General features: G+C 33.9%; 5 protein-coding genes, 1 long non-coding RNA gene and 1 other non-coding gene across 12 annotated transcripts in view; 5 read left to right on the top strand and 2 right to left on the bottom strand.

Moving 5' to 3' along the window:
• The first annotated feature begins 311 nt into the window (after nt 1-311).
• On the top strand, nt 312-6,929 carry LOC106662237 (putative aminopeptidase W07G4.4). Its single transcript, XM_014386154.2, has 12 exons — nt 312-419; nt 3,118-3,250; nt 4,413-4,558; nt 4,621-4,729; nt 4,799-4,923; nt 4,979-5,157; nt 5,229-5,416; nt 5,471-5,653; nt 5,715-5,810; nt 5,918-6,044; nt 6,530-6,642; nt 6,705-6,929. Exons 1-12 carry the CDS (start codon nt 415-417, stop codon nt 6,831-6,833), a joined length of 1,533 nt encoding a protein of 510 aa, XP_014241640.1. The 5' UTR covers nt 312-414; the 3' UTR covers nt 6,834-6,929.
• A 630-nt stretch (nt 6,930-7,559) lies between these two features.
• On the bottom strand, nt 7,560-13,286 carry LOC106662239 (ultraviolet-B receptor UVR8). The gene is made up of 6 exons (XM_014386157.2): nt 13,015-13,286; nt 12,869-12,957; nt 10,408-10,829; nt 8,060-8,247; nt 7,882-8,004; nt 7,560-7,828 (listed from the first exon to the last, which is right to left on the bottom strand). The coding sequence occupies exons 1-6, from the start codon at nt 13,187-13,189 to the stop codon at nt 7,638-7,640; spliced, it is 1,188 nt and encodes a 395-aa protein (XP_014241643.1). The 5' UTR covers nt 13,190-13,286; the 3' UTR covers nt 7,560-7,637.
• A 2,836-nt stretch (nt 13,287-16,122) lies between these two features.
• LOC106662238 (BTB/POZ domain-containing protein 2-like) lies at nt 16,123-20,493 on the top strand. Its single transcript, XM_014386156.2, has 7 exons — nt 16,123-16,226; nt 18,538-18,717; nt 18,774-18,910; nt 18,960-19,164; nt 19,228-19,390; nt 19,699-20,051; nt 20,114-20,493. The coding sequence occupies exons 2-7, from the start codon at nt 18,592-18,594 to the stop codon at nt 20,462-20,464; spliced, it is 1,335 nt and encodes a 444-aa protein (XP_014241642.1). The 5' UTR covers nt 16,123-16,226; nt 18,538-18,591; the 3' UTR covers nt 20,465-20,493.
• Nucleotides 20,494-23,154: 2,661 nt separating this feature from the next.
• On the top strand, nt 23,155-27,681 carry LOC112126543. Its single transcript, XR_002910034.1, has 2 exons — nt 23,155-23,272; nt 27,192-27,681. It is a non-coding gene; the product is annotated as an uncharacterized LOC112126543 (long non-coding RNA).
• A 1,974-nt stretch (nt 27,682-29,655) lies between these two features.
• LOC106662221 (E3 ubiquitin-protein ligase HECW2) lies at nt 29,656-150,549 on the bottom strand. Of its 6 annotated transcripts, XM_014386115.2 has the most exons (19): nt 150,488-150,549; nt 150,134-150,424; nt 145,685-145,911; nt 145,439-145,614; nt 84,672-84,782; nt 83,925-84,612; nt 83,186-83,814; nt 82,852-82,999; nt 82,506-82,665; nt 82,258-82,443; nt 81,804-81,956; nt 81,438-81,685; nt 31,276-31,482; nt 30,942-31,208; nt 30,786-30,884; nt 30,511-30,706; nt 30,232-30,430; nt 29,973-30,171; nt 29,656-29,900 (listed from the first exon to the last, which is right to left on the bottom strand). In XM_014386115.2, coding segments are annotated over exons 3-19 (3,780 nt in total). In that variant the 5' UTR covers nt 145,687-145,911; nt 150,134-150,424; nt 150,488-150,549; the 3' UTR covers nt 29,656-29,788. The 6 variants fall into 6 exon arrangements, with proteins under 6 accessions (XP_014241601.1, XP_014241602.1, XP_014241603.1 ...); XM_014386116.2 differs by lacking the exon at nt 81,804-81,956 and having other exon boundaries at nt 150,488-150,547; XM_014386117.2 differs by lacking the exons at nt 145,439-145,614; nt 145,685-145,911; nt 150,134-150,424; nt 150,488-150,549 and adding an exon at nt 117,217-117,336.
• Trnae-uuc lies at nt 76,776-76,848 on the top strand. The gene has a single exon. It is a non-coding gene; the product is annotated as a tRNA-Glu (tRNA).
• Nucleotides 150,550-178,903: 28,354 nt separating the features above from the next.
• LOC106662272 (5-hydroxytryptamine receptor-like) overlaps nt 178,904-243,793 on the top strand; it is a 338,924-nt gene continuing 274,034 nt past the window's right edge. The window contains exon 1 of the mRNA XM_014386248.2: nt 178,904-179,143. Coding sequence (XP_014241734.2) covers nt 179,035-179,143 — 109 coding nt within the window. The 5' untranslated portion in view covers nt 178,904-179,034. The remainder of the gene's footprint in view (nt 179,144-243,793) is intronic.

Below are 243,793 nucleotides of genomic sequence, written 5' to 3'. Positions count from 1 at the left end.
TTAAAGCAACGGCGTATTTAGCCCCTTAGGTCGTGGGTTCGAATCCCGCTCGTGACACTAGCTTTTTCATCTCGACCAAGACCTCAGAACTAATAAAAAATTCGTCAAACATTCAAAATCTGGCTGAATATTTACTTTTTTTTTAATTTTGAACCTTGACACGCTTGATGCTGTATCTGTATCGACGGGCACTGCCTCAATTTTGATCAGTGCCAATTTCGATTTTCGGGTACAAAAGGTACTAGGCATTCGGATGAGTTCGACGGTCGCGCCGTTCCCCTTCTTCTGTATTTGACAGTCAGTGTTTCATACCAAGGCCGCCGACTCAGATAAAAACCGAGTTAAAGCGGTATGCCACATCACTGACCGTTCAACTGTCCGACTTGTCTCTTAAGACCGAAGGGACTTTTTAACATGGAGTAAGTTTTGCGTCTTGCTTTATTTTCGTTTAAATTTTATTTTATTTATTTTTATTTTGAATATTTATACATTTATTATAATTATACCTATATTTATTAAACTAATAGAATCTCGTGGATTAGGATTACGGTCAACGTCCTAATCGACGAGGCTCTATTATAAAGTAAAGGCCAGTAGATCTCATGAAAGATATTATATTTATTAAACTATAATAATATTTTTAGATAACTGTTAGGCATTTCAAATGCAATATTAATTTATATAAAAAACTAGATTATCTTATATTGATAATATTGTTGTAGTTCTTTTATTCTTAGGTTGTTTACGAAATGGGCTGCCTATTAAAGCAGGCAATGTATGAATTATCTGTTCACACACCCATTCGAGAGTTTTGTCACTTTATTTATTCAAGAATTAGACTTTCTCTCTCCTCTTGGGTTGCTATTTATCAATTTTAAAAAAATTATTACATTATTATATTACATTACAGTTTTTAAAAATACGTGTTATTAAAATAATTGTAATAAGATCATGCTAAAAGAAAAATTACTAAAAATATAACTATATTTATTGGGTTTTGAATGTAAAATATTTGCTTATGCCTGGCTGAAATTCTGTTATCCTGTTGATGACTCACACCCTATACAATGATTTCATTGAACAAGTTTATAAATAAGCATAAATGAGATTTTTTCAATGCTAATGCAGTTTAATTCTAAATACAAATTGAATAGTAAAGTTTCTCTCTTGTATAAAAAAATCTTATAAAATATTTATATGTCAGAAAGAAGTTAAATTTATACTGGCTGAGAACAAAAACTAAACATTTTATTGGTAAAACATTTGAGTATTCTTGGCTGAAATCTTGTCGTTTTGAAACAGAATTTGGTTATTTTGTAAAATTCACACTCTTCATAATGATATCATTAAAGAAATTTAGAAATAAGCATAAATGACATTTCTTCAATTCATAATTTAATGCTAAATACAAATTGAATAGTAATAGTTTCTCTCTTGTATAAAAAAAATTCATATAAAATATTTATGTGTCAGAAAGAAGTAGAAATTTATAGTGGCTGAGAAGAAAATCTAAACATTTTATTGGCAAAACATTTGAGTATTCTTGGCTGAAATCTTGTCGTTTTGAAACAGAATTTGGTTAATTTGTAGATAATTCACACCCTTCATAATGATATCATTAAGCAAATTTAGAAATAAGCATAAATGACATTTCTTCAATGTCATAATTTAATGCTAAATACAAATTGAATAGTAATAGTTTCTCTCTTGTATAAAAAAAAATTCATATAAAATATTTATGTATCAGAAAGAAGTAGAAATTTATACTGGCTGAGAAGAAAAACTAAAGATTTTATTGGCAAAACATTTGAGTATTCTTGGCTGAAATCATGCAGTTTTGAAACAGAATTTGGTTATTTTGTAGATAATTCAAATCCTTCACAACGATTTCATTAAACAAATTTAGTAATAAGCATAAATTATAATTCTTCAATTACAGAATTTAATACTAAATATAAGTTCCATAGTAATAGTTTCTCTCTCTTACCGTTCTTACAAAACAACAAAATATTTTTGTGTCGCAAAGAAAATTCTTTATGTTAAATTTATTCTGTGAGAAGAAAAATTGTAAAAAATTTTAAAATAAGGTTTTTCTGTAGCCTAAAATAAATGAATTACTCAAATTATGACTCGATAATTATGCAATTTTTTCAACATCATCTCTTGTTTTGAGGTTTATAGATAAGTACTGCAAGAAAAGACTTTTGGTTTCTGTCACCTCAATAGGTATATCCTTTTGGGTCAAATGTATGGTCTATTATAAATTTATCACACTATTATATAGTCTCCCTAGAGATAGACAGTTATAAAAAATATCAAAATATTAATTTTTTTAAATGAAATAATACTAATCTAAATTGTTAAATGAGACAATTTGCAATGCAATATGTACAATCTTCCATGTATTGTCAAATCCCTAGGGAGATAATATTTCAAAAAAATTTATTAATTTATTTTCTCTTCCCAGTTACTTTAATGTCTCTTTTAATTCTATATAGGAAACATCTGAGATCTTCCCTATAAAATTTAAATTTCTATCACATTTTAAATTTATACTCAATTATATGAAGTAACAGTGTTAATATTAAAGAAAGTCTAATGGCATTTTTAATAAAGAAGATTTATGTAAATGCAATAAATACTGAATTATTTTAATAACTACAAAATTTATTGAAGTTGTTCAAATTCGAATTTTAAGTTTATTTAAAAGGTTAATTTTTGAGTTAATCAGAATATAAGGACATGTTTAATTATATTATTGATAATTTGCGTTTTCTTCGGAGTATTATTAGGTAATTAGTTACCAATTAGCTAAGCTGTAGGGTTGTACATATTGAAGCTCTTACCAGTTTCCTCTTCAACATCATTGTAAAATCCAGACTCCTCGGTCTCCAGTCAGAGCTTCAAAAACGCTACAAAGAAAATAAATGTATATGTTGTTCCAGTTTAATAGTTACAACCTTGAACCGCAGAAATAAACAATCGCAAAAAAAATAAATAAAATAAAGTCGTAATTATCCAAGATTTATTATCGGTTTCACAACTTTGTGAGAAATTATTTAGTTTGTAATGAAACTTTTTTTCTAAATTACATTAATATATTCTTTTTCTTTTCAGATTAAATTACTCTGTAGTTCCTGTAAAGGATCTTTCCTCTAAAGACTATGATGGAATTGTTTTTGTCTCTCACAGTCTGAAAGAGGAAAATGTTCCAGATCAGCTTAGAAAAGTTGTTACTGAAGCAGCTGAAGTAAGTTTTGGTAGTATTATTTTATTATATACGTAGAGAAAAGACAAACTAAATTATAATAAGTGTAAGACTATGGAATTTTTCAATATTATTGAACCAGAATTTCAGATTTAAATTTTTCGAGATAATTTATATACCCCTTAAAGGCCCTGGGCTCTCATGACAAGATAGGAAATCCTATTTCTTTTCTTTATCATTTTCTAACGGAAATTCCTCAGCCTGTCACATGAAAGAGAATGATTATCAAATTCAACACACTTTAAGTTGCAATCTACATAAAAAATGAGATGAAATGTGTACACAGAAGTGATTAATTACCACTTCTTTATCACTAATTTCAACAAGATCTATCATGCTATCAAACTTTTTTTTCCTCACTTTTTATCTTACATTTTGGTCCCAATCCACTTAAGAAAATAAGTGTTTTTAATTTTGAATAAAATTAAAATATTCGAGTATAAATTGGTTGTATTATAGGGAAGAATGCTAGTTACTCTTTTATATAAATTTGATATAATTTTAAATGATTTTCAGTGAAATGTAAGTTTTCAAAATAGCAACTATTGCTTGTTGCATGGTTTTACGACTGGCCTTGAATTTCATGTAAACACACCAAGTGGAAAAATACTGTTCTTAGTCATTTTTCAAATCATTTTCATCTCATTACTTATTCATTTATTTATTTTTTTAAAAAGAAGTTTATCCAAGATGAAAATGTTCATTTTTATTGTACACTAAAATGTAAATAAAACATAACGGACACTCGTATTTTGTTGTTTATTTCAACAGCAGTCCCTGAGGTTCAGCAAGGCTAGCAATAGGATAAACAAAAGTCGGTTACAAAAAATAAATAAAATTAAATATTTATCATTGGTAGAGCATTGAAGTACATATGTAAAGACCCTGGGATTGAATCCTGCCTATGACTCGATTTTTTGTCTTTTCAAAAATCATCTTATGTACTAATTGAAAGAATAATAAAGAACTATAAAAGAGTATAACAATTAAAATGAGATATTTGATTGTTAATATTGAATTTTTACATTGCATTCCATTATTTAAAGATATCACCGTTCACTAAGTGCATTTTTAAAAATTTCATTTAGTTTGAGTTAATTTAATTTTGAAATTAATCTTCAATAGAGAACTATTTGGTTTTTAGTTGGACAAACATGTCCATGAGACAGTGTCAGTCCTTAAAACTGATCTGCCAGCAAAAAGACTAGTTTACTCGCCAACAGGGCCTTTAAACTCTGACTACCATGATGTCCGATCCTATGGAGAAGCTGCCAAAAAGGGTGTTTTGAGGTGCAATTTCAATTTGAGTTTAAAATTGATAGAACCTGTTTCAAATTACTGTATTATTCTAGGGCATTGAAAAGTGGAGTTAAATGTCCTTTGGTTGTGCTCGTCAGACCCAGCCAGTTTCCGAAGGCTGATTTGGTTACATTGTTGGGTGTTATGGAGGGACTTTATGTTGTAAGAAACTTAGTACCATTAGCAGAAAGTAAGTTGAAAAAAAAAAAAAATGAACCGAGAATATTTTAGAATCTACAACACCGTGAAATGTGCCCTGAAGTTTCACCAAAAGTAAAATCCCTTGGCGTCTGGAGCAGTGACCATTCAAGACTTTTGAAAGTCGTTGATCTCGCAAAGACACTTGAATGTGGAAGGTAGTATAATTGCATATTTTGTAAATTAAAGATTAACAATTGGTTTTTGTTCTAGGGTTGTTGCCAGAGATGTAGGAGGAGCAGACCCTGAGCGTATGGCTCCAGCCAAAGTTGAAGAGTATGTTAGAAAAGTATTTCCAGCTAGTTCTGGTGTTAAACTGGAAGTTATCACGAACGAAGACACATTTCTTAAAGACTATCCATTATTCGCTGCAGTTAATCGTGCTGCCAGTGGTAATAATAAATACCATACTTTGTAATAGCCTTCGTCAAATTTGAACTATATTACAAGTATATTTTTCTAGTCATTGACAGGCATAAGGGCAGAATCTTATATTTAACTTATGAAGGATCAGATGTTCAAGAAACACTGTTTCTCGTTGGAAAAGGTGTAACTTATGACACTGGTGGTGCTGACATTAAAGCTGGAGGTTTTATGGCTGGCATGTCAAGAGACAAATGTGGGTCAGCAGCAGTAGCAGGGTTTATGAAAGTATGTTATAAATATTTTATCCCCGCCTTATACTAAGTTGAATTAATTTTTTAGGTTTTGAGCCTTTTAAAACCAGCTCATCTCAAAGTTGTCGGTGTGATGAGCATGGTACGGAATTCTGTGGGGGAGAATTCGTACGTCGCAGATGAAATGATCAAAGCAAGGGCTGGAGTGAAAGTAAGAGTCGGGAATACAGATGCTGAAGGAAGAATGATAATGGCTGATGTTCTGTGCCATGTAAGCTGTCAAGCCATGGTATTTTGTTTATACAATGTTAACTTATGTTGATGTCCTTCAGGTCAAAGAAATGGCACTTAAAAGTAAAAACCCTCATCTGTTCACTATTGCTACACTCACTGGTCATGCTAGCAGAACAGTTGGAACTGGATACACCGTATGTAGTCTTTATAATTATTCTTATATATTTTATATTCAACATGCATTTCCTTCCTTATTATTTTATTTTCAACATAGAACTAATCAGAAAATCTGTGTTTTTAGATAAGTTTAGATAATGGTCCAGCAAGAAACGTCAAAAATGCGCAGAAACTGCAAGAATCTGGTGATGAACTAGGGGATATGGTAGAAGTTAGTACAATAAGACGAGAAGATTTTGAAACGCATAAGGGTAAGTCAACAAGTTGTTTTAAAAAGTGAAACTATAAAATAATTCACTAATTTCGTGGTCCGCTTGACCAATTAATACATTACAATTAATTAAGGTTTTCAGTTGAGACGAAAAAAAGTTAATGCACGAGCAGGATTCGAACCCACGATCTTCAGCTGGATACACCGCTGCTCTGCCACTTGAGCTATCGTGACCTCGATCCGTTCGGACATCAACTTCCTATCTCAACCCCACCTTATGGCAAAAAGGAGGGAAAACTCATAAGGTGGGGTTGAGATAGGAAGTTGATGTCCGAGCGGTTCGAGGTCACGATAGCTCAAGAGGTAGAGCAGCGGCGTATCTAGCCGAAGATCGTGGGTTCGAATCCCGCTCGTGCCATTAACTTTTTTTCGTCTCAACTGAAAACCTTAATTAATTGTAATCTATAAAATAATATTGTTGGTTCTCAATTGTATAAAGGAACATTAACAATTTTTAAATGATAGGAGTTGTCGAGGGTGAAGATGTAATTCAAGCATTAAACCTTCCATCCACTCAAAGCAACAGAGGGCATCAGGGACCGGCTGCTTTCCTAATCCTCACTTCTGGCCTTGACAAGGTTCATTATTATTGCTGTTACAATAAATTTTAATATCTAATCATGATTTTTGACCATTTTAGCATGGACTTGATTCAAAAGAGCCACTTCGCTATACCCATTTGGACATAGCAGCATCTAGTGGTCACTTACCGGAATTGGCAACTGGTGCTCCACTACTCGCCCTTGCCAATAAATTCTTGTCACTTTAAGTACCCCTTGATGTACTAACATTATCAATCAACTAAAATATGTATAATAAATACTATACTATATCAAAATAAATTGATAATCGCATCTATTATGAATAAGCGTTTTTGCCTATCTATCCTTCCATCTTTTCCATTCTAAGTACTGTGTAGAGATTAGTGACCGTTAATCGATATCTGAATAACTATTCTAAGTACTTTTTTTTGATCAAATAAGATAAATTGCATAACATTAAATAGTTTAATAACACATTTATAATATTACAATATTTATTTATAAGTATACTAATAAATTAATTCATAACTAAATGTAATCCAAAATAAAAAATTTAATTATTTTTTAATTAATGCAATTTTTGAAACATATTTTTTATGTTTAATCCAGAAATCAAATTTGTCAAACCAAAAAACATTAGCTAAAATTATTTTGGTGGATTAAACAACATAAAACTTTTCACAGACTGGCTGCTATGTTAAACAATTTTATAACTTAATATATATAATTCTGAATTTAAATGGATTTCAATAAAATATGTCATTTCATGCTTTTTTTTAGTTTTTTCATTATTATTACAACATTGAGCAACATTGATTTGAATATTTTCAGTATTTGAAGGAAATTACAATTAGAATTAGAAATTTTAAGTATTTTAATGTCATTTCCTGCTATTTTTAATTTTTTATTTATTATTAAAACATTGAGCAACATTGAATTGAATATTTTCAGTATATGAAGGACTAGTACTTTATTTCTTGACACAGCCAATATTTTATAATTTGTAAAATCATTTAAATGAAACATAAATTTTATTGTGCTGAGGCGGATTTAGTTTCGGCATGTTTCGCAAAGATAATCGTATTCCAAGCTGCACAGTGAATCTTGGTGGCGATCACTGCGTCGGGCATGTCCAATTTTGTCATTTTGTCAGTGAACTGATATTTCTCTGAGCCAAGTTGACCCCACTGGTTCCTTCCACACCCCCAGGCTTCTCCGTTATCTAGAAATAACATCTTGAAATGACTTGAAAAAGCGAAAAAAAAAAAAATTTACCTAGTATGGAAACAGTGTGTGTCGTACCACAAGATACAGAGTTTACAGTTACATTTATCCCTTGGGGCCAATCGACTGCCCTAGGTTCAGCCAAAACACCAACTTTTCCCTCCCAAGAATCACCTAATATTTTTCAATTAATAAATTCTCAATTTATTTAGTAAAATCAAACATTTACTATTTATACAGGGATGTCCGAGCTGCCCCTCTTTGTTCCATCCCCAAGTATAAACATCTCCGTCTGCGGTTACAGCAGCTGAATGCCATCCTCCTGCACTTATGCAACTGACTTTAAGCCCTGTTAGGGCTTCTACTTCTGTTGGTTGTTTGCAATTTTCGAGGTTGCCTAGACCTAACTGGCCTCTCCTTAAAAAATACACAACATTGAAAAATCATAAATTTAACAACACTGTGTTTATTTGTGTATGAGATGCATTTTATGGAGTCATCTATAAGAAAGCCCAGTAAAAGAAATTATTTTCTGAGAAATTAATTGTAAGAAGAAGAAGAAGAAGAAGAAGAAAAATAACTTTATTCTGGGACTGGTGTCCCCTTAGAATAATTTACATGAGACAAAATATAATAACCTTCTATGAAGTCACATAATTTAAAAAAAAAGGAAAAAAAAGATAGATGGAAATCGTGGCACAATGTATGCCAGTAAGGCGGGCCAGAAGAGAAAATTACGAGGTATATTAAAAAATAATAAATGTTATCGTGAGGTCTCTGCTTGGAGGGAGAGGAGGTGATTATAAAGATGGGATTTAAATGAGGAGAAGGAGGCAGCGTGACGAATAGATAGGGGAAGGGAGTTCCAGAGTTTAGGGGCTCGGATCAGAAAGGATCTTTCGAAGGTATGGGTTGTATGTTGCGGAAGGATAAGGTCGATTGGGGATGAGCGGGTTTTACGGGTGTGATGTGAGGAGTTGAATTGGAGGGATTGGATGATATAAGGAGGACGACGAGTGTGGATGGACTGGAAAAGAAAGCAACCTAGGAAATACTGGGCACGGAAGGAGGGGAATAGCCAGGAAAGTTGGAAATACAACCCCGACACCCGGGATCCCCGAGGGGTGCCGTACACAAATCTTACGCAACAATTGAAAATACGCTTCAATCGCGCGTTCTCCCTCTCCGAGAGACCACCGTATGCCACACAGCTGTAATCGAAGAAGGGAATTATAAGGGAAGATACAAGGAGTTTGCGGGTGGAGAAAGGTAAGAGAAGCCAGGACCGACGGAACAGGCAGAGGGAGGCGATGGAAGAATCAGTCAATTGTAAGAACTCTGTATTAATTGTTTGGGTTGTAGGCTGGTCCATGTCAACATTTATTTAAATAAATAAGTTAAAAATAGTTGTTAATATAAGGAATTATAAAGAATTTAGTGGGGCTGTAAAACTGACAGTTCGCCATTCCAGTAGGTAACAAACTTTTCCTAAAAACCTGAGGGTTTAGAACGTGACAAGCAAATAATCCCAATAAAAACACAAAAATATCACTAGTTATTTATCGAGGGAAAGTTGTGTACGTATTAGACAGTGCTTTACAGTTGAGGGTCGCCATAAAATTGTGATCGTATTGGCCAGATGGGCTTTGTGCACCCTACACCATAAGGCAAAGAACCAGAGGGCTGCGTAACGGGTGCACCTTCAAATTACAAGGTGTTACATGGATGGCCAGGTTGCAAGAAGGGTAGTGACCAGATCCAATATTTTGCTTTTCCTTCCCTTCACCCTTGTCTGGTAACCTATATGAAAGGGGAGGATTGGAAAAGCAATAACACAGCAAGACTCAGGTGTGTACTCAGTCAGTCAACAAGAAGAGAGGTCTTAGTCTGCCAGAGTCGAAAGCACAGTCAGACAGCCAGAGTTGAGAACACATTCAGACAGCCAGAGTCGAGAACACAGTCAGACAGACATAAGAGAGGACTAGTCAGATAGCCAGAGTCAAGGACTTCGTCAGACAGGCAGAGTTGAGAACAAGTCAGACAGCCAGAGTTGAGGAATCAATCATACAGCCATAAGAGAGTACTCAGTCTAACAGCCATAACAGAGGACTAGTCAGACAGCCAGAGTAGAGAACACAGTCAGACAGCCAGAGTTGAGAATACAGTAAGGCAGCCAGAGTTGAGGACTCAATCAGCAAAACTCAGTTAGGGACTCATATAATTGCCAGAGTTGGAGGACTCAGTCAGCCAAAGCCAGAGAGAGAAATCCTGTTAAGGCTCCAGGAAGCAGTGAATAAGAGAAACTAGAAGATTCTGAAGGCTGGGGAAACTGGTGTTGGCGAGTGTCATTTGGGGTAAATTTTTTTTGCAAATAAGCTGCTTGAAGGTAACAAAACAAATAATATGATTCAAAAATTTAGTGCCATAATCTTAATGCATGTGACAGCTTTCATCATGCCTCGTTCAAAAATTAATCATTAGACATAACAAGTAAATATTATTTGTACACTTTTTTTTAAAGATTTGCTGATTAGTTTATTTATTTTTTAATTCAATTTCAAAATGAGTAATATTTACGTTCCACAACCCCAAGTGAAGACCCTTCCATCTTCACTCAAAGCAACAGCATGCTCGAGGCCACAAGCAATATCCTTAATCGGAGGGGTTCCAACTGGGAACTTCATAAGCACCGGAAGTGTGTATACAAGCCCATCTGTTGTAAGTCCAACTGTTAAAGTGCTACCGCAGACAACTTTCATCACTTTTAGACGATAGGCGCTCTTATCCAATTTCTCAACAGAGCTGGAAGCAATTTGTCCAGGCATGGTGCCATCTTGTTCAGTACCTGTAGAATCAGCAATTGAGCCAGAAATGCTTTCCTCCTCGTTGGTTCCAGGTGGTGGAAACAAGTAGTTAAGAAGACGCCATTTGCCTGAGCAATATTCCCAACATTCTCCTTTTTCACTTACAAATATCCATCTCGACCTAGTCCCTGATGCCTATCAACAGAATACATTTATTTAAAATTGTTTAACAAGATAATATAGTCATTTTTAAACTATGGTTAAATACGGCTTAAACTAACCTTATTGATCCTATTTTTTATTCTATATTTATATTAATAGTTGTCTTAAAAACTTACCATAGATTGTCAGATTTGCTTACTTATTCATCTCAATATGTATACAACTTTCTTAAGAATTTTGAATTAATTAAATTATGAATCGAGTTTTAAACAATACAAACAAAAAAACTCAGATTTATTTTGACATATATTATTTCTCTTTATTAAATATGTAAAAAGTTAGTTATAAAACTATCAAAAATTGATACCAAAACTGTGAAACTTTTTTTTAAAGAATGAGAAAGATTGGCTAGAATCCTGGAAACTGGAATAAATTGTTCTCTGAAATAACTATTAATTATGAAATTAGTTACGACAACCCCTTAGGACAAGCATCCTTCTACTACATACTACCTTATCCTCAAATTCTTCCTAACAAACCTATACTTCCAAATGACCCCCCTCTTCCTCTTTTATTTTTCCCATTTTAGCCAGTGTCCAAGGATCGATATGAACAAGCATTAATGAATCCTCTATAAACTCAAACAGGGTGCCTGAACTGGCGGGGGGAAAAAATCTGCAGAGTGAGGTTCAGCAAAGAATACTCAGGCATAGAAGCCGGTGTTCAACAAGGGAGCATTTTTGGTCCCACCCTGTTTACATACACTGACAATACTGCAATCTTGCCTTCCAGCTCACATCCTACCCAAGCCACCTCCACTGTACACCAACTACAAGGAAATATCAATACCAACTCGTCCTAGGTTCTTACTACTCTGATAGGACTAGAACAACAAAAAACTTTAACTAAATAAACCAAAAATTGTGATAATTAAAAAAAAGTAATAATATCTCAATTGATTATTCTTTTTACCTGAGGGCTTGGTTGAGATGAAAGTGTCACGAGTGGGATGACTCTAACTTTTTCATCTCAACCAAGATCTCAGATAGAAAGAATAATTAGTATGATCAATTAAGACAGCAAAACCTATACGAAGTAATAACGTAACAAAAGTTTACTTCGACCACTCTGGACATACAGGATGGAACTGTGGGGTTCCACCAACCATCCAAATTCTCAAATCACCTTACCACATTAAAAATTGCTTCCTTGGATATAAAGACCTTAGACCTTAGGTATAAAATGCTTAACAGTCTTCTTGACAAAGATCCAAACTGGCATTATTTAACAAAAAATTATTATAGAGATCGTCCTTATAATTTGGACCTACAGACTTGAACTATATGGGACAGCCAAGTGTACCAATCTTAACAAAATCCATTCCCTAAATTCAAAATCTTTCGCACAATATCGATGCTCCACTCTATGTCACCAATCGTACTATCGACTCCGATCTCAACATACCCTACGTAACAAACCTGGCTGAATAATTTTACTCCAAACTATCCCCCATAGAACTACCCTCATAGAAGACTGAAACGCAGGTGCCCAGGCGACCATCTGATTTTGTAACTTTAGCAACTCTAGGGAGAGCTGTTGATTTCAGGCCATATGGCCAATTTCACTGGATAGGGGTCATTCAAATCAATCACACCAGACATTATACGTATATAATTGTAAATAATATAATTTTTGCTTATAGCATTTTGTATGCAGTTGTAAAATAAATAAATAAAAGATGAAAAAAATTGCAATCCTGAAAAGTTGTGATTTTTTTTAATTATACTGTTTTGCACCGAGGGTGAAGATTGGTGATCTGAAAATTTTGATTGTGATATTTTCAAAACTATTTTTGCTACAGCTATGTATTTCTTACTTTCTATTTTACTTTCTACCTTTTTTTTTTTTTTTAACCTACAAGAATAACATCTTGTAAAGTAAAACATGTACCTTTATTGAACTATTTCTATCTTGCTATTTTTTGTGTATGTTCATTCATCTTCAAAATCCATAAATGTAATTTACAAGTTAAAATGTAAGCAGTACAACCATTGAGGAAATTCATGCAGTACCTGGATGACCGGTTCGACAAAGGGCGGATTGACTGATTTTGACTTGACAAGGACTCCATCCAAAAATCCATTAATGGTCACGCCATTCCCTAGTGAAAATATTTATGAAACAACATAATACACCAAAACAAGAAACTGTGCGGTACTTCTCACGACCAGAACGTTGCTCCAGGTCACATAGACATCCCTGATATCTTGACATGGGCTCCGGATAAGCTTTGTCACGACGTTGTCTTCTTTATTCGACCCAGAAGTTTCCTTCTCAATCAGACAATTGAGCTGTTCGAACTGGTTGAATCCGCAGACAAACAGCATGGCCATTCACAGTAATTGTTTACTGTAAACAAAGATTATGTCATGCTCAACTCCCGTGGATGACCCAACGGGTCCAACATGGACGACATTCACCTCTTAAAAAAACGCCATTTTCCGAGAATCGACTCTTTTTCTGAAACGTTAAAATCACCCGTAAAACCTATGCCATTATATTGATTTACATTTAAATAAAATTATATATTTCGTTCAAATGCAATACAAGTTTTAAATAAATATTTTTTTAAATAAATAAGCTAAACTGTATATGTTACATTTTCTCTTAAATAACTCCTTTATTTACAAAAATTACGCCAAAGAAAATTAAGTCTAATAAGAAAACAATAGAAAAATATTTTATTACGTACCTATGAATTTTATTGCATACAATCTTTGATTTACAGTATTTATTTACATAGTTGTATTCAGCTGGTTTCAGGGCATTAAAGGCATCTTTTTCACCTAGTGATCACCCTTGATTTTTTTAGTAAATACTGGCAATCATTATAATTTTTGTTTTTTGTTGTTTACTGGATATTTTAAAAGAAAAATATAATATGCAGCTAAATAAAAATGAAGAAAATATTCAATTCAGTACAAAATACTTCCTTCTATTGCATTGATCACTGCTTCCATTTGACGTGGCATTAATTTTATGAGATTTTGGTTGTAGTGCTGAGGAATATTTTCATCCTTCTCCAATAGCACATTCTTAATTCTTGCGAATACTCTGGCATTTTATGCGACATTTTACCCTTTTTGACAACTTATCCCAAAAATATTTGATAGGGTTTAAGCCAGCCACTCACTGAACTGAAGCCTGTTCCAACTGTTCCAAATAGTCTCCAACGATCCTAGCTGTGTGGGGCCTTGCATTGTGATTCTTTAAAATAAAACCATTGCCAATTAGTGGCAGATAAGGATCAACTTCGAATAACACATCTTCAATGTATCGCAGAACTGTTAGGGAACCCTCGATGAAGATCAAGTTTGTGTGACCTTCCATAGAAATGCTTGCCCGAATCTCTATAGTGTCTCCGGAGAGAAAATGTTGCCAGGAAGTTCTCCAAACCCTCTCTCGGCTGACAAAAGACCTCAAACAAATCTTGACTCTGAAAATAAGATTTTAATCCAATCTTTTTCAGACCGATTGATGTGATTTCTTGAGAAGCTTAAACAAGCTGTTCTATGCTTTCTCAGAAATTCTGTACTAATGGCATGCCTCTTGTAACAGACATAAAAGGGAAATTTAATGACATTCTGTCTTGTCAGATACAAAATGCCTTGGGGTGGTTAGGGATGGTTAAAAAAAAATGCCTTGAATATTGTAGGTAGATGGTGTCAGAAAACGGGTTTTATATAAACCCTAAGAAAACATATCTCATACCTTTTATAAGAAGAAAAAAGCTAGATCTAAAAGTATCCACTATGAAAGATCAAACTTTAGATTTCTCCAAAGAAATAAGGTACCTAGATATGACCCTTGATTAATGGCTCAAATGGAGAAAACACTAGGCAACATCTTACATAAAGCCAAGACTCTATGAAGCATTGACCAGAGATTATGCAGCAAAATTTGATAATAAATTCCTGGATGATGCATTGGTTATACACCACAATGGTCACATAAGGAGCTCTAGTCTCTCCAGCGAAAAACACTGAAAAAGGACACACAACAAGTTACAAAGACTTGCATGTCTTAATACAATGGAGGCAATGCATACTTGCCCTGCTATGCAATGCATACCCTTAAGTGCAAAAGGTTGTATTGAGATTGCAAAGTGGTGTTGTGGTGTCTCCCCCTTTGAAAGCTAAACTGTTCAAGATGTATTAAATTATTTTTGTATCCAGTTGACCTAAAATGGTGATTAGAAATTCAAATTTATTGTAACAACAATAATAATAAACCATGTCAAGGCCTGAAGGGCTGAAGCAAGGATTGAGAAAGCAGCCGTAGCTTGATGTCCTTTGTTGCTCTGAATGGTTAGAAGGTTTGATGCCTTTACTATTACATCTTTAGGGGACCGCGGTAGCCGAGTGGTTAAGGCGTCTGACTCTCGGCTAGTAGATCCCGCGGTCGTGGGTTCGATCCCCACCGTCGCCTCTGGACTTTTTCTGATGCCTAAGGGGACCAGAGGCAGCAATTGAGAGAAATTGACACGGCAGTCATCAATGGAAGGAGCGGGATCAGATCTCAGCGACCCTGAATTTTGTCCCAACCCCCTTCAAAAATGAGTTTCTTCGATAGAAAATTCACACTTGTGTTGCGAGCCCCCAAAAAAATGGAGCCAGGGATAAAGTACAATAAGCTGTACAACTGCAGTGCTCAGGAGAGAACTCCTCCAGTTCCTGGTATCCATTGTATAAAAAAAATAATAATAAAATTTAAAAAAAATAAAAAGCTACATCTTTACCTTCAACAGCTCCTACTATTTAAAAAAAAAATTAATCTGGATTTTCACCATTTTAGCATATTTAGACCTTGACATAAACAAGCCACTTTTCTAAGCCAATTTAGGCAGCATTTTCTGGCTGGAATTTGAATGAGCAACAACCCTTGTAAATAAATTCTTGTACCTTTAAGTATATTTTGATATACTACCTTTATCAATAATTTACAACACCTAAAATAGACTGATAATTTCGTATCTATTATTAATATAAGCATTTTTTTATCTATCTTGTTCATCTATCAATAGCAATAATAATCTTGTCTGGATAATTTAGAAATTTATTTGTTGGAATTAAAGGTTTATTTACTCTTTAACACATAGTGGCTTTATAAGAAAGAATTTTGTCTTTCTAATGTACAGGAATATATTGTAATTGTAACGAATAAAATTTTATTCCATTGAATAAACAATTTCAAATCGAAATTTATTTGATTTTCGCACATTTGTGGTGCTCAGTGCTGCTCTCCTTGAAATTTCTATTTATAAATTCACAGAAAAATTTGTTTCAGAAGAAAACAGCAAAATGTTTTTATTTTCTCGTTCAATCGCGACTAGGGTAGCTAAATTTCAAGACCGGGATTATTGTGGACGAGGTAAGTGCATTGTGATTTCCATGAAGGATTTTGGTGTATAAAAAGTGTTCTAACAACGGCAAAAAGGGTGAAGGTGAAATCGGACGACAATTTGAATTTAGTAAAACCAACGCCGAATTGGACGCTATCGACTCTGTCGAGTCAGTTTTAAGCAAGGAAGAAGAGAAATCGATTAAAAGCTTGATTTAACTTGCTCGCTTGTCATTGCACATAAAAATTCATTCCATTCCCGACATTAGCGAAATCATAATTGTAAAATTGTCTGATTTATTTGGTATAACTATTCTCGAACAGCAAAGTTTGTAAAGCAAATTACAGGAAAAGAACGAAAATCTTGTTTTTTTTGGTCTTCCTTTTCCTCTCTCGACGCCATTTTATTTGTTTTCTATTTAACACCATTTTTAAATTTACTATTTTCGATTCTACATTTTAAATTTCTTCTTTGAGAATACTATATTTGATAAGTTTATGATGTTTACGATTAAGTTCAATAACATAAATTATGTTTCAGAAGCTGTCCTTTCAAATAAATCTAGTGTTTCGGGTACCGATCTTATTCCCATTAACATCACGTTTTCCCTTCCTGTTCCCTTAAAGTAACCCACATTTTGAAATTCTCTCTCACCAAATGCTTTTTTTCTTCAGCCTGGAAGGAAGCCCTGATGGTTGCTTTATCCCTAAACCCTTGCTAGTGATTGTTGCCAAGTATTCTTCCATCACTAACATACTTATTTATTGACTTCCATGCTCTTATATTTCCATTTCTGGCTTCTGAAAATTTCTTAGTTGTGAGACAGTCTTTCTCAAAATCTCAGATGATAGCTAAGCATTGATGATGATAATTGACTATTCTACTTGATTTTTCCAAATTATTCAGCTCTGTAAATCATAATTGGCTTATTTGGAAACTGATGCATCTTTTCAGTTTTTCATACTAATATATAATTTTATTTCTTCTTATCTGAGTGTCAGAACTTGGAAAGTTAAAGCTTCAACTTCTCTCTTAATTTCAGCCGGTGTATCCCACGGCTCTATTCTTGGACGTTTACTCTTTTCCATGTTCCTAAATTCCATTAGTTATTAATTTCTTCCAATTTCATTTATATGCTGATGACACTTTTACGTTCAGTATCTTACAAGCAATATCTCTGAAACTATCTCTCTGTTCAATCATTATCTTCATTGTCTCAATGAATGGTCAAGTAGTAACAACTTCTTTTAAATCCTAACAAATCCCAGTCCTTATTAATTTACACAAAAAAAAAAAAAATACAGATATCCTATCTTTGCTTGTATCATCGACTCCCATATTAATTTTTGTACTAAAATTAAAAATCTCAGCATTATATTTAACTCCAAGCTTACATGGCATGACATGTAAGCTCTATTATTAAAAATGTCTACTCAAGACTTCAATGGCTTTTGTACTTTATTTTTTTTAACTCACAGGAAACTGAGTTCTTATTGAATCCTTAATAAATCCTTTTTTCACTTACTGTAGCTTTAGTATTTCACTTAATTTTCAATCTGATCATCACCTTTATTGCTTATCATTCTTGCATTAAATACTGTCATGATCTTAAACCAAGTGATCTTAATTTTTCCTACATTAACGTCTTCAGCAATATTAACATTCTCATTATAAACTTACAATTTTAATACATATATTTAAAATTAAATCAAATAAATGTTCTTAATATATATTAATATTTTTCCCTCATTCCTTATCCAATCATGTCCCAAGCCTTCAACACTCCTCTAAAATTTTTAGCCTTATTCTTCAGAATTGCAGCGGCAAGACTGTGCAATTTGCTTTCCTGGGAAGTACGCTCTGTTCCTTCGCTGATCTGTATCACATCCATGGCATCTGAGTTTTTAAAAACAACATGAGCCACCTTTTCTTCCATCTTCCCTTTCTTTTCCCTGTTTCTGTTTAGCTTCTTTCTCTTTCTGCTCTTCTTTCTTAATGTGGTTTCATCAATTATTATTATTGTTTTGTACATTTTATTCAATGTTTTATTATTATTATTTTATTGTGTTTATAAAAGTGAATTTATTTCTAAGATATGTACATGTAAGGAAGCTTAAAGCCAAGCCCTATTTACATCTTTAAAATAAATTTAAAAAAAATTAAGTTATAAAGTCCTTCATAAGTAAATGTTATACAGTAAATTTGGGCAAAAATTTTGTATTAGTTTTTACAGACATCCTTTGAATTATCTTTTAGAGAATTTGTAGTTTATAATACATAAAAATTATTTTATCTCAACATGTTCTTCAAAGTAAATTAAACATTTAGGCTTTATTTCAGGGATGGTACATCAAATGTGGCACACATTGAATGTTACAAAATTTATCATACTAGATGGCACAAGTAGATTTGGAATGGAGGCAGGAGAGAATCACCGTAGAAGAAAAAGCCAAGTTCATTTTTGACAAGCAACTATTTACCGACTGTTCAATTACAATAATCAATGGCGATACTTCAACGGTAAATTTAAATTATGTGAAAAAAATTTTTAATGTAATAATAACCGAGTTTTTCAGAAATTTGGGGCCCATAAAGTTTTTCTCGCAATGGCCAGCCCTGTTTTTGAAGTCATGTTTGAACAGAATTTTAAAGAAGGCAGCAACTTGGTCGAAGTCCGTGACGTCCAGCCCTTGACGTTCAGGCACTTTCTCAGGTTAGTATAATTATATGCGAGTGAAAATTTTCTACTTGAATTGATTTAGCTTTGTTTATACAGGAAGGATGGAAAACCAAGGTTTTGACGAATCTTCAGAAGTGTACAAGCTTGCGCACAAATACATGGTGAACCGATTGAAAAAATTATGCATCACTGACATGTGCAATCATCTCACAAATGAAAATGCTTGTATTGCCATACAGATTGCTATGATATACGACGAGTATGAGCTATTGACAAAAAGTAGTTTGGTGAGCTAAATTAATGCAAATGTTCGAAGAAAATAAGACAAAGTTCTGTTAAATTGTTTGTAGATAATTTCCAAAAATACCAAAGAAGTATTGTCAAGCCCAGCTTTTATAAGCATAGACCTCTCAACAATATTACTGATTCTAGATCATAATGAGCTAAGCATCTCAGAATATGAATTATTCAAGGCTGTTGAAACATGGGTTGAAAGCGAGTGTGATAAAAGATGTAAGTTTTTAATGTATGACAAAAATAAATAAATAAATAGATAAATTTATATTATAACAGAAATCATTAAACATGGACAAGACTTTTCTACCTAAAGTAAAATTTGTCTCTGAAAACATTTCCATTATTCTAACCTATATATCTATATTATGTGCATAGGTTAGAATAATGGATATAAGATATAAGATAAAAATGTTCAATTATCTTTAAAAAATTTGTCTTTGAGTAAATATTAACGAGTTACTATTTTCAGAACAAAACAACAAATTTCATTATAATGTTCAACATTTATTATGGGTGGATTTCAGGTAGAGCCGGTGGAATTCGTGAGAATGAAAGAAGTGACATTTACAAGACACTGGCAAAGAAATTTAGGTTTTTCTCAATGTCACCCGAGGAATTCGCAGATGGGCCATGCAAAATTCCGATGCTGTCCATTGAAGAATCGGTAGCAATACTGATGAACATGATATCACCTGGAGCTCCAGATATCCAAGACGTCCCGCCGTGGTTTATTAAAGAGAGACGACGAACGTTCCAAGAGTCTTCCGGACAGTTTTATTTCAAATGGATTAACGATTTTACAATGGTGCCTAAGAAAATCCGCTATGCCCACGTAATCATCAAAGCTAGCAGTGATGTTACCATTTGTGGGCTGACTGTAAGTATTTCATTTCTAAGCGAAAAGAAATTCAACTAATCTGTCGATTTTGCGGGAAAAAGGTGATGGGAAGAGAAATAATGCAAAAAGCGGTTGCAACTCCTAGTTATATCGAAAATTTTGAAATAACTTTTAGCGATAGCGGAACAGGCAGGGTCCTGGGCGAACTCAATTTTAATGATGATTTAGAGTATGAAGAGCTGAAGAATGTCTACTTCTCGAATCCTGTAAAGCTTTTAGCCGAAGTGGAATATTGGCTTGCAATAAAGTTTAACCAGAGCTTAGTGCATGCTTACAAATGTGTCGATCTTGATGAAACCACTCTGACTCACCAGGATGTCAAATTCACATTTAGAAAAGATCCACCCTTAAACCATTTAATTCCAATATACGGAATTTATTATTTTCATTAACAAAAAAACAAATAAATTGTACCAAGTAATTTTTCGTTTTCTTTGGACCATATGTTATTGTGGGATTTTGTTTCTTGGTTAATGTGAACGGGTTTACATTTTTTTTTTTTTGCCACATGATTGACCTCTTAATGATAAAAAATTAACAGTTATAATAATTACAAACCTAAAAAAATTATTTTACATAATACAGATTAATAATCATTAAAACAAAGTAAACCTGATTTGAACCAGCGCTAGATCAAAAAATTCTATAAAATAGAAACTTGTTTTTAACGATTAAGGAATTATAATTATATTATGTATTCGAAAAATGTGAAAAAACAAAAAACATAGAAATTTAAAACAACCTTCAAAGTTATTAGAAATAATTTTATTAAATGTGAACCAATATATGTATATTAAGATAAAAAATGAAATTATAAGTAAAATCCTCCAAATATTACAAAGATGTAAAATAAAGTATGGTTGATTTGTTTCTAAATATCATGAAATATGAAATAAAAGTTTCAAAACAGTGTATGAGAAAAAAAGTGAATACTTATAAATCTGGACTCCTAATCATTATGATGAAGGCTTTAAAAATGCTTTGAATGTAATCTATGAAAGCCCGGTTGTTTTCGTTCATCAAAAACCCTAACATTCAGCAAATTAAGTAAGATAATTGGCTATAGTTAAGGTAAATAATTTAAGAAACTTGTTCAGAGAAAAATATTCAAACAATAAAATATATTACATTTTGTATTTTTACATTATTTATAGAATGTCAGAAGAAATTTTAAACCTGGACCTCTTCTTACCACAGAAAATTGTCAGGCTTCAACATGTGAATTGGGCATTGGAAGATTGGGGACGAGTTTTCTTATAAATTAGGTGAAAGTTGGCCTAAAATCTTCAGATGGGCATAATTTCATTTGGATATGCTAAGGAGAAAGGTGCCCCATGCTGTGTGGTTCCTCAGGTGCCATTCCGTGGTGGATCATTATGTCTTTGGGTGGCTTTTCCTTGGCACAAAAAGTAGTATTATGCACCCTTCCATTCTTCTATGCCTAAAGATCACTTTCAGTTAATATTTTTCCTTCATTGATTTCATTTTATATTATTCTTATTCTTGAACCTTTTTCAATGACTCCAGTCAGGCATTGGAGTGAGTATGACATTGTCAGGGTCCGAATCAAACCAAATTGGTTTTTGTGCGATGAATATCTCCAACAGAGGTACTTACAAGACAATAAAAAAACACAATAGTGTTATTTGGCCCCCTGCATTGGTGAAAAATTTTTCTAATGCAGGATAATGTCAGGCACCATGAGCATGTATTGTGGATGGCTACCTGAAAGAGGTTGGAATTGAGTGCTTGGTGTGGCCAGCTCAAAGTCCAGATTTGAAACCCAATTAAACACATTTTGGACCAATAAAAGCAATGAGTACAACGGCAAATCCCAGGTCCTAACACCCTAGAAGAGTTGGAAAAAGCTACCGTGATGAATGGGAAAGAATTTCTCAGGATTTAACCAGAAATCTTTTCAAAGGAAGTTTTTTCTTTACTCGATATTATGAACAAAACAAAAAAAAATGAATAAAACTAAATAAATTTAAATTTCAGGGTGGCGCTTTAATTTTGTCCATCAGTGTATTTGTGTAAACATAATTTTTCAGTGAATTGATGTGTTCGCCCCATGTCGATTATTTTCATAATTTTGATAATTCTTTTTGATATTTTTCCATAAATGAAATTCTTTGTTTTCTTTTGTAAAAAATATACATATTAAATATAATATTAAATTCACTAATTTTGTGGTCCGCTTGACCAATTAATATATTACAATTAATTAAGGTTTTTTTTAGCTGAGATAAAAAAGTCAATTGTACGAGCGGGATTTGAACCCACGATCTTCGGCTAGATATGCCGCTGCTCTACCACTTGAGCTATCGTGACCTCGATCCACTCGGACACCAACTTCCCATCTCAACCCCACCTTTTGAATTGAAGATCGTGGGTTCGAATCCCGCTCGTGCCAATGACTTTTTATCTCAACTAAAAAAACCTTAATTAATTGTAATATATTAATTGGTCAAGCGGACCACGAAATTAGTGAATTTAATGATTTAAAATGAAGTACACTTCACTAAAGCTCTCCGTGGCCATTTCATTTCTCGTCGAGAATCCAATCCAATTACACAACATTTGAAAAATGGTAAAAAGGAGAGAAAATTCAAAAGGTGGGGCTGAGATGGGAAGTTAGTTTCTGAGTGGATCGAGGTCACGATAGCTCAAGTGGTAGAGCAGCGGCATATCAAGCCGAAGATCGTGGGTTCGAATCCCACTCATGCCATTGACTTTTTTATCTCAACTAAAAAAAACCTTAATTAATTGTAATTTTCCATACTATTCTTTTTATGTAAGGTCTTGGTTGAAATGAAAAAGGTAGTGTCACTGGCGGGATTCGAACCCAACCTTCCCGCACACTAATCTTTTCATTTCAACTAAGATCGTACATAAAAAGAATAATTAATTGAAAAAAGTAATTTGGTCAATCAGACCATTAAAAATAATGGATTTTTTCATATTATTTAACCAAAATTGATGGTTCATGACATCAGACCAATACAGGATGTAGCGCTTTTTGGGGTGATGGCGTTCTACAGTACTAAAATTACTAAACTTTCCTTACTAGTTACTACGTTTTTCAGCTTTTAGTGCGATTAGCATATTAGTTATTAAGTCATTTATATTTTAATTAATTAACGAAAGAATTTTAGGGGAGAAAGAGGCCCAATATTTCCAGGATAACTGTTCGCTTGAAGGTGATTCATTTATTTACTATTTTGTTCTATTGTAAATAAATTATCACTTGTTAATCATACATTTATAATCAATTGTTTAAATATTGTCTATATATCTCGAATGGGGATTTAAAAAAAAAAATATCTGACATAAACACAAGTTGCCTTATGTTGAATTATAATATAAAAAATGAATTTTATCTCTTCCACGTGGTCGACATGTTTCAACATGATTGATGATGTTTTGATATTTCATTGTGACCCGTGGCTAATAAAAATATACACGCATAATCAGTGAAATAGAAATAAACCTTTTAATTTAAATAATACTAAATTGATTAACAATACAATGTCTTGCAACTGTAAACTTTAATCAACAACTAAAACCATATATGTAATAGTATTCAATACGTAGAAACTGAGCAAGAACAGTACTCTTGTTTTCCACGGGGCACACGTACCAAGCATAACAGCGGAACCTAGGAAAGACTCATGCTTCGAAGCATTTTCTTTGTGTATACCAAGACACTTTCTGTATCGCATGTGCCTGTCGTCAAGTTCCCTTGGCTTACACCACATTATCTTTATGGGCCCTAAGATATTAAATTTGCTCTTATCGATGAAAATAACAGTCTCTCAAAATGCATCAGGCTTACTTAAATTCCCTTTAGCTAACTGGATGCGCTTTTCCCTGTTCTTGCCCGTATAGGGCTTCTTTCTGAGATCGGGCTGGTGGTCACTTTGTGAGAATGGCACGCTTTTGGATGGTGTTTAATTTTTCTGGCCGGGCTGCACATGGTCTGATTTAAGCCCATGTTGAACATAGTTGAAGTTGCCTTTTAAATACTTTTTGCCTTCTTTTCCTCTTTTTGATTTTTTTTGCCACTTGTTGCTGTCAATTTCTGCTCAGCTTTGTTTTAATCCCCCCCCCCATACACCTACGAACAAATTGCACAACTGAGGCTGTTGTGCTAACAATTGTATGGTGTTGTTTGAGGTGCTGTGCAACTAGTTGCAGAAATTCAAACTGTTTGAAATTAATTGCACAATGAGTGGCGTTGCACAACTGTCTTCAGTCTCAATATTGTGTTTCTTTTTGTATAAATGTGTGGTGATTAGTGACCGTTAATCGATAATTATTCAGAAATTGTGAGATGCGGTCTGGTGTGATGTAGGTTTCAGAAAAACATTTTCTTTATCGTGCCAACGTTTCGATCTTTATTGAGATCGTCTTCAGGGCTCAAAGTGTTTGTTTTCTGTGTAGATGTGTCATTCTTGTGGATCGTGTTTGACTCGTGAGACTCTCAACTTTAAGCCCTGAAGATGAGCTCACTGAAGATCGAAACGTTGGCACGATAAAGAAAATGAAAACACCAGACCACATCTCACAATTTCTGAATAATTTTTGTATAAATACCATTTCTAGTAATTCACCAAAAATTATGGGGTCCATTCGCAAATAATTTTTATAGTCAAGTGGTGAACTCAATTGAAGTTCTTTGAGGAGATTTGTGTGGCTAACTCTTTGCTTCCTTTTTCTTTTTTTAACACCAACATCTGACACAATAGAAATTATTATAGCTAAACAGGCTGCATTGCGAGATGCCTTGTTACCATAAAACCAGGACAAAAGCAACTGGAGTTTACAAAAAATGCGTATAGTGTATGGGGGGCCTACACACAACAGCCTGTTGTACAACGTATGTTTGCACAATTTGATTGTAGGTGTATGGGGAGTGGGCTTAACATGATAAACATATATTTTTTAAATGCTTGATGCTGCAATAAAGCAATTCACCTGTAGCTTGATCGTCTCTCATACTGGGTTGCTATTTTGACGTGATAATGGCTTTATTTTTATCAAGGCTAAAAAACAAATTTATATTTATTTATTATAATAAATAAAATTTATTTAAAATAATAAAAAATAAAAATGATATTGGCCTCTTTCAGAGGAGGTGGTTTTAGAGTTACCAGGCAACTTGTGGACTCGTCTTCCAAATGGTAATTTAGATAAGTTCAGAAGAGAAGAAAAAAAAAAAAAAAACGGGACAACCAGGATGGTTTGATATGGATTTGGACTGTACCTTTTTTGGTGATTCTCCACTCAAAAATATCGGACACGTATCCACACTTCTCGGTCCTGGTTTCACCCAAAAAAAATTTGAAAGTTGAAATTTTCCATTTTTTAATATGTTTATTACGCCATTCTACTTGCTCAAATCAACTATGTGAATATATCATTTTAAATCATTTTTTATGTAGATTGCAATAAAAATATAATAAAAGCTAACAAAGGCTATCAGTAACCAAATAATTTCTAAAAAACAAATATTTTTCAAGTAAAGTAGGTCGATTTTTTTCATGAAATGAATATAAATTTTCATTCTAGCCCTCTAGAGATCCATACATATATTTTTGTTTGAATTTAAATTTATCGATTTTTTGACTCATAAAATTTGTCTGATTTTTGAGAAATTATCGAAATATCTGATTGAAACGGCTAATTCTTATGAAAAAAACAGCTAAAGTAATTTTATTGTCAAAGGGACCATTTAATATAAGAGGAACGTAGCTTTTTAAAGACGTGTGTCATTAAAATATATGATAATCGTTCTTGAGATAGTAACCTGTAGTGTGGGAGAGAGGGGACGATCATCGCAAAATACATTTGAGGAGGAGGAGGAGATAAGGGTTAATCCTGAAAGTAGTGCACTGGCAGAAGGATATATTAAATTTTCATTTTTGGGTCATAGCGAGAAATTTAAGGTATATATATTTCAAATTACATTTAGTTAATTTTGATTTTTTTGGTTTTAAATTTAATCTCTGAATATTGCCTTGTTGAATGAGTATTGTTGTACAATAAAACTATAGCTTCTCGTACATTGGAAATAGTAATTTGTTTATGTTGTATATATTCTTTTTTATAATACAAGATCCGGCCCTACAAATATATAAAATGTTTCTATAAGAAAGTACACAAAATAGCAAAATTATTTGTCAGAAATTGACCTCGTATTTTTTAATACAAATAATTGATACCGTTATGCACTTGACAATTTCTTTAAAACATCTTTTCTACCATGGAAATCGGTTCACTAGCTTTTGAGAAAAATGATGTTAGAGATTTCACAAGGATGCCAGAAGGTCATCAAAATTATCAGTCAAAAAATTCATTTACCCTGATTGCTGTGAAAGTTTGTATCTAAGGGTTTAATAATGCTAGAATCATAATAGTGAGATCAAATCCAAGTTTTGACCATTTTCTGACCTACTTTGCTTATAGAATGTTTGTTAAAATATGTAAAAAAAAAACAAAAAAAAAAAAACAGTGTTTTGTTGATTTATCTTTTTTTCAAAATTTTACTTTTTGGTGAATTCCAGGGTCTATTTGTAGAAGATACATATGTGTCTGATATTTTGGAGAGAAGAATCACCAAAAAAAAGTTTGGTCCCAATCTGTGACCCACCGGACCTGTCAGTCAAAAAGTGTAGGTTGTTACAAAATGGGGAAATTGGCACTTTCTAACGATTGCTCTGCCACTTACCTCCAAAGCCTCAATCCTTTTAATTTTGTTGTTTTACTCCTCACAATTAATATCCCACACTGTGAAAATAATACAACATATTTAATGAACTGTTCCACATTTATTAGAAACTGTATGGCTAGGAAAGGTATAAAGAACTATTTTATGAATGAAGAAAGAAATGTGTTTATGCCGTGTTAAATTGCATTATTGGTATTATATTTTTTTAAATTGTTTGCTTTACAAGTGTAATGAAGTCACGATAGCTCAATTGGTTAGAGCAGGTATTTAGCTGAAGGTCATGAGTTCGAATCTCGCTTGTGACACTAGCTTTTTTTATCTGAACCAAGACCTTAGTTAAAAAGTATAATTAATGTAAACATATTATTAAAGGTAAAGAATAATTTCAGGTTTGTGATGGAATTCATCTTTGATATGTTTGAAGTCACACACCGATGAGGGGCCTTCTGTTGCACAGGGATTCTCACTGGTGTATGACTCCAATCATTTACTATTCATCATCATCATCTTTCCAGACGCACAATGAGTTTGAAACCGAATTTTGTTTGTTTGTTTTTGTATATTATTCCTGTAACTTTTTTTAGCCTTTAATTTTTTTTTTAAATAATTCTATCTGAATTTTATATTTACTGTTGGATAAAAAGTGTTTTATAAATAAGTTGGGGTAATACGGTTTGTTCGGACTTACGCTGGTGTGATACTCATTGGAATGTTGGCCGTTTCTCACCAGTGTGAGTCCTAATAGACCTAAATAATGGAGATGGTGCTGTAAAATAAATACTAAAAAGATGCAAGTCAAACCTTATCAGATGGATTGTAAATGAAAATACAATTTTATTTAACTGTATGACCTTCGTCAAATAAATGTCTTAACAAATTTTTATTTATTTTTTATATTAAGGGTATTTTAACCTTTAACTCTCCTTAAGATGGGTTTGACCCAGGTCCTTACCTTAAAATGATGAGTGCTGTGTTGTGGCTTTTTCACTTGGGGGGGGGGGTGTCCATGGGCAATTTTTGACGTTCAAAAAAGTTTGGGAACCACTGGTCTAGACCATTGTGGCTACCCATACCCCCCCACATGGTGTTTAAATTTTGTATTCCTACAGTTATTATTTAATTAATTATTAATAAGCAACAAGAATATGCCATAAAATTCTTTAATATCACAAAAACAAATATAAAGAAATAATATAAATCTACAAAAAAGAAGAATACAACTTCTGTGAATCACAAGTGGAAACAATACAAAGAACATGTAAAAACAAAATTTAAACGTTTAAAAGAAATATTTAAAAAATAAACTTTATGTAATAATAAATACACAGACAAATTTTAATTGTATTATACAATACGTAAATAATTTCTCTACATAAATATTAAAATTGTTTCAAATTTATATTTTTGTAAACATTTAATAAATTCAAAGAAGATCGTGCTAGAAGATCAGCGACTCGCGCCAGTTCGGACTGTGCCTTCTTAAGGCACATCCAAAAAATTTGATTTGCAAACACAACGATGAATTTGTTTGCTGATAGCTCGGAAGGTGGGGCACAGCAAAGCCCTTGAAACATACCTCTTTATTTTTTATTGATAATATGTTTATTATATTAATTTTTCCAATGAATAATAATAATGTACAATGAAACAAAAACATGCACATAATAAATCTCGTCAAAGCTTCATAAATTATTTACAAAATAAAAATAAATAACGACTTAAAAAATTACTGACTAGAATTTAAAAAAAACATTTATATGATGTGTTTTTATACTATACAATAACAAAGGGAAATATTTCTTTTGTCAATATTGCATTCCATTAATAATAGTTAATTCAAGTCTAAAAAATATATCTTTGACACAATTCTAAGCACTAATTGAGCAATGTTACATTTAATTTGTTCAATTTTAAATATATATTTTTTGCTTACTTGAAAGATATTTTAGAGAAGGACAATATAATTTTAAAATTATATTTTTAACATAAACTATCTAATATTATGATCGTGACATTGAATATAGTTGAAGGTTTTTTTCTTCTAATAGTTAAATTATTCAACAAAACTGAATAAATTGTGTCAAAGATGCAGATTTTCTTGTTTCTTTACTTTATCTTTAGACATATTTAACATATAAAAAAAGCTAGATAATTATATTTTTGCATATTCAATGCAGTATTATATTATGCGTTCGAAAGCTTTTTAGCAAGCTTACAGCTAACAATGACGAATTTTTGGTTAATCGTAATAAGAAGGAATAATAAACAAAATGCAATATTTTAGCAAAAACAAAAGTAAACCAAAAAAAGATTATCTTTTTTATGATAATTTCTATAATATATAAAAAATGAGCCCTAGTCCAAAAGTGGCTTTTTTTAAATATTTAATCAATATTGGTACTTTTATAACAACCTCCTTTTGGTGTATGAAAACAAAAATTAATTTCCTTCTCATGAGGAGGTGCTCTTAAAACTACTTAACTTGAAATATGTATTTATAACATTTTTTTGTTTTTATTTTTACTTACTAATAATTTTGGTATAAAACTCTCTCAGTCTCTCCACCATTTTAAATATGGCTAAATCAGAATGCGCCTTGTGTGAGAATTCAGAGAAAAAAAATCAAAATTTATTATTGCATGAGCAATTGAAGCTTTGTGGCGCATATTTTAGAATATAGTAAGGATTTTGTTTAAATAAAAGGAGTTCGGTCGAGAAGAGAGAGGCGTTATCACAAATAAATCGGGGACTTAGAATTGCCATTTGTATAATGCAAATCTAAGATCTGCCTTTTAAAATGAGTCAAAATATTTAAAAATTGGACGAATTTTTCCTTTCAAAGCATCGACAACCTTAGATTTTGGGAAAAAAAATCATTTTAATTTCAAAGGAGGGACCTGGTAATTAAGGCATAGTCGTCCGTCTCAGGCGAGAGGGTTTCTCTTCCTGAGTAGTGACTGTAGTCACAACCAAGGTACGTTGAAAATTATTCTATTCCGAATGTATTTGTTTCCTCCACAGCAAGAAGCAATTTTTCGTAGAGTATTTCCGGCGTGGGATATGGAGGAAGATCCAATCTGTTGAAGCAAGTGTGAGCTCTGAAATAAAATAAACGTGTAATTTATCGATCAAAATTCAAGAACAAAACTTCCAAATGTGACAATTCTTACCTTGGTAAGCTGTTTGGTTTACCCCATTTTTCAACACAGAACTTTCTCGGCCCTGTGGAACCTCTGAGAGCCGAAAAGCCTTCGTAGGGAACGCTTGATGTCCCGGTGACAAACTGAAGAAGCCTCAACCTTTGCTCATTGGTAAATCTCTCCATCGCAGTCCAAAACCAGGTAATAACAGGATGAGAATCGTGGTAGCCTATTAGACAAGTAAAATCAATTAAATGTTCATATACACGTTTAGTTTTGGCTGACTTACCTGATCTGTACTCTGTATTGAGCCTCCAGTCAGTGAGATCAATTTCAGCCGTACCTGCTATCACAAGTTCTAATTCTCTCGCGTCAAAAACTGATACCAATCTAGATTCGACTACTTCGTAAAAACCTCTCACAAGAGATTCTGTCTGTTCGCTAACTCCTCTTTCTAACCTCCACCTCACTACTTTTTCTATATATTCCTTTAAAATTATAGAAAAAAATAAATATTAAAAACTGCTCATATTAAATTTTTAAAAGGTGGGTTTTTTTAATAATGTACCTTTTTATTTTTTTCGGTAACTGATATGTTCCTTCCACCAGGCTTTAACTCTCTTTCAACAGCTTGACCAAAAACTTCTTCGGTAACGGCAAATGTAAGGTCTAAAACTTGGCTTGATATATCATGCTCTTTAACCCAGAGTAAGGACTGGTGGAATTCTTGATCTAACGATTCCAGATCGCTCAGGGATACAGGTCTAAAATAAACCAATACACAATTATTACAAATTTTATTGAAATAGTTAATATTTAGATAATAAAATTGTCAGTACTTACAGTCTAAGAAGTGCTTTATAAAAGGGTCTTGTAAAAAAAGCATCAAGAAGATATTGGTGGACTAAAGCTAATCCAAGGACTCGTCCACTAAACCTGAACCTGCAAAAAATAATCAAAATGAATATCATCTAAAAGAACACCAACACTTTTACTTACCATTCATGCTGGTTGTCGACAAAAGCGGACATTGGCGAAACTTGGACTGTATATGTGTCATTGGCCGAGTATTCAAATAGGCCATAGTAAGGATTGAAAAGTTCACGGGACAATAGGAAAAAGAACTCCCTCGAGGGGCCGCCGTAGTCCAATCCTTCCTCGTGGTCGAACTGAACATACAGCTTGCACTTCTGGAGGTCTTTTTTCGAAGCGGACATAATCTTGTTGAAAGCGTCTTCAAGCAGGTGTTCCCTTCGTATATGCAGCCTAAAAATTTACATTTATGTAGGGTGCGTTTGTAATGGGCGAATGAAAAAGTTGTGAGCTCCCTTACTTGAGTTTCCCAGGTCCTTGGCCGTAACCCTTCGACTCCAGTTTACGATAAAAGTTCCTCAACTTGGCTTCAAAGTCCCGCCTGTAAGGCGCAGGTGCCCTCGTGGCTCTTGAAAGTCCAGGTGATGCTTGTGGCGATAGTTGTGGCGACGCCCTGGGAGAGGAGACCCCAGCGGGGACGTACGACATAATCTCATTTTCGAAGAGGCTGTAAATTAATAAAAGAAAAAATAAGATACAAATTTTTTTTCTAAATAAATCAATTTAAAATAAACGTGATATTAAAGCACAAATTGACCACCCCTTGTAGGATATATGGACTCGTTTTTTGTCATAAAATTTTGAAAATGCTTCTAAATATAAATTACACAAGGTTTGGGACAACATAAGAAGTAAAAGAATTAAATGGTTTATTGAATACATCTTTGGTCAAGTACCATAAATGCTTTTATTAAAAACCGCCAAAACGATAGATTATTGTTTCAACAGGCAATGTCAAAACTGACCACTGGTGGCCGATTTTCTTTGTTTTTCCATGGGATTAAAAAGCGAATCACGACAATTTGACACTAGTAAATAGTTGACAAAGAGAGCCGTGGGAAAGGGCATTTCTTGTTATGTCATTGTGTTTCGTAAACAATTAGACGGTGGTCATTGCCTTTATTAAAAAAAAAGAAAAATCGTGACATGTAGGAGTTATGGAATATCAATCCCGCGTATAAGTCAAAAAGGGTATTGACCCAAAAATAAAGATATCGTTTTCTCAAAGTTTCTAATTGCCGACCACTCGAGTCTGTCAAGTCCTCATCCACTCAAGATAGGGACGACTCATTTCTGAGGTCACTCGGAGAAGGATATAGTGGTAATTTCAATGAAAACGAAGGTCGGAAGGAAAAATAAAAGCCCCCATCGTTCAAAGATGAGGGAGTTCCTGGTTTGCGTTACCTTAAAAAAATAAGGTAATGAGATTCACTGTTTAATATTCTAAAAATGTATAAAGTTTTAAATTTATCTTTAAAATATTTATAATGCATTCTAAACCTTGAAAAACAAATTTGGCCGAAGAAAATTAAAATGGTGCATATTAGGTTTCGGCCAAATGAAATTCGATGTGTTTTCCCCCAAAGATTTTCTTTTTTTATTTATTTTAGTCTTTTCTTCTGAACGAATTATTTAAACCGCCAAATCTACATGGAATTAAAACAATCACTTCAATTAACTTTTGCGATTCATGAAAGTTTGGCTTAGCAGGCGCCCGTTGTGGCTTCTTGTTGTCCCCGGTCCTAGAATCGCAGATTTGGTCAGCATCAAACGCGGGGACGTCAGCAGGTTGTTGGTCGGAGGCTGTCTGGATGGGAAAAATCTCCCGACTCAGATTCCCCGAGGCCGCGTGTGTCGAGAAACCCGGGAGGATAATTCTCTCATGGGAGAGGAAAGTGAGTCACGGCGTCGAAAAACAGTAGACGTTGCTTAGAGCGAAAAGAAACACAAACTAAAGTTATCTATCGACTTTTTTATAAATTGACCCAAAATACAACGTGATAAACAGATTTATTTATATTTAAAATATAAACACGGCAGCTATTGGTTTGAGATGGGAAGTCAGTACTGAAATTATAATTTGTTAGATTATGTTAATTGACATCTGACTGAAATGACACTTGGCATTTTTGGCAGAAAACAATTTCTTCTGTATAATTAATATGTAAATCGTAAAACGATAAAATAATGTCTGGCTGGGTTTTTTCGACTGAAAACATACCACATTGGATTCTTTTTGTGAGAAGGAAAAAACCAACACTGAATCCTGTTTGTAATAGCAACAGCATCCCGCGTATATACGTATATTTTTTGTTAGAGCAGTTTCAATTCTGCTTGACAATTGGAAAACAACATTGAATCATTGCGGACAGAAAGAAAAGGAAAACATTGAATTCATTTGGTGACACCATCTAAACAAATAAATGTTGAGTTTTTTGACGTGTTTTCTAAAAGGTCCACATTGAATTTTTCAGCGAGTGAAGAAAGAGAGAGAGAGAGAGAGAGAGAGAGAGAGAGAGAGGGGGGGGGGAGAGAAAGGTAGATAAAGAGAAAAAGAGAGGAAAATTTGCAGATAAGGAGAGAGAAAAATAGAGAGAGAGAGAGAGAGTGAGAGGGGGAACAGAGAGTGAAAGGGGAGAAAAAGAGAAAGAGATAAAAAGAGAGAGAAAGAAAGGTAGATAAAGAGAAAAAGAGAGGAAAATTTGCAGATAAGGAGAGAGAAAAATAGAGAGAGAGGGGGGAACAGAGAGTGAAAGGGGAGAAAAAGAGAAAGAGAGATAAAAAGAGAGAGAAAGAAAGGTAGATAAAGAGAAAAAGAGAGGAAAATAGAGAGAGAGAGGGGGGGAACAGAGAGTGAAAGGGGAGAAAGAGAGAGAGAGTGAGATAAAAAGAGAGAAAGAAAGGTAGATAAAGAGAAAAAGAGGAAAATTTGCAGATAAGGAGAGAGAAAAAGAGAGAGAGAGGGGGGGGGAACAGAGAGTGAAAGGGGAGAAAAGAGAAAGAGAGAGAGTGCAAGAGAAAATTAGAGTGAGAGTAAAGAGAAAAACAGAGATAGGAAGAAAGAAAGGGGGAGAAGAAAGAGAGTGAATGAGGAGGAGAAAGATATAGATAAAGAGAGAAGGGGGGAGTGAGGAAAAAAACAGCAAAAGAGAAGAGAAAGAAAGAAATAGAATAAGAAGAAAGGGAGGAATAGAGTAAAAAGAAAGGGAGGAATGGAGAGTGAAAGGGAGGTAGAGAGAGCCAGAAAAAGTTCATATTAATAGATTTTGAAAAAAGTTCGTAATAGAAAAAACCCTACTAATTAACGCACTTCCGGATTTTTTAAATGGGTTGCACTTGCAAAAAAATATTGATTTGAAAAAAAAAACTGGTAGTATTGTTTAGATATTAGTAAACAAACACCGACCAGAAAAAAATCGGTTACTCCCAATCATTTTGGTCTGTCTATCTTGCTGGGTTGGTCAGGACGGACACACTGAAGATGGCAAAACGCGTCTGACAGACCAACCCAGCAAGAACAGGCAGACCGAAATGGTCTCTAACGGCCAAATTTCATGTTCATCACCAGTGAATAACATGAAGAAATTTGAAAAAACTGAAACTGAAATGAAGAGTTAACCAATACATAAAAATAAATCAATCATTATTTAAAAAAAAATACAGATTTCATTTCGAAGGGTACTTAAAAAAAAATTAAGTACTAAAGGAAAAAACGAAAGAATTACCCATAAAACTTCCCATTTCATATTTCAAATTAGAAATCCGTCTGTCACGTCTGAACGTAGTCTCGAAACCCCCCGAGCTCCCAGGTTTTCATAAAAATAAAACCGCATAATTTGCCACAGTTCTGCCAATTAATTTACCTCCAGGGATGATCCCGTGGCTCAATGGCAGACTGTCATGCACTATCGATTTGAAAGATGTTTAAATTGGATAGATTTCTTCACGTTCTTAATCGACCGGTTTGATGATATGGAAGGGTTTAATGGAATAAGAGAGCCGTTTAAAATTGATTCACTCGGCCAAAGGATTAGCTAGTACTCGCGAGGGCGTGAATCTTGTTTGAATTATTCTCCCAAATGTAACAGATTTCCTTTCTTGACGATTTTTTCCGTCTGTTTAGCAGAACCGAAATATATAAAAATTATAGCTGAGCGGCAAAAAAGATAACAACCGACACCCAAAAAGGCTGTAAACATTTTGCAGCCTGAAGTCACTGCTATTGTATTAATCCGAACAGTTTTGTTCTTACACTCCTTTGAAAATTAGAAGTTTTCTGTTAAAACACATCGTTCAAAATAGTTTTATATATTTAATGGAATATTGCGTACAGTAAGACAATATCAAAGTCTTACGTTTTTATGCTAGTAAATTTACAATCCTCTAACAACGTTTACAAAATAGCATGTGAAATATGGTTCAAATATTTAGTAAATGCATAGATTCTCTTGGAAGATGTTTATCTTTTATATGATTTTTTTCGTTCTACAAAGGATTTTGTAAGTTATGTTTCGGGCACAGTAGAGATGCTTGAGATGGTATGGTATGGTGATAAGGATACAAGGAAGCGGGGTTTGTGCTCCTCCCCAGGCACTGCAACCTTCTGGTTTATTGTACCTTCCTAGTACCTTAGTTTAGTGCAATAGACTTAATCCTTCTTCTTACAGGTATTGGGTCACTGACTGTCGCTGCTACAATTTGATTCCCTAAGATTTTTCGTATGTAGGTTAAATCTCCATTGAGCTGTTGCTTCGCATTCGAAGATGATATGGGTGGCTGGTTCCTCCTCCTCGTTACATAATCTGCAGATGGGATCATCGTTGCATATGCCCGTGTTGTGTAGATGTTTTCTCAGTTGCCACTGACCGGTTAGTAGGCCTACCACTCCTCTGAGCCTAGCCATGTCTAATTGCAGCAGTTTGCCAGTCTTGGTGAGGGTTGTTTCATCATAAGTTTACTGCGAGTAGCACCGTTAAAATTTATCCAATTCTCCTTTGGTTTGGATCCATTCTGGGATGGAGGATTCTATATTTGTTTTTGTTATCCCAAGTTCGGGGTCTATGTACGATCTTGCAGATCCTCCTCTGGCCAGTCTGTCTGCTTTCTCGTTACCCAAAATTCCTCTGTGCCCTGGCACTCAAGATATCATAAGGCTGTTGTGTTTCCTTAGTTCCTGTTTACTGACTAATTTTGATGTGATTCTTTTACATGCTAATGCTTTAATGGCTATCAGATCTTATGAGGATTTTTTTGCCATTTTTGCCAGATTTTCCAGAGCACAAGTATTGATGGCATGTATTTCTGCTTGAAAGACCGAATTGTACTGCCCTAATGAGTTTGATTACTCATGTTTTGGGCTTGTACAGAAAGTGCCCGATCCGGTTCATTCATTTGTGCTTGATATACTTCAATAAACATCAATGGAATGGAATTTGCCTCCTGCTGGTGAAAGGTGAAACACTTTTACAATTTTTATGATTCTATGGCATACAAATTATTTCGATGATGGGATTTTTTTAATATGATTGAACGATAATATTAAATAACCATTTGTTTCTTTAAAAAAACATATACAGATATTTTTTAGGGGGTTGAATTCCAGGCAAGAAAGTCCTGAGAAAGGGCGTGGCGAAAAGCAAAAGGTTTCACTCAATCCGTCAGGGGTAAAAAATCAGGATATCAATTTCGAATATTTAGGACCACCGTCTACAGCTCTGGCGTTTTTTCCTCGGCCAATATTTTGAAGGTGAAAGTTCTATCCTGTGCCCCCATGTGACAGAATGGTAAAGGGAGACCATTCGGTAATTCTATATCGAGTCTGTCCTTGTGCTGAACGGAAGCTCCGATGTCTTTTGTTTCCAGTTCGAAACGTCTTTCATTTCATGGGGCTTGGACTGCTTGATTTAAGCGCATTAAGTTTAAATAATGGATAAGCATATTACTGAATAGGAATAAATCCAGTCATTATGACACAAACTAGCTAGACAAAAAAATCAGTAAATCTATCCTAGGCTCATTTGGGATAAAAATAAACAACATTTAAACCAATCTCAAACAAGAGTTGATGCTGCATGGTGGTCTGCGAGTCGGGGTACGCGTGCTGAACCGGCATTGGGCCCGCCTTGTCTCGCGGGTTTGTCTTTACTTACTGACCAATAAGTGACCTAATGCCGGTTCAGCATATTTCAAACAATCTATTAATTACAAATCTTGATATTTTCTTTATCGTTGGCATTCCAAATTGCAATCTTGCCTGCTGAATAGGCAAGGTGAGAATTGAATTGATGCATCTGACTGCTTATTCAAATAATAATAAATTAATTTTTTAAATTCCTGTTGTTTAAACCTAACCCCATTCTAACACGACAGACATCCGCTGAAGAAATGCCGAAACGCCTTCTGCAAAAAAACGAGTGGGAACAGATCAGATGATAATGAAATGATATTCGACGCCAGTTTTGAAATTTACGTTATTTATTCTTGGAAAGTGGATTTTTAATTGAACAATTCCATATTAAAATATATATAAAAAAAACGCTATGATAAGATGTAAATAGTGTGGACAATGGACAATCTAAGCAACTACGTATTAAGAGCACGGTTGATGTGTGGCCCTCGGAGGATCTGAATCGTAGAAGAGATCCTAACCCGATTAAGAAAAGGCCATGAGAAGTTGACACACAGACACTTTCCCATGTCTCACTTAATCGAAGTGTCATTCCTTGGTTCCATATAGGGAGCGTGCAGGAATGCCACCAGATATGAGAACTATGTTTGAGCACACCAGCCTGTATTTGGGCTCCCTGTCTAGGGATGGTTCTTTTGTGTAAATTACGATTAAATGTATTTATTGTGTGCGAGAGGTGCAATATTGAGAACCACATGCTCAAATAGATTAGTTAGTACTTTAATGAATGATGAATAAATATCGAGTTCAATTCAGCCTACCATCTTACTCGAGTGAATAAGTAGCATAGTATGTATGGATGAGTGACTAGCTTCAAAAGATGATGCGCAGGGGCTTAAATGACCTAGGTGTTCTCACAGTCCCTGGAGCTTCGGTGACGGACGGATATGATCGACGTCTAACTCCGGACTGCCAAACCCGGAAGTAGATGTCATAAGCTAAATTCTTCATATATGTACCGAGATGAGCTAATATTAATTAAGCAGCGTAAAAAAAGGTAATGAAAGTTTTCAAAAGGAAAACTGCAGCTAATCAGTTTATCGTATGAAAAATAAAGAGAAAATAAATAAATTACCAACCTACAGACACAAATATATAAATATTTAGCAAACAAAAATCGAAGGCCTAAGTTGTGGTTCAAAATCAACTTGTCGGACGAGAATACATCGAGTCTTTTTATAATCAGCCTTAACTCCCTAAAAGTCGGAGCTAATTTTTACACAGGCTAAAGGCTATTTTGGTCAAAAACGATCCTTTTTTTATTACTTCCTGAAAGACCAAATTAACCCAGTGGTAATCCAAAATCCAAAGAAACAACCTTGTAAGAAAAAAATGAGCTCAGCAAAAAATTGAACTATTTCAATTAATTACAAAACAAAGGAAACGTACTTGAAAAAGTTTCACTAAGTCAGGGTCATTTTTTAAAGATAAGCGAATAGCTTAATCGCAGGTTTATTATTTATTTTTATAGTTTAAAAAGCGACCAACGGTACAAAGTCAGGTGTTGATGAACACTTCCTAATGAAAAACCTTTGGAGAAATGTAAATTTTTTTAGTAAATATAAAATGCATACAATTGTATAATTGACTTTTAACATTTTATAAAGGAATAAAGTTTTTATTTGTTTACGTCATAAAAGTCTTTTAAGTCATATACAAGGTCTATTTATGAATGAACATTTATTAATAAAACTTAAAAATAAATAAATAAAGGTTCGTTCATGTGTCACGGTTATTTTTCAAGGGTAAGAAAAGAGCCCTACTACAGTGAAAATAGCTGGTTGTCTTCCGGTTGTTTTTGAAAAAAAAAATTGGAAAAAGACAGGCAAACAAGAATATGCCTTAAAAGCCCTAGAAGGGCTAAAGTGGTGCTCCAAAAAACACAAACAAAGACAAACCTAAACAGAAAACGGTCAAGATCATCCCTCCAATTAAGTGCTATTTGTGAGTTAAACGTTCGTTAAATCATTTTTAAAATAAGCTTAAGTTTTGTGAGGATGAGGCTATTTTGCAAAAGCAATAACAGAATAGCCTCACCCTCACAAAACTTAAGCTTACTTTCTTACCTTCTTCTTGCAAAAGCAATAACATAATAGACATAATAAGCAATAAAATTGTTTTGTTTTTCTTTCTTTGAGTTTTTAAAGACCTCAACATAAAGTACGGACGAAAATTATAAAGCGCATTATTTTTATTTTTATTATGGGCAGTAAAGAGTTAGTTCTGTCAAAAATAACCATGAGGGGCCAGTGATAAAATATCAGGTGAATGCCCTAACAGTTTTCCAAAATTAAAACAAACATTCAAAAAAAGTAATCAATAGAAACGAAAGTTTAAGCTTAATTCTATTAAAAAGATTAAATATTAAATTAAAAGGAGCAAAATAATGTAGTGGCTTGATTAGTCAAAAAATGTTCGAGCTTTTGTGCCTTTATATTGTTAAGGGAATGTCAAAAAAGTAGTTTTGTTTAATTATCACAAAATAAGATCAATATCTTACTTTTAAGTTAGCGTCAGGTCAATAAGTAGGAGGTAAAATGAACGAAGACTTACACGGGAAACGCCGTCTGCATGAGCATCATTGGGAGACGCGGAACGAGGGACCGGGCTGCTTGGAACGTACTGAACCGGTAGCGATAAGGGAAAAAGGCTCTCAAAACTAAGCGGCTAAAAAACACAAAAAGAAATACAATAATCGCGTCGATAGGTTCATTAAACTCGCGATATACCAAGGCAAAAGGGGGAAAAAGTCAGCGTGTAATTGTACAGGGTTTCGAGAATTGCAATGATGATTAAGATATGCAGGAATCTTCCTTGTGAAAATTTTCAACAGGTGTGCTCGCATTTGTATACCCACCAGCATCCCGAGTCACGAATAAGCAATTAATTAAAAAATATGCTCCTTTCCGAAAAACAAAAACAAAAAAAGAAGTTCGTTATACTGATTATTCGTTTATAGAAGAGATAAATTATAAAGTTGTTTTTTAAAGAGTTAAGATCAATTAAATAAGTGAGCTCCTGGATAATTATGTACATTCGAGATGTGGAAAATTGGCCACAAATCATGTCATTTATTGTGCATAAGCGTTTCAGATCCAAAAAAGATAAAAAATGAGCAAAAAAAGCGATGTCCTAATTCACTACTAACTTTGTCTTCAAGCACAATCAAGAATATACAAAGAATTTATTACAAAAAATGTTAATTATTGTGCATAAGCGTTTTAGATCCAAAAAAGAAAAAAAAATGGGTCGAAAAAATAGTAAATCCTAATTCTCTACTAATTTGTTTTCAGGCAAGATCAAGAATATACAAGGAATTTATTACAAAAAATGTTAATTATTGTGTTTAAGCGTTCTAGATCCAAAAAAGAAAAAAAATGGGCAGAAAAAGTAGTAAATCCTAATTCACTACTAATTTGTTTCAGACAAGATCAACAATATACAAGGAATTTATTACAAAAAATGTTAATTATTGTGTTTAAGCGTTTTAGATCCAAAAAAGAAAAAAAAATAGGCAGAAAAAGTAGTAAATCCTAATTACTACAAATTTGTTTTCAGAAACGATCTAGAATATACAAGAAATTTATTACAAAAAATGATAATTAATGTGCATAAACGTTTTAGATCCAAAAAAGAAAAAACAACTGGGCAGAAAAAGCAACAGTCCTAATTCACTACTAAATTTGTTTTCAGCGTTTTAGATTAAAAAACAAAAAACACTAGGCAAAAAAAGCATGTCCTAATTCACTACTAACTTTGTTTTCAGACACTGTTAAGAATATGTTAATTTAATGTGGTATTTTAAACATGGAACATTGTCATGTAAATTTTTTGGTTTATCTTATAAAACATTTCAATGTGGTTTTTGTAAATAGAAAAGGTAAATATTTATTTTCATTTAATTCGACGTTCTCCCGAACATTTAAAATTTACACACATCATCAGCAATTAGATTTTTTTATAAAAAGACATAAGTTTACCATTGATATTCATATTTTACATTTTATTAAAAAAGCTTACCTTATTAAATTTATAATTTATATCACATTGTATTTAAAAGCTATGACTATCTTGCATCTGTAATTTAAGTTTATTTATGTAAGATAGTCATATCTTTTTCAAATATAATATCGATAATAATAAACTTTACATTTAATAAAATAAAAGGTGTTTTTAATAAAATGAAAAATATGAATATCAATGTAATAGTTATCTTTACGTACAAAATATAGATTCTGTTGATGGATGTAAATTCCCGAAACGCAAATACATCAATGAAAATAAGTAATATACTTTACTTGTTTATTTTAAAAAACCACATGGAAATGTTTCTAACTTTAAAAAAATTATAAAAATAACACTAAATTTTTCAATTTTTTTCATTTTTTAAATTCTTTTAAATCACTTTATATTAAATATTTTACTAAATTTAAAGTTTTCGCGTTTTTTGGCGTCTCACCGTCGATCCGCAGTCGAAGGCCTTAAAAAAAGAAGATAAAAGTGTGATTCACTCGGCTATCTCATTCAATTAAAAACAAAAAAACAATCTATATTCGATGATGTCCTTTAACATCGTGAAAAACCGTAGTGTCAGCCGATTGATCATTACTGACCAATTTCGCCTATTCTGTCAAGCTCGGTTTTACGACCCCTTCGGATGTAGGGCAACTAAGCCAGGCAGAAGCTGAGCCTGAGAAGCCTCTCATTGAAGTATGCATTTTTTTGTGTATAATATTTTTAAAAAATAAAATATTAATATTCAAGAGAAAGTACATGCATTTCGAAATATTCTGACATGCCTCAATTGCCATTGTTAAAAAGGACAGTTGATAGCATGTGAGAAGATAAGGAAGAGTTGGTTTTCAAATTCCACTTATCGTTTCTTTGTTATATTAACAAGGCAATTATCCTCTTTTGCTCGTTTTAAATATTAATTTTAACAACATTCCTTCTTTTCTCGGTTAAATCCTGCGAATAGGACGGGAGTACAACACGAGTGTAAACTTACACTCAACCAGTGCAGCTGGCGCTTTTCGGCCTGCAGGTATAGGAAATAATAACTTGAAATGTCGCTGAAAGGGAAATCCGACCATAAAACCGTTTCTGCGTATTTACCTTCGGGGTTAAAATTTCACTTTTATAGGCCTAAATTTTACTCGGCGTCTGGTCGAAACGTCGCTAGAAATAAATAAAAATCTGAAATAAAACGGCGATCAGGGACGCTGTAAAATATAATTTATTCGATTTGGAAAAATTACAATCGTATATGTACGGTATTGGTTGAAATGAAAAAGCTGGTGTTACGAGCGGGATTCGAACCCACGACCATCGGCTAAATACGCCGTTGCTCTAACCACTTGAGCTATCGTGACTTCTATCCACTCGGAAACCAACTTAGCATCTCAACCTTCCTTTGTGTGGTGTTTAGTGACTGTTATTTAATGATTATTTGGAGAGCATGAGATGCGGTCTGGTGTGACGTAGGTTTTAGAAAAATATTTTCTTTACCGTGCCAACGTTTCGATCTTCAGTGAGATCATCTTCAGGGCTTAAAGTTACGAGTCTCACGAGTCAAACACGACACACAAGAATGACACATCTACACAGAAAACACTTTGAGCCCTGAAGATGATCTCAATAAAGATCGAAACGTTGGCACGATAAAGAAAATGTTTTTCTAAAACATACTTCACACCAGAAAATGTTTTTCTAAAACATACTTCACACCAGACCGCATCTAACGATCTCCAAATAATCACTACATTTCGAATCTGAGAAGGGAAGTGGGGTCCGAGTGGATCGAAGTCACGATAGCTCAAGTGGTAGAGCAGCGGCGTATTTAGCCAAAGGTCGTGGGTTCGAATACCGCTAGTGACACTAACCTTTTCATTTCAACCAATACTTTACATAAAGATTAATTAATTGAAAGAAGTTATTTGCTCAATCGGACCACGGAATATAATGGATTATAATCATAAACCATCTGTTCCAATTTTTTCAAGGAAATATAATGTTACGGTTCAGGTCTCATAAGAACCTTTTAAAAGCCGTTATGCTAAGAGCAATCGCCTATAAACTAGTAACTATTTTTCCATTATCTATAAGATGAAGAATGGGTTTTTGTTAATTTCAACTTCATGGACGGATAGTACGACGGAAAAGCACTGATAGGATGATGAAAAGACAGAAGTAACCGGCTCGGAACTATTCGGTGCCTTTGGATCCTCAAGTAGGATAGTGACAGGCTGATCTAAGCTGTATCACAATTCTTGATCTTGTTATCATTTTTAAGTAATAGTGTAGCAAAGTAATAAACACTTCAGTTTTTTCTTCAAAGGGAAAAACATGCGAAAAGGGTTGAGATTTTAATACCTGTTCCCTTTTAAAGAAAGTGTCAGGATAAATGAAGAAAAAATTTTTCTAAGGCTCTGAATTTTACTTTCAATTAAACAGGGACTTTTTTTGAGGAATTTTGAACCTGTCTTCAGGGGGTTGAGAGATTTTCAAGACTTCGCAGGTAAAACGCTTAGATTGGACACCGGCAATTTGAACCACCGCGGCCGGCTATTATGCAAATACGGTTCCTCCTCATTTTTTCCCCCGTAATTCCATATCGCAGGGCCAGTTTTCAGAAATCGATTTGACGTTGTAACAATTCGTCGTACGTGGATTTTGATGGAGGCGGCGTATTTCGAGCTGGCTAAGGGGCGGATGACTAAGAGAAAAATCAATACGGTAAGCATTCGGGGCATGTTTAATTTCACGGTTGCAAGCGTACGGCCTTCTTGCGACTTAGTACGCATCCATTCTGAAAGTTTTTTGTCGCGATTATTAAAAAAAACTCGACGGGAAAAACAAAAATTGAAGCTCCTCAGGAACGAAATGGACGATTTTGGGTTTTGACTAAATACAACCCCCTTGGAACATCTTTTATCATACACATTGATCAATCAATTTTCGACTTAATGCTGATTCCTACAAGAAAAATTGTCGGTTTACAAAATTAAAAAAAAAAATTTTGTGTTATATGAACAACTTACTCAATGATCTAATCATGGATAAATTTTATCATTCTATTTTATGTTAAGAAAAGCTACTATCTAGCCTATCCAGGGAAAGATTCTTCTTAAAATAGCAAGATAATTCGGTATTCACACCATTGAAAAAATTCCTGCAGATCATAAACTTAATCTGGAGAGATAAACTTTCTGCCGTATGTGTATACGATATTTGGAATCGGCGGCTTCCCATCAGAGTTCAATCCTGAGGTTTAGATAAATAAGATTAGGTCAATTTTGATTTTACATAATCTAATCGAATAGTTTGTAAACAATTGGATTAAAATTTAAACTTTGAATTTCCGAGTTCTAAGTACAATTAGATATACGAGTTGACCATGATCATAATAATCGGTTTAATATAATTTCAGTATATTAACATAATACTCTTGAGGGGGGGGGAGTTCCATAATGTCTCCAAAAGTCTAAGTTCACGTCGCGTCCAATGTAAATTGAACATATCAGAGAATATTTAGGGAAAGATCAGTCAAATCCCGAGCAAAGCATTTAGAAGAAAATTATTATCCTATGTCAAAAGCGATGGATGGAAATCCTAAACATAACTCAGGAGGAATAATACCTCTATGTCCAAGGATTACGATAAATTGTAAATATGTAAGAATTGATTGGGATAAGCAGTTTCATGAAGTTATGCTTACGTTTTATAAACGATGGTTACATGGAAGGGATGCACAACGGAAAAATGGGCAGTTTAGCTAGGTCCAATGCTAAGATTTACGGTAATAAAGATCTTTACGATAGGTTAAAGACGCACGCTTACCTAGGCAAAAAACATAAAAGTAATATAGTGAAAGTGAAGGACAGTAATGAAATTCAAAATTTTTTATGTCCAAATATTTAACAGCGGTCGCGACTAGAAGTAAGGGGAGTTGTGATAGTTGGCTCATGCCAGCATCATGATGAAGCTTTATTTATTTTTTTAAATTATTATTTTCAATATGAGTACCATCATTGTTTTATAGTCTGTATATTTGCTAAATTGTCATTAAAAAAAAGTTAGAAATATTTTATAAGCAAAAACAGAATAATTATAACAACTTGTTATATTGTACATAAAACGATAAAGGATTTCGCTGTACATTAAATAGTGCCAGGTTTTCGATTTTTTTATCTTTAATTATTCAGAAATCGTGAGATGCGGTCTTGTGTGTTGCAGATTACAGAAAAACATTTTCTTTATTGTGCCAACGTTTCGACCTTTATTGAGATCATCTTCAGGGCTCAAAGTATTTGTTTTCTGCGTAATTGTGTCATTCTTGTGTGTCGTGTGCACTCCCTACACGAATTACTCAGAAAACAAACAATTTGAGCCCTGAAGATGATCTCAATAAAGATCGAAACGTTGGCACGATAAAGAATTTTTTTCTCTAAAACCTACGTCACACCAGACCGCATCTCACGATCTCCGAATAATCATTGAATAACGGTCACTAAACACCACAGATTTGTATTTGTCTTTAAGTTGGACAAATTATTAATTTATAAATTGTTTACAATTTGGATTGAAGGAAGTAAGAAACTGAGCGGAGTAAGCGTTTTGACTGTTTTTGTTTGAAAATTTGAAAAGTTTAAAATTGCTTGAGCTTTGTTGTTCGATATAAAGTCCATATTAATGTCATTGGGCACTCTCAACACGACACACAAGAATGGCATAATTGCGCAGAGAACTAACACTTTGAGCCCTGAAGATGATCTCAATAAAGGTCGAAACGATGGCAAGATAAAGAAAATGTTTTTCTGAAACCTGCAACACACCAGACCGCATCTCGCGATTTCTGAATAATCATCGACAAACGGTCACTAATCAGCACAGATTTTTTTAAATACAAAATATGTTATGTTTGTGCTCAATATGAAGCCTTTATTTTGGTGAGAGGGAAGAACGGCGAATTTTCTTTTATTTAAGAAGAAGATTATTTTCTATAAGGACAGAACGGGACAAAAAGATTTTTTTAACCTTTTCCGTTATTATTTATTTTTTGGAGTAGAAACTATTTCTGAGGATTCCCTTGTTGTTTATTATATTATTTGAACCAAATACTTTACAATATTCGCGAATAATGGCAATAGACACTTTAAGTTTATACTTTGTTGTTGTTTAATTCAGCAGGCGAGCAATATATTACAATTTTTCATAGTTTAAAAGGTCATTACTTCTGTGAGATTAATATTGTAATAAATTAAAAACAAAACATGGAAAGGTGTTTTTTTATAAATAAAATTAATTTTCCATCAAGAAAAAAAAATCATTCACTAAAAGGGAATCTACATACTCACCCCACACCTTCATTTCTACTAAATCATGCGTATGTACGAATTTCCAGTAAATACAATTTAGAGGGAAACCACGATTCACGATATCTCCAAGATGTTTCCTTCGTGTCAAATTTATGGTGGGCATTAATATTGTATGAATATGTGTGGTGATTAGTGACCGTTAATCGATAATTATTCAGAAATTGTGAGATGCGGTCTGGTGTGATGTAGGTTTCAGAAAAACATTTTCTTTATCGTGTCAACGTTTCGATCTTGATTGAGATCATCTTCAGGGCTGTCTTCCGTGTAATTGTGCCATTCTTGCGTGTCGTGTTGAGAACGTTGGCACGATAAAAAAAATGTTTTCTGAAACCTACATCACACCAGACCGCATCTCACGATTTCTGAATAATTGTATGAAATATGAGTCATGAAGTGAATAAAAATTATATTCAACCGCGGTTGAACTAATCATCAAGTTTTATAAGAAATATGAATTATCATCACATCCCGGAGCTTAATAATCAGATTATTTTGTAATTAATTATACTTTTTATCTAAGGTCTTGGTTGAGTTGAAAAAGCTAGTGTCATCAGCAGGATTCGAACCCAGGACCTTCCGCAGGGTGGGTTCGAATCCCACTCGTGACACTAGCTTTTCATCTCATCCTTAGATAAAAAGTATAATTAATAAGTCAATTGTAACTACTAAATACATATATGGATATCCAATGTTCAACAAGAAATGAATCTTGCACATAAAAGAATATGATGAACAGACATGACAGATCATAAGAAATTCTCTAAGCATTTAGAAAATATGAAGTCTCTGTCCTAGGAAAATGAAAACATCAAGAATATCCAGGAAGAAATCTTAAGAAAATTTGTCAGAATAAAACAAAACATAATAAATCTTTAATGGCAATCGAGTGCTATTTTTAATCTTAGTGTGATTATTGTCGTAAGCACATTTATCAATTATACCTGATAACAATCTCTCTCTCTCTCTCTCTCTCTCTCTCTCTCTCTCTCTCTCTCTCTTAATAACTTATTAATATTGTACGTAAGGGAAAAACCTCCAGGATACAACCAAAAAAGGTGGCAACTTTTGATCAAACTGTCATAATACTTATATAATTTTCTATCTTTTTTATATAATAAACTGTCGATATGATATTCATCCAATATTGTTGTAGTAAAGTTTTAAAAAGTTTAATGAAACCGAATACTTGTTTGAGGAGAATATCGGCCTTAAAAGGTTTTTCTAATAAACAATCCATTAAGTCTAATTGGCCAGAAACACCGCTACGGTCTATCGATTTTTTCAAAATTAAGTCCTCACCATGGGGAGTTTTTCCCTTACAAAACACCACCTAGACAAAACTTCTATTTAAAATATACTATATTCCATCTCGCCTTGTACAATGCGTTTTGGCTTAAAAATAAGGATTTTATTTTTAAAGTTGAAGGGTGGAGATTTTTTCAAATCCCTCTAACTTTTGATATTTTTAATATTTTAAGAAATAACACGGGACAAAGCGTTCGTTTTGTGTATTTGACGACTTTATGGACAACGTAGACTATTTCCTTCGAAGGGTCGACTTTTTTTTTTTCCCCCCGTTAACCGTTTTATACAATATTTGCACGTGAAAGACAAATGTAATCAGCTTGCAAACTATGCACGACATTCTTGACAGTGCAGATAGCAGCGGATCAAACACAACATGTCGACTCTTTTGCACAATACAATTTATTTTATTTTTAGTAAGTGAACTACATTTGTACGTTGGTACATTATTAATTAAATGGTATTTTTTATACTATTTGACGTAGGAATAAAAGGGAAAATAATGTATTTACAAAAGATATATTGAATATTCCCAAAAACACCAATCAATGAATATTTCCTTTTAAATTTAATAATATTGTTTAAATATTTTTTTCGATAAAAAAAGTATAATTATATTCTCATAGAAGGTATTAATTTCTTTATTTCAATTATATTTCTTTGAGAAAATTTAAAGTTATCCAATTTTTATAAGACACTGGTGATTAAATGCTATTTTTAAAATTATTTATTTGCAGATAATATATTATCGAAAGCGATGAGACTTCGATAAAAAAATCCTATAAAAATTTGGTTTCTTTTTTGAAGATTGGTAGTTTTAATATATCTCGATCTAATTGATATCGGGCTTTAATATTATAAGCTTGTATTAAAAAATCAGGGATGAGGTCAATTTGAAAGAAAAAGTTAAAACACTCAGTTCCTTCCACAAGCTTTCGACGAATACATTATCCTCCTCATCAGGACATAGAACAATTAACAATATTACAAGTTTTTATATGCTTTTTTTCTTGTCGTTGCATCTTCTTTTATAGATAAAGGGTAGTTTTACTTATTTTAATAACGAATTTATGCAAATGGTTTTATTTTTTTTGCAACACATTTTATGTAAATACGTGAAAGAATTTGTTACAAATGGTTTTATTTAGTGTTTTTTTTTGTATTTTATGCAACATATTTTATGTATTATATGAAAAAATTTATGTGGCAAATAGTTTTATTTATTTTGTGCCACATATTTTATGTTGCAAATGGTTTAATTTTTGTATTTTATGCAACATATTTTATGTAAATATGTGAAAGAATTTATGTTGCAAATGGGTTTTTTGTATTTTATGCAAAATATTATATAAAAACGCGAAAGAATTTATGTTGCAAATGGTTTTATTTTATTTTGTATTTTATGCAAATGTGCGAAACAATTTATGTTACAAATGGTTTTATTTATTTTGAATTTTATTCAATATATTTTATATAAATATGTTAAAGAATTTACGTCGGATGAAATATAAAATAAATAAAACCACACTGTTATTAATAATTTATCAAATTAAATTTATTTATATATTTATTAAATATTAATTATCAATAATTTGATAGATTTCGTTGGACTACTATATCTGGAAATCATGTTTGGGATTTTTCATATTTTTAAGTACATACATTTTAATAAAAACTTATAATCAATTACTACAACGTAGAGGGATAAAATATAAAAACAATTTAAGTAGAAAAATTGGGCAATAATTTATTGACAAAAAGTGGTTAAACTGAAGCATTCTGAATGACTTTTTATTAAAAATAAACTAATAAATTGTTANAAAAAAAAAAAAAAAAAAAAAAAAAAAAAAAAAAAAAAAAAAAAAAAAAAAAAAAAAAAAACACTTATTGTTTTCAAACTGTGTTAAGGTAATAACTAAAGAGATACTATTCCAAATCAATAATGAATCATTTATAAGATTGAATAATAATACAAATAAAAAACATCAATACATAGCACAAATTGTTAAAAAAACTGACTTTTTTATGTTTTTACGGGTAAATCATATCTTTCTTATTATTTGTTTTTCACACTGTGATAAGTTGGAAATACGTAGAGATACTATTCTAAATAAAAAATGAATCATTTATAAGATCGAATAATAATACTAAAAAAAAAAATGTTAAAAAAGTGACATTTTTATGCTTTTATGGGTAAATGTTTTTCTTATTATTTGTTTTCATACTGTGATAAGGCAATAAGTAAAAAGATACTATTCCAAATCAATAATGAATCATTTATAAGGTTGAATAATAATACAAATAAAAAACATCAAAACAATAGCACAAATTGTTAAAAAAACTGACTTTTTATGTTTTTACGGGTAAATCATATCTTTCTTATTATTTGTTTTTCATACTGTGATAAGTTGGAAATAAGTAAAGAGACACTATTCCAAACCAATAATGAATAAATTATACGATGCAATAATAATACAAATAAAAAACATCAAAACAATAACACAAATTGTTTAACAAATAAGATGTTTGACGTGTGATGTCTTTTAATGGGTTACAAATATCTTTCTTATTATTTTGTTTTCATACTGTGATAAGTTGTAAATAAGTAGAAAGATAATATTTCAAACCCATAATTAATAAAATATTATTAAAATATTAATAAAATATAAGACAGGATATTATCGCAAATATATGAGAACAATTTCCAACGTCGATTGAAACGAACAACTTTAAGATTTGTTTTATGATAAATTCAATGAGAAGTTAATGGATTTGATAAATATAATCTATTAACTTATTATATAAATTTGCATTTAAGAATATCACAATGTTTTTGGCCGAACCGTGATATACTTGTTGAACTGCTGAGAATAGGTTAACAGTTATTATTTTTAAATTCAATTCTAAACAGTTACAAGATGAACCCATATATTAACAGAAAATTAAGGGTTTGCGTCTACCCAGCATCCGCTTCCAGGTAGTTTATGCATTCGTAACGGTGTGATAAGTTAACAGGCGTTGTTAAAATCCAAAAACCAATTCCTAAATGAATAGGTGTAAATCGTTCAATTAATTTTTTACGTTTTTTAAAAGGGTTAAATAATTTTTAACAGAGATAATTTTTTTTACATTGGGTCAATGTGAAATGATAATCTGCACAAGGAAAAATACCTTGTAAAACATAAATTATTAATAATTTCGTATTGTAAAAATGCAGTGTAATGGCTTCGATTGTTTGTTAATTGAGTATAATCAGTAGGGAAAAATGTATGTCAGCAGTGCTTACATTAGGTTAATAAATAAAAATACTTACAGGGCATAGAGGATGTTCAATGATTTCATAACACCCATCGCAGAAAATTAAATTTCGGTAAAGTCGGAAAATCACTTTTTATCTATTAGCCTCAGCCTCCTGGCCGGAGATGCGATATAGCGACAGTCCATGTCCGTCAATCTATATGAATTGAAAATAGAATTTTTGACGAAGGGTTATGAAAAAATGTGTGCGCGTTTTGGGAAAATCGCGTGTGCATTAGATCGGCCCGAAAACAAGCTACCGTCGCTAAGGCCACCGGCGTTCTGAGCCGTTTTTTCAAGGGTTGGCGGTTCGCCCCTGGCGTGGTGGGGAAATGAGTCCTGGGTGGGGAAAGGGGTGCTCCTCCAATTTAAGCATCTTCCAACGTTTATTTTATTCAGAAAACGATAAAAATGCGAAATAAGACTGATAATTTAAATTTAAAATTTTTTTTTTCGATTTACAAGATCTTCAACATGATCAAACTAGATATTCAAATTTTGTGTTTTTGCAAATACTATCTTGATATTATTACTACCCTCACTTTCGTACGTTATTGTCATATTTCACAATGATATTTACACACTGGATTCTTTATCTTTTTTTCTGTTCAAGAATTTGTTTTTTGTTAATGTAAAATTTATACAGGATATCAGGCTACTCGCGCCACAAACTGCCAGTGAATTTCCACATTCTTATAGATCATGGTCCGATTCTCAACCCTTTCGCAGGTATTAAACTTTTTTTAAAATCCATTTATTTAGTGGTCTGACCAAATTACTTCTTTCAATTAATTAATATTTTTAAGTAAGGTTTTTTTAAATTATCTACGTGGTTTTCGTCATAAATCTACTCGAAGCTAGTGAACTATTCATTTTTGAGGAAATCCAAAAATAGCATTAAATTTCCTTTTAAGTAAACACTCTTCTAGTTCTTCAAACTTAATTTTTGATTGAAAAAAAGAAAAAAACACTTAATCTTTCAAAAGCTGCTAAATTTAAAATTTGTAACAAAAAACTGATTTACAATCTCGTTGGAAAAATTGATGGTAGAGCTTAGCCTGATATAACAACTTCTTCGTTTAATAGACTTTCTAGTGATGTATAAATGTATAATCTAACCAATTACTTAACTTTCCTTTAAGAATGCAGCCTGGTAGTTCTTCAAACTTAATTTTTGGTATTTAAAATAATATCTTTCAAAAGCTGCTAAATTGAAAATTTGTAAAAAAACTAGATTTCTTGCAGGAAAAATTTATGGTAGAGCTTATTAGGCTAATTTCATAACAACTTCTTCGTTTAATAGACTTTCTAGTGGTGTATATATGTGTAATCTAACCAATTAATTAAATTTCCTTTAAGAAAGCACCCTTCCAGATCTTCAAACTTAATTTTTGGTAAAAAAAATCACTAAATCTTTCAAAAGCTGCTAAATTCCAAATTTGTAAAAAAAACTAAATTTACAATCTCGTTGGAAAAATTTATGGTAGAGCTTGGGCTAATTTCATAACAACTTCGTTTAATATATTTTCTAGTAGTGTATATATGTGTAATCTAACCAATTAATTAAATTTCCTTTAAGAAAGCACCCTTCCAGATCTTCAAACTTAATTTTTGGTAAAAAAAATCACTAAATCTTTCAAAAGCTGCTAAATTTAAAATTAGTAAAAAAACTAAATTTACAATCTCGTTGGAAAAATTTATGGTAGAGCTTGGGCTAATTTCATAACAACTTCGTTTAATAGATTTTCTAGTAGTGTATATATGTGTAATCTAACCAATTAAATAAATTTCCTTCCACCTAAGCAAACCTAAAAAAGCACACAAAAAATCACCGTACTTTAGTTGTTCTCTATGATTATTGTCCTATTTCATGTACTTTGTTTGATTTTTACTTTCAATTTTATTGTGCGTTTTTATATTAGTTTAGGTCTAGGTTTTACAACTTCTGTATTGTTTAGTGCAGATATTTTGACCATTTTTTCTGCTTAAGTTGTTCGCTATGTTCATTGTCTTTTTTCTATGCGTTCCGTTTCATTTTTCTTTCTTTTTGGGCTTTTTTATTAAGTTGAGAAATAAATTGTGCCCAGGACAAAAAGGTGAATTACTAGATTAATCCCAGCCACATTTTTCACACCGCCACTATTTTTTCCCCCCATTTAACATAAAATTTGTGCATTTAGGTTTGATGTAATGAAGAAAAGGGATATTACTACAAAGCTTATTAAAAGAAGTTGTTACGAAATTTGCCATGCTCTACTGTTAATTTTTCCAACGAGATGGCAAATTTAGTAGTTTTTGAAAGAATTAAGAGTTTTTTTTTTTAGAAAATTGAGGTTTCTTTTGAAAGTTGTAAAAGGACCCTCCTTTAACAGAAATTTTTACGCTCTTTTCAATGCTCCTTTTGGATTTTCCCAAAAATGATAGTTCAAGAGCTACGATCAGATTAATGCCGAAAACCGCAGACATTCGGAAAAACATAACATGTCGAATATCTGCGAAAGGGTTGAGAATTGCAACATGGTTCACGCGAACTTTTTTGCCTCTCTGGAGGTGTGCAATTCACTGGCAAAAATTTGTGACGCGAGTAGCCTGACATCCTGTACAAGTAATAATTTTATTTTTATCATATGTATTTTTGTTGAGAAAAAAAAATGTCCAGGCAAGAATGAATTAATTTTAAATCACTCGACACGTCATTTCTATGTTGTTAACCGAAACGCAAATTTCCTCATGATTATGAATAAGCTCATAAGGTTAAAATAACAATTTAATTCAATAAAAATTACAATTTCAATGACTTCTCCCGCTGAGTCAAGGCATAAAAACAGCGAGAAACTACTAGGATGATCATGATGAGAGAACATACAAAATGAAAGAGGGTGGCTGTCTCTATTTAAGTTGTTAAAGCAATTTTTGATGTATATGACATTGCATAAATATATATTATACATACTATATCTTGGGTTTGACCAAAGAGGTGCTGCTTGTTCTTGCCGTTTTGATAGATTTTAGTAAAAGTGATGAAACGAATCTGTAAAACTGCAAGAAAGGCTGACTAGGGTTATCGGGACTACCACTTTTTTTTTTTAAACGTACGTCTTTTTTAAAGCAAGGTGAGTTTGTGAATGTGAATGTGAGTGTGTGTGTTAGAAAGAGCGAGAGTGTGAGAGTGGTGGGAGAGAGAGAACGAGAAAGTGAGAATTTTCTACCTGGTGTTTCGCGAAAAGAGAGCATATGATTAATTTGAAATCAGAAAAAAAATCTAAATTTTAATTTTTACTCAGAAACAATAGGCAGCCACTTTAAAAAAATACCGGCTTCTACGGATGAATATTTCTGTTTATTATCCATGGATTTTTAGATCAAATCTTGCTCAGAGCAGAGCAAAAGGAAAAATGCAAACCGAGACGATGTCTGGCCACACAATTGGACTGGAATAGTTGGAAAAAGTATTTACTTTATCTGTGTAGCATGTACGTTTTAAAGAAAGTGAATTAACTAAATTAAGTCCTGGCATTTTACGAAATAAAAGAGTTCAGGTAGCTCAGTGATGATCATAAAAAAACAAATGGTGATAACCTTTTGGCAAAAACACACTGTAAAATCTATAAAGTTTTACTATGAAACCTAAATATGAAACTTTTTTTAAGAGGTCATAAAAGACCCTTTTGTTTTTAAAGAATTGCAGCCGACGTGCATATCCTGCCGGGCAAAATGGCCGAATGCGCAGAGAGGTGATACATTTATTTAAAAAGCCTAGGTTCAACGACTTATAAAAGAGTAATGACCGATTTTTAATTTAATTTACCCATTCTGCCATTGGTACGTAATAAATTAATTTCAACTCAACCTAGATGTTTTTAAACATGAAAAATATCCTTTTACGCCTCACTAGAGCCTAGTTTTTACGGTAGGTGGATTAAGGTTTAAGCAATTTTGCTATTACTACGCGCGATAAGAAAATTGTAAATATTTATGGGCAACGACAAAAAAAAATGTCAAGGATGAATGCTGTATTATTGAACAATTAAAGAACAAGACTTGTACAGAAAAATTTGTTTATTTAAGACAATAGAAATTATCCGACAATAACTGACAATAAAAACAAACTGATAACTTTATTTCAGCAAATTTAATGAATAAAAAAAATCCCTTAGGCTATGCTAAAAAGTATAGCCTAATCACAAACAACAAGCCAAATAAATTTCCATCATGACATCATTAATCCTGCCTGATGTTCACTGATTCAGTCAAGTCCTTGTTGCACTGATAATTCTCTAAAGATGATAAAAATATTAGCTGTTCTTTTTAAGCTGATGTCATTATTGAAAGTCAAATATGACTGTCACCTTGATCATGAATATTTAAGTTCTATTTCATGTAAACTTCTAAGATCAAAATTACCCTTGATCGCTGTTTTTTCATGTTCTGAAGTGTTTGTTATTTAACAATATGTTAATCAATAGTAAACTCATCAGGCTGTTTGTCACGTAATCATCACTGATATTATTTAATTAAAAAAATATATTATTGGTCGGTATTGACTTTATTTGGGAATTGTAGAATTTATTTAGATTTTGTTATTTCTCTGGAACTTTAAATATATTTATGTTATTTCAAAATTTTTCTCAAACAGCCAATCAATTATCAATGATAGATTTTTTTTCAATTCATAGATTAATTTTTTATCCAACAAAATTGAGTTAGAGTAAAGAGAAGTTCAAAAAAGAGTAAAGCAGTAATACATAATAAGTACACGTTATATGAGAATTTAAATGAAATTATTTTTCACAGGTGAGATAAGAATAAAATCAATATTATTCTATATATAAACTCTTATAAACGTGGCAAGTAGTGATGATTTACGAGATCGTAAAAAAACGATTTTTATACACGGTGGAAATAGAGTCAATTCCGGCAAATGAATTTTTATTTGCTTATAACACAAAAGTCAATTTGCAGAAGGGAACTTGAATCCAGCCGAGGGCTGTAATCTATACTTTTATCTACAATTTCCGGTAGATCTTGATCGTTTTTATGTGACTTTTTCGAGCCGGGTTTTTTTGTTTGTATAGCGCATAATTTCTGCCTCGGCCGACGTAAATATCGGTTGTTTTTAGGTAAAAAATATCATTCTAAAGTTATTATATTAAGACTGGCAAACCGATTATATTTTTATTAGATTCAATCCACTGTGTTAATTCAAAACAATTTAACAATTGCTCATAGTTAAAGAGCCTAGATACTTGATATTCCAGTCGACGAAGCCCTTCGATGAAAATTTCAGCTATAACACGTTTTCCTACTGCACCAACTCCACACATCAATTTTTATTCCAAAATATAGGAGCATACTGATCTTATGGTGTCGTAACCTCCTCGTCGTCGGATAGAAACCCAGGAGGTGTCCCCTGCGAGGCGCGTATGTGACAATGAAACATATTTCAGAAGACTAGCGCCACACATATATCGAAAATATTAAAGCACGACATCATCATAAGGATAAACTCCTTGAATATCTAAAATCCCTACAGACCTGTCAAACTAGTTAGTGTAGTGAATGAGTGTATTTAGATAGGAGGGAGAGACATCAGTGTAATATTAATTCTTCAGGACCTCTCCAATTTTTAATTGTAAACAAGGTTTTAAAGAATCTATCTGTAAGAACGTATTTATGTGCATGACTGGTTAAGTGCGGATGGACGGCCTGTGGCGGGATATAGCGTACCCCCTATCAAACTAGTTAGGTTGAAGCGGGGAACACACCCGTTGCAACGCTATGCGTCGCTACCTGACGCCTTGTCATGTTTGGTAGGGTGTGCATCGATGCGACGTCAAGCGCACGCAACATAAAGTCACACAGCGTGTATCACAAATCAGTATCGTAATCGCTATGCCTCTTTTATTTTTAATGCATTATTTTGAGCAAAACCATGTAATAAATTGTTAGTTAAATTTTATGAGCACAACCATGATATAAATTGTTAGTTAAATTTAATTGTTTTAAATAAAGTTATTCCGGTGTTTTGATAAATTTTCTTCCTAACCATCGTACTAAAATAATTTTTATAAAAACTCATAACGTCCAAATTACATATACTTAATTTGAAATAAACTACAAAAAAAAAAAAAAAAAAATCTGACGCTACTCGACGAAAGTGGACTAATTTTATGAGCACAACCATGTAATAAATTGTTAGTTAAATTTAATTGTTTTAAATAAAGTTATTCCAGTGTTTTGATAAATTTTCTTCCTAACCAACGAAATTAAATAATTTTTATAAAACCTCCTAACGTCAAAATTACATATACTTAGTTTGAAATAAACTACAAAAAAAAAAAATCTGAAGCTACTCGACGAAAATGGACTAATTTTATAAGCAAAACCATGAAATAACTTTTTAATTAAATTTTATGAGCAAAACCGTGTAATAAATTGTTAGTTAAATTCATTATATCAAAAAATGGTATTCCGGTGTTTTGATCAATTTCCTACCAAAAAATTAAAATTAATTAAAAAAAAACTAACGAATTTTCGATCCTTGTTAATTTGGTTTATATTAAAATAAGTTTGTTATAATTAATATAACGACAATAATACATATAGTTTGAATAAAAATATGATTGTCCGGTTCTTTTGTCTTCGATTGTACTCGATGCTACCCGATGAAAATATGGACAGTGCGGATCGCAGAGCGTAGTAGAGTAGGGTAGCGTTGCTTAGCATCGGGCATATGTGCATGGGGGTAATACAATCTTAAGGAAAATTGGACTGGATTTGCGTCGGGTAGCGCCGCATAGCGTTGCATCGGGTGTGTTCCTAGCATAACAGTATAGTGCATGTGTGTAGTGCGATAGGAGGGCGAGACATCGAAGTAAAATCAATTATCCTTGTGTGTCTCCCCATTTTTTTATTTCACATACATTTTGAAAGGCTCTACATGTAAGTATGTATTTATATGCAAGAGTGGTTAAGTGTGGATGTAGGGACCTGTGGCGGAATATAGAATACCCCCTATCAAACTAGTTAGGTCAGGTGTAGAATAGGTTTTGTTACTCTCTCTCTCTCTCTGTGTGCGTGTGTGTGTGCGCGCGCGCCTGTAATATTGATTCAATTAGGGCCCTTTTCCGTATGAGAGGAGACGTCTATTAAAGAAGACTGTGTTCGATGTGCCCCACATTTCAGTAAAATGAAGGAACTACTAAGCAACAATAGAAATGTAAGAAAAAACGCAGCAAAATGCGGAGTAGTATACGACCATGGAAAAAACATTACAGTTTGCCGGCAGAAAAAAAGGCTAAACTTCTAAAATAAAAAAGTACCAACAAGAAACTTCCATTAACAATATGAACTATTACAATGTTTAATGACCATTATAAACATAATAATTATGTACTAAAACGTCAGGGATAATACTTTCGATATTGGTACTGAAAGCATTTGGAGGCTATTTCTTGTTCCTAGACAAATATTGTGATCAATAGATGTAACGTTTTTCTTGACTGGATACTCTCCCAGTTATAAAAAATTGATATTTTATTCTTAATCGCCTCTAAAGAATTTTTACGGTTAACATTATAGCTCTTCAATTAGTTTACATGTTAAGAGGAGACAAATGAGAGGTGGCGTACTTGGAAATATTGTCATATTGCAGTTTGAATGTCCAGTCAGTGATTTAAGAAACCGTCTGATTCAGACAGAAATGTTAAACTTTAAATACGGTTAATGGTATGTTTGATGGCGTCTGGACGTTTGCTGAAATCCTTCTTTTCTAATACGTACCATCTCTATGATATATCATATGATACTTTTTTCACAATATACCGAACCTCAACCGCTTCGATCCATTCTATCCTACCTGGTGTCCTCAAGGGAGCATCTTAGGTCCGTTACTTTTCAGCGTACACACGGCAGACTTCCTCAACACTGGTCTTACCGATGCTACCCTAGCAGTTTCCTGCGATTCCTACAAGACCACCTCCTTACCTTAGAACCAAGATCCTTAATTGGGGGATAAAAATAAATGAAAACAAAACTCAATATACGATTTTTACCCTCAAACTTAAAATACACCCTGCCGTTTATTTGAATCAGACTCCACTTCATGCGGCAGACATGTAATACACATACGCGACTTTATATGGCAAAACATGAAAAAAAAATTTCTGACTGTTTAAGCAAATTTGAATTATATATACATAATTTTCTTTAGCTAATAAGTTTAAAATAATTACTTGAAAAGTTTATTTAGCAATGTACACTTTGTTGAGACTTTAAATTAAATTATAAAAAAATATATATATACGGTTTTATAATACAAACCTATGTTTTTCCTATCCTTCAAAAAATATGAATAATTACAATTAATTAAGGTTTTTAGTCGAGATAAAAAAGTCAATGGCACGAGCGGGATTCGAACCCACGATCTTCGGCTTGATACGCCGCTGCTCTACTAACTACTAATATCGAAAAGGTTGTGGTCTTTTTATTTGCTTTTTATTGTAAACTTGTGACAGCAATGAACTTTACGTGAATCATATATTTCAAGTTCACCATTAATGATTAAAAGTCATTCACTGCGATAATAGCGTAAGTTTTTATTGATTAATTTTCTTTTTCTAAACTGGTCTAATAGTTATTAATAAAATATCACAGACATATCTTTAATAACCTATCAAATTAGGGCGTCGGTGGCCGCAACGGTTTAGGCGTTGACACGGCGCTCATCACTGTAAGGTAAAGGTCCCGGGTTCGAATCCAGCGGCCCTGCATTCGAACCCGACAAACTTACAAATGGGCTTTTTTTCAAAAACACTGGCACCTCCGGGGTTGATATAACCTCTGCTGTTGCGAACCCTCGTAAAGGAAAAAAACCTATCATTAACGATTTAAAATAAACAAACCATAAGACAGCGCAATATTTGTTATTGATATTTTGGAGAAATATTAGTCATATTCCAGAAATACTTTATTGTTTTTATTTTCGGATAATTTTATTTTAAATTAGGACAATTTGATTATATTCATGGTTAATTAAAAGACAAGTTAGTTATAGACCTTTATATTTCATGATTAATGAGATTTTCCTTTACACAAATGATTCCTAATTAATGATATTATTAATTGTGCTTTATAATATAATTTGACATCTTGTCTTAAAAAGTCTAAATTGATTAAATGATCAAAAAACACTTTACCAATAAATTTTACACTACTTAGCTAATAATTAATTTCAGGTATTTTACACAATAACAACTACACATGTTATTGTTTGTTTATTTAAAAATAATATTTATTATGTACTTTTAGTCCTGATTATTTGTCAGAGCCAATTATCTATTATTATTTTTTTAATGTAATTATCAGTTAATTTACGCCGGGCAAATGTGCAATAATAGAACTATTAGTCATATCGTACATAAACAAAACGTTAGTTGCTTCATTGATAGCTAAGTAAAAAAAAATTCACATTCTAGTTGGTGCAATAACGAGATATCAATCGTAAAGAAAAGTGTAATAGCTTGTAAATAGTAATTAAAACTGATTATAATTTTAAATGAGTGAAAAATTATGACTTTCACTCTTGAAGGTCGTCATGGGTGATTTATTGGTTTACGACTGATCCTTGGAAGGATTGAGGCCCTTTCTGACCACGTCCTGGCAAAGGTAGCCGGAAATAATAAAAATTCCCTTACCAAGTCTCGAAAGTGCTTGGACCAGTGAAAATTTGATGGGTAGGCAGTTTTTAACTTCGTTATGACGCAATTTTTTACTCAAGTCCGAAACAAAATAGGATCCAAGCAAATGTTGTTTGTTTCTTTGTCGTACTTCAGAAGTGTTTTCCGTCATGTGCCGAAGGCTCGAATGTTTGTTAATGGTCGGGAAAGAAGAAGCACTTGGAAGAAATTTATTTTAGAAAAGTTGACTCAACACTTCTGATACCGGCGACATATCTGAAGGCTTTTCACGGCGTATATACTATTATTTGCATTATTGAACAACAAGATTTATAGCTCTCGTGTATTTTTGGAAAATGAGAAAAGGTGAGAGATACAACACCATTGACATTTAAATACTAAAAACAAATGAAGTAAAATAATAAAATCGTAGTTGAACATCACAAAAGTTAAGGTAAATTTTGTTTAGTAAAGCCTATATAATCATGAAATACAATTGTTAAGAATGTGTCCATTTTTCAGAACAATTTTATAGAATTCCTAATAAAAAAATGCCTATATATTACATCAATTTTGAGATTATGAGTTTATCGGCATTGGTTCACTTACTTATTGGGAACTGCTCCAACCCGCGAGTGAAGACGGACCCAATAAATGTCCCAATGATCGTACAGCATGCGTTAACCGATTCACCAACCATCACCAGCATCAACACGTTTTTATAGTGTTAAGCACGTATAATTGATGATGATGATTAGAAAAATAATTACTTCCCTTCTTATTTGAAAGCAAATAAAATAATAAAATCGTAACTGAACATCACAAAAGTCCAGGTAAATTTTGTTAATAATGCTTATCTAAACATCGAATACAATTTCTAAAAATGTGGCCATTATTTTATATACTTTAGAACAATTTTATAGGATTCCTAATAAAAAATTATCGATTTTACAGAAATTATGGGATTATGTATTTTCTAAGTGTTTATATATTGGAGCGGCATTGGTTCACTTACTTATTGGGACAGTCTTCACTTGTGGTTTTGTCGAACTGCTCCAACCCGCGAGTGAAGACGGACCCAATAAATGTCCCAATGATCGTACAGCATGCGTTAACCGATTCACCAACCATCACCAGCATCAACTCGTTTTTATATTGTTAAACATGTATAATTGATGATGACTAGAAAAAAAATTACTTAGGTTATTATTTATCAATTATATTTCGAGGTCCGATTGACCAAATAACTTTTTTCAAATAATTAATCTTTGTGTAAGGTATTGGTTGAGATATATAATAATATATAATAATTACACGTTGGTTTATTTACTTACCATCGTGTTAGCAAAAAAAAACCCGGTGAAATGCTTAGGCCAACCTCATAAATACGCACTTGCACGTTTTTGCAAAATAAATAACTAATCTTTGTGTAAGGTATTAGTTGAAATGAAAAAGTCAGTACCACGAACGGGATTCGAACCCACGGCTGCTCAACCAATTGAGCTATCGTGACTTCGATCCACTCGTACACCAACTTCCCATCTCAACTTTCGAATTTTCCCTTCTTTTTGACATTTTTCAATGCCCTACATAAAGATTAATTAATTGAAAGAAGTTATTTGATCAATCGGACCACGAAATAAAATGGATTTAATAAGTAAAACGAAGTAATCTTCTCTAAAGTTCTCCGTGGCCATTTCATTTGTCGCCGAGAATCGAATCCTGATTACACGACATTTGAAAAATAGCATAAAGGAGGGAAAATTCGAAAGGTAGGTTGAGATGGAAAGTTGGTGTCCGAGTGATCGAAGTCACGATAGCTCAAGTGGTTAGCGCAGCGTCGTATTTAGCCGAAGGTCGTGGGTTCGAATCCCGCTCTGACAAACTTTTTCATTTCAACCAATAACTTACATAAAGATTAGTAATTATCTATTTTGCAAAAATATGCGAGCGCGTATTTATGAGGTTGGCCTCTAGCGTTTCCCTGTTTTCTTGACTAACACGATGGTAAGTAAATAAACCAAAGTATAATTATTATATTGAATATAAGTTAAGAGTAAATTGATTTAATGACCAAATGCTGAAATGCTCTGATAGTTCAATAAGTAGGATATGTACTAGAATAATAGGAAATGACACGACCCCCGGTTCATCATCGTGCAGACCTCAACAAGTAATCTTCAAGTATCTTTTATGTTTAACAAACAACTAAAAAAAAATTCTCAGTGGTGATTTAAACAGATGTGGAGCTTTTCAAAATGGTTTGGCTTCGCAACGAGGACGTATTTATAAAAGTATCTCCTGCTGTTTTCAAACAGATGTCCACGCTTGTAAATAGGAGCATTATCTAATTCGAGATGTTTACCACTGCGTGGTCATTGGCGGTGTTTTTTATTTTCTCTTTAATAAAAGGAATCTTTCGTCTTAAGACGTCAGGAATAATGAAGAGGTGTCGTATAACACGGCAGATTTACTGTCTATATGTTTAGGGTTATTGCCGAGCTGCCAATAAATTTCAACAGCTCCTGATAACCAGGGTGACAGCTTAATTAAAACAGTCATAAATGCGTTTTTAATTAGTTTGTTCTGCCTTTTGTCAAGGGGAGGAGTCGCGAAATCCCCCTTGAAATAAAGGAATTTTCTCGAATTATCTTCCGGGTTGTAAAGCTTGTTTGCACAGGCGGGCCCGGAGGCTTGTCCAACTCAAACAACGTATGAAAGAGGTGAAGAAAAAAAAACAACCGTGGAAACCGCAGATGCGACCTTACCTTGCTCACAGAAGCTCTGGTTTAGTTATACATATGAAGAATGCGGGCTTTTCACGGTCCGGTCGTCAAACCGACAAGGGCAAATTTTCATTCGGCCTCGGTTTAAATTGGGCTATACTTATTGTTTTATTTGCAACCCATAATTGACGGATTAATAAAAACCCTAAACTAGGGCAATGATATAAAAAAACGTCAACCTGGTCAACCATCGTCACCATGTCCGACATGTTAATATCATGAATTAGATACGGTGAAATTGGCTCAAAATAAAAGGACTTTTATAAAAATATTGTTTGACAGTTACCTACCATCTTTGGTCCGCCTATCCTCGCTGATTTTTGTTGGTTCAGACGCGTTTCGGCATTTCGCCATCTTCAGTGTTTGGGTGATTCTGACTCCGAACACTGAAAATGGCGAAATACCGAAACGCGTCTGAATCAACAAAAATCAGCGAGGATAGGCAGACCAAGACAGATAACTATCAATAAGTTTAAGACCAAAAGAGGAAATCTTACAATTTTATCAAAATTCTAACTGTTTATAAGGATGAGTACAGAACATTTTTTACATAAAATAAATAAGTAAAATATTTCAGAAGAACGGTACAAAAAATCGCGACCGAAAAGGCAGAAAATGAATTCGCTTATTCCAATCCCATGAACCTCCTGAATAGAATATATTTACTTTACCATATAAGCACCAATTGACTGTGAATTATTTTGGGAACTTTCAGGAAGGTTGAAATAAACCTTTAATTATGCAGGTGAATATCCTTGAATGAATTTTGCATGGAAGAAGCGCGTTCGATAAGGCTTTTCAGGACACTCAGGCCATTTTCAATAGGAAGAAAAGTGTTTCTTTGCTTATTGACGATTTTCTTTTAAATTAAGGAAGACTGTAATTAATCTAAAAAGACGCAAGGCTGTGAGGTTGAAGAGAAAAGTTAATGGGTCGTTGTTTGCATTAGATAGCCTGATTACTCTCTTTCACTCTCCAAGTACGTAGGTTTATTTTTATTTTTTTCCCCTTGTCCGTATCTTTCATTGCCCGTGATCAAATATTTATCGACTTTCCTTTTATTTTCAAGTAAATCCGCTAAGAGTTAATTACTTTAAATTTTTTATACGATGGTAGTTGAAACCGGGCGTGGCGGTTTTGACGTCTGACGATTTGATTTCGCCCAATTCCGCGTTTATGCAAATTCTTCTTCAGTTCCAGCGCGGCTCCAAAAAACAGAAAATAGCTCGGATTGTAAAGTCCTCGATTGTCAATCCTCTTGTCAAAAGTCACGGACGTACTATGATTATAGCAATGTACATCTGATTAGCATTTTTGGTCGTATAAAACAAAATTATACGACTTATTAAACTTTTTTTTTTTTTTAATTTCGGAATAAACGGCTGTTAGATGATAGTTTTAATACTAATCTCCGGGCGTTTCATGTCCGGGGGGAAAGGCGAACGATACTCAAAAAGAAGAAACCAATAAATGTTAATTTTATACGATTGGATGTTCAGGAATTTCTGGCTTTGTATCCTTTGAGCAAGCAAACCTCTTCGTAATTAGGTGAGATCGTTAATGTTACATCGAATAACTAAGTCAGAATCTGAATACTCGACAGGTTTTATGATAAAAATCGCTTTTTTCTCTGACAACCCTCTTTTATGATATTATGTAACAAATACTATTTCATAAAACCAAAACTTCTAATTCAATATTAGACAAACCAAACTCCCCAACAGGACATCGCCCGGTAAATTTCCATTTGAAAAACACTAGCATGTCGAGGAAGACGAATTCCGGTTGTTTAATGAGGAAGCACAAACGGCTGGACACACCCTGTGCTCATGAGGGGTTTTGGATAACAAACGATTGTAATACACGGTTAAACAAAACCTAAAAACATTTAAAACCTCAAACGCACTATTTTTGGTTGTTAGGTAATATTTGCTGTATTAGGAAAAATGTGTACCAAAGTAATATCACAATAAATCTAATGTTGAACCAACGATTACAACAGCTTATTGACTATAATACCCCGTCTACAAATTCTACAAGAGGTAGATAAAATGTACGACGTACATTGTGGAATGTCTTTTGAAAATTCAAAAAAAAAGTCGTTCTTGTGTGTCGTGTTTGCCTCGTGAGACTCTCAACTTTAACCCCTGAAGATGAGCTCACTGAACATTGGCATGGTAAAAAAATTTTTTCTTCTAAAATCTACGTCACACCAGACCGCATCTCACGATCTCCAAATAATCATTAACTAACGGTCACTAATCATCACACACTATACATTAATTATATAGTTTAATTACAAATTAAATCTAGAAAAGTTCAAAAAGAATATTAAAACTATTTAAAACAGTCTAAATATTCCAAAACAAATTTGAACCAGTTTTCCTACAAAATATTTCCAGATTAAACTGAAGAAAACTTAATTTGGCTTGGGCGGCCCAAAACCGAGAAGGATATGGGAGCTGGAGTCTTCGGGACGAACCCATAGACCGAACTGACGGTAAATCTAGGTAAATGTTCTACAGTTTTCCAGTCTGAAATCATAGCGACTGAACTATGCGCCGGAGAAATAAAAAGGCTGGGAATATATTCCGGAATGGTAGACTTTTTCTCTGACAGTCGGGCTCTAGCCTCAAGCGAGGCGAAGGCAAAGAGTATTTGACACTACACGGAGGCCTTGACGGAAGTTAGCGACACTAATGACCTGATCCTGGCATGGGTCTCTGTTCACTCGGGGCAGAGAGGCAACAAAAAGGTTGATATGTTGGCCAAAATGGGGGCCAATATGAACTCTCTAGGTCCTGAACCCTACTGTGGCTTAGCATCCTGCCACAAAAGAGAATACATCTTAAAATGGATCCTTAATGAGTTGAAAACCTGGCGGAACAATATTCCAGGTATGAGGCACGCGAAGAGATTCATAGAAGGACCGCAAAACTTACAAAATTATTACTGGAAGGCAACCGCAACCGAGACAGGATTCTGGTTGGAATCCTAACAGGGACTGCCACAAAAGAAGGCACATGCACCGGATAGGAGCACGGACAGAAGAATCCCTGTGAAGATGCCAGGAAGAGGAGACGACTGCAGAACACATTCTATGTTTCTGTGAAGGTCTATGTAGGTGCAGGTTTTTGCAACTAGGACAAGAAAAACCGCATGCAAGATCCTACACTAGGAGCCGCTGGCAAAGCTATGGAGGCTGATTAACTATCTGAAGCTGGCCAGTGAGTTATAAAAAAAACAGGGGAGGCCTATTCACGTCGAGGTGCAGTAGTCGCCGCTTTTTTTTATCCCTATCCCTATTTTGGCTTATTTTTTAACAATCAACAGCATCAATGTTAATTTTAAACTATATATGAACTCAAAATAAAATGGTCAACGTATTGTCTGATTGCGGCTAGAGGAAGACTACGTTTGAGCGTCTGCCGACTCTCTTACCGCACAACCGTCATTCCACTAACATCACCAGCTTCCTTGATAGGTAGGCAACTCCAACCGGCTGGATGTAAGGTTGAGCTCTAGGAGTTTCTGGAGAAAATTAAACCTAAAGAAACGAAATGGTTGTTCTCTCGCTCTAGGAGGGGAATTAGGAGGCTGATAGGTATCCTAACGGGCCATTGCCCCTTGAGAAGACACTNATATATATAAGGTTGAGCTCTAAAACGGAGTCATCAAAAGGCTACGAGGGAATAGCCCAGCCTCTAGACGTCCCGCATTAGGTTCTCTACTATGAAAAGGCATAGAGATAAAGATGTTTATTTGCAAAACAGCATCTCTGTTGGTCATTTGAACAATAATTGGTTGTTCTCTTCATAGGTGAGTTCCTGGTGAGTAATGTATGGAGAAGACGTGGAAATAGCTTTGCTTCATGTGCCAAGCGCGAGTCACAGCTTTTTCAAAGTAAGTTGTGGTATAGGGTGGAAAAAACGTCCATGCCCGTACCGAACTGATTACCATAGAAAGGATCTTTGACTGCAAGGAACACTGAGGAAGGTCTTCTGAAGCTGTGCCCACATTCGTCTTAATGCATGATATTGATCGACCGCTTATGGCCCGAGTTGTCACCCATGAATGGAAGTTGCACGGACTTGACTTGACCACAATGAACTGGCCAGAACGATCAGCTGATATGAATAAAAAAGCAAGTGTTGAACTGAAAGAGCTTCAAACCACTCTTGTTGAAGAATGGGATTCTGGTCCAACGTCGAAATCTGACCGCTTATTTATTCGATGTCTAGGAATCTTAAGACCCACCGGGAGGCCAGATGAGGTAGTACGCGTTGAGGGCAAAACTTGGTAATAAATTGTCAGTTAAATTTTAATCTATCACTAAACGGGTTTCCGGTGTTGTGGTGAATTTTCTTTCAAACTCATGATTTCTGATCGTTGAATTTGGTTCCATTTGTTGATAAAAATGGCCTTTATACTGAAATATTGCATTTACTCTAGGGAATTTACAAACCAATTTGTATCTTGTATATGTACCCTTGATGTGCAGATTGTATCTTTTATTTATATGCATCGTACTGCAATAAAAAATATATCCCCTGCAGTTTTTCTAGTCAAAAAGTGACGAACTTTGTATTTCTGAAATGCAAGATAGGCTTACCGTTGGGAAAATTAATACTGAAAATAAATAACGACATTTGGGATCGAAACTTAAAACAGATTATATATAATTAAATAATTTTGATTAAAACTCATGAATTTCTAATCTCGTTTAATTTGGTTTACCTTCAAATAAGTATACTGCAATTAATATAACCATAAAAATAATATAGTTTGAAATTAAGTGTATTTTTTTTCCAAACAGATTGGATGTAACTTGAAGTAAGCGTATTTAGATTGGTAAAATATGAAGACTTCGGTGTTTACTTAATTAAATTTCAAATTTTGTGCTAAGATTAACTGTAATAGAAGAAATAGCTCAAGTAGTCATGTTAAATATTAAAGAGACTTAATTCGGTTTATATGTTCAACAGTTCAACTTTTTTTTTTAATTGGGAAAATATTAATTTCAAAATTGCCGAAAATCAGTACAATCATAATTCCTGTATGTTTGTACTAACTGTATTTACAGAATTGCAACTAATCATTGCTTATGTATGCTTAAGTCAGTTAAGTTTTTTGATGCTGGTTGGAATTAAGTTGTCTAGGACGAACTTCTTCAATTTCTAATTCTTCGAACTGAGCCCGTGGGAGCTTTATTTTCCACCGTCGTACTAGTCAGAAAGAATTTCAACCTCAGGGTTTTATCATTGATGTTGTTAAAAAAAAAAAATTGTTGTATTTGCAATGACGTTCGCTATAATTTTCATATTAACATTCCTGGCACTTTTGAAATAATTCGGCCAATTTATAACAAGTTCACTCTTTTTACATAACTGTTTATACTTCATTACCAAAATGAAGATTTTACAAGTATTCACTGAAGCGGTGTATCGATGAGAAATTTATAAACAATAGAAGTAAAAAGCGATAATTAAGCTCTACTTTATTTAATTTAATGCAAGAAAGAAGCCTGTGTAGAATTAGCCTTGCTGGTTTTTTTTATTCTCCTTGAAATCCCAATTGTTTCTTATGTAATTAATTTGATGTGGAGACTCTTCTTTGGGCCCGTTGAGGACGTCCGCTAAGGAAATTGCCCTGGGAACGGCCGATTGTCCTTATAGACGTGTCATCGAAACCTGGCAATTCCGAGAAAGCAACCGCGGAAAATAACAAACAGCATCATTTAGCAATGACTGTATAATCAATCAGTATAAACAGTGGAAATTTTCTGTCTGATCTTGTAAATCCTCCGGTGGGGCAACTTTCCGAGAAGATTGTCGGTGAAAGTCACTTAAATATCGGAAAGAACCCAGCATGAATGAAACAGCGTTCTAATTCAATACGGACGATTGTAAAACCGCGAGTAAAACGACACCGGCCCGAATTTTCTCACTCCTCCGTCCAGACTTGCACATAAATCAGTGTATGAGACGTGAAAACATAAAAGGGGAGATTTTTGTCCCCCCTTTTCGAACGGAAGGACATTATGCCGGGCTTCCTGTTAATTATGTTGATTTACACACCATCGTTAGGAAAATCACCAACGCCCTTCCGCGAAATATCAATTTGCCGCTTGATGAACGATATTCAATAGGGCGGAAAATTCAAATTTTAAAATTGAACAAGGCAGGAATGCGAAATTCGATTTATTTCCTCCTTTATGAAAGAAACTTATATAATAAGAAAAAGCTTACATAATTAGTAAAACTTAACAACAATAAACAATAGACTTTTCTCTTGCGTTTACTATTTTGACGTTCAAATACGATCATGCAATAATAACTTGATACGGATGAACGAATGTTATGTACGAACAGACATAGCGTGCTTGTATCCTTAAATAGATTTTTTTAGGATTTTCCTAAGAACTGAGCTGAGTCAAAAGATTGAAAATTTTTGTCCTCCACATAACAATACTTCGGTTTTTATCAAACAAGCCAAAGATCGTGGGTTCGAATCCCGTGCCATTGACCTTTTTATCTCAACTGAAAACCTTAATTAATTTTAAGATATTAATTGGTCAAACGGACCACGAAACTAGTGATTTGAAGTTGTTATCAAAATTCGATTTTAAGAAAGAAGGCAGAAATAGAGTGGATTATCTGTTGAAATGAAACTGTTTTCTTAAAAATAATTTTATATATTTGAATACCAAAAACAATATTAATTAGTCTAAGTTCTGTAGAGGATCATTAATGACTACGTTTTTTGTGTTTTAATGGGCTGCCCCAGTCTGGGAAAGTCTGGAACCCCAAGGATCTCTTACAATAAAAATAAGCAGGACTCCTCCTTTCCCTTCATACATATCATTAATCTAATTGAGGATCGATGGGATACTCAATTCCGTCATCGTTCATCTCATTACACATTCACGCCAATAAATACATTCACCCAACACACGCTCGGGTACACAACAATATCAGCATTTTATAGAATAAAACAGCCCTGTTTCCTCCAAGAACAGGGAACCCCAAGGATCTCTTGCAACTTTAATAATAAACTCACTAGTTTTCGTGGTCCACTTGACCAATAAATAACTTTCAATTAATTAAGGTTTTTAGTTGTGATAAAAAAGTCAGGGTCACGAGCGGGAATCGAACCCACGATCTTCGGCTAGAAACGCCGCTGCTTAACCACTTGAGCAATCGTGACCTCGATCCGGAGGCGTATCTAGCCGAAGATCGTGGGTTCGATTCCCGCTCGTGACCCTGACTTTTTTATCACAACTAAAAACCTTAATTAATTGAAAGATGTAATAATAAAAATAAATAATAAATTCTTTTAAATATAAGATTGTGTGCAGGGGCTTTTCGATGAAGGGTCGGTGTCTAGTCACTATCGACATCTTAAAGCTCACTGGCGATTTCTTGACCTCAGAATCCGGAGAGGCACCCCTAAGTCTGATCAGCACCCGAGGTCCCGGACTGGCGTTGTTACAACTGAGCCGGGTCAAACCGCCAACTTGGGGTACCAGAAAAGGAAACAAGACTTGAGGCGATAGGAAATTAAATTTTATCTATTAGTTGGATATCTGTTAAGAAGTTAAAAATTTTGGGTATTAATGATGAATTGTTGTTTACTTTGGGAGGTCTTTGGGGATTTTTAGTGGAGAGTTCTTGCAGAGGTGTATAAAGCAAAAATTAATTATGATGTGGGATATAGTGATAGAAGATGTACAGATTGGATTTGTAGGTTCACGGGACATTTCAAGAACGGAACTATGGGTGAGCCGGGAGTGGCCAATTCGAAGCCGGGCCAGGAGGGTTTCTTCTTTTCGGAAAGGTCTGGAAGAGGATTCCCATTTGTTGACATCTTTCTTTATTACGAGGAGCTGTGCAGGCATCCCATTCTCACCTCCAAGCCTCCCAGACTGCCTAAAGGGTGCAGAGGTCACTGAAGTTAACTTCATTCCGAGGAGTAGCATGAGAGGTAACCTCTCTTGTCTTTTGTCCGCCTTTTCGTTCTCATGTTTTCAATGTTAGAAGTATCGACCATTTTTTCACTCACGAACACTCAGGATCAGAGTATGGTATTGAAGAAAAAAAAGCAAATGCAGTTGATACTGCCAAGCTTTCGATCTATTTTAAGAACATCAACAGGGCAAAACAATCTAAAATAGGATAATCAGTAGACAATATTTAAGATTCTTTTGTCCTGATGATGACCTTAAAATAGGTCGAAAGCTTGGTAGTAACAACGGAATTTGCTTATTTCTTCAAGACCATACTGTCATCCAGAGTGTTCGTGATTCTCAGTTAAACCAGCGTGACTTGGCTTGCGTAATTTTCACCTTTGTTTTGACATGTTTTAATTTTGTAAGAATATCCTGGATGTCTGGGTTTAAGGGGAAGATGTTTTTCAGTACGGTGAGTACTCAAAGAGGGTCGGAACAAAAACTTAACATGCGGCAAACCAATGTTGTTAAATGATAGATATATTTAACGTTGAGAGCAGAATGATTTAAAAAATAGTCACGTGTTCCATGGTAAAATGTTTAAGTATTCCTTACCATTGATCAATGAGGATTTATGAGAACTTTTTTGGAGGATAGCCACTGGGTTGAAACCTCAAATATTTCATGTCAATTAGCGTTTACGCTACTGTATAATCTTCGTTATTTGACAAACTGTATATGATTTATATTCAATAAATTTAACCACATTAAAAAAGAAACAAAACGAGACTTGAAACTATTCAAACTAGATTAAAAATTCAAGAAACGAGGCTTTTTTGCGGACTGCTTCCTTGAAAATTCGATAGAATTTCTAGTTGTGCCTGTCTTAAAATTGATTCATACAAGGTAATAGCGAGAACGGGCGGACCCAAAGCAATAGTATTTCAGGCAGTGTACTTAGGGTGGGAAATATGAGAAAACGTAACCATTCTTCTTCAGGAATATAACATGAAAATTTACGATATAATATTAAGGTATAGGGTAGGAGGCATGTCTTTTCTTTTACAGCAAGATCACTCCACAAGACCAGCGGAAATTTTGCAGCGTAGTAAATACACGTGAATACAGACTAAATTTAGAAACAAATTTGTGGTGTTTGTAACGGACAGTAAAATTTCTGAAGTGTTTAGCAATTCCCAGATCATAGCGTCCAGTCAAATCTATTAGTTTTTAGCTTTATCTGTGTCTCTATGCTTCTCGTTCTTCTTAGTGAGTGTGTATACGTGCATTTTATGGCACTCAGTGGTACTAATGCATGGTGCTAATACTGATTTCTGAGTAAAAACCGACTAACAGCGAAGCCTTTCGGGCCATTCTTCTCCAGGCATTCTTAGTTGTTCATAGGAAGGTGCTTTAAAACAACACATTTTACTTTGAATATCTCTATCTCGGCAAAATGTATTAAGGTCAAAGTAGACTTATTCCTTATTACTAATATATCTTGACTAATAGCTAACTTTATTAGAATTGGTTTGTTCCTTTCAGCAAAATTACAAACAAAAGGATGTGTCTGATTCTTTCAGGGTTAAGTTGTTTGCAAATGTATCACATATTCTTCGCTGAGAACATACGAAGACAAAATAAAAAACTTCGAAAACGTTGAAAAAGTCTCACGGTATTTTGCTTGTGAGGGTGGAGACTGAAAAAGTATTGATATTCTGTTGTGGTCAAACTTTTCGAAGGATGTGGACCAAGTAGGACCAAGATGACAAAAGGGTTGAGGCGTCGACGTCCCCCTATGGAAATCCGACAATAGTTTGGGCAGGGCAGGTGTCCGCGGCAATACCCAGAAGTCATACGAAAGGAAGATTCCGAGCAGCCGACATCTGGCACCGGCCGTGTTTTTTTCCCACGGCTGCAGATTTTCAACTTGACAGATTTTCATTTCTAGATAACCCCCATGGGATTTCGGAACTTATAGTCTGTTAAAACAAGACATGAGTGTTAAAACGCCGCGCCTTTTCAATGAGCGTTGCGTAAGTGAACCCCTTGGCATAATTTCAACTGTTCTTTGTCGTGCAAATGATGTGGTTAAAAACAACATAATGCCGAATTGAGTTTTTTTTTACTTAAATGCATCGTAAGGTCCTTTATAATAGTTTAAAGATGGAATGACAGCCAGTTTTAATTTATTCTGTACCGGATGATGGAATCAAACAAAATATCTGTTTCTCTATGCTGTTTTGGAACAACTGCGCAGTACATAAAGAATATGTTAGCCAGCTGACACACCAGAGGCGGCACCGTGGAAGGCCGAGAACGACCAACTTTATACTATAATAATTTTATATAAAAAGATGATCAAGGATGAGGCCAATTGGAGAGAAAAACACTCAGTTCCTTCGTCAAACGTTCGTTGGATATTTTTCTCAGGACTATGAAACTATTATTGCAAGGGTTAATAATAATTTCAATTAATTAAGAATTTTAGTTGAGATAAAAAAGCCAGTGTCACGAGCGGGATTCGAACCCACGATCTTCGGCTATCTACGCCGCTGCTCTACCAGTTGAGCGATCTTGACCTCTCAACCAAAAACCTTAATTAATTGAAAGATATTAATTGGTCAAGCGGACCACGAAAACTAGTGAATTTAATAAGTTAAAATGAAGTATACCTTCACCAAACCTCTCCGTGGGGTAGCCGGTTTGGGGACCGCGGTAGCCGAGTGGTTAGCATGAGAGACTCACGCCGCGGTCGTGGGTTCGATTTCCACCGTCGCCCCTGGCCCTTTTTTCACGATAACCCCCCCAATTTGAACACACATATAAGAATTATCGCCATGGCTAATATGCACAGATCATAACGCAAAAAACCTCTCCGTGGCCATTTCATTTGTCGCCAAGAATCAAATAGATTACACGACATTTGAATGAAAAATGGCAAAAAGGAGGGAAAATTCAAAAGGTGGGGGTTGAGATGGGAAGTTAGTGTCCGAGTGGATCGAGGTCACGATAGCTCAAGTGGTAGAGCAGAGGCGTATCTAGCCGAAGATCGTAGGTTCGAATCCCGCTCGTGACACTGGCTTTTTATCTCAACTAAAAACCTTAATGGATTGAAAGATATTAATTGGTCAAGCGGAACACGAAAATTAGTGAAGTTAATAATAATAATTTACAATTCTGAGACATATAATTCTAATAAGTACAAAGAAATTACAATTCAAAACCTGATTAAAATGACTATTACATTCTAAACACTGCATCGGTGATGATGACGGGAATTTTTTGGCATCAGCTCATAGGTCCGAGCCACCGTCTTTTATTTTATCGTTTCTATTTGTTTTAGTATATTATTATTATTTAAATTCTCACTCCAACTCTATCTAAAAAGCCGACAATAGCGGAGTAAATGCACCTTGACTCCGATTTTATTATTTATTTTTAGCTTGCTACTGTATTTTTTGGAAGGCGGCTTACCATCTCATTTAACATTTCTTCTCGAGCTAGATCATTTTTACATTCAAATATATGTTCCAGTGTTTCCACTGCTCCACTCGTCCATGGACAGGTTTATCTTTTTTAAGTATTTTTTACATATGCCATGATTTGATCCAAGTCTGGAAATGATTTTACCGGTCTTTTTATTTGCTTGTTAATTTGAACTGAAAACCAGGGAAGCAACTACACCTCAGAAAATAAATTCTTGTAAAATTGTCCTTTGTTGCTGTTAGTATAATATTGCTGGCAAGAATCCAAACATTGCTTCTTCGATAACCAATATAAATCTTTAAATAGTACTGTTGTCGCAATGGGAAATTTTTGCATAGCTGCTTTCTTTGTCAAAACATCTACTATTTCGTTACTCTGAATTTCGCAGGGTGCAGAAACCCAGAGTAATTCAATAGAAATCTTATTTTCTTCGGTATTTTAAGAAGTATATTTCACCCAAAGATCATCCAAGTGAGATTGAATTTTTTTTATTGCTAGTCCAATAGACGTTTTACTCGATATTATTTCACTGGTGAACAATAATAATGACAGAATAACAGTTCAATTGCGGTAGAATTCCCAGGATCTTTTGATTGTTTTCTATTTAGAGAGTGGCCAAAAAAGAATTTCCAAACAGCCCAATATGTTACCATCGACTTATATCAGCTTGTCCAAGTATTTCCTAACAAAACATTAAAGAACAGGGAATAACCATAACATTATTTTTCTAAGGCCGGTTTATAAATAGATTTTGGACAAATAAAAAATACTATCTTATCCTTATCAGTTATATAATTATTTCGGGCATCGATAAAGTATGTAATAGTTTTATATTTGAGGTGTTTATCTAGTCGTTCCTGAGAACTATGGTCTATTTGTTCTCGCTGTTTACATTTCGTCGTTAATTTGATCGTCCCGCGTATTCTCACTGTCTCAGATTCGTTTAGCCATCTTCAATAGTTAAACTGTTCAAAAACGAAAGATAAAGAGCGAGAATGATTGGGTCCAGGATAAAATAGGTTGATCATAATGTATATTTTATGATTGTGCTGAAGAAACTGTAGTTTGGTTAACTTACATTAGTTTGGTCTGTTCAGCTATTGTTTTGGTCTATAGCACACGGTTTTGTCTTTGGATTTATGTATATTTGTTTGCAATAATTAATTCCGAATCATTAATGATGACTTATTTGATATGTACGAAATATTAGCATATAAGTTTAGTTTTCGAATAATGCAGGCTCCCAGAGGCGTTCGAAGGATGCGTACTTAATTCGTTCTGGTCTGGTGGTCTGTACTGTAAATAAAATCATCACCAATGTCTTTTACGCGTTCGTTTTAACCAACATCGCGGCATGCTAACGAAAGGAAAAAGGCCAGGATTATTTTTAAGTACGTGCTTAAACCCTCTAATTAATATTCAAAATGAGGTCAGCCCTGCGTCACAACATATGGCCGGCAAGTGACTTATATATATTTTTTCAATTTGTTTTTACAACCCTTGAACTCTCGAGAGTAAATAGATAGAAAAACGGAAGAAATTACCATGAGAACGGACGAGATAAGATGGGTGCTTCATGAGCGATGACATATTTACGGGCCAATAAATATATACACAAGAAAACTGGGCAATTATCAAAATAAAAATACATCGTTTAAAACATTTAAAAACAAGACAACTATATGATCCATCGTAAAGTTCTATAAATAAAAATGAAGTTCAATAAAGTACAAATAGAAAAGAATCAAACGAACGAATGTATTTTCTCCACGAAATTCATTCTATAAGAAAATGCTAAAAAATAATCCATTACAGTTCGCGGTCCGATTGACCAATTAACATTTTTCAATTAATTAATATTTATGAAAGGTATTGGTTAAGATAAAAAGTCAGCGTCATGATAGCTCAAGTGGTAGAGCAGCGGCGTTTCTAGCCGAAGGTCGTGGGTTCGAATCCCGCTCGTGACGCTGACTTTTTATCTTAACCAATACCTATCATGAAAATATTAATTAACTAAAAAATGATATTTCTCATGAGAAACTTACTTGGACATAATAATTTTGAGAGAGCTTTTGAATATTTGCTACACATCTTAGTCCCTCTTCATCCTGGCCCCTCTAGTCACGATTTACTTAACAAATGGCCTAGTAACATATGCGTGCTTCAGTTAATTTATAAAATATATTAATTAATACTTTGGCATATTTGGGTATTGACGTCAGAAGGTTTTGTTTTGGGCATGAAATTCCGAGGATTTTTTTCTCACAATTTTAACGCCCAATTGAAATGTATTGGCACCACTTATGTGTTTCTTATTTGGGAACAGATTAAAGATTAAAAATTTAAGGACTAATCATTAACCGGCCTGAATATGAAAGAATGTTTCCTCGGGTTTATGATTCGCAGATAAGTTTCATAACATTTTTTTATGATTTTACAGTTTGGGCCAATTTTGTGGTTAGCAAATATTTGAACAAACACCACCTTTGCGTCAATTTGTCTTAAAATAGATTATAAATAAAAGTATTATCTATATTAAATTAATATTAACCCTCAATATTACAATTATATATGATATATATAATCAGGGCTAAGGAAAAATTGGAATTTTTAATATAGTAAATGTATTTTAAAGGTCTTTCCAAACGAGTAGGCAAACTGCAAAACCGATTCAATTTCAGTTAAACCAGCAGCCAGCATGACCCATGCCCGAATTAATTCATTTATGGGACCGTACATCTGTTTGGGTGAGCCAACTGTTTTTGAATTTGCACTGCAAAGAACACCTGTTGTCGGATCTATAATGACTTCCGTTGTGCTAACGGAAACTTTATCACGGCGAAGGGTTTCCTGTTGACGTCACTGAACTTATGCAAAAAGACGGTTAACTTTCGACCTAAAATTGGGTCGAAAAATTAAAAAAAAATTAATATCGTTATTGATCGAAGGATCGTATCTGATGACTCAGGAAAGGAGAATCATGAAGAAATTAAACGCACGATAGCGTACGATGGGAATGCTTGATTTACTCTCCTAATTTCTCCCCAAATGGTATTGAAAAATGTGGTATTGCCAAAAAATATTTTCAAAAATCTCTCTAACTGATAATGATTTGATAGGTAAAACGGACGCAATTGTTAAAGAAAGTCCATAACTATAATAATTAAAATTAGAGTTAGATTTTATTTACTATTTGTATGGTTTTATTAACCCTGTCGATATTTTAAACTTGTTTTTACAGGGGATAAGTTGAAGTTTTCGATCCGCTTTAGCACGCTTTTTACAGCAGCTTCACCATCTGGTTTGGCAGACCGATTACAGCATAAACTATATACTGACAGAACTGAACTCACAAAAACATAAAATTCACCGCAGAAACAAAAACAAACAACAATATAAACTTCCTAGACTTAATAATCACAAAAACAGAAGATAAATTACAATTGGCGTACACATAAAACCGACAGCAAATGATAACCGACTCAAACCACCCACACAGACATAAAATAAGCAGCACTAAACAAAGACAAGTATGAAAAAAAATTAAAAGAAAATCATAGCGCACAGTAGAGGCTATAACACAAACACAATCAACAAAATAACAAACAAAAAACGCGCACAAAAACAAACATTAAATGGACCACATTCACATACTGGAAAAAAGCGTGCAAACTAACTTATTTAACAAATTAGGCAAAAAAACAGCACTAAAAACACATACACGATAGGGAAATTAGAAAACATTGACAAGAGAGACCAACTAGAGGAAAAAAGAAGGAGTATAAATAAATACTAACATGTGAATGAGGAGACAGCCAGGACGAAAAATCAAAGAACATAACAAATCATTTAGGGACGCGACACACCTAAGAAAACAACACAGACCGTCAACACTACAAACAAGTATGAAACTACACACAACATATAAAAAGGACGAAAAATGCACATACTCTAAAACTTAAAAATGTATAAACAATTCAACACTAAAAAAACTCGTAAATAAACAGATTAACAATAACCAACAAACATCATTTTCACCATTTAAAATATAGCGCAAACTAAAAAGAAAATGACCAAAAATCAAAAACCTTACAATCCATCAAACATCACTCGACCTCCACGACCTCGTAATTAAAACTTCATTCCATAAAAATCAACAAAACACTGAAGATGGCGAAATAAGGCAGCACGTCTGAACTGACAAAAATCAGCGAGGATAGGCAGACCAAGATGATAGGTTTATCACCCCCACAGACCAAAATAGAAAACCTCACATTTTAAACTTGATTTTACAGAGGATGATAATTCATCAAGACACTTATCAAGTTTTGAATCATGCTGAAATTTGATAATTTTGAAGCTTTCGATCCGCTCGCTTTTTACAACAGCTTCACCATCTGGTTTGCCAGACGGATTACGCGATTGCGTGCTCGTCTTTGCGAATTCCAACTAAAAACCGGAAACGCCAGATCAAACTTTTTTTTGGCTGAAGCATCCAACATCATTTTTAGTCGAAAATTGGATAACTAAGCTTAAGCAGGAATTATCACCGAATTTCGTCTTTGGTCCGTTGAAATAATAAGCCAGAAATAAATCTCATCGTCGTAATTTTATAGTCAATTGGTTACAGCAAAAAAACTCCATAATAATTTATCGACTTGAATGGAAGAAAAATGTTTCCAATTGACTCTCTTAACCCGAATTTTGTACATCAGATGTGCCGGAAGCCCGCATGAGGAAGATCAGTCGACTCCCCTGGACGAATCCGGACTTCCGGAATTTAGGAACAGGGTCAAAAAGGGCGGCTCATGACGACTGAATAATGTATCGGGGCCAACAAGGAGACACTTTCATATTTGGAATTGTATTAAATTTAACGTCCATCGTTGGCCGTTGTCAAAAAACTGAATTTGAATTATTAAAAAAGGACAATCTATGAAAAGCATGTATAAAATTTTTGTTAAAAAATAAACAAACTATTTATTTATGACAAATAGAAATAGGATTTGTAATCTAGGCCGAATATTACTAGCTACTGATTGGAGACAGCCTTGAAATAAAGTGGATAAACGAAAATATCAAAAATTCTCTCAGATCATTTACCCAACCGATTTGTGTAATAAGCATAGTCCAAATCAAGGTCATATAATTCAAAAATTGACATGTTTACAAATTATATAAAAAACAAAGAAAAAGTAGATTTGCATAAAAAATAAAATTAACAATGAGAGGTGTGTTATATCAATCCATATTTATCCTGACATCGACTTGCAAGAAATGGAACACCGGATACTCTCTGATTTCATCTATTACTTTGTACCATAAATTAATAATTTATTAAATTTACATAAAACCTTAAAGACCTCACAGTACAAAAACCCAAATGTGACTTGTGGTGGTAACTGTGATCACAAAAATTGACGCCATTCAGAAAACTTTTTAATTGATTTTAATTAAGATGTGAATTAATAATTATGACAAGAATTACGTTTTAGACGTTGTTTAAAATAGAATTAATCATAATAATTATGCTTAGCATGATTGAGAAATTGCCCAAAAAAACTTATAGCTATCCGATTTTGCTTAGGATGTGTCCTTTTATAATTCAAGGATCCTAGATGACATACTCGACAAGGAAGGAACGGGGCATGGAATAAGTAGTATATTTAAAATATACTATACCTTGAAGTTTCCTGGCATACAGGAGGGCTTAAAATGCAACTGCTCGTTGGGTGTCATGGACATGGGATCAAATCACTTTACAATTATATAATCAATTAAAAAGCTTTGGGATTTGTTGGGGTTCGAACCCAGAACTGCAAACATGACGGATACTCCCTAAACATTTTGCCACTGCAGCCCCCCCCCCCCCCAAATATGCTACATAGTGTAAATACAAATATTCTATACGAATGAGCATTAAATTTGTTTATAAGAAGTTTTCTCATTAAACGTGTGACTATGTAAGTTCATTAAAAAAAAATCCTAATAAAAATAATTTTAAAATATTTAAGAGTTTATTAATTATCATTTAATGGTTACACTTCATGAAGTGGCAAATTTTTCTATACGAATCTTTTTCTATACAAATTTTTCTTACAAATCTATGTATTAATGCTTATAGTCTCTGAGATTTTCCCTTCAAAATAAGGAGAAATAAAATGCAATTTGATATATTTGATAAATTATATCATATGTAATCAGCATTGTGTTTTAAGAACATTATGCTTGTGTATTAATTTTCAGTTGTTCTTCAAAACAAAAGATACAAAATAATTCATTTTCTATAATTAGGGAGGAAAATACAGTATGTAAAAAGATCATATTTACTGTTTTATTTATTAAATTATCTAAATTATCCTACAGCGTCAAATATTTTTCCTTCTTTATTTACTAGGGTAATAAAAAATTATATTTATATTATATATTATTTATGGGCGGACAAAAATCTAATAGCCATCATCCGAATGAACAGAAATGCGTTTTTTTTTCTCACTGATGCTATCATATGTTTTGTCTTGTTTTCTTAACTTGCTAATGTAAATGAAACACTAACCTTAATAAGATAGTGAGATCGATGTCATGGCAGTAGTTCTGTAATGCTTGAGTCCCTTCGACCCGTACACAGTTCACTTTATCTCTCAGCGACTGGCAACTTGCAACCTGTGGATGTCTTTCTTTCAGGATGTCCATAATGTTCGGCTGTCTCAAGAAGGCGACTACTTTGTCATTGTAAGCCGTAGGGACTTCAAGGACCCTAGACGACAATCCTGAAGGACCAGGACGAGGAGGAGGTAACGGAGCCTGGAATAAAAATCAAATTAATTTTACCCTTATCAACCTAAAAAGCTATCATGCAGTCCGAAGGAATAAGGTTAGTTATAGGTTACTATGTCGAGGTTAGTGATCATTCGATCCTTACATTAGCGAAAGCTAGATCCTGCTCTCCAGCAGATCTTGACCGCCTCCGAAGCTGCCAGGGGTTGATCTTGTGTGGATTCAAGAAAGGTAGATCACACGGGACCCGAGGGTCCATAAATGTCGTCCTTTTCCAAGTGTGGTCAATGAAGAATTGCTGAAGGATTTGTTAGTAGGGTTAGTTAAAAGCAAGCATTTAGCCAATAATTTCAAGCCACTATGAGAGAAGTAAAATTTCTGTTGGTTTCTTATTCACTCAAATTAAAATTTTGTGCAGAAAAGTAAAATAATCCAACTATTTTGTGTTTGTTATTTTAATACCTGAATCCTTATAACTAAACCAAAATGAAACATTACAACAAAGAAGAAATCAACAAAACTGAGCCAATATCAATTGAGGTTGAGATAAATTTAGTTTTATCTTATAAAGCAAGTGTTCTAATAGCGTAAATAATTACCTTCCCGTTTCTGTCGAATTTTGTTTCCCATCCTCTTGGAAGTTCTTTAACTGGATCGGCAAAGCAGTTGATGAAGGCGACTAGATCTCTGTTGTGCTGGTACCTCTCGAAAGCCCCGACATCACGCCTTATTTTGGATATCATGTGCTTGAGAGAACCGTTTCTGTTATATAGGGAAAGTCCTTCCTGAAATTAATAAAATGCAAATTAAGAGTAAGTTAATAACAATTTTTTTTTAATAGCAATACCTGATTTGTGTGCAAAAGGCTAAAAAAATCAGGCCTACAAAGGAACCTGAGGGCCGGGGAGTATAAATCGGGAGGAGTGTTTAATGCTGGGATCTCAGCGTTCCTTTCTGCTAGATCTTCCGCTTGCCTTGATGTTATAGTCCTCCTTATTGACTGATACCTAAAATGACCAAAATTATTAACTTTTCAATCCTGTAAACAATTTTTACCAAGCCAAAAAAGTTTCATGTCAATTTGTTTAGTATAATTCTTTTTTTGCTGATACTAAATAAATCTTACTACTACTACTATTAATTTTTTTTAATGCTCACTAAAAAATATTAATCACTACAATACATATACATACCTCCTATCTAACTGTTGTCTTTGCAGTTCATTCGTAGAAGCTCTGGCCCTCGTTAAAGTACCATGATTTGGCCTTTGCCAAGTTGTCATTCTATTCACATGATCGATATAAAATATTCTACCATGACTATCAATTCTTGCTTCCCAATCTGTAACATTAAGTTTGTTTATTAGAAACTGAATCAAAATTGCCATAATATTAAATTAAAGAGCTAAGAACTTGTCCAAATCACATCATTAATTGTGTTAATTCAGTTGCATATTAAAAATCACTTTTTTCACAATAGTTTAGTTTAGAAATAAAAGTGTTAGCATTAAAAAAAAGAAAAACTTACAAGGAGGCAGTGGGTCTTCATCGCTTGTCTCTACTCTTTGGTGTTTGACAGTTCTTTCCGGAATTGATGGGAGTCTTGTTGAAGTTACATGCCTTGCAACAGAAGCAGTAGATGCCAAAAAAGAGTCCTGAGGCTGTTCTGGTGGCTCTTGTTCTTCTGGTGGAGGAGGCTGTGGTGAAGGTGGTGTATGGTGATGGTGACGGTTTGGTCGAGCGTGATGTGTTGGAGTCGGTGGACATTGTGGTGACAATACACCATGGTTACTACGAATGGCCACTGGTGGATGGCTGACCTGTCTCGATAATGGTCGGTGCATTCTTAAAGGAGGCGGTTCATCAGAGGCCGAGACTAAAGAGTCAGAGCTTGATGAATGGGTAGTCATCGCCATCGCACCATCTGAAGATGTGACCATGGCCTCGGCAGGCGTTGTTGAAGAGTCTGTTTGTTGATGCCTTCTGTCAGTGATTGCTGGGGATTTATGACGATTTGTGGCTTCACTTGAATCATGTTCGGGGGTAGCTAATGGAGCAGTCGAGTCTCCTTCTATAGTCTTTGACACCACTACTGATACATCGTCACCTTGCAAACTGGATGCATTTGATAACTCATCAGTATCCACAATTTCAAATCTGAAAAATTAAATATTTTGTTACAACGAACCCATAAAATAATAAATGTAATAGTTATAATTTAATACTTTTAAGGGCAATTACATTAGAATAAACAATTTAAAGCATACCCAAAACTATCTTCAGGGTGTGTAATTTTTTTCACAGGTCTTGGAGGTAGAATGGGCCCTTCACAAGGTTTGTTCCTTCTTTGTACTTCAGGAGGAGGAATTCGCAAGGCTCCACAAATTGCTCTTGTCCTTTCTAATGGTCTATGTCTAGGAGGAAATGCTCTAGGTGGAAGAGGTGGTGGTTCATCATCATCTCCAGGTGGATATACAGTCTCATATACGGAAGGCTGACTTGGAGGAGACTTGTTACTCCAAATTGGAAAGTACTCTGAATTTGTTTCAGGTACGTCGACAGACCTTTGTGCCTCATGAGAGTTCCAGGTGGGTAAATCCTTGGAGCTCGTCCGAGAGGAATCCGTGTCTGAATCTTCTACCTCCTGGTGAACAAAACCGTTTGGCAGGGATGACTTTTTCTTGAGCAATCTCCAGCCCTTTTTTCTGTATTTGGAGGAACTTTCTGGCTCCGATTCACTCTCTGAGCTACAATTCGAATGCTTTGCCCTCAAACGCATTAAGTCTCCCGGCCTGGGCAGGTCCCTTTTCTTCACTCCTCCCATTCCTTCTTTGCACTTTGTATGGTTATCTTCCCTAGAGGCACAAACTGATTCAATTTCCATAGGTTCCGACTGTGCCAAACAGGAAAATGACAAGCCACTATAATATCTAAAGCACATCATTTTCTTCTTATCTGAAAAAAGAGACAATGATTAAAAACAGAAAGAAAAATAACAAACAAAATATAAATACCTTGAGGACTAATTGGACCAGCAGGAATGTCTAAAAGCCACATGGCAGTCCCAGTTCCACATCCAAGGTCCTTGCTGTACCTAACCACTGGTTGCATGGGGTCCCGCTCATCTGAAAGCAAAAACTCTAATATAATTTTTTCCATATTTTTTATTATTCCACGTTTGCAATTAATTAAGGTTTTTAGTTGAGATAAAAAAGTCAATGGCACGAGCGGGATTCGAACCCACGATCTTCGGCTAGATACGCCGCTGCTCTACCACTTGAGCTATCGTAACTTCGATCCACTCGGACACTAACTTCCCATCTCAACCCCACCTTTTCAATTTTCCCTCCTTTTTGCCATTTTTCGAATCCCGCTAGTGCCATTGACTTTTTTATCTCAACTAAAAATCTTAATTAATTGTAATATATTAATTGGTCAAGCGGACCACGAAATTAGTGAATTTACAATTAATATTTGTTTTCAGTATAAAAAATTCATAGAGTTTCTAAATTAATATCTGCTAAGTTTATATTTATGTTTTAAATTGTATGATTTCCCCATGAAGTCTGCGGAGTGGTTTTGGTCGTTTGCGATTATTTTGGTCTACTATCCTCGGTGATTTTGTTTGCGAAATGCGTTTTGTTATTTTCAAGACCCTGAAGACCGAACGAGGCTGACCAAAATGAACGGAAATGGCGAAACTACAATTTATATTTTATTCTCGTCTTACCGAATTTAACGAACTCCTGAAAAAATATGCCATTCGAACACATAGCAATGTCGAAACGTAAAAATCGGAAATAGCCAATTTCAAACATTCAAAACCAATTTCCGACTGTAACGGGAGGCTTTCGGGTGTGAAAAAAAATCAATCACCGCCTCGTCAGATTTCTCTGCTATTATTGGCCCATTAGTCTTCCACTTTCTCTGCAGAGTTAAATTTTTAGAGCGAAGACATAACGCGAACAGAGGGCTTATTTAGCGTTGCGGAATGGGTCAGGTCATGAAAAACAAATGGGGTCAAAGAGCGACAAGTCAAAAGTCTCTAATCAGCCCCCTATCAAAATCCATCAACTTCATAAACGCAATGACAAAAAAAAGTTCAACGCCTTGGATTGAATAAAACCCGTTTCATTAAAAACAAAACCCAATAATAAATCATTTAAGGTATATCAACGTGGCGGTCCTACTTACTAGCTAAGTCATTAAGATATGTTTATCCTAAAAATTTATTTCGGGCTTAAAATTAAACTATTATTCTATAGTACTTGTCTTTGTGTATCATTCTTTCCACCCTGCTTTGACACAAGCTAGAATAACGAGGATAATCAAATTTATTTAATAGATAACAATAAACAGTCGCGGGGGCGTGGGTGGCCGCAACAGTTTAGGCGTTGACACGGCGCTCATCACTGTAAGGTAAAGGACCCGGGTTCGAATCCAGCGGCCCTGCATTCGAACCCAACCCGACATACTTACAAAAGGGCTTTTTTTCAAAACCACCGGCACCCCGAGGGCTGATATGACCTCTGCTGTTGCGAACCCTCGCACCTGCGTCTGTCTAGTTCCTCTCATTCCTTCTTAGCACGCAGCTTATACAATTTGCGAATGAACTTTACACAGAGAGACTTAAACCGCCTGGAAGAGAAACCAGCGAGAGTAGGCGGACCCAGTGAGGTTATTAACAGTAAAAGTCCATCATCCGACGGCCAACAAATTAAAACTGGCGTTGAAATCGATTATCCAGTATGACTTTCCGGGTATTTCTAAGATTTGGAAGATTCACTATGGCCACGTATAATAAAACGTTTCTGGAATTTATATTCCAACAATCGATCTTTCCATAGGCTTATATTTAAATATAGTTGGGGTGGGAGACCCCATTTTCCGACTTTCTCATGCGGAAAACATTATCCAGATCGTTTAGAGATTTAAACGCTTCTTTCATAACATTGCCATGACGTTCCAAATCATTACTTTTTTATCGAAGAAGCAAACTGAACAATATACAACACCTTGCGATAATAATGGTTTGACATGTATATACAAATTAATTAAATTGTTCTTATTTTGCAATTTGAGACCTTGAAATAGAATAGAAAATGAGCCTAACTATGAACGTTTGTGAAGATGATATCCAAAATGTGTTACAAAAGGACTGGCAAGGTTGGTTTTATTTTGGCAATGGCCCTAAAGGCTTGTTTATCTCGTCGTGACATCGTCTAGCTCAGTTTTAGTCATGGCCCGGTCCGAATTCCGTCGATTTCCCCCAGGACTATTTTTATAGGGTTCAATTAGAGAACAAGGGTGCCGTATGCCGAATCTGGAGGAAGTGTAATTTTAGAAGGCACCTGAAGGCGAATCCGTACTGCCAGGGGAGTGACTTCCGGAGCGGAAGCCGCTATCAGTCGGCGACTTTCTGTCTATCTCAATTAGATAAAATACGGGGATTGGAGGAAAGCCGATCTTATCTGTCAAAATTACATCACGCCTATATTTTAATCTCGACACTGAACCTTGTTTTGAACATTATCTCCTCTTATGAAAAGCTTCTCTTCTTACTAAGTAGCACTTCAGACTCATCAAAAACCGGCTGTTGAATACGGGGTGGGGTCGACATTTACGACCACACAAATTCAAAAATATATAGCAATTATTGGCAACAACGACCTGTTCTCCTTTTCTGCAAAAATCTACAATCCTATCATTTTTCATGGGACCTGCAGGGTTATGGAGAAGTGGTTTGGTCTATCTATCTTTGTTGGTAAACGAACGTGGACATGGAAGACTAAAATGATCGGACTCGACCGAACTACAAATTATGATAAGGATAGGAAACCCTCAAAAGTGAAGTAGGCACCTTGAACAGGTAGATTTGTGAGGGGAGAGGAGAGAGGGAAAGTGAGAGAGAGAAAGATAGAAAGGAGGGAAAGTGAGAGAGAGAAAGATAGAAAGGAGGGAAAGAGAGAGAGAGAGAGACATGCAGGAACACAGACAGAGAACGAGAGAGAGGGAGAGAGAGGGGGAGGAAGGAGAGGGAGAAAAAAAGAATAAGAGGAGAGAGGAGAAAGAAAGAAATAGAATAACAAGAAAGAGAGTGAAAGGGAAGAGAGAGAGAGAGAGAGAGAGAGAGAGAGAGAGAGAGCGAGAGAGAGAGAGCGAGAGAGAGAGAGAGAGGGAGAAATAGAAAGAGAAAAGGGAGGAATAGAGAGTGANGAGGGAGAGAGAGAGAGAGAGAGAGAGAGAGAGAGAGAGAGAGAGAGGAGAGAGGAGAGAGAGAGAGTGTCATCCTGAAATCATACTGTTTAACAATTTATAAAATAAAAAACCACAAAAGAAAAACATTTTCTTTAACGTGCCAACGTTGAGATCATCTCTCTCAACAGGACACCCAATAATGACACTCTACAAAGAAAACAAACACTTTGAGCTCTGAAGATGATCTCAATAAATATCGAAACGTTGGAACGGTAACGAAAATGTATTTCTAAAAACCTACGTCACACCACACCGCATCTCACGATCTCCAAATAATCATTAATTGGGGGTCACTAAACACCACACATTTCGAAAAAAACCTTAAGTTGTTGAATCGATAATGTGGGTGTGTCAACTGCCAAAAAACTCTGGTAGAAAGTAAGTGAAACCAATTTAAAAGCTTGTGATAACGTCAATTCGAATCGAGAACAGTTTGACAATACACTCCGTATTGAAAAGAGCACAATCCTCTAAGGTATTTTTGGTTTCTCGGCCATGGAAAAGCCTTGAATTTACTAGGACACATGCTAGTCTTGTGTTAACAAGACGGGGAAAAGTTACCATGGGCGGAAGATATTTCAAAAATCCCTCGTATCCTCAATTTAAAAAAGGAAGGATATACGTTATCTAAAGCATTAACCCATTATATAAATATGTATTTAAGGTATGTCTCGTTGCATAATCGAGGCAAGCATCCTGTTTAGTATTTATATTTATGAATAGTCCCCACCCGGTCTGGCCCATGTCGTAGTTTGAATCGGGCATCGGCGGAAATCACGGACCAAGGAGAGGCCAATTGGTCCGCCAATATTAAATCTCAATTGCGAAAGAGGTATTAAAATGGATTGGACGTAGCACTTGGAAGAGGCCGTCACATCAAACGGGCCAAAAAATATATTCAAGTTGAAAAATAAAGCGTATAAATTGGCAACAATGTGTGAGAGCTAGGGTTTTACGTTCCCCACGTGTACACTACGCTTTTTCCGCGGAATTTACGCCCCCTTCTTATATATCTTATATCCTGTCTCAACTATTACGTCTTAATGTTTCAACATATTTCATATTTGGAGATGAATATAAAATAGATTACGTGTAATAATTTTAAAGAATTTATTTGGGCTTTGATCTTCGAGGTAAACAGTTCAACAAATTAGTTGAAATGTAACTTTATCCACCTACTTTATCGCCTAGTACTTTGTTCTGGATTTTAAGACAATATTTTATATACGTAGTGGAAATATTAAATTCTAAAAATCAAAAACTTGCACATTCATAGGATACATAAGTGCTTCGAGAAACCCAATAAATTATGTCACAAAAACATAAAAATTGTTTAGTCTTTGTTAGAAAAATTTCTACGTGTATTTTTAATAGAAAAATTCTTACTACATATATTGATGATGTTTTTTTAATTAAAAAAGGTATATAAAATTAAACCATTTTTAGATTCACTTAACTAACACCATAAAAATATAAAATTTACATTAGAAACAGAAAAAACTCCCAGAATTAACTAGCTATATATAACTATTAAAAAATCATTTGTTGGCATATTAAAAACACTTACTCAGACAGATCAGAAAAGAATCTAATGAACAGAGGTTAACTTAATCTTTCTCACACAGATTATTGGAAATATTTAAAAATATTGAAAAATGGCAAAAAGGAGGGAAAATTCAAAAGGCGGGGTTGAGATGGGAAGTTGGTGTCCGAGTGGATCGAAGTCACGATAGCTCAAGTGGTAGAGCAGCGGCGTATTTAGCCGAAGGTCGTGGGTTCGAATCCCGCTTGTGACACTGACTTTTTTTATCTCAACCAAAACCTTAATTAATTGAAAAGATTTAAAAATAATTTTTTTATGTACCCACACTAAATGGATATTCTAATAATAATATAAAAGAATTGTGATATATAAAATATTCATCATATAAGTATAATTAAAACTTTAGAAACTAACAATTCTAAAAAAATTAATAACCCGATCAGAGCGCAAAGAATACAATTAGTTAAAAGCAAAATGAAAATAACATTAAAAACTTCTCTTCACTTACTTATACTAACAATATATCAGAAAAATAGAACTTTTAAAACGTACGGTGTTGATTACATAAAATTCGGTTTTAAACCTCAAAATAAAATAAATAGTTTATACCCCCCAATAAAATATTCTAGAAAAGTGAAATCAAGAAAATAATGTAATTGACTCAATTAATTGTTAAGATATGTGGAAAAAATCGGTTTTAAATCTCAAAATAAAATAAATAGTTTACACCCCCAGTAAAAGTTTCTAGGAAGAGAAATCAAGAAAATAATCTAATTTATTCAATTAATTATGATGAATGTGATAAAAATAATACGTAAATCAGACAAAAAATATGGATAATCGGTTAAAGTACCATAGGTATGATATAAAATAATTACAAAAAATATATTTAAAAAAATAACAGCTCTTTTTCAATATATAAATTTCTCACATCCAATTTATAAAAACCGCACATGTTGGTTTTTGAACAATTCCCCTTTAAAAGACAAATCTTAAAACGCATATGTATTACGAAAAACAGTGGAAAAAAACTGATTACACCCAAATGTCCCTGTTTTATTCCGATATTAAAACCAAATATTCCAAATTTATACAAAAATATATAAAAATAACTTCAAATTTATTTTAAAAAATCCAACATTTAAAATTTGTTGCACTTAAAACATTTTTTAGACTAACTTGAACAAAAGGTCTTCAGTGAGGCACAACAGAAACGACAATTCTTTAAGTTTTTGCCGAGTTTTCGACGATTATATCGTCATCACCAGAGCCTATTTATTTTAGGAAAATATCGCAGTTAGAACATTTTATATCATTCAAAAAAACAAAATTACAAAAGAAAAATTTTTTATTATTTATTTTAAGAAAAAGTGACGTGTACTTATAGTTATGTGTAACCGAGGTAACCTATAGGACCACGTTGTGGTTTTAAATAATTTTTTAAAATTTTTATATTATATTTTTTATTGTTTTTAATTAACTCCATACTGTTTATTGTTTAGATACTGAGCTTCACCTAATTTTAATTAATCTTATTATTAGTTTCTTGCTCTCCAGATATACTTCAACACTCATCGAGTTAAAGTAAGATAAATAATTGTTTTTTGTAATTTAAAAAAATAAAATCATATAACATGTTCTAAATGCGATATTTTCCTAAAATAAATAGGCCCTGATGATGACGATACAATCGTCGAAAGCTCGGCAAAAACTTAAAGAAGTGTCGTTTCTGTTGTGACCTCGATCCTTTTGGTCAAGTTAGTCTCAAAAATGTTTACTTAAAATGTTACTTAAAAATGACTGAAAAATCTTCCTTAATGTGTCCTTAAACAATTTGTTTCTTCCATCTTGGCTATGCCGCCTTGTCACAAAAATGTATATAATTATACGTAAATTACAGTTGCAAGATGGTCATGTCTTTTAAAATAAAAATTGAATAAAATATAAAGTAAGCTTTTTAATGGTATGTATAAAATTTGTATATCAATGTTATACTTAGGTCTTTTTCTAAAAAATATAGATGCTGATGAAGGGTGTAGTCCAAATAAACGAGAAATTGTCAAAATGTTTTAAAATAAATGTGAATGTTCGATATGCAGTACATATATATTTTTTAACTAAACCAATAAATTTAAATAAGACAAATTAGACTTAAAAATTCCATGTTTAAAATAGAACAAAAAAAAATAATGTGCAACATACAGAAGTCAAATTTGTACTAAAAACACCCGACCGCATCTCACGATATCTGAATAACTTTGTACTAAAACTTACGTTTAGGCGCATTAATACCTAGGGTTCAACTGCCATTGCCTTAATAATAAAAATTACAGTCAATGGTGAATGCTAAGTCGTTTTAGCTAAGATAATGAGGATCTTGAGGGTCAATAGTAGTAAATTGGCATCCGGCGGAACACCGGCTTCCTTCCGGCGTTACCTGCTGCCAGAAACCGGAAAGGGCATCCCATTGTCATCCTTTCTTCGTCCGAGGCAACATCTGCCTCTGGATTAAACCGATAATAAAATAAAGAAAGCCACCCCCTCTATAGAATGAAAAGTGCAGCTTTCGCTCGTAAAGTTTACATGGGCGGCATGTCCGCTCGCAGTCCATTTAAGGCGGCACCCTGTAAAAAATTTATCAACCATCGACATGCACGCGTGGTAACTCGTTCCCGTCATTTACCCCACGTCGCTCCCGTCCTACGCCTAACCCAGTTACCAATCCCACGGGGTACCAGTTGCGGATTTTTCACTTACAGGGTGTTCAAGGAAGAGGTGTTTTTTATGGTAAAACTACCGTTGTTATTCAACAACGAATCTGCATTCAGAACCTCGAAATACAACTGTCCTTTAAAAAGTATTCACTACTCAACCCAATCATAGTCTATTTCCTGCATATGTCTTAATTTATTTAATTTTATAATTAACAATTTTAGATTATTATTTTTTTAGAAGTAGTTAATGTTTACTTGTTGTGTTATTTTTAAATAGGTTTATTTGTCATAATGAATAATCCGTCATGTTGTTATGCAGGACTCTCACGTCCTATCCACAATACATACATTTTTCCTGCACTTTCTCTTTTGAATAATCACATGCCACATTTACTCTCACGTATTCAAATCGAACTTATTTTTTTAAAACAAATTATATGATTAAAATAAACAATTCGGCTAAAAATTCCTGCACATACGAGCTGAACTCCAAAATTTGCTTAATCAGTACAATAGACTGTAGGTTTCTTGCACAGGTCATGCACGGACCCTTGACCAACTCGCCCAGTCGGCCCAAATACAATTTTTTATCATTTAGGTTGATTTTATCAGCTTGATTTAGGAAGTTGAGACCGCCGGCATCCTTCTCAAACTCCCGCCTTATCCGGCTTCCCTGAAGCCTTTGACGGGTCCAATCGAGTTTTCCTTAGGAAAAGAGAGAAATCTTAGCCGGACGGGTGTCAGCTGTCCCGGCCGTTTCCCGTTCACAATGAAGACACCGGATACGTTTCCTCCCTCGTCCTTCCTTCCTCGCTCCGGAGGCACACGCCCAACAGGATCTTATTTCATCCCTCGGTTACTATTTTCAAAATAACATACGCAAAAGGGTTCAATTTCTGACTGGATTCAAATATATCCGACAAAACTACCATAGACCAGGGATGAGTATGGACCCCTACTAAAAACTTAAAAAACGGAAAACCAAGCGAAATCAGATTATGGGACTACGCATAAATTACTAAATAATAATACATAAATTACTAGATAGATCAAACTATACACACAATCACTATGATATAAAATAAAGTACTTAAAAACGCAGAACTAAGGGAAACAGGCCAAGAGACCAGAGATGATCTGGCTATCAAAAAGTACTAGACATAGATCAAGACGTAGAACCAAGCGAAACCAAACTAAGTAAGCAAAAACCAGGATAGCGTAAAGTACTAGACATACCAAACTATAGGCACAATCACTGAGATAGAAGCTAGAATTTTAATACAATACTTATATACAATACAAGACGTAGAACCAAGCGAAACCAGACTAAATGACCAATAACCCAGCTAGCATAAAGTACTAGAAATATCAAACTATAGACACAATCGCTATGATCGAAGCAAAATTTTAGTACAATTATTAAAAGACGAAGAACCAAGCGAAACCACACTAATTGATCAATAACCCAGCTAGCGCAAAGTAGACGTATAGGAAAATCATTATGATAGAAGCAAAATTTCAATACAATACTTAGACGTAAAACCAAGCGAAACCAGTTTAAGTGAACCAGCTAGCACGAGGTACTAGAAATGTCAAAGTCGATAGACAAAAGTCAAATGTCAATAGATCCAATCACTATGATCGAAGCAAAATTTTAAACAACGTTAACCAAACGAAAACAAACCGACCAAATTTTTAACAATCACAATGTGCTTGCTTTAATAAAACAATGAAAAACTATAAACATAAGCGAAACCATATATACATAGAATACTATGGTCAAGTTACATGACTGTATGTATTGGAACAATCCCTATATGAATTCTTTAAAAAATTACTAAAAACCTAAAACAAAAACTAAAAGTCGACCAAAATATAGACTATTCGACAAAATTGTACATCTACGATCGTTTGAAACCTTTACAGCAAACGACATGCGCGTGGAAAACATTGGTCAACTACGCAAGCAAGTCAAAACGTATAGAAAAAATCAAATTAATTTTTTGGGAATAAACCTTTAATTAACTTAACAATAATGAGTCATTTCTACGGAAATCAAAACTGAAAGTTGCAATCTTAGGTTAAAAAATCATTGTTAAATATTACACCTTAGGACTATACCTAACGAGTGGACTGGCGTGGAATACGCTCACTAGACTTCAGATACAACAGCTTTATATGTATAATATTTAACGATGATATTATCCTTGAATCATATTTAATTGACCGCCGCTTCTGAGTTTGGTGCAGGAACGTCTGTCAGATATCAAACCAATGCAGGCAGACTTCTCAGAAGCGAGAATTCTTCGGCCCATCCTGAATACCATTTATACTACTGACATTCCTATACGTCTCTACACCATCATTTCTACATAAGCTGATGGTATTCTGTCTTCCAAGAATACTTAAAACTTGTCACGACTGGGGCAAAACGTGGAGGTTAAGTCTGAACGAAGGAAAAATGTCATGGGGTAAATTTACACTGGAAACATAAGTACTGCTCTCCACTTTACTCCAATACAAAGGAACTACCGATTCCCACTCGTTTGACACTTAGAATGATCTGGAAAGTTGACTAACGTGGGATCCCCATTTGGGCAACAGACTTGGTCAACTACGAAATCTGTTTTGACCGTCAAAACTCAACTAACTCTAAAACAAGACATTACAGCAATTAGTCTGGACTTACGGAGTGGTGGGGTTCCACCAAGCCATCCAGCGCATCCAATCCTTCCACTCAAGTTATCAAATTGTCCAAAGCTCCTTACTATGTCTCCAAACTCAGTGTCCACAACGACCTCAACATTTTATCGTCGAACTGATACGATCCAAACGTTCGATCCAACCTAACCCTCCTGTCCAAGCTCTACGGACATGTTATAGCCAAATCGCTTTAAACGATGATGGCTTCGAGACCTCCTCGCGTTTTTGTGCTGTTGAGTGGTCATTGTTGGCTAGTTTCTCTTAACCTGTGTCCTCCGGGTGCAGTACTGTCCATTGCGTCTGTTTTAACCGGAAGAAAAAAAAATATAGGCACAGAATTGTTATATGTATTTTATATGTTCAGGCTACAAATAAATTCATTATTTCAAACGTTGCTTTAATGTTTTCAGAATTGTATCAATAGTTTCTTTTTTAAATTGTCAAGTTAGATAAAAGCTGATTTATTCTGGTCTATCCTCGCTATTAAACTCGAGTCGAACACTTATCGGCTCAACGACATCTTAAGTGATCCAAATGCTGTCATCGACTCCCAACCAATCCAGGGCAATTTCACAATTTTCCTATTTCCTCAGGGCTTTGTCAAGGAGGCTTGAGAAAAATCAGAGTCTATTTTCTCCTTGTAAGAAGTACCGAGCTTTCCAGGAAGGCTTAACGGCAGAGCTGTATAAATGTTTACGGACATTTGCCGAGGGGAAAAACTATTTCGTTTATTAAACTGATGCGAATTGACGTAGCAGTAGTGTAAAAACAAATCGAGCAGAGCCTGTTATCGTTTCCTGTCTCCATCTCTCTTGGCCGGCGATAATCAAAACAGGTTGCAAAACAATGTTTAAGCCTAAGTTTAGTTTCGGTTTAATTCATTTTTAACAACCCCGTTAGCTTTGGCAAAGAGTCTCAAGGCTTGAGACAACAGAATCCTGCCGGTTTACGAGCAATAAACACGGAGGAAGAAAAATTAAGGGCATCCTTCAAAAATTACAATTCTTTTGAGCGCGTGTAAATACTGAAACCATTTAATTTTCTCGACTCTCTTTGGCGAAATCGTCTAATGAAACCAGTCTCCGATACACGTTTTTTTTCCGCCAAGGCCTTTTAAATAGTAAACCGACTATTTTTAGGCAGTTCAAAGGGTGGTCAATTCACAAGCTCAGACTGCGAAAACCCCGGCTGACCTTTGGAATCGACAGCTTGTTCTAACAACATAAGCTCTGGCAGACTCCAACGAAATTATGCAATGCATTTCCTGCATTTAATTAGGCAAACGTCAAAATGGCATTTGAGAGATTCCGGAGTTTAAAAATAAAAGGAAATGCATTAATAATGCTATAATAATTGGAGTTACTTGCAGAAAATGTCGTACTAAGGCTCGCCAATCTAAAAAAAGACAAGTCAACTTTTCATAATCTATTTATTTGCTTTAATTGTTCAGATGAATATTTAATTGTCATCATTTTTATTTATGATCAAATCATTAGAAATAGTTTTAAAGTCCTGATGAAGGGGATATAATCCTTGAAAGTTCGACGAAGGATATTTCCAATTGGCCTTATCACCTGATTTTGGATAAGAAATTACTATTTACTCCCATTTATTAAAAGGAAGGTTTGAAAGGAAGGTATAACAAGTAAACAGTTCTATGGCCGAATTCACAATGATTGCTTCACAAACAAAAATTATATAAGGCATCACTAAAAAACTCAAGTTAACAAGCTATCGATCCTTGCCGGCCTTATCAAAAATTTATTTAACTCAAAGATATATGAATCATGGGTTTTTCTCTTTCTTTGGCTGAAAAACCCCAAAATTCCACAAGACTATAGGATCCTTTCATCCCAAAATTTTTTCACCTGTCAATACAGAAATGGTCGATTATTATATATTCATAATGGCCAAAATTCTCTAACAACTATGACGGAAAAACGAAAGAAAATGCATATATTTAGCAATTAACTTTACAAAGGGTCTCATGACACCGTGTACATATTTATAATGTGGCAAAATACATTTTAAAAACTTTCAAATTCTAGGGCAATTAAACTAGTTTTTAGTAATTAAGAATGCTTTGAACATTACTGCTTTCACTATATTTTGAAGGAACGGTTTATTTTCATTTTATTATTATTATTAATCAATACATACATATAAGGGAAGCAAGTACTACCAGATTTAAAAGTCTATCGGCTGGTTACTTTACATTTTGATTTTTTGCAGTAGTTTTGTCTATAAGTGCTGCAGAATATAAATATACCTTGTTAGATAATACTAAATTAATTCGAAAAAAATAAAAATCATTGTTCGTCCCAGGTTCTTTTTTGAGGCAGAGCTTTTATAACGTTTATAATGAAGGTAATAAACTCCCAAGTAATGGTAATGTTGAGTCATAATAAAAGCGAGTTTTTTAAATTTTGTTTATTTTTTTTTTAAATTTAATTTAAAATTAATATAAAAAATATTTTGAACAGAATAAATTTTGTTTAAAAAATTATTAATATTTAAATTAACCAGCATTTTAGGGGAGATTTAAAATTTTTTTATTTTCATTCATCCATACAGATTGAGGGATTTTGTTACATAAATAAGGTATGCTATAATTTAAGCATCTCTCATATTTGTCACTCGGAGTATATAAGTAAAATAATTCCTACTCCTCTTAAGTTTAATTTTTTCCTTACATTTCCTATAACCTAGGTTCCCCTTGAACGTTAAAATAATATTGAAGGCATGAAATAGTTTGGGAGGATGAGTTTGACCGATTTTGAGATTATTTATATTGTTATTTTATTTTTTTTTTAGAGGGTTCGCAACAGCAGAGGTCATATAAACCCTCAGGGTGCCGGTGTTTTTGAAAAAAAGCCCATTTGTAAGTTTGTCGGGTTCGAACCCGCTGGATTCGAACCCGGGACCTTTACTTTACAGTGATGAGCGCCGTGTCAACGCCTAACCGTTGCGGCCACCGACGCCCCCATTTTGTATTATTATTGTCATGAAATATATTCCTAAGTGTACGTTTTTGTAAAGTATTTGTTTTATTTAAATGACAATTGGCCGCTACACTATAGTTTTTTCTCCGTATCGAATTAGCGATTCAAAAAATGGCTTTATATACCATAATAATGGTATCTTGGTTATGTCAGTAATTCAAATGATAAATCTTTGCACTATATGTTCTTTTTTTTTTGTAAATTCAAACTTTTTAGTTCCCAATGCATTCATCCAGTGCTATATTAATTGACCAACGAAGGTGGCAAAGTAAAATTGAAAACAATTTAAAGCGTCGTACAAGGTATGACGGTAGAAGGTCAATCCATTCCACAAATTTTACGTTTTTTCCTGCTATATTAAGCACAGTTTCCATATTTGTATTCTATAAAAGTCTGTCATTTTAGCTAGCTGATCAAATGACAATTGAAAAGTGTATCATCAATGGGGGAATCGGGTTGATAGGCTAGGCGAAAATATCTTTCCCATTTGGAGACATTCCAAGATGTCCAAGGATAGGTCAAGGTTTCGTAAAGCTAGTGGAAAAAAGATGCCGCGAATATTCAGATGCATCACGTAATGTAACTCACGGGATTAAAGGGCGGTTGTGTTGAGCAAACGTTTTCGGTCTAATTAACCTATGAGGCAAGAATTTAAGTAACGCCTGTTGGGAAAGTCGGTGGCAGACGTAATTTGACATCTGCTCTACCTGGGTCCCATCATTGCTTCGCTCGGTAGAATAAGACTAGCTTTCCCCTTAAAAGCGATAAAAAGCACGGACACGTGGCCAAGGTAAAAGTCCCTTCATCCTGCAGGTATGCTAACTTCTGACAAAAAACTATGACTATATGATTATACACTTCAGAAATGCAAAACCGGTCTGATAAAAACTAAAGGAATGCAAAAAAAAAAACTTCTGAAATTTTATCATGTTCACCTTAGCCTTGGTCATGCCAAGGAATCTTGGGAAAAAAGTTCAATAACACCTTCATTCGGTCTAATTCTTCAGGACTTCTTAATCAAAACATAACCATTAAATTTGCAAAAGTTTATAAAGCTTGTTAATCACCTAAGGAATTTGAAGTTTAATGAAAAACAAAATCGGTTACAGTGCGCCACGCCACGTTCCCTCGTATATGACAAAATGAGTATGAAGCACTGATCACAAATAACGCGGGTAAATTATGACAAAAATCATACTGTAAGTCAATCCCACGTGGTACTCATCCAGTTCCCATGGTAACTGCCTCTCACAGCTTTGGATTTCTTTGGGGCTGATAGAAGTGGTCATTGGCGATTTTGTATACGTACATTTGAAAATTCAAACTCTATAAAAGTGTTAGTGAAGTGAGAGAGAGAGAGAGTGAAAGAAGTAAACGTAGTTTGAGTGAGAGAGAGAGAGGGAGAAAGAGAGAGAGTGAGAGAAAGGAAGAGAGCGAGAGAGATAAAAGAGAGATAGATAGAGGGCTAGATAGATAGATATGGAGAGGGAGAGAGAGTGGGAGAAAGAAAGAGAGCGAGAGGGAGAAAAGAGAGAGAGAGAGAGAGAGAGAGAGATAGAGATAGAGAGAGAGTGTGTGAGAATGAGAAAGGGAGAGGGAGAGAAAGAGTGTGCCTCTGTCACTACCAGAATATATAGGTATTTTGAGTAATAGAGAAAAGGGACCATTTAATTTTATTTTCTTTCAATCTTTAAAGAGAAAAATTCCACCGAGTTGAAATGGACGGAGGAGGAGGTCCGGTACCATTTTGTGTGTTATAAGCTATGTGGGAAGTATGCTGTACACGCCTACGCCGTTATCAGTTCACCTAGGTGCCGTGTGCCACATCCGGCTCAGGATCCTGGTCGCAACGGGGCAAAAATCACATCGGTTTCACAGGAAAGATCCGTTGAATCTGTAAGCCGAAAATGCGATGAACCGTTGTATACAACAAAAAAGAAGGTTCAATGAGAACGAAATCCCTGTCCCAGTTTTCCAAGCGTTCTTAATCCATTTAATCGCTGATTTCTACGCTAATTTACGTCTTTTAAAACGTTTCTAGATTAAATTTCGACGGTTTGCCCTGATGGCCTGCAGGAATTTTTCATTATCCATGGGATCTACCCCTTTCTACTTCGTGAATTATCAGACGCATTTGAGCTTTCCCACACTTTCATTGAACCTCTTGAATCTCAATCCAGAAAATAGGATCAGAAAGGATCTACCTACGGAAAACGCTTTGAAATATAACCCAAAAACTGGCATTTGACATAGTTAACAATTGATATGATATCCTTTCCATCTAAAAACTCCGGCCATGTCATGATTGACAAAATATGTGCCTTATCAAGAGACCTATTATGTAAAAATTATTTAACTATAAAAAAATGTATTGACAATTTTCAAGGGATTCATCAACCTCTTAGTGTAATAATTTAATAATGATTTTCAAAGATAGCAGGTTAAAATTCGACAGTCAATAGTACTTAAATGGAATGAAGAGGCCGATTAGTAAAAAAACTCACGATTTCCGGCCGTAATGCCTCTTACGAAATAATGAACTAGACCGCCGACTTAGCATTAAAGTGATATGTATATATAATACATTCTACTTTGTCCTAATCACTAGCTTACTCAGCGCTGAATTTGGATTTTATTTTTGCAATCGCATACATTAATATGAATGGTCGCCAGGGCCTGGCTACAGCTTCCAAAACGCTGCATCATGCGTGGCAGTATTGCCAAAAATTTCAATGTAAAATAAAAACGGATGCCAAACTTCTGAAAGAAAAAACGTCCGAGGGGAGAGACGTTTGTTGACTGTTTGGCTTTTATGCACCCAAGACCCATTTTCAAGCCTGGCCAGACTTTCAGGAGTCTCAATGTCAACCTTGAATCTATTAAAATTCTTATTCAAATCCGGCTAACTGGAAAAAAATTACCTGCTTTGTTTTTTTAAATATCTACACTTAAATAAACCATCAATGCCTTAATCTACCGTGTAAAAATAGTTCAAATTAATTACCCCCCTATTACGCGAGGATTTTACGGGTTTTCAACACTATAAATTGATGCCTCGTAATTACTGTAATTTCATGTAAATTAAAACAAATATTGCATAATCCGACTAATAAATTAAACCGAATCGTTTATAATGAGAGAGGGAGTAGGAGTGAGGGAGGGAGTGAGAGGGGGGAGAGAGTGTGTGTGGAAGAGAGAGACAGATATGTAGATAGAGATAGATGATGATGAACGCTTTGTTTATCAATCACACAACATTTGATCTCAAGGACAATTCTTATATATATAAAAGAGAGACGGAGAGCGAGAGAGAGAAAGATAGAGATAGTGATAGATAGATAAATAGAGAGAGAGAGAGAGAGAGAGAGAGAGAGAGAGAGAGAGAGAGAGAATGTGAGAGAGAGATAGAGAAAAATAGATAGATAGATAGATAGATAGATAGATAGATATAGAGAGAGAGAGAAAGAGAGAGAGAGAGAGAGAGAGAGAGAGAGAGAGAGAGAGAGAGATAGAGAAAAATAGATAGATAGATAGATAGATAGATAGATAGATATAAGAGAGAGAGAAAGAGAGAGAGAGAGAGAGAGAGAGAGAGAGAGAGAGAGAGAGAGAGAACAAGATTTTGCTTGTATTGCCAGATGTGACAACTATTTTGCATTTTAAACACCCTCTTTCAACAATTTATATTAAAGAGAGCAGGGTGCGACCGTAGAGTGAAAATCACAGAATGATAACTCCAATATCACTCATGAAGACACCATGTCGCATTTAATTATTGCCACCAAACACCAAACTGCCAGGAGAAAATACAATTATTAATGATCAATTATCCTAATATTTTACCAATAAAGGCCAATTGGGGTTAATAATTTATACGTCTATGGTAAACTTTAAAAGGGAATCGATAAAAACATTTCCGTTGATATGTAAAAGTTAAAACCATCAATCATCAATAAAATGATTTTATTTAGGTTAATGCGATTTTGTCCTTAGCTTAGGACTGTAAAAGTTGTGTGAGGGCTTTGAACCGTTTATTTGGAAAATTACACTAAAATAGAATATCCTAAATTTAGAGAAGAGTAACTCGCGGGCTTTGGGTTTTACAGCAAACGAAGAAATCCAAGATGCTTCATATGCTCTTTTTCTACCAGATATGCAAGGGGGTATGTTTTTTTTTTTTTTTTTTTTTTTTTTCTCGAGGTCCTCATATCAGGAAGTTCTCGTTGACTTGAGGATGTGTCAAGGCCATGTGGGCACGAGGTCACGGCCGGTCTCATCAAACCGTGGAGAGGCTTTATGCGTGCGAGCACGTTCCACTGGACGCCTTGTGTCACGAGCGCGTGGGCCGGGGAGTAGCCGTGTGATTTATTTACAGTAGGCCGCCGGCCAGGAAAGAGAGAACATCGAGAAAAAAAAAATTAACAGACTAAATTTCACAACTGGGTCGTCAATAATAAACAAATAAAAACCAAAAGGCGAAGATTTTTTTAATTCTTAGTATAATGAAGAAGAGGATGGAATTTGAAATTGCACGTTGTACAATCGGTTTGTAAAGGAAATCCTAGGTTTTGGAAACACTAAAAAAATAATAATTCCAATATAATAGGAATGACTGATCATGAAACCTAAAAGCAAACGCAGAGTTAAAAAAATGCTGTAAGTCTTTCCATAGCTCTGGACCGTAATATGTATTTGTTCACTTCGCCCAAAAAAATGACCTATATTGCCTATAGGACTAATAATTAACCAATATTTTTCAGTAAGTCACCATAGTCTGTATGCAACAATCTGTGGAACCCCTCTTGCGGTTCTACACGTTTTGATCGTTCCGAAACGGGAGGTATTTCCATTTTTGGCCGATAGCCATCATATCAGTTTCAATGAATAAGTCAGACAAGAAAGAAATCGCATTCGTGAAGACCTGTCAGTTATCCGGGCATGAATCCAATTACGTGACTTGGGTCGACTTCGCCGTCATCCGGAGTGCCAGAAACTTTTGATGATTCTTGTTGAACTTCGATGAAAAGTGAACGTCCAACCAAAACCAAAGAAAATAAGCAATATATCAGGTCAATTCATTTCAATTTTGTACGATGAAAGTTAATTAGAGATTAATTAATCTTTTTACGTAAGGTTTTAGTTGAAATGAAAAAGCTATTGTCACGAGAGGGATTCGAACCTACGACCTTCGGCTCAATCAACTTCGATCCGCTCTGCAACCAACTCCCATCTCAACCTACAACCTTTCGACTTTTCCCTCCTTTTTGCCATTTTTCAAGTGTCGTGTAATCAGGATTCTATTATCGGCGACACAATGATGTCCGAGTGGATCGAAGACAAGATCGCTCAAGTGATAAAGCAGCGGCGTGTTGAGCTGAAGGTCGTGGGTTCGAATCCCGCTCGTGACACTAGCTTTTCCATTTCAACCAAAACCTTATGTAAAAAGATAAATTAATTGAAAGAGGTAATTTGGTCAATAGACCACTAAATATAATGGGGTGAATCAGAGAGTTGATTAAAATCGGACAAGTGAGTAAAATCCAAAGTTTTTAGTTCAAATCATTTGGGCGAACACGAATAGCAATTTGAATGGCCAGTATATTTATTTTAAGTGTACATAATTTGGTTGTGATCACTGAAAACTTTAAAGGTTAATTCTGATTGGCAGTCAAGTATAGATAGTAATATAGAAAATAGTAATAATATAGTAATACAGAACTTTGACATTTAACTTGACATGGAGATTAAAGTCCAGGAAAAAACTGAAGCTCAATTCAACACATCAGTTCTATGCAAATCCACACATTGGGGACACGGGCGCTCATCACTGTTAAGTAAAAATCCAGGGCTCGACACGCTTACAAATGGAATTTTTTTTTTCAAAAACATGGACACCCGATGGTTCATATAACCTAACAGTTGAAATACACTCGAATAAACTGTTTACATATTTCAATTAATTAATCTTGATATAAGGTTTGGTTGAGATAAAAAAGCCGGTGTCACGAGCGGGATTCGAACAGAGGGCAGTTGGTGTCCGAGTGGATCGAAGTCACTATAGCTCAAGTGGTAGAGCAGCGGCGTATTTAGCCGAAGGTCATGGGTTCGAAACCCGCTCGTGACACGCTTTTTTATCTCAACCAATACCTTACATAAAGATTAATTAATTGAAAGAAGATATTTGGTCAATCGGACCATGAAATCTAATGGGCTTTTACATATATGTATTTTTTTACATAATCGAACTCACGTCTTTCAGCTGGGTGGGTTCGAATCCCGCTCGTGATACTAGCTTTTTCATCTCAACCAAGACCTTAGATAAGTATAATTAGTTAAACATTATGTTGTTGGTTTTAACTTTTTTTCTTTATCGCAAACACGCACACACCCAATAAAAAAGTAAGGAATTGACTGGACATTCGTTAAAACATTTTTATCTGTCTTCCCTTTTGTGCTGATAAGAATTGTGTTATTGAATTAAAAACCACAAAACCATTGCACCACCTCGAGTGTGAAATTCTCCACAACGCCTAATCTAATCGAGCAGTGAGTCATCTATGGATTGCACCGATAACCATGCGGTTGGGGACGTCCGGCTAATAAGCCGTGAAGATATTTAGGCTTATCCGCCTGTGCCAGTTTCTCATCGGGGCCCCGGGTCCTAAATAGGGGCCCAGTGAAAGTGGCATGAACAATAAAGAGCCGCTCGACCCATTTCACCAGTCCAATACTACTCAACGGTCTCGAGGAAACACCGAAACGCACGTAAGGCGTCTCTTTACGGCGAAAGAAGTCAAAAGCGTGCCGATGGACTGAAGCCAACACGTGTCAAACTAAGAACAAGCAGTGCCACTAATCTTCTAATTATGCGGAGAATTTGTTCTTAGCTAACCCCATGATAATGCAATTCGTAAATACATAAAATGTAATAGTTTCCAGCAAATTCCAGCAAACGAATTATCTCATTTAGGAACTATTCACGACGTAGAAGGCCCACCGCGACGTTGTTTGCGAAGGAATTTTTATCCGGGATTCGGAAGTCCTTATTTGTATGCTTCTGGTGAGTCAGCGGCCGCTTCCTGCCGGCGCAGCAGCGGAAGACCCGAGTCGTTGAGTGGGACGGAAGGATGTCTTAATTCGGAGTATCATAGTTTTGGAACCGTTTTCGTCCGTCTGGGTTCAACTTTGGAACATAAACATAGAAAATGAGTGATCCCCATTGTAGAGAAAGTTTTATATCTTCTGTAACTTAATTTGTTTTTAACAGATCTTAATTTCTATAACGGTAGTAAACTGTCTGATAAGGACAACTGTAGCAAAAGTTAATCGACAAAAATTGGTCGATTTTATATAAGTGTCACACGATCAATTTTTCAAGATTTTCTCTTTACCAGGACGTACTTGTGTGATATACTCGCAGTGTAATCTCACAATTTATGTTGGCGTTCATGATCATGTAGAGAAAGTGATTGGACTTATTGAATTTTAGAATTTAGATCAGTTAAATGGAAACTGATCCACTGGTCGATTTGTTTTTGCTTAATCCTCAGTGAGGTACAAAAATAAATATATATGAAGATATGATTTAACATGCAAAATCAGAAATAACATTGATGGATTTAAAAAATAATACGTTAAACGATGTTTAAATAGTCCGATTGCATAATTAATTACGTTATTATTATATTTATAATTAACAAGTTAGTGTGGTGTGTATAATGATGGGATTTTAAGATATAGAACTACCCTGTGATTAGGCAATTAAGTTCAGTTTTGATCGATCAGCCTATAAACCTCGTTTTATCACCATGTAACAAGGATTTGTCCAACTTTTTAATAATGAAAAAAATGACTTTGCCGTGGGCATCTTTCAATGACTTTTAAAAAAATAATCATTCTTAGTATAACTCGTATTTAAATTAATTGGAACGATTGTACGAAGATAAACAATTAAATTAAACACAAGATTCGTAATATTTTCAGGCTATTACCGGCCAATTATTAAAGAAATCCGGGTATTATTAAAAAAGCGAGTTTGGGTGGACCAGACTTAATCATTTTTTGCACATTTCAATATTCAATTGGTTGAACAAATTTTGTGAAAATGAAGAATTCAACTGCAATTTAAACGTTTTCAGGCTGTTCTATTATCAGGAACGTCGACAGATTAAGCAGAGGACATTTATAAAAAAGCGAGTACGGGCGGACCAAACTATTTGTATATTTCAGAAATTATCTTGAGTTGATTGATATTAGAAAGAAGAGGAAAAAAAACCATGCAAGGGTAATGAAGGATTGTAGATCTCGTTCGTTCGACTAAGCTAAACCTGATAAATTCACTTTAGTTGAAGCCGTAATTTTTCATGTTCTCAGTAAATGTTTATATAGTAACTGTGTCAATTATTCGAAGTAATTTTAAAGTCCTGATGAGGGGATAGATAGCAAGCTTGAAGAAAGAACTGAGTGTTTTCCTTCTTTTAAATTGACCTTATACATGATTTTTTTATATACAATTATACTTCCGATGTAAGTGTTGAACAAATTTTATGAAGACAAACAATTCAATATTTACACGATTAGTAATATTTCCAATGCTAGCAATAAACAGGAAAAATATTGAAACAGTAAATAAGGGAGGAAAAGAAATGGTTTACGCGGGCTTTGGATAGAATTGTATGAACTGAGTATATGAAGACCCATGGTTCTATTGTATAATGACACTTTTAATGATTTTCCAATAATCCATTGTGAGAAATTAAAGTTAATATTAACAGAGAACATTTCCAGACAAAAAGCGAGTATGAACATATGAAATTTTACATTTCCGGATTTTATGTTTTTTGGCCTGTATAAAAAGGAATTTTTTCTTAGTTGTTACTAGAAAATTAAAACTGTGTATTTATACATATACATATTTCGCTGAAAAGCTATAACAATTAAGAAAATTTCGGTTTCATAATAATGACAAATGGCACAAACTGCGAGTAATGATCAATCATTGTCAATCCTGATAAATTAAATTAAGCTGAAAGTTTTTTTTAAGAAGATTAAGAACTATTAATCCATTTATGTTTAGTGGTCTAATTGACCGTATTAATTATTTAAATTAATTATTCTTTTTATGTAAGGCCTTGGTTGAGATGAAAAAGTTAGTGTCACGAGCGGAATTCGAACCCGGAACCTTCGGCTACACGACATTTGAAATATGGCAAAAAGAGGGAAATTTCGAAAGGTTGTAGGTTAAGATGAGGAGTCGGTGTCCGAGTGGATCGAATCACGATCGCTCATGTGGTAGAGCAGCGGCGTATTCAGCTGAAGGTCGTGGGTTCGAATCCCGCTCGTGGCACTAACTTTTTCATCTCAACCAAGACCTAACATAAAAAGTATAATTTATTAAGAACTATTTGAATAAATGATTCAAAGATTTAGGGTATTCTGTTATTAGAAGATTAATGGCCAGTAGAATTTACAGAAAACGATCAAACATTTTTATAAGATGGATCATTGATTCCGAACCACGAATATATAGCATGTAGCAAATAACATAAAATTAAATCCACAAAACTGTATTTGTTCAAGTTCATTTGACCAGCAATTCACCATTTGTCGTTAATTAACCGTGGTCGTGTGGGCGAAAGTGGAATTTTTATTATCGTCTGGAAATACGTACATGGAAATTTTTATTGAGGGGCGACTCTGGTCGAGGGATTCACGAAATCAAATAAAAGCCTCCTTTTTATTTCTTCCAGTAAAAAAAAATAAAAAATCCCACGATGAAGGACGCGAGATTTCTGCCGATTTTTTTCTACCCGGACTCGTTCCAAAGACCGTTCGTCTCTCTCGCAACCAGCAATCAACAAGGCCGTTTCACTTAGTAAATAGGGAGAATTTGTTTTATTTATAAGCAAAAATAAAGTGTAATCTGTTTCACGGCAAATCTGATCGTTAAAAGCTTGTATAGGCAGTTTAAAAAATGACAAAAAAATTCTCGCGTGTAGCTAAGAATGTGAGCACAGGTGAAAAATCAAGGGCGTTCACCGCGTTTCCACTGCCCCTGTGCAATCGCCTTGGAAATATAAATTCGGGAATGTTCGCTCACCGCATTTCTGCCGAACCGTATTTCAAAGATTGTCTTTCTAGCAGAGTGGAAATGAAATTGTTGAAGGGTTAAAAAAAATTACATAAATGGGAGATGCTGATTAATTTTGGATTGAAGGTAGTCTCATTTTAAAATATCCAAAAATTATTTAACATTTTTATTTGATTTCATCTTTTCCGTGCCTTGGCTGCATAATTGAAACAATGTTAAACTTCAAACAAAATCAATGTATGATTGATTACGTTATCAGCGATAAGGCCTAGTAAAATGCCCAACAGGAAATAACATGATTATGATTAAGATTACAATGTAGGGAGGTCAGATGTTTATATTTCACCCACTTCAAATTATTTTGTACAGGAAACTCTACAAATCCCGGGTTATTAAATTGACTTCTTCATCGTCAAAAAAAAAGAAAAAAAGTGTGGAATTTAGCGGTGTTCAATTATTTGTTGAAGTAGTTTCCAGAGGCCAGAAATGAAGTATTTTAGAAAAAAGAAAAAAAAAAGTTTCATTTTTTGCCTACGTTTCGACCATTATTCGGGTCATCTTCAGGGCCTGGGTGAATTACAAAACATATGTTGATTAAAAAAATAATTATACAATACATCTGTAAATAATATAAATTTTGAACCAATATTTCAGACACACAAAGTGTGATGCTATTCATGTGGTGTCATGCTTGAACAATGTTTATGATAATTTCACACGAAACAAACATGACATCACGAGAATAGCACCACAATTTATGCGAGTATGAAATATTGGTTCAAAATTTATATTATTTACAGATGTATTGTACAAATATTTTTCTAATCAACATATAATTCACCCAGGTCTGAAGAAGACCCGAATAAGGATCGAAACGTCGGCAAAAAAATGAAAAATGTGTTTTTCTTAAATATTCATTCCTGATCGCTCGTACTACTTCGCAAAAACTAAATAATTTTGACTTGTTCGGTTAATTGTCGTGAAATACACACCAACGCGTTGATTTCCACCATTTTAGCACCAGATTGGGATTGGACGTGGGCGTCTTTCGGAAACGGGCTAAGTGACCCCGAGGCATCAATTATTCCCGTCCGGGCTGGGGAAAAATAAAGGCCCATGCTTATCCCCTCGGGTGTCATTTTTTCAAAATATTTTATGACCAGGAACAGTATTGGTCTGGCGGGCTCAGCACCGTTATAGAATTTTATGCCAGTCGGGTCTTTTTGACGAATCTTCCAGCCGGTCTGCGACCGTTATACTCTGGATGGCTGTTTCCGCAAGGCACCGTTTCCACAGCCGCGCCCGTCCCGTGTTTTCCTGGCTTTTCCCAATCTGCGATTCTACGTGACTCGAGTCGGGTAGATCCCTGATCTTTAAATATGTTAAATATGTAATTGTATTCAGCGATGGAAAGGTGACATCCGGTATGGTAGTGGATACGTTATTCATGAATTCGTTGGAAAACCAAGCCGACCACCTCCCCTCCATCCCTTCGGAAAGGCTTAAAACGCCAAAACACCGTACTTTGAAATAATCTGAAACCGACGTTTGTTTACAACACGAGCGGAATATTTTAAAAAATTTTTGCTCCCTTTTTATTTCCTGGCAATTGGAAAAACAAATTCAACTTTTCTCTATAAACTGCTAAAAATTCATTACTACACCCGATAAAGAAGATATTTTGTGCAGCGACCCTCATTCTACTTACAAAAAGAGACAACACTTGTCTCTAAGAAACAAGACTTCTGACAAATTACCAAAATACAAATGGCCAATTTTAAAATTTCAAATAAACTTTTCCGCTGAAAAACAATAAGCTGACGTAATTTTCACGGAAAAATCACAGCGATTTTGTAGCCATGCCTATCAACAATAGGGGGCAAAGTCAGACGTTTTGTGACGTAGTGGTCTATTTCAGTGCTAATAGCACACTCGTCTCGACGCTGGGGTTCTGCTAACTGGTGTGCCTTTTCTCAAACTCTTTTGAGGTGGGCTTTGGCTTTCTTACCACGCATTAAATGCTTATAATGGAACCTCACAAAGGAATCGGGATCGCATAAAGGAAGAAACAAGTCAGAGACAGGAAGGTTCGAAAAGGTGGTCAAAGCAAGATAAAACTAAATTCCACCACTCTACATCCGTAAGAACTTTTAAACTTACAATCTAGCAACTCTATTTAGTTTTAAAATTAAAAGTTGGTTAGGATTCTCGAGTGTGAATTGTTTGAAAGCCTTTGGATTTTCTGATTCCGTATCCACCTGAAATTTAGCCTTCTTGTAGTATTTTCTTTTTTAAATACCGAATGTTTATAGAAGAATGAAATGAGGAAACCAGGAATGATTTGGATAAACTACAAACTAATAGGAATGATTTGGATAAACTACAAACTAATACTAATAAGTTCTAAAACGAATAAAATAGACATTTACTTATTATCTGACTTAGTATCTTACTTTATTATCTGACTGTCTAAGCATCCCTCCCAGACGGAAATGATCACTGATAAAGGATTTCTATGTTTATCCACCATTAATAAATCACACACGAAAAATTATCTAATCTATAGAAATACTCAATGTCGCTTTGGTTAATGATTAATTAAATTAGTGGAGTTGTCAATGTAATGTATTATTGCAATAATAATTAAAAGCAGTGAATATGTGGAAACAAAATCTGACTGTATCACCAAAGATGGCCTTTTTTATGATTTCAAACTGATCATCGATGATTTACTATTTTATCTTCTGTTTTTGTACACTTGTAGCCTTCTGAATACACAAACAAAAATGATTTTTAGTAGATTTTGTTAATATAAAAGTAAAAATATATTGTTGGTATCTAATCAGGATATTTTTCCTACCCAGTTGAGAAATTGGGTGTATTTTCGTGAGTCCAGATAGTTTGATGAAGGGCAAAGAAATCAATAAAACTTCGTCTGTTTTTCAGCTTGAAATTCTCGGTTAAATGGCGTTAGAGTGAGAAAAAGTAAACTACTACTAGTGTTGTGATTTGAGTTCTACGAATGTATTTAAATGTAAACTCGCTTGAACAGAAGAACCACAGATTAGTTATACCTCCATATTTATAATTACCTAACTAGCTTCTTAAATATATGAGAGAAAATTATTTTTTAAGATATATTTTATTAATACATTATTGGTTATGTCTGATCAGATTAACAACTCAAAGGCAAAAAATTCAAATAGTTTATTTAAAACGTAAACACTACATTAATAACGTGTTGTTTACCTTTATAGAGTGTTACTTATCCTTTTACACTTTTTGTATTAAAAATAAATAAAATCAGTTTAATTTCCTTAATCCTTAATTCCTCATTTTTAACAATGGATTTACTTAAGAGTAGTAAACGTGAAGATACTCATTTTGTAAGCAATCAGCTTTTCTCGTCTTTTCTCTGTTTTAATCCAGTTGTATTCTCTTTAACCGTGGAAAGACATCATCTTGAACTACAAGTTCGCAATATTATTTGACAATGAGTATTGGAGGTCACGGGCAAGTAGACATCGCAGAGGCAGTTGGCGTTTCTCCGAGCTTCAGCCCGATTCTGAGAGACTGGAAGTGCCAATAGGAGGCCTGGTCGTGGATCTCAGCTCATTACGACGCTAAGGGAGGACAGAAATATTGTCATTGCTGCATAATGCCTGCCAGATCTTAAACGAAGTACAAGATGTTTTGGCAAGGCCTTGATCAACATAAATGATACGTAATCGTTTGTTGGAAGTTGGCCTCACATCGTATGCCCCTTTTAGACGACCTGCAGCAACAGACCGTCACGAGTAACTGGTGCTGCGAGCGCCTGGAAGAGTACCAATTGGAATGCTGTTATGTTTACTGATGAGTTGAGCTTTTGTCAGTACAGTGATGGCAGGCACCGAAGAGTCTACCGAGAACGGAGGATGCGTACAATGCCCCAGTTCGTGCTCCCTTCAGTGCAGTTTAGAGAAGGCGGTGAAATGGACTGGGCTGGGGTTTACACTGGAGAACGAACTGGACTCCATATTGTTGAAGGCAACCTCACAGCAGTCCGTTATGCCCAAGAAATTTTCGGAGGAATACATCCCTCACGGATCTCATTGGCAGGCGATTTCTGCATGACATTGGCAAGCCTCATAGAGGCAGACTTGTACATCAATGCTTAGAAAACCTAGGAATTTCCCATCTGCCCCCTTCCCCCAATTTTCTCCAGACCTCAATCCCATCAATCACATGTGGGATGCGTTGCAGAGAAGGCTTATCGATCCACCCAGTTGATCTGCAACAACTGAGTGCAGCTTGCAACATCTACGGAGTGAAATTCTTTATGAAATTAGAGACAACCGTATTGACAGTATGCCTGACAAGTGCAGAGGTTTTAGCTAACAGAGTACACATGTATGGTATTACTTGTTAAAAAAAATCCTTCCTATACACAAAATTATTGAATTAAAACCCTTTATCTTGCTATTTTTCAAAATTTTCCTTCAGTAAAAAACATAATAATTTCTAAAAATTTTTTAATGCAAATTATAATAAAAATAAACGAAAAATGCTAGGGGAAGTAAATAGTACAAAATTGGCAATGTTCATTTTTGAGCAGTTTAGTTTGAAATAAACAACAAAATGCGAATGTCCCGTTTTTTGACATAGAGCGTTTGCATTCCGTCGGGTTGTAAATCAGTTGTTCCAGAACATTAAAAAAAAGAGGTACTGGGGATTTATAAAGTTTGAAATTGTTTAAATATTACCTACTAATATTTTATTAATATATTGTTAATTTTCCCGCGTTAGCTTATTTTCCTCCACTGCTCGGTATTCAGAGGTGAATTTTTTGACTCCTGATAATTTTGGGGAAAAAATAAAATTTGAGTTCAGTTTGAACCACTTATTTAAATAGTGGTAGAGCGAGGCACGGTGAACCTGAGATTAATATTTTTTATGGATCACGATGTTAATATTTACGAAAATAACAAGCATACAACGAGCCTGTTCCTAAGCGTGGTTTTAAGAAGAATTCCGTTTAAATTAACTAAATTATTACTTTGCTAGTCGGTAGACGTATAATTTATCCTTACGGGAATTAATTATTCTTAATTACATAATTATGTTACGTCATAAATTGCCAGGGGAAAAAGGCAGTGCTGTGGGGCGCGAGCGATGAATGTGGAACGGAAGCGGCTTGAACAAGGGAGTGATTGTGGTGCAATTCAGGCTGCGGTAAAAAGCACGCGGGGGGCGAAATTTCGCTCGGCTAGCTCTTGGTCAACCGTGAAGGACCGCAACTGAAGAAATGACAGGAAGAAGAAGAAAGATGAGGAAGACTTTTGTTTGTGCGGGCACACCGATTTTTTTACCCGTCAGGGACTTTAAAAATTATGAAAATTAAGTGCTCGATGGTGGTTTTCTAATGCAATGAGACATTGACTTAATTTATTTAACTACGAGTCATAAAACTTAATTACAACTGAGAAGGGTCTTCTTGAGGAAATGAACGCCTATTTGGTAAACTTGGTGAAAATTCTTTTTCGTCCTTAACCCCAATGGGGAGAAAAACAACTCAACAAGGACATAGCCGGAGGATATTTTATAAAGATTTAATCGTCAATGTGATCATTTATTAACTGATTTTTATACTAGTCATGTTAAGGTGCCATTCATCAAAAAGCCATAACGCTAATGTTTATTAGAAGCAAATACAAAAATTAATAAAATGTAGGTTTTTCTTGGTTGGGATTGATATAGAAGAAGGAAGGAACGGCAAGATACTTTATAATATGACCACCGTTTTATGTATGTATTTCTTTGAAAGCAAAAACAGATGCAGATTGGTCATTTCCTATCGTTTTCACTAGGTAGTATTCACTCCCCAGCCTCCCTACTTTCGTCTGTCAAACGCGTTTGGTCTTCTCGTCATCTTCAGACATACCCAGCACTGACAATGTGTGCAGAATGATAAACTGTAGTTTGATCATTCTGGCCTTTTATCTTCGCTTTTCGGTGATCAGATTCATCAAAAGACCTGCCACTGAAGATGGCGAGAAGGTGCGCTCAGATGCTTTTCTCTCTATCTTTCTTTCCCTTCTTTATCTTTTTACCACTCAATCTTTGTCCATCTATCTCTACTACTCTCTATCTATCCTTTCTCTCTATTTATCTATCTTTCTCTATGACTCACTCTCTTCCTCCCTCCCTCCCTCAAACTCTCTCTGTTTCCCTGTCTTTTTCTCTTTACCACTCCCTCTATCTCTGCTGTCTATCTCTACGACTCTATCTACCCTCTCTCACTCTCTTATCTATCACTCCTTTGTCTCACACTCACTCTCTCTATTTGTCCAATATATCTCTATCACTCTCCATTCCTCTCTTTCTTTTTGTCTTTCTTTCTTTCTCTCTCTCTCTCTCTCTCTCTCTTTTCCCTGTCTTTCTCTCTTTAACACTCACTCTATCTTTGTCTGTCTATCTCTACTACTCTATCTATCAACTCTCACTCTATTTATCTAATATGTCTATCTCTACCACTCTCCGTTCCTCTCCTTTTTTTTCTCTCTTTTTCCCTGTCTTCTCTCTTTAACACTCACTTTATCTTTGTCTGTCTATCTCTACTACTCAACCTATCAACTCTCACTCTATTTATCAAATCTGTAAATCTCTATCACTCTCTCTCCCTCCCGTCCCTTCCTTCCTTTTTTCTCTCTCACTCCCTCTCTTTAGTATTCACTCTATCTATCTACCTTTATCACTCTCTCTTTCTCTATGTATTTATCTGTCTGTCTTTCTGTCTCACCCCCTCTCTCCCTATCTATCTACCTTCGTCACTCTCTCTTTCTCTACCTATTTCTCTCTCTCTCTCTCTCTCTCTCTCTCTCCCCCTCTCTACCTACCTACTTAATATATATTTGTCTATCTCTCTCACTCTCTCTTTTTCCTATAAAAAGCTTAATACTGATTTTGAAACAATTTTCAGCATCCAAAGAAGAAAATCTCTCAAAAAAGCAGGTATGCTCAATTCTGCTCTTTACATTTACAACCAAACTAAAAATGTTATCTGTATCAGAGACTCAATAGTAGACCAAACAGGGGACGTCAAATACAGGACAGATTGAGTAAGCAGTATAGAAGGCAATTGTCGGCAATTAACTGGGACAAGGAAGGATCAATTGTCGTCGAAAGCAAATGAATCTGTTTAAATTCCTATAAAATTAATTCTTTTATTAAAAAAAGAAAAAAGAAATACCATTACAATTATGGTCTATTTTATTACTAAATGTGAATGAGGTTAAGCAACTTAAGGACATGCATGTTTACTCGAACATGTTGAAGAAGGATTAAAGATCCGTGTGAGTGATAAATGGGGGGAATTGGCCTAATTCGAATTTAATCCACAAACCCGTGAAATGGCTTAACAAATAAAAACAGATTAAGCCGTATCCGACGACTCGTGTACCGAATAAATTTCCGTTTACGCCCAAAACCCTTCGGCGAGACGCGAGATAACAACCACACCCTGACGGCTAGAGGAAAAATTTACCGAGGAAAACTGTGCGACTGAAGTGTTTTTCGTTTTTTCTCCTGCGGCTTGCTTCGTTTTTCCAAAGACTTGCTTAAAACCTGACCTGGCTCAAGGTTCTGTAACGCCGGTTCTGTACCTGCTGGCCAAGGTGGGGAAAGCATGTGGACGTTTACAGACAACGTGGACAGAGATGATATCGGTTTTTTTTGTTTTATCCGCTAATACTTGGAATTACTAACCAATAAAGAGCAATAGATTATACACGTAAAAATATTAGGATCATCGAAATGCTTATATCTAGCATTTTATGCTGCTATTAGATAGGTTTTATTATTTAAATAAATTTCATAATGAAATTCCGTAAAATCTGCTTCTATGAATGTAAAAATTAATAAATAAAGTTATTTTCAGTGGCTTGAACGTGTATATCTGACTATTTTATGTGCTACAACATAATTTCAAACGATAACTTTTTAAAAATCACAACTAAATAAGTGCAACATAATTTGCTATTGTTACAAATTTCATCTTGTATTGGAGAATGTTCTTATGGTTTAATTAACTTTAATTTAGAATTATCCATAAAATTAAACCTTACAGTTTATGAATATAATAATTTTGACTTAAGATGATTTATCTTATCATTTGCTTGTAGTGTAAAAATCAAACGGAGTGTATCTAGGAATACAGATAATATCGTTTATATTTAAGATTTTTATCACAGACATAATAATTTAATTAATAATTTCTATTGTTTAATAGATATATTATGCGAACATAATATTATTATGTTTATTATTTTGTGTGTTTATAACGCTAATGTTTATCATTACATACATTGGTTCTAACTAAACTGTTCTTTTGTGGTATATATTTCATTGTTTATTTAAATTAAACAAGGAGATAATTTAGCCAGTGCAATTTTCCATGATTTCAGAATTATAAGATATCTATTTTACGAATAAAAATTTTATTGAGCTATTTGGTGGAATTTGTGTAAAATCATTTACTGTCTTAAAAACACAGAAATTACCCAAGATTACCGGATGAATTATAAAAAACAACAAAATAAACAGTAATTTACATAAATTAGCATGTTTACAACAGTGTAGTAGTTTTTATTTTACAAGTTTTGACCCTTATTAGGAAAATAGATTTTATTGTTTGACTTCATTAAATCTATTTTGTCAATTTTTTAAAATATATAAGGGATGGTTATTAAAAACGACTGTAAAATAGTTGTTTAATGAAATCTGTTTTATATTAAATGTCATAAATTTTCCTGTTGATTTTATCCAAACAAACCAAAAATTTGTTTACTGTAATTTACATATCTAAGGAGGGACTTAAAAAATAAAAAAATATATTTATGACAGGTAAGTAATAACATTTAATCCCCGATAATATCTGAATGTATATTGTGAATTAAATGTTAGATTTTTTTTAGTATGGTAATTCTACTGAATTCCTATATTCTACATATTTGTTGAAAAAATTTTATTCTGAAGAAGGCCATTATTTTTTTTTTTTATCATTGCCCACAGGTTTATGCTCTTGGTGTGATTGTATCAAATAAAATTTTCGAGGATTCAGCCGTAGTATAAGTTAAAAATCTACGTGTATATGAAAGTGAGGCAATTTATTATCCGATTATTTTAAAATGTATATCCTTGATGAAAAATACCTAGAAACTGTTGACTAATATGTTGAAAAATACATTATCATGGATATGTGATAAATACCTGCGGTTGGAAGTATTAAGTCAGCCGTTTTGTAAAGGTCCGTCAGTGACCTGGTCCCGTCTCTGAATTATCACGGAATGCTGATGCACCTACCGTCACGTTACACGAACTCAGCATACTGAACGAAAATCGGTTCTAGTACGGTTCTCCCCTCCAATTTTCCTTCTAGTGGGGATGAAAGAACTCATTCATAAAAATTCTCCCCCTTTCATTGAACCTGGCCCCTTCCACCGCAAACGGCCGTACTACGCTATTTCCCCTCGTTTGGACAATGACTTCTGTCAATGGGAATGGGTCAAACGATGTCAAGTCATTTGAAACGGCCGGATTTAAACAATTAATCTCTAATTATCGCTGAATCTTGTTGTGTGATAAGCTGACCGTTATGAGAATAAAGATGAAACCAGGCGGACTAGTGTTTATCAGGCCAAGAACACGACAATTTTTCTTTACGTACTTGAATACACCAACATAAACTTTTTATTTGTCCTATACTCAGTTTACTACATATTCAGAATCAATGACGTTAAAATCGGTAAAAACAGGTATTACAAATCGGTGAAATCATAAGATATAAAAATAATAATTTATGTCAAAGCAATGTATATGTATAGGTATTGTGAAATATTGTGCATATGTTATTTTATATAAAACGATTTATTTTGTACTAGTGCCTCTCTCTCTCTCTCTCTCTCTCTCTCTCTCTCTCTCTCTCTCTCTCTCTCTCTCTCACACACACACACACACACACACACACACACACACACACACACACACACACACACACACAAACATACAAACTATCTCTCCCTCCCTTTCTTTCTTTCTCACTCGTTCTCTTTTTTCTTTCTCTTATTTCTCTCTCTCACTTACAAACACATAGGCTCTCTCTCTCTATTTCAAAATCTCTGTATCTCTCAAACACACACACTTTATTTCTTTACTTTATCACTCTCTCTCACTTCACTATTACTTGCAGAGTTTGAATTTTTAAATTTGCGTACACAAAATGGGCCATTCACCACTTCCATGAGACCCAAAGAAATCCAAAGTTGTGAGAGGCAGGTACCATGAAAACCGGTTGAGTAACACGTGCGATTGATTTAAAGCTTGACTTTTTGTCAAAATTTCCCTCGTTATTAGTGGTCAGTGATAATCTTTGATTTTGAAATATAAGAAAGAACAGACCCCAGTTTAACGGATTTTTGTTTTTCATAAAACCTCAAATCCCTTGGGAGGTTAAAAGGAGTGATAAATTTCTCTCTCTTTCATCTCCCTCTCTCTTTATCTCTCCATCTCTCTCTCGGTCCCTCTATCTTACCGTCACACACCCTCTCTCTTTCTCTCTCTGCCTAACTATCTATCTATCTATACATCGCTAAACTCTCTCACTCACTCCCTCCTCATCCTCTCTCTATCTATGTTTTTTCTATCTATGACGCAATCTCTCTTTTTTATCTTTATCTTTCTCTCTGTTTCATCCCTCTCTCTCTTCTCTCTCTTTTTATCTCTCCATCTCTCTCTCTCTCTCTCTCTCTCTCTCTCTCTCTCTCTCTCTCTCTCTCTCTCTACCTATCCATATCTTTATCTATATCACACACGTAGTTTTCACGTCGCTTTTTAGGGACCTTGTTTTCAAAATGAGTTTTGATTTTGGGCCAAGGATAAGTTGAAGAGGGACAAGATTAGTCCGACCAGATAAATTGTAAAGATTAAAAAAAATTATTTACATGGTCCAAGTCCAAGTTAATTTTTTATTTAAAAAAGGGTGTTTACTAGTGAATGGACAGTTAGTTTAAATTAACCGACCTATTCTCTTCCTGAGTCCTTATAGCGAAAATAGCCTGTAGCGGCTATGACCGTCGGTTAAAATATTCGTTTGTGCATTCTAAAGGAAAAAAAGAACAGTTCATTCGGCTCACTGGGTTTTGTTTAGGACGGAAAGTTCCCTAACGACACCGAATCGCGTGCTTTTGCCATGATGAACCGCTCTTGGCTGGCAGTCGAGTGAAGAGCTGTTGAAGCGTAGAAAGTGTGAGTCAAAAATGAGTCAGAGTATGATGTTTATGTTTACTCGAAAGATTATGAACTCTCCTTCAAAAGGAGTGTGCTGATTTACATCGTTATGTTATCCTTCGGCTGCGCTTTATATCGAACAACAAAGCTCAAGCAATTTTAAACTTTTAAAATTGTCAAACAAAAACAGTCAAAACGCTTATTCCGCTCAGTTTCTTACTTCCTTCAATCCAAATTGTAAACAATTTATAAATTAATAATTTGTCCAACTTAAAGATACATACAAATCTGTGGTGTTTAGTGACCAATGATTATTCGGAGATCGGGAGATGCGGTCTGGTGTGACGTAGGTTTTAGAGAAAAAAATTCTTTATCGTGCCAACGTTTCGATCTTTATTGAGATCATCTTCAGGGCTCAAATTGTTTGTTTTCTGCGTAATTCGTGTAGAGCGTGCACACGACACACAAGAATGACACAAGTACGCAGAAAACAAATACTTTGAGCCCTGAAGATGATCTCAGTAAAGATCGAAACGTTGGCACGATAAAGAAAATGTTTTTCTAAAACCTACGTCACACGAGACCGTATCTCGATTTCCGAATAGACAAATACAAATATGAGCTGGTTTTTAAAAATCGCACAATAATAGTAAAAGAAGAACATTAAAAGCATGTTACTTCATACATGATTAATACGCTTAACGTCTCGCCGACTCTTTTAGTCGGAGATCGCCTTATTGCATTTTAACAAGACTGTTTTGACCTTTGAGAAATTTATTGACGGCTTAAATGGAAAAGAGTTTGCTTTTATAGTTTATTATTGCAGGCAGATTGGCACAAAAGAAATAGTGTTACTATTCATTTTAACTGTTCGTTTCGTATTTATTTTTATACTTGCTAATGATTTATTAATTTTTCAACTTCTGCTTTGAAAGTTATTATAATTTTTTCCAAACTTGAACAACGTACTATATCAAGGTATTATTTTATCTCATTGTCAACGTATTATCTTAATTGAAAGTAATGCATAAATTGTTTTTTACTGATGGAATAGATACTTTGTGTATTAGAGGTTAAAGATAACATTTAAAATATTATTCATTAATATCAATATTTATTTACTGTCTTCTGGTATTTATGATTAATAGGAAGATAATGATGATAACGTTAGAGCCGTTTAAACGCAGATAATTACTCAAAGCAAATACAAATTATTCATTAATTTATGCAATTACTTCATTACAATTTTCATTTTCAGTTGCTCACTTTTTTTATTTACACTCACACTACATTCATTTATTCAGTCAGACTCTCTTTCACTTGCGCTCATTATATTTCGATCACTTTCCTTTATATACTGACACATTAAATCAGTCATTTCTCATTTTAGACATTCACTCACTAAGATATATGCAGAAACAGGTGTGATGGTAGGTTTCATAGAAGAGTGAATCAAATGTTGAAAACAATTTATTCAGTTTGAACACACTGTTCATATTTGACATGTTTTTCATGCAGATTCAGAACAATGTGAATGGCTATGCAATGCCTACCCCTCGTCACACCTGGGAACGTGTCGTGCATGTCAAAATCTGAATGATCTACAAAATCATCGTTACCAACAACTAAAATCGGATAAAACCGCGAAACCCAAACACTAATGGACAAAGGAAGATCCGAGACCAGAAATTTGACGGGCGTTTCGACTCTCGAGCCTTTTTTTCACGATATGTTTTAATAAAGATTCCATCCATAACCGACAGAAATCATCAGCCGAGCGGATGTTGAAAATAGAATGTTCCGGTGTCTAAAACGCGTAGGACGGCCGGGGCTAACGCCTAATTGTTGGATTTATTGATGCGATTGTTAGTAAGACCTATTGACGGAGATATGGTAATCGGAGGTAGACATACTACCGACGGGCCCTTTCAATAAAAAGAAATGAGTTCCCTTTTTTCATAGGTACGCCCAAGGTCCGGCCACCATTAGAGCGACCCACCCGAATACCTGGGTACGTTATAAATCTCAGTACTTACCCACTCATGTGTTACATTGATTGGATGTTGATTTGTAATAATAAAAAATGTCTGGGAAAGGAAGATTCCGTCTGTCACGTTTTTCTAAACTCTAAAGTCGCATTTGAGAAGACATAAACGAAAAACCCGAGCTAGGACAAATGCCACTTGATGTCCTCGCCGTCGTATTTTAGGAATGTGACCTCTGCCTGAATTTATGCAAAAATAAGCAGTCATTGACTCTTTCAAGCCACTACCAGGGAGTTTGAAAAAGCTTATAAACTTTGTTTACTTCGATAATTTAACTGGCGAGCGCAATAGGTATTTCGAAATTTCAAACAAGGACGCAGTCGGATCACGAATGTTATACACTACTGTCAATACTAATTGATTTCTTTTTGTAATCTGCCATGATTATTATAATGCATCGGACGAGGTTGATGCGGGATACGCAATTTCTTGTATATCATCGATTAAAAAACTCTTTTCACACCTTGGACTCGCTGGAAGGAAATATATTTCCTATAATATTTCAGACCACATCTTTGTAAATTCTAACTATTGAAGGTTTAGAATAAAGCGTTCCCCTTACACGATCAATATCATTGACAATATCAGTATTGTAAATACAGTCGTTTACTCCTCGAGGGTCCCACCGTCAATAACGCCATACTTGTCATTGCCATATTATCAATAATTGTATCAATAAATGTGCTTAGTATGTTTGTTTCCACCATTCTGACAAGTGAAATTGTTTCTTTCTAAGTGAATTTTCGTGGCGTCGTGGTTTTTGAAAACATGGACAATCGTAAAAAAGATTGTGTAGCAACAATTATGGCTATTGGAAGGATTCGTCGAGCGAAATCGATGGATGAAAGAATGGTCGAAGAAACGTGAAGAATATTCTCATATGAGGCTGCTGAGGGAAATCAGATTGGCAGATGCTGAAGATTTTAACAATTATTTCAGAAAGGAAGTAATAATTTCATAAAATTATTAAAGATGATGGAACCACTCTTAAGAAGGCAGAACACAAACATAAGGAAATTTTGAAGATTTAAAGTTCTCTGTCATCATGTGGCCTGCAACTATCAGCGAAGCTATAATTGTAACGTGTGAAACTCTCGTTCATATCCTACGAGACTACATGAAAGTAAGTGTTTTAAACATATTTTCCGGATACCTTCCTTTTTAGCTAAGTATATCAGTCTGCCATGAAAGTAGTTAGCAGACAGTACAAGTAGGGAAATGATATCGAATAATTTAAAGCAAAAGATGCTAGTAATTATGTATTAATTAAACAGCAAAAAATTGTAAGTAAAGAAATTAGGCAATGAAAATTCCAAATCCTCAATCTATGAAGGTGTTGAAAAATGTCGCCGCTGATAAATCCTGAAGTTGGTTGTTTATTAGTTGAGGTGGGTTATCACTGATGTGCAATTGTGATGGGTTAGAACGGTGAGTGGGAGAATGTAGAGAAGGATGAAGTGCTGCCACGACTTGTTCCCGGTTGCGTGGTACTTGGACATTGGCATACTTAATTTATTTTTACGGATTTGCGATGGAGAGTTCCTACGAAAGCGCGGGAACTGAGAATTGACAATATTATTGAATATGCCCTAGAGCTCAATAATATTGACAATATCCCATCCACTTTTAAATATTGACGCCCCGATATCAGAAAATCTTGATTTCATCAATATCGCTTCAATATCGACCGTCAATATTATTTTTTTCACCATACATGATCAATATTATTGATGGTGTAAAGGCCGCTTTCGAAATTTAGTTGGAGCAAATCTGAAATGAACAAAAAAGATCTTCAGTAGTATCTGTACTGAAGAATATTTAGTTTTAAACAACCAGAGTTTAACCTCTTAGTCGTATTTATAATAGTTTTCCTTATAACAGTCCTAATTCACTCACTCATTTGTGAGAATGAATTCACTTCCTCGCAGGCGCCCCTCTCATTCATTTACACATTCAGGTTTCAATCACACCCTCTCTCTCTCGCATTCATGTGAATTAATTACAACATACTACAGCTATATCATTTAGTTCATACTTTCTGATTGTTTTATATATTGTTTACTGTATCATACATTAAACTTTTTCGTAAAAGCCAAATTCTTTTCTAAAGTTCTTTTTCTATTCTCTTCCTCGCAGGCGTATCTCTCATTCATTTACACATTCAGGTTTCAATCACACCCTCTCTCTCCCGCATTCATGCGAATTAATTACAACATACTACAGTACATCATTCAGTTCATACTTTCTGATTGTTTTATATATTGTTTACTGTATCATACATTAAACTTTTTCGTAAAAGCCAAATTCTTTTCTAATGTTCTTTTTCTACTCAATTATTCAATGATTCTCTTCCTCGCAGGCGTATCTCTCATTCATTTACACATTCAGGTTTCAATCACACCCTCTCTCATTCATGGGAATTAATTACAACATACTACAGCTATCATTCAGTTCATAATTTCTGATTGTTTTATATATTATTTACTGAAACTACTGTATGAACATTAAACTTTTTCGTAAAATCCAAATTCTGAGAGCATTAGAAAGCTCTTTTTCCACTCAATTAATAATTTGCATATTTACTCGATTCATCATTCGTTTGTGTACATGTTCACTCACTTCTTTCATTAGTTTAGAGCTTAGATTTTCATTATTTGCAACATTCACTGCACAGATTCGCCAAATGATTTTTAAGTACATTCACTGTATGAAAAATAAACAAAGCTAATGTTAGCTGTAATATAATAGTTTTCCTATTGCCAGATCGACTGTGACCAGATAGGAAATGCACACCATAAATGATAATAGGCGTAATCATTCCGGATTTAATCGATAGCCTCACTCGTTGTTTTCAAGGGTACACGTATTGATTTGTAAATCGTGTGATAAAAACGTCAGCAGTTATAGAGAGATCCGGAGATGAAGAAATGGCAGAGTCGAGCACGTGTGCCCAGCGGGCATATGGCTAATAATCGTTCTGTACATCCGCAATACAAAAGCATAGCATGTTCTCGGTTATCTCAATATCGTTAAGCTTGTGCCTAAGTTGGAAAAGTCCAAAATATTTTAAACATCTGGGTGTTTAAGCAGAGAAAAAATCCAACAGCCAACGTAATTGATCTCTATTTATGTTTAATTTATTCTTTAAAAACTGTCCTGTTGTTGCTTACTTTAGAATACAACTTTTGCTGGTAAATTGCTTTATCACGTACTTTTTTTAAAGGCCGTCATTTATCAAAAATTCAAAGGTCAACGTAGTCAGTTTTGGTTCAAAATCTAAACGTTATTTACATTTCAGGGACTCCATATTGTTAATTTTTTACAATTTGGTTTAAACTCTGCTTTTTAGCGTTAATGTAATTATAAAGTTGTTAATTGATCTAGATTACAGCAGTAAATCATTCTAAAAATAAACTAATAATTGTATCGCAGAATCAGGTGAAAGTAAGCAGGGTTCAGACTATTGTAAAATTGCCTAAGTTACGCAAAACTCGCATGCAGGTTGTAATGAGCTTTCCTCCCATTCATCAACGTTTGCTTTAATTATGGCACAAAATCTAAATCAAAACTGGAATAATGGCGTGTGAAAATAATTCATATAGCAAGAGAAAGGGAGAGTAATTTTAATTGCGTTATATAACAATATGCAAATCTATACAATAGAAGTATTTTTAGATGAATTTTGAAAAGAACAATTACACATTTTACGTTTCTTTTTACGTCGTTAATTAAAATTTCAGTTCATGCTATAAGATAAACTTAAATGTCTTATTCGTGGAAGGTGAATTTAAAATTTCTAAAAACTGCCTAGTAAGATAACATTCGTATCAATTTCGCAAAGGAGACTAATTTCTCAAATTAATCTGTTCCAAAATTCAAAGTTTTCATTCCTACTATCGGCAACGAAAGACCAAATAAAGTCGACGTTCGCTGCTTAGTGCTTTTTAGAAAGTGGAAATTGCTAACAACAAAAACGTACTGGTTAAACGGTATAGATTAGTGAGCAGGTAGTCCTGAGGTATTTGCTAATTGTAAACAAGAAGATTTTGGTTTTGCTTTTGTGAGAAGACCTAATAAAAACGAATCTACACAACTCAAGACAAAGTTTACAACATTGCAGTCAGTTTTCTACTTTTCAGACACTTTAGGGTGGCACATCACAGGCTTCGATCCTATTAATGTAATGTAATAATCAAATATTTGATGATTACTGTAAAATTATTTTAGCTAGCTGGGTACGTGAAAGTATGACAAATTGGGTGAATGAAGAAAAACTTTATTTCCAAAAAGAAATACAAAAATAATAATAAAAAGTTCTTAATGGCCGGGGGAATTCATTTGAAAAGCAAGGATATATACAATAAATCTATGATAAAGAAAACAAAAATAAACATAAGGGAAAATGAAATCTGGGTGACCGCAATACTTAGAATGAAAAGAAACACTCGTAGGTGCCCCTCGGAGGAGCTGATTTGTAGAAGAAGGATCAGACTCACCATAGAGAATAGGTTGACTGACGCACGGTCACTTACTTTTGGGCCAAAGCCCGCGTATGTGTCGGGCATGCAGAGAGGTTGCTTGATGTGTTCCACTTAATTGAAGGGTGTCTTTGGCTCCACATATAGGGCGTATAGGAATGCCATCCGATATGAGAGTATTTGGATAGGAAAAAGGAGTGTTTTATTGTACATAACACTGATAGTTTTGTGTCCCTAGCGTGTGCTAAGAATGTATTTATTGGCGTGATTGTGTAGAGTAAGAGGACCGCAGAATATTGAGTACCCCATCGACCTTCAATTAGGTTAGTTACATAGGAATATCGAGTACTCCACCTCCTTAACTGAGTGAATGATATATACATAAGTAAGAATATATTTAAGTATGAGTGAAGTATCATCCAGGTGAATGGATTTAGGATCTGATTGTGTTGGGAGCTGAACTGCCCTAGCTGTTGATAGACCCATACCTCGGCGGCTAGAAGACCCGAGGTCTGACCCCGTATTGCCAACACCTGGGGAGGTAAATATTCGAGGCCTGCGAGTAATGGATTGTAAAGTACTGCTGGAATTACTGGAGGACTGTGAGGTGATAGGCTCAACTCCTGTACTCGCCTATATGTATGGACATGCATATTTGAGCTTATAAAAATCACTAATCATAAGACTCTTCAATATAAGAAAAATAATTAAATTGTTCCACGAGTTCTCTGCCCAAAAAAAGAAACCGAAACATAGAAAGATGGACGCTCAGCCATAAAATGAAAAAGGTCTTCCTTTGCGGAGGAGTTGCGCAATGAACAGCGCACCTTAGTTTGAGGAATCACCGTATATTTTAAGGCAGCAGGATAATTTTTAAATGATAGGCAATTTTTGGGCTTTGAGAGCCACTGAACAAATTGGGGGCCAACATGAGCGAACAAAGTGCGCAGTAGAAAGGTCCGCACACTGGGCCAACATCGGTCGGACAGTGTTGTTTACAACCAGATTTCTGTCAATAACATGTAAATAGCAATTACATACCCTAGCCAAACCGGTCCACCACAACACAAGAAAAATAAGCAACTATAGATCATTGAGGCCATGCTGGTCTAATCTTGGGCGAAGGGTTGGACCATATATTGATCCAGTATATGGAGCCAAGCCCATGGCCAGCGTGACATGGTGACCATCTTAGTGACCAATGCATTGGCCTGTCATGGCCCTTAGTGTAGAGGGGCTGTCACACTGATTGAAAGCATTGGCTGGTTTCTGATGGCATGTGTCTTCCGGGTGCAGCGCTGGCATTAGTGTTAGTGCTGTGTCCGTGTAAAAAGTTTTTTAATCACATTTCTAGTATATACGAATTGCATAGGGTGCAAATATAAATAAATAAAATTACTGTAATTTAACAGATACAGATTCAGACTTACATTTGAAAAGACTATTGCTTCATTCATGGTTAGTTAATGTGAGAGGGCAGTGAGAAAAGAAAAATTAGACACTACACACAAACACTATTTTTCACTACAAGACATTTTCAAATTAATTCCTCAAGGATTATATATTGCTATATAAGTCTTCCGAAAATAAATGGCTATAAAAACACTATTGTTGGTCTGTTTATCTTCGGTTTTATGGCTTTATATTTCGTCAAACATTTCACAACAGTACAAGTCAGCAAAACCGTCTTGCGATTGATTCTAAATCCAAAAAGATGAGAACGTTATTCCCTGGTCGATAAGGTTTAGGACGGAAAACTAGTTTCCAGCCGTAAACAGGATGGGGCTAATTTAAAAAGGCGGCGTGAAAGTGTTGACTCAAGAAAACTATAATTTGTATTCAGTGGATTACAAAAAGGACGGATGGTGACAAGGGAAGTGGTAGTTCTGGTCGGTCGCCCCTTTAAACTAATGGACCTTGCAGCTCCGGGGTCAGGGGATAACAGCGTTCCTCTGTTTTTAAAACACCGGAAACTTGGAAATGTAGCTTCCCTCGTGACGTTTATCAGTTCAAATCGATGGCGTTTGTTTATTTATAAACTTTAACTGCTGGGATGAGTAATTTATTTGTTGTTCTCTTATGTGCGACCATGTAATTCAGATGCGATAAAAATGTTCTTTCCAATTTAATTTTAAACTCCCTCATGACATAGTGTATTGTAAATATGTATGATATTTCATAAAATGTATTATTATACAGATGGTAATAAATATTTTATTTTAATTTGAATTTTTTTAGTTTTCTGAGCAACTTCGCAATACAAATAGGTATCGAAAAGTACGAAAGAAACACTTTACTTTTATTGTATTTCCTTTTGGGACTCTTTCTCACGTCAACCTACGAAGCTCCTGTATTCAAACTAAATTTATCACCTAACCTTTCCATTGTAACATAGTCAATTTTAATGTTAAATTAAAAAAATAAAACAAAAACATAATTATACCAGGGCAGAAAAACTATTGATTGATGAGAGGTGGTCACATAATGAACATTTGTGAGAAGTCTGACAATCACTAATCCTGGGCCCCATATTATTGCTGTGTTTTGATTATAAAAAAAGGGAAAAACATTGTTATACCAGTGGTTATTTCTAAACTAACTTCCCCTAGTAATTCGCTTTAGCAAAAATGTTGGTTGGTGTTGGTGGTCTCATAATGAACATTTGTGAGAAGGATTATTTGGAGATCGTGAGATGCGGTCTGGTGTGACGTAGGTTTTAGAAAAACATTTTCTTTATGGTGCCAATGTTTCGATATTTATTGAGATCATATTCAGGGCTCAAAGTGTTTGTTTTCTGTGTAATACAGAAGATGATCTCAATAAAGATCGAAACGTTGGCACGATAAAGAAAACGTTTTTCTAAAACCTACGTCACACCAAACCGCATCTCACGATCTCCAAATAATCATTGGCTAACCGTCACTAAACACCACACATTTGTGAGAATTCTGACAATCACTAATCCTGGGTCCCCATATTATTGCTGTTTTGATTTTAAAAAAAGGAAAAAGGAAAAACAGTATTATAACAGGGCTTATTCCGAAACTATCTTCTTATAGAAATCCGATTTAGTAAAAATATTGGTTGACGTTGGTGGTCTGATAACGAACATTTCTGAAAATTCTGACAATCACTAATCCTGTGCCCCCATATTATTGCTGTGTTTTGATTTTACAAAAAAGGAAAAACAGTATTATACCAGGCCTTATTCCGAAACCATCTTCCGACAGAAAACCAATTTAGTAAAAATATTGGTTGACGTTGGTCGTCTGACAATGAAAATTTGTGAGATATTAGACAATCACTAATCCTGGGCCCCCATGTGATTGCTGTGTTTTGATTATATGTAATATATTATAATTATTATGTATATAATAATTATAATATATATAATTATATATATTATTTAAAAAAAAGAAGGAAAACATGATTATAACAGGCCTTATATATTATGTTGATGGTCTGATAATGAACATTTGTGAGAATTAATTAAGGTTTTTCGTTGAGATAAAAAAGTCCAATGGCACGAGCGGGATTCGAACCCACGATCTTCGGCTAGATACGCCGCTGCTCTACCACATGAGTTATCGTGACCTTGATCCACTCGGACACTAACTTCCCATCTCAACCCCACCTTTGGAATTTTCCCTCCTTTTTGTCATTTTTCAAACTCAAACTTCAAAAATTTTGAAAAATGGCAAAAAGGAGGGAAAATTCAAAAGATGGGGTTGAGATGGGAAGTTAGTGTCCGAGTGGATCGAGGTCACGATAGCTCAAGTGGTAGAGGAGCGGCGTATCTAGCCGAAGATAGTGGGTTCGAATCCCGCTCGTGCCATTGACTTTTTTATCTCAACTAAAAACCTTAATTAAATTGTAATATATTAATTGGTCAAGCGGACCACGAAATTAGTGAATTTGTGAGAATTCTGACAATCACTGATCCTTGGTCCCCGTAGATAAAACACACGTAAAACGCGCCCATAGGATTCCATGGATAGGAAAGCGAGAACTAGGAACTCAGAGAGGACGTAACAACGACTAATATGTGTGCTGTCTTTATTGCTTTTTTGTAAGCCATTTCATTAAAAATCCTGGGGAACGTTTTTCTTGTTCTATTAAGTCAAAATCTATTGAGAACTTTGCAACCATGTTTGAGAATCCTCAGCATATGATTAAACCGTAATTAAAGATTTTCAAAAAAGAACTAAATCTTCGTCCTTTACATATGTATTACATGGCATTTCCTTCACACTCCATAAAAAGATCTACCCTCTAATCTACTAAAATAATATTCCCCTCCCAACTGCGGACAAGGAGCTGAACTTGGGCTATACATTGTTAAACGCTTGTCGTACAATCCTCACAAAGGACTGAAAAGTCAAGAAGTTATGGCACGGGTTCTTGCACGACTTTGTGACAAACCCCTCAAAAACAAAATGCCGCTTTACAACTGTACAGTTAAGCTGACAGACTTAAGAATTGACAATGTGGGGTTCAACCGAACATTGCAACACCAGCCACATCCAAACTGCCCAATCCGTGATATTCCATTTTATGTATCAAACGAAACCACACATATAGACTTAAATATTCCATTAGTCCAAAATGCAATCCGCTCCCGTTACCGAAAATTTCACAAAACCCTCCCAACCACCGTAAATACGAAAACCAGCATCCTGACAAATTCCCTTGAGCCCTCCACGCCGACTGAACATACGATGGCCGCGAGATCCCCTAAGAAGATATAGTGAAAGTGATACTAGCCCAAGCGATAATTAAACAGGGAAAATTTTAGCATCCTTGGACTAAATGACCATTGGTAGATTTTGTAACATTCCGTACCCAATTGTTACATGTTACCGAATGGAAGGTATTTGTGAACCACTGCAAATTTAAAAAAACGAATTTAACCTCCACCTACAAAATATTTTAAAATAACTGAAAATGAGACTAAAAGAACTATTGTTTATCATTTAAATAAAAATTTTGCGTTAAATATTATCTGTATTTTTTCTGTACAGTGATCATCATGAAGAAGAATAATATCGAGCGAATAGACTAAACGATGTTGTTTGGTGAAAATCATTAATAGTAACGATTCAAAACTTTCCTGTCGTTCCTTCAGTTTATACACAAATGTTACACGTGTTTTCTATTTTCGTTGTCAAACTATTTTGCCCTGTCGCCAGGAAATCCATCAGCGGTAAGTGGTGAACAGCTCATTTCACTTTGCCAGGATAACCCTAGTTGTAATTTTTTAACTAGTAATTTTAATGGTTATACCAATTTAAATAGCCCTGTTCCTTTTAAGGATCACAAAATCGATTTAACGCCCGATGGTCGGCCTCTAAACAACATTAACGATTTTTCGGTTAATAAAAAAAACCAAGATCCTTTTTTTTCCACCCCCTTCGAAAAGAGGCAACTAAAGGAAGTCGCAAGTTATCAAAACTAACGCTGAAAGTCCATTCCCTTCTAATCTCCCCGGCACCTCCTCCATCACGTACCCAATTCCACCCTTGAATAAACAACCTGCACCTGCCAGAAGGATATTTCCAAAGTTTTTATTCCTCTGTTCTAATTGAATGGACACTATTGTTTTCAGTTTGTTTTAAAACGATCGTAAATCAAGTTCACAATGATGCATGGATCCATTATTTATGCCACGACCTCCGCGGGCTTGCATAAGGTCTACAAACAAAAAGAGTAATTGGTTAATTTGTAATTGCAATGGAAAACAAAGCGAAGAAAACGGAAAAAAATTAACTTTTCAAAAGCTGTTCGGTTAAAAAGATTTATTCAATGCATAAACTACTGTTGAAACAAAGCCAGAAAATTGTATTTACAAAACTTCAGATACATGCTAAACGTTTTAGCTATTATGTTGTTTGATTGAATGATTAAAATAGGGAATACGGAGAAACTTTATCTGGCATGAAGATATCATTGTAGATAAAAATAATGAGTAATATAAATATTGAAACGTTATCTGAAATAATTAAACCTTGTACAAACCCCCTAATTAGGCGTTTATATTCAGCTGCAAACTTTAAAGAGTTGAAATAGGTCATTTTTCACGTTCGACTGGACAGTTTCCTCAGGAGACGACCCAATATATAAATTAAATTCACCGACAAAACCTTATTGTGACACGTCAGGCGTTAAGAAACGTGAGGGTCAGGGAAGGATCGGACACCTGGACAACAATGGAGGGTGGCGGATGGGGCCTGGGGGAGGTAGACCGCAAGTTCCGGTCTTCACAGGGGAATATCCGCACCGGAAGGGACTCCCCGATTCCGAAACGTGCCCAGGTATGGATCACCCTCGTTTTCTATCAGCAGAAACGAATGGAGATGTGACCCGAGTCGGATCGCATATCGCCTATGACGAAGGTAGACAATGCGACGCGTTCCGGCACGTGTCCCCCCATCTGATCTTTCGATTTACGTATTACAACGCCTTTTCCTCAGATTACAAGAACAACGGGTTTTAAAGATTTTTTGGTCCGATGTAAGCTCTTAAAAATACCTTCCTTTTTTTTCCAAATGGCCGATCAAAAAATACTATGTCCCACTTTTATTTTTTATTTATTATAATTATCATTAATTACTTAACTCACAATGCAAAAACAACAATATCCTAAAAACTCCTTTCACCCTTATTATTTCTGCTAACTCTAAGGAAAAAATTAATTACATCTCGCTATTACAAGACACGCTAATAAGGGGGAGGCTACGGACATGGGATCTCCAATATTAATGAAACTTTGGGTATGTACTTCAAGGTTAATATCACATTTTTTTAAATCTAGGTCAAGGAAAATAAAATGCTGCATCGTATTAAATTTATGAGAATGAGATTTACTATACAAAAAGTGACAAAAACCAAAAGAGGCTATCAAGCAAAACGCTGAGAACACTTAAAAATCTTTATCAAGGGTCGAATAAGGATGGTCTATCAGAAAGTTTTGATACAGACAGGCGTGCGACAAGGTTGCGTGTTGAGTCCGCTACTCTTTGCGTTGTTTTTTCAATGATATATGGCTCCTTGGATCGTGTAATAAAAAAATAATTAAACTACTGGCGTTTGCGGATGATATTAGAATACTGGCAACAGATAAGCATACATTGCAAAACAGGATAAAATAAATCAATTTGACGGATACTGCAAAAATTGGAACTTAGTTGTGAATTTAGACAAATCGGAAATAATTGTTTTTAGAAATGGGGGTAAACCGGCAAATAATGAGAAATGGTGGTATGGATACAAAAGGATAGACGTACTGGGAAGCTATAAGCAAATAGGTACACTTGACAATTTCTTCAAGGGGATTATTAAATAAACATTTTGAAGATAAAAAAAGCTAAATGGAAAGTTGTGATAGGATCTCTTCAGAATAACATGAACAGCAAGACTACTTGAAAATCTACTGAAAAGTAAGACCAAGAAAAGCTGTTTACAGGTCTAGTTTGTGTTATGGTGCGCAAGTTTGGGGCTTTGAGGAGTTGGAGATTGTGGAACAAGTCCAAAGTGTTTTTGAAACGGATATTAAATTTACCATCATATACACCCAACCACGTGTTATATTTAGAATTAAATGTGTTTCCTGTGTTTGTTTATTTCTTGAACATTTACATATAAACTACCGAGTAAGTGTACGGACTTCCCAACTGAAAGATATCCAGGCTATTTTGTGAATCGGATTAAAGATAAAAATATTTATTGATTTAAAGAATACAGTAAATTGGAATGCAAGTTTGGGATAAAGCAATTGAAATGATAAATGCAGAATGTAACGTGAACTTAATCATAAGAAAAGTTAAAATGAAATTAACCAATTTACAACTTAGTTCATAAGTTTTATATAGCGACTTAATCTAGACAAGAAATTCGTATATTATGACTTAAGAACAGACCAAATCAGCTGTATGCTAAAGATATTAAAAACCTAAAGATGCTTCCAGTAAAGTAGATAAAAAAATTCATTTTTGGCAAAAACAAAAACAATTCGGCTTCATTTTAAACACTGTAAAACCATTCAAAACGAATTTTCATAGACAAAATTTTTTTTTTGATCTGTTAGCCGGGTGAAATAATTGTCTTTCCTGTTCCAGTTCAAAATTTAAACTTCTCTGGGTTTTATCGAAATCATTGTATGACATCTTTTTAGTAAGCTGGATTGTTTGTCTTTCGTCCTAAGCTTACAATTTTCAGATTTTATGCCATTAAAAAAAGGATAATGTTAACCAAAATAATGAAATGTTATATCGTTCTAATTTATTTACTGAGGCCAACGTTATGCTACAGCGAGTAGCTTAGAGGGTTCTCCTTTCAAGGTTTACGGTAGATCGGTGTAGTCGTTATGAAATCTAAGACAAAATTTTGAACAAAAAATTTTTTTGGTGTTCCTGAAAATTTCATGGGGTTTTGGGGGTACAAAATCGATTATCATCTATCCCCCCCCCAAAAAAAAATATTTGGCCTAATTTCTCAAAAAATAAATCAAACAATCTTATCCATTATCTAGGGTCTTATTCTACGTGAACATAGCAATGTAGTGATCTATAATAACCTTTAATCCATGCACAAAAAGGCAGAAAAATATTTTTTAAAAAATTATTGAAAATATTTTGTTTTTCTCTAGCCTCATAAAGATATGGTCCAGGAAATTCAAACACGTGACTATTATTTTCGACGTTTATCAACTAGAAAAGTTTCGTCAAAGTACATATTATAATTTAATTTCTGATTTCTCCGGAGAGTAGATGGGAAAAAAGGTCGGCCAAATGTTACACAATTGTAGTGTGGTGATATAGCATGGAAATCCATTTTATAAGCTAAATCTGATGCGAAATTAAATTTTATTGCAAAACGTACGATGTTTATTAATTAGCTAATATGTACAAACTTTCGCAGGAAAGTATCCTAGGTCCTGTCTATTCCTTTCCAGAAGGTTCAATTTAATTTTTGTTAAAAAAAATAACTACAATACAGAAGTTGTAAAATCCCAACTTTAACCTAATAAAAAAAGAAAAAATTAAAGTAAAATCATAAAAAAGAGCCAATAAATGTAGTGAACAACCAAAGTAGAAAAAATTGGGTTGAATTTGTCTTTTTGGTTTTAGTTTTTTACCAAAAATTAGATTGAAAATTCTGTAATGGTGCCTTATTGAAAGAAATTTAACACTCTTTTCAATGCTTTTTTTGGATTTCCCCAAAAATGAATAGTTCAAGAGCTAGGAGTAGATTTATGACGAAAACCTTAGATAGTTGAAGAAAACATAAAATGTTAAATATCTGGGAAAGGGTTGAGAATCGGAGATTGGTTCATATCAACTATTTTGTTCCATTTGGTGTGTAGAAGCACCTGACGACCTTTGTCGTACGAGTATTTTTTTTACGAGGGTTCGCAACAGCAGAGGTCATATCAACCCTCGGGGCGCCGATGTTTTTGAAAAGAAGCCCATTTGTAAGTATGTCGGGTTCGAATGCAGGGCCGCTGGATTCGAACCTGGGACCTTTACCTTACAGTGATGAGCGCCGTGTCAACGCCTAAACCGTTGCGGCCACCGACGCCCCCTCGTACGAGTAGTTATCACCCTGTATAGTGAAATAGTCAACTTCAGGTACAAAACAGTCGGCTTACTTTGCGTACATGTGGAGTTAAGTGGCCTAGATTAAAAATTCCATGTTTTAATTTTTTTGTTAGTCAATTGTAACTTTTCAATAACTTAATTGATAATGAGCCTCTGAATTTTATCCCCCCCAGATTGCATTCGGCATTCTTTAGAATAGACCTAGGATTTTTTTTGTCTGGTATCACTGTCTACAGGAAGCGACTAATAACCCACGTCTAAGTACAAGCGACGCCAAAAGCCACGATAACACACAGGCGTCGTAAATCGGACTATTATCGCGGAAGTAAGAAATTACCCCCCCTCTCCTTGTTGGTTATTATCACGATAGTAGATTTGAACGACTTTCCTCAATGGTTTAACAGTAATTCTTCGACAATGGGAATGGGCACGACGCTGCGAACAATCCGCCTATCAATCACGATAAAACACCTTGCAGAATAGAACCGACAATCAATTCTCATCCCCAACTGTGAAAGAATTCGGATCTTTTACCAACGCCGGATTGCAAAATCATGTATTCTCCTATTTGATATCCTAACTTGAATATTCCAACAGGTAAGAATGGAACTGACACTGGCAGTCGTCAATAAAGGGCAGTTGATTCCTTCCAGTCAAAGAGATGAGATTGTCTTTCAAAATGCCCTAAAATTCTCAGCATGGTCTTGGCAAGTTTGCAGATTACTTGCAGAGATTCAATACCATCATCAAGTTCTTGTGAGATCGATCATCACAGTTTATCATTTTATTCTACTATTAATGTTTAGCCTCTGGGATAAAGTACTAATACTGTTAGTCCACGGCAATGTTAGGACTGGCGATCTCAAATTACCTTGAGACCGACTGTAAAAAAAACAACACTTAAATATGTCAATCTGCAGACATATTTATTGATTGTTTTTAAGTTCTATATAGTTGTACTGATTATTAAATAAATTGTACAAATATGATTTTCATAATGCGAAATTAATAAAGGCACTGATGATGACTTTAAAATAGGTCGAAGCATGACAGTAACAACTGAATTTGCCTTTTCTTCAAGATCATACCTTGAGTTCGTGAGTAGAAAAGTGGTCGATACTTCTAATATTGAAAATAGTCTAATAAAAGGGCATAAAGGTTATTCAATTTTTTTTTAAATAAGTAAAAATATAACATGTAAAGTTATACTAGAACATGTTGATTAATGTGTATAGAGTGAACAATACATTTCGTCCATAAAATGTGGGGGAATGTCGAAATGACAAATAATGCAAGTGTGGGTGAAGAACATAATGTGCAATGGTGCGAATAATTGAGGGATGAACTAATGAATTTTTAATCCGTGAACGAATGTGAAAATAGGTCAACGTATGAATATGTAATGAATGAGTGGAAATTATTGAGAAGGTGTAATGTGTAAAAGTGATGACTGAATGTGCAGACGAGCGATAGTAAACAAACGATTAATTTAGTTTACAAGTAAGCCAAGAGAGTGAATGTGGAAATAAATGAGAGATTGAGATAATATATGAGTGAAAAGTTCGAGAAAAGTGGAAGTCGCTTTCTTTGAGAGATCTGAGTTTTCACGAACTTATAAAAGGGTCCCGACTAAACATGCATCAGATCCACGATTGGAGATTGCGAGAAACCGAAATTCGTCTGGCAGACTAAACTACAGGTTGCCTAAAGACCTTACAGACAAGAGGAAATCTCACAATGTTTAAAAAATAATATAAAATCACGTTAAATTTCACGGATTGCTTCTCAACCGAATCATTTTTGAAAAGCCCAAAAATTCCTGACCCTTTAAATGGGCACCTAATCATCTAACACTTTTGTTTTCATTCCCACGAAAAACGAGTACATCCGAAATGAATTAAACCGCCAGCTCAAACATAGCAGGACAACAATTCAATTTATCAGGGCTTCCACCCGGGCGACGCGCATTCCCATGTCGTTTCCACTCCACTGTTCCGGACATCCTCGTTTTCCAGGATGGCATTTCCTACGATCGGGATTTTTCTGAAACGTTTTCGTCCGACTCTCACCGGCAGCCGGTAGTCGGTATAAAAACGGGCATTAGACTTTTTTTGTGTCCACGTGGGCGTGTACGGGTTTACTTGTTATTAAAATGAGCCTCGACCACCTTTTAAACTATTCGTTTGGAATCCCAAAGAATTAAAAATAAATAGTTGTTCTAATACAAAGATGAACGTTGTCTTAACTGTAACTTAAACCAATCTAAAATCATTATTTTCATTAATGGAGGAGAATGAATGAAATGAAAAGTGGTTCTTACAAAACCAACAGATAAATTGCTAACTAATATTCTTACGTTGGCATAACGTTTACTCGCAAAAACTAATCAAATCCGTATTTTGAGGAAAAACATTGCTTCCGCTAAAAATGCTATAAATGCAATCTGGATCTACCCCTATACTCGAAAATAAAAAAATCACTTTCCACTCAAAGTTGGCGATATCCAAATTAGTGAGTTAAGACAGATGTGGGCTGCACATACTTCAAGGAGTGTAAAACCTCTACGCTTCTTTGCAAAACCGATTCTGAGCCTACCACCTGGACAGAGTTTGCTCTTCCCATACTGGAGATTGACTCATTGCCAGTTCATGTGGGGTCCGCGAAAGTGCAGTTAAACTACCTATTCAAAGTTTTGGAGTTTCCAGAATCTAGGCTTTCAAAATGCATGGCTCTCGAAACGATTAAGCGTAAGGTTGGATGGTTCAAGACAGTTCAATCATTGACAACATGTGCAACACCGGTTGTAAATTACAATTGGACAACATTCCTGGAAAGGGTTATTTTTAGATACCCAAAGGAAAACAATAGCACATTATAAAGCCGAACTTGATAGGTAGGTAAGAGAATCGGAAAGTTATCCTTGTATAGAGCTGTCAATATTAACCAAGGCGTGACGAACTATCTATATAGTGGTTTCGAACTGGATTCCAACCGCTGAATGGTGAAAATGAGAGGTTGAACTCTATGCCTTTCAAACCTACTGAAATTAGTATTTGTTCGCTATGCACCTTGAGATGAGCCTGAAGATCTCTTTCATTTTTTGGCAACCTACCCTAAACCGGCCGAAAATTAGGCAAAAATGGTTTAAAGTGCGTACTCTCTCTGGTGTCAAATCTTTAGGCATAATTAATGGTGAAAACTGGGGTAACCTGTTGGTCATTCCTGACACACATATAAGTTTAGACGGGCATGTTTAATCCGTAGGGTTATTAAATTAATGGAAGCAAATCTAATTCATAGAACTAAATTAATTTGATAATCTTATTTTACAGTTATCTGTTATTTGATATCATCTTGATTTAAAAAAAATAAACTCGTAGTTTATTACAATTAACTCTGTGTGTATATGTTTAGGATTTTGGCACATCATTTAATATCCTCGGACCAAGTGCTGTTTTTTATCCATCTTAATTCTATACATGAAAATTAATAATAATTATAAATAAATAAAAGTGTAAATATAATCAATATAGTATTATTTTATGTTTTATATTTTTTAACTTGAATTGTAATCTAATTCTTAGAAAAATGAAAATACAAATAAAAATAAAAGATGGCAAAAATAAGTCAACTTTCAGATTACGGCTCGCATTGTCAAATATAAAATATACGAGTTAATTTCTAGCATTATGTTATAAAAAAGAAACAACGATCTACAATGAACAACACATAATTGTTTATCAAACAAAAAGGCAAATATTTATTAATATTGGGATGCCCAATCACAATATGCTATGCCAAGTGTGAGACTGATGATTTATGAAGACTGATTGCTTTCAAAGTGCCAACATCACCATCCATAACTTTGGAATACAACGATGTTTACAAACTCAAGCCCCGTATTTTACTTCCTACCTCAAACGTAAGTAACCAACGAAGTGAAATTAAAAAGTAATACATAGAAAAAAACAGACCAGTTTTCTTTGATCAGTGTATAAATTTGTGATATAATAATTTGATTTTGTTAATTGTATAATAATAATAAATATCTAAATGTTTTATTTTTGATAATACTTTATTTATTCCAAAAATGAATACGAATGAACCTAACTTTATTGTATATACATTTAATGGTCATCTCATCGAGGACAATTTAATTAGAAGGCTTTCATGACCTCCTCGAAGTTGTTCAAAAAACGGGAAGGGCTGCGAAAAGAGACCGTATATTTCAAAAAATCCATTTGCCTTAAAAATCTTCTTCGCAGCCACCTGGAGTACTTCAGTATTGTTTGGTCACCCGAATCAACGATTGAATACGTTCGAATGAGGGCCGCTAAATGTTTTGTTTAAATCTAATACACAAAACAAGATCTTAAAAATCTGGTCGGATTCGACTCACTGGACCAATCTTGGCTTGGGTTTTGTTCCTATGAAACGTCTGAAACCCCGCCGTCAAATCCGCGCTCATGACTTGTTTATGGTCCTAACATAAGACGAATCATGATTTGGAATGGTATAAACACTATCTGACTACTTTTACTACTTCATTGAGTGAATTGCATATTACTAAACAATGCAAGCACAAGCAACTGTGACAGCATAAGCAAGTAGAGAAATCCACCTTTAATTCCCAACGAGCACATTTTATATCGGCCTTTTGAACTTTATTTGTGGTTAAGTTAAACCGTACTAGATTAGTCATTTTTCTACCTTGTTTTTTTTTTGTTCTCAAAACGATCCTGGATCTTCAAGATGACGTTGGTAGATATATAGTTAATAAATAGTTATATTATGTTTCAAAATCTGACATCTGTTGGATTTACGTCAAAATTTGTGCAAATATCGATGCAGATGATGTTGAAGGTTATCCAATATACGGGGTATTCGGCTACTCGCGATACAAACTTTGCCAGTAGATTCTGCATTTAAAATAGAACCAAAAAGTCCTAATTAACTGCGGTCCGAGTCTCAACAGTTTCGGAGTTATTCCCCTTTTTCTGATTTTTTAAGATTTCACGACCTAGCTTCAAATGAACAATGATAACTCCAAAAAAGAAAGGTTTTGTACAAATCCGTTGGTATCATTGAAAACTACGTTAAATTTCAAATAAGATGTGATTGGACTTGTAAACGTTGATGAAATAAGCATTTAAGTACCCAGAATTTCGAAAATAATTCTTTTTTCAGCAAATTGCAGAAAACGTACTCCATTTAATATTATTTTATTTGTGTAATTGCTTTTTTAATTACGTTTTTCAAAGATGAAGAAATTGATGAAGGAAAGGTAAACACCGTGGTTGACGGATTGGTAAGGAAGAAAGATAAAAAAAATGAAAAACTTAAGGAAATTTTGAATGAATTTAATAAACGTGTTTTAATTTGGGTTCGAAACCGAAATACATAGTACAATTTTTTCCTTATTTACCAACACGACTGCAACTTGATTAAAGGATTATTGTATTATTATTCCTCGGAATGAAAGTTTTAAGATTCAAAACGTTTTTAGTTCATTCATTCAAAATTTCCTTTTTTTTAAATTATTATTATTATTATTAATATTTCCACATTATCAATCCGTCACCACGGTCTTTTCCTTTCCTTCATCAATTTCTTTATTTTTGAAAAAAGTAATTAAAAAGCAATTACACCACTAAAATGGAGTACGTTTTCTGAAATCTGCTGGTCTCTATGTTTGCAAATAGTAGAATCACCATATAAGTTTTTTAACATTGAATGTCCCGATAGGTCAAGTGGATAGAGCACCGAAGTCGTGGGTTCGAATCCCGCTCGTGACACTAACTTATTCATTTCAACAATTACCTTACAAAAAAAGATTTATTAATTGAAAGAAGTTATTTGGTCAATCGGACCACGAAATATAATGGATTGAAAAAATAATTATTTTTCAAAGGTATGGATACTAAAACGCTTATTTCAACAACTTTTAGTACTGATTACATCTTATTGTAAATTTAACATAGGTTTCAATAGTATCGACTGATTTGTTCAAACACCTTTTAGTTTTGAGTTATCATCGTTTATTTGAAGCAAGGTCGTGAAATATTTAAAAAATCATAAAAAGGGGAATAACTCCGAAACTGTTGAGATTCGGACCATAGTTAATTAGGACTTTTTGGTTCCATTTCGAATGTAGATTCTACTGGCAAAGTTTGTAACCAGAATAGCCGAACACCCTGTACAATATCGATATGAATTTTTACTTTCCTTATGTAGTCTTATGCAGGAATAAAGTATTTTAAAGTAATCTCTTTGTTACATTACTTAATAATCTATTTAAAATAGGAAAAATTATGAAAACCGTTTCAGGTCGACCAAGGTATATTGGGTTGTCCGGAAAATAATGCAGGATTTTGGTATTAAACAAAAAAAAAGAAACTAGTTACTTTAAAGCAATGTTCTTTAATCAAAATAATNACAAACAATATCATTTGGAAGAGGATTAATAAGTGTTGACATTCATACAAATGAGTAATCCTGTAAACGTAAACAGAATATTTTATATAGATTTTTTTTCATGAAAACTTAAAATCCTGCATTATTTTCCGGACAACCCAATAGATCTCAAGACATCCTGGATTTCAATGGATGGGCTTGACTGGGAAGTCCCGACGACTTCCTCTGCGATTTTTACCAAGTGAATCACTCTAAATGTAAAGCGACTTCCTCCTGAAGAGGAAGGAGAAAATGTTTTAAAAATATAACCTGAATTAACGTAACATTTCGCTCCATTTTTGTTAGTTTCTGGCTAATTTCCTTAATAAAATAAGCAAAATTTTATAATTGTTAACTCGCTCATCATTATTAATATATGGGAGAATTTGTTATACGACAGAACCTCCGATGCAAATGTAAAATATTGCTCATCGTGAATTGTGAATAAATAACCATTCTATGATATTGGTTTGGTTTCGACATTATTTTAAAATTTACACAGATTTTTCCTTATGATAAATTGTATCCTTTTTTTAGTTTTTATAGTAAAACAATTTTAGTACACAACGTGTATTATTTTTTTAAAAAACTAACTGACCACAAACGATCTGGAGAAGATTAGGGCAAAATGTATTTTTTGGCCGGATGATCTGCGGATTTACAAAATCAGGGATGGTAAATGGGATGGTAACCATCCCTAGCCTTTTTCAAGAAAAAACTACAATGAGAAGTATCGATAAACCACATATTGATGATAATCAAATGGAACTTTGACGTTAGAAACAGTTAAGAGATTAAAGATCGGCGGAAGTGGGCTTTGACAGATGGAGAAGGAGACAATATAACGATTTATAGCTGTCAAATCCCCTGACGGGATTACTCGGGACATTAGGGAGGGCGCAGGTATTTAGCTCTCGAGAGGAAGAGACTGTCAACCACTGCGATCCTATGAGAAAAGTAAATACTTTGGACGGATGACCATGACTGGCACGATCTCGGAAGAACCCAGTCTCCCTGGGCGGAAACGAGGATCGTAATAATTATTACTATGGGGGGCATTATAAAATAAAAGGCCTTAGCAGGAAGAAACGTGGGTCGATTGTACACCCGTCTGAGAAGGAAAGGACGAATCAGTAGGGGCTTCTTAGGATAATTCCTTCCGACTTTGCGTAGACAAAAAGCGGCTCGTCTCGGGGTTATTGTTGTTAATCTCTTTAGCCGGGATACAATACAACTCTGGTGTAGGTGACAAAAGGCCTTCCGGCTATTGTCGCTCTCTTTCAACTTTTTTCTCACCCGAAATAAAAAAAGAACGCGTTAAAAGGACGTCAATAACGTTCAAAACCTTGTAGCAAAATACAATACTCATATTTTCAGTTTGGGTTCAATAATTTCTTATATGAAAAATTTGAGCGATAAAGTCTAATACTAAATTTTATCAGCTTCTATTAAATATATAAATACTCAATTAATTATACACAATTTTTTTAAATGAAAAATTGTGTCTAATTAATTGAGTATTCTGTCCTACGTGTTTAACGAATTTAAATTTTGTTGTTACCAGATTTCCACCTTGAATTAAAAAATTTCGGACAAAAGATCTCACCTATTTGTAAATACAACAGATTACCATCAGCTTTGTACGAGCAAAATAACGGTAAAATCTTGTACTATTAAAAGTACAGTATACTCTCGCTATCCGCAGGGGATATGTACCAAGCATCACCGTGGATAACAAGAACCACAGATAATAGGAAACACCTCAAATTTCAGGCTTTGAAGCATTTTTTCTATCTTCATACCAAACAGACACTTTCTGTGCCATGTGTGCCTATCTGTGAATATAATTTATGGATTAAATGATTTATAGTTTTCATGTAAAGCGTGGTTGAGATGAAAAATTACTGTCAAGAATGGGATTTGAACCTATGACTTTCAGCTCAATACCCCGCTGCTCTAACCACTTGAGCTATCATGATTTCAGTCACCCAGGATACAAACATCATCACCTGCAAAAGTGGTTAATTTGAAAAAGTTGTAGGTTGAGTGATGAGTTGATGTCCAGCGGGACTGAAATCTCGGTAGCTTAAGTGATTGGAGCAGCAGCGTATTTTGGCGAAGATCATGGGTTCGAATCCCACTCGTGACACTAATTTTTTATCTCAACCACTCTTTACATAACCATTATAATAAATTTAAAACACCACTTTGGTTAAATAGTACTAACTAAAAACATATGAGTTATGAATGAACTTATGTTTATGTTCACATATTTCAGATTTTTTTCCTTAAGCAAAACACAATGTACGGAAACGTACATAGGACATTATTCCATGCAAGAAAACAACAACATACATAAATCAACAGGTACGCACCCATGCACAACATCGAAACAAAAGATAAAATATTATTAGGGGCCTAAAAAAGATAATACTTATAAAAAAGATAAATTAAATTCACAGTTGATGATGAATCAGCAGTTTACTCTTTCAGCTTTCTCAGAGAACATTGCTACAGGAAGCTGCTTTGTATGGTTTTTTAATGAGTGCTGGAAGTTTTGTTGAAGAGGGTCTATGATTTTAACATTCAACTTTTGAGCTAATCAAAAGATTTCTAATTTTTCTATTGCCCATATCTGGTTTTCTCCTATTTTACACTCTTATTCATCCTCGGAGAGCAAACCCGGACGAGTGAAAGTGGGGATAATGAAAGCGCGGCTAATGAGAATCTATCAATAGTGGGTATACTAATCCATTCCATACTTCCCTAATTGGCCATTCATGAGATGAATATATTATATGTTCAAAGACCAGATGTTAAAACCAAAAATTTTGTAAAATTTTAAATTGGCAGACTGAAATGAAAACAGCCCTGCCATTATTTGCAAAATTTGTTCTAATTTATTATGAAATCATAATCTTAATTTAATCTGAAATTGATCTTAAAATAATTGATTTTTAAAACATTTTTTATGGAAGGTCCATAAAATATAATGACATTATAGGAAACTTGCAAATGTTTATATTTTACTTATATCATCACACCTAAATTTTTGTGATATTTGGTCAAATGCATAAATCATGTATGTATCATGCTATATGATTGAGATAATGTAAATGTAGATCTTTATTGTTCCTTACAGAAAAAATTGTTTTTTTTTGGTCCTTAAAATTGGTGAGATACATTTTCACTTTTTAACTTTGTAACATTTTCTATAATTGAAATCCTCTTGTGGTTATTGATTTTTTTTTTTTTAGTAATTAAAGAATTACGGTTAGTTGCACTTTAAAACTACGAACGAAGTAAAACAACACTGCTTTATAAAAATACAATAACAGCTAGCCTGTAAATTAAAAAAAATCTAGTTTATCTAAGTTGTTAGACTAATTGGCTGGCCTAAATTTTTCTATATACACAATCCAGTGGCATTTTGAAGAAACGGGGTGTCAGACTCATATTTGCCACACTAGCAGTTTTGGGTTTAAATCTGAGCAGAGCCTATGGCTTTTTAATTGATTATGGTATGAAAACTGTATTGTAATATGGTTTAACCACCGAATGGGTAATATGTATATACTATACAGTGGCATTTTGTGAAACTCAGGTAATCAAATAAATAAATATTAAAACTTACGCAGAAAGTAAAGACCAATCCAGTCCTGTTGTGATGGAGCTTCAACAGACCAGGACAGTTGGGCCCAAACCGATGGCGGTTCCCTCTGTACAGAATGGACCTCTGCATGGAGCCAGGACCAGCCAGCTCCAACAGGCCTTGGCTGGTTAGGAAGAATATTTTGGTTTACATATAACCTAAAATAAAAATTAAAAATAATGTCTAATACTAATAACTTAATGATATAATACAGTGATCTTGTTTTACATTTCTATCCTGGCATCATGATGTACTGGTGTGACGCCAGATGCAAGCTCGCTGAGGTCTTCCTCATTTTCAGCAGTTGCGGCGGTCTCCTGGGATGTATCACTTGTCGCTTGAACAGGGATTTCTTCATTTCGAGGGGGGCTTCTGCCATTTCTCTCGACTCCACCCCTCTCTTCTTCGCCTTCAAGCTGGCAACACTCGTCCACCGTGACAACCTAATTCATTACCTAAAAATGAACCGGTATTTAATACCTTGTAATTAATCAAAATATGTGTGACAGTATGTAATATTTCAAGACAAGAATGTCGCAGAAATTATATTCTTAAGTTGTAGAATAATTTATAACATGTTATAGGAGGACTGCAGTAGCCGAATGATAACCACCATAATCTTGGCTTGTTGAAGCTGCAGTTGAGGGACTGATTCCCAAGATCACCCCTGCTATTTTTTTCATGCACCCCTGTCTAATAAGATCATAAGGCCATAAAATAATTCTGTTATATCATCCTTGATTCATGATTTTTCATGCTTTACATATACTTTCTATAAACCCCGAAATTCTCTTGGATTCATATTTAGTGATGTGAATTCCTAGTACTTATTAAATAGACTGTATTTTTCAAAAACAAATGATCAAAAACCCTTATACCTAATATAACAGGTTAAAGTATTTTTTCTGTAATACTCATTTAACCAACTGCTTACTTTATTTCTTTTTGATGATATTCTTATGTTAACTCTGAAATTTTCTTCAAATTTGACCAAAATTTTGACAAAATTGACCTCTTTTTGCATATTCTTAATACTTACAAATATACAGCTGTTAGCTTAAGATAATTAATCAACACTTTGTTGGATATTATTGAAGAATAGAAATAATAAAAGATACAAACATATCCACTTAGGATTATAAAATTAATTAATCCCCCTTCTCCAAATAGTTGGTAAAATGGATAAAACAAATTGCTTTTAATTACGAACAATTGACCAAATTATTATATTAATTTCTTTATTGTTGTCATAACCACTGATCAATGATGTCTCATGTTTTACACATACTTTTTATATCAACTGACTAAATTACTTTATAATTATAATTATTTTTCCCTCTTGAATCTTAGTAAAGCAAATAAAACATATAGTTATATGAAAAACCAAAATTAGCTACTGTCTGATTTATGGATGACCTGATGTTGGCATCTTCATTGTTCTATTTCTCTTAGTATACATATAATTTTATTAACAATAAAATACTTCTTGAATTATAATTAATAAATGTTTAAAGTTGATGGTGGTTGCTGCACTTCATATCCCTTCTGGGTTTAGATTTTCACTCAAACGCCTTTCAGTTTCATGCCATCTTCGCAAGGAGTAGCCCTTACTCTTGCATGAACTTATTTTTTTCATATCATATTCATGTCATCTTCACTGATCAATAATATCATACTTTGTGTTCCCTTTCTATTAACACCGAGATCTTCTTAAAGTTATGATCATTTAATCTCCTACGCATCACTTAGTACATCATATAAAATATAGTTTTCAGTGAAAAACAAAACTTATCTAATGCCTGATGGATTTATGTCTTTCTTATGATGCCATCTACAGTTTATTAACATTGTAATAAATTATACCCACCAATCCTTTGTAAAGGAAGTAAAAAATGTATTTTTCTGTGAAAAACAAACCGATCTATTTTCTGATGGGTTGATATCTTCCTTGTGGTGTTATCTTATAGATCAATTATGTTCCATCCTTTACGTTCATTTTTTTTTTATAACGTCCTATATTTATAATTATTATATCCCCTCCCCACAATAGCAAAGTAGATAAAATAGGTATTTTTCTATGAAAAACAAACTGACCTACTGAAGGATGGATTCATATCTTCCTTATGTTGTCATCTTCATTGATCTATTTCTCATGGTGTACATATAATTGACACTAAAATCCGACTCGAACTGTTTTTAATTAATGTTTAATGTTGGTGGTGGTTGTTGGTCTGTACGTTGATGAACACATGTTAAACTGATCGACACTTGGCCCCTCCCCTGGATCTGATCTGATTACTTTTGCTGGTTTAGATTTCATTCAAACTCCACACCATCTTTGATGAGGAGTAGACCTGACTGCTGCAAGAATTTAAATTTCCACCGCAATAATAAGTAGTATGTAATACGATGCATTTTCATGTGAAAAACAAATTGACCTATTGTCTGGTTTATTGATGTCCTCTTCATTAATCGTACTTCTTATGGTTTAATGTACATTTTATTAACACTGAAATTTTCTTCATGTCTTCCTTATGTTGTCATCTTTATTTATCTATGTCTCAATTTAAATATGTATATATTTTATTAAAACCGACACCCACTACTAATTGTAAATAATTAATTTTGGCCCATACACTTAGGAAAGCAGATAAAATAGGTATTTCTTTGAAAAAAAATTGACCTACTGTTTGATGAATTGATTTCTTCCGTGCTGTCATCGCACACTGTATTATAAATGTCCACTTTTTACAACCACCAATATCTTCTTATATTAATAATTATTACATCCCCTGCATGCAGCTAAAATATCTTTTCTATAAAAAAACCTTATGACAGATTCATTCATATCTTTGCTGTTGTCATCTTCATTGATATACTTCTCATAGTTTTTATATACATTTCATTAACACTGAAATCATGCAATATTTGTAAATAATTAATTTTACTCCACATTCTTACTAAAATATATAAAATGTTTAGTTTTCTATGAAAATCAAACCCATCCACTGTCTGATGGATTGATTTATTCTTTGCGTTGTTAACTCACAGATCAATTATGTTCATTTTTATAACCACTGATATCTTCTTATATTTATAATTATTTCATCCACTCTCCACCAAAGTAAAGCAGCTAAAACATGTAGTTTTCTATGAAAAACATTGACCTTTTGACAGATGCATTCATATCTTTGCTACTGTTGCCATCTTCATTGATCTATTTTTAAATTTTATTAACACTGAAATCTATACTCTTTGTAACTAATAAATTTTACTCCACAATTCTTAGCAAAGCTGATAAAATGTTTATTTTTCTATGAAAAACATATTGAACATAAAAAGATTATTGTCTTTCTTATGTTGTCATTTTCTTTTATCTATGTCTCATGATTTACATATACATTTTATTAATAGTGAAACTTTCTAATTGTAAATAATTACTTTTACTCTACAATACTTAGTAAACTACATAAAATGTCTAGTTTTCAATGAAAATATAGTGACCTATTGATGGATGGATTAACGTCTGTCTACTTTATGCTGTCATTTTCATTGATCTGTTTCACAGCTTATATATGCATAAGCACATGCACTTTGAAACCCTTCACTAATTATAAATAATTAAATTTACCCCACCATAAATCCGTAGTTTTCTAGAAAAACCAAATTGACGTACTGATGAATAATTGGTTGAATTCATGCAGGGTGGTAAAGACACCTTTTTCATTTTTTGTTCTGCCAACGTTCCGACCTTTATTCGGGTCATCTTCAGGGCATTAGGTGTGATGCTATTCTTGCGGTGTCATGTTGGTTTTGTGTGAAAGTGTTTTGAGAATTGTGACAAAACCAATATGACACCACAAGAATAGTACCATTCTTTATGAGTTGAATAAAGGCTGAAATGTCGGCAAAAAAAGAAAGAGGTGTTTTTCTAAACTATCTCATTCTTGACCGCTCCTCATGAATTCAACAAATTATGAAATAACCGGTCACTAAGAAACACACATATCTACTGATGAATGTATTCATATCTTCCTTGTGTTGTCATCTTCATTAATCTGTCCCTTGGTTTACATTATACACTTCATTACTACTAAATGCTTTACTAATGGTAATTAATTACTTTTACTTCAGAATACTTAGTAAAACAGATAAAATGTTTAGTTTTCTATGAAAAACAAACTGACTTACTGATGGATGAATTAATGTCTTCTTTATGTTGGCACCTGCATTAATCTATGGCTCATGTTTAACATATATATTTTATGAATACTGAAATTCTCTTGGAATCGTAATTACATTTTTTTTTTCAATTCTTAGTTAATATGCAGTGTTCTGTTAAAAAAAACGACCAACGGTCTGCTGTTTCTTCTATTGTCAGTTGCATATTGATTTTAGTGGATGTGACATAATCAATGAATTTCTTCATTAATTAACGTTGGAAAGAGTTCCGCTTGGATATTTGCATTTAAAGTAATTAATTTCCTGACAAGAGTTGATGGAATTAGTTAAAAAAGAGATTTGGTGCCAAAACTGGGCGGACAGTTGGAGTGAGCAGGGCATGAGAAATTCAACCGTCGGTCTGCCTGATGACGGATGCCTTCGGTCGTTGATCATCAGGGCATCATCACACATACCGAAACCGTGTTGCTGCTGATGTAAAACGTCGGTACTCACGTTCGAATTTGAAGCGACAGATCGTCTTCAGCCTGGAGGATCCACTGGAACAGCCTCGAACGAAGTTCAGGAAGGCCGGCCGGGCATTTTTGACCGTATTGTGGGAAAAACAACGCCGTTAAGAGTCGAACGTAAACGATTGGGATTTTGACATTTGTGCCAAGACTTGACAGATAACTGTACACAAAACCGAGATCCGGGTGTCAGGGACGACAGTGTTGCTGCGGCTGTTCTTTAATCGGAACGGAATCCGTTACTTTTACGATATTCAATTCCAACTGATTATATTTTCTATAACATAAAACAACTATTGAGATATTGAAACACGTTTAAGTAAGAGGATATTAACATTACCTGGAGAGAAATAACCGAGAAAGAGGGAAATCTAGTGCGAGGGGCGTGTCTTCACAAACCGCCTTCTGTTCAAACTTCAAGATAGCAAGATCTAGATTCTAGGGTGTTTGCTGCCAGCAATTCATCAATAATATTAAGTGTTTTATTTTTATTTATTTTACACAGCATCGATCATCCTAATTATTATTAAGATAATATTTAGTTGTGTTGTAATTCACGTTTTTTGCACGTTCAAAATTAAATTAAAAAATCAGTATCTCATTGGAAGGTTCACGTTGGCGGTGGATATGTCCGGCGGGCTCGCTCTTATATGTCCTAACGAGACTCGAGAGTGTTGTAACTCCTTCAACACGATGATGAGCTTTAAGCTTGAAATCCGGGTCCGTACAACAAACTGTAAGTAGAACCATCATTTACACAAAATTATCTACTTACTAACACCTTCATTATTTTTGTAATATAATATTTGCCATATAAATTAAAATTTGGGACCGCGGTAGGCAAGTGGTCAAAATGTTAAACATTCAGACTGTGATGAAATATCAAGCGAACAATAATATGTTACTCTAACGCAAAAATATGGACTGTTTTACATTATCAAGTAAATTCATCTTGCTATTATTAAAGGATGGATATGGATAAGATTCAAGGTCTTGGTTGAGATGAAAAGTTTAACCGCCAAACAGATGAGGATTGATTCCAGGTTTGAAGAATGATTTGTCACTCATAAATCATGCCACACTTACCTTCTCAATGATTTAAATGTTTTTCAACATTGAATATTTTTGTAGTTTCAGGATATCTAATTTTTTTGTGTGTCTTTAACATTGAACCTATCCGGTTCCACTTATCTGCCATGTCGACAATTTAACGTTTTTCTGATGTTAGAACATTTTGTAAAACATGATTTTTTGGTATAACTCTAGAAAATTATAGATTTTTTATGAATAAGTGGCATTAAATCAACAGGATTAAACATTCTAATGGTGCATCTTGAGATTGATAAGATTGAATTTTTTTATTTAAACAATTACATTTCCATGTGTAAGTTTGTCAGTAGGTTCATTTACATGTGTCCCTTAGATGTCTCAAACCTTGGCAGGTCCACCAAATATAAAAATCTTAGGGGCTATTGACAATTCACATTGGCTCACTATTCTTTTCAGCCTTGGGAGAAAAGGATCACATTCGCCATCCCATTTGAAGTAGGTAGTTTTTGTGCCAACTGACCCGGGCCACCCCTAAAGTGCACTACTCCTTACGTCCACTTCTAATTCATAATTTCACATAATTTCGGTAGCATTGGGAAGATGTGGATAAAAACCATACATGGTAACAAATATCCCTGGAAAAGTTCACATCCTCCCCGCTTCCCGGGGATCATTTGCCCTTTGCATTTGGAGCCCGCCTCAGACCCCACCCAAGCCAACCCACACAGCACCTCCAGAACGATTCAGGCTCTTCATGCCTTAATAGCTATTATTTGCTTCAGTTTGTTTACATTTGAAAATTCGAATGATATTATAAATACCGTTCATTTTCCGAACTTATAAGACTAATAAAATTGAAGGGCTTCTGTACCTCTTAGCAACTGAAGATTCGTTCAAACATGGAATTTCTTGCAACTTCATACTTCATACTCCGGACAATCAAACATAATATGAGGCATTGTCTCAGGTTCATCACATGTTTCATAATTTGGGGAGGGTCTTAAATGAATTCTATTCAGATAAGCCCCGCATTTGCAGTGATTCGACCTAATTCTAATAATAATAAAAAACAGAAAAAAAGCTACTTAAATTCTGTCTTATAAACCTGTGAGATTACAAATGTAATGACAATTTCAAACTAAAAACTTGCTCTTAATATTTATTGTTTTAAAATTATTATTTTTACAAGATGGAATAATGGCAAATTTTTGTGTGTTGTGCCCCCCTTTTTTTAAATAAAAATATTCGAGAATGTGAGGTGTGTAGAGGTGTGCCGACTGCAATAAGACAATTTGAATCTTCTTTAACTTATAGTTATAATTTATCAATGCATATCTATCTTTCAACGAAAAGAATATAAGATGTAGGCAGTACATTACATTAATAATTGGTACATCCCTTGAAAATTTCTGCATTAGGTACTACAGTTAACTTGGAACAATTGGAAGTTACAACATACATGTAAGTTATGTTATGTGGATTATTATGTTATAGGTCCAGTTTCTTCATTTCCATGTATTTCATGATATCCAAGGGCCGATAGGAAACTTAATAAACTTGTTTTTCTAAGACTTCTTCTTAGGCTTTTAGTCTGTTATGTGAATGTAATATGTCTTATACCTAAGGGTGAATGAAAAATGTATGTTTTATGACTGCTAAGACTGACAAGGTAAATATGCTGATATTGGTGTAGTAGTCCCTGAAATGTTTAGTGCGTTAGCAATGTAAAGGTGTACGGAGAAAGGGTGATGATTGATCAATGATGGTTGGGTATATCCGAAGAACTTAGCCAAAACAAAGCACAGATTCAACTTCTCACTAATGTTTCTTTTTTAGCTCATTGCTGTTGACAGTGTAGAAAAAAGAGTACATTTTTCTTGGCAACTTTGTAAGATCTAGGAGTTGATAAATAACTAAGGGGATAATTGACATGGTTCCTTATTTTAGTAAGGTTGATGCAAATTTAAACAAAATGAATGAATGGGAAGCAATTTTATATTGTATATTGTGTTTATAGAAATGGGTCATGAGTGAGTAGATATTTTAACAGCTGCAGATTACTCCCTAGAATTTTTAATGTATATTTAGCATCCAGAAATTACCAACAAATTGAAAAGGGGCCTTAGTACAAAGGTTGTTGCATGGGCTCAAGATGAAAGCACCCAATGCAAGTTTCAGGCTTGTATTATGCAATGGGCCTATTATTTTTATAATATGGTGTACACACAATCCCATCAATACCACTATCAATTCGAGATCTCACAAGACCTTTATGTAGTCTGGGAAGACTTGGTCGCCATCTCGTACTTTAGAACATAGTGGTTTTAGATGTTCAATGATTTTGCACCGAGGCTTTACAAATTTTAAGTGACTTGACCAGTTAAGAGCCCTATCAGAGTTAGATATATTGTATCAGACAGAAATTTCCAGAAGTGAGCTTGTAGTTGTGGATGGTCATTTCTTTTCTGGAGAGAACAGCTTTGTTTTCAATGTTAAAATGCTAAAACTGAATGAAGACAGCTAAGCGAAAACTCAATTAAGAGCCTTTCAGGATATTAAAAAAAATGGGAGATGTCTGCTGAAAATGACAAAATAATCTGCCTAAAGCATGGTGTGACCAGAGTCTGCAACTGTTGTAAAATTTTATTTAGAGACATGCATAGCATTAGAATAAATATATGTGACCTTGTGGTATTCCGTTGTTTTGGATGAATTGGGAGGTCAAGGTTACATTCAAAAGTACACTCAAAGTTTTGTTATAATGAAAGAATCATTCCTGTCTCTCTCCAGATGTACTCCTAATAACCTCTTCGTACTTACCATCCTTTTAAGACTGTTTTTCTGTTTATTCAACAAATAAGGAAGAAAAAAAGAGGAGATGCCTTACACTATTGAAATAATTAATAATTCACAAAACCAAATGTTAGAAAATTCTGTATTTAAAAAACAACAAAATTATGAATTTTTATGATAGTCTTACTGAATTAAAATCTAACAATTTACATAAAACTCGTGTAAATTTTATAAATACTATTTAAATAATTAAATATAAATCTCTCTAGTTGCGGGTTTGATTTCAAATTTAATTCTACTGAAATAGTGGATTTAAGTTCGGTAGCCTGAGGTCATTAGGAAAAGCTTGCTGCTCTAGCCCAGAGTTGTCCAATGGGATCCCTGAATTGTTCTTAAAGAAATACTGTGATTCCCTGTCTGAACCTCTTTCTATTTTGTTTGGTCAATCTTTGTGAGAGGGGACCTTTCCAGAAAGATGGAAGATTAATTATGTTTCTCCCGAGCTTAAAAAAAGGTGATTATAGGAACATCAAAAACTATCGCCCTATAATAAGTGCTCTATAATAACTAAGATTATAGATTCCATAGTGGCAGACGTATTGAAACTTTCAATCAAACATTTTATGCTTCAGCAACAGCATGGTTTCTCGAAAGGACGCCCCAGTATAGCCAACTTGATTCTTTACAAGGATTTCATTCTGAATCATTTGGAAAACGGCCTTTGTTTACACGGATTCGTCTAAGGCCTTTGATAAATTAGGATCCTTTATCTTGGTGAGAAAACAGGAAAAACTAGGAGTAGACAAACATCTGGGGCGAATCGATTATTTTCGTCGGGTAGATCTGGACACTTTCTGGTCTTGGTGCGACAGTAATAATCTTAAATGAAAATAAGTGCAAGGTCATACTTTTTTCCAAGAAAAAGGTCGCGAATGAACTTGACTTGTTTGTTTACAAATTCGATGGCCATCCCATTGACGACGTCGGTTTCATCTCGGACCTTGGGGTTATTTTTAATAAGAATTGAGTTCACCTTGGAACTGTTAAGAAAAGGCATTTAAAATCTTGGGGTTTATTAAAAGGCAGACGGTAGATTTAAAAATGTATTACCATAAAAATCCTCTAACAATTACTTGTTTGTTGCCATTTAGAGTATGCAAGTATTATTTGATGATCAAACAACCCGGATCAAACACCGGATCGCTCATGATTGAGAGGGTACAATATGTACATGACAGTAGTAAGCTCCCTTACACGGATCGGTTGAATTTGATCGGATCGGACTCTTTGGGAGGCAGAAGAATTTTGCTTCGGCTTGTTCTTATGGAAGATTCTTAACAATAGGATCGATTCCCTGGAGATCATGTCCTGCATTGGTATTAGGGCCCCTATGAGCTATTCTATGTTCCCCAACACAGGACAAATTACAGGTCGGAATCTTGTGTTTCTCGGATAGTTCGGCATATTAATCGATATGGAGATGTCGCGGATCCTTTCTCTGACTCCTGCCTGTTTTCAAAAATTTTATTAGCATTGAGCCCTGTTTATTTATTTTTTGTGTATTTGTGTTTTTTACTTAAACACAAGTTTTATTATTATCAATTGCAGTTATTATCTAGTTGTAATTTATTATTTTTATCTAGTGTTGTTTTTATATTGTGAATTTTTATATATTACAATTAATTAAGGTTTTTAGTTGAGATAAAAAAGGCAATGGCACGAGCGGGATTCGAACCCATGATCTTCGGCTAGATACGCCGCTGCTCTACCACTTGAGCTATCGGGACCTCGATCCACTCGGACACCAACTTCCTATCTCAACCCCACCTTTTGAATTGAAGATCGTGGGTTCGAATCCCGCTCGTGCCATTGACTTTTTTATCTCAACTAAAAATCTTAATTAATTGAAATATATTAATTGGTCAAGCGGACCACGAAATTAGTGAATTTTTATGTATGTTGTTTGTACTTTTGAATGTTCAGTTTTGAGTCAATTGACCCGTTTGACCTGTAACGAAATAAAAATTGAAACCACTCGTGACCGTCAGGAAAATTATGCATGAAAAATATTTAACTAATAGTTAAAAGCTAAATAATAGAAGGTGTATATGTCATCTTCAGTTAAGCTCAGGAACAAGAAACTGTTGGACAAATTGTTTTCATTGATATCAATTTTGCCAAATTTCAAAAGCTCAGATGAAAAGCTTTTATCCTTCCGTTAAGCTGATTATCCTCACTACTTTTATAATTCCTATATTCAGGGCGGGAGGCCGATACTGGAGAAAAGAGGTTTCACCTTGTTAAATGCATCAGGCGAACCTTTTAAAGCCTTTTACTATAAAATTTTTTTTACAGCTTTTCAAATAAGTATAAAAATTATAATTAATTCCGTCAATAGCTAATCTTATTACTGACTGGTTTAATTTAAGCACTTCCTACCTTAATCCATATTTAATCAAGAAAATCCAATTTACAGTCTTTATTTTTATAGAAGCATATTGTCAAATTTGCAATCTGTTTGGTTAAAATTTAACACCTCTGTCTCATTCGTTTCCGCCGTCTGTTGTCAAATGGGTTTTGGCAATATACGTATCGTCAGTGAAAACTTTCGGCTCTGGGTTTGCCGTTTGTGAACGTTTCCTTCATTTTTTAGCTATACATACAAACACAAACCTACTGTTTTCCATCTTCACAGTTTAAAAATATGAACACCACAAGGGGCAAACTTCCAGTGAAGGCAATTTTTTTGCCTATTTACACTTATTTGTCGGGTAAGTTGCCTATTGCAATTTAAACTGTGGGATCACTATCTGTTATGTGTTTAACAAAACTGTTAAAAGTTTACTCTTTGTAATCAGTATGACCTCGGTCCTACCACGGCCCAACTCTTGGCTCCATAATACACATCATAAAATCCTGAATTTCCTAAATGTCTAACTGCCCTAAAGATATAATAAATAAGAAAATATAGTGAAAATTGCAAATTGCTACATATTGAGGCCCTAGAGTACTATTTTGATATAACTTACTCCAAAATAATATTTAATTCTATTTATTATTTTAATATTTAATTTTTATCATTAGGCTCTTTCATTATTTTGACTTGTAGCTTTAAGTTCTTTTAACAGATTAATTATTAATAGAAAAAAAGAAAAAAACAACCCAGACAAGTTGAAAATGACCTACTAAATAATAGAATTACGGTGATTTAAAGACTTTTAATAAAAAGTTTTAAACAGACTAAGTTAGGGCTAAGCCAAGATCCAGGCAAAGGCCATGTTCAACCCACTGCCCAGGGGTGGTTTAAAATTAGAGGAATACATGAGACCTGAAAGTAAAGTTAGTTCAGACCATCTAGAAGCTCTTGATAGCGATATTTTGAGAGCAGGTGTGGTTGGTGGGTGAATCATAAACAAGAACTATGAAATTTTCATTTGGTCTAGAAAATCTAACAATATTTCAAACGTGTCAACTAGAACGCTTACTATCTCTGATATTAATTTCAACTGACGGAATGTCACTTGGAATAAGATATGTATCCATTTCAACGATTTTACACACTATTACGGTGATGCCAAAGAAATAAGCTCTTTCCTTTGCAGCAATTATTTAATAATAATTAATTAAATATTAGTATTGAATAACAAGACAATTAGGCTAACATACCACAAATTAATTAAATTTTATTATTAATAAGTTAAATGCAAATACTAATATATAACATTTCAATATCTATGCTTTAATGCATAAACTAATTAAATTTTATAATTAATTTCACTAATTTCGTGGTCCTCTTGACCAATTAATGTATTACAATTAATTAAGGTTTTTAGTTGAGATAAACAAGTCAATGGCACGAGCGGGATTCGAACCCACGATCTTCGGCTATATACGCCACTGCTCTACCCCTTGAGCTATCATGACCTCGATCCACTAGGACACTAACTTCCCATCTCAACCCCACCTTTTGAATTTTCCCGCCTTTTTGCCATTTTTCGAAAGGTGGGGTTGAGATGGGAAGTTAGTGTCCGAGTGGATCGAGGTCACGATAGCTGAAGTGGTAGAGCAGCGGCGTATCTAGCCGAAGATCGTGGGTTCGAATCCCGCTCGTGGCATTGACTTTTTTGTCTCAACTAAAAACCTTAATTAATTGTAATTTATAATTAATAGATTAAATAGAGATATTAATATATAACATTCCAACATTTCTGCTTTAATGCATAAACTAATGAAATGTTATAATTAATAGATTAAATAGAGATATTAATACACAACATTTCAATATTTATGCTGTAATGCATAAAATAATTAAATTTTATAATTAATAAATTATACACATGTTAATTAATTAAGGGTATATACGTTTACGTATGTATACGTGTATGTATATAACTTTTTAATAATAATAATAATAACTAATTATACAATAGTATATATAATATATATACTATAATGTATAAGAATATAAAAAATAAATATAATAAAGAAAGATTTGTACAAAATTTAATGTTTGCTTTATTACAACTTTGAATGTGAAATTCAAAATTTCTTCAGATTCACTTTCTGACAACACATTCAGGTTAATACTCCAAAACTTAGTTAGGTTAATTTTCGTCCTTATTGAATTATTCTGGTCAAAAAATGTGCTCCAGCGGAAAAATGTTATTTCGGTTAATTTTCCTCAGTACTGAATTATTCTGGTCAAAAATTGTACTCCAGCGGGAAAAAATTTATTTCGGTTAATTTTCTTCATTATTGAATTATTCTGGTCAAAAAATTTGCTCCAGCGGAAAAAATCTTAATGCAAGTATCAAGCTTTACCCGAGGCATTAGTTGAACTTCATCAGAAAAAGCAGGAAAGATTCCTCTCTTAACGAAGTAACTTTTCTAGCTCTTTGTTTTAAATAATAAGAAGTGTATGCTTTTCATGGGTAATTGGTAAATCCTAAGCTCACGTATAAACTTAATAACTAAACAAGGCGTAATTCACATTGTTCCTTCTTTTAGTAACATCGGAGAGGGTTAACAATTTGACAATTTAAACATCACGAATGGGGAATTTTCTACTGTACTTTACTATTAATAGTTATATTGCCGATGGAAATTGGTCATGAATGAGTAGATCTTTTAACGGGTTAAAATTGCTTTCTAGAATTATTATTGCATATTTAGCATACCAAAATTACCGACTAATCCAGAAAGGGTTCAGAGGTCTCAGGGCGAAGGCTGTTAATAGGGCTCGTGCAACCAACCTAAGTGCATTGTGCACTGGGACTATTATTTTTAAAAAAATTGTAATTGTTAAAGAGGCGTACAAATAAACCCATATTAATTTGAGACAATACGAGACTTTTATATAGCTTGGGAATACTTGATCCGAATTCCATCCTTTAGGACATATCGTTTTAAAATGTTCAGCGACTTCATGCACCAAGATTTGACCAAAGTTCTTTCAAAGTTAAGACCTATGTAACACATATCGAATCGGCGTATTTCCAGAACTTAAGCTTGGAGGGCCATTACTTTTGTTTTCCGTGTTGATATGCTAAAATCATTTAAAGAAAGCAGGAAAAAAAAATTAATTGCTTATATAGGTTAAATATTGTAAAAAAAGGAATTGCATTTGCTTAAAATGACAATAGCCACGTAAAGTACAGTGTGAACAGGGAATGCAAATCTAAAAAATTATTTAAAGCCATGCCTAGCACTTAATATAAATCCTTGTTTTTATTTTATTTTCCACCCGCTCCCAAAATTGATTGCATAAATATTCATAACAAGAAAATTAATTGAAATTACTGTGTACGACTAGGTTTCAAGATGTGCTGCATCATACGCGCTGCAGTTAATTTAAAATTACTATGTTGAATTATATATTTCAATTAACCGTAGGAAAATGTAAATACAACAAAAGCAATGCTATATGGAATTATATAAAATTATTTAAGGAATAAATTAACTTATTGAAGTTATTTCATTTTATTATGAATTGTTCAAAGTGATTAAAGAATGGCGGTGGCATAGCAGGTTAGTTGGTATTGGCTAGGCGATGATCTGAAGTAGGATGGCCTTTTCTATTTTTCCTCTAATGACATCAATCTTGTAGCAGTCGTTAAGAAGAGAATATCTGGCGGAAAAATGGGTTTGGCTGGTTGTCTGGTTGTAAATAAAGTTCTGATTTAGAGAATAGCTTTAGGTATTGTTGTTTTAAGATAAAGCGAGTTAAAATATTAATGAATATCCCAACAATCAGAAGTCCTTTAATACTACATTTTAATTAATAATACGGAACATCAGTTTTGCATAATGTTTAGATGCGTTACGAAATAGTAATCATTCATGGATAATTTAACAATATAATCATGACCTTTTGTCTGCTCATTCGTCATTCTTTATAATAATTTTAAAAAAATTGAATGACATACAAAGTTTATGGATTCAAACAAACTCCATAAAAATATACCACGTTTTCTGTTTACACATTAATTTTATTCAATAGCAGATTAAGGCAACAACCCAATATTTTTTTAATCAAAAACATCGATGGTGACAGCTTTGTCTTGTTTTATTTTATGCTAATTCTTAACGCTTCCATTTGCTAATTAGGCCGTGACTGATCAATAATTTATAAGCTTGAAAACCTTAAATCTTCTTAAACCTTCGAATAAATCATCCGGAGTTGCCTTTATCTTGTATCTAAGCTGTTTTAAGTTTCGGTCTCAAAGGTCATTATTCATTTTCTGTATTAATTTTCCCAACGGAAGGCCTATCTTGCATTTCAGAAATACAAAGTTCGGCACTTTTTGACTTGAAAAACAACAGGACATATATTTTTTATTGCAGTTCGATGCATACAAATACAAGATACAATCCGTGGCTTCAGCGGTACATATACGAGATACAAATTCCTTTTTAAAAAAACCTAGGGTAAATGCGATATTTCAGTATAAAGACCATTTTTATCGTTACAGTGTTTTCGGATTTGCGAATTTTTAATGATAAAGATCAGGTACACAATTAAACAAAGAAAAACAAAAAACAAGCGTATTTTGCTGTTTAAAACTGTATTTTTATCGTTATGTTAATTATTTCTTTTTTATTTACTTATTACGTAGTTTTCATACGTATTCATATTTACAAAATTATATTTATATATTTTTTATCATACATACTGCATACTTTAATGTAAACCAAATTAAACGAGATCAGAAATTCATGTTTTAATAAAAATTATTTAATTACGATGACTTGAAAGAAAATTCACCACACACCGAAACTCGTTTAGTGATAGTTAAGTGAAATAAAATTTAACTAATAATTTATTACCTAGTTTTGCTCTTATTAACGAGTTACTTCCTCTGGCATCGAGGAGGACCTTTAGTAAATAAGTATTGGATTTTGTCTTGTAACACAGAATCCTTTCTTCAACAAAAGTGGTCTGAAGCTTGTTGGTGTGATGAACGATGTCTAACCCGCCACTTTATCATATCCTATAAGTGCTCATAAGGATTCATGTCAAGAAAACGTGTTGGCTAATTCATTTTGGTAATCCCTACATCAACCAAATGGGTGACAACTCTAACTACATGCGGTCTAGCTATAACACGAACTTGTCCGCAATAAATGTAGCCAATCCATGATAATCAGTTTGGTACGGTCATAGACGTTCCACCCCATACCATAACTGTCTTTGAAAAGGCTTTGATTCAAGCATGGCACACGAAGCAAAGCGTTATCCACGTTTTCTCCACACAATGTCCCAATCATCTGATGGCCACAAACTAAACCGGCACTCCATCTATGACGAGAACAGACCCCCGTTGTTCAAGTGTCCAAGCGAGATGCTGATTTGCGAATAGTCGCTTTCATAATCGATGCCAGTCCAGTAGAAGAAAACGTGATGCGAGACGACACTAGAGACTAGGCTATTCTCATAAAGCTTTCTGATGACTGTTGTAGATCGCACCTCTTTAGGGACTGTTTGGAGTTGACTACCTATCAAAAAAGCCATTAAATGACGGTACGGTAGTGCGGTAAGAGCAATAAATAAAACCATCGTCTCTAGCTGACGTACATCGCGGTCAACCACTACTTTCTCTTCCATCGATCGACCTCTCGGCGGCCCGAAACCGCTGTACTCCATCGTGATAGAGTGCGGCCCACAAAGGACTTGGTCTATGTAACAGACTCTAGTCCCTCTTTGGGCAAAGAGTCCACCCGGGCGAGATCTTTTCGACTTAAACCCATGCTTTTAAGAAAAAAATTTTGAACTTCAAATTTATTGTTTAATCAAAGAAAACAATTTAAAAACCCAATTAACTCACTCGACAAGTTGGCTCTTGTCTCCTCTGTAAAGGATGAAATTGAACTGATTTTTATTTTATTTTTAATCTAAAGGGTGAAAAAGAATTGGTAACAGATTAGTGAAGGTATAAAACGAATTATTAATGTTATGTTTCTTATAAGTCAACTATTAATCGTTAAACCTACCTAGTTATAATGGAAAATATATAAATTTTCGGGTTTTTTATTGTATTGTATCTAGAAATCTTCGATTTAACATTGGACTTACTTTTTCAACATCTTTAATAATAAATTTTAATAAATGTCCTTATGCATCAAAACATTCTATAGATTACCAATGAATCGGGCAAAGTGGAAAGGAAATTTGTTTGGAATTGAAATTGAAAATCCTGCCTGATCAAATTAAATAACCCTGAGTTCCTTCACCCAGAAAAGATTTGAATCAAACCATTTCATTAAAATATATAAAGATAAGCCCGTTCGGGCAAAATCAGCTAAGCGCTAAGGCGTATAATTGAGCTCGAAGATGAACTTTTCACGGACATTTCTTAAGAACTAATCAAAAGAAATGGATCCTATTTCCAATTTTTCACAGATGTAACTTTTATCAAAAGAATTAACACACAGCATACACCCAAACACAGATACTACTTTATTATTTTATTATAATTGCATCCGAACATCATAAAATCTGCTTTTAAAAATTAGATATTATCACACTTGTTTTTTCCATAAGGATTTGTTCCTTTAGCACTTCAAACTTTCATCCCTTGTGCCGATCCCTGCTTACGGATTTGTTGTCAGATATTAGTTTCTTTTATGAAGTGAAGAATTCTTCTCAAGGTTATGATATTAAGATTTGCGTGGCAAGTTCCCAGGTGCCATAGTCTTTCCCTAGTTATTCTAGGGCTGTTTCATATAATAGACACTAGACATAATCGACATTGATCATCTATCGATAGTCCCATTTGTTAACTGGACCGTGACTTGTCAATATGATCATGGAATCATCGAACTAGGGTCGCTATAAATTTGGCATCGCGTCAAGATTGATCACCAGATCTCAGGAATTACTACTTACTTCCACTCTTGTTCAGAGGACCAATATAAAAGGGGAGGTTTGGAAAATCACATTAGTCATAGTGGGCGTACAAGAACAACTGAGGTCAGGAAAATCTAGAAACTAGAGAAAAGGAGAAACCAGGAAAGGCAGTAAATGATTGAAGAATGTGGAAACTTGTTGGCGAATGTCATCTTGGGTAAATGCATTTTGCAAAGAAATTCACCCATAGAATCAGACTTGTTGCTGACTTTTTTTTCTCATTTGGAGTTATAGGGATTTCAACTTTAACATTCAAAGATTCGTCTAATGTGCCGATCTTTGCTAAATAATTTCTTGGAAGATGTTCGTTTCTTTTATAACGTAGAGAATTCTTCTCAGGAGTATGATATCTAGATCAGCATGCCTCAAGAACGGCTTTCCCAGGGACAGATGCATAGTTCAGTCTATTCTCTACTAGACTTAGTCGACACTGGTCATTTGTTGATAGTCCCATTTTTAAAGTGATATAAATCGAGCATGTTTAGTAAATTTACCAGTTAGAATTTTTAATTCCTTTCAGTTAAGAAGGATTTCCTCTTTCCCCATTGAGTTGTTTTTGCGAGTAGTAGTTTTGGTTGCCTCATGCCTGGTCTTTGCTCCCAGTATTTTCTGCCCTCTTTAATTACTCAAGATTCGAGCTCTCTTTTAATCATGCTACAGTTTATTCCAAAATATAGATTTGTTCCAAGGCTCCTTTTTTTTGTAACAAGTTTATCGTCTGCCTCGTTGTTTATTTGTCTTGCTATCCACTGTAATGTAAGGCTAGTTGAAGATCTCGGTTTTTTTTAAAGTTATAAGGCAGTTCCAGACAGTTTGAGGTAAACTCGGCCTGGAGAGTCTTTTGAGCTGTCATGTATGAAAATATGTTTATTCTAGCACATTCGAGATATTTTTTATCTTTATATTCATGTGCACAGGTTTCTATAACTAATAGCTTGAAAGACGGTTGGGGTGGGACCGAGGGCCATGTGGTGCTCAAAGTTAGGTTTACCATATCAGGTTTAACTTCTTTTGTTTTACGTTTCCAGTCAGTTGTCTTTTTAATAATTATTTTGCTATTTATACTAGTTCTAGTATTTTTGCTGGTATCGTAAGCACTTTCTTCCTTCTTGTTCCACTGTCCAAATTATACTTAGTTCTTCTATCGCCACCATCCTTTTCACATATACAGAGTGCCAGGATACGTCATTAACTTTGCCAGTTAATTTCGTACCTCGAGAGTGGCAAAATGTTCGTACGAATCGTGGTCCTATTCTCAACCGTTCGCATATATTCAACATTTTATGTTTTTGCAACGTTTACGTTTATGCAACATTTATGGTTTCCGTCATAAATATACGCGTAGCTCTTAAACTATTCATTTTCGAAAAAATACAAAAAACAAACAAACAGAAAAGAGTGTTACATTTCCTTTAAGAAGGCATCGTTCCAGAAGTTTTAATTTAATTGTTGCTAAAAAACCAACACTAAATCTTTCATAATCTGCTAAATTTGGAACCTCATTCATTTTCATTTCATTTCAACAAATTCAAGGTAGAGCATGGACAATTTCATAAAAACGTCTTCGTTTAATAAGCTTTCTAGCGGTATGGTCTATTTCTTTAATTATTTCGAATCAAATTGCAAAAATTTTGTTCTAAAAAGGAAAAAGGTGATGAGACTGAAATAGGGGGAATGGGGATTTAGTAATACAACTTGTTGTCCTGGGCACAATTTACTTTCCAGCTTTAACTTCCTAAAAGAGCACAAGAAATACAAAAAGAAAGAAAAATTAAACAAAACACATAGAAAAGCAACAACAACCATAGAAAACAAAAAAATTGGGACAAATATTTACACTGAACACTATCACATGAAAACAACAACCCAAGAGTTGCAACCCATATTTAACCTAATAAAAAGCTTATAAAAAGAACAATCCAACTTTAACATCAAACAAAACACATAAGCAGAGGCAATAAACTTCTTGAACAACCAAATTATGTTCAACGTTTTTGTTGTTAAAGTTGGGTTTACAATTTCTGTATTTTTGTTCTTTTTTTCGTCTGTGTTTAGAGTAAATATTTTCTCCAATTTATCAACTTTGGTTCTTCGCTATATTTATTGTCTTTTTTTATGCATATTGTTTCAATTTTCTTTCTTTTGGTGTTTTTTTATTAAGTTAAAATTAGAAAATAAATTTTGCCCACAACAAAAAATTTAATTATTACATTAACCCCGTTTACCCTTTTTCACACCGTCACCACTTTTTAACATTTAGCATAACATTTCTGCATTTTAGTTTGATATAATTAAAGAAAAGGGTATACCACTAGAAAGCTGATTGAACGAACAAGTTTTTATGAAATTTACCTTTAATTTTCCAATGAGATTGCAGATTTAGTTTTTTACAAATTTTAAATTTATAACTTTTTGAAAGATTTAGTGTCTGTTTTTTACTAAACATTAAATTGAAAGTTCTAGAAGGGGGCCTTCTTAAAAGAAATTTAATACTCATTCAAGGTTTTTTTTATTTCCCCAAAAAATGAATGGTTTAAGAGCTACGAGCAGATTTATGGTGAAAACCGCAGGTGAAAATGAGGAACTGAAAATTAGAAGAAAAAAGAAAATGAGTTTTGATGGTTGTATAGTTCCTGAAAAGAAACCTAAGAAATATAAAAAAGGCGTAGGTAGCTCAAAAAATGTTGACTCTCTGCGAAAGGACAGATAAGAATCGGACCATGGTTCATGCCAACCTTTTTGTCACTCTTGAGGTGTGAAATTCACGGGCAAAGTTTGTTACGCGAGTAGGCACCTTGTGTAGGTAGGTAAGTATGCCGCTTGAGTTCCATTGAGGCTGAGGGTGTTATTTTAATAGCAATAAATAATAATGGCAAAATATGCGTTACTACGTTTTCCTCTTTCTTTTTTGGTCACCATAAATAACTTACGATACATAGATAATCATTTATCTGACAATCGAAAGTTATGACCATAAGGACCTAATTCTTTAGTACTCTTTCGTAGGTTGTCTTAAGGTGAGCATTCTACAGTCACACTTAATACTGAAATTTAAATAATTTAAATGTTGTACAAATATAAAGCCAATTTTAGTTATTCACATAGTCGGGAACGAAGGCTCTAATTTCATTTATTGTAGCAATTTCATACAAAAGTTCATCAGCCGTCACATGAGGCAATTAGGAGTCAAAGGAATTTCTCATTTCATACTTTCTCTACCCCGTGCTCTCCAATGAATAAATTAGACGGGCTACATTAGGCCTTTAGCCCAATTCCCTTTGGAAATCCAATTGCCTTTTAAAACCGTCGAGACAGTGGGTTTCCGTATTTTTTTGTGAGCGAGCAAAAGGAAAGGACCCTTGTTTCCCCCCTTCTATCGCATTACAGCCCTTTTAATCGACGGTAATCGCCCTCGGGCGAAAATTCCACAATTCCAATTTTATTGTCTGCGTCACTAATGGTTTATTAAAGGATGGGAATATTGCCTAGTTACTGATCCAGAATTCTGTGTTTAACAGATCAAAATTAATAAAAAAATAATTAAGAATTAAAATAATAACAATATATACGTATAAAACTAATACAAAAAAGCACAAATCCACTTCAATCAATTTATTAAAATTGAATTTACACCACTAATCACAAAGATTATTAACTACATCATTTCTCATGGCTTTGTACTTTTCAACCTTCTAACGATATTTCGGCTGTGTAGGAGTTTGGTCGTCTATTTTCAATGTTAACAAATCTTAGAAAATTTTTTTAAAAATTATTTACAAATTCCGTTTCCTTTAAGAAGCCGATCAAGGGACCCAACAAATGACCCTTCCGCTCGAGTACCAACTTTATACAGGCGTCATGCCTACTGGCTCCCTGTAAAGGGCCAATGCATTGCACTCTTCGATCAGGTGTGGCACGCTGAGCTTCTTTTTTCTACAAACGGAACATCCGCGCCGGTTTGACCCAGGTGGACGCGTGTCAGACGGGTATGACCTATCTTCAATTGGATTATAGTTCCTTTCGTTTCAGACTTTCAGAGGGGGTTCAGTCATGCTCTTGATTCTCAAGAGAACCCGGTCCAACATTTTCTTACATTTTTTACTGCTGCCTTCTAGATATGTCCACTATCGTTTTTCCGAGATGTTCGAACTCAATGTGTCTTTCGATTAAGACCGCCACAAGAGGGTCCACAGAAAATATGTCCTCCATTGCCGATACCGCGCTCAGGGAGTCGATACATACGACCCCAGCAAAAACAATTAACATTATTCATTAAAACACTCATTAAAATGTTAGCTTCATAAATCTAACAATTGAAGTTTGGTAAAGTTTGTTGGAAAACCCACATCGTATTTTTTTCGCTGTAGATTTGCAAGACTATAGATTACTGCTTCATCAAAATATGAAAAATGACTACTCGTGACAATTTTTCAATGGCATAGACTCATTTTTTCCTTTGAATGCGCCCTTCTTTCATTCACGACTACAGAAAGGTGAGGGGTTTCCAATTAGAACACGCCCAGGGGGTGATAAACTTGTCCAAACTGAAGAATAATACGATCAGCGTATTCCAATAAAACATTTCAGCAAATCGTACAGAAAAGAGTGAACTCGATATACCGTGATTTATTAGCGTGAATGAATTTCTAAATGATGCAGGGGGATAATGGTGAAATAGCAGGTATAAAGGGCGCATTTGTAAGTCAATAATTGATTTAGGGAAAACGATGAAGCGAAGAGGCGATAGATTCGGTTCGGCCCACCGACAGCGAAGGTTAAATTATTTGCGCGGTTGGTTTATACCATTAAGCATTAAATGTACGACACTGCTCTCTTTTTTTCCCCTTTATAGGAAATGTATCGAGCTTTAGTATACATATTTTGTTCATAGAGACATAGTAATTCTAAAGCCTAAAAAATTAAAAAGAAAAGGATATGGTCTTGGTGACGATACCCACTCCTTTGGTTTCGAAGTATATCATCTTAATCATTATCAGTGAATTTTGACATTTGAATTCGAGGACTTATTTTCGGTTCTATTTATCAATTTAATTAATATTTTGTAGCTCTCATTAATTAAGTTTTTCTACAAATAGGTATTAACTAGTCATGCTCTGAGAATACTGCATAGTTTCTACGTTTAGTTGCTTTTTTGGTGTTAATATGGAATTATTGATACGTTTCTTAGTTTAAATGACAAATAATGTAATCGTTGTAATAACAACGTAACCAAAGTGTTAGGTTTTAAATATATATTTCTACTTTCTCTTCTTTACATACGACTAATTATAAGTATTCATTTTCTGGGTATTTACACAAATTTAAAACAATCAACTGTTGATTAATTTTTAAAAATTGTTTTCAACTGACTCTCATAAGTGACTTGAGATACATTTCCGAACTTGGAGCCATTGTGCTATTGTAATATGGTTAGACATTATTTCGGCACGGCCGCCAAGTTGTAATCATCCTTTGAGAGGTTTCCATGACGGGGAATTGCGGCAAGTTTCTAGCTCTCCCTTCTGTATGTCATTTGCCGTCACCACCTAATTCAATTTATAGCCGTCTATAGTGGAAATAAACCTTTTACGAACGTGAGATAACTGTGATTGCAAAAAAGCCGCTTTTCTGACATTTTCCCGATTAGGTTTTTCAATAAAAGTGTCTAGAAACCGCGAACATCGTTGGACACACACATTGCAATAACAACAAGTCTCATTCGTCATGTAAATTTTAGTTGTAGGCTTTTGGTGACATTAGGTTACTACATTTTATGCAAATATGCATAGATGTTGGAGAAAGAGTATAATTAATATATGCATTGCTGATACTCTTGTGTTCACAATATCACTGACGAGTAAAATAATCATTTTAATTAACGTAGTTTCTCTGTTTTTAATTGGTCGACACACAGACAGATACTTTTGCCAGTCCTAGGCTCTATAAAGAGAGTGTGTAGGAATGCCACCAGTTTATGAATTGTGCTTGACTATGGCAGGGAATTTTTGGGTCCGCTGTTCCGATTTTTGGAGAAAACAGGCTGCTTGAATTTGGAGTGTGAATGAATAGATGGAGTACTCAATGTATTGCCATCGGCCGTCTGATACTACAAAATCACTCTATTACATAAATTCATTCACGTAGGGCGATTGACTATTCGATATTCCTTCATCATCCTTTCACATATAAACAACTATTCATTCATGATAAGTCTAAATGATGGTCGATAGGGGTGGTGATAACACTCCACCATCGACATTCTACATTCAGGCTTATTCTCACAAAATAGTTATTACAAAATTCATTTATCACCAAACTTAAGATTAGCTGTAATAAAAAAAATGTATGTATACAAATATATCCTTGTTTCCTCCAAAAATCGAAACAGGGGTCCGAAAGATTCGATGCCGTTGTAATTCACAATTTGGCAACAACCTACTTGTTTTTTATATAGAGTCAAAGAGTAACACCCTTGAATTGAGTGGAACAAATTAAGCAAACTTTCTCTGCATGCCTTAAAAATACGCGGACTTCAGCTCAAAAGTAAATATCCATGTGTCAGTCGCGTATAGACAGATTGTATGTCGGGTTGCTATGATGTTGGTGTCTTCTGTTGTTAAGACTCTGGTGTCCATTTACCGACAGTTCTCTTGACGCGCAAGAGATTCCGCCATCACACGATCTTGGGGGTTGATATGAATGATCTATTGCGATCCTCTTTAAAAAAACAGTATGTGTGGGGAATGAAATTTGTGTATGAGTGGGCACCATATCGATTCTCCATTAGACAAGTTAAATGGGTAATGGGTGAGTGAATTGATGTGTGTGAATATATTTATTAGCGTGAATATATATTAAATGTGGGCTGATGGTAGAATATTGGGTATATTGATTGAGTATAAGAAATTTTTTTAAAATGTAAATCCCAGGCCCTGAAGATGATCTCAATAAAGATCGAAACGTTGGCACGAAAAAGAAAATGTTTTTCTGAAATCTACGTCACACCAGACCGCATCTCACGATTTCCGAATAATCATCGACTAACGGTAACTAATCACCACACATTGAGTACCTCATCGACCCTCAATTACATATACTATCGAGTACTCAATGGCCATACTTATAAATTACAGGTGTGTAAATAGGAAATAATTTAAGAAAGTGTGAGAGAGTATCTAGGTTTCAACACTGTATACTTTGGGGGGGGGGCGGAAATGACCTAGCAGTTCGAGCCCCTTGGGCCTAACTTGGTTGGTAGGACGGATAAGACCGACGACGTCATTTATTGAAGTCATAAACTCAATTGCGTGCGCATTTAATATAACTTTTGCGGAAATCGGTGTAAATTAATTTTTCGACTGATAATTTCGACGTCCTTATGCGCGACTGACATTCCTATTGCAAGCTCTAACATCATTTTTCATTTGTACCATAGCGAAATATTAAAAAATGGTTAATTTTAACTTTCAAATTTTTTTTTGGCGAAACCACTATTCACAAGAAGTGGCGAATTCATGTCCGACATTTTGGAGTGTAGAATCACCAAAACAGGTTTGCTCCTAATCTGTGACATACCAACCTGGTCCTCCCCTTGTGAGTTGAAATATTCCGAATGACACTGGATTGTCCTAAAATATTTTTTATTAATATTTTAAATTGTACAGTATAATTATATAATATATTGTCATATTAATTCGTTATTCTAATTTTATGACGTTGATCGGCAAATCTTTCTAGCACATTCTGCACAAAATTCAAATTCATTAATTTTGAAAGAGGAGGGACCAAATATATTTCTGGTTGAATGAATTTAGTTATTTATTTATATTGTACAAGTTAAAATATTAATAAATATTATCGTATAAAGTTAATTTCATTAAATGAGCATAAATCGTAATTTACAGATTAAAAAAATATTATTTTTAGTGTAATAATTTTATTGTCGGTTAACCTAAAAACAAAAATGTGCTACGACGCAGAATATTTTAATTTCTTATGATTAAAAAAAAATCAACAAAATATTGCTTTTTTGCTTTTTTTAAAGAAACATTGTATAAGCAAAGGACAGAAAATAGTCAAATCTTGGATTTGACCTCATTGTCGTAATATTAGCGTTATAAATTTTGAGATCCCAACTTTCGCGGAAATCGGTGTAAACTAATTATTTTACTTATAATTTCGACGACCAGTGACTGGCATCCTAGTGCAAGTTCTAACATAATTTTTTCTCAAAACATAAGAGACCGATTTTCATAGTTGATAATTCTTTTTAAAGGAATTGTCAAGTGCATTTTATAACTGTATCATCGGACTATTATTTCCCTTTAAAAAAAGGGAGGTTAATTTTTGACAGATAATTTTCCTATTTTGAGTATTTTCATGTACAAATCTTTTATATGTTTTATGGTACAAAAAGCTACGTTCCTTCTCTTTCAAATGGTATGTTTGAAGTGAAAATCCTTTTAGCCATTTTTGAATTGTAGTAGTTTCAATCAGATATTCCGATAACGACTTTAAAATTCGGAAAAAATTTAGGGTGAAAAAATTTATAAATTTAAATTCAAACAAAAATTTATATTTAGGGGTCTTTAGAGGTCATAAAACGAAATTTCATATTAGTTTTAAGAAAAAAATTTTTGTGACCTAGTTTACTTGAAAAAAATCGTTTTTTTGAAATGTTTTAGTTATTGAAAAACTTGGATAGCTTTTACTATATCTTTATTGCAATCTACATAAAAAAATGCTTATTGTCAGTTAAAAAAATCGTCATGGATTTTGAAGGTTTAAGATATAAACTTGATTCATTGTTTGCAGCCAGCTCGGGTGTAGGTGTTTTTCAACCGGATTCGTTTTAACATTATTTACTTTTTCTTAATAATCAGTTGAGTGTTAAAAAAATAAGGGAAAATTTGATGTATTCTTGTATTATAATTAACCGCTGGGGGTAATTACCCTACTCAAAATGGATAGCACGACATTAGTCATGGTCGGAAAGGGTGTTGAACTTAATAGAACACTTGTGCTGATGGGTTCACACCTGACGCAATAATTAATTAACATAATTAACAATACTGGCCGCAAAATAGAACCCTGGCAGTACAAACGTTGCAAATATTACTGATAAAAAACGAGTAGTTTTCTTGTAAATAAATTATACTTGTTTACGCCCTTACAAATGTTAAAAATTCTGACTTTAATTTTGATCCGTAGATTAGCCGCAATATGTTGGAGATTTGATTAATATAACAATATAACATAATAAATAACAAGTTTTAATAATAATAATATAACAATATGCCCGAGTTAAAATCTGAATAATTAATCTTTTTACGTAATGTTTAATTAATTCAAAGAAGTCATTAGGCCAATAGGCACTAAATATAATGAATCTTAATAATATTTAGTCGCCCTTATTAAAATTTAAATATTTATTCGACTAGATTTTTAATAATAATATTTACCAATGTTGTGCTGTGTGACTGAGTTTTAGTTAACTATGTACCATGTCCATTTGCTTTAGCGTTTTGAAACAAAAAACATCAAAAAGGATCTTCTGCAAACAGTATTTTATTTTCTTTCTGTAAAATTAAAAATATTAATGTGACTTTCACACAGTCTTAAAGAAGTCAAGACGCTGACTCATCCTCCTTATAACCTTGAAGTAACACCAACTTAATATGCTCTTTTATGGCCAGTGTCATATTTTATGTAGTGTTGAAATACAGGAACAGATGACCCAAAGATTCTTTCCCGTACTCAAGCACAATTCTCATATCGGCACTATACATTCACGACAATAAATACAATTACTCTAATTACACGCTAGGTACACAAAATCTTTGGCACTATATACAAGTTTCCTCAAAGAACCGAAACAAGGGATCGAAATGATCCAAACACTCGCCGCTGAATGAACAATTCTCATAGCGAAGCATTCCTATGCGCACTCTATGTAAAGCCAAGAAATTAGGTGGGACACAGCAATCTTTCTTTACATGCCGTACGTATATACAGATTTTGGCGCAAAAGTAAGCACATCAGCTGTGTATCTATGGTCGTTTCTAAGTCGGGTTCGGTAGATCCTTCTTCTGCGGTTTTGACTTTCTGGGGGGCACCTATATATATAAAGTAAAAGACTATTTTGTGTCTATCAAGAGCGAGTAGTCTAACAGTAATACACTCCGTTCAGTTAGTTATAAGTATGTGTAAAGGACGATGGAGGAATATCGATTACTCCATCGCCACCAGTCGCAGCTACAAAAGCGTACTTTATTGCTAATGATGATGACGGAACACTAGGCGCGATTTTTGTATTCTCATAGCCCTGAAGCCTTCCGGCTTATGGCTAATATACTTTCACTAGTTCCTTCAGTTCAATCGACTCAATCCTTCTCTTAAGATTTTTCTTGATATCTAGGTAATGTCTCCATTGAGCGTTTGCTTCGCATTCGAGGATAATTTTTCCTTCTCATTGCATAACCAACAAATGGGGTCATGTATAATCATATTATCTAGATCTCTGATAGATAGATTTTTTTCCATCGAAACCTAAATAGGTGGGACGCCAAATGTATTCGTAAATTTATTACGTTTCGTGGTCCGCTTGACCAAATAAATTCTTTTCAACTCTCAGACCAAACCCCATCATCTACTAAATTCTTTTCAGTTAATTAAGATTTTGGTTGAGATAAAAAGTCAGTGTCACATGCATGATTCGAACCCACGACCTTTGGCTAAATAAGCCGCTGCTCTACCACTATTGTGACTTCGGTTCACTTATCTCAACCAAAACCTTAATTAATTGAAAAGAATTTATTTGGTCAAGCAGTCACGAAACCTAATAAATGTTATAAGCAAAATGAAGTACTATACTTCACTAAAGCTCTCCGTGGCCATTTTATTTGTCGCCGAGAATCAAATAAATTACATGACATTTGAAAAATGGCAGCAAAAAGGAGGGAAAATTCAAAAGGTAGGGTTGAGATGGGAAGTTAGTGTCCGAGTGGATCGAAGTCACGTTAGCTCAAGTGGTAGAGCAGCGGCGTATTTAGCCGAAGGTCGTTGGTTCGAATCCCGCTTGTTACACTGACTTTTTTATCTCAACCAAAATCTTAATAAATTGAAAATGCATTCGTAAATTTTGATAAAAAATAAGGGTCATACCTGCGGTCAACATTTTTATGTATTTATGCTTTTATACACAAGTTGTTTTGAAAAGACAAAATTTATTAATGCTGAGGTAGCTTAGCAACTATCAGTTTAAAGTATATATTGTATAAAAAAGCCGTTCAAATTATCGAATTATGATATCATTACTATTAATATCTGGTATTTCAACTACAGTGGTGGATAGAAAAGGAAAAAGAAATTTTTAAATTTAATGTTTATGCCCCGTGCATGACTCGTTGGTCAGCGGGTTGTCAACACCCCGTTTTATTTTTCGTGTAAATGTTTAAAATGTGACATTAATTCTCTGCCTGCCTTTCATTTCAAAATCCGCCATGTCCTTGGACGTTTCACGGCTGAATTCGCTCCACTGTAACAAGGGCCAATGTTTGGCTTACGTGACGTTTCATAAATCATGCAAAAACTGGGATAAAATTAAGTGACATGACAATTGTTGGAGGGAGAGGTGTTTTTATTCGGCGAAGACCATTTCTGAAAACAAACACGCTATAAAACCGACTGAGATTGGGAACATCTAATTATGGGCTTAATTGCATTTCAACATGGGCCAAAGGCTCTCTTCTTAAATTACGCGTCCTCTGCTTTTCCACCTTTCTCTCCCCTTGTAAAAGGAACTCTATTTCTTCAATTGTTTAAAAATAAAAGGAACTATTGATTTTTTTTTAACCGACAGAATAATTTGTTTTAAAAAATCATTGACATGTCTTATAACGATATGTGAAGAAGTTATGCCAAATGATTCTTTGTGTAAATTATTTATTCAATAATTTATTTGTTATTTTATTTTATTTTTAACTTTTAAGATAAGTAGTGTATTATAAACAACTAAAGATGTAGATTAAAAGTGTCCCGGTCTTCGGGGGTGGGTTTGAGTTCTCCTATTGCACAATTTTTCATCTAAACTTTTATTTAATTACTTATAATTAATGCTCTTATTACTAACTATTAGTCAGATTTCGTAAGCGATTGTAGAGGGGGAAATTTTGGTCCAAACCCTGCTGATATCTCTAATTAAAAAAATTATGGAATCTTCAAAAATAATTGTTGCGAATGGTTCTTTACAAAGAACCTGTTTCGCCATGTGGTCAATGGAACTTCCAGAGCATTTTGAAAATTATTCCAAAAGAGAAACTGTTAAAACACAAGTTTATGATGGACAGCTCAATAAACTTTTTATTTAAAGTCTGAAAAAAAGCGGTATTCTTTGACAAGGGGGATCCGGATTTTCTTTCATCAAGAAAAGCTCCCGGTATTAAATACCTGTAAAATAGAATCGTTTTACAAGTATTTGAATTTCTACTCTTTCTAAACCTGAACGGGAAAGCTAAAATCATAAATACGTAAATATTTTTTATTTATTTTTTGTTAGATATGAATTTCTCACATTGTTTTAAACTGATTGTTGGAATGAGTACCGTGGGCAAAATCATCCCTCACGAATAATCAGTCAGCAGGTTGAACTGTGTAAACTCCCATTCAAAACAGCCCAGTTTCAACAAATGAATTATGACTTGCAGAAAAAATTCAATATTTCAACAACTAAGAAAATTGGATAAAAAAGATTTGTCCAAAAAGGTGTATTTTATTGATTATTTAAGGAGTAATTCTCTTTAATTTATTTCCTGATTCTTAAAATTCTTCTACATCTTAACTCATTTGAGAATGACTACTCTTTTTTTATCGATGCCATTTTATAATCAGTAAACATTATGAATTGCTCAAATTGATTTTAAATTTACAAAAGAATAGATGAAAAGTGGCTTTAATTTATATAAGTCGGTATGATAAGAATTTAAGCAGTATTTCTAAGAAAGGCAATGAATTCTTTGAGATAAGACCAATGCCGGCGTCTTGCAAGGGAGCATTCTTGGAACAGTTTATACTGCTGACCTGCCGATACATCCCAACACCATCATTACCACCTATGCAGTATCGCAATTCTGTCTTGTCACACGAAGCCAATCAAATTTAACCCCCAACATCCAAGAACACCTTGAATTTACAAAAGAAAAAAGTGGAGGGCAAGCCTGAATGTACACAGTGTACTTTTGCAATAACTTAAAACATTATAACATAACAAAAAAATTCTTTCCCTAACAACAAGCTGCTTCCGACATCCACTCAAGTCAGATACCTCGGACTATATTAGGCAGAAGACTGACGTGGAATCCCATACAAGACTTAAAATACAACAACATAACATAAGACTTGGACAACTACGAAGACTTTTAAGACCGAAATCTGTTTGAACGTCAAAACAACCAATTCTGCGCAAGGCATTACTGCGACTACTTTGGACTAACGTAGGGGAAATGTTGGGTTCTGCCAAGCCATCCAATATTCAGCGCAATCCTTCCAATGAACAATCCTCAGACAAATTGTCAAAGCGCCTTCACATCACTAACGACCTCAACGTTCCTTTTGTCAACGAACTGTTCCGTCACCCGTTCCAAAAGTTTCACACCAACGTCTCGATCTATCCTAACCCTACTGCACCTCTCTCTACCCATTCCCATCCCAGGAACCCGCCACTGCCTTAATCGACGATGGCTTCGCTCCCCCTTGCCCTTTAATCCTTCACCCGATAATAAACTGAGTGTCAGAATTGGCTGCCTTCTCATAAAACTCCGGTGCAGTAGTCCGTAGTGCTCGTGTTTTGCCCGGGATTTTACAGCATTAAGTACAATGTATGTTTTTTTAGTGACCGGTTGTCTAATAATTATTTTGATTCGTGAAGAGCAGTCAAGAATGAGGTAGTTTAGAAAAACACCTTTTTCAATTTTTTTCGATGTTTCGACCTTTATTTTGGGTCTTCTTCAGAGCCTGGGTGAATTACAAAACATATGTAGATTGGAAAAATTACAATAAAGATGAAAATGTAAACTTTGAACCAAGTATTTCATACTCATATGCTACTCTTGTGGTGTCATATTACTGTTGGGTGAAATGTTGTGAGACGTGAATTTGTACACTGCTGTTTTTGTTAAGAGAACTGAGACACACACACACAGCAGAACGGGAGGGGAAAGAAGGGTTGAATCAAAAAAGTTAGTGTCACGAGTAGTATTCGAACCCACGACCTTCGGCTCAATATACCGCTACTCTTACCACTTGACACGATAGCTCAAGCGGTAGAGCAGCGGCGTATTTAGCCGAAGGTCGTTGGTCGAATCCCGCTCGTGACACTGATTTTTTAATTTCAACCAATACCTTACATAAAGATTAATTAATTGAAAGAAGTTATTTGGTCAATCGGACCACGGAATATAATGGACTTTATTTTTATATTCCCTTTTCCTTTGTTATCGTCCTAAACAATTAACTTCCTTTCCAATATCGAATAACCCGAATAAAAAATCCAATCCAGAAAATCCCCATTCTAGACCTCCTTTGAGATAAACAAAACCGCCTATGATCAAAGAAAATTTCCCAGATTTACCGCTTTCCCCCCGTCACAATCATGTAAAAACAGCAGAATACTAATTCATGTTTCGCCATAATTTCACACAACACCAATATGACACCACAAGAATAGCACCTTATTTTATATAAGTATGAAATACTCGGTTCCAAGTTTATATTTACATCTGTGTTGTCATTTTTCCAATCAACATATGTTTTGTAATTCAACCAGGCCCTGAAGATGACCCGAATAAAGGTCAAAATTCGGAAAAAAATGAAAAAGCTGTTTTTCTAAACTACTTTATTCTTGCCCACTTCAAGACTCAAACAAAATTATTAAACAATCTGTCACTAAAAAACACACTTTTTTTGTTATGTCAAGCCATTTGTCTCTGATAAGTGTTAGGTGTATTGGGATGTTTTGGTAGACAATTTCACACAAAACCAATATGACACCACAAGAATAACATCTCTCTTTATGCCGAATAAAGGTCGTAACGTTGGCAATGAAAAAGGTGTTTTTTCTAAGCTACCTCATTCTTGACCGCTCCTTACCAACAAATTATTAAGTACTATTTGCAAGCATTACAATTTACAGTATTAAGTACAATGTAAAGGAGAAAAAATATTTTACAAAAAATTAAGAAAAACTGGCAGGTTGTAAGTTTTACAAGCACGGTCATAGTATCAACCCATTTTTTTTTTTTTTTTTAATATCAATTACAATTTGTTTTAATTTTTCCTAGAGTTTAAATAAATAAGCTGTACTAGAACAGCAGAGGCATTAATTCTAAGACTTGAGTCTAACTTTTTGCCAGATTATAAAAAATTTAATTCTCATTTAGAGCATAATAAACCAAAGAAAGGAGGAACGAGGAAGGCAAAATGGGAGTGGAGGAAATTAGTTGAGACAAAGAAAGCACTCATCCCGGCACCCTTGTCCACGGATCCCAGCGGGTAGTACTCTCCTCCCATAGTACTCCCTCATTTCCTCTCCACCCTCTCGGGAGGGAGAGGCGCTCCGCCACATTCCCCGTCCTCGTCTGACCATGCGCCCCGGGATGGAGACCGGTAGAAAGCTTACTTGTGGATCCGAACTCGGTGGTTTCACAACGGCAATCCTCCCTCTTCGACATCGTGCAACAAAAAATACAGAAGGTAGGACCGTTTGAAAAAATATCATTACAACGAATCCCAGCGATATTCTTTACGAGAGAATATTAAAAAAATTCTCATTTTAATAAATATGAAAAATTATTACCTTCTTATAAAAATCACAGAAATCAGAGGTGGAAAATGCTAAAGTGCAAAAAAATCAAAAGTAATATTTACAACTATATATTTCCAATCTATCCCTTCATTACGATATTTAAAAATTTTCTGTATAATTTATTTTCGCTGAACTCTCATTTTTTGACTAAATCTACATCTTTATAATTTAAGTTATGATACATTAAATAATGTATTAATATTAATGGCTTGGCAATGAATCATAGGAGGAAGGGCTGTTTGATAAAAAATATCTTCACAAATAAGATTTATTTATATGCAAATATATTCATCTCTTAAGATATTACAAAATGAAAAAAAAATTTACGATTAATGTCGTCATTAACCCATAATTTTATATTTCGAAATATATTTAACGTTAAAAAGTTTAAACTTTTATACATATATCTTGATGGTACAATCAATTAACGGTTAAATGTGCAAGAATCATGTATCGGTTTTGAAAATAATGCTGTTTTAAACTGACATTGTGATTAATGACATAGGAAGAAGGATAGTTCAAAATAAGATTATATATTGCAGAATATTCAACGTGAACCAACAAATATATAACAAATCATGATTGATAATATCAACTTTGATTGTAAACTATTGATATAAATTATGTAGGAAGTAGGATAATTAAATTAAAGATTATACATTGCAGACATAGAATGTGAAACAACTAAAATATAACAAATCAGAATTAATAGTATCAATTTTGATTGTAAATTATTAATATAAATCATACATGAGGTAGGATAGTTAAAAAAAGATTATAAATTGCAGGTATAGAATATGAAGCAACAAAAGTATAACAAATTAGAATTAATAGTATCAACTTTGATTGTAAATTATTAATATAAATCATACAGGAGGTAGGATAGTTAAAAAAGATTATATATTGCAGGTATAGAATATGAAGCAACAAAAATATAACAAATCAGAATTACTTTAATTGTAAACTATTCAAATTAATGACATAGGATAAAGTAGAGATAAAAGGATTATATATAGAATGTGAAGCAACAAAAATTTAACAAATCACGATGAATTATATTATTTCAACTTTAATTGTAAATTATTAATATAATTGACATAGGAAGTAGGATAGATAAAAAGATGTATTGCATATACAGAAGGTGAAGTAACAAAAATATAACAAATCAGGATTAATTATATCAATTTTAATTATAAAATATTAATATAAATGATATCGTAAGTAGGATAGTTAAAAAAAAAGATTATGTATTTTAGATGTAGAATATGAAGTAACAAAACATCAGGACTAACAATTAACTCTGATTGTAAACTATTTATATTTACAAGTATATAGCTCAAAATTTATTTTTTCTTCGCAAGTTATTAAATGTATAAAGATTACCTCTATATAATTTAGATTACTGTTTTTAAAATAATATATATTCCCTTTAACTGGTGTCCTTACAAAACGGGTAGGGCTATTGGAAAAATACCCATACAATGATTCGGACGATTTTTATTATGATATCTAATAAAGAAAAAAAAATTTCTTTACAATATTCAAAGCTCTTGCTTTAATATCTGAAGTAGTCAAATAGTAAACCTCTCACGAAATAAAGAATTGTTGAGGAAAAATACATGAAATCACAACCATCCCTGCTTATTAGCTATTGACATTTAAAGTTTAAATATTTCAAATACACCTTTCTTAAAAAATACTAGTTCAAATTACACTCAAACACATACATATAGAAAGTGGAGGGTTGATAAGACGTACGTTAGTCTTTATAAGAAAATTTTGAAAAACAAAACACTAAAATCGATTAAAAAACATAATAAATTATGATTCCGAAAATAAATCATCATTGATTATGAACTGTTAATATTTAAAATTTTCCAAATGTATTGAAAGCCATCGATTTTTGTATTTGAAAATTAAAATATCGTATACAAGAAAATAAACAAATGGAAAAAAAGGAAAAAAACATTGATTCTGTGAGGGAAGAGGTTTTAATCTTAAAAAATATTCATATTTTCAATAAAATTCTCATATAGTAGCTATAAATTGAATGCATAGAATAAAAATTGACGACTAATACATATACTTTAGCTTGTAAACTAGCGTAAATTCTTTATACCAATGCAATGTAAAGATAGTAAAAAAATAACATTATTCTTAGTATAATTTAAATATTAATTAGTAATTATATGCAATATTACTATAAGCAATTTGGTTTTTACATAATTTTCTTCAAAAATTATTTAGTAAAGAAGAACGGATTTATGGAATTTGGTGTGTTTTGTGTCGTGAATTCCCATCAAATGTTAAGATGTAAGATATAATATAGTATACCTATAGTACACATATGAGTCCTAGTTCATAAAAAAAATCGATTAGTAGGCCCGGTTTCAGTAATTGAATTTCTTCTACGGTTACGTGTACATCCTAAAACACTTCCTTCTGCAAATGTAGCTCCACAGTTTGTAAGTGTGTTCAATGCTCATTTAGTCTGCAGTGTCCTGTTAAGAATTCGTTAATAATTAGGATTCGAAGTTTTTCCTCCTTCCTTTAATGCATCCTGCTTTTTTTTCCTTCTAAAATTTCAATTGAAGCCTACTTTTCTTCCGTGTCCACAATCCAGTGCATGTGCCTTAGCCGGCAATGCCTTATCAGGAGGCCAACCATAATCCTGCTTCAGTTGCGGTTACCTTCCAGCAATTCCTTTGTAAGTCTTGCCGATCAATTACGGGAGACACACCGAGCATATTTTTTCGACATGCCGGAGAGATACGTGGGCTTTAGCTCAAAAGTAAGTGTCCGTGGGCCAACCTAGCAAGGCTTAATCTTAGTCGGATGAGTTTACCTTTTATACAATTCAAATCCTTCCAACAACACTTATCGACCGTGGTCTTGACGCGCAAGAGTTTCTCGGACCACCCAGCCTACGACCTTGCCACCTTTTCTATACCATATTATAAACGAAACAGCTTTCAGTACTACACACAATAAAACAATCCTGGTTTCTTAAAAAAATGGGAACAGGGGACCGAAATACTTGCTGCCGTGCTCAACCACTATCCGCTCCCTATGTGTAGTCAAGCAAGCTTCAATTTGGTGATATTTACGTTTTTATTTCTTTTTTATTATTTATGAAATATAGATATATTTCAAAAACCTGGCTGTATCTGTTCCACAATTAAAAAAAGTTAATTCAATTAGAAATGCAATGCCTTTATAGTTAAATACTCCGAAATGCATACAAGATATACAAGAAATAGTACATTATTAATTTCAAGTATAGCAAATAAAAATATTAAAATGAATATTAATATATTTTTGTTTTAATTGGTCCTATTAGCTAAATTAATTATTTAATTTTTTTTTCAAAGTTTGGTTGAGTTGAAAAATTAGTGTCTCGATCAGCATTGAACCTACTCCGGATGTCGAATTTTTCTACTCAACCTTACTTTGGATAAAAAATAATAAATCAATTGAATTAAAATGAGTATTTTATTTGTTTCATTAGTTTGGTTAAATTTGAAATAGTGTTTCATTTAAAATAAATTAAAACAAATAAGCCCAATAACGTTTTCTACATACAGACGATTATGTTTAAATTACGTTGCATTATTAGTAAACGTTAAAATATTTTATTTCAACAATGGTACTCGAATCATAAATTCGAAGAGAGGTTTTTAATAAGCTTTACAAGTGCTTTACACTCTTTGACAAATTAACTCTTAAAATATTAATTCAAATAAATACGACTTAGTAAATTTGAAACTTTTCTGTGTGTAGTAACACAGGAAGCATATTAGTATAATTAAAACTGCTAATAAATGTAAATTATGGTAAGTATAAGTAGCAGCATAACAATTTTATCATTAGCTAGTAGTTTAAGAAGAGTTAGCAAGATTTAGTGTTAACAAAATATGACTTATGTAGTTTAAAAGAATTTGATTTGTTTCCTTTTTGCAAAGTATCATCATTCCTGTCTGGTTTTATTATTTTAAGATGTTTAACAATAAAATTAGTGGGGTAATATGAAAAACCGCTGACACTTATAAATGGTGTAGAATTTAGAGCATAAGCACATTGTTCTGCGTTAATTATTAGAGAAAAATGTTGCTGATGCTAATATTCGCCTCAGAGGGATGAAAACGAATATTAAATGTAATGCTTGTTTTATGCAGGGTTCATAATGAATCTTGTTAAGCGGATACAACGGGTTTCGCAACTATTCATGAAGTTGCTCAAACAATCGAGCGGTCTCGAAATGTTGGTTTTTGGCGTTAACATGAAAACAACGCGTATTATTGTATTAATTTAAATGAAGAAAGTTGACGTGAGAATCAACTGGATTTTCACGAAGGAGTTATAAGATTTTCGCTCCGTTCTGAATAAAAATTTTGCCCCCCCCCCACGAAACTTACGAATACGTTAAGGTGTGGCAACTTCTTTGACATCGAAAGTTTTCCCACTTTGGACGGGGGAGAGAAAAAAGTTATTCTCTACGTTTGAAAAGACTTGGCGATTCAACGGCCGAATGGTAATTACGATCAATTTACCCTGGATTTTCACGTTTACTATGGCAATTGTTATGCTGATAATTGATCGTTGAATAATGGATGGTTCTGGGGCAGGAATCCATTCGCTGTGAATATTTCGGCGTTTGGCTTGGAGAACTGCTTCGGTGCTTCATAATTTTCTATTCATTTCCCGGCACAACAAAGAGGATTTTTCATTGGACAGCGTTTCTAATTGGTCGCCAAAAGGCGAATAGTCTGACATTAAACAAAGTTTTCTAACACAAAGAAATATTTAAAAAGCGACATTGAATATGTAATTGTTAAATTAAAACAATAATTCAAGATTACTGACATAAATCACGCCTAAATTAGTTATTTTAATTATACATTAAAAAACGACCAGGGATTATTAGAATGAAAACACTTACATGGGGACGACCAAGTTGGTGGGTCACGGATTTGGGCCAAACTTTTGGGGGTGATTCTATCGGACACGTAACAGCCACTTCTTATGAATAGGCCCTGGTTTCGCTGAAAAATTTGTTTTTTAATATTTTTACTTCGCCGTTCTACTTGCTCAAATCTACTATGTGAATATAAAATTTTACATAGTTTTTTTAGATAGATTAGGTGTCCGATATTTTGGAATGTAGAATCACCAAGAAAAGTTTGGTCCGAATCCGTGACCGCTGTCATCCCCTTGTTAGTTTAGTCGTCGCTTTTTTCAACAGGACTTTGCAATTTTAATTAACGGTTTAAAAGATCAGCAAATATGATAATATTTAATTAACAACAAATCAATATTGAACACAATCAAAACAATTTACTTCTCGTGGTAGATATTATTTCCTACTGCATTGACAAGGGGCAATACTGTTCTGGGACCTTTCTTGACGTAAGTCATGCTTTTGATCGAGTTTGGCACCTGGTCTTGCTGTTCATGTTCTTGGGCGTCCTCCTTCCACCAATTTCTCATAGTGCGCTTACCTCACTGATCGGTTTTTTCGAGTCATTGTAGCCATTTCCTTTCTGCATATTTCATTACACAACTGACATTCCATCCATTACATCGTCAAACCACATTTACAGACAGTGGAGCTCAATAACTGACATTTCCTCTCGAAACCGCCGACAACACCTCACATTACTAGAGTCTTGACGTGAACAGAAAATATTAAAATTTAATACAGACAAATCCACCAACATTACCTTCACTCTCCGTAAAAAGATCATTCCAGTCTACTGGAATAATATTCCCCTCCCAACTGCGGAAGAGGTGCTGTACCTCGGACTGTACATCTTCAAATGCTTGACGACGTACCTAACACACGACTGTGCTTGCACGTTCTGTTTTACCTCTCAAAATAAAAGGAAAGGCTGCTTTGCAACACCATAATAATGCCGATATGGATTTAGAGTGGTTGGTGTACAGCCAAACTTCCAACATTCAAACTGCTCAATCCTTAAGCCTACGACAAATCTTTGATGCTTTATTTTATGTATTGAACATAACTCACATACAGATTTAAATATTCATTTCGTTGAAGATAATATCCGCTTTTGTTACCGCAAATTTCACAAAACTTTCCCAACCACTCACCCAATCTTTCTATCTCATCATGTTAGCGAATTAAAGGTAGTTGTAATGAATTGCAAATTACAAAAAAAAAACAACTTCATGATAAGATAAATAAACGTTTAAATGATGTTTAAATTTTATAATTTACTGAGATAAAATAGTTTTTTTTATATAGAAGTATATTTGAAACGTATACTTCAAAGATTAAACTGTTAAAAAACTGTATTCTGCTCAAATATTTATGTTCTGCTGGAAAATATTTTACACGTTTGCTAATTCTTCTAATTTTAAAAAACTTTCTTTTTTTAACAACTCTGCAAAAGAAAATTTGAGAATTATTTTATAATTGAAAAACCGAAACCTCTTTTCAACCCAATTAACCTTTTTTTCAATACTAATTAATTCAGCATTTTTCGACAATTAGTAGACATGGCTTTTAAAGGCGAATAACCGTCTTGAATAGGCAACTTTCTAGATATTTAAAATTAATAGAAATTTTGAGTGAAATTATCAGCGACCAAGGATCTAAAAATAATTATGTTAATCTCACTTATAACCTCAAGTTAATAAAGGTCTGGCACGCTTTTCGCTCTGGAAACGTACCATTTAATTTAAATTAAACTACTTTTCAGGCGTCTAATCTTGAAGTAATTTTTTAAGGAGCTGGTTCAATAATTTCAAATTCGGCTATAGTGCATTTGACCAACTGACTCCACCTTTTTGTTAAGAGTAATGTTTTATCAAAATGATCTAGGTCATGATAGGATCAGTCTGGTCGTTTCAAAACAAAATAAAAATACGATAGAAATGAATTGAAGTAGTGGATAGTTAACAACAATCGATTACAATATATTTGTAATGTATAAATTGGAAGCGGTGACTTCAGTGCCTATAATTTTTTTAAATTCTGTAAAGCACTTTAATCTAAAGAAATCTTTAATTTCATGAAAATAGATGATTGGACGAAAATTGTGTACTTAATGGGTAGGTCGAAATTCATCTAAATTCGTAAAAATTGTAAATGTTTAGTGAGACACGTAATATACGGCTGATCATACAAAATATATTTTGCGTAAAAGCATTAATTCGATTAAAATATTTTTTTTGGGTCTAAACCTCGACGGTAAAGAAAAGGCGTACGAGGCGTCCAGGACGTCCCAACCTACCGGCCTGACCGCCGCAATCCGGCCCTCTGATGCTTAAATTGCAAATGAAAACATTATACGTTCCTCCATCTCAGAATGGGTCCAACAAAAGGAGAGGTGGACAAACCCCAGAAGTACCGGATACAGTAAACTTAAGATTAAGAACCATCACTAAAACTGGCAAACATACTGGTACAGGTAAACAGGGTGAAAACAAGGGAGTAATAGGGCTTCATACTGGTCGCCGACATCTGAGATCTATATAACATGGTACGGTGACCCCATTTGTAGGTTATGCAATGAACCTCCAAATGGTTGGAAACCTGATGCAAGCAACCTCTCAAAGGAGAGTCTCCTTTTTTTTTTTTTTTNTTTTAAAAAAAAGGAGACATAACATAGGATATCAAGAAGACCCAGGAAATTATGGCAATAATTGCAGTCAGTGACTTAAGTCGATTAAACTGAGTGCTTGTAAAATATAGAAACTGGGAATCCTAGTGTTCAGCGATCATCATCAGCAGTAGCAACAAAGTATGATATTGTAGTTGCGCCTGGCGGTGGTGGAGTACACGATATTCCTCCACCATCCTTTACACATACTATATAGCTAACCTAATTGAGTTATTAACAATGAGGGTACTCAATATTTCACCATAAGCCAACTTACACTACACATTCTCGCTAATAAATACATTTACTCTCTTATATTTGTATCAGTACTATATGCAGTAAAACAACCCTGTTTCCTCCAAAGTAGTCCACCCTTGATATTCGTCCATCACCCTTTATACATACTATATATCTCATAAACTCATAAAAATACTGTTTTTTCATCACATAGAATATTATATACACTTCTATACATCTTTGTTATGATCTAAGTGAATTATTGAAAAGTGAAAAATTTTAAGACGCCAACTTTAAATATATATCTTAAAGCTTAAATGAATTTATGCATATAGGAATGTAAGAAAATAAATTATTATCCGATTTTTTTGGTTAAAACTAAGAAATATTTTTTCAACCTAATTAGATATATCACAAATAATTTGCTTGCACCTTAAGTGACTTTGTTAATGTATCGTACATCGACCGGAGGCCTAAATGTTCCTGGTCAATACTCATAAATATTTTATCACCTTATCTGACGTGATTGTTTTATTAATCCAATCAATCGATATCTGCTTTACCGGAGAGATTAGAAAAGATTTCTTAATATGTTTAATTTTTGTTGCTGGCATAATATCAATAGCATTATGACAAAATAATATATTAATCTTTTAATCTTATTGGTGTGTTTAAAATAGGGCTGTCGTCGATATGGGGTATCATGATGTTAAACTTATGATTATTGACTTTTGTTAACATCTCATTTGAATAGATAACAGTTTTATAGAATAATATATGCATTTTTTAATTAAAAATAATTTTGCAAATTGATTTAACACTACTGTGGATTTTTATTATTTTTCCTTTATTATAAAAACGTTCTTTGATGTTTCAAAGGTCAGTTATAAATCGAAAGTACGAAATTAAATAAACAATTCTGAAGTCGAAATCGAACATTCGGTTGTTATTAATTTCTCCGTCTGAATATAAATTTATCTTATGAAGCGTTTCATAAAAGAAAACTAGAATTTTTTGACAACCTAAATTGTCAATACTTTCTCCAACCTAGGCCCTGGGTCTTCATATTCTTCGCTCTGGCGGCAATAAAATTCAATCTGCGGGTTACTGGAAAGAATTATTTACAACAGAGGGAGTTAAGGAAAAATAATGTTTAAATATAACTTTCTAAGGGGCCCAGAGTGCCTGACATTTCACCCAATGGAATCTCGTGTATAAACTTAAATCACACACGTAATATCTAGAAAACGTGAGCCACTAACGTTATATCATTTTATCTGCTTTTAAAAAAGAAATGTAAGGTTTATGAAAGGGCTGTGTTTGTATTATTTGATTTGTAAACATAAAACAAAAAAAATTTGTTGTGTTAGTGTTGATATAAAGCGTTAGATATTCTGTTAGATAAAACCACGTCCAACATGTATAACATCCGAAGAAAAGCGGTTTACAAGACTTATCATATATCATATATCACTTATATCAAATTTAAAAATCCTTATTTGTCCCTACTTTTCACCCTCGCTACATGAAAAACTCAAAACATTTAAAGATTCTGTTAAATTCTATAAAAAACACGATCGATTGATTCAATTATTTGTAACCCGTTTGACGCACGTGCGCCTGCTTTTTTTTGCTATTACTTGTCTTTAGGAAGGGTGTGTAATCATAGTTAGGTTTTGTAGCGCGTAAAGGCATGAAATATGATGATGCGTTTCTACAATGATATATGACCATTCCTCTTTTTTCACGATGCCGGGACTTTATTGCTCTCAGTTTCTGCCGTTTTATCTTGCCTCTTGATCTAAAGTAGTAATCAGCATACATCGTGTTTGTTGTAGATGTGTGTGTTTTGATTTGTGTGTTACACTATTTGTTGGGTGAGGTTTTTGTGTTTATATGTCTTATTGATGCATTTGGTTGTTTGCAGCGATACATATTATACAGTAAGCAATGGGGAAAATGGGAGAGATAGACATATAGGTAGATAGATAGAGAGGGAGAGATAGAAAGAAAGGAAGAAAAATTTATTATTATGTCTTGGGAATAGGTTCCCTTAAGGAAAACAATACATATATATATATAAAAAAAAAAAAATATATATATATATTATAACAATGTAATTTTACAACTGATAATTTTATAAGAGGTAACTGTGTATTGCGTTTTTAAATGTTTGTGGTTTTTTTGTCTCAATATCAGTGGGGAGGGAGTTTCACAATTTACAGGGATAGATTAAAATGATTTTTGGTAAGTGGCAGTCTTAAATGGAGGCATATATAAAACTGCATCAAAACCCCCGGTTGATCTCGATTCAAGCTGACCTCTGCTCATAAAATGATTACATAAATATTGGGGGATCTGGCTTGGAACAAACCATATTGAAACGAACTTAGAAAATAGAATCTTCTGTACTCAAAATTGAGCCACTTCAAACAGTGATAGTATTGACCAATATAAGTTGCTACAGTGCATGATGCATTTCTTTATCATGTTCCTCAATTGCAAGTGAAAGAGTTTCACTAATTGTAACAGCTGAGCACTTCACAGAATCGACATAAGGCAAGTTATTTGCAAGTATCTTTGTTCTACTCAGTGATTGATAATCTGAGGTGTTAACATATCAAACTACCGTGACTATAGCTTTCATTTTTGCACGTTGAAGACTATTTCTTGCTTTCAGCCCATTTACAAATACTTTCAACATCCAAATTCACCTTCCTAATATATATTCTAATTTAGAAGGTGACGCATGGAAGTAAACCTGGGGGTCATCTGCGTACTTGAAATATTTGCTATATTTAATAGAAGCAGATATGTTTCTGACATAGATGGAAAATAAAAGTGGACCTAAGACAGAACCCTGTGGAACTCAGGACTTAAAAGGTTCCCACGAAGACGTTTTATCATTCGCTCCAATCACAGCTTGTTTTCTTCCAGTGAAATATGATTCAAACCACTTGAAAGGCAGAACGGAAAAATTCAATTACTATAACATATGAAGGAGCAAACAGTGATTCTCCAAGTCAAAGACTTTTAAAAAGTCTGTTTTTTTTTTTAATTTATTACCTTGTTACCTCTACATGATCTGTACACATGATTAATATATCACACAGCACAACACTAACACAAATGCCACCACTGCACCGGTAGCACACATGCTTTGAGGATCCAGCCACTGCTGGCACTCAGTGTGTATGATTAGGGGTCAAGGAGGTCCCGAGGCCATCGTCCGTTGAGGCGACGTGGTGGGTTGTCCTTGGAGTGGAGTGAGTGGAGAGTGCTCGAGCAGTATGGTTAGGATGGTTCGAAAGGTTGGTATGGAAGGTTTGGAATCTGGATTGGATTAGTTCGTTGACAAAAAGAATGTTGAGGTCTTTGTGTAGTGACATAATAAGGTGCTTTGACAATTTATCTAAGGACTTTCGAATGGAAGGACTAGATGCGCTCGATATTGGAAGGCTTGGCAGTACCCCACAGTTCTACTCCGTATGCACGTATTTTACTAAGGTCTTGTACAGTGTTACATTTGTCTTAATTGTCAAAGTCGATTTCGGTCTTAGAAGTCTTCGTAGTAGTCCAAGGCTTGTATTAAATTTTTTAAAAAGTCTTTTGTGGTGTTTCCACGTCAGCTTGCTGTCGAGATATAGTCCCAGGTATTTGACTTGAGTGGAAACTGGTATCTCTTTGTTGCTGATGTTAAATGGAGGGCAAGACTGCTATTTCAGCGAAAAAGTATTCTGAGTGCATTTTTCTTCGTTCAGTCTTGTCCTCCGTTTTTGCACTAGTCTTCGAGAAGCTCAAGGTGTTCCTGGATGTTGGAGGTAGCATAGACAGGATTCGAGTTAGAGGATAGGATTGCGGTAGTCCGCGGTGATAATAGTGTTAGGATGTATTGGTAGGTCAGCAGTATAAATTATATATAGGATAGGACCTTGAGGTACACCGGCCTGTATCTGTTTGACTTCCGAGAATTCATTGCCGCACCTCACTCTGAAACAGCGATCAGTTAGGTAGGATAAAAGTTGCAAAGTCAAAGAATAAAGAACCTCACCATGGGTTTATCAATAGCCTAGCGTATATCGCCTGTCAGTTTCACAAAACACTATTTCAATTTAAATGTGAATACAGCAATGTTACACAGTTTCAACAAAAGGAGGGAACTAGATTGGTTTGATAAATTTGAAATCAAAAAATGTAAAATTTAACATGGTGACAATGCATAAATAATATAATCGATTTTGATTTACCCCCATTTCAAACATGTACCTAATTAATATTGATAATACAAGTGAATTACTAATTTATAACTATTTTCTTACAGTATTTATTTGGGTAATATTTAGTTGTGTTATAATTCACGTTTTTCGCACGTTCAAAATTGAGTGGCCAACCAGCCTTTCATAAGAAAGTCATGTCGGTTAATCAGCAGGTCTCTGTTACAATTCATGTCGAGAGACGTGTTTGTTACTACTTCAACCTGTTGATGAGCGTTTAATGCTTGAAATCCGGGTTGTAAACAACAAATCTGTGATTAGAACCATCATTTACAAAAAGTGAATCCACATGCTCACCCACCTTTGCTATTTCTACTTATGGAACGCGTTCCAATCTTTACAGACTACAAAATCTACTATCTAAAATTCTAATTATGTTAATTAATGCTCCCTTCTATGTCTCTAGCCATATAATTTATACCGAAATAAAACCATTGGTAGCCGACCTTGCCTAATTCCGTTACAAAAGTTTTCATTCTAAATTACCTGATCTCCCAAACCCTTTAATTCGCGAATCGTCATCTGCACTTAGTTGCCTAACATCTGCAAAGGATAGTTGCCAAGTGATCTCCATCTTGTTGGTAAACTAACGGCTACCATCACTGATGAACGCGGTTCATGCCTTACACGTCCATTTGTGTATCATGCCCATGCATTTGTGTACACGTTCACACATATTTTGATGAATTCAACATTTTTGCTTCTTGCATATTTAAAGTGTAGTTCTAAATAAATAAACGAATATGCATTTTTTTAATAAGTCGAGTTAATTCAATTAAATTCAAACTGATTTGTATTAAATGATATTGTTTCTCATTTTACGGATAATGTGTGGTGATTAGTGTCCGTTAGTCGATGATTATTCGGAACTCGTGAGATGCTGTTTGGTGTGACGTAGGTTTAGAAAAACATTTTCTTTACCGTGCCAACGTTTCGATCTTTATTGAGATCATCTTCAGGGCCTGGGATTTACAAACATTGTTTAAATTTAACAAATACATGTAGGATGTGGAAAAAGTGAATTTATACAATGCAAAAAAATATATTTTTATATTCAATCAAAGTATTTCCTTCAAAATCCAACAGCAATATCCATAAACATAAAACAGCAATATCTCACTGGCACTATTCCACTGAACGCTGTTTGGAATAAAATGATGGAAGTGCCGGCAAAAGAACTTCACCATGAAATACATATAACTTGTTTAAATTCTGCATTACTATTGTAAATCCACCGCCCCTACCAATTGAAGAGCGTTCAAATTTCAAATTCAAAGCTCACAATGCCTATTGTTGAGTAGGGTTTACGTATATTTTTGCGTGAAAATTATCAAGCAAAAGGAGTCACGTTTAAAATAGGCACATGACGTCAGTTAAGTTACAAACTCGGTACAGCTCAATTGATATAAGTTACAGGGTAAATTGATTTCACTCCGAATTTATTCGACCTTCGCCCTATGTATAGCGGAGATGTTGACTTAGTTTGTCAACTCTCTTCGTGTTGATGGAGTCTGATTGGAAAGTTTGAGAGAGAGCGAGACGAACAATTAGCCTACTACCCTTAAAGTTACTGTATTCTCATCCTGAAATTCAAAGATAGGGAATCCTCTTTTGTGTTTGACAAAATAATAATTGGATGCTTGAAAGGTGTTTGTACGTTCTTCTTTGGGTGTTCCAGTTTAAATATTGATTTATCTTTTAATTTGAAGGTTTTCACATACATTAATTCCTCAAATAAAGTTTTTGTTGGTAAATTACTGTAGTAATTAAGTAAGAAGTACTTAAAAAAGAGGTACTTAAATACTTACTAATGATACATACACTGACAAGCAAAAAATTCCACCCATGTGTAATATAACTTGATTTTTATATACTTTTGTATATTAATCAAAGTTTCACGTATTTTAACGTTTAATAATTCAGTCTTTGTCTAAGAATGTAAAAAAAAGTAAATTGCTAAGGGAAATGAAAACAAAATAATAATAAAAAAAACGGACATATAAGATTTGTTTTAATTTTTTTTAGATTTTTAAGTAACATTTCAATATCACGTATTTCCTCTTCTTGCTTTAATTACATCTCGAAGACGCCTTGCCATATTTTCTACCAGTCTGGAAATGTCTCTTTGCTGGAGGTTAGTCCATTCTTCAATAGCCGCATACCTGGAACATCAATCATCAATAAGTGCCATACCACGCGCAACATCCTAAGCACTAAGTGACATTTTTAAGTTTAAAAATTGAAATAAAAAAAAACAAAGATGAAAACTAAACAGTTTATTGATTCAGAATTCAAATGAGAAAGAATAAATATTTTAAATTCTATAAAACGTAAGCATTTAAAAATCCTTTATCCATGTTTTGGATTAAGGATTAAATGAGGTTACCTCTGGTTCATATTCCAAATTTAAAACAGCATAAACATAGATTGATAGAAACAACAACAAACAAACAAGACAAATCAAGGGCAAAATTTTCTTTTTTCGAGAAAAAAGTCAATTGGGTGGGATTTTTTGTCTATCAGTGTATTCTAAAACATTCATACTTATATTTGGTTATTGCTATGTATTGTTTATTTGGAGATCGTGAGATGCGGTTTGGTGTGACGTAGGTTTAGAAAAACAATTTCTTTATCGTGCCGACGTTTCGATCTTTATTGAGATCATCTTCAGGGCCTGGGATTTAAAAACATTGTTCATACAAATACATGTAGGATGTGAAAAAAAATGAATTTATACAATGCTAGAAATTTTAGACTCAATCAAAGTATTTGTACTCACTTATGTATTGTATGTAATTGAAACGTGTGTAAATAAATGTTAATAGGTTGTGTACACTGTATGTATCAAAATCAATAACCAAACTTTTATATTATATCTGAGATAGAGCGTGGATTGGTTTCGATTTAGTTATTTTAGTTTTGTTGGGTTGGTAATAAGTTATTTTTTCCCAGCAGTGTAATTTTCTTATATCAACATAACACAACACTAAAATACAGTTTGCTTTTAAATGTTAATTGTTAAAGCATTCACGGAACTAACTTTTCCTAACTTTAGCTTGACACGTTGGGTGGTAATCCTCACCAAGTGTACAGTCCTGACGTGGCTGATACTCAGTAGCTGGACTTATAAAGCTTTGCAGTTAGATTGTTTCACTAGTCGATTGTAATTTTGAATATTTCTAATATAACGGAATTCTCTTGTCGGTTGTTTTTACTGGCAATACGAATGGACTTTATGACCTGTTAGTATAAAGAAATATTGCTGTCGGTAGAATCCTTCCCAATTTTCTCCAACTATATATTGGGTATTTCTCGTTATGATATCGAAGTATATATATATATNGAGAGTGAGAGAGTGAGTTTTAACACTATCTTGCGATTTTAAAATTTCCTTTTTTAACTGATATGTAAGTGGTTGTTGCTTGAAAATAATTTAAAATGTTAATAGATAAACGGATAAACGCCACTATCCGATGAAATATGTTGAAGAACAGCACAAAATAAAAAAGAGTGATTTGCATACTGAATCGATCATTCCGGGTCAATGTTTTCCTCATTAAAGTCGGATCCGCCCGGCTCAAAACGCTTTGGCGAAGGTGGGAAGGGGTAAAGCCTAAATCGGTAGGAAAAGGAAAACGGAAAATCCAATCAGGGCCACATAACCATTCGTACATGAACTCCGTGATTTTACACCTCGGGTACGCTAAAGCGAGGTACAATTAAATGAAAAACACACTAGCTTTGAAATCAGATAGGGGTTTAAAGAGGGATTTATTCAACCCGTATTACGAATACGCTGTTGAACGTTTGTTAAGCTTTTTAACTTGGAAAAAATTGTAACTTTTTTACAACAAACGTTTGAATCAATAAGAGACCGGGGATGGGAACCTTTTTAACCGAAGTGAACTGTAACGTTGAGAACTGTACCTGAATCCGCTTATTGCATCCTTTTACCTACCGCCTATTACCTCCCTAAATAAATTACTACATTTTTAAAATCTATATATAGATTACAATTTTCTTTCTATGAACTTGAACTAGAAAAACAGTTCATAACAAAGTCGTTTTTTTAGAGTCTAATTGAAAAAATATTTCAGCTACATGTTAATAGAATTATTAAATTGTGTTTTAAGTGAATTTTATCACTGATTGCTACATTTGGAGAAACTTGACAAATGAGCTCAAAGGTATTATTTTCAAAGGTAACCGAACACGTGGGTCTGGAGGGTAAGGAAAAGCCGAAGCGGTTAAACCTACGGGCTTAACCCCCCCTATCGGGCCATCTCAAGGGAAAAATGGAATAAAATCATGATTAAAAAAAGGTGGTTGTATCGGCAGAAAAGCTCTCACATATCGAGAACACGGTCGATGGGCGGATGGCCCTCGGAGGATATGACTTGTAGAATAAGGGTCATCCTCACCAGATTAAAAGTAAGCAAAGCGAGGGTGACACACGGAGGCTTATTTTTGGGCCAAAGCCGGCGTATGTGTCCGGTATGCCTAAAAAGAAAGCTCGATGTGACCCACCTACTTGAAGGGTGCAATTCCTTGGCTCCAAGTAGAGAGTGCGTAGGAATGCCACCCGATGAACAAATTTTGCTTGAGGAGATGGAATTCTTTATATCTCCTGTTTCCATTTTTGGAGAAATCAGGATTGTTTATGGTATATAGCATTGATAGTTTTGTGCTTATCGAAGACTGGTGCAAAAAGTGGAGGACAAAACTGAAGAAAAATGTGCTCAATGTACGTTCACATTGAGAAAACAGTCTTGCCCTCCATTGTACATCAGCAACAAAGATGCTGACTTCCATTCAAGTCACATTCTTAGAACTCTATCTAGACAGCAGACTGACATGAAATCCCCCGTGCAAAACTTAAGAGACAACAACTCAACAGAAGGCTTGGACAACTACGAAGACTTCTAGGACCAAAATCTGCCTTGATCGTCAAAACTGAACTAACGTTATACAAGACATTACTGCGACCAACCCTGTGGGGTTCTGCCAAACCATCCAATATCCAACGCATCCAATCCTTCCAATGAAACGTCCTCAGACAAATTGTCAAATCTCCTTATTACGTCACTAACCTCAATAAACCGTTCCCGATTCCTGAAGTTTCAAACCTCTCGATCCACCCTAACCCTACTGCTCGACCTCCGTCTAAATATTCCCATCCCAAGAACCCAACCCTGGGTCGACCTCCCTCACACTGAGTGCCGACATGGCTGGTTTCTCATGGCATGTGTCCTCCGGGTGCAGAGCTAGCATTAGTGTTAGTATTGTGACCGTGTGATAAAAATGTATAGGGGAAAAAATGTTTTTAAAAATAGGTTTTCAAAGCGCTAAGGAAGGCGTCAAAGACGCTCGACATCCGAACACAATGTGGATTTTACGTCCATGGCCTCATACCTGTTCTCCAAGCTTTTTACTATTTATCATCGAAGGCCGATAACATACTGAACGATATACTACTAGATTTGAATATAAATTAATAATCAGTAATATTTATTTATTAAAGCTGATAAAACTTGTGTGTATTACCATTTATCTCCACGTAAAATTTCCGTTTATACTAATCCCTTGTTATTGTAAATTGTTAATCTATCTCCAAAACATCCGGGAAAAACACAAGTTTTGTTTTTTTCTTCTTTACATTTAGCGATATCTCGTCAGCCATTCCGGTAATACCTTTTACCGGTGCGACTAACAACAGGTTTGATCGGATTCCAGAAATCCTGGAGGAAAAGTGATCTTGGAAATTGAATTTCGTCTGGAATCGGCCGATTTGCAATAACGTTCCGCGAAAAGCTGTAGTGCTCTTTGGCGTCTTCCTGTTCTTGTTGGGCATTTCGTCGGTAGACTTAATTGCAGATTTTTTCTCGCTTTTGTATATTTCAATAATCTGATATTGATATTAAGGATTTATCAGACTCGAATGGTTGAAATTCCATCTCCTCCTGTATTTTTGGTAATTCATTGAAAAGAAAATATTTCATAAATTTTGTTTGTTCTTGGTTTTTATTTAGTTTTATTCCATTCTTTTTTTCATAATAAAAATGAAATACACTTAATTTTTCGTGAACAAAGCATTCAATTTTTTTATTTTAACTAATACTAATTTGATTTATTAATGATTATTGAACCGTTAATTAATGATTATTTGGAGATCGTGAGATGCGGTATGGTGTGACATAGGTGTAGAAAACCATTTTCTTTATCGTGCCAACGTTTATAGAATATTATAGAAATATTAGGCTCAATCACATTATTTGTCTCACTCAAAATGTTTGTTTTCTTTGTAACACAGAAATACAAACAATTTACAAAATACACAGAAAACAAACATCTTTGAGTCTAATATTTCTAGCATTGTATACATTCATTTTTACACCCTACATGTATTTGTATAATTTAAACAATGTTTATAAATCCCAGGCCCTGAAGATGATCTCAATAATGATCGAAATTTTGGCTCGGTAAAGAAAACGTTTTTATAAACCTGCTCCCACCAGACCGCACCTCGCGATCTCCAAATAATCATTAATTAACGGTCACTAAACACCACTCATTTGTAAACTAATATGAATTCAGAGATAATTTGTCAATGAGTTTTCTAAATCATGAAATTTGAGAGCATCTGTGGTTGCAGATTCTGAATTAAGCACAGTTACATCATTTTCCTAACTACGACGATTATTAGTGATTATCGTTGGGTCTATACGTGTAAAACTAGATTGAATAACTCTGATTCTCCGGTTCCGAGTTACAAAACTTTCCTTTAAAAATTAACCTATTTCAATAACACCAATTGTGCCATAGGACAGCGTGTGATAAAAGTGATGAACCTCCAGCTGATTTCCAATGTATCTAGTGTTTATTGCACAGAACGGCACATCGGATCAAATCTTAATGAATTATGTTTGGAACTTCTATTCCTATCAGATCCAGCTTTCAGCCCGGCCACGCTCCTTCAGGTTACTACTTATTACGGTCATTATAACAATTATGTTTTGCTAAACCTTTTTTGCATTGCACACTAATAAAAGATTGATCAGCCGGTTTTTCATATGTAAAACCTTATTGATATATAACAGAGGATTTACAGACAAAAATGCGTTATTAAATAGTTTACAACGATCCACATTTGGATGGGTACCATCTGGTATTGTGTATTTACTAGTTTGAAACAATTATTTAAATAAGTCCTAGTCTCAAACGCTCACCTCAGAGATGGGAAAAACTGCTCACTTAGTGAAATGAATTAGTTCTTTTTCTTGACTCACAGATCGCGCTCACCAAATTTATCTTATCCATAATTCCATGTATAAATTTTGGCTTTTTCGAGTTTCGGTATGCCAGCGCCAGGGCCAAACGTAAAGTTTAATTGTTTGAATTACATGGTTGTTATATGAAAAAATGAACTGTTCAACGTTTTTTCTTCTATTATTGACAATATATTATTGAAAATTGGAATAAACGGGGAATCGAAATGAGAAGTTTGTGGCATGGGCAAGATCGAAGTCACGGTAGCTCAAGTGGTAGAGCTGTGGCGTATTTAGCCGAAGGTCATTGGTTCGAATCCCGCTTATGTCACTGACTATTTTATCTCAAACAAGACCTTAATTAACTGAAAAGAATTTATTTGGTCAAGCGGACCACATAACCTAATAAATTTACGAATACATTTGGCGTCCCACCCTCTTAGGTTTCGATGGAAAAAAAATATCTATCAGAGATCTAGATAAAATGAGTATACACGATGACCCCATTTGAAAGTTATGCAATGAGAAGGAAAAACTATCCTCGAATGCGAAGCAAACGCTCAATGGAGACATTACCTAGATATCAAGAAAAATCTTAAGAGAAGGATTGAGTCGATTGAACTGAACGAAGGAACTAGTGAAAGTACATCAGCCATAAGCCGGAAGTTAGTGGCATGGGCAAGATCGAAGACACGGCAGCCCAAGTGGTAGAGCAGCGTCGTATTTAGCCGAAAGTCGTGGGTTCGAAATTTTTCATTTCGAAAAAAATTGTGTATAATTAATTGAGTAATTATTGACAATAATAAAATTCCTTCAAAAACTAAGAAGGTTGAACAGTTAGCCATTTCGTCAACATAACAATCAACAACCCTGTAATTTTATTACCATCATCTTGTCAAAGACTAAATTACTCAAATTTAAAACAAATCGACATTTTTCGAAATAAATACCTACGATGGTATTAGAATTTCGACCCAGCACCCCATCCCTGTCCAGTCTTCCGAAGAATGGGAACCACCACTAAACTTCTGAAGGAAAAAAACGCCGAGAATTGTGTGTATAAGTTTTTCAGTAAAGCAAGTCCGTCCTTCCACAAATTAAGGGTTTTGTCTCAGAAAGTTCTTTCTAGCAGCTACTGGCAAAAGAAACGGTCCCCACTCAGGGTGGATGTTTTCGTTGATGTAGTCTCAGGCTATTCAGGGTTTACCAAAGCAAGATTGATCCGACTTTTACTTTGTATTACAATGCAATTTTAAACAAAGCAAACTGTTATTTGTTGAATGATTACTGAAAGGCCACTTAGGTGTTAAATACAAAGAAAAGTTGATTAGTTAGCAAAGAAGGCATCAATTAAAGGAACAAACCTAAAAATAACAATAAACAATAATTGGAGGCGAAATGATAAATTATTTCGAGAAGGTATGAACAAGGTAGCAAATATTATCTGGAGATCGTGAGATGCGGTCTGGTGTGACGTAGGTTTTAGAAAAACATGTTTTTTTTATCGTGCCAACGTTTCGATCTTTATTGAGATCATCTTCAGGGCTCAAAGTGTTTGTTTCCTGTGTACATGTGTTATTCCTGTGTGTCGTGTTGAGAGTGTCCATGGTAGCAAATGTGATACGATGTCGGCGAAATTGGCAAATATTTATTTTTTATTCCCCAGGATTCAGAAAAAACCCACGGTTTTAGGAAGAATTGGCAAAGGAATGGGTGGATCGTATTTGCACAGAACAAAGACAATTGTGTCACTTGAGACGTTGTGGAGAATTTCGTGCATATGCTGTTTGAGTGTGAAGAGTACGAGGCCCAAAGGGAGCATTTTATGAAAGCCTTAGGTGCCGTTCAATATAGGCTCGCTACTTTCGGAAAGCTTCATGAAAGCATATGAAACGTATGACTTTATTTATATATTTTATAAGGATTGTGATACAAGCATATGAGTGCTTTTATTTACTTATGTGCATTGAAAAAAAATTACAAACATAGACTTTGAATTGAATACTAATTGGATTTCATTCTTGTTTGAAATGAAAAATAGTGGCAATAAAAATACTCAAATATAGCATATAATATGCACAAATAAAATCTCAAATATGCACTATTATATGCACTAAAAATCCTAAAGTATGCCATATAATGCGCATTAAAAATATTCAAGTACGCAGAGCGAATGTCAGACTAATATTTCACCACGACCATATAAATAATTAAATAAAATCAGTTAATTAAATAATCAACTTTTATCCGCCTAAACATTTTTTCTCTTTGGTCTAGTATATACTAATTTTGCAAGGAAATAGTGCAGAAAAACTTGTCACACAAACAATCAAAATATTGTACAAAATTAATAATTAACTCATCTACGTTTTATTGGTCAATTCACCAAGTTACATCTTTCAATTAATTATTCTTTCCATCTCAACCTACAACCGTTCGAACCTTCCCCGTTGAGAAGAAGAGTTGGTGTCCGAGAGGATCGAAGTCACGATAGCTCAAGTGGTAGAGTAGCGGAGTATTTTAGCCGAAGGTCGTGGGTTCGAATCCCGCTCGTGACACTTCACTTTTTTATCTCAACCAAGACCTTACATGGAAAGAATAATTGATTGAAGGTTTAATAATTAAGCTCGATTAATTTCAGCACCTGAATTAAAATTGCCAATGAGATACAATTTCAAAGTTAGTTCATGTTAAACCTCAGCGTTTATCACTCAAAAATATTTCTGTATCTCTAAAACGATTTTTCGACGTTGAAATAGTTGAGTGGAGCATACTTTAAAAACTTTAAATAACTGTACAACAACTTTATGCTTTCCTTTAATATGCTTTTAATGGGCCCCAATTTAGTCAATCTGGTATTTTTGTCAAGGGTTGTTTTTTTCCCCTTGGCTTCTTACTATCGTACATCTAGCCATTCTACTTATTAACTAAAATTAAACCAATTTAAATTCACTAGTTTTCATGGTCCGCTTGACCAATTAATATCTTTCAATTAATTAACGTTTTTAGTTGAGTTAAAAAAAATTAAAACCAATTTTATCTGTCCGTCTTTTCTAATTTAAAAAAAAATTCATTTTCCTTAGCAAATTACATTGTTTTTACTTTTCTATATAAAGACTTAATCATTAAAGTTAAAAAACGCGAAACTTTGATTAATATATAAAAGTATATACAAATCAAATTATATTACAAGTGGGCGAAATTTTTTGCCTGTCAGTGTATTTAATTAACTAACATTTATATCGCAATAATATATTTATTAGGTTTTTAAAAAATAAATAGTCTAAAAATTTTCCGCATGAATTTTCAATAGGAGTAAAATCAGCGAAACGTAAGTATATAAAGCAACGTCGGTGTGAGGCCCAAAGGATGTTAATTTGATAATTTATAATTAAATTTAACCTATTTTAAACGTGCTACATCTCTCTTTGCACTCGCCAGCAAACGTAAAATAGTAAACATTTCCGGCTGGAATCCTTCAGACCACTCCATCAAATAAAATTCGAACGTGCTTTTAATTGAATACGTTTAATAGGACAGTAGATCAAAAGCTTACGTCAAGCGTTCATTAAAGTGTAGATATTTATGTTAAATAAAGTGTGTTATTTTTTGTTTTAATTGCTTTAAAAAAACAACATTTGTGCTGATTAAAAATATATTTGTTTTACATTTTTCAAGTTTGAAATCGATAAGTACCATTTATCACCAATAGCATCCGAACTTCCTACATACTTAATAAAATATCGTTCAATTTGTACTTAGTATGTTCTTTATATTCTTTTTAATTATACTATTGTAGTTTATTTTAATGATTTGAACCAATCCGGCAATATAGAATTTTAAAAGATGAAATAGAAATAGTCATCCTTCTAATTGAAAATACAAACGGGAAATTGGGATCATTAAATCATAATGTAATAACGCATCGAATGTTCTTTTCAACAAATAGGACACGTTCCGTTTTTTTCTCCACTTGACATAATGTTTCTAATCCATTTAATGCGAAAGAACGACTTCCCATCACGCCATATGAGCCATGGTCGGAAATCACACATTTTTGTCTTTTTCCCAATGGTAAAAGTTAATTTATTATAAAATTATTTCACTTGACGAACAAATCATATGTAAATTTACGAAAAATAAGATAAATAATCAAGTAAAATAACTAAAAATAATAAATTAACCTTCAATGTTTAGAATGTTTTGCCACAATAATAAATCTATTAAAAATTTTGTTTTCATGATATATACTGCAAGTAGTACGTGCCAGTAAAGGTTAAACAATTTTTGAATAAAATTAATAAAAAATATAAAATTGAAAGATATTTCTCAAGTTAGGCTCCAGGGGCTTTCGACAACTAGGTCATTTCAGTCCACTAAGCATGTAGTTTTATTCTGATGACACTCACTCTTTTACTCATTCTTAAATACATTCTTTCTTATGTACGTACCATCAACTCAAGTTTAGTAATAGATTATTCCATATTTTTCCATCACCCGTATGTGAACTAACCTAATTGACGGTTATGTCGTAAATAAATTCGTGTTTTACATAAAATGTTCGGTAAAATCAAAAAATACTTTTTTAAATAAAAAATGGTTGCCTTCCATTGCCTTTGGATATATACTTCGAAAATCACATCAAAAATAGCGTTGCTTTTGAAATGACTTCATTGACATAGGTGAAACTTAACAGGTAGTTAGAAATAAAACGATTGAAGCGTTTTTATTGATTTCATTCTCATTTTTCTGACTTCTATTGACACGACATGTTATGAAATGATCTGAAAGATGAACAATCCCTTTTTGTCAAGGTTGTCATAACCTTGAATTTGGATAAATTCCCGAGAAATTTTGAATTTTTAAGTGGAATATCGGACATCGGGCTGTCGGTTGTTGACCTCGGCACCCCAAAATTGTACATTTTTTGTTAGCGTCAAAAATTAGTATTTAATAGTTATACAGAGGGGTCAAAACGAATTTAAATTTTAACCTACTTTACTTAAGTACTTACTTTACGTACTTTACTTAACCGTTTATTGGCTTTTGTAGCTTTTGTAAGTTTTATATCTAGTTTAATCTCGTGTAATACGATACTTCTTATTTGCTTATCATAGGTAAAAAAATCGAACTTAGGGCGATGACACACGGAGCGGTTTTGACCGAAGCGTTTACCGCGAGAAAAATCGAGGCGGTGAGTCGTTCATTGTTGTTGCATTTAACCTGACAGACGTAGCGGTCGTAACCGCCTGTCGGTTTTCAAACCGAGTCGGTCGGTGGCGGAGACGACCCAACGCGTCGGTTTTGAAAACGCCAGGCGGTGAGTGGTACCCAAGTATTGCATCAGCCCTGACACACGTGGCGTTTATTTGAGCTGTTTTTCTTGTTTGTTCCCCACTTTCTTGAGGGGTTGTTCGTTTGTCAGTCTTCTAATTTACTTTTATGATGCAAAAAATAGACGTGGAGAAAAAAATTTGTAATGCGGCATTTTATTTTACTATGTAACTCGTCAAAACTGCCCATTTACAACCTGGTAATGTTAAAACATTCTTCAGGGTGTTTCCTCATCTCTGAAAACAAATTCTTAAAATGCCCTCTTTCGCTTCTCTTCTCGACAATTGGATGAACCCACATTCTCCTGTGTTTTTTCTCCATTCTCTTCTTCCAACGATAGTACAACAGACACCAGAAGTATCTCTTCATCCATGGGAACTCCATGGGGAATGGGCCAATGCCAGTTCAATAAGATTAATAAATAATAGAATTTTAGCTAATTCTCAACTTCCTGACGCCTAAGCTTTACATATTGATACTTAACCACCACTAAAAATGGGGGGGAAAATCTAAGTATTTACAGATTGTACGGTGCTGTACAGTAACACAACCGTTTTTAAAACGAACTCACCTTCCTCCAGGGCCTCTTTTAACTTTACAACTACTTGAAAGTACATCACCCTATAATTAAATGATTTCTACAGCTTTACGGGTACAAAGTATGCGTATGACTGTCGGTGATACATGGTAGTAACTAGTTTAATAAAGATTTTGTTTTGAATATTATCTGGAGGAGGAAGGGGACCTCGTTCAAATCCCAGCTCTGTGCCTTTTAAATTATAGTATGAAAAATGAAAAGTAGTTTAAACCTTGCTTGACTCTGAACAGGAATTACTTTACTTTTATTGATCAGAGAGGATTGATTTTTTTTTGTTGGGGGGAGCGAAACGGGAATCGAACCTACAACTGCAGGATCTAAGCCGAGAGTCTGACACGCCTACTCGGCTACCCGAGATCCCAGTTAAATATAAATCAACTTAAATATTTATTTTTAAAGACTATTTTTCAAAACTTCATAGAGAAAAGAAAACCGAACGAGACGTAGTGTGTAGATATCTGTGAGATTTCACTTTGTAGCCAGTTCCATGGAATGTTCATCAAAGAAAAAAAAAGTACTACATGGGGGAATAGTCTGTAATGCTGTAACTAATACACGAAGTTACATACAGTTACAGAACAATATATTTATTAAACAGGACTTGTTATACAATCTGCAAAACCTTGCGACGTTCAATGCTTATATGCACTGCTATAGGATACATTTAATAACTGAGAGAAAACAAAACCGCTTCGGCCAAAACGCACATCATACCGCTGCGTGTGTCACAACCTAGCAAAACCGAAGCGGTAAACGCTTCGGTCAAAACCGCTCCGTGTGTCAGCGCCCTTAGTTGGAGGTCTATATTGCTAATTTCCTCGAATTTAGGTCCTGGTCTATCTCACTAAATTCCCCGAACTTAGGTCGAGGCCTAACTCGCTAATTTCCTAGAACTTCGAGGTATATGTTGCTAATTTTCTCAAATTTAGGTCCTGGTCTCACTCACTAATTTCCCCGAACTTAGGTCGAGGTCTCTAGCACGACGATCTAACAAAAGATTACATTAGTACCTACTCGTACATATATATGTTCTTTTTGTACAAGTCGAGCAAATTTCCTTTTTTTAATGACCTTATGTTTTTCATATTAATTAGCCAGTGAAACAATGCTCGTTGAATGATTTATTTATAATTGTGGGGAGTACTTGAGTACCTTTGGACAATAATTGAATCTAACTGCGTTTTAGTTTTGTTGATTTTTTTCATTATTAAATCCATAAAATGATAAATACCTTGGATATTTTATTTCCTTCAATAAAAACCACGCAGCTAGGTTATGAGATCTGAAATTGTAAGTTTGGACGTTCGAGCGATGGTGCGGAAAAGGGGCTGGAAAGGTTTTCGCACCGAGTCTTATTTTATGTCTAAGAGAGTTCCTCCTTCTTGGATTTTTACGGTTGATTGCATTTATTTTCTAATTTTCTGGTGGAGAAAATCCTACGATTTGGATAGTAGCCAGAAGGTAGTCGGAAGGGGGTCTGGGTAGTACATAGTTTTATCTTTAGTTTATTCTTTGAAAATCATCTGACGGATGTTTGACCGAATTGTTCTAAATTGTGTTAGGAATCGTGTCGTTAGGTTCCCTGTTCTCGTTTTTCGGAGGAAACACGGATGTTTTATTGTGTGTAGTACTATTATTTTTGTGAACTTGGCGTATGTTGAGAGACGGAATTTATTGTGTAAGAGGGCTGATGGCGGAATATTGAATACCTCATCGACCCTCAATTAGTTAGTGTATGTGTGTGTGTGTGTGTGTGTGTGTGTGTGTGTGTGTGTGTGAGAGAGAGAGAGAGAGAGAGAGAGAGAGAGAGAGAGAGAGAGAGAGAGTGAGAGAGAGAGAGAGAGAGAGAGAGAGAGAGAGTGTGTGTAGGTTGTAGTGTATCGAGTACTCCTAACTGAATGAATGGTGGTAAATAATCAAGAATGTATTTGGGAGTGAGTGAATGAATGGGTTTGGATTTAGGAATTGCATTCTTTGGGTGCTAAATTAACCAAGCTGTTGACAGCACCCGGAGCCCAACTTCGTAAAAAATCGTGTCGTTATCGGATTCTATCAGTACTATTAGGATTATTAATAATTTTTCCATATATTGGTTTTTGCTTGAATAAACATGTTTTCTTCGTCAGTTTATCTGAGGTTTTTCGTTGATTATTCAGGCTCGTTATTGAGATAATCAGTTTGTTTTTCACGGTGTATTGTGTTTTGAAAGTAGTGAAAAACGTCCGTGAATTGCTGGTTCATAAGTTTTCTTCTTTTGAATATATTGTGTTTGTACATTGCTAGATTTTCAATTATGTACAATTTTTACCCTTTTAAGCGACATGGAACAAGCTTAAACTGGTCCGTTTGATTCTGCTTCATTGTCTCTATATGATCTAATATTTTCTTTGTATCTGTATGATGTTAATCCATTTTGATTGAATCTTTTTTCCACTTTGACGTATTAGTGATGGTATCGTTTTTATCTACTGGGTAGTCTGATCAATGCTTTGTTTCATAAAGTTTCAAATGTTGTTCGTTGTCTTTAGTGGAGATGTTAATGCCATAATTATGAAATGGTTCTGTTAGTTTGTATGTGAATCCATTCTTGAAGTGTTGGATTGTTTTTGTTTTTGAGCAAGCCTTTTATTTTTTGTTTTCAGTTTAGCCGTTGCTTTATAATTATTTCTTGTATTTTTCTGTGGTTATGCTAGTGTAGAAAGTTGTTTGTTGATTTTGTTTTGTATATAACACAATGCTATTTGTCGTCATTTGATGAAGAACGCTTATACTGTGGTTATATTTACTATGTTATGTTTTGCGTATTGAGCTCTCATTGAAACTGTCTTTATCTTCAACATACATTTTTCGGTTTTTATTTTTTTAAATTTATATGTTTAACTTTATTACAAATTATGGGAATGTTACAAATTATTTTTTCATTTGTTTGTTTTAGATGTAGATTTATTTATATATTCTATGTAAAACATTCTTTTGCCTTTATATAACACTATTCAAAATTTGTCTATGAAACAGAACGTAAATATTCATTGTACGTGGTAGTAAATTTCAATTCTTTTAAAGTCTTGATTACGGTAAAGATAAGATGTCTTTACCCGTTATCCAAGGATGGTAAAATTTCCAGTCCCTTGTTCTTCCAAGTTTCTCGTAAACTGTTTCTCATTTTCGCCTCCGGGACATCTCTTATGGTCCGTTAATAATAAATATGTTGGCTTCTACTGCTTACACAGCCGGAGTAAGATGAAAAAATAAAAAGGCTTTATTTATAAATGTTACTCCTTTAAAAATTTCAGCGGTGGCTTCCTTTTTGCTTTTCTTCCCTTGGGTGTATTTATCAAGACTTGTTAGACGGTAATGATAAAATACATGAAAACTTTATAAATATACTATAATTATACGTATATTGTACTGATTTTACTTGTATATAAGCTCAAATCTGCACATGAACGTACACAGTGGTGGAGCCTCTCACTTCTCCCAATCCACTGGCAATTCCAACTTTTGTAATTTACAATAAATTACCGTCAGCTCTCGAGTATCACCCACCTGGGGTGGTAGCAATCCGGCTACCGAGCGTTCCGGGGGATACCGACAATTAAGTTATTTGAGCGCACAACGCTAACAGTTCCTAAATTCAAACCCATTCACACACTCACTCATTTTTTAAGACACTCTTATTTATTATTTACATACTCTTTAGTCAGTTAGGATGGTGGAGTACTCGATATTTCTTTATTACCCATTACCCCTATTATATAACTAACTTAATTGATGGTACTCAACATTCTGCCATTGGCCCTCTCACGTACACATTCACGTTAATATATACATTCACTCTCAATACACCCATTGGTGATACTATAATATTTTAATATTGATACTATAATATTAGCACTATATACCAAAAGACACCCTGTTTACTGGCTCAAAACAAGGGATCTAATTAGCACCCTCAAGAAAATCTCATGTTGGGTGGCAATCCTACTCGCCCTCTATATAGAGCCAGGGAATGGCCCTTCTATTAAGCGGGATACATCTAGCAACCTTTCTCTGCATGCCGGACATATAAGCTGACCCAAGAATATGTCCATGTGCCAACCTCGCATGACCCATTCTTAATCTGGGGAGGATGATCCCATTTCTACAAGCCAGTATTACAAGGAAGTTATTTCATTATTAACACAATTGTAGGTAATCTTTTTAAACTTTATCACTATTACTTTATAGGTCTGGATTCTTTAATTTTGTACTAAGTAGAAATGGGGTACATAATGCTCTATCTGCACACAAATCTTATATAAATTATTTTTAATTTTGTAAATAATCATGTAAACCATCGTTATTACATGAATATTTTTTTGTCTTACGTAGAAGCGATTCAGCCTTAGACGTTTTACTGATTTTACATTTTAAAAAGTAAGCCGTTTTATGGGAGAGGGGTTAAAATACACATCCTAAATTGGTTGAAACTATATTAAATTGTAATTTCATGTAAATTAATGACATGACATTTTTGCAAAGTTTATAAAAGCCTTTTCAACAAACCATGTCATTCGTTTCATGCTGCTATTTAAATATCTAGTGGTGATATAAGCCCTATCGTTTTTTGAAGGCAAACACATTGAAAATTCGAGGTACTTGTACATAAATTTTAACGACAATGTTTGTTCCACTAACTGTTGACATCTTCCCTATAATTTTGTTATTCCGTACCAGCAGAACTCTTATGTATTTGAGCAATCAATTCCTCTTTACTTTTCTACAATACTCAAGTGAAGTTTTTCTCGCTTTTTTGATTTCTGGCAGGTCGGCAAAGACACGTGTGGGCAGGTATTATTCTGATGGAACAGTTCCTTTGCAATTAGCCAATGATGGTCGTTTTTGGTCAATTGCTGAGCTGAATCGTTCCAACCGTGTGCAATAAACATTATAATTAAAGGTTGGTTGGGCAGAAGGAGCTTATAGAAAAGCATCCTTTTCCAAATGATACAAACAATTACAACGTTACCTTCTTTTGTGTAATAATGCTTTTGGTGTTGTTAACGATCTCACTTAGGATTTTCCTCTATGAACATGGGAAAAAACTCAGTTTTCACCCCTACTTATCAATAGTTTTAAAAGTGTGTTTACGTTGCGGTTTTTTTTGGGGGGGGGGAAACGCAAATGGAGATGTGGTCCAATAAATTTTTCTACTCACAAATTGCTCCGACAAACATCCAGCTGCTCTCGGATGCGTTGAAACGCTTGTATGAAATATGTTAAGTGTCTCGTTTCGTTGAGTGTGGGTTATTTGTGACAAAAGCCTGAATTTGACCATCATAACGGATGAAGGACGACCAGAGCGCTTTGCCTCTCTTACTAATCAAAATTTCCAATTTGAAAACCACTTGGAGATAGTGCTTTCTCCTTAAGCATTATCACCATACACATCACAAATTTTCTTAGCAGTTCTTCAATTCTTCTGACCAGGGGGGATTACCCTTTGCGGTAATAAAAAACATTAAATGACAAAAATGCATTATTCTTAACTTAATTTAATAACTAACCCCTTTTGAGAGCGTGTTAACAATAATGACTTTAATAAACATTTCCTCAAAATACAAGAGGGATAGAATATATTTTTGAAAAACACACGTTCTACAAACCAGTATATTATTATTTAGGGATACGTTATCAAAGAAACTTTAAAGGACAAAAAAATAAAATTCCACCTCTTTCTTTATTAGCCATATTTTAAAAGACGGCACTACATCAATCGATTTATGCAACACTTAAACGTTTTTGTATTATATTATTTATATTATATTTTATTNTTACAAAAACATTTTCTTTATCGTGCCAACGTTTCGATCTTTATTAATATCATCTTCAGGGCCTGGGATGTATAAACATCTTTAAATTATAAAAATAAATGTAGGATGTGAAAAAAATTGAAGTTGACAGCACTTCTCACAGATCAATTTCAAACTACATTAGATATTTTTAATAGCTTTCACCCACGCCTTCAATTTACACATGAAATCGAAAACAACAAAACAATACCATTTTTAGATACACTCATAATAAAACAACCAGATGGCTCATTAATCACAGATTGGTATCAAATCCAAGAAACACAGATCGCTGCCTCAACTTTACATCACACCATCTTCTTCAAACAATAATAAACGACATAGGGCTGCTTCACAGAATAGTTACTCTAACCCATAAATCTCATCACAAGAACATAAAGATATACAAACAGATCCTCCTTAACAATCCTACCCATCAACATAATCAACAGAATGATCAACAACTACAACTCAACACTATCACCATCCGCTGATAGTGATCCCTCAATAATACTACATCAAATCTATCAAATACAGACAAACCTACATACATTTCCATGCCATTCATGCACGACCTATCACATACATTAAACACATTTCTCTCTACTAATAACCTTAAAATAGCTTTCAAAAACTATAAAACAATTCACACTCTTTTTTTCCAAAATTAAAGATCCCACACCAATAACAAATAAATCTGACGTAATCTACAAAATCAATTCTTTAAACTGTCCGGCAACTTACATCGGTATTACATCCCAATATCTGGATAAGAGAATAGAGCAACATATCTATGTTTGCAAAAAATCCTACAGGACTGGGTACCCACCAGTTGGAACACCAACACAATTTCGATCTCAACAATCCAAAAATATTACACACAGAACAAATCAAACACAAACGTAACTTTTTAGAAATGGTTTACATCAACAGAGATAAACACAGCATCAATTATCTGTAATGTGTGCTCTGGCACACATTTAAATTCAGTCGCAGCTACGCCAATATCATTAATCAAATTCAATATCGATAATATACATGTATCATCATCATATCACACAAAACAAATCATGTACCATGTAAAACAATCATCCCATTCCACACATCAAACATTTCTGTATAGTCTAATTCTCCAACAATTTGGTTTTCCTTTCCCTAATTATCTACATCATCCTGAAAGGAAATCAAGCTGAGAGCTACCCCCTTTTTTCCCACCTTAATGAAGCCGGCTCCTTATATAAAAATGTCTTTCTATCCCGACTTCCTTTCCCACCCCTTCAAAATCCAACGTATACGTATGTTTTTATGTATAAACATAAACATAATAAACATAAAACAGCAACATCTCACTGGCACTCTCAACACGACTCACAAGAATGACACATCTACACAGAAAACAAACCCTTTGAATGAGTACAAATACTTTGATTGAATCTGAAATTTCTAGCATAGTATAAATCCATTTTTTCACACCCCACATTTATTTGTAAAGTTTAAACAATGTTTATAAATCCCAGGCCCTGAAGATGAGCTCAATAAAGATCGAAACGTTGGCACGATAAAGAAAATGTTTCTCTGAAACCTACGTCACACCAGACCGCATCTCACAATCTTCAAATAGTTATGTATATAAGGATGAAGCCAATATTATTGTTTCAAATATTAAAGATTAATAGATATATTTATTATGTAATTTACAAGACATAGAGTACAATATATTTACAAATGTTACAAATTATGTAGATTATACCCAGATTTGTCTCTTTGGCTTTAGCTTTTGGATTAAATGGTACTTTTAAACCGTATTCACTTAATTCACTTGTAAATAATAAATCTCTTTTAATTGATTATGCTTGTTCTTGAAATGAGAAATAACCTGTGTTCGCGGTAGACGGTAGAGAAAGGTCTCCTCCTCCTAACCGAAGTTCAGCGACAACTAGGCCATTTCAGCCCCCTTCTCAAGTTATAAGCTTCTCAATCATTCTCCCGCTCATTCTTAAATATATTCATTATTTTGTACATAAAATTAACTGCACTGGGGTCCTGTAATGGTAAACTTTAACTTTATTTTATAAAATACAAGCAGTCGCTTGTTTCCGTTAGTATGAAAATATTACTAATTGTAAAAATTTATAGTGTTTAGTGACCGTTAGTTAATGATTATTCGGAGTTCGTGAGATGGGGTCTGGTGTGAGTAGATTTTAGAAAATCGTTTTCTTTTTCGTGCCAACGTTTCGATCTTTATTGAGATTATCTTCAGCGCCTGGGATTTATAAATATTGTTTAAATTTTACAAATACATGTAGGATGGGGAAAAAATTATGAATTTATACAATGCTAGAAAACTTTAGATTTGAAAAAAGAATGAATTTATACAATGCTAGAAAATTTTAGATTAAAAAAGAATGGATTTATACAATGCTAAAGAAATTTAGATTTAAAAAAAGAATGAATTTATACAATGCTAGAAAATTTTAGATTAAAAAAATATGATTGTATATAATGCTAGAAAATTTTAGATTCAATCAAAATATTTCTACTCATTCAAAGTGTTTGTTTTCTTCGTAATTGTGCCATTCTTGTGTGTCGAGTTGAGAGTGCCAGTGAGATATTGCTGTTTTATGTACATATACGTAGGCTTTTGAAGGGGTGGGGAAGGAAGTCGGTATAGAAAGACATTTTTATATGAGTAGTCGGCATCTTTGAGGCGAAAGGAGCCGACAATGGGGAAAAACATGGGTAATGGTTCGACCTGATTATCCTTTCATGGAATGTGATGATTGTTTTATATGTTATATTATATGTTTTGTGTGATGTGATGATGATATATGTATGTTATCGATATTGAATTTGATTAAAGATATTGGCGTAGCTGCGACTGAGTTTACATGTGTCTGTTCTGTAATTGATGATGTGTTTATCTCTGTTGATGTAAACCATTTCTAAAAAGTTACGTTTATGCTTGTTTTGTTCTGTGTGTAATATTTTTGGATTGTTGAAGTTGTGTTTGTGTTCAATAATTATAAATTTGTTATTTTTAAAGAAACTTTATTTATTGATTTAAATTATTTCTATTTTTACAATGCTTCTGAATTTATCACAGTTTTCTCTTGCATATAACGTGAAACAGCAATTGAAGGCAGTTTAACGTGTTGACCGATATTATCACTATGTTGGTTTAGAGCATGTTTCAAGTGGATATGATTTTTTGCTCTTAATATCGTCTGATTTCTTCTTTATTATTAGTAATTATCTTTGCCATCCTAGCTACGCAGTATTTACTGAATAAATTTCTATAATAGTTACGTGTATTAGTCCTAATCATTGGTTGATAAGCATAATATTGCAAGTTAGTTCTCGGAGAATTTACCTGTGGGATATTAAGCAGTATTCAAGGTCTCCATAAATAAAAATCAATGGATATTGTAATGGATCGATGTAGGCAAACGCCTTTTAACTGTTGTCAAGAGAGTTTAGCACAATATCTCTTCGCCCATTATCTTCATCAACCAAAAGAACCGCAACTTCATTAGTTGAAGGAGCATTATATCGCCTCTTATGTTCATTAACAGGTTCTCGGTCTGCATATATTCCATAAAACTCTCATGTGGTTGAAAATTTTCCTCTAGCAGGCCCGGTAATATATAAATTTGTCTCTGGTTTAACATAAGTTGAGATTATTCGATTTCGTTGATGTGAAACGGCCTGAGTTTAAACGGGTTATAAAACGAAATTAAATCCCAGCGGGGAAAGTATTGGGTTGTCCGGAAAATAATGCAGGATTTTAAGTTTTCATTAAAAAAAATCTATATAAAATATTCTGTTTACGTTTACAGGATTACNAGGTTGGGAACCGTCGTCATGATTGAATCTTGCTGTTAATTGTTAATGTTGCTGTTAATTCAAATCTATATTTTAATACTTTATTCTGAGACTAGGGACCCCTAAGAATAACAATGAGGTTATCGCACACACAGGTAATTTTTTACATTTCTGGCACTTGAATTAATGACGATTTGTCCATGAGTTATTCTTGCTTGACCCATGCGCAGACTTGTCAGTTTAGCCTTTTCCCTTTTAGACCCATTCTCCGTGGACCAGGGACCGAAGTCTTTTTTAACCTGCCACCGTTTGGGAGAGATATTTCTATTTTTACGAGCTTAGCTGTTTTTCCATTCTCTTTTAACGTATTTGAAATTAATAGTTTTAAATCTGCTGGGTGTACCGGTTGGGAACCGTCCTCATGATTGAATCTTGCTGTTAATTCAAATCTATATTTTAATACCTTATTCTGAGACTAGGGACCCCTAAGAATAACAATGAGGTTATCGCACATACAGGTAATTTTTTACATTTCTTGCACTTGAATTAATGACGATTTGATGTCAACATAAATAAATCGCATAATACAATAATATTACAATCACATAATAAAAACTTAACAATAATAAAAATTTAGAGAAAAAATAGTAACAACAAAATAACTCTTTGTCTTGTGCGAACATAATCTCAAAATGTGAACTTCAAAGACGACAAAAGGAAAAAAAACAAGGTTTCTTCAAAAGGAAAAACCTAATAATAATGTTGGACTATGTTGGCTCTGTTTATAGGGAGATGAGGTGTTTGTATGTGAGGCATTTAAAAGAGGCAAGGGAGGTTGCTTTCCGGATTGGCAAAGCAAGAGAATTCTTAAGAATTGTGGCTCGAGCTAGGAAGCACCGCTCAAAGATGGAGGTTTTTTGACGAGGAAGATGTAAGTCATTGGGAAACGAGGGGGTGTTAAGAGAGATGGATGATTTGATTTGAAGTAGCTGGAAAATGAATCTAGCCAGTAGTGTAATGAAGCCGACGAGAGTTTATGGGTTGGCAAAGGAAGGAGCCTAGGAAATATTTTCTATGGAAGGAATGTGTGAAACTCTGGACATTCGAGGGGGTGGCGAAAATAAATATGATATAATTCATCATTCTTTTAAGATGCTTTTCTTGTCTTCCGGAAATCCTCCATACGCGAGACATCTGTAATCGACAAGGGGAAAGATGATGGAGGAGACAAGGAGTTTACTAGTGGCAAGACCGGCAGAATTGAACGAAGCATGCAATATAGAATCGGGAAATTTGGGGATTTCGTGGATTCCAAGAAAGGTTTTGGTCGAAGTTAGCACCAATTTTAACGGTAGAGTGGAAGGAAATGGGCTGGTTGTTGGTGAAAGAAGGGAATGGGTAGGGATTTGGGATGGTGACTACAAAATTTACAATAAGATAATTTACATAATACTTTACTATGCTTTATTCAAAATCTTTTTAAAATAAATATTTAAAAAAAACATCGCAGCTTAGTGAATTAAGAAAAGTGGAATTGTAAAGTAATTTAAAAAAATTAATAAATTCACAGCTTGCTACCCAATTGCTATGCCATCGCCCTTGTATAATTTAAAGTAATTTATTATAATTTAATAATTTTTTATTGTTTTTATACACCTGGTTTTAGATTTTTATACTGTTTTTCATGCTTCTCTGACATTTCTCTCTTAGGGAGAACAACAACAAATAAATGAAAATTAACAAAAATGTGGCTTGTACAGAACTTTTTAGCATTCCCGCTCGAATGTGTCTGTGATATTATATGCTCACAAAGAAAATTATCAAAAGTTTCAAACGACATGATGTACATGACAAGGCCAAAGGCTTTTGTGTGGCTTACAGGCTCGTTTTGCGGTCTGGCAGGGTCAAGTGCAGAACGAATGCTTCCTCGTGTATTTCTTTAAAGCAAATATTTGTCAGTGATTGTTTTTGTTTTAATTTTTTTTAACCAACAAGCAGTACCAAGCTTTTGAATCTTCTACTAAGCTCTTGGTGAATAGGTTGTTTTGAAGCCATTTATGTTATTTCCATGCAATAAAATATAAAGGTGCTTATATAATCCGAGCTTAAACTTCAGATATTATGATAATGGGGAAATTCATTTTTGTGTATTATCTTCTTTAGGGAGAATGAAAAATGAGTGTATTTTTTAATTAGTCATTTATACGTTATTAATTTAGTAACAATTGTTTTCTTGCATCATCTTTTTCTATTCTGTAACATGTTTTTAAAACAAAATAGGATTTTTTAATTATTTGCCAACCGAACAGTGACTTCTTTTTATAAAATTGAAAAATATAATAAATCTCTATGTATAAATTCTGCATTAAAAAAAATCTGGGATAAGGCCAATTAGACAGAAAAGAAAACCCTTCAGTTCCTTCGATGACCTTTCGAGGTGATATATCCCTTTCTCAACTTGGACTTCCAAACAATTATTAATAATTCATTTTTCATCTCATCCAAGTCCTTAGATAAAATGTATAATTAATTAAAATAATTAATACGTTCAATTATGATTGTTAAATCATACAGTCACAGTTAAATCAGACAGTTAAATCCACTCATGGATTAATAATTCACCAAGTTGACAAATTTTGACATTTACTTTTAATTCTAAAATTCATGGTTTCAAACACAGATAAATTTCCGAATTGATAGTGGAACAATATCTAAAACCCGCCAATTCTGTCGGAACTTTCAATTAGCGCGAGTTGTAGATGACGTTAAACGTAATTTATTAATTATTATTTATTTTTTATATTGAATTTCTATTCAATTATTTCCATTGATTCCTCCATTTACCTTAAATACAGTGCTCACTCGTTAAACACTTCACTGCACATCTATTTCGTGTTTTTTTCTCTTTCAAAGGATAATTTCCCAAATGCTGAAAGACCCGACAGTTTCCTTCTATAAGTGCGGAGAGCGAGGAAACATTAAAAAGCAACCGCCCTATGGATATTCAACCTACAATCGGTAATTTTTGAATTTATTGTTTTAGTTGTACTTTCTCCTTCTATCTGATTTATTTCCGATGAATGATATGGTTTTCTCAAAGATATCAACTGTTACCAATCCTCATTACCTTCCGTCAACATACCATTTATGTCTTTCAATCAAGAGTTGATGTTGTTTTTCACTTCTCAATGGCTTTTGTCTTGGTTGGTCACAGTGTATTACTTCTAAAGCTCCAAAAATTTGGCTTTAGTGACTCCTTTGGTTTCGCAGTTTTCTAAAAATATTTTCAATATGCTAGAATTAAATCCGTATATTCCACTGAATTTTAAATCTATTCAGCCGTTTCTCAGGGTTCATACATGAGCCCAGCCATTTTGGTCTCTTTATCAATGACCTTCCTTACATTGTTCATTCTGTAATATCTCTACTATTTGTACTTTTATTAATTTTGCTATGAAAATAACATCTCTCAACTTGGACAAATACTCTATTATCATTTATTCCCGTAAAATTACAAATATTTCTTTTCAATATATGTGTAATAATATTCATCTAACAAGAATATCCGGCCTTAAAGATTTAAGAATCTGGCATGATACGAAATTAACATTCAACATCTACATAGAAATCGTTTGTGCAAAAGGACATACCAACTACTAAGATTCCTTTATAGAGCCTCTCATGATTTCACAGAAACTCATCTGGCCTGTCTGTACGGACTGTCTGATTTCCGGAAGACAAGATAAGCATCTTAAAAGAATGATGAATTATATCATATTTATTTTCGCCACCCCCTCGAATGTCCAGAGTTTCACACAGTCCTTCCGTAGAAAATATTTCCTAGGCTCCTTCCTTTGCCAACCCATAAACTCTCGTCGGCTTCATTACACTACTGGCTAGATTCATTTTCCAGCTACTTCAAATCAAATCATCCATCTCTCTTAACACCCCCTCGTTTCCCAATGACTTACATCTTCCTCGTCAAAAAACCTCCATCTTTGAGCGGTGCTTCCTAGCTCGAGCCACAATTCTTAAGAATTCTCTTGCTTTGCCAATCCGGAAAGCAACCTCCCTTGCCTCTTTTAAATGCCTCACATACAAACACCTCATCTCCCTATAAACAGAGCCAACATAGTCCAACATTATTATTAGGTTTTTCCTTTTGAAGAAACCTTGTTTTTTTTCCTTTTGTCGTCTTTGAAGTTCACATTTTGAGATTATGTTCGCACAAGACAAAGAGTTATTTTGTTGTTACTATTTTTTCTCTAAATTTTTATTATTGTTAAGTTTTTATTATGTGATTGTAATATTATTGTATTATGCGATTTATTTATGTTGACATCAAATCGTCATTAATTCAAGTGCAAGAAATGTAAAAAATTACCTGTATGTGCGATAACCTCATTGTTATTCTTAGGGGTCCCTAGTCTCAGAATAAGGTATTAAAATATAGATTTGAATTAACAGCAAGATTCAATCATGAGGACGGTTCCCAACCGGTACACCCAGCAGATTTAAAACTATTAATTTCAAATACGTTAAAAGAGAATGGAAAAACAGCTAAGCTCGTAAAAATAGAAATATCTCTCCCAAACGGTGGCAGGTTAAAAAAGACTTCGGTCCCTGGTCCACGGAGAATGGGTCTAAAAGGGAAAAGGCTAAACTGACAAGTCTGCGCATGGGTCAAGCAAGAATAACTCAAGGACACCTCGCCTTAAAGCGACTGCGTAGGTGCCCATTGTGCAAGAATAAAATAACGGTCGAATATATTTTCAATTCTAGAAGGCAATATTTTGATATATATTCCGACCTGTGCGTCCTGTACTCGGGGCTTGTCTTGCTGTGTTATGTTTATGTTGATTTATCGGAATGATTGCAATTTATTAGCGTGAAAGGAAGGAGTTGTTGCGCCCGGAAGAATATGGAGTACTGGTGGCGAGTGTGACATCTGGAGAGTAAAAGTAACTTATTAGCGAGAATGAATTGCATTCAACCTCGCTCCGAGAAATATCGAGTATTCTGGGGGAGAGAAGTGACCGGGACTTATATGTTTCTTTCGGCCGTTGTGTTTATGTTAATTCATTGGAATGGATGTCTTTTATTAACATGAAATACAGGTTTTTTTTATCCACCTCCTGAGGAATATCGAATACTATAGGAGAGTGAATGTATGTTTGTTTAGGGTGGTATGTATGTATTGGGTTGTCCGGAAAATAATGCAGGATTTTAAGTTTTCATTAAAAAAAATCTATATAAAATATTCTGTTTACGTTTACAGGATTACTCATTTGTATGAATGTCAACACTTATTAATCCTCTTCCAAATGATATTGTTTGTTTACCTCTGTAGCATTCCGCTACTTGGAAATAATTCAGTCATCCTTATAATGTCAAAGCGAGAATTTCGTACGATTTTCTTTTACGAGTTTAAACTCGGCCGAAGCGGAGCCCAAACGGCTAGAAACATTAACCAAGTCTGGGGCGAGGGTTGTGTTAATGAGTGCACTGTGCAAAGGTGGTTTAAAAAATTTCGGGAGGGAGATTTCAGCCTTGAAGATGAAGAAGGTCGTGGAAGGCCTTCCTCTCTTAATGATGATGTTCTGCGATCAGTGGTGGAAGAAAACCCCAAAACAACTGTTCGAGAACTTGCAGAGCAACTCAAAGTCAGTAAAACGACCGTCGCTGACCACCTCAAGGCGATTGGAAAAGTGAAAAAACTCGAAAATTGGGTTCCACATTCATTAAACGATCGCCAAAAAAATCAGCGCTTTGATGTTTGTGCATCACTTCTTTGTCGAAACAAAAATGACCCATTTCTGGCCAGAATTGTTACATGTGACGAAAAGTGGATTCTCTACGATAACACTAGACGTTCTGGACAGTGGCTCGACAAAGGAGAAGCTCCAAAGCCCCCAACTCATCAAAAAAAGGTAATGGTTACGGTATGGTGGGCTTCATTTGGTTTAATACACTACAGCTTCTTAAATCCTGGCGAAACCATCAATGCTGAATCATACTGTAACCAAATTAATACCATGCATCAGAAATTGGCAGTAATGAAGCCCTCTTTGGTCAATCGGAAAGGGCCCATTTTGTTGCATGACAACGCTCGACCACATGTGTCACGTGTAACGTCACAAAAATTATTGGAGCTTGGCTATGAAACTTTGCCTCACCCACCCTACTCTCCGGACCTCTCGCCTACTGACTACCATTTTTTTAGACACCTGGACCACTACTTACAACACATAATATTCAAAAATCAAACGGAACTGGAAAATGCATTTATTGACTTTATCAATTCTAAAAATTCTGAATTCTACTCAGACGGAATTAATAAGTTACCAACACGTTGGGAGAAATGTATTGAGAGTATGGGAAATTATTTTGATTAAAGAACATTGCTTTAAAGTAACTAGTTTCTTTTTTTTTTGTTTAATACCAAAATCCTGCATTATTTTCCGGACAACCCAATATTTTTGATTTATATCTGCCGGTTTTGGTCCGGATACCCATTCGCGAATTGTAAATTACATTTTTTAACTTTTCCCCGCCGGAAAAGCGACAGGGACAAGTAACACGGGTTTCCTTTTTAAAGCATATCTCCCTTGTTGTTTTTCAAATCTATAGAGTTTCGTAAGTTCCATTCTATGACCGTGTTGATTTACAACAATCCACATACGACAGTTTACGAAAAATAAACAGTTATGCAATCGGAGAATTTATTCTTTTGTCGAATTGGAAAAACAAGACTTCATCTTGTTATTACCATTGGAATAACATTCATCTTAACTGTGTTACTCTATAGTAAAAACTAATAAAACATAATGAAAAACCGAATTGTGTAACGAGTTTTTTCAATTCATTCAAAAAATAATCAAGGTTCAACCTATTTGCTTTTCATTCCAAACAATTCAGGCATATTGTTTAGGTCTTAAACGTTTATTTCTGTTGTAGGTAATCATGTAAATCGTTCGGAAATGATTTTTTTACAGCTTTATTTAGATTTTTCTAGAAGATTATAATTCTGTATTACAAATGTATATCCAGGATGACCCGTGAACAGACTTCAATACTTCAGGAGGTTATCCTATTTGCCAAATTGGTTAAATTCTCTCTCCAATTGTCCAAAATCTATCTACTTGCACTAAAGACATTTCTCTTTTGTGGTTACTTTATTTATTTATTTTAAGGTGTCCCAATTAGAAATAAATAAAAGTAGAATGGTTATAGGTGTACATAAATTCAGACATGTTTATAATAAAAAATAACAAACAAACAATTTAAAATGAATTGAAACAATTTGAAATTTGACTTAAAACTATGTAATTATCAGTTATTAATTATAACCAACATCAGTATTTCTTATATATATTAATGATTCAGCATTTAATTTTTTAATGAAAAAGATTTGCATTTACTTAAACTGATATATTTTATATAAAATATCTATATTTTTTAACGAGTTTAACACATTTGTTGTTTTTGGTATAAAACTGAATTTGGCATATTAGCTCTAGCAATCAATGGAGAATGTTATATGAATGATAAGGTGGAACATGAAAGTTAATTCGGTTAATCAGTAATGGGCAATCAGTTGAGGAATTTAAAAATTTATATAACAATACCCAATCAAATAATTTCCTTCCGTTTAGAAGAGTCGTCAATTTCAGATCAAAAATTAGTTCACTAGTTTTCGTGGTCCGCTTGACCAATTAATATCTTTCAGTTAATTAAGGTTTTTAGTTGAGATAAAAAAGTCAGTGTCATGAGCGGGTGCCGGTGTATGCCGCTCAAGAGGTCACGATGGCTCAAGTGGTAGAGCAGCGGCGTATCTAGCCGAAGATCGTGGGTTCGAATCCCGCTCGTGACACTGACTTTTTTAATCTCAACTAAAAACCTTAATTAATTCAAAACTTAGTGATGAGTATGTATCTCTGTATACTCCAGAGGTTTTGTAATTTTCCAGGGGTAAAAATCTTTTTTGAACCGCTTCTATGCTACTGAAATGGGTAGATTACCAAAAGCCCAAAGAGGTGAACAGTAATATTGGTCTTACAGTGGAAGTTTATAAAATTTTAAGAGCATCAGGATAATGGAAATGTTTAGTATGACGTGTAATAAATCCTAAAGGTTTATTTTCTTTAGCAATAATTTTATTAATGTGTGTGTGAAAGTTTATCTGACTGGCAATAATGATATCAAGATCTTGAACAATTTCACGTCTAATTAGAAGCGAGCCTGATAAAGAATAGTTAAATTTGATAGAATATTTTATTTTAAGAATATTTTTAGATCATCTAGAAAAAGTAGGGTCATAACGGATGGAAGAGGATCAGAGAGATCGTTTATGTTGATTTTAAAAAGAAAAGGTTCTAAGTGCGACCCTTGAGGAACTCCAAAAGTTGCCAGCAAACTATGCCACAATATCGATTTTAATTTTATTTTAACTATTCGACGTTCTAAATAGGATGCAACCAACATAACATGTGTACAACCATGTATACCTAATTTTGTAATGTCTGTAGAAGTATCGTATGGTCAGCACTATACAAATCTTTTGAAAAGTCAGTGTAAATACAATGAACTTGAAGTCCTTCAGAAAAAGATTGTAATATCTAATCTTGAAATATTTCTTAATGTAGTTCTTAAGTTTCTTAATGTAGATCTTAGCGAATAATAACGATTTTAATATTGGTTTAAGGAATTTAATATTATACTTTCAAAAACTTTTACTACGAATATATATATACAAATTGGTCTATAATTGCAAATATTACTTTTATTACCAATTTTAAAAACCGGAACTATATAACTACATTTAAGTAGATAAGGAAAAATCCCTAGAGATATGGATTTATTAAGAAGTAAAACTAAAATGGGAGCAATAGTTACTTCAACCTATCACAACTTTGTTCCATAAAGTTTCTCGTATCTCTAAAAAGTTAGTCCTGCAGTTAGATTACATTAATCAATAGAACATTAATAATGTCTCTGAGTCATAATTTATTTTTATTTATTAACAACAAGGTAACATCAATAAAACAAAATGTAAAATACTGTAAGCAGTAAAATATGCTAGGAAGCGATGTCAGACTTGCATTCTTTAAGAAGGTTGAAGAATTTTGAATATATAATTTTATCCAGGTTCATTACTTTATTTACGAACTCCAGTATTATTTTCTCCCGACTAAATTGAATGCATTTTCGGTTAATTCCAATAACTTCTCGGCAGCTATTAACTGGCCACACTTTAAAACAAAGTGTCAATAAACTTTTAATTAATAAAAGTGAAAAAAACATGTGTGGGTAAAACGAGCTTTTATAATAACGCTAGGTATTATTTAAAGATCGTGAGACGTGGTATGTTGTGACGTAGGTTTAGAAAAACATTTTCTTTATCGTGCCAGGTTTCGATCTTGATTGAGTTCTTCTTCAAGGCCTGGGATTTATAAACATTTCTTAAATTATGCAAACACATATAACATGAATATGAATTGCTAAAATGACTTATATAGACAGTTTATAGACAGGTTTAGGTTTAATCAAATAATTTGTACTCACTCAAAGTGTGTGTTTTCTGTGTAGATGTATCATTGGTGTGCGCCGTTTTGAGAGCGTTAGAGATATTTTAGTGATTTTTGTTTATATGTTTGAGTTTGAAGGAGTGGGGAAGGAAGCAGGGATAGAAATCCATTTTTCTATAACTAGTCGGCTTCTTTGACGTGAAAGGGGCCAAGAACGGGAAAAAAGTAATGGTTTGTCGTTCTGGCCTGGTTAGCTATTCGCGATTATTATAGAAAGGATTATTAGGGAAAGGGAAGACAAATTGTTGGAAATTTAGACTATGTAGAGTTGTTTGATGTGTGGATTGTACTAATGATTTTATGACTTGTGTGTTACATGTATGCCAGTGATATTAATTTGATTTATGATATTAGCGAAGCTGCTGCTGAATTTACATGTGGCTGTTCTGTAATTGATGCTGTGTTAATCTATGTTGATGTAAACCCTTTCTAAAAAGCTACGCTAATATCATAAATCTAATTCAAATCAATAAAATACATATAACACACATATAATAATATATAATAAATCCAACAATGAAATTATTAAACGAAAATTAATATTTTGTACTCACCAACCTGGTCGTCCCTTTGTATATTTAGAGATCGCATACTTTGAATTTAATGGTGAAATCTAATACCAAATCATGGACCTGCCAATGAGTGGTAGTCTCTCTCGAGTAAAAGCTGACATATTGAAAAAAGAAGTTATCTAAATAATGATTATTTGGAGATCGTGAGATGCGGTCTGGTGTGACGTAGGTTTTACAGAAACGTTTTCTTTATCGTGCCAACGTTTCGATCTTTATTGAGATCATCTTCAGTGCTCAAAGTGTTTGTTTTGCGCGTAGACGTGTCATTCTTGTATGGGCACTCGCAACACGACACACAAGAAAGACACATCTACGCGAAAAACGCTTTGAGCCCTGATGATGATCTCAATAAAGATCGAAACGTTTGCACGACAAAGAGAATGTTTTTCTAAAACCACGTCACACCAGACTGCATCTCACGATCTCCAAACAATCATTAACTAACTATCACTAAACATCACACATACGTAAATAATGTTGAATTCTAGAAAAGTTTGGACAATAGAGACTTTTTAGTCCAATTGGACATATAAGATAACCTATTGAAATATTGACGTCTGTTCACAAGACTCCCTGTATAATAAACATACTATAAACATTTACACCAATATGTATTACTTACAATAAGTAATACAAAAGTATTTTTCTTAATTAAACTATTATAACTATAAGGAATTTGAGAGAGAATCACGTTAAGAAAAATAGTTTTTCTTACCAAGTAACCAGTTATACTAAAAGATGATACGTCAGTTCATAAAGAAAAAAATGTCAGAAGTTCGCTGTAAATTATAAAAACAATTTCTTATGGCTTCAAAAACCGATAGTTCATGCGTGATTATTTTATAAAATTTAAGCTCGGTACTGACGTGGCCGGAACATCTCATAAAATATGCACTTGATTCGGTGATAAATTAATAAATGAGCGCACTGCTTAAAGATGATTCAAAAGTTGAAAAGAGTACTCCTCCAAACAGAAAGCATCACATTTTGTTGGTGAATATTCGGTTTTCACGTCAATCGGATACGGTCATTCGGTGACAACAAAATGGTACGACCTGGTTTCGCTGTACAGAATACATTTTTCTTCCCATGTGACAAGCCAGAAAACGTAACTTATTGCTTGTTACAATCGGCCAATTCATGTGGAACCCATTTGCTAAGCTTCCACGGCTTCGATGTAAGCTTAATTCGTCTTCCATCAAGACAGATGGTCTCCAGACCTTAGTTCAATCTGACCACCAATCCTCTCATTTCCAGAAGCAAGCACTTTGGGGCAGTGAGCTCATTTATTGTTTCATCAGCGATTTCTGTGAAAATTTTACGAGTTGCCTCGGCCGCCCTAGTGCCGAGCATAAATTCATAAAATGAGCACGCATGAATTATGGGTTTTTAAGCCCCGAAAAAAAGCAGTATACTGCCCAAGACAATTTTCTATTAAGTGAAGCATTATCCTTTTGGCGAAACGTGATGTGAATCCTCAGATGTAAAAAGAAAAGTTGATTAACGGTATTAAAACAATAAGAAACGAAAAACTGCACGAACTTTCTTCCTTTCACCGGGTATAAAATGTATCGAAAATGTTAACGTTTTTCTGTAACAATATCTTTCAATTAGCAGAATATAAAAAATTATATGCTTTTAAATCTTTTAAAATTTGAAGAAAAATTATATTAGGGGAATAATGAGTTTTTATTTATTTATTACTTTGAAAGAAGATTGAATTATATATATATATTTACATTTATACATTCGTAATATACGGCGATTCGTTCTACTTGAAAAATAATATAAAAAGCAAAAAAAAAATTACATTTTGTTTAAAAAGTTTTGCCAACGGCCTGTATATATTGGAATAATTTTATTTATTGTCTATTGTGTAGAGGGTGTTTCTGATTATATGCTGATTATATATGCACCATTTTGTACTTTCTTATAATTAAATATATTTGTAAAATATATTCAAATGGTCGTTTCATCAAACTGATAAGTTAAATTTTCTTTTAATGTTTCATCTTTAAACATGAGGCCAAGCTTTAACAATTCTAAAGAGATGTAAAACTGGAAAAAGCTCCGAACGTCAAATTGATCACGTTTAGCTATGAAATTTTCTGTCCGAAAATAATTTCTACTTTTAATTATAGCGGTTCTGAGCCGGATTTTAATATCTGGCAACGGCGTTCTCCGTTCTAAACTTGACAAGCAGTTCATAAGCTTGAAAAAAATTTCCTTGTGTTGAAAATATAACCGGAGTTTATTACAAAATCACGCGGTCGTTATTGTGCCGGCCTTGCCGGAAAATGCGTGCATTTAGCCTTCACAACCACCTTATGTGGTTTTCTTAATTAAACCGATGCGCCGTCGTCTCGGACCGGGGAGTTGGGAAAATTTAATTAACATTCGCAAAACAAAAGATAATACTTTTTAAGCCCCCCCTGGAAGATGAGCACGTCGAAGACTCTGGCAAGTCCCTTGGTAATGGGCAAGGCTTAGTCTCTAGAGCAAACAAGATTTATTTCTTCTTATTGATGTTCACTGATGAATAGGAAATGATTAATTTTAAAATTAGTTTTTACGCTAACAAAGCTGAAATGCTAATGATTTTTTAATAATATAGTCTTTTGGTTCTACAGATCCTATTACCTGTTTTGAGAAATCGTAATAAAATTTTTCGTGTAGATTATAAGTAGAAATAAAGGGGGTCTCCTGCTAACGTTTAAAAAGATTTTTTATAAATGGATTTTGACCGGTAAAGCGCTAATTACGATTTAATTTACATAGCGGGACTATAAGGCAGTGGAACTGGATAAAAAGCTACTGCTTAATAACCAACAATATAAGAAGATATAAATAAGCCGTGATTACAGACAAGCCATTACAGTAACATTGATAAATCATAAGAATGAAATAATATGTAAATAATTTAACAGGGAGTTAAATAAGTTTGTAATAATAAAATATAGTAGATGTGCAAAAATATGAAATAGGAGAGCTTTTATGTTTTTAATAAAATAACTTTTGTAGTTAACAAGTGAAACACAAATTTAGTCCTAACGAAAGGATTTTAGCGAAAAGAATTTTATTTGTCTTTTGTATTATACATTCCTTAAACCATGGTATTGTAGGACGGGGAGTCTCTTTATCGTAGGGACGAATCCTACCCTAGCTAGTCTCAGAAATTTATTTCGAGTTACTTGTAGCCTATTAATGTTTGTAGATGGTACCTCCAAGATAGGCGTACTGCAGATTGACCTCACTATTCCTTTTTCAAGGGAAAAATAGTTTTACGGCTATTTTGCTTCTCTTTACTAAGGTTATGATGTGAGTTAAGTTCAATACATGTCCAGTATCATACCAAATTATTTTACCGGTGGGATAGTTAAACCAGCAAATGTGCTTGGCTTGACCAAAGGGCCGTCTCCTGTTTAAGAATATCCATTCAGTTTTTCAGAATTAACTTTTCCTTTTTATCTTTAACAGAAGTATTTTTAATTTTTCTTCTTCCGGTCACAACACTGACACTATGACTAATACTCCACCCGGTGGTTAAGAGTAACCAACGTTAGCAGTCAATATGTGGGATAAAGGAGCTAGGTCTCGAGGCTCCGAACAGGAATGTACAGATCAGACTTAGCCAGTAGAATTAGGATGCATAAAAAGCTTGATTGGGACTTTTGGAACTTGGATCGGATCAGATCGTTGACCAAAGGAAGACAAAAAGGTTGAGTTTGTTGTGTATAGTGACAGTATGTACGTCTTAGGACTTTTAGTTTGAAGGATTGAATGCGCTGGATAAAAGCCATTTTTATCCAGCGCATTCAATCCTGTCGGACACCAAAGTTTTACCCTGAATGTCCAGAGTTGTCGCAGGAATGTACTACATAAAGCTTGGTTGAGACATTAGAAATGACCTGCCATTAATTGTAACATAGGGCATTATAATACTGATCAAGTATGACGCATTGTTCAATCTGAAGAGTTGAGGTGCCTGAAGTATCAAAAGCCTTTGCTCGATCTAGTAAAACCAAACCTTTATGTTTTTTAGCCGTGAATCCTGAAGTAACCTCACCCAATATTTTGCTAAGTGCGAGGTTGTATTTAAGCCAGGTCGAAATCCGAGTTGTACTTCGTTCAGAACGCGTATGGATAATACGAGATGTTTTTCGAATTTTTTATTTGATTTTATATTGACAGGCTTGTTAAGGACGTTGGTGGTGTTCCCGATATTTTAATGAAAATACATTTAGGCATTTTCTATATTTCGAGTAAATATCCAGAGAGTAGCACGCATTAAACAAGTATGTAAGCGGTACTAAGTCCTTTGCTGGGGTCGTTCTTCATTATAATGTTAGAAATAACGTCAAAGTTGGGATAGTTTTTGTTTTTTCTTGAGTTTATTACCTAACGATTTCAGAAGAGGATTGTCCACTAGACTGATTAAATCCGTGTACTTTTTTCTTATCACTATCTGTTAAAATAATGCTGTCCCTGATTTATAGTCATTTCGTGTGCTCCCACAAAATGCTTTCCCATGCCCTCAACCCTTTCCTCCCAATGACCGTATATCTCATAAATAATGAATTCGATGTTGGTTGCTGTAAATTTTCTCAAAAGGTTTTGTAAGGTTTAATAATATAAATATTCAAGAAACAGTAAACTGCATTAAAGAAAATTATATTTTAATATTTCTTTCAGCGTAGTAAGTTTTAATTTGTAAAAAGGAAATGTACGTAATTTAACGAACTTTTTTTTAAAATATCCGAATTGTATTATTTATTTGGGATAAAATATACCAATCATAGAGGTTTTCATGTCATAATTGATATTAGTCTTCAATAAAATAATGTATTAAAACATCAGGGATAATGCCAACTTATTTATTTATTTATATACAGGCAATATTCAATTTTATTACTATAAATTACAAAAAGTCAGAGAAATATAAACATTAAAATGTTAAACATTGACAATAATAAATATAATTTAGATACAACCAGTTGAATACAAAAATAATATGTAGGATTTGACTAGTGAGTAAAAACAATTATAAATAAATAAATAAATNTGGGAGAAATGTATTGAGAGTATGGGAAATTATTTTGATTAAAGAACATTGCTTTAAAGTAACTAGTTTCTTTTTTTTTGTTTAATACCAAAATCCTGCATTATTTTCCGGACAACCCAATATATGTATTGAATGTCTAGTTGCTGTTTTGTAGTTGACAACCTGAGGTACAAATAAGAAGCTAATGTTTAAGGATATCAACTTAATTTGCATATAAAAATAGAGTCAATAACACACGCTCAATGGCTGAATGATGAAAAATCCCCATGAAAGACCAGGAAAAAATTACAAAGAGGGCCGGCAATGAATTCAGCTGTATATGTCGGCCTCTAAACCACACACACATTATTAACCCACATTATTATTCTATCATGACTTGACGTAATTTAAAAATCATAAAAGTTGATAACACTTAAATAAATACAAATTTTTATTAAATTCATTATATTTCGTGATCCGATTGACCAAATAACTTCTTTCAATTAATTAACCTTTATGTAAGGTATTGTTGAAATGAAAAAGTCAGTGTCACGAGCGGGATTCGAACCCACGACCATCGGCTAAATACGCCGCTGCTCTACCACTTGAAACTGTCGTGCCTTCGATCCACTCGGTCACCAACTTCCCCTCTCAAAATTCGAGGGTAGGTTGGCTCAAGTGGTAGAGCAGCGGCGTATTTAGCCGAAGGTCGTGGGTTCGAATCATGCTCATGACACTAACTTTTACATTTCTACCATTACCATACATAACAAGTTTTTATATTGAGAAAATAACTTTTTTATTATATAATACATACATAATTTTCATCATTATGTATTTTATACTAATGTATATAATTTTATATACATTATATAATATGTATTTTTTTAATAATATTACGTTATTAAAATCATTGGTAGTTGAAATACCAATGGACAACTTAGCGTTTCGTTGGGTCATCGGATGTTCTACTTTCCGTGTATATTTTTGTTCTTTATCTGATTGACAATTGAAAATCTGATGTGGGAAAGAGAAGTTAGCATTTTAGGACAATTATTTAATATATAATATATAAAAAACAGAGTGTCAATAACTAGAAACTCGACTGGCTGAATATTAAAAAAGAAAAATACGCGTGAAAGATAAGAAGTAAAGTTCCCATATTGTATAATACATAGTTTATTACAATTTATTAGTTTATAATGTATTCAGTAATTACAGATGTTCAGTAATCTAAATATTTAATAAAATTTAACCTGAACCTATGTAGTTTAAATAATCAGGGCATTCAAAACATAATTCCACTAAGACTTTGGTAGTTGGGACAGTTTAAAAATTATTGCCACGCCAAATGGTGCACTTTAATGTATCGGATGCGTCATATGGTGGTATACTTACTAATAATGCCCTGAATGGTATTTAATTACTTTCTGAAATACTTACCCAACGAATCTTTGGGAATATGAACTGCTAGGTGTAGATTTAAATCCATTTTTCCCTACATGATTGTATTTTATAATGGTTTATACAGACAGTTTTCTCTTGTGACACATGAAATGACACATGAAAAAAAGAAGGATACTTTTTTAAAGGAATATTTTATATCGGATACATTTTTTATCATTATTATCGGCTTATGGTTTGCAGTAATAGATGTTTTTGACATATGAAACCGTTGTGGAAGGAAGAGGCGTCAGTTTTTAAACAATTTACGACCCCCAGGAAACAACTCTGTGTGCAGGGTGAGCCTGAAAAGGAATATCAAATAAAAGCTTATATCGACCAAACTTGAAAAACGAGCCCTATCGGATATATCCTTCCCGATCGTGACTTTCTTTGCTTCTCACTGCCAGCATAAAAAACGAGGAAAAGAACTTAATCTTTTTTCTCCTATAAATCGCTTCACATGTTACCAGCACTGAGATTGTAATTCAATTATCATAGTTTATTTCGCTGGGTCTTCTCCTGATTAGCTATTTTGAAAAAGGATTTTGTAAGATTTGGATTTTTGTAGAAGAATCATCCAATTTTGGCGTTTGGCTAAATATTCAATCGACTGTTGTGAAAGTTTACAAATCTGAAGATAAAAAACATAAATCTGTACGAGTAGTTTTCTTTTAGAACTCCTACTAGGCTGCCTCTTTTAAAAATAAGTTCTGTACAGTCGATCTAGATAAGTCAATATTAAAGAACGCATTTTAATCGTTTCTCGTTCGATTCGATGCATATACACAGTTTTTTTGGGTAAAATCTTCCGGCGAATTGCCTGATAGCATGCACGTAAAACTCTCCTGGGGCAAAGAAGACTCCTGCCATATAGGAAGCCTTTGGGAGTCGTGGACGAATTGTCAGAACAACTGTGTAGTATTTTTTTTTTCAAAATGATATATTATATTATTATAATTATATTTTCAATTAAAATTCTATGGGCTACGCCAATTCGAACCCAGAATCACTAGCATGGCATATGCAAGTCGGAAGCCCTAGCGATTTGGCCAGGGTGTTTAAATTAAAAAAAAAAAAAATCACTTACAATCAGACGATTTGTACTGAAAATATGTTCCAATTAGTGAGATAAATAAAAGCATGCATTTTCCTAAAAATATGTTATATAAAATTAGCATCAAATGAATTTTTAAACCCTGAATCATGTAGACTGCTTTGAAATTGATAAAGATTAAATGCTGGAAAAATATTACTTTTCCTTCCCTCTTAATGTATAAAGTTCAAGCAATTAATTTATAATATAATAAAATTATGTTTTACAAACAACATTTAGGCATTTTATGTTAGATGATTTTTCTAAAATTTAGTATATTTTTTAAAGTTTTATTTGTGATTGAAAACAAGTTTCGTTGAAAAAGACTGACCTATCAAATAAATGCAAATATCAAAATGTTCTTGAAGTAGTTCAAAATACAATTGCATTCTATTTTCATTCCTGCCTTTTAAGTTGTAATATTTAATCTTTCATATGATTTTTAAAATTATTTTATCACGATTTATATAAAATTTAATTGATTTAAAGATCGCATTTATTTGTGATTGAAAACAAAAGTTTCGTTGAAAATGACTGACCTATCAAATAAATGCAAATATCAAAATGTTCTTGAAGTAGTTCAAAATACAGTTGCATTCAATTTTCAATCCTGCCTTTTAAGTTGTAATATTTAATCTTTCATAAGATTTTTAAAATTGTTTTATCGCGATTTATATAAAATTTAATTGATTTAAAGATCGCATTATTTGGGGATTTTTCAAAAGTAAGTCTCAAATGATTTTATTTAATTTGTAATGTTGTAACCTGGATGAGTGGAAAAGCTATCATTTACAAAATTGGAAAGCACCTAGTTTCAATGAAGCAAATATATACACACACAGGCGCGCACACACAAAGAAACAACGAAAAAAATTCACACACACAACGTAAAAATGGGGTGCCACTGAATTGCCACCTCGCCAACGTACATCTGCCAATATGTTGATATGTTGACGGCTATATGTTATAAAGCCGAAAAGCTCTCGGTTGGGCCAGGAGAAAAAAAGAAGAAACACGGAAAAGATGAAAGACGACAGAAAGCTTTGAATTGAAAAGCCAAAGAATAATGGAAAATAAGAAATTGTATTGGATCCCCTTGTATATTTTCAAGAAAGAATAACAAACAATAGGAATAGGTAAAGGAAAATAAAGCTGAACAATACACAACCTGAAACTAGAACTTCTATCTTTTGGATTTACTTGTTTGAAACGTAATTTATTATTCAAATTTACTTAAGTAAATATTATGCTTGGGTGAATAAAATTAATATTCTTTAATTAAAGTTACACAAAAAACAATAAAATAAGATGTTACGTTATCACTGAAGTCAACCGCGCTAAAATGCCGGAGAAAGTATGTAAATGAGAAGAGCATGTAGCTCGGATGGAAGACGACAGGTGGACGTAGAACGTGACTTTTTAGGGAATCTGGAAAGTTACGTGCTTAGTGAATGAAAAGAAGGGACAAAAAACTAGAAATAAAAAGTTGTTAGAGCGAAATTTGTCCAGAGTAAAAGTGTGACATGCTTGAACTTTTTACTAATTTTTTACACGTAATGAAAAATTTATACAATCAAAGTAGATATTTGAAACAATAACATATTGTAAAGAAAACTTCATAAAACAAAATTTTTCAGATGATTAAATTAGAAAATTTGCAGGGTTTATTTTACATCTTTTATCTAACAGAGCGGCCTCGCACATTTTTCCCGAGTGATTGATGAAAATTCATCCTTTACTCGCTACGGTCTAATTTATTTAACCTTATCTAAAAGCCACAACAGCATACTATAATTAATGATTTAATTCCCTATGGAGATATCAGACTGGGGCGTTGATTGCTGCGGCAACGATGCTGGATGTCGTGATGTTCTATCAAAATCTGTCAATACACTGACGAAATTGCTCACGTATGGCCATCCTGAAATTATCTTATAGAAAAATAATGAAATTTATTTTTCAATTAATTTGTAAAATAAAAAAATAGTTTTAATTTTTTTTGCGGATGCATAATCATGTTTAAGGGAGTTGTGCTATTTTTACATTCCAGCACAATTACAGTAAATTCCGTACTCAAGAAGAATGTTCCAATCTGATTCGCACTTATACATTTCAATATTAAATTTTGATTAATTAAATATTTATTTTATTAATTAACCTTTATGTAAGGTATTGGTTGAAATGAAAAATTATTCAGAAATCGTGAGATGCGGTCTGATGTGATGTAGGTTTCAGAAAAACATTTTCTTTATCGTGCCAACGTTTCGATCTTTATTGAGATCATCTTCAGGGCCTGGGATTTACAAACATTGTTTAAATTTAACAAATACATGTAGGATGTGGAAAAAAGTGAATTTATACAATGCAAAAAAAATATATTTTTATATTCAATCAAAGTATTTCCTTCAAAATCCAACGCATATAAACACAAAGATCGAAACGTTGGCACGATAACGAAAATGTTTTTCTGAAACCTACATCACACCAGACTGCATCTCACGATTTCTGAATAATTATCGACTAACGGTCACTAACCACCTCACATTTCTACATGAAATGAAAAAGTTAGTGTCTCGAGCGGGATTCTAGCCCACGACCTTCGGCTCAATACGCCGCTGTTCTATCCACTTGAACTATCGTGACACTTACCTTTACATTTCAAACCAATACCTTACATAAAGATTAATTAATTGAAAGAAATTATTTGGTCTGTCGCACCACGAAATATAATGGATTTATTTTCTTGTTGACATAAAAACTGGAAATATGTATTTTATTAAGAAAAATTGTAACTGACCTAAGTTACAAAATCTAGTACCAAAATCTATTACCACAATCAGAAACATGACTATAAATTCTACACGAAATCATATATACAACGTTTGGTAAATTTAACTTTTTAGTATGTGAAGAACTCATTTTATTCTTATACATCTAAAAAAAATTGATGTGGGAAATGTATTTCTTAATCAAATTTTTAAATGACTGGGATATATGTTATGCTCTTGACCTAAAATGACCTAGCTGTTACAGCCTCCAGCCTAAATACAGTGGCGGGACGGATAATAAAGCAATAGCTCATCCTCATTCCTCAGAATTTCTGAGTCTGACCTAGGTACACTGATAAATAAATATTTCAAAGCGAGACTCATTAAAGACATATTTAAGTCAGCCATTCTATGCAATGCTAATTTTGCTGAGCTACTATTTTCACTTTTTAGAATCAAACTCAAAGTATTAAATCGCTAACAGGAAACTGAAAATCGGAAGAAACGGAAACCTTGTTGTGGTTACTGGTTCCTTAGTAATCAAATAAACATTGTAAATTTGTCACTGAAGGGGTAATTTTACTCTTTTCGAGTAAGTAACAAAGTAGACGTAAAGTTGCTCAAAGTTGTTTTACTGAAAAGTATTCAATGATTCAGTTCAAGATGGAATAAAAAGGAAAAACAAATTGTCAAACTGGAAAAAAACTGTAGTTTTGTTCTAACTGGTAATAATATTCCGAAAATAAAAATAAATTAGAAGTTTAACAATGTTTACATTTTACTTTTGTTATGTTATATTACTAACCATAACTTCTGTTTGAAGTGATAAATTATAAATAATGCCCATTCATTTTTCTAAAGTTCATTAAGCATGACTGTACTTAAGAAGTTATGTTTGCAAGAGTTCTACAAACTTAAATATTAACATTACTTTTAATTAAAACATGATGAATATTTTGAAATTTAACCTTTATTTTTTGTTTGTGTTTCAGGTAAGTTGGACCAATCGATTTCGTAAGTCATTTAATCTTTCATTTATCAAAATTAGACTGGCCGCTTATTATTATCATTTAGTTTTTGTGAATATGTATACATTTCTCTTTTTGATTATTTATGCATATTAATGAAACATGTAAGTTGATGTATGCACGAAACAGCATAAATAACAAAATTCTATATTAAATCCAAATCTTTTTAACCATTTGTGCATTATATTACGAGTTTGATTTCTGTATAATTATCGTTTTTTCTAAATTAGCTGGCATCCAGAAATGAAATGAGATTTCATCATTTAACTCATCTCAGTTTTATTGAATCGTACAGGAGAAATATCCGCTTATTAATTAACAGGTTGTCTGGTAGGTCAAGTAGAAAATTCGTAGTTATTCGCTTGAATATCAACGTTTTCTCCAACAAGAGTTGCGAACAGTTTCAGGATTAAATTATACAGATCAAAAAAGAAAAGAAAAAAAGGAAAAAGTCCCTTCGTCTTTCATTCGAGAGAACTGTCCTGCGAATCAACCTGTTGCACCCGGGCAGATATGGGTAAACGAAAAAGTTTCAGATTGTGTTAAAGGAAAAGATACCGCGGCGTAACGGTATAAAACGGCCGCAAACTCCCAATGGGAATATTCAGAAAATAAGCCAGGGATCCCTTAATAATGAGAATTTATTCAAGGCCAAAATAACAATTTTTTTAAATTCTAAAGACCATCTCACATTTACTTAAATTAATTAGGATTAAAATAAATAATTATAAAACGCCCTGAATACATGACGCGAAATGAAATTTTATTGTTAAACATTTTTAAAAGATTTTGTAAACTTGTTTTCTTATTTACCAAGTAAATGTTATATATTTTTTAATATAGACATCTTAATTAAGGAATAATGAACTAGATATTAAATACAGGTAGATGGAGAAAAAATTAACTTTCGCTCTAACAAATATGCGCGCGATGTACTCCCATCTTGTTAGTCGCAGTTCATATTTATTTAAACCTGACAATTGATGATCGATATCACCTTTAATATTAATAATTATATAGAAAATCAGAGATGAAGCAAATTTGAAAAAAGAAAAGCGATGAGTTCCTTTGTCATGTTTTCAAGGAATATACCTCATCAGCATGACTGACTTTGAAACTAAACAAATATAAAAGCATCTATTTACGATATTCAAAATTATCCTTATATCGCCTGATAATGGCCTTTATAATAAAACTTAAAAACATTACAATAAAATACATAATAATAAATAAGATCGTGTTCTGGTTAGCGCGATGCATGCTGGGTGGCGCAAAAGTGATACAATTTCTGCACATTTCCCTTGTGTCAACCCGCTGTAACGTCCTCTTGCACTGTTATTTTATATTTATTGAACAATACGGGACATTTGGCATTTAACACTCCGTACACTCTGCATATCCAGTTGGTGCTGCATTAGCATATATTTGCATTTTATAACAGTCTCTTTTAGAGGAGAGCAATTTGTAATAGAAAATGGAATGCAAAAGTCAATACAAACAGAGAGAGACCTATAAAGTCTAGGTCTTCCATCAATTGATGAAACTATTAGAGAAACATCTCTACATTATTTAACTACATATGCCACGATTAAATTTTATTTCATAGCGACAACTTTGTAATTTAGAGTTCATGATTAGTACAGCAGTCTCTGAGTAATAGGGATCCCCATTTTTAGGGTATGTAAATGTAATTTTTTCAGGGTATGGTATACTGCACTCTTTAAGAGCTATTGTATCCCCCGTTCTCTGCCTAAAGCACATCGGTGAGTCCTATTTCATCAAGAAACTTGATTGGTAGGTCCGGTTTTAGTGGTTGAAGCTCTTCTATGGTCACATTATACATCCCAAAACATTTCCTCTTGCGGGCTAATGTAGCTCCGCAGTTTGTTAGTAAATGTGTTGGTGTCTCTTCTGCATCTGCATGTGCCATCTTGGATTGTTCCAATTTTCTTTAAGTGTCCATTTAATCTGCAGTGGGCTGTTAGGAATTCTGTTAGGATTCGCAGTCTGTTCCTGCTTCCTTTGACACATTCTGTGATTTCTTTCCTACTAAAATTGGTTAGAAGATCTTGGATTGTCCAATGAGTGAATTCCATTGTTCCTTCATTTTCTTTTTGTCCTTCTGTCTGAGATTTTCGTTAATAGTGTGGATTCCTATGCCACAGAAGGTTTCAGGTCCTATCAGCGGTATGGCAGCCCCTTTCCTTGCAAGGGTGTCATTTTTAGGGTATGAAGTTCATATTTAGCCCATTTTGCATGAGAGAACAGAAGAGTGGGATTCTAAAAACTAGGTCGAAAGAAAAATCGTAGTTCACAGCGAATTCCCTAGGAAGTTTCACCAGTTCCAAAATTTTATTAGTAACTCTCTTATCCACCCTCGTTTTCCGCATGGTATGGCAAATAGTTTGTACTTAGTTTCAATTCATGTTTTGTTTATTTATTATTTTCTTGTTTAATTAATACATGTGTCTTGAAATTTTAATTAATTTATATTACAAATGGCAAATGGTCTGTTTATATTTAGGTACGATGAAAACTTCTAAGGATCTATTTTCTAATAATTAGGATTCAGAGTTGGGCCCATTTGCTTGGATAAAAAACAAGCATAATGTAGGTAGGAATTAAAATTAAGTGTTGATGAATGTGATAGCGAGTGAAAAGATAGAAAAAAGATCAAGAGACACCCTTGCAAACTTACTTTTATATTTGTTAAAACGTATGCTGTCAAAGTTAGATCAACTATTAATTTCACACTTCTACCTTATTAATTTACTTATTTATTCGTATTCATCGTTTCTCATAAAATGTAGTATTGATAGACTGATATCGATGTTTAATTTTGATTCAGTATAATTTATCTCTGACTCCTAGTAAGGCGCAGAGTCCTACATTTCCTCTCGACCTAAGAGGATTCAAGGTGTGAGGATCGTATGATTGTAAATACAATAGTAGGAGGCCGAAGGGGCAGTTGAAAATAGGTGTTACTGGACCCATTGCAGACATGTGAGATGTGACGACGTCTTCCTTGATGAGTTTTTTTTTGGGGGGGGGGATCTCTTTTCCCTGTTATTGTCATTGTTCTCAATGTAGTTGTGTCAATGGCTGGTGGAAAATAGCCATTAGGTCTTTACTCTCTTTACTCAATCTACATTGCTGTTATACTCACGTTTCTCTTTTTTTATGACGTTTCCATTCCAATTTGCGTATCAAATTGTCTTAAGTTGAACCCCTTTCACCTCATCAGCAAAATTAAATTCAGTTATGTAATCCTCCGCTCGAAGGTGTATAAGTACAGCAGTAACATTAAATAAAGCAAATTATTGTAAAACTTTCTTTAGCCGACAGATATAAAGAGAGAATGGAGACAAGTGGACAATGACTGACAGAGGGACTGTAGGTAGAAATAAAATGAAAGAGGGAATTAAGGAGAATGAGAGAGAAATCAATTATTTTATTTTTATTACATTGAATGAAGGGTTTCGTTAGTTTATCCCATGTTGCTCTTAGTAATGATAGACTGTTGATAAATAAACAACTTAAACACAATTTATTTTATTTTTTAAAACATTTTTGATAAAATGCGTGTACTTGGTGAACTTAATTTTTTTAAAACAGTGTTATATATAATTTTAAATGATGTACTTCTTAGTTCCTGAAATTCTATTCATGGTTTCAACGCCAATTAGGAACATCTCGACCTTTTGAAACATGTTAAACTGAATTGAATCTCTCAAAGAATTTTTTAAGAGTAAAGCGAAGTAAAGTAAGGTAAATAATAAAACCAGTGACCCGTGGAATCTAAGATCGGAATCTAAGAAAGACGGTCGGTCTAATATATTCAGGTGTACTGCCAACAATGTAGATTAAACTAGAACCTCCGATGGCAAACAGCCGTGCACCCAGCGTCCTATTAATTTCGCTAATTATCTGTCACGTGACACAAAACCTGAAGCAATAATTAAGCAAATACCAATACCGCTTTAACAATGTAGGCCGACGTGTATGCCAACGGGACTTCTACCTAACCTCACTGGATCGGCGGAATAATTCATTGGTATATATATATATTTTACTATATTATATNTATATAATATAGTAAAATGACGTTAGTCGATTGCTAAAACAGTAGAATTGAATAACGGTCAATACTTCAGATTTCATTGTATCTGTCTTCTTACATTCACTGATCGATCACAGGTTCCAAACTCCAATTCATTAATTTAGGAAACCATATGAGCCTTACAAATTACACTTCCATTGGTCGACGACTCTTTTTTTCAGGTAAAAAAAGAAAAAGAAACTTATTTTTTTCTATGGAACAAATCTGCTTTATTACCGCCTCCCATTAGTTTCGGCTTTATACATTGATTTTGAAACTCTTTTACTTGTAACAAATGATCCAATTCTGATTTCATCCGATTTATTCTTATTTAATTTATTACTATTTGATACATACACAAGATCCTCTTCTTGAAACTCATATTCTTTTCTGTGTTTACCTATTCTCTTTTTATTCTTTTCAACACTTTTTTCCGTGTTTTTGAACGTCTTTTGTCTATCTGCTTGTAGGGCATATTGTTTCTGTAATTAAATTGGTATAATTTCAGATGTTTTTCCAGTTAGTAGGTAATTAGGCGAAAATTTACGCTCTCGAAATCTCAAATACAACCATATTTCCTATATAGAAGCTAGAATACAACCCTTTTCAAAATAGAAAATCGGGAGGTATTCAGACCCTTACATGAGTACATGCACGTGTAAACACGCATTACGCACACCCTATTTATGTTTATTCTCTATGCTTTACAGTAAATCTGGGCGTTATGGGAAGGAAATTTGGCGATCATAATGTCTACGCATTTAGCCCCTTAATGCCCCATAGCACATAATTGATAGACCTAATTTATATCAATCTGCCTGTCTCTATAGTACGAAAATTGCTTTTTACGTACGCGTATGTGTGGCGAGAGATAGAATTGTGTTTATTATATATTTAAACATCACATACAGAAAGTTTACTAAAGAGAATCATTAATATAAATGTTTATGTTTTAAAAAACAATCTAATATTAATAAATTCTAAGAGTCTTCCACTTAGTGGACGTTTTTTCGCTAACCTTTCGTTGTTTTATGTAGTGCTAGTATGTTACTATTCCATTATTTCGTTTTCAATTAAACTTTCCGAGAAATAACTATATTACTTTCTTTATATTTTTATAAAATGCTATTTACCCTAGCATGGACTTGATATTTTTTTTAAATGTTGTTTACACTAGCACGGAATTTGTCTATTTATAACGTACTTGATTTTATAAATTAAAATAAGTCCAAGAAACAATCAGAAAGAAACAATTTAATTGAAAAAACAGAAATCAATAAAGTGCTCCCAGAAGGGAAAACATTCAATTTCAATAACAGTTTTATAAAGGCACTTTTTCAACAGATAATCTCTTACTTTTACAGATCTTCAGCATGTAAAAATATTTCACTAGTTGTTAGTCATACATAAAAATTAAAAAAAAAAACTGTTGTCAATAGATTTTTTAAAACTTTTGTTCACTTGGAATTTAAAAATAAGGTAGCTGAATGCTGTTAATTTTCATGGTATTTCTTCATGAAATTTATTGAAGTAGTCATTTATCAAGTGTGATGTGATAACATGACAAAAGTTTTCGATTGGATTAGCTATTAAAACTCCGCTAATCGTTTTAAAGTATGTTAAGGTAGAGACGTTTTCTGACAAAAGTGTTGTAATTTCACTAGCTCGGTTTGTGGCCTGTTAACCAGCGATGCTATTTCATGAACTCTTTTTGAGTCGTTCCTTGCTTAAAAAGGAAATGTTCACAAAGGAATCAGAAAGGGAGAAATAAGTTAGATTGAGAAGGAAGGATAAAAAAAAGGAGGTCAAAGAAGAACTAAATTCAATTTCATCTTAGACCATCTAGACTTTTAGTTTTTTTACTTATACTTGGAAAAAAATCAACTAATTGTTTGTAATAAAAAACAAGAATTTTAAAAAACTTATTCAAACACCTTTGAATAATTTTTCGAACTCGTTATCACTTGAAAATCTCGCAAAAATCGCGGCAGTCTTCTAAAGTGTAACCGATAAAATTCGACAGAGACACTCGTCAGCGTTTTGGTGAAAAATGATATTCATAAATCTTATTCATAATTTAATAAATAAAAGAAGATAAATATTTATTTTACTGGCTCTCTCTGAATTCCGTTTTCTGCATCTTTATGTAACAACGCTATTATTTCCATTTCCATGTTTCGAATAGACTTTTCTGTGCAGCTGTTTTAATAAATATGTTGAAAATTTAATGTATGGTACTTTATCCGGCCCTTCGTATATTAATTATTCTTTATAAAACCAAAACGTTCATTTTTTTGGCAAAACGCCGAGATACTATGTCTATAGCTATGTTAGACGTATTCCCTTCATTCACTCTATATTCCGATGCTAGCCGATCGTTATTCACACGAAAGACAATAAACAAAAAAGAAATTCAAATTATTTTCCTTACTTGTTCTTTGTAATCGTTGTTTTCTCTCGTTGTATTTAACTTATTTTGTGGTAGGAACCAGCCTTAGATAAATTAATATTGCAATAACACATTAAATATTTGCTTAGGCTTTTAGGCCAGATGACGTGTAAAGATAATAAATTTAGGACAAACTGGTTGTGAATTGTTTTTAACTTGTGTTCTCCCGGGAGGTAAAAATAGTTGGGTGCTTATAATTTATACAGATCTGATACCTATTTATGTATCTGATCTTGCAATTTCCCTAAAAATAACCGTATTAACAAAGGCCTTTATGATAGGCTGACGTTTTCGAACACTCTTTCTAAGAATAAATTGATTATTTTACAACCCAATTGCTTTAAACTCTGATAAGGTCTTTTTTTGCCATTTTCGTTAATGATAGATGATTACGATTATTTACGGTTGATATCATCGCTTGACCCCTTGTTATTTTTCAGCTTAGCATTTCTAAAGATTACTAATTGAACTACTAATTTCTAACTAATTGAATATAAATTGTAACTGTAAATTGGAAAACCATACCATTAATAATGGGCAATTTAAGTGTTTCTTTCGTACACAAATGTTAAAAATTTAATTAAAACTCAATTTTACAATGAAGAAAAAATCAAGTGTTTTTAAAAAGAACTTTTATTTAACTAAGAGGGAGAGAGAGAAAGAAAGAGAGAGTAAAGAAATATATTGATTTTGTTTTAGCAATTACAATGTTGACACTGTTATATACCAGTAATATCTAAGTATTGTCGACCATTTTTCTGTAAAGTAAGAATGGCCGAAAATTTATAATGCAGGAGGAACATTTCATCGTACTAGGAGGCTAATAAGAAGTTTGTAATTTAAATTGACTCAGGATGGGCCAATGTGTTGTTTTATGTTGAAGAAAAACAGAGTAGAGTAAAAGGACGCTTTTAATTAGTCCTTTCCTTTTGTGACCTCTTTTGAAATAATAAAACAAAAGACATATAATTAGTAATTGAATGCTTTTTCGTAAACCACTCACAGATTTCAGTCTTACTCAATCCTTCCATTTAAATATTTTGTCGTCTTTTTTACAAATGTCACGACTCTAGCTCATAAATTATTAGCAAATCATAAAGCAAGTTTAGACGAATCAAGTGAGAAAGTCTGATATTTGTGAGTGAGTGAAAGAATTTACCAATTAAACCAGAACATTTTTATTTTTATTGTCGCTTTTTATATGAACAAATATGGTTAGTCAAATAAAGCACACAGGAAAAGCGAACTAAATTAGAGATTACAATAGATTGATTGATTGATTGGTAGATATATAAAAGATAGAGACAGAGAGTTTGTAATTTAGATTGACTCAGGATGGGCCAATATGTTGTTTTATGTTGAAGAAAAACAGAGTTGAGTAAAAGATGAAATGGATGCTTTTAATTAGTCCTTTCCTTTTGTGACCTCTTTTGAAATAATAAAACAAAAGACATATAATTAGTAATTGA

The sequence above is a fragment of the Cimex lectularius genome, unplaced genomic scaffold (genome assembly GCF_000648675.2).
Source record: "Cimex lectularius strain Harlan isolate CLEC.00 unplaced genomic scaffold, Clec_2.1 scaffold3, whole genome shotgun sequence".
Classification (NCBI taxonomy): Eukaryota; Metazoa; Arthropoda; class Insecta; order Hemiptera; family Cimicidae; genus Cimex; species Cimex lectularius.
The sequence above is the reverse complement of the archived record's forward strand: the minus strand, read 5'-3'. Positions and strand labels throughout refer to the sequence as shown.

Coding starts and splice junctions, on each gene's coding strand:
- LOC106662237 (XM_014386154.2), top strand. Junction 3,251..4,412: donor TTGTTACTGAAGCAGCTGAA/GTAAGTTTTGGT, acceptor TTTGGTTTTTAG/TTGGACAAACATGTCCATGA. Junction 4,924..4,978: donor AAGACACTTGAATGTGGAAG/GTAGTATAATTG, acceptor TTTTTGTTCTAG/GGTTGTTGCCAGAGATGTAG.
- LOC106662239 (XM_014386157.2), bottom strand. CDS start 13,189: ATGGCCATGCTGTTTGTCTGCGGATTCAACCAGTTCGAACAGCTCAAT. Junction 12,958..13,014: donor CAACGTTCTGGTCGTGAGAA/GTACCGCACAGT, acceptor TATTTTCACTAG/GGAATGGCGTGACCATTAAT. Junction 7,829..7,881: donor ACACACTGTTTCCATACTAG/GTAAATTTTTTT, acceptor TGTTATTTCTAG/ATAACGGAGAAGCCTGGGGG.
- LOC106662238 (XM_014386156.2), top strand. CDS start 18,592: ATGGCACAAGTAGATTTGGAATGGAGGCAGGAGAGAATCACCGTAGAA. Junction 18,911..18,959: donor ACGTTCAGGCACTTTCTCAG/GTTAGTATAATT, acceptor GAATTGATTTAG/CTTTGTTTATACAGGAAGGA. Junction 20,052..20,113: donor TTACCATTTGTGGGCTGACT/GTAAGTATTTCA, acceptor TGCGGGAAAAAG/GTGATGGGAAGAGAAATAAT.
- LOC106662221 (XM_014386115.2), bottom strand. Junction 81,957..82,257: donor AATTCGACAGAAACGGGAAG/GTAATTATTTAC, acceptor CAAATCCTTCAG/CAATTCTTCATTGACCACAC. Junction 29,901..29,972: donor AAACCAAACAGCTTACCAAG/GTAAGAATTGTC, acceptor ATTTTATTTCAG/AGCTCACACTTGCTTCAACA.